This window comes from Centrocercus urophasianus, unplaced genomic scaffold (assembly GCF_019232065.1).
Source record: "Centrocercus urophasianus isolate 14NV4802_14NV808 unplaced genomic scaffold, USGS_Curo_1.0 seq_26, whole genome shotgun sequence".
NCBI lineage: Eukaryota > Metazoa > Chordata > Aves > Galliformes > Phasianidae > Centrocercus > Centrocercus urophasianus.
In genome coordinates, this window is record NW_024884822.1 from 4,649,386 (window position 1) to 4,936,084 (window position 286,699).

General features: G+C 37.2%; 1 long non-coding RNA gene across 1 annotated transcript; it reads left to right on the forward strand.

Moving 5' to 3' along the window:
* Positions 1-41,969: 41,969 nt before the first annotated feature.
* LOC122164534 lies at positions 41,970-236,572 on the forward strand. Its single transcript, XR_006170246.1, has 5 exons — positions 41,970-41,998; positions 136,666-136,702; positions 151,650-151,743; positions 154,635-154,798; positions 235,143-236,572. It is a non-coding gene; the product is annotated as an uncharacterized LOC122164534 (long non-coding RNA).
* The last annotated feature ends 50,127 nt before the right edge of the window (positions 236,573-286,699 follow it).

Here is a 286,699-nt window from a genome sequence, read left to right on the forward strand (position 1 = left end):
ATTTTTCTTGTTGCTTTTCCCTCTACTTCTCTGCTACCTCTTTTAAATAAATAGATGAATATGATCAATTTGTTTGCTGTTTTTGATCATCTTACTCTGGATAGGTTTGTTTTTGCACCAACCTTAGAGTAATTACAAGTTTACAGATAACAGTGGAGCAAGTTGCCATGTATTTTTGTCCTTTTTCCATATGAACTGAATGCAAGCAGTTCAAGCTTTCTGAGTCTTTTTCATTGTGTATTTGCTATTTCCATTCATACATAAAAAGATAATGTGCTTGTCAGGTTGCTTGTGATCAGTCCTGTCTGACCAAAGGCTGTGGGCTTCTTGTTTTGTTTTGGCTTGGTGAATTGGCAGTTATTCAGTAAATCTCTCTTGTTGCAAGAGAGCACTTCAGGTTTAAATAATGTTTAAATGACAGCAAGTATGCTCAGATCTCTAAGATGAAAACTAATAATAAAAATAATTGTGCAGAAAACCGTGGTATGTGAAGAGAAGCATGTTATTCAGATTTCTGCCGAATGAGGGCAGTGGTGGCACATGATTCCTGTGTGCCACGTTCAATGCAACACTCATTAGAGACTGTGAGCTTTGGTGTATTTATATTAGGTGTTTCGGTGAATGTGTTGTTGAATTACTTTTATAAATTCAGAGCTGAGAAATACCAGGAAAGACTGTGAAGGGAGATATTCTTATAAAAAGGACTTTGAACCTAACCTCCCACTAGAATGATTTTCAAGTTCCAAAAAGAAGCAAGATAAGTTGCTGAAGGGAAGAAAATGCTATCGCTTGACAAGTAGAGTTGGGAAATCTGCTTTCAAAGTTTTCTACAATTTCAGGAAATGGTCAGGTTTCAGAGCAAGGGAACTTTTTACTTAAGGACGGTTTTCCATACAGAATTGAACCGCTTCGTCCAGAACCCATTGAGCCTGTTTGTTCGTACTTAAGCAGTGTACTTGTGAGCATTGCACCCTGGTGTGACTGCTTTGCAGAAGAGCTGTGGAAGTATGGAAAGAATAATTATTCCCCCCCATACCCCAGGCCTTAGTGTGAAACCTATCGTGTTTCCTTAATTGGCTTTTGTAATGAGTGGGGTTAGATTTGTGAGAGATCAATATATGTTGGTGTGGGTGTATTAATGAGTACCATTTTCTGGAGCCTAGTGCTGCCAACTAAGGACCCCTTCATGTTGTATTTAATGACTTGATTTTTGCAACTGTTACTGCAGTGGTGAAGATGAGATCATAACTAGGCAGGTATCTTGCGCAGATGTTAGAAGGATTAGCTTAGTGGAATGAATAATTGAATTACAGAATTAAATATGTGATAGGATTTTGTGCTTTTATGAATCCTGATAGTATGTGCAATCTGTTTTTGTTTCTTCTCTATTAATATCTATCCAGTTTTAGTGAAACTTGTGTTTATGCTCTGCCAAGTCTGGAAATTCTCCCATTGGAAAACAAGCTGTACAGGACAGTGAATTCTTGTCTTTCTACAAAAGACTTTGTAAATATGTTGAGTGAAGTGGAAAGGGTAACTTGGAAGCAATTACAGCTCTTGCACAGTTGTCACTGGTGTAGTTGTTTCTGTGTGCCTGCAAGCCATGTGGAAGTTATCTGATCCTTGGATGCTGAGAAGTGGTACTAAGAGTTAGTGGCTTTGGTGTGCCAGAGTGCACAGTCTGCAGCTCTGTTTGGAGTACTGACTGTTAGGCAGTGCTTTTAGCCTGTGTTGATGGAACAAGTGTATTACGTTGCTTGCCAATTAAGGAAAATTAGCTTTAAAAAATTCCTTTGTTGGATTTATCTGCCAGTGTGATAAAGAAGACTTGGCATATTATGGAATAGTATTTCCTGCTTTCTACATGTTGTAAGCAATGAAATGGAAGGATCTTAGAGTTAGGAATCAAAATGACATCTGCATAAAAACAGATTGACAACTGTAACAGTATGTTTTCTAGTGCCTGTAGACAGGGAACATGTGATGGGATGAGGAAAATGGGAAGGTGTGTGTAAGCTGTGAGGGCTTTGTGCAGGCTGCATGTTGCACTGCAGTGCCTTTAAAATGAGCGACGGGAGAAAGTAACTTATTTAAATTGCACTTGGTGCTGCTGTGTGGGAATTTATTCTCAGTACAAATACGTGGTGTGCTTTGAAGCTACCGTTCTGACACCTGCATGTCTTTAGACCTGTGTGGACCTTGCCTTCGTAAGGAATGTGTGGGTTATAGCAGCCTTGCCGCTTGTTTCCTGTAGTGCCTCCAGCAGTGTGTGCAGCAGGCTGCTGTGTGTGCTGGAACCAGGGGACTGGCTTGGTCCTTTGTGGCTATTCTGTACATCTATGGTTAGTACAGAGGAATAGGGACTGGGATATGGGAATCTCTTCTTGGAATGTAGTGGATAGGGAAAGGCTGCCCTTTTCCTCTGTCTTGTCTTACTGAGCGTTCTTGCTTCCCCTGTGGGTTTGTTTGCTGTAGTAGCTGTGATTTGTAAAGGCAGCTGAAGCAGCAGAACAATATTGATTATCTAAATATTTGCTTATGCCTGACTGAGGGCTTGTTACATTGTAGCATTTGTGGTTTTAGCCTAACGCTTTGTTATATATTTTACCATTATCTGTGGGAAGCAGATTCCAGTAGGCATTTACAACCAGCTAGTGACTGACACATCTAGTATGAGTGCAGGTCCAAGGAACTGCCATGGTCCTTGTTGCATATTTGAGTGTTTGTCATTTGTCTTTCTTTTGATTTGTCATAAGAAATGGTTGATCACCATGCTGGAAATTTGTCTAGGCTTTGCTTATGAGGATAAGGGTTGCGCTTTGCTTCTAGGCCTTCTATTTAATGTTTACCATTAAATAGAGGCTTGTGAATGTCTGGTCAGGAAGCCCTGTGCCATGTTCCGTGTGCTGCTGGGGCTTGTGGGAGGAGAGTCTGCACTTGAGAGGTGTGAGATGTCTGTGTGCTGTGGGCTCAGAAATGGGGGGCAATGCTGTTTAGGTCCTTTTGATCAGTCTTGATCTCTGGGAAGAACAACCTTCAAACTGTAAGGTGTTTATTAAATTCTTACTCTAAAAAACTTTTGCAGAAGATGAAACTGGAAAGCAGTTGTATTTGTGTTCCCAGATAACTTGGAAGGTTGGCTCAGAGGTGATAGCATTTATGATAAAGGGTTGTGCAGAAAATTAATAGGAATATGTTGTTTGAAAAAGTTATTTGAAACTAATGTCAGATTGCAGCATATATGAATAATTCTTTTTATACTGGCTCGTGGCAGTAGAATATATTTGTTCACTCAATCTGTGCTTTCTCTCAGAAAAGTGGGCACCTCTGGGCTTCTGCATTCCTAGCCTTGGTATTCTTCCATCTGATTTCATTTAATTGAAGCATGGAGCTTCTTTCAGTTTCTAGGAGGAAAGTTTGTAGAATCTGTTTTCATAACCATTGCTTTAATAAAAGGCTCAAGTTTGCAGCAGGTTGGAAGGAATTTGTGCTTTTTTTCTGTGCTACTCCCCTGTGTGTCTAAGTTTCTACTGTGTAAAAATAATACAGGGAAAAGATGAGTAAGAATTAAAAATAATTATTAATTTTTAAACTAGTAGGTAAGCAGATACAGTTTGTTTCCAGTGTGTTTTGCAGAAGAGAGAATTAGTTTTCTTAAGCATTACTTTGAAACTCTTAAAGAGAATCATGGAGATATTGATTTTTCCTTCTTGATTTGCTAGCAGCTAAACTTAAGTAAGGGAATGCCTTCCCTATGTCACAGGAATTTCGTGTTCTAGATCATCCCCCACATAATTATATGTTAATAGTCATTTAACAAAAACAATGCAGATAAATAACCTGACGGAGTTGTCACTCTGTTGTGGATGTGTGCAAAGTAAGTAGCTTTTAAAAAGTAAAAGCTTTTTTTCTTTTCTGTGTGGATCTTAATGGAAATACGGATGGCAACAAAAGGCAGCCATCTTTGAAAGTAGAAAAAAAAGAGTTACTTTCTATGTATGCCAGCAAAAAACAGTTTTTGCAATCCGAACTACCTTGGCTTTTAAAGTCAACGTAGTGAAAACACCTGCCTACCTATTAATAATGTGCAAAATAATTTTCAGAAAACAGTTGACGTGAACTTTCATCCTGTATTCCAGGTTGATTTTATTTTTTCCTGACTGTTTTGTTGAAGTTGTCACCTACAGGCCATGTGTCTCGGGCCTCTCTTATTGAAGTAGCTCAATGTTCCTGTGAATTCTTTGAGGCCGTTATGTGACCTGTACAGGGTCACCTGGCATGCTAAGACTTTTTCTTCAAGCTGTGTTTTTAGCATTGACAAGTGCAGCTCAATGCATATCCAGCACATCTGAGACTGAAGCTGTGAGGTCCAATCTATCTTATACTGAAATCAGTAAAAGGAGGGCAACGGTGGTGAGAGTTGGACTAAGGACTAAAAGGTTTTTGAGGCAGAAGTCAGAAAGTAGGAACATCATGAAATGCTGGGTTCCTGCCCAGCTCTGCTGCTGGCTCTTGCCCAGAGCTGGACTGTGCCTGCCTGTCCTCTGTGCCTCTGCTTCTTTGCTTTGTTTCTGTGAACAATCGTTTCAGTGCTTTCAAATATAGCTTCTGAGAGCTCCCTCTGGCTCAAGCTCTGTGAAGTGTGTGAGCAGCAATGTTCTGTTTGTGCGTTTTGAAGGTCTGTAAAAAAAAATGATAGAACTTGTGTGCTGTTCATTGGTTTAAAAACAGTTTGTGGACATTGTAGGATTTTCACTGAAAGACAGAAGCAGACCAACCCTTGCTATCAAGTGGGTCAATAACTGAGAACATGGGAACGTTTACAAGTCAGTCTCCCTCTGCAGTTATTCCAGGTTTCTTTTCAACATCCTGCTCAACGTTTGAGGGAGGGTATTTTTAGTATTCAAAAGCATTAATTACTGAAGGTGATCCTTAATGACCTCTCCTCAGTACTCTTCGACAGAGCTCTGAGCAGGTGAATCCTTTTAGCCCTCTTTGGAATACAAAGCAGTAGAGTGAGGATTTTCAGAGCAGTCAGTAAATGTTCACGTGTAGCTTCAAAGAAAATATATCCTTGTTCTATACTCATGGAACAGAAATGCATTGGGACCCCAATTATTTGTAATTGCTAACCCCTTGGAGTTCTGTTGAGTTGATTTGGCTGTTTTGTGAGCCAGTGAATTACTGCAATTATCTGATCTGGGTACTTCCTGAGCCACAAACCATAACAGCTGTGTAACTCTGAACCACAAATGGGGGGATATTTGGCCTGCCTAATTGTCAGTTTCAGTTTCTTCTGCTTATTCTCTGAATTTTAAGTTTTTAAATCTGTGTTTCTTATATCTTGTGATCAATAAAAAATATACCTTCTCCCCTGTGTATTCAAACAGCAACTGCCTGATTCTTGTTTTTCATCCTTGAAAGTGAAAATACATTATGCTCAAGTGTGTGGGCTGAATTACTAGGCATTTGTGCAAAGCCATGCTACTATGCGAGTCTGCAGCTACTTGAATGAAATAGAGGCGTTCTTACTGAAGCTTTATAGAGTAGCAACACAGAGGAGGAAAAAAACCCCATCTTGTTGAGACAATATGCATAAGCTTTGAGTAAGAGACAGTTAAGAAACATGATGAATTAACTCTTGCTAGGAAATGTTGGTCTAAATGGGAGCTTAATTTGAAAAACTTTGAGACCCTTGGGATCAGAAATTCACATGCTCCATTTCTGTACTTGCATGGCCTTCTTGCTGTTCTCCTGTTCTGGTCCATAGAATGGTATATACTGAATAAAAACTGAAAGAGTTGCTCCGTTAGCTGTGGTAATTCTGTATTGCTGTATGGCTGTATATATGCCATCAGGGTTTATTCTGATTAAGAAGCCCTTGGGGAAAATTGCCAGATACTCAAAGGGAGTAAGAAAACACTTTACTGTCTGACTTCATTTTAAATGAGTAATTTCTTACCTGCTTCTAGGCTGGAATTATTTTATACCTATTAACAAACTTATAAGTTCAGTAATAATGTTTTTAACTCAGACTTCTTTCCCTCTCTGCTCTGCTGATCAGACACAATGATCATGTCCACCTTGTTTCTGTGACAGAAGGGACTTGTGTAATAATTCCTAGTTGAAAGAATGCAGAAAAGTTATTGAAACAGTAGGTACAATCATTGAAACTTAGCCTGTCTGTTTCTTCTATAGAAGCTCTGTAGCTGGTGTTGAACAGCAGAAACTTCAGGCAGTCAGGTCAGTTGGCTTTGCAGTTCTTGGTTAAACTCTGAGATTTGGAGTGGTTGCAATCATCTTCATTTACAAAAATTAAAATTCTCCTTGCTTCTAGTTGGTTCTTACAGTCCATCTGATGTTACTTGGATGCAACTTCAGGTGAAACTTCGAATGTTGTGAACAGACATTTGGCTCATTTTTAACCGAAGTATACATGGTGGAATGTGTTTACTTGAATTCTGATTTAGGATTGGTTTCTGGTTGAAATGAAAGCTCAGGTGTTTTTTTGCATTTTGACTTTATCTGCTTCATTTTACCTGCCTATGTATCAGATTAATATAATCAAAGCTCTTTGAGTCTTTTAGACAGCTTTAAAGCTCTTTGACACATTCTAGCATGTGCTTTCCTGAAGCAGTTAATCATTCTGCTCAGCCTGTGGAAGTTTTCTTGGTTCTTCCAATAGCATGAATTATGACCTACTGTCACTTAAGTTGTATTGTGTTCTGTGTTAACAGACTTGTACTGAGTCCTCTTGAGTGATGGATTGAATAGCAGCGATAACCGCTCTTGGTCATAGTTTTGGATTTTACATCTTTTTCTTTATAATGAAATAATCTGTTCTTGTGAAAAGTTTTCTATGTGAGTGAGTAGATGTACTTGCCAATATAACAACAAATATTACAGTTTGCAGGGGATGTGTTAGTATAGGTGATACCTTTTCTAGTGTATTTTTTCAGCCATTCAAGTGTGTGGAGAACTGATATTTTAGCTAGGTGCTATATGGAAGCACTGATATTGATGAGGAAATGTTAAGCTTTGCGTGGCTATCTTTCTCAATCCAAGCGAAAGGCATATGAAGTAGTCTACCCTATAGAACAGTCATCTGAGAGGAGCACTGTCTCCAGACATATAATTGTCATGTGAATATTCAATTGGAAAGTAGCTTTTCTGAGCTAGGCATTAATACCAAGCAGTGCACTTTTTGTACTCTGACTTGAGCAATGTGTAGATAGTACTAATGATAAAACCACGAAGAAGCGTTTCGGAGTGCTGTGCTCTGTCTTCAGCTGCTCACTTGAACAGCAGCTCTGTATAATTTCCAGGCATAATTGCTTTGAGATTGAGGCAGAAGGAAAATGGGGCACTGTAAGGGATTCATGGCTCACCTTTTATCTAGATATTAGGTTTTGTAAGATCTCAGAAGGAATGCTGTAAAAATCCATCATTTGGAAAGAGGGAATTAATGATAGAACTTTAATTAGATTTGAATCTTGCCACAGAAAGCTGGAAAAATATACCAGTGCTGTTTCCTTTTATATTTTCAGAGCCAGGTTGCATTTTAAATGGCTTTAGCCTTCATGATGTGATGTCTGTTGGGACAAATGTAAGCGTGAAATCTCTATCCTGGAACTGCTTTGTGTGGATATCAGAAGTGTTAGTAGTGCCTGCTGGCACATGGTGTTCGATCCTTCTCTGGGTTCCTAAAGGAAGTTTGGGAGCCACGTTGCTTTATTCTTTTCTTGTTTCTTCTTGATAAGCTTCTTGATTGAAGCAAACAAAAATAAGTACTAGCCATGCCTTAAGGCATTAAATGCTACTGGGTTCTTCACTAGTTCAAGTTCTGCACTCTCGACTAAATGAGGGATCTTTTGAGAGAAAGTTTTCCATGTGGGCACTTCAATTATGGTCATTACTTCTGGATCTTCTGAAATTCAGTGACCTTAGGTATAACATCTGCAAAATAAACATTGTTCAGAAGCTTAGATCAGTCATTGTGTAGTTCTTCAAATATTATTCTAAGTGCCTAAATTACTTGTTCTGCTTTGCTCAGCCTTTTGCTTTGGGGTGAGAGCAGAACTGATGAAGTAGTGGGAGGCTGGGGAAAGCCTGAAAATAGCACCCATAATACTCAGTGGTACTGCAGATCGGTTGAGATAGGGTTACTGTTTATGTGGCCTAGATAAAACAAAGTAAAATGCGCTGATCTGAGCAGTGTTCATGGTATAACTATAGGTTAATCAAATATTGCTTTGAGATTGCAGTGGTCTGTAAGAATGTATGAAGTTACTAAACTCATTATCAACAGTTAATGAACTGCATTAACTCTACTTCCCTGCACCTTTTCTTGACCATGCAAGGGATCTTAAAACTCAGATGTATTACTCTGCAATCTTTTGATCTTTGCCCAAATTCATGTAATCAATGTTATTCTAATCTACAGAAAATGAAGTTTTAATATGCTGGCTTCCCCTTCTCAGTACTCGGAGTAGTTAACAAATTTGAGCTGTATTTCAGAAACCATCAGGTAAGGCAAGGAGTTACTTGAACACTTCCAGTGGTTTCTGCTTAAAATTGGAATATGATGCCAAGGATTTCTTTGCCATTTGCTGCCAAATAACATTTTTGCCTTGTAGAACTTGAATGTGGTGTGAAGTCAAAATTCAAAATCAGCTTACCACTATTTAGAAGCTTTCGAACTTACTTGGAAGTCTGATTTCAATGGAAACCATTACCAAAATATCAAATGAAAAATGGGCGTTATTTTTCTAACTTAAAAGAAACCATCTGCAGCAGGGATTCATCTTCTGCAGTGGAATTGATAATTTGAGTTTCTGTTGTTTCTGGTGAAATTCTTGTTTTGGTTTTTGAAACATGAGTATGATTATGGAATAATTCTTTTTTTTTATAAATACAAAAATATACATTGGAGAGGTAGGGAGAATTGCAACTTGTTTTGTTTCATTACAGCTATCCAGGTGAGGATATTAAAACTCATCAACCAGTCATCCTGGTTGCAGGGAAGGATTAGTGTTTCCAGAGAGCTGGCCATTAAAAGTAGTGTGAAATGGTGTGTGAAAACTTAAAGCCTGGGGATTCTGAATGCTTCCATGTCTGTGTCAGAGCTGCTTCTATTTGTTGCAGATGTGCTTAGGTAGGACTTGGGGTCAACATTACTGATGGACATTGCCTGGGGAGTTCTCCTGGCCCATCTGTATGGACACAGAAAGGAGCTCTAGCCTTGAAGGCCAAGTGAGGTCACTCTGGCATCTTTTCAACTGAAAACCCAAGTGAGAAGTGGGCATTGCGTAACACTGCCTTTGGCAACTGCTGCTGGCTAGCTATGTGTAGAAGCCCTTGTCTCACTTTGGGATAGAGTCATGTAGCAGCGCTGTATTCCAAAGGAATGTTTTTTACCCATTTTGGAGGACAGGGGACAGAAGGCTGCAGTAACTTCACGTTCAGTTGAAATTTGTCTTCTCCTGTGTGGGAAGTACAGCACTTGGCACTTGTGCTCTTTGATCAATGAAGCGTCTCTTGTACTGACATATGGAGTTATCAGACTTCAGTGCTAAGCACAGAGGAGCTCCCACAGAAGCCAAAACTGATGGTGTGTTGTTTGTGTTGAAAAATAAGTTGGTTTCCAAAAAGACAGAATTCCTTGTGGAAGATGACTATCTTTTCAAGAACTATAATAATTATAATAATAATCATATATATAATTATATATATATTTTTATAATATATTTTATTATATATATAGTATAATAATTATAATTATATAATTTAATATAGATAATAAATATATAATAATAATATAATAAATATAATTATATAATATAATGTATATATTTTATAATATTAATATTATATATATAATAATTATGTACTGAGTTTTTAAAAAGCATGGCAGTTGAAAATGTAATTTACTTCATCAACTCTGCTCAATAGAAAATAAAAACATCTTACAACTACTTCCTGCAGAATTACCAGGTAGTGGTTGTGGTTGTGTTGAGTGGAGAAAGACCACTGGCTTCTCTGTTTCATATTGTGAAAGGCTGTGGATGGGAAATGTGTTCAGGAGAAACTGGACGAGACATTGTCTGGATGAGGAGCTGCGAGATCTGGGTTAGTGCTTGTAGCAGTGGTAATGAGAAGGCGGTTGGACTAGATGATCTTATAGGTTGTTTTCAACCTTGTGATTCTATGATTTCTATGACTTTATGTAAGGTAAAATATTCTGGGTCCTTTACGTTCCTATGCAGCTTTCTATTTTGGTCTAGCTTCATTAAACCGTGAAGGCTTTACAGTCCTTGAAATAAGAAAAAAACGTTCTGTTCTTATTGCTATTAACAATCAAGAGCCAAACAATCCCAATCAGGATCTCATCTCAAATATGAGATTCTTGCACTGAGATCATGCTTGGATTTTATTTGCCACCTTCTTTTTTCCTCAAACTTCATCTAGTCTGAACAGCCTAAGGATACCTTAAAGTGTAGCTAAAGCTCAGATAAAACGGGGCTATTTAACATCTGATGTTGAAATTGGATATTTGTTTTTGCTACATACCTCCCAACAGTACACAGTTCAAGAGCCTCTCAGCTTTTCTTAAGACTGAAGCCTTAAATGCTTCTTGTGCTTATATCCTTCATTTCTTATTTCAGTATTTCTACTTTTGTGCTTCCTTTTCTTGTGCAGTTCTTTATGGTTCACCAAATGGCTTTGCCTTCATCCATTTGTGAATCAGGATTAGAAACAATATTTTTTGTGGGGAGGAAAAAAAAAATTGTAGGCCTTATGTGCAAGCGATTTAGAAAACAGCTTCCAATACTGGGAACTGTGTTATTCAAGAATGGTCTCTTTGCCAGTTCATACATAGTTTTGATCAATGCAAAAGGAGTTCTTTAACATTTTGGGTACTCATCACAATCATATCACTCAAAAGCCCAGGAGAGTTGGGATTTCTTTGGCTTTCCTGGATATGCAGATACGAAGTGAAATTGTAAGATATATGAATGTATTTGCAGTGGAATGGTCTGCTGAGTTCTGGTTTGTTTTCAAATTGATATCTCAATTGCTTTCCTAACACTGCATTTTTCTTTGTATTTGTACGGCTACTTCATTTGCACAGCATCTGTTCCCCTCCAAAAAAAAAAGCCCCTCTTTCCTAAGTGGAGCATTAGGAGTGCGTTGATTAAATACCCCTGAAAAATGAGCATGTGAGATATTTTCTTTTCTTTTTGAAGAGGACTGATAATTCAATTTCAGGCCAAGTTTCATTTGCTAATCAAGCAATGTATACCAGTGTTATGTGGTTTCATTCTTCATCGCATCCTCCTCCTGGACGTCGGGGGAAGTTTTTTACATAGAGTGCTGAGGTGCTGGCACAGGCTGCCCAAAGAGGTTGTGGATGCCCCATCCCTAGAGGTGTTCAAGGCCAGATTGGATGGGGCCCTGGGCAGCCTGGTCTGGTATTAAATGGGGAGGTTGGTGGCCCTGCATGTGGCAGGGGGGTTGGAGATTCACGATCCTTGAGGTCCCTTCCAACCTGAGTTGTTCTGTGATTATTTCTTCACTTTCTGTTTAGAAAGTAGTAGTTTTTTGGAAGACACTTTATCTTAATACAAATTACCTGTCAAGCGAGAAAATCAGCCAACTGCACTTAATCTCACTCCCCATATAGGAGTATATCATCTTGCTGCTTCTGCTGCATTCCACAGTCATAATGTTGGGAAAAATTGATTCTTTTTAACGATCGATTTTGACTGACAAAGGCAGAATGAGACAGATTTCTGGTCCTTAAATGGCAATATTAGAACCAACTGAACAGACAACTAACAGGTTGGAGAGCTTTTGGGAGAAATGTGCTGCACACTGGCACTTCTCATAGCATTAGCAGTCTGTGACTGTCGCAGAGACTCTTTAAAATCTCATTTCCATTGATAATGGTATAAGTGACATGGCTCCCCAAGGAGCTTTAGGGATTGTAGGAAGCTCAAATCTCAAGAAAATTCATTCATTCTTGGGGCATCTGAGATGGTGTTGGAAATAAGAATTGCATTGTTATACGATATCATCCTATTAATAATAGACCATCAGTATTATGACTCTTTCCAAGTTCCCAGCAGTGTTTTTGTGAAATCTCATTGAACATTAACTTGCTAATTAGTGTGCATGCTTCATTCTGTTGGATAATTAGAGTTTTATTTTGACCAGCTTTTCTCGAAGAGGGAGTAGTTGTCTTATACATCAAGTTTTACAATGAAATTACCAACTTAATACTTCTACTACTGAAATCCTTAAGATGTGTGGTAGCAGTTATTTGCTTTCTAAAGCTCTGAAGAACAGGTGGTAAGGCATGTGTTCAAACCTATGCCTGGTAACTACAGAAATAAGTAATTTATAATGTTACAGGAGATTTGAGAAGGAGTTAGAAGTAAGAAGACTCTTGGGACCAGTGCATTCTCACAGGAATCTGCATATTAGAATGTGGTTAGGAGGAAAATTCTTGCAACTTTGCTGGCAAGTACAGCAGGAGATATAAAACTGCTTTGTCTATAGAACTTAATGCCTGACACTGTATCAGTAAGCACTTCTTTTTTAGGTTTCTCTGTCTGTTATACAGAAGATAGCTGAGAGAGCAAAAGTTGATTGCTTAAGTAAGGCTAAAAGTATGTTTGTGTACATATGTGTTGGTGGAAGTATGCTTTTTTTAAAAAAAAAATCATTGTAATGAAAGCAACACTAACAATAACAGCAGGGGGAAAAGAATTATGAATGGTTGTCTTTTGGGAACTTAAGCTTTCATTTTAGTTCAGTAGAAGATAATAAAATTTTGTTCTTATGCCTAAATGCAAATTTGCAGTAATTTGGTTGAAGGCTTAGCTTCATCAGCACCATAAGTTACCCTACACGTTGCCAATTCAGCTGCTGTTTAGGTGAATTCCATTGCTCTGAAAGGAGGTACTGTGTGTTAAAAGAAGTTTTCTGGGAGAACTATTGAGCCTACAGGTAATCTTAGGGACTCAAATGGAAAATGTGGCAGTAAAAGGTATGTACGTTTTGTTATTACAAAGTTGAAATTCACTTTCCAAGCAGAGAAGTATTGCTGTGTAATTTTTCAGATTTAAGACTCTTAACAGGTAAAGAAGGTTAAGTCAGCTGCTAATGATGTTTAGGAAGTGTTTATCTTAAGCGTGCTTACAGACACAAACCAATCCCTTACAGTTTGAATTGTGTAAGAGGGGAAAAAGCGTTAAGGAAGTCGCTTCAAGAACTCAAGTTTTCTTGTAATTTAACGTATTGAATTCCAGGCATTTTATGCTAATGTGATCAGGTAATAAAGGCTTAGAAGTGGCAGACAGCAGCATCTGATGCTTTTTTTCTTGAAAGCATGAATGTATGTGTAAGTAGGAAGACAACGTTAGAGGAAGGTGGGAGCAAAACAGTAAAATTTGGACTAAATTGTGCTAAGGTGGACGCTGTTTAAGACACCGAAGACACAAAGAATTCACTCTTGTAGGACTTTTAAAATGAACAAAAAACCCGCTTGTGCCTTTTAAGTTTTAATAGTGATTGATGTGCTGTTAAAAAGAAAATTAAGAAGCATAGATGCATGACATAAACTGTCGAAGCTTTATGCGAAGACTGTATCATCACATACACCTGACACAAATCTAAGTGGGCTACAAAGGTAAGCCACCTCACCATTAATTTCCCTTTCTCTTTCATACATTTTTGGTTGTACCATTATCTGTCTTTAGATTTAATTAACTTTGTCTGTTCCCATCAGATGAAAGACAGCAGGGTGGTATATATAAAATGATTTAATGTTGGTGTCTCCCATTTAAATAGTTTTTGCCATTTAAATGATCTGACAGCATAGGTGAGATGCTTGAGTTTGGAAAATTTGGTTCTGCTTGGTTGTACATAAGATGTGCAGATGCCAAAAGGGGACGTCTGCTTATATTCTTTCATCTTCTAACTTCTGAGTTGCATACTGAATATAAACAGTCACAATATCCCAATGTGTTTGTTTTTTCCCCATTTAACTGCCAGCATTTGCAATGGCAATTCTATTCTCTCATCTTGCACTGCATTTTTAAGCTGCTGTTGCTGAGAAAGATGAACCTCAGACAACTGTTAATCGTGTGACATTTACCAATAGCAGCATCTTTGTTCCTTGATCAAATCTAAGCTCTGGTAATTTCTTTCTCCTTGCCTCAGGTATCTGTATCATTTCCAGAGTTATTATTTTTCATGTCTCTTCTTGTTGCCTGTTGGACAGTTGCTGTGTTGCACCCTACCTGTATAAGTATTCCTAACAGTGTTCACGGTAATATGAATAGTTCTAAGAATGTTCAGAATTTATGTTCTGTAAGTGCAAAAGAAATTATTATTCAGAGCTAGCCTTCCAAAGGGGGAGAAAAAAATAAGAGAAAAACCTGATGCATCTTAAGTGAACAAATAGCTCACCTATTTGCATTGTGCAAAACAGCCCTATGGTATTGAAATTCTGTTTAGTATTCCTGCATGCTAGCATGAGAGAACAAATAAAAACCTTTTTCCTATGCAACACTGGAAAGAACTTCTCTGCTCTTTTTTCCTTTGTGTGCTTTGTGTGAATAGCTATTTAAAATTATCCTTGATCTTCAGAGCCTTGTTATAGCAACTGCCCTATGGCAGGGAGAGAGGAGGTGGATGTGAGAGCGAAATCCTCAACCAAAGTAACCAATTGTTTTCTCTGCTTCCCTTGGCTGTGTGGACAGATCCTGCATGCTATTGATATAGAGGAGTAACTTTCTCTGACTGTGTGATGCTAGTTCTGTTCTGTTGTTTTTTGTGTTTTGTTTATTTTTCCCTGTAAGAGGATATTCTGAAAACACTCAAGGGAATATTTTCAGGCTTTTTTAATAGCCTGACTTGTTTCCAGGCCAGAAATATTTTCTCCATAATGATATTCAGCTGCGAAGTGGAATATTTGGATTTCTCGAAGTAATACTGTGTTAAAATGTAGTTAATGTGGGGATGTGTTGCATGCAGAATTGATGAGAGAGCTGTCAAAGACTTCATTTGAATACTGTGGAAGCTGGGAGAAGCTTGGGTGATTTTTGCCCCTACCATGTAAGTTTTTGTATGCTTAGTATAGTGTTTGCCTAGGAGTTAGTGCTGGGGCAGTCTTCTCAGGCAATACTTGACAGAGCACAGAAATTATTCTTGTTGCAATAGAAGAAAAAATCAAGTCTTACATAAAAATAAATGGTGTAGAGCATCCACAGTTACGGTGTTTTTTTATTTTATTAATCCACACTTTATTCTATGTAAGGATCAGGGAATGTGAATTCTCAAATCATGGCTTTATTATTGATCATGACAGGATGTTGTCGTGCACTTGAAGGAACAAGTCGATCTCATCTCAGTAAATGAGGATCAGAGCTCCTAGCTGAACAGCTTACTGATTTACTTCAGCTGAGGTAACTTACTGTTACAGCAAATGTGAGAAAATGTGTGTTGTTTCTACACTGTGGTTACTCCTGCACATCTTAATAGGAATGAGTTCTTCATGCTTTCCTTATAGGGTCCTGTTTCTTTTTTGCTCTCTCCCTCCCCTCCCCCGCCACCATGATATGCAAGCCTATGCAAGTTAACTTTCAGGTTGGTTTGCAAGAACCAGCAGATGAAAAATCCAGTCTCTTTTTTTTTTTTTTTTTTTTTTAAATGCTGCAGTAAAACAGTGGCTTAGATCCAGAAGTGACAAGTTACTTGCTGCTACCCATACTGCAAAATTGAGCGTTAAGTCCCCTTGCCCTCAGTAGCCATCATTTTGGCAGTGCAGGGCCAGTTCCTGTTCTCTCTGTCTTCACACTAGATGTCCTGGGCTGTGGCAATGTGAGGTGTGGAAGATCACTGACTCAGCGCAGCACGTGGCTTTGCTGAGCTTTAGTTTCTTGCTCATGTTAAGTCCTCTGCTCCATCTCACCTCTGTGATCATCTCAGCTCTGAGCTTTTCAAAATCTCAAATTTTCAGTATATTAGTGAAAGCAGCACAACTGAAGCATGATCAACTGAAGGTCACTTGCGGAGAACTTCCTCAGTTAGGACATGAATAACGCCTCCCCTCCTGCCTAATGCAGGCTGATTATTTGCTGTTCCATCCCCTACGAGACTGTTAATTCCCTGCACACCAGCAGTAAGCTGCAGCTACTTCTGGCAATGCAGGCTATAAAATGCTGTGCTGCTGAGTGGCAGTGCAGTCAGTGTAGGTGCCATTTGAACATGCCAAGAGCACACAGCTTGCTCTGAAAGCTGTGCTGCATCTCTGTGATGGAGTAGGTGCTTCTCACGGAACAGAAGGTGCTGTGGGCTGATCTGAAATCAGCAGATTGACTTAGGGGTTTTCTGAATGCTTTCTGTAAACTGAAGGTTGACACCTGGTAGCTACTTCTGGCACTGGCCCTGTGACAGGAATGTCACTTCTCAGGGAGACAAACATCTGCTGTACTACACTGGTAAATGGACACGGTTAAAAAAAAAAAAAAGTGGGCCCAGGTTCTTCCTTGAAACTTCACTTTGTTTCAGTTTATTAAAAAAAAAAGCAAGCACAGAATACTGGCAAAAATGCAGATGTTTTGACACTGAAGTGCATGTCAGTCCAGAGATAAAGTGTGTCCTTTGCTGCCAAGTTGCTAATTATCAATGGAAAAGATTAAAGCAGAGCATGGCTTTCCCAAATGATTTTGCTCTGAATTAAAAATACATTGAATAGAAATGCTGATGTGGTAGAAAGGATGTATCAGTGCAATGCTGTAAGATTATCATGGTATTTAGATGAGTAGAATCTGGGAAATAAAGCAGAATAGTTTTAATATACTATAGTCAAGCAGTGATCTTGTAATGTCCGTCACCTGTGCTGTGTCACAGAAGGCGCAATTTATTGCTACTAACTGACTCCTCTTCCTTGGAGGGTGTAGCCAAGTTTGTTCTCTGATCTTTTGGAGTAATTTGTAATTATAGCCAGGGTTACTCTGCAGTTCCAACTGTGTAGCTGAGGTTGGTTTGATCTGGAGCTAGTTAATATCACTTGGATTTCTCAGACTGCAATGCCAGAAAGCATTCATTATGAACAGAAGTTTTGGTTGAGTATGATTTTAGAAAGACATTGGCAATTTTGGGGCCTTGTTACAAATTATGCAGGTTTTTTACAAGATGTCACTGTAGAAATGCCTCAAATAGTATGAATACTTTGCTGAATATGACAGGTTGCAGTTTCTTTAACATAGCAGAAATTGGTGCATCTTGTTCCTGCCTAAACAGCCTCTTCTGTCATTTTATTTACCTCTGCTTGTTATTTCCAGCTGTGGCTCTTGATACAAGGATGAAGCTCTAAAATAAATCTAGAAGTAGAACTGTGCGTGCATTGTGTAGCTTAGGGAGACTTTTCCTTCTGCCCCAACTAAAGGAGACAAGTTGAAGAAACGAACTTAGATGTTATTTCTTAAGGTAATGCACAAAGATATTCTATAAAACTATTGTGTATTACAAGTACTGAGTGAATGAAGGTGGTACTTCTGTTAAGGTATTAACTGTTACGTAGTCTGTCTCACCCTGTGCTTGTGTCATCACAGGATGTCTCCAAGTGATTTTCTGATTAATATCAGGAAATGTGGTAAGTCTGTGTTGCTGTAGTGGTTTCCATTAACCAGAAACTTTAAAGGTTAACTAGAGATTGTTAGCTATCAGGAGTTGGGTGGGACATGGGTGCATGATTGCTGTTAACTGGAGGCTGTGCTGGAAGGCTACAGATGACGTATACAAAATCTTCGGCTCGTCTGCTACATGTTCTCATACACTCTAGTGAAATAATTCCCCTTGAACTTAGAGAGTCTTCTGTTCATTCTAAGATGAAGGTTAGTGTAGTTGCGGGAAATATTTAAGTATAAGCAGAGTTAATTCATCCCAACCTACTTGTGATATCACTCATTTGTTTTTCATACTCTTGTATACTTTGTCCCCTATACTACTGAAGGCACAACTAATGTTTGCTTCCCCTGTCTTCCTAAGATATTTTGCTATTGAAAACTGCCGGCATCTAGAAGGATGAGTTGGTTAGAGGCATAGGGACTGTTAATCAGGGAATTGTGTACAAGGATCGTCCGTTATTTTTACTATTCAGTCAATAAAAAACAAGTGATGTTTCTTGCATCTTATTATTATGCCTCTTACTCATTCCCTCTGAACATCATGTTACTTCTCAAAAGTAAAGATAATATCTCATTAATTTGAGAGATGAAGCAGTCTCATGACTTCTTCCTTTTCCTAGTTCAGGGCTTTGTGCTGTCACTAGTTTGGTCCATCTGCTTTAACATCAATAGGATGGATTTTCTGCCTACCACTATTTCATTCCATTTGTTGTGCATCTCTGACTTTGATCTGGTTTGTCTTATAATCATTTGTTTCGTGATCTCTGTTTGCTATAGCTAGCAGCAGTCACTCAATACTTTTTCACCTTATTTCTGCTTAGTCCATTTGTTTAGCAACTACGTTTGCTGCTTCATGCTGTAGATGATGGCTAGAGAAGGAAAAAAGTTAAGTTTTTCCTTCAGCAGAAAATACAGAAGAAGAATGGCAGATAACGATGTGTTCAGCAACGTAAATTTCTTGCAGCTTACTTTGGCTGCAGGAATTTCTCTTGATACTGCCGTTGTGCAGCTCATGATTATCTGTCTTTAAGAAAGGTTATGATTCAGTTGATAAGTCCATTCTTTTTCCATTGCTTTCCAAGATGGATCTTCTGAAATGCACATTTTAAGAAATGATCTTAAAGGGCTCAGCATCCCCTTTTATTTCAACTGAAGATTCATATATTCAGGAAGTCCTCTCTTGAATGTTGTCAACAGTACTTCTTCAATTGAAAATGAGCAAGTTATCAGAATAAGTGTGGTGAAGGCTGAGATTCACTCAGGTTGACTGAGCTTTTCACCACTTTTTGATTAGCCACAAGTAGGCAGGCAGCCTATCTACCAGTATCCAGAAAAAATGGTTCAAATTCACCAAATGAAAACAGTCTGAACTTCTCCCAGAAAGTTACATTTGCATGTCATTATCACTCCTTAAGATGGCTTTATCTAAACTGGTTGAGGCATTTAGCAGAAATGCATTTGAATTAGTGCTGTTTCAAGATTCTGGATTTTTAATGAGGTATCTGGATTTATTTATTGCTATTATTGTTTTTTTAACTTTTGTCGATGAAGGTGAGAAATGCAGAAAATACAGTTTTCCAGAAAATCAGTCTATCATTGTAATCTAGAAATACTGGCTTTTGACTTGGGTTTGCTTCAGCCCGAGTCTGAAGTTCCTTGATGCTTCTTATTTGTATTTGTACCTTCATATGTTAAACATCATTAGCTTAGTTGAAAAATCTGACATTTGTAGTGCTTGGTTTGGAGATGACACTGGTGTACCTAATGTTTATCTTCCTTAAGCCCCAACATATGCTCAGAGCCCTGACTTAAGGTAGTAGCTCTTTGTCTTAATGATCAGAGCTAAGGTGTTTCTGTCCAGGGCTTTTCCTCCAGCTTGCTTGGTCCATGAAGCAGAAAAGTGTTCAACATTTCACTAGTCCTTATGTATGTTGTGGGTACAAATGACTATTCAATCCTATGTATCTCATTGCCTGCTAGTAATCTGTAAACTCTTTCTGCAGCATTTTACTGATAAAGTGTAGTGATAAAAAGATTTTCTAAGTGTGTCTACTTGAGGTAAATATGAAAATCTCTGGTGCATTTTTCCCTTTTGGTCAATAATATCATGTGGATTTGCTGCAGGAGCACTGAGGTGGGCATGCTTGATGAGTTTGCAGCACTTACTGCAGTGTCAGTTTAGTGTAGCAGTGATAATAATGAAATGTTGAAACTATCTGTAAACCATTGTGTATCCTGCTGATTTTATGGTAGTTCTGTCTGTTGCATTATCAGAATCTTGGATGTATTTTTAGCTTTTGTTTTATTGCCAAAATATGAACAGGAAAAGCAAAACAGAAGAAATGAAAGGCAGATGCGTGTCAGAATCTCGTAGAGCTATAAGAAAATAAGAGATGAAGCATGAATATGCACAAGAATTTACTGAAAATAGAAATTTTTATCATGTTATTTAAATTTTTGTGCCATAGCACATAACTTAAGGGTTATTCTACCTGTGGACTGAAGATTAATGTTCTGAGTTGAAGTGTTATAAAAAGATAAATGAAGTCTGTGGCCCAAGTTCATATAGAGAATACAATCTACTTTATATTTGCTTTTTCTTCAGTCTTCAGCAGTTGTCTGAATGGCACTGTCTTGTTTTCCAAGGCCTGTAGATGGCAATCCTGTGCTGTGCTGCTGGTGAAGCAGCTTCTAGCATCCTGCAAAACTCGGAATAGGAGTTGTGTGGGCTGGGGAAAGGACAAGGGATGGCGGCAGAGGAAAAGATTTCCATCCTCTCTTCCCTCCCCCCCCACTTCTGTTCTTCAGCCTAAGACTGACTTCTCTCAGAATATTTCCTCACTATTTCTTAACCCCCAGGACTTAGTGCAATGATTACCTTGTAAGGATGCAAAGTGGTGGCTGTGCAGCAGTTGCAGCACCATGTCCTTAGTGAGCTCAAGAGAGCAGAGGTGCAATGGTGATGCTCTGTCCCTCCAGCAGCTTCTCAGGACTGAGTGGAGTCTTCTCTTTATTTCATTGTAGAGCAAGGCCCTGAAGTCCAAGAAATTTGGAAACCAGTTTGGCACCGTACAAGCAACTTCCTGTAGAACAGCTCTGCCAATTACTTAAATGCATGCAGAAGAAGAGGGTTAGGGACAAAGTGGGCCATTTCAGTTCTTGGCTTCCATGATGCTTTATCTTGCAGCCTTGATCAGCAAGACTTAAACAGTGGTCCTATGGTATTTTTAAGTGCATTTTGGATAATGTAATAATAATTTCTGGGTGATGCTGAGAAATTAAGTTCTGGTGATGAGTTTTTAAGGGCAGCTGCCAAAGGAGAAGGAAGACTGAACTGGTCTATATTGCATGCACAGGTTTTTTCCTTCTTGTATTAGCTTATAATAAAATAGATTTTGTGAGCTTTTCTGAACCACTGAAATGATTTGAGGAATTTTCCTTTTTGATGTTAAAAGGTTATAAAAGCATTAAAATCCTAGCAAGTGATTGCTGAAGTCTATAAAGGTATCAGTGAATCTCAGATCTTGTTAATTCAGGATGTTTTTTGCCTTCCAGTCACTCAGAAGGGTGGAAGGGAACCCCTCAGGACCCCACAGTGTCTGTCTTTTTTAAAATTGGTCTCAAGAAAGATGCACATGGGCTGCATGCTGCATGTTTAAGCAGAAGACTCAGAAATACATTAGGGCAAATAGGAAGAGAAAAGCCATGTCTGGGAAGTGTGGAAAAGTAACTGTTCAGTTCAGTACACAGAATGCAATTTATGTGGCTCCAGGGAAATGGGTGGGTTCACATCTCAGGTTAAGAAAGTTTTGTCTTGAAGTAAATCATACAGTAAATTAACATCAGCCATGCTCTCTTAACAGTATCTCATTTAAAGAATTTAAAACTGGAATGGCATAAGTAGGAGTCTGACTTCCTTTTGAGATAAAATGGAGCTGTAATTCTGGGGTGAAATGGGTATCTAATCATCCAATCATTCACACAATTAATCTTTAGTTGATCTGTATAGGTAAAGTGAAGGCAGTCTGATAGTGTGACCCTGCTGTGGTTTAATACCGTTTTAATAATGTGTGGCTGCAGCTCCTCTCTCCCTGGCAAATGTTCTTTTTGGCTTTGATGTGTGTGCTACTCTAGGGTGAGCTGGCTTAGCTGATGTATATCAAGACTTGTGGTTTTTCCATTAGAGGCAAGTTTTAGCCGATCAGCTTGGAGCTGCTCATTGCTCAGTCTCACCGATGTCACTTCCAGTCCGAGTTTTGTTAACCTGACTGTTATGAAAATGCACCCTCCTGTTTCCTCTCATGTATTAGAGAATAAGTAATGATAACCTGCAGTCGCTTGTTTTCAAGTTGCAGATAATTTCCTTGAATGTGAGTATGGAAGGAACTGATGTAACAGCAAAGATCAGCAGTGTGCTGAATTGAGTCAGGAGGCTGACATTATTCTTGCTTGTGTTTTTTTTTTTTCTTTGACTAGCCATAGATTTGGGATTCAGATCTAACCCTCATCTAGCTTTTAGTCCAAGTTAAAGAGAACATCTCCACATGAGAAGAAATCCAACCCAATTTGAAAGCTCTGTGGGAGATGAAAGCAGGAGGTTTTTCTTACCCTTAGGCAGTCAGAAGTGCTGCTGACTGAGAGCTTTTCTGGAAACCATGCAATGAATTATCCCAATGCGCAGCTCAATGGAAGGGAAAAAGATCTAACGAGTCCAACCAGGTAATTTTTCATTAAAGAGTTAGTGAGGCTTGACATTCTTAATCTTACTGTTACTTCCGCAACAGAACTTCTACATCTGACATAAAGTACCTTTTACAGGGGGGCTCAGCAGCCAAGTCCAAATAAACCCACTAGGAAAATTGCTTTTCTCTCAGCCCAAATCTGCAATTATCTTTTGTATAAGTTTGGTTTTCCCTTCTTAAGAACTGAGGAAAAGAAAATATTGAATTGGGAAGTCAGGCTCTACTTTTTCTGCTGCAATGCTCAATTTGTGTTATACAACATAAAGCTAAAAAAATTTGTAATCCAATTTTTCTTACCGTCTGCGTTTTATTGAATAATTACTCTCTTCTGCGTTTTATTGAATAATTACTTCTCTTATGCACTAATTCTGAGCCTTAAAAACCATTCCTTGTAAGAATGTTTTTACTAGAAACTTAGTTCTAAATAGTTGTGTTTCATTTCTATGTACTAGTTAACTGTGATGGTGTCTGCCCAGAAGTTAAGAGGGGGTGGGACTGGAACTTGTTAGATTAAGAGAAGAGCAGATTACCAGGTTGATTGCTCAGACCATGATGATCTCTAGTCAGGATCTCACTGCCAGCTATAGTCACTGCATGTTAATAACAGTGAATGCTGCAGTGCCATAGTAGGTCCTTCAAATGTCTTAATGCAGCTGAGCTCCTAAGGAGATGACAGGGCTTCTTTCAACCAAATCCTACCTACAAATCAGTGATAGCTCGACTCTTGGACAAATTTAAGCATCTGACAGTGATACAAAAGTATTAATGAGTTCAGTTGTCACTGTGTGAGTGAAGTAGGTTCTTAGTAGGATCTGGTCTTACAAAAGGGCATATGCAAAATAAAGCAAGAGAAAATGTTTGTTTGTTTGTTTGTTTCAAGTATAAGAGTTAATGGAAATGTGGATTATTAATTAGTTCAAAATATACTGGGTAACTTTTACACTTGGAATCTCTGTAGATCCAAGGCTATAATCTCATGTCTGTAATTGTACCTTGCCTTATTGGGGAGATGCTACATTTTTTTCTTAAGAGATAAAAATAAAGGTTTCTGTGCTTGTGGACTGCAGGGTGGTTTTCTGTGCATGTATATTACTGCAGTGTTGTTATTCTCTCTCTCGAATAAGATAGGCTAAAAGTCAGTTTTTCTGTGATGCAGATTGCCACTGAGGGAATGCAAGCTATCATTTTTGCTCAATGCTACTTCTTGTAGTGCTGTAGTGCTACTACCAGCACTAAAGAGAAGACAGTACTCTGAGCTGAGGAAGCAATGAACCTGCAAACCCTAGTCGACTAGCAGAGAAGGATAAAGGTCTGCTCTCAGCCTTTATTCTCTTCAGTAAATCCCAACTTACGCATGACAGAAGTGAGGTTATTTCCTCTGCTCATCCTCTGATGGAGAGCAAGTGCAAGAACGTCCATATCTTACCTCATCCTTGAGACATGAGCCTTCCTGAACTCACCTGGAGTGGCTCAGGATTAAAAGGTCAAATGAGGTTCAGTCTATTTGTTGTTTTTTTTATAGAGATCAGAAAGGCAGGCTGTGACAGGTGCTGGGGTAGTCATTGTCACTGCCAAGTAAGGGATGCTTGTGCACCAGGAAGTCTTGTTCTCTTTGAAGCAGTTTAAAAATGTGGACAGCTGTGAAAGAAACATTTGGAACAGTGTTTTATTTCTATTTAATGTTATTCAATGTACTTGTGCTTAAAGTAGGATTTCCTTTCATTAAGGAACTTAACTTTAAGTCTGTAAGTAAATATAAGTATATACTTTAAGTATGTAAGTATATATGAAACCATACTATAATTAAATGTAGATTCTTCAAAATATCTTGTTTCTCAGTGATCATGCATGAGCACTGCAGCTCTCAGGAAGGTACGAAGTGTCTGGCATTGTTTCAGATGGCTTTCTTTTAATTATTGCTTTTGGAAAATCAGTGGTTTTACTAAAAGCTGCTGTCAGTTTTTTTTTCTTTTTTTTTTTCCAAAGATGTTGCCTTAGATGTAGAAGCTTGTTTCTGTAGAGCTGGTCAAGCAACTTCAGATTTACTAAGCTGATTGACTTAAAAGATACAGAGACTTCTCCTGCAGTTGAGCTTCTGGCATAACTTTCCTTTGCTTTGTTGGAATTTCTAAATGCTTAATCTATTTCTAAGAACTACTTGATTGTATCTTCTGATCATCCTGAATGTAGGATGCACAATACCACACACCTGACCTTTTACCAAGTAGAGGAGTGATTGATCTTGAACTGGCTACTTTTGAGGGGAGGAATCAACTCTTGCTGGAATGCTAATTTAGTATGATTTGGATTTTGGATTATAGTCCTATTTGGCATGTCCCCATGGTCCTATCACTTCTGTCTTGTGAGGATGTTGGCAGTTAACTGGGAATTAATACCCCTTTATCTGCTTTTCCGCCTCCTGTGTAGTTCTACTGCTTGTATGTTCTTCTATACAAACAGGAGAAACTCCTGCAGAATTCTGTAAGTCATGTTACCCTGTTGTAGTTTTTCTGCATGGCTGTTTTTGTGCAGAATCAAATGAAATGTTGAAATTATTGCCTTGTGTGTTTGACAGCTGTGCAAACGTTAAAAACAACTAAAACTTTGTGGGACACTTTTCTGCAATAATCTGTTGCGATATTTGTGGACAATCAAACCACTTGCTACATTGCTTTTTGCCTTTTACCGATGGATTGATTGATTGATTTACGCCTTTAACTTCACTCCTTTTAGATGTTTCTATGGAACTGTTTATAATATTTCTACCACTTTGCTGTCATTTATTTCTGTTCCCTACCTTGATTTTTGGCTAGGTTGTCACATCTTGTTTTAAGCCAAGTATCATCATTTAAATACAGACTTGAACCACAAGTGTTAAAAGCCTTGAGGTAAGAACCTGATAAATTGTAAGTTGAAGTTCAGAAGTACTCGTGCTTCAGTGTGTTAAAGAAGGAAAAAAAAATAGCTGAAGGCAGAAACATTACGTTTTCATAAGTACTCTTTATAGGACTAAACACTTTGTACATCATGAGTTTGGTGTGCAAAGTTCTGGACTGAAGTGTTAAATTGGCTCCAAAGTATTTGCTGAGGTTAGCAAACTGAAGTTCTGCATTTTTGCCTAATTGTAGATGCTTTTTATCTTCGCCATGAAGGAGCTGGTTATCAGCTCCCTTATGGGTTTTTCTAACTCAGGATGCTTCACCCTGGCATTGCCTTTCCTTGAGCACTTGCTGCACGGTCTTGTAATGGTACCTTCTGCCAAACAGCTGATGTTTATTGTAAGGTATTGGAAGGCATGCTAAGACCTTCTATAAATAGAAATGTTTGTGGGGTGGATGATCTGGGTGCTTGTAGTAGGTAAATCTTACTCCTTATTTTGTTATCTTTGACTTTGCCAAATATAGTGTCTTTAACAGATTGTTGGAGGGTTCAAATTTTGCTATTGGTCAGTTGAGGGAAAGAAAGCATTATACTTTTATTTCCAAGGAACTGGAAGACTATCTCCCATACTCATTATTTCTTGTAAACTATATGCAATAGGTAGTGCAATAAATGTAGGGGGTACTTTTGGGGAAAGTAAAATGGGAAATATTATCTTTTGGGAAGCCTGAGCAAAAGAGAGGGCGAGTGAAAAGCATTTTAATTGCTGGAAATTGTACTAAACAGTGTAGGTGCACTTGCTTAGAGTTTTTAATTAACTTTAGGTCTACTGACTTTGTAATCTCCTTGATGGAAGCTGAAGATTTCTTTGTTCTTTTTTCATCCCCAATTAGACTTTTCTCACTCCTGATAACATGTAGACAATACTGTTTGCTATTTTCCTTAATATTTTTCTTTATAAATTGTCAAAATGATGTACTGCTGGGTTGCAATTAGATGCCCAGCAGTCTTCTGACCGAGTCACAAACGCAACATGGTTTGATGTGATTGAGCAAATTGTTGGGCTCTTCCCTGGAGGTGCCTGGGAACAGAAAGCAGAGACAGCCAAGCGTGCACTGAAAGTGTTTTGGCACAGCTGTGCAGGTGGAACAAGTCCAACACGAGGAGCTTTTCTTCTTTTTATCTTAGGAAAGTTGTTATAATGATAAAGAAAGTCTAGTGTAAGGTTGAGAAGTAAAACATGGTTTGACTGGTTCTCTGTGTTTTAGTGGGAAACCTCTATTTAAAATGAATAAGGCTGCACTGGGTTTTGTCCTGAGTGACAGAAGACAGAATTTGTGCAGTTCTCAAGTTGTCTGAAAGCATGCAGTGAAAATTTCCCTGCTTCCTACTTGTCTCAAGGAATTTGTGTGACTTCTGGACTTATTTCTGTGGCAGCTAAGACAACAGCTGGAAGGATCTATTGCGACTTCTTTGTATTTGGCTATTTTAACAACATCCAGCAGTCCACCTCCTTCTCTTTTTTTTTTTTTTTTTTTTTTTTTTATTTTGATAGCCTTATAATGAAGACTGTAATCATTATCAAGATTCTGTTGATGATGGAAAGACTACTGAAGACCAGCAAATAGTTGTTGCAAATTCTATTTGTATATTTGTAGGTGGTAGAGAAATGTTAACTGAGTTCTCAAATGACTGTTCATCCTTTAAGCCTACTGCTTTTGGGCCTACAGATGTTGATCAAATCCAAGTCTCTTGTGCCTTGTAGCACTGCAGTTTTCCTATTCATTATTTTGTCCCCCCATTGGCATCATCAAGGACGTGTGTGGACCAGGTAGTGATTAGACTTTTATTTGCAAGAAATAGCTATGTGATGCAGAGTAAATAGCATTTAATCATGGCACTGGGAATTGAGTACATATGGGGACACTGGAGTAAAAAAGAATAAATGTGAACTCTGAAAAACTTTCAGGTTACAGAAATTTTGTTTTATTAAAAAAAAAAAAAAAACAAAACAAAAAACCCAACAACAAAAAAAAACAACAGAAACGAATAATTAAAGCACAGGCAGTACAATTGATAGTCCAGTACATTGCTTTTATGATGTTTACATAACTTCAGTTATACAGCTATCATAGCAAAGTTTTCCTAATTTCATTAGAGACGATACTTCATTCTCTTGTAATGTAGCTATAATGAAGTTAGACAGACGTAAAACTGCTGATTTATTAAACAGGGGCAAAATGTGTACATCAATTCAGTCTGCTAAGTGGGGAAATGTTCTTTGGTGTTCAAATTCTTAACCTCTTACAATACCAAAAAAATCCATTAATATGATGCTTATATTTGAGTTCCTACCAGTTAATGTATTTTTGTCCTGTAAGAGAAGTCTTTCTCATATGTGAGTGTATAGTCAGTCGTGTGTGCTCATCTGAATCAGCTCAGCCTGGAGCTTCAGGATGTGTTGCAGAATATTCCCCCAAGTACCTTAGAAAAAGTGGGGAAAACTTTTTGCTTTTTTCCTTTTTCTTTTGTTTTTCAAGACTTGATCACTGAGGGCCAAAAGGTGGTTTGTAACAATCTCTCTTGAAATGAACTAGCAGAGTTATCTTCATCTTGAGTTGATTCATATCAAGGTATGTGAGAATATTTTTTTCTGCAAGTATGCTGGGTGCACATTTGTATAGAGCCACTACACTGAGAACACTTCAAGTCCAGAAGAATCCAGATTTTTGATCTAGTTGTGAATTAGTACTGTAAGTTGAATCAAATATAAGAACTAGCTCAAAATTGATCAAACTTCATAGGCATTACTGTTCCCTTTTTTTCTGGCATACCTGATTCTGCTTGGAAATTTCTCTGTTTGGAAGAAGTTAAATGAATCATCAAAGACTGATTCTCAAAGAGCAAGAGAATTTTTGAAGGAAGACATGAGCACAAGCTCATTTCTGTTCACATTTATACTGAACTGAAAAGCAAGCCTTTGCTGTGAATTGCAGTTATACCACTTCATGCCCTTCCTTGGGATTCTTCAAGTAAAGAAAATGCTAAATAGATACAATTTTGTCATTGGGAGCAAGTTGTTTCTTAATTCAACTGATGGTTATAGGTTATTTTTGTGTGGTTTTGGTATCATTGTTTTGTTTGCTTTTTTCTTTTTTTTTTTTTTTTTTTTTAAATGAAGGCAGGGCTTTCCTTAAAGACCACATGTCCTTCTGGTTTTCCTTTTAGCTGATGAATGTCTGAGATGTCTGAGTTGGCAAATGAAATTTTGTCATAAAGCTAAATAAAAGTGGGCTGGAACAGCTAATTTTGGATGCAGTGTTGTTTTATCCTCTAAAATGAGCTGCAGTAAATGGGAATGATGGAAGTGAAGATTATTTTGTGGCCATCTGAAATGTGTTTTTCCTCTAAAATGTAGGGGACAAGAGGAATATTTAATTTTTCCCTTCTGGGAGATGAAAGAGCTTTTCAAAGGGTTTAGCTTAGATTTTCAAATGCAAATTTTCTCTTTCTGGTGGGGAAAAAAAAAATCAAAATTGAAGATCCAATCAGTCTGAAAAAAATTGCTTTGTAATGTTGAATTATTTCTTACCTGATGCTTTACTTAACATCTTGAAAAATGCTTATTTTTGCTTTGTGGAAACAACATTGGCAAGTTAGCTGCTTACTGATTGATTATTGCTGTGACATCCCTTCTTCTCCTCAGAAGATGATCTAGTAAAAGACAAAAATTAATTATGAAGAAAACAGTTGTCAGACGACTGGCTGGAGGTAAATGTTGCTCTTGGCTGGCAAGGAAGGTAAGTGTAAAAGACACTACAAGGCATGACATGCAAGTATGCTTCAACTTTGTGTGTATGTTAGTGGTATGCTATGAATCTTCCTTAGCAGCCTTGGCTTACTTCCTTCTGTGTTATTTTTTCTTTTGTTGTTATTGGTTTATTTGTGTGTTCTCAGGAAAGGTAGTTGACTCTGCTTGATGGGTGTCTCCCTTTGCTTAAGCAGTGATTTGGGTGGACTAAAAGTTTTTGGGGTATGTTAGCTTATGTATGGGAGTTGTGTAGGCCCTCCACCTCTGCCAGGATGAAACATCAGTCAATTATCAGGCCTGTTTCTCAGGAATGAACCACGATAGAAGATGCTGCTACGAACTGTGAGGGCTTATGTCTCATGGCATTCTAAGAAAAACTTGGGTGAACCTCTGGAAAATGAACTTGTAGTGTTTACAACATACCACACTTAAACATAGCATTTTGCATATACTTTGATTATTTCTCTGGCTGTCTTTGGGACCTGTTCTCCAGTAGCTTTCCCAGTCAGGTGTTACACCTGGAAGTGTTTGACATCGGCTTTCAGATAGGCTTCTTCTTGTAGCGTTTTCTGATGTCTCATTCTGGGATCTGAGATAATAACCTGATGACTTGATTTTAGGACTTGGTGTGACATATAGTGCTAGGTTTGCAGTAAGTGCCTGCAACGTTTCTCACTCTAGTTTCATAAAACTTTATAGACTTGTAAGCTGGCTGTGAAAATACCTTCACGGTGAGCAGAGGGCAATCAGGTGACCTAAAGGTTGCCCTGTGCGCATTGAGAGGGGCTATTCGTGACCACAGATATCAAGTGGAAAGATTTAAATGGTTGTGGTCATAATATGTCTGTCTTCTCTGTGGGCATGGCTTCAGGGACAAGATACAGGGCTTTGTTCAGCAGTAGTTTAATTTTATATAAGCATTCAGTGTTAGGAAAAGTGCCATACCCAAATAGACTGTTACAAATGGGACGCTTATGTGTACGTGGATGTTACTGAGGGTCTTCACTTTGAAGTTCTTCAGGCATAAATCTTATTAATATATTAATGGCTATTGTGTAGGCAGTGATAATATGGATGTTACGTGGGACTGGAGTCAGAGCAGTGATTTCTAGCTGATTACAAAGGGGTGCCCATAGCCAGGAATCATTTGAGGACGCTGAAGAGAACAGAGGAATGGAAGTGCTAATTTTCTCCTGCAGTTTATCCGTGTTAGAGGGGAACTTAATCAAAGTGTCATTACTTTAATGAAATTCTCATATAAAATGCAGGACACTTGATATAATTTATCTATATTAATTACTGTGCTGCTAAAAGGAAGTTGTATGACAAATTATTTGTTCTGCCTATTCATCCATTCTTTATCAGACCTTTTCCTACTATGATGCAACATAATGAGCAGAAGCAGCCTTTTCATGGTGCTGAGGGGATTAATTTGCATTGATCCCAAGCTAATAGATGAGTTATTCACCCAAGACAGCACTCAATATTTTAATAACAGTATTTTCTGTTCTGAAATTAATGGTCATTTTACAAGTAAGCAAAACAAAGTGAATTGGTTTTGTAGACTGTAGAATCTAGAGCTACTCTCAATTAAAAAGTAAAGATTTTTTGTTTGCATAACGAACGCACATAAATCTGAAGCAGCATTCTACACTTTTTAATTTATGAATATGTAATATTCTAATGTTTCAGATTATTAATTGTTTAATTGTGCTGCAAATTTATAAAAATAAGATGCATCAGATGTGCTTCTGTATCCAGCTGGAGCAAATGAAAATAAATGCTACAGAGACAAGATGAATCAGGTTTAAATACATTAAGTTATTGCCATATCAGGGTGTGTGAATCCTGGGTAAAAGCTGTATCTTAAACTTCATTGCATGTAAATCTGCTTTAAGGAGCTGTGGGTCATAAACAGAAATAACAAAAGCTGTGTGGTTTATATCAGAGCTAACTGATAAGTTTTAACGTGGGGCTTTAGTTATGGCAACAGTGGACTGAAGCCTGCTGCTTTTCTGAATGAGAGTCAAAACATATCTAGGTTACTTATGCTTTGACTTCTAGTTCAGATTAGTACCTAATTTGGAGATTCTTTACTCTGCAATCTGTTTTCGTTCTGATCCTGTCTAAAATCAATGTAAATGCAGACAATACTTCTGATTTGAAACTGTGAGGTACCCAAATTCCCCAATTACGGGGATAAGGTAGGATGACTGCTGGGCTATACAGCATGCACAAGGACTGTGTGCTGTGAGGCAGGGCACATAGCAGTGCCCTTGTGCAAGTCTGCTCTGTGGGATTGCCCCAGGCATGTGTGGCTGCTTTTGAGGACCTAAGCAGTGCCTTAGGTGCCAGAACTGGACTCAGTTGCCTGTATGTTCTCTTTCTCTTTTTGTTTTACTCTTATGAAGATACTCAAGTTTATATTGGCTGCAGGGCTGTAAGGGTGTACAGTGATTTAATTGTATTGTTCCTATGGAAATAGATGTGAGGGTCTTGGATTCTGCTGTCCGAGAGCTTGCTCAGAAAGCAGAGCTGGCAGAAAGGGTTGTAGAATTGTCTTAATCTTGTAAAGGCAAAAAGGTTCAGTTTCCTTAGTGGGAAGTGATTAAACCATGAAAAAAAAAATTCACTTTGAGGCATACTGAGAAGTGAGCATTCACGCAATCTGCTCTGCTGGTTCATCTGTAGTTGTAGCAGAGTTGTGATAGGTATTACAGTTCTCTCACAGCTGTTACCTAAAGCTGGCACAGCTGTCTGGCACTGAAAGCCCCATCATTGTCTTTGTTAAAATATATATCATATAGATCACTGCTGGACAGAGAATTTGTTGGCAGAGATGATCTAATCCAGATGTTATGCTGCTGAGATAAGCATATTACATAAGGAAAATAATTTAGACCTAGCTTAAGTGTCTTGAACTGTGTCTCTATGTACTTCCACAATGCAAGAAAGAGGAGGAGGGTTTGCCATGATTTTTTATATAGGACAGATGTGTCCATCAGAACAGTCTCCATTTTTTTTTCCACAATATAGATTTTGTTATTTAGATAACTAAGGGAAGTATTTTCAGTATTATCTCCTGAGCTGTTTCAATATTTACAGGAATTAATTGTTTTGCAGGTTAATTTTTCTAGCATGTGCACTTTACCTGAAAAGCTTGAAGTAGTCTAAAAGATAGCTTTCAAAGTAGGAACTAGTGAGAGGAGCACAGAGCTAGTGGGATGAGCACATAAGCTCATCGGGACTTCTGTTCTTGTTCATCATGTGTTTGTGAACCTACCAGGCTTTGCCTTCTTTAGGTTTCATGAGTTCTTGTGTGTATCTGCAGGACACTGGAGCGTGCTCCCAGAACAGGGAGGTCAGGGCAGCACTTCTGGGACAGGGCAGCCTGGCGTCTAATCTATAGGCGTGCAGTTGGCAAAACAGGATTGTTCTTGTGTTCTGTTGAGTAAATGTATCTTTGTGAATAAGAACTATTAAGGAAACAAGTCTTTGATAATAATTTCTGTTCTTCATGTTGTGTGATTACCACCTATGCAGCCTGGAGGTAAATCCAGTGGGTTTCCTCTCTGGTTTGGTGAACAAGGAGGTAGTGAGCAGTGAACTGGCATAGATAAACTTCACCAAGTCAGCCTGATTTCTGCTCCAGATTTACATTTGAGGATATCTGAAAGAGTTTAGATAAGCATCAGAACTTTCCTGTGCTGTTCTGGACTGTCTGAACTTAACTTGCTGGTAGCTGGAAATTGCTATCTTATTTTTCCTTTATCTGTGTGAGACTTGAATTTTTTCCATGCAATTGCCTTTGCTTGCTTTTTAATCTTGGCAGTAGCAGCTTGCTGACTGACTGCTCCAAACATGCTCTAAATAAGGCAGAGAAGGCCATCTGAAGTACACAAGTGAAAACAAAGGTCAGACTGGAGTTATTCTATATGCTAGAAGACTACGACAAGCACAAATGATTTCATCTCTGCATAACCAACCTTCCAGGCAGACATTGTTAGCAGCTGTCAGTCTCCCTAGTTATTACTGCTCACTCTTTTTTATTTATTTATTTTAACAAACATGAATTAAAGTGGACACTGCAGCATCCTGAAATCACCCTTTGGCTTACTTCAGAGACTTGAATGGAGCCAAAGATATGCAGGTGGCTCTGACAGCTGCACTCAGCAATAGTTTCTAGTTTTGTGCCCGCAGAAACTAGGTTAATCCACTGCTTCTGGCATCATGGGCTGCAAGAAGCTCTATGAATATACAATTGTGCACTGAAATGCTGTTTCATTTCCCACTGTTAGATATTTTGTAGAATTTCCTTTCTTAGCAATTATTAATGCTAATACTTTTATTTTTGCTCTGCTCTTCACTTCAAAGCCTGAGTTTGCTGAAGTAAAATCTATTTTGAGTGTTTTTGTTTATTTTGGCGAATTGAATCAATGTGCATTTGTAAAAAATGGGCATGTAGGAACTTCCATCATTCAGCTCTATTAAAAAGAAGATAATCAGTAAAATCAATCTTCTAATTTGTCATTTTCTGATGTTTCATTTTCTTTGTTAACATTTATAAATGTCTAACACAGTTATTGTGCAGTATGTTCTTCTAGGCCTAGCTGTCTTTGGTATCTTGCTAATTTTGTTTACAAAAACAAAATAACAACAAAGAAAACAGCCTTGTTGAAATGGAAAAATCTTCTAATCCATACATTGTCATATACTTCAGAAAACGTTTTAGTTGTGTTCCTGTGAAGCTGGAAACATTTGCAATGTGTACCACAGACTGTAAACTGCTCACGTAATGGCTGGGTTTCTATTACCTGCTGTCTAGACATCAATGGGAGTTGATTGTGACTACAGACGACTTGTGCTCAATGTATATCGCAGAATTGTAGGGTTTGGAAGGGATATCTAGAGGTCATCTGGTCCAATCCCCTGATAAGCAGGCTCCTTACAGCAGGCTGCACTGGTAGGTTTCCAGGTGGGTTTTGAATATCTACAGAGGAGTACATGCTGGAAACTTGGAAACTGAAAGTGATGAAAACTTGTATGTAATGCACTGAACAAAAGATTTGTCATCTTCATACTTAAGTGTCAAAGCTGATAAGCTTACAACCTGGAAACATCAGATCCCATTCTGTGGGGCTTCTTAAAATCAACTGGGACATCATCGTTACTTCATATGGCTTCAACATGCTGCCTGTTCTTTTTTTTGGAGGGGCGTGGGGGGGAATTTTTTGCTAGCTTATATTTTTCTGGAAGTGAGGTGTCCTCTTACTTATACATTATAAATCAGCATCTCATGTTGTACTGAAGGTTGCATTTATAAATGTATTAAATGACTTCATTCAAAGCAGTCAAAATACTTTTGTGAAAGTAATTCTTGTTCAGACAAAATAAACTGTAGGCATGAAAAATTCGTGGCCCAATCCTTTTTTCCTTCTGTTCCAATATCATGCCACGGTAATGGCACATTTTAGATCAAGGTAGAAGTTATCCATTGAGTGTTTTATTTATTTATAGTTGTTAGGACAGTGAGACTCATAAATAGTATCAATGTATGTGCAACAGCCTTGATCTCCTTTCACTCTTAAGTGTTCCTTTGTACTTCTGTGAAGAAAAATGCAAAGGAAAAGTGGAATTTGCTCACTAGTAAAGTGAGTGAAGTGTTTGCTGCTTAGGTTAGGTATCTGCTAGGAGATCTGGTGAGTCTGATAAGTTTGGATTTTGTGTTAAGGGACATGGTTTAGTGAGTACTACTGGTGATAGGATGGTTGGACTGGATGATCTTGAAGGTCTTTTCTAACCTTGGTGATCCTGTGAAACGTTTGTTTTAATTCAAATTAAAATGCATGAATTAAAAAGGAAAAAAAAACTAAACCAAAAACCTTGCACATTAATGAGCTCTGATTATGCTCACTGAGAGATACGTGCGTTATTTCTATGTTGTTAACTTTCTGGCACAGTCTAAATTGCTTTAAGTTAAATCTACATGAATGGTTGACCCTCTGTAGAACAAAATATTTGGTTATGATGACAAGGTAGAAGGAAATTTAAGTCAAAGATGAAGACTTAAATGGAGACAAGTTGATGAAATTCCCTGTGTATTTGGGTCACCTTTGTGGGGCCAGGTGTCACTGAAGTAATTAAATCAGTTTCCATACCCTCTCATTATTAAATTGAGACCTTGGTCTGTTTGGGTTTATCCTTTTCTTTCTGCATCTGTGGGCCCCTCAGGAAGAAGAAACAACTGAAAGGCAAGCAGGTGGATGGGAATTTGGTGAGGTGGAAAGAATGCTACATTTATCTGTTAATATACATATGCATGTGCTGCTGGTTTCTCTTCAAATGTGATCTGAGTGCTTTAATGATGCTTCATCTGACAAGATGTTCTCATGCTTTGTGCAATTAGAGGAAAAAAAAATGGTAACTGTATATGACTTTCAGATGCAAAACTTGAGCAATTATTTAACCATTTAGCCGTTTTCAGTCTGAGTGGCTTTGGAGACTGAATAAAAAATGGTCAGAATAGCCTACCTGGCTTAATATACATAGAGTGCTCTGAAAGTAGTGTCTCCTATTTATTCTTTATTTCCATGGAAACTAAAAAGGAGACAAAAAGTACAGCAAACATTTTTTTAATAGAGCAAACTCTCAGCCAGAAAACACTATTTTCCAACCTAGTCACTACCATTAGCTATGCATTTTTTTCCAGTCATAGACAAGAACCTTGATGCTGTGCTTGAAAAATCTGCAACAGTGGAGAGATGACATCCTGAAGCACAACGCCTACTGCCACACGGTGCCCACACAGAATGTTTGGTCTCCATAAATGCTCAGCAAGTGCTGGTGCATGTCAGAGGGTGCCATTTTTTCTGCATGGAAGAATTCAGTTCCATGCTTTTTCTTCATCTGCATTTCTATATCAGACATTGATTTGTTATATTGCCCCTTCTCTGCCATCTGTCACGTGGTAACTAAATGTAAGGAGGTATTAGTGGGAAGGACCCTCTACTACCATCCCACCAACATCCACCTCTGATGTTGTGGAATGACATAAAAAGTAAAAATAGGAGGCATTGCTTTTGGAACAGCCCTCACATTAAGAAATCTGTATGCTGTAAGTGTCTGATATAACAGTGACTAGCACTGCTGGATTCTTGAGCAGAGACTTAGTAACCTTATTGTTGAAATTCTGGTCACTGAGATGTGTATCTCTTTCAGTGTTTAGACACACATGTCACAGTATTGTAATTAAAGGCTCATGGAAAGCTTTCTATTAGAGTTAAAACAGAGTATGTGTCAATTGTAGACATGATAGATTACTTCAGTGCAGGGTGTTGAATGGCTTTCCTCTTCTGAAGCACGGTTTAAAGCACATTGTAAAGGTTGTTTAAAGTTATTTACGATTATTGTTACTTATGCTACAAAATAAAGCCTACATCTTCCTTTGGCATTTCAGGAAGGGTAAGGCATATTGAGAGTTTGTACCTGGAACTGTAATAGTAGAGTAGCTAATTGTCCTGCAATGTATTTTAAAAAGTTAATTGAATACAGCTACAGAAATGTTTGTTTTGCCCTTCCCTTTTGTTTTTACTGTTGCCTTAGGGGAGTATGGGGTGATATACTTCTTCCTTTGTCTTTTTTTTTTTTTTCCCCATGGATTGGGTGTTCTAAATAACTAAAGGTGAAAGAACCTTGGTATTGCTTTAATATTTGCTGTCTTGTAACTGTATAGTCTGTACCCATGCAAAGCATCAGTCTGATGTACAGGAATTGTGGGTGGACCGCAAGTTGTGCAAGCCCTTCCTTTCTGTTCCATTACAGAGCAGAGGGATGAATGAGGTGATCTGTCTACCTGGTCTCCAGTAACAGCTGTCATGCTGGCCTAGATTTCAAAAAGTTCCAAGCTGCTGTGACAACAGGATAGTCATTTTGTCATTGTTCTGTTGTTTTTTAATCTGCCAGGTGAAGTGATGAGGGAATGAATGTACATAGAGTGCTTAAAGAACCTCTGTAGCAAATTGAAATATATGAAGTGAAATAAATTAAGCAACTGTTTGGTAACAGGTGTTATAATCAATGTGAACTCTTATTGCACATCTAGTTCTGTTTTCTAATATTTGAGATGGAGTACTCTTACATAAGGAAATAAGAATGCATGAGAATGTCACTGTGTTTCAGATGTCCTTAAACCATCTTTCAGATCTTTTGACTTTGCAAAGTTTCAGTATTCAAATTAAATGCCTTAAAATGTATGTTCTAACAGCCGTGTAGTACTACTTTGGCAATTCAGCCAATAGATGAATCATACGTGAAACAGTTTATTGTTTTTCTTAAAAGAAAAAATAGTGCACTTAGATGTTTTCTTCAGATGTTTTCAGTCTTCTGAACAGTTCACTTAAGTACCTGTATATTATTTGTTAGAAGGACATACCTATTGGGACTAGTAGGTTTGATTTTTCTTTTGATTCTGTTCCAACTGTCTTCAGCTTTTTTATATCCTGAATATATGGTGTATATATTTTTGAAATAATTATATCCAATTTGTGCTATACAAGCTGTTTTTTAGACTGATTTAAAGTATACCAAATGTATTTTGCAGAAGTATTTTTTATCTGCCATTGTGGAAATATTTTCCTCTTGATAATTAGCTTTGGGGTAAATGTTCTCATGTTCTCCTGTTGTTGCCTCCATCTGTTCTTGCATAACCAGCCCCAGTCACTGACAGTGTTGTATAAAACTGTGATGTTGTATCATTATAGACTGTGAACCCATAAGAATTCAACAGAATGCTCTTTCTCATATGGTCCAGAATGCTGCTTTTATAGTAAGAGCTGTCTTGTTGCCTTATGTGTAAGTGTATATATGGTGTCTGGTAGTCTGAGTTCTGGGTGTTACTGCACATGTTATCATAGAACGATTTGGGTTGGAAGGGACCTTTAAGATCATCTTGTTCCAACCCACCTGCTATAGGCAGGGACACCTCCCCCTAGACCAGGTTGCTAAACTTCCAGTCCAGCCTGGCCTTTGAATGCCTCCAGGGAAGGGGCATCCACAGCCTCTCTGGGCAACTTGTTCCAGTGTGTCACTACCATTATATACTGCACATAACAAATACAGTACAGAGCAGAGATTTCTGTGAAGTAGAAGAGATATGAGCGTATTGTACTTATTTGCTTGCAACGCTTGTCACCCAGTTTGTTTTGGAAGCTGCTTGATGTATTGGGGGCTTTTTGGTTGTATTAAACTGATCTTTTCCTATGATGTGCAATGCTAATTGTTTGTGTAAGTTCATTTTTATAACAGGTCTGTATGTGAACAATGGTTTGCTGTTATCAAGCCTTTCTGGTGGAAGCTCTAGGAAAACATGTTTTTTACTGATTGTTCCTTTCAGAATTTTATAACGTTAGCTAGTTTGGGTGTCCTGTATGTGAAAGTAATATAGAATATGAAATGTAGGAGTGCAGCTGTGTAACAGCTCTGCTGAAACTCTTGTTCTGAGAGGGAATGAATTGTTTCTTTCTAATATGTCTTATCGCGTATCCATTTATGCTGTTATTGTAATAAAAGGCTGTTAAGAACTATATGGAGATCTCAGAAGCTTTTGCTGTTTTTAACACAGAAAATAAAACAAGCAAACAGATTTTGCAACTTGCTCAGGCTGACCTTCATTTGAGCATTTCTTTTTCAGTGTTGTTCTGCTATAAAGTATTGAATGGAAAAGAATACATATTGAAGAGCAAGAGGGGAAATTCCAACTAGTTCTGCTTTGTTCCAAATCATTACACGTGAAATCTATACTAACTTGAAATAGTCATTTATTTTTATTTTTTATTTTTTTAAAAAAGCTTTCCTTTCTTTTTCATTGCTTAGACCTCAGACTGTAAGTCAGATCAGTTGATGCTAGTGTTCAGGCTGACTCAGTGGGTTGTAGCTGATGGCACACAAACTATATTTCCCTTAAAGAACATGTGCAGAAATTATATTCAAGTGTTTCTATATTTAAATGGGGTTCCTTGAGTTTATAGCAGCTGTTGCTTTTTTTGTAACTTTTTTGCTTTCCCCTCCTCTTGATACTTCTGACAATTTGTCAAGTCAATGAAAGTGCTGGAGTAAATTTGGTATGTTCTGTGATAAGCCATAGAGACCAGAAGATACGTTTTCAAGACATGTTTTTCTAGCTAAGTGCTAGAATGAGTAAATGTAAGGGATTAGTGTGAGAGAAAGGATGTAAAATAAGTTTTTCTTCTTGAAGAAATAAAAATCAATCTTATGAACAAGTGTATAGATACCCAGTATTTATCTGGTGGAAAGATTGCTTCTTTGTGTCTAGAATGTTAGTTAGTGTAGATTTGGAATTATTCTCACTTCTAACTCGCAGAAAGTCAGGTTCTTGAAGACCTTATTTCCTGTCAGATATCTCCCAGCTCATTAGTAATAGATATAATGTATAGGAATTTCTTATACTAAACTGTTACAGAATTAGAGCATTTTTGTTACAGTTCTCCTGTTTTGTTCCAGTAGGTGTTGATAACTAGAGATGCTTTCAAGAAATACATGTAGGAGTCAAGATACAGCAAAGCAGAACTGTGGTGTTTAAGGTAGGGTTTAATGAAATGTAAATGGCTTTTATACTTCTGAGTACAAAATGTCATTTTTTGACAATGTCTGCTTTTGAACTGTGATTTTCACTTTCTGATCATTGCAGCGAAGACATGCAGTCTGTGTAAAGCCACTAGTCAGAGAAAGGGAACCTGGGATGAACCTGCCTGGTTACGAATACCGTTATTAAATAACTAATTAGCACTGCTGTCTGCACACATAACAAAGAAGGGTTGAGTGTCAGTTTTCCCTGAATAATGAGCTAAATAATGTCATGATGTTGTGACTGATCTTCCTGCTACGTTGCAGTGTAACAAAACAAGAATTTTGCCACATGTTTTGATGTAGAGTGAAAATGTTAAAGTAAAACTGAATAGTGAGAGCGTTGTGCTGCAGCTCTGGTTGATTTGCAATTGAGAGGAAGTAACACTACTTTTTAACCTCTTAATTGAGATGAACTAGAGTAAAAGTGTAACACTAGTGGGTTTTATTTCATAGGTAAATGAAAAGTGCTCTATAGTTTAAAAAAAAATAGAGAAGAAAAGACATGAGAGTATCACACCTTTTGTTTCTCAAGGCTGATAACGTTCTGCCCTTCACTGTTGTACATTCATTTAATATTTAATGACAGTACATGAAATTGTTTCTGCTGTGTAAGCTACATATAAGCTTCTATCCCCTTTGCTGTGTAGTTGTTCTTTGAACTATTAGCACCACAAGTTGCTGTATTGGTATCTTTTGTAAATCTGATAAACCTGAAGACTGCATGATGTTTACAGTTCAGTATTTTCAGATTTCTCTGTGCAGTTTAAGCATTTCAGTTGATTTTGTTTGGGAGATTTCTATATCATGAATGCATCAACCAATTCTGCCAAAGTACTTGAAGGTGAAAGTGTCAATTTTTAAATCTTGCAGGAGACTTAAGGTAAAAGGGCTTTAACTGAGTAGTAGCATTTTACTCATGTTGAAAAAAGAAAGAGTTGGAGGTAATGCGATGTCATCAAAAAAACAGTTTAACATTTCTCTGTAGCACTTCAGTCTTCCTTGGAAAAGAATACTAATATGCACAGAGTTCTGTGGGCAATAGTTGAGTGGTGTGTGGTTTTGGTTTTTTTTTTTTTAATCATGTGTTTTGGGTGCATGACTAGTTTCCTACCTATGAAAGGCAAAGAACATCCTCTGTTTTATCACAGATGGAGACTGAAGAGTTTCTAAGAAAATAAGGGATTTATTGAGAAGGTGTTCTCAAATTTTCTTCTAGCATCTTTGCAAGTTTTGTAGTAATCTTTAAACTGCTGTGCTTTACCTGCTTTGAAGTGAGCTTCCTAAATGTTTGAGCTGTAAGTACCTGGGGTGACAATATGGGAAAAACTGGAGAGGAAGTGAACCAAAACCAGATATGCTTTTAGAGACAATCTGACAATGTTTCTTGCATATTGTATGCTAGCAGAGGATAACAGTAACTTTTGTAGTGGGTTATGACAAGCTTATCATAGCTTCTGAAAGGCTAGGAGCCCACTCGGAGAGCTCTTCCTTCCCTAGAGGACTATATAAATGATTACAGAACCAATTTCTCTTTGTATCAGATTATTTGGACAGAAAATCTCTAGGTATGTTCATTTATTAAAATTATTCTCCTTTTCAGAAAATGGAAATGTTTATTTTTTACTCTGTGCATCATTGATCCATGTGCAAATGGCTTCTTGTTTTAAAATTGAAGTATTTTGTTAAGGGTTTGCATGTGTATGAGGTGCTGTGTCTCACAGAAGATGAAGTGGCTGTATGCTATGCTGGGGCCTTGTGCACGCAGCAAGGCTACCTCACACTGCACTCTCCAAATGAACTTGAGGTAGCAAATAATTATGAACTGTTGGGAATGAGAACATTCTGTGTCAGTTACTGCATAGAGTCATTCATTCAATTGAAGAATGACCCTCTCAGAGACTTGCATAAGTAACCCAGTTCACTAAATCCTGTTCGTATTGGTACCTGAAATCCCTTCAGTTTTCCATTTTGTGTTCTTGGTTTTTTTTTTTTTTTCTTGTAGAAGTAATCCAAAAAAGTTCATTGTGTTTTCATTTGTTATTTGGATGATTCAAAATAGCGGTGAGAATGCTATTACTCACTACAGCAATGCTGAAACACTAGGTAGTATTAACTATGTTCAAGAAAAGATTGAACTCAGTTTTTATTTTGTAGTGCAACTTAAAATTGAAGATACTTTATGGGGGAAGAAGTCCTCTTGGTCTTTCTGATAATGCCCTGAGGTAAGAAAAGTCATTATGTTGAATAAGAGAACAAAAGGGAAGTGGGGAAGAGGATTATATTGTCTCAGCCTTGATCTCACAATGAAGTGGAAAAGACAGTCTTTTTGTCTACAGGCTTTTCTAGGAGTACGTGGAAATGCAGTCATTGCCATTAATATGTATGTATTCAAGTTATGCTGGGTGCAGGAATGTGCCTCAAGGTTTGCATAAAGGGTTTAGAACCTTGGCACTTCAGTCATGATGCTGAAGTTTGGGAGAAATGGCAAAGATAACAGGAAGTAGGAATTACTTTTCCCTTGTTGAGATATACCATCAATTATTAAATAACTCAATAAAAATTTCACAGTTGCTTGAAGGTACTCTAATTACAGGATTTGTTTCAGTGCACTGTCCTGTTGTGCTGGGACAAAAATTATTTTTTTGACAGCTTGTGATTGACTGTAATAATAACACAAACATCTGAACGATAAACTGGTTCTGATGTGCAAAATAATGAACAACCAACTAATTTGATGTTATAAGAAATATGGTATCAATGGGAGTTCACTGCTTATTTCAGATTTCTACTGATTTTGAGAAGTTCTTCTGAAACTTTGCTGTGTTCATAGTTTGGACTTAATTTCTAGATTCATTTTTATCACAGCTAGTTAATGCATTAATCTTGCCATGTTTTGTATGCTAAGATGATCTTACATATATTTTGTTCCCATTTTGTTTTTATCTTTCATGGAGAACTGTTAGTACTGCTTCTTAGAGCTGGTAAAGCTGCAATAGTAACAGATCCATAGAGAGAATGGATATTGTTTGACAGAAGTCCAACTACTGATCTTGTAGACATTAGCTGGTAACTAGCAGATATAGAAAGTAGGTTTAAGAATCTATTATGAGATGAACTGCTTTGTAAATACTTGATTGCAGCTTAGTAGTCATCTGATGCATTGAAATGCTTCATTTAAAAAAAAAAAAAAAAGACAATCATTGCTGTATAGAAAGATGAATAAATCATTTATTAATACTTAATGTTTAGAACTGGTTAATCATATGTACAGGTTAAACCCAGTAGCCAGCTGAGCCCTACAAAGTCGCTTGCTCACTTCCTTCTCAGTGAGTTACGGAGGAGGACTGGAAGGGTAAAAGAGTGAAAGCTAGTGGTCTGAGATCAAGACAGTTTAGGCAAAGCAGAATCTGTGTACGTGAGCAATGCAAACTAAAGTTCATTGAGTACTTCTCATTAGCAGGCAGGTGTTCAATCATTTTCAGGAAATCAGGGTTTTATCATGTGGAATCTTTACTTGGAAAGACAAATACCACAATTCATTCTTTCTCCTAGTTTTTGTAGCTGAACATGCTGTCTCGGGATATCATTTTGGTCAGTCTGGGTCTGGTGTCCTTGCTGTTCCCATTCCTCTCAGCTGCTCGTGTACCTCATCCTGAGCTGAAGGGACAGCATGAGGAAGAGAGGCCTTGACATTCTGCAAGTGCTGGTCAGCAATAGCGAAGACATGGCTACGTTCTCAGTACCATTTGCATCATGGATCCAATACTCTGAAAAAAATAAACTCTATTCCTGAAAAAAAAAAATAAGTACAACCTTCTGCTATCCTGTTGTTCGGAAAGTAAATTTAGCTGGAGATTTGAAAGATCTCTATTTTTTTTCCCCTACTGTTTTATGTTTACATAACTTCATTATTTTGTATAAAAGCTGCAGTGTTTCAGCACTCTTGAAGTCTTTTCTAAGAGCTATGATTCCATTCAACATACCCTTTTCAGTGGCTTTAAAGCTTTGTAAGTAATGATAGGCTGTTCTTTGCCAGTTGTTGTATGTGTGCCATCAGCTACATTTCTTGAGGATTCAGTGAAAAGGCACAGAAAAGCTTGTGGTGCTGTTGTCTGTGTCCTATATAATGTACAAATGATCTCCATCACTCTGTACAACTTGTGACTTCAGTGCTGATCACAGAGAAAAAACTTGATTTGTTGTTGCCATAATTTTTTTCAAATCACTGATTTTAGTAAGTCTCACCTTAAAGGATTTTGACCTTTAAAACTCACTAGTTTTAGTGTTCCTCATCTTGTCCTTAATTACTTTTCAGACTAAAATACAGTCTTGTTCTTTTTATTTTGCAAGTCAGCCCTTTTATTAGTACTTCTGATGAGTCGGTATTGCACCAAGATATCTTACCTCAAGCAATCTCTGCTGCGTGTCTGTCTGTAAGAAAACATTATTGCTTTGAAGTCCTGAAAACTGTGTATCCAGCTTCTTTTCTTGTTATCCCTCTTTGAAAGTATTTTATGTTGAGTTTTTTCATACTTGGAAAAAAAAAAAGCCAAAACCTATGCAAGTTAAACACTAAAAAGTGAATAGGTGAATACACTGGGAATCAAGAGCTGAAGTTTGTATTCTGTGATTAAACTAGAAATAAATTAGTACAAGGGATTGTTTTAGTTTTGGCTACCTCCTTCTCTCCCTTTCCCTACTTCTTCCCCCATGCAGTAGTTACGTGTTGGCTGCTTTCAGTAGTAGTGATCTGGTGGAGTCTTTGGTGGTAGAACATGTTCTTGGCACTACTTTCAGACAAGTAATCAATATCTATCTTGCTACTAAGGAGACAAGTGTTCTTATTTCCCTCCTCTCCAGAAATGGCTGGTGATCAATGGTAACAGTGGGGAGTTCACAACGTGGTGAAAAAGATGGTCAGTTCTGGAAACTCCTTTCTATGACTAAAATTAAAAGTCCAAATCATTATTCTATTGTAAGTTTTCCTAACAGTGAAATGTTAATAATTTGCAATAGGGTTTTGCTCATGGAGTCTTTTAAGTTAGAGAAGGAATATGGTGTCTGATTTTTCAGAAGCCAGAGGCTTAGTATTTACTGCTTGCTTTCTCTTTTTTAGGACACAGATTGTCACTTGGTTTGCTTGTGCTCTTATCTGTCTAAATGCGTTTTCCTGCATTTGTTACCGAGATGAATGGAGGCATATATACAAACTGATCTTTGGAACTCTGCAATGATTTTTAGAATTTGAACTTAAAAGTTCAAAAAACTTGCAAAGTCATGAGGGAGGTGGGGGAATGTGACTCTTCTTACTACCTTTATAGACAACTTACTTCAACTTAGTATTCCTGCTGTGCTTTTTTTAATCTCTAAAATGATTCTTCATTAGGTACGAGCTCCCATGGCTATGCTGATTTCTATGTTTTTTTTTAGCCTTTTATTTTAAAAAAGAAAATGTTCCGTCTTTTTATAGAGGACATAATGTATTTTCGCTCAGGTTTTCTGGGATGGTCAAGATGTCTTAACAATATTTGTGTTAGTATGAATGCACACAAACACACATATTTTAATCACTGAAGTGGGAAGGAGAAAATATTCACAAGCTTGAGCAAAAGAGGTAAATCCAGAGAGTGATGGTCAGTGGCTCTGTGCCTGGATAGAGTTCAGTGATGAGTAGTGTTCCCTGGGGAACAATTCTGGGACCAATACTGTCTAGTATCTTTATCAGTTATATTGATGGTGAGGTCAAGTGCACCCTCAGCAAGTTTGCAGATGATGCCAAGCTGTGGGGTGCAGTCAACATGCTCGAGGGATGAGATGCCATCCAGAGGGAACTAGATAGGCTTGAGCAGTGGGCCCAGCAGAATCTCATGGGGTATGAAAATACAAATACAGGGTCTTGCACCTGTGTTGAAGTAATGCCCACAAACAAGAAAAGCTGGGGAATTAAAGGATTGAGTGCAGCCCTGCTGAAAAAGACTGGGAGTACTAGAGGATGAGAAGCTAGACACGAGCCAGCAGCGTGCCCTTCCAGCCCAGAAAGCCAATTGTATCCTGGGCTGCATCAAAAGAAGTATGGCCAGCAAGTCATGGGAGGTGATTCTGCCCTTCTGCTCTGTGCTGGTGAGGCCTCACCTGGAGGTACGGCATCCAGATGTGGAGTCCTCAGTGCAGGAAGGATGTAGATCTGTTGCAGTGTTCCAGAGAAAGGCCACAAAAAATGATCCCCGGGATGGAACACCTCTCCTGCTAGGACAGGCTGAAAGAGCTGGAGTTTTTCAGCCTCAACAAGAGAAGATTCCAAGATGACCTAATAACAGCCTTTCAGTATCTAAATGGCAGCTACAGGAAAGAAAGGATCTGTGGTGATAGGACAAGGGGAAATGGCTCCAAGCTCAAAGAGGGTAGATTTAGGTTGGAAAAAGTCTTTTGTGGTAAGGCACTGGAGACGTCATTGATGCCCCATTCCTGAAGACTTAAAAGGTGAGAATACACCAGACTTTGAACAATCTGATCGAGCTGTGGATATCTATGTTCACTGCAGGGGAGTTGGACTAGATTATCTTTGAGTCCCTTCCAATTCTGAGGATTCTATGATTTAAAAAAAAAACAAACAACAATACCCAAGTACTTGAGAGTGGGTAGACTGTGCTTGTAGAGACTACTTTCATGTAAAAGAATGCTAGCTGCAATTGAATTGGAATTTATTATTTATATTAAGTCTCAGCCGCACTTCAAACTGTAGGCTGAAAAACATTTTCATCCTTTCTCAGGATGACAGCGTGTTCTTCAATGATTCTGTAATCATGTGTTTTGTGGGGTTTTTTTCTTCCTTTTCTCTCTCTCCTGGTACTCTTGTAAGAAAAAAAATCTGGTAATACAGAGCTCATTTGTTAGGGAGTCGGTTTCTCCTTCACTCTCCTCTGCTTTTGGAAATGTAGATAAAGATTTTAATGCAAATGAACCCTTCAGTGGCTCTAGGGCCAATTCAATGCAAATGGAGCACTTGCATTATCGGATGTGGAAAAATTCAACAGTGTTTTTGATGCTTTATGAATTAATGCTTTATAAATTATACATCAAAGAAAATACACGCACTCAATTTATCAAACATTGTCTGAAGTTCACTTAAGCTTCTCGTAAGCTGAGTTTACATCACAAGATAGATGTGTTTGCCTGACAACCTTACTTTCCAGACAGTCTACAGCTTACTGAAATATTACATAGCCTCCTCCCTGCCTGTGTACCAGATTTCCTCTTGTTCACAGGAAACCCAAATGCGTGGTGCTGATGGTGCATATCTGATCCGATTTCAACAGTTAGCTGGGACTCGCCAACATATACACCTGGTCTGATGTTTGTACCCTAGTGTGTATAAATGTCACGATGATGTCACGATGGCTGTACCTGACAGAGTACCTGGTAATGAAATAGTTACTAATGGTGTTTTTTCTGTAGTGTTCCTCCTTCTATTTTCCATCCCTTCTTTAGAGAACTTAGGGGAGCTGAATCGATGGGGAAGAAATCATGATACAAGATAGGTTCAGTGGAATTGTTTTTCATGGGAATCTTTTGGTTTTTTTTAAATAGCCTTGAAACTCTTCAGGATTGGTAAGGGATTTTAGGGCTCTGAAACACCTTCTTTCTGTGGCTTTGGGTGAAAAAAAAAAAAGATGGAATTTTGCTTTCAACCTTCCACTTTTTCTTACCCAATCAACCAAGACAACCAGTGTTGCACTTGATGTCAGCCTGTCCACTAAAGAAAATTGACACTTTTTGGCCCATTATGCAAAGTATGAGATACAACAGGGAGAATTGGGAAAGCGACAAGAAGCTTGGATTGATTTGTAAACCTGTTGGTGGCCTTGGTTTTCTTATCCACAGGGAATGTAGAATCATACTGATGCTTCTTTTGTCACAATAATTATTTTTCAAATGAAGGAAATTAGCTTTTATATCCCATAACTAGCCTTCCTAGCACTCAATATAGTTCCTGGATTAGGGGAATGTGTTGATGACCCAGCTGAGATGTATGTATGTGCAGCAGTCTTTTCCAATCTGAATTATTCTGTTTCTATGAAGCAAGACTTTGACTTGTAACTCATTTGTCAAGTAAAAAACTTAATGTAAATTATCTTCCAGAAATGGGAACAGAAGGGTCTAGAATCATCTGAACTTCTTAATTTCACTGGAATTTTGAGCAGCTGGTTGCTGCTCTGCGTGCTGAGTTGCTTCTGGAATATCTTGAACCTCATCTCAAACTCATCGCACATTTGTGTGCACAGGATCACGTTTTCTTAACAGTAGTCCTAATCCAACTGTGTTGATGCACCATTAGTGTTTGCTCTTTAGACTGCTTCAGTTACAGCTGAGTGTAATTGAACCAAGATCCTGTACAGGAAAACACACACTTGAGAAAAGAGAGTTCAGCTAATACTTCAAAAGATAACAATAGAATACTAAAGCCTGTTTCTTCACTCAGTAAATCATAACACGTACATGTAAGTGCACTGACTGCATTTTTCATGCTTTTCTTTTAGAAGATATTCTATTCAGAAATACAGTTTGAGATCACTCTCAGATTTTCTCTTTCTAATATTCTATTTCAAGACTCTGGGAAACTACTGGAAAGCTTAGCAGTAATTTCAATCGCTTAAAAATATTTATTAAAAATAATAATAAGACAAAAAATAATTATTTCTGTCATTAATTAAATGTGAATAAAAGTTCCAACTATGTTAATTCAGTAATGCTTGATATTTAAAGGTTTGTTCTAGAAATTGTGTGCTATTGACAATAACTGCCATTTTTATTTTTTCATATGGACTTGCTATGCAAGTTGTGTAATTTATGCTGGTGGAAAAGTTTTTGTTAGTCTGAAACACTTTTTTTTACTAAAAGCAGAAGAGAGATAGAGAGGGAGCAAGGGATTAGCCTGCATATGAAAATTGAAATTAGAGAAGGAAGCTTTTACAATACATTCTGAGATGGCTGCACTTCAGTCATTTCAGATTTGTAGTAATGTGTTTCAGCATGAGGGTGGAATTGAGTGGCTCTGCTAAGTCTCTTAGGCAGAGACGCAGCATCCTCAGATCTCTTGGTAGGATTTGAACAGATGAGTTGTCGCATTTTTATTTTTAACTTACTTCTTCCTTTCATACAGAGAAATGAAGAACAGCTTAGCTTTGAAGTATTTTCTTTATTTTATTTTTAACAGCGAATGTAAAAATTTAAAACTTATCATGAACTTTTGATCTGAAACTTTCTAATGAAAGTAATTTTACTTTTGGGGTGTTTTTTCTTTTTATGCTTTCTTGGCTTTTTTTTTTTTTTTTTTTTTTTTTGCTTTTCTCTCCCCCACCCCATTTTTTTTTCTAATTGTATTTTATTTTAGAATGAATTAAGTATTTAACTGAAAGGGGGAGATGGGGGGCTTTCATTTTATACCTTTCTTAACTCTTGTGAGATGAGAAGTTCTTTTGTTTTTATCTGTCCTGGTATAGATCCTAGTAGTTGAGTTTTAGATGAGTTTGGTCTGGTTTCTGTGGCTGTTTGAATAAAAGACTGTGCATCTTAGAAGAATGTCTATAAGTGAAGGATGTTCTGAAGCAGTGCACTCTCTATCCTATTCAAGATTTTTTTTTAAGCCTAAAATAAGTATTTATTAAGTTGAAGAAAACAGTAAAAACAACTGCAATGTAGTTCTCAGTCATTTACCAGTCTTGCTGCAAAAAATATAACAGTATGACCAGAAGAAATGACACACTTCTCTTTATAACAAGAGTAGATGAGCAGTTGTTTACATTTGTTTCCAGTTTGTAAATGAGATCAGTCAATTATCAGTGGCAGCTAAAGAGATTCTAAATACTGGTGTCCCTGAATACTTTGCCCCTGAGCTTGGCAAATGAAATAAAGGAGTGCAGATGCAGAATTGAAAGAAAGTTAACATGGAAAAAAGTGAAAACCCATAGTGTTTGTTTCATGCAGCCGTGTATCTGTACCTACAACATATGTGCTCCCATTTAGAAGTGTGTCTATATAGCTGTAGCAGCAAACAAGTGAAGTGAAGTCGTGAGAAATAACAGTTGCCACTTTGGATATCTCATGTATCTTACACATTCAGAAGTCCACCTGAATGTCAGTGGCCTCTTAGTGGGGAAGTGAAAATATTGGTGCAGAGTAAAGCAGAGAAGCTCTTTTTGTGGTAGTAAAATAAAGATGAGCTAAGGAATTTGTTGAAAATGTCCAGTGCATCTTCAGTGTATCACCTCAGTTGATAGAAGAACTTAAAATATCAAAGTAGCGTAGTGATGTATCTGGTGCACTAATTTAAATATGAAATCAGACAAAAGAAATTCCACCCTCATACTTTACAGTCTTCGTTTATGCTAAAACAGAGCTGGCAATAGTCTGTTTCTTAACCAGTTGATAAGCAATAGATCAGAGATTTAAGCAGAATTGCCTAATGGTTTGTTAGTGTGCTCTTTCCTGGCTGCATCACTGGCTAGGATTCTGGAAGCTGGTACCAGCAGTTCTGTGCACACATGCTCTGTATCTTCTGGCAAACTGCCACATCTTTCTGAGCTTATGGTCTGTTATTAATTTCAACTCAATTCTGAGGACAGAGTCTGGTTATTGCTTGTCTATGAAGACAACGTTACCATTATAGTGCTTCCTAATTCCACTTAGGGCCTAGAACAATTTAGATAGGTGTTGGTCAAACTGCAGTAGAAAGTCAGCTGTATCATAGCAAGATTTCCACCTAGCAGGGCAGTGGTTTGTGGTGATAATCATGAGATAAAATTCTGGGTCTTGGAATCAAGACAATTCATCTAATCTAGCTGTACAGATTTTTATATCTGTAGTACATTTGAACCTTGTTAGGCTCCTCCTCCATCTGTCCAGACATAGCACACGTTTGCCGTTCCTTCTCCTAAAACAAAGATGTGAGTACTGTTGACATATTATGCCTGAATATTTACGTAGGAGAATGTGGTTAATGGCTTGCAACAGGGAAATAAGCAATAATTAATTTCACACTATTGGGTATAAAGACAACTTATGTAGTGTATGCAGGTCAGGACTGTCAAAAATCAGTGCCAGCCTTCACTGCTGCTGTGGTTTTGAAAACCATAATGCAATCTGAGATACGTGTAAGTTTTGAGCTTGAAAAATTCTAATTCGACTTCAGATTTCCTATTCACCAGTATGCACCATGGATAGCCATGTACAGTCGAGATTTTTTCTGGATAAATTTGATTGTAGTGTGACCATATTATTTTACACAGTGTATTGTGCCTGACAAACGGATGTTGTGGACCTTGAACCAGAAGTGATATTCCATAGCTACAAAGCTTTTTTTCTCTTAGCTCATTATGTATATCCAGAGGGGGGAAAAAATGCATCCATTATTTTATGGACTGCTTTCACTAGCCTTTTTTTTTTTTACTCTTAAGTACATTTTAAGTCCCAGTGGAGTTGTTTTTTTAATATTCTTTTTGAAGCTTGAATATATTTTCTTCTAGTCTTTTTTCTTTTTTTCTTATCCATCTGATAGTTCTCGCTTCTGTGTTTTCTGCTTTTTTGGAGCTGGAATAATTTTCAAACATTTCCTTTACAATTTTTTGGTAATACTTAATTGTGTTTTCATTTCATAGACAAAATTAATACTGTTAAAGGAGCTTTGAATGCAGGACCTGGTATCTGCTTCAGGAACAGCAGTGGCCATTGGGCCCTTGAGCACAAAAAAGAAAATCCTTAAATTAAAGTCTAGAGTCTTTTCTTTTACTTTTATGAAACTTTGGTACTGTGTAGCTGAGGAAAGCACAAGCTGTTACAGCTTTATACACATGCATATGCACTTAGACATACACACATGATGTATATTTAGAATTCTTTAATAAAACATTGGATGTAACAAACAGTTGCAATGAAAATTACATGCTCTTATAAACATTTTTATTTTAAAGAGGTCTTATGCTGTGATGCTGCAGACCAGCTACAACGTAATCAGCTTGGTAATGGAAGAAAGTCATCTCTTACAATGATCCTAGAGCCCTTTGTTAATGTCAAGGATAATTTGGGCTGACTGATTTGATTGCTGCTCTTTTCCGGCAAGAGGTCTCAATAAATGAAACTGCTTGCCTGGATAATTTAGGCGTATATGATTGCCAGCAAGCTAATGATGCAAACACAGCTGAAATAAAAAATTCCACTGTATATTGGAGGCTTAAAAAAAAAAAAAAAAGTGTGGGGGGAGGAACCACTTAAACACCTGCTGTATGAGCTCTGTCAGAACAGGGAAGAGCTATATGCCAGTATCAGGATTGAAAGTGGCTTGTGCATATTATATTGAACTATTTCAGCCAGTTGGCCTTAATGGATCACTAGAACAGTCCTTTGTGTGGTTGCAGAAGATTATTGACAGGTTATCTATCTTGTATAATCATAGAATCCTTACAGTTGGAAGGGGCATTTAAAGGTCACCTAGTCCAACTCCTCTGCATCGAAAAAGGACGCCATAGTGTCAGGTTGTCCAGCCTTGCCTTGAAAGTCTTCAGGGATGAGGCATCAATCACAACTCTGGGCAGTCCACTTCTATTGCCTTTTACTTCTTGCTATGACTTGTTAAAATGTGCAGGTTTTAAGTTAAGGATTTCTGGGTGGAAAGACAGCATGAAGCCCCACAAATGTTTACATATAATTTTATGTTCTAATAGTGTTTTATTGTGGATTAAAGCCTCACCTTCATTAACAAGATTTAAGTATGAAGTGCAGTGATTTGCTCAAATCAGGTTTTTTTTTCTGTGATTTGTTTATAAGAAGTGGTTATGAATGCATTCTTTGATTCTGTGTTGTATGCAGTTCTGACCAGGAGAAACTAGGGAGAAAGTATATCAAGAAACAGCTAAGTCTGTTCCTCAGCTACATTACTTAATCAAGAAGCATTACAGGCTTTGAGAGGTGGGTAGAAGGAACTCAAATTGTGTTGTTGTACTTAGAATGCTTTAGAGGCTCATTTGTCACTGAACTCTAAGCCAGGCTGTTCTTTACTACTTGCCTTTTTTTTCCCCCTTTTTTTTTTTTTTTTTTTTTACATTTTTGCATGAGTCTGTCAGAACCTGCCAACCATAAGAAAGCTTTCCAATTACTAGGATTCAAAGCAGAATCATTTATAGCAAATTCTTTGCACAAATTATTTCAGAGCTGTCTTCTAGTGTTCTTCGCTTCTTCAGGAGCCTCTAATTGAAGACTTGTGACTTTGGGGAAGGAGTTGTCTCATTATGAACAAAAATCTTATATAATTAGGATTTAGGCCAGTGAGAGGTGTGTCATCTAGTGGCTATGTTATTAACTAATGAAGTTCTGTCTTTACCTAATTAAGTGAATATAGAGTGGTAACCTTCTGAGCTGATTAGTCCATGTCTATACTCTTCACTGTCATTCATTTTTATCTAACAGAGCTTCTAGTTATGTTCAAAGCCTACCATCTTGCTTTTCCTTAGTTTTGTTATGTTGCTTGCAAGTTTCTATAAAGGCTTAATTCAGCTCTTCATGGGATTTAAGGGAATAGCTTCAAAATAAACTAAAATCAGCATGCATGTGAATGATTTATGCATTTGTGCATGGTAGATGCTGTTTAGGACTGCATAAGGTATCTCTATGTATGTGATGAGTACCGTACTGCTTATGTGTATCTTTCCACAGGGTAGAACATGTCTGCTTTTTTGGTAATGGCATGTGAGGGATTTAGGACTGAGGATTTTCTCGGAGAAAAGGAAAATTACTACTTACATCTTTATGAGTTCATAGTATTCTTAGTTCTCTTTATCTTTGACCATTAAATTAAAACGTTTCAAAGAACATAGAGCCAAAATTCCAATCTCACAGATAAGCATCACAGTGAGAACTGTAGTAAATAATGCATTCAGTAGTTATGCGGGTAAAGATGGTACAGTAAGTCACCATTAATCATCTGTGCAAGTTCACAAACAAATGGGTCAAGGTGATGTGGTTGATGTGGAAAACGGCGCTATTACTAAATAAAATAGGCCTGTCCAAGCGACTGGCAAGTCAGTTTATTTCCTTGGAAATAAATCTTCTTAGCCACCAGAAATGGCTTTCTACTTACAAGTGTGCCACTTAAAATGTAAAGAATGATGAACTGTGATGCCGGGTATTATATGTGCTAGAGAATGTATTGCTGTTGTGTAGATGTGTGTCTGAGAAACAAGCAGAGAACTGTCAAAACTGCATGCAATACTGAAGGAGTCAAAACAAAAACTGAAGAACAAATATAGAAGGAGGTATAGGAAGATCAGGCAATAAGTTAGCAGAGAGTACTAAGTATTAGAAAGCACTCTATGACCTAGAATGTCCTACAGGGGGGTTTATTACTCATTTGAACTACAGGTACATTTTCAGCTACAAGCATATCTTCAGACCTGAACTTAAGACAAATCTTTACATTTATCCTCTACAATCAGAATGTAAATCTGATGTCTGCTCTTGGTTTTCATCACAAATTTAATAGCTACCTTGCAGTCAAAATATGGCTGTGTGGCTTTTACCTTTAAAGTGCAAGCTAGAGTGTAGAGCTATATATTTTTTTTTCCAGGAATACGCTGAGTTTAGAAGTGTAATACCATCTGAAAAATGTAGATTATCAGTTGGCAACCAGAATACCCTTGAAAGAAATAATTTCTTTGAATGAACAATTTGGATGAGACAGCCTCAGTGCAATAACAAAATTGGGCCAGCTCCTACACCATTTGCTTTTCCATAGAGATTGCATGTTTAGATAGATATAAAAACATTGTGATCTGTACTGAAGAATGAATTAACCCGAGTTGCTCTCAGAAGCATGAGTATTTTTTAATTGGATCAACTAATTTAACAGAAGTTATAGTTCCTTAGAAACCTCACCTTGTTTGACACACAATTAATCTGCAGACGGCTCTGACACAAAATGCAACAGCTTAATGAGGCCATATCCTGATTATGCTGATTAGTGGCAAGTCAAAAACTAGGATTTCTAAGCAGCAGGCTTGAATTGGATTGTGTGTAAGCAAAACTGCATGGAGGGCAATAGAGCAAGAGCGAGACCCTCATCTTCTCCCAGATGCCTGGTTGCCTATTAGGGAAGATTGCTACCACACGATCCAAGCAAACTTAGTGAGCGCTAAGGCATTTTGAATGGACAGTGTGCTGCCAGAATTTTTGTACTGGTTAGGTGGAGACAGTCTTATGTGTATTTCATCTTTATATGTCAGCTTTACTGAAGTTGTTTGATCAGTTTTTTGCAATAATTAGTCTTAGGCATCTCACAATTTCGTTTTCTCCAAAGCAGTCTGCTGGATGCTGCTTCACACCTGATTGCCTTGGAGACCTGAGGCTCATGCTGAAGCCTTCCTAGCTCCAGCCTACTTTGGCTTAAGGATGAAGCTCATGCCCTTGTCTGTCGAGGTAGCTTATTTTGAGGAAACCTGTGGAACTTGAGAAATTTTTGCTGATCTCAAAATGTCCTCCCATGAAATTTCCAAATTCACATCAGCTTGACCTTTACATCAGCTGTCTAGAATCAAGATCAGAGTTTACTTAAAATTGCTCTCACTGTTTTAGGACAGGTGGTGAAAATGAATTGCTGTAAGGGAAATTCTGGTGTGAGAGCGTAATTACCCAACTTGGATTTTGGCCAGGACATTAGAGTTAACAGCTCCACTTCTGTGGAAAATGCTGTGGGATTTTTGAAGGCAATTTGATTTTACCTCTTATTACAAATATTGCCAGCTTTTATGGTTGTGTTACTTAAAGCTTGTTTTTGAGCCTAAAGAGTGTTTGTTGGAGAATTCAAGACTGGGATATAGCATATTAAAAGCATGGTAGTTGTGCTATTGAAGTTCATGAATGAAGCTGATTTTTTTTGAACCTCAACTGTAATTTAAAATTTTTGTGAAGTGCTTTGTGGCTAATTGTATGTTATGGAGCAAGTTTTCAAGAATTTCAATATAGAATAATTAATTAAATTACTGTAAATTTAATGTGGAGTGGTATATGTGTATTTCAACCAAATGTATGAAATGCGCATTAATATATGACAATATATATTAAACTGTTTGCTATGCTACTAATGTAGCCAACAACTTTTCCTGCAAAGTGCTTCTTGGGTGGTGTGACTGTTTTTTGAGCACACTTATTTTTATATTTATGACCTCCATATGACCCAACGTGAGTTCCTTATAGTACCATGGAACTACTGGGTAATAATACATTCAGACTTAAATATTTGTGAGCAAGGGATATTTGCCTAGCCTCAGCTTACAGCACAGAATGTTAACAAACAACTGATGCTTGAAAGGTCACAAATAAAATGATTGAATCTAGCTTTTATATTTTATTTACTATTCTGTTGGAAATATTTTTTTCTGATTGCAGTGTTTGCTGTTTGGTGGGACATACGATGGTATTCCATAAACTCTCTTCATTTGTAAATACTAGTGATATTTAAGCTCTCGTAATGCTTTCCATCAGTAAACACATCAGTGAGCATTTCAGTCATTACTTAACTCTGCTTCTTACTTGAGTTCTGTGTTATTTAAACTTGCTTCTGTAGACAGGTAGAATGCCATACAGATTAATCTATTTCATCTCTTAAAACAAATTACCAAAGCCTTTTTACTGGGCATATTTTATGCTTATAAGGCAACAGAACATCCAATTACTTTTATTCTCTGTGGCAGATCTAAGGTTGAAAAGAGTCTCCAGTGAAGAGTGGCAGTCAACAAATCTTTTTTTATTATTATTATTATTTTTTTTTTTTTTGAGAAACTTTACATTTGGGGAATGAAGTTGTAGTCTTCATCTTTAGAAGTTCCAGACTTATTCATAGGTAACGTATTCCGGGTTGTCTCGCTCCAATTTATAGGAGGGAGATGAGGTTCTTTAATATCTGTATACCTGGCGTGAGATTAAGAAACAACGGTTCATATGTTGTTCCATCCAGTTTATTACCAAACCTAATCAGGGAGACGGGGAAGGGAAGAAGGGCGATAGAAAAGATGGAAAAGAAGCAGGAGTTGCGTAAAGCGGGGATAGTCACCAGCAGGATCCAGCAGCGGTTCTGTTGCACGGCGTTTGAAGGTCCAAGGCAGACGCAGCAGAAGACGGGGAGCAGCAGCGTGGCCGGCCTTGGACAGCAGTCAGTAGACGAGGAAGTCGAGGAGCCAATCCTTGAAGCAGCAACAGCAGTCAGGCAGCAGGCTCAGGAGAGTTCGACAGTATGCAGGAATCACCTCAGTCTTCAGGAATCCCTCTTGTTCTTCAGGAGGAATCTGCTGCCAGAAAACCTCCGTTCTTCTTGAGGAATCTGTTGCCAGAAAACCTTTCCTCATGGTTTTCAGTTCCTCTTTTATCCTCCTTGTTCTCCTGCCTACGTGACAAGGATGAGCCTTGAGCAAGAGTCATTGAGTACCCCTGAGATGGCCGTCATCCTGAGGTAAGTCCACACAAAGGAGCACTTCACAGCTATTTAGCTGCAGCTCATCTCGCTCTCGTTGCCCCTGGCCTTGTCCATCTGCGTCCCCCAGACAAAAGATCTCACAACCTTTGCCCAGGACTTGCCTGCACTTTGTTCATCTGTGTCCTTCAGACAAAGGATTTCACAATCCTTGCTCGGGTCTTGAACAAGTCCATCTGTGTCCCCAGCAAGCTTTGGGACACAGACTTTAACAGAATAATATCTTACACGGGTATCAACTGAAATGTTAACACGAGATTGAATTTGGCAATCATAAATGTTTTTGTTTTTCAGTTGGGGGCAGAAACGTTGATTTTGAACACAGATTTTTTATTTGTTATTTTTCAAAACTGGGGGGGGGGGGCTGAGGAGGGGAATGTATGAGCAGAACGTTTTACTTACAAACCATTCCAAGTATTTTCTACTTTCATGTATTTTCATTCTCTCGATATCACTTGAACCATCCAGGCAAAGCCTCCTTTTTTTCCCCAAGATTTTTGATTTAAACATCACCTGTTTTGCTTTCATTGATAGCGTATCAGAAATCCAAGAACCTTTCAAGAAAGCAAACTGGTGAAAACCATCCCTTTATCTGTGTTTGCAGTGGGTTTTGATTACATTTTAAAGAAAAACTTATCTTTCTTATGGTGTTTATTTTCTGTGTTTATTTGCTGTGTGTTGATTTATATACTCAGCTGTATCTGCTACTTGAGTGGAATGTTGCAGTTAGTTAATAATTTACATGGTTTTTTTTTTTTTCCCTTTTTCCCTCTAATTGGATTGCAAGGGATTATTTATCGTACCTGAGCTTTCCATCTGCATTTGACCTTTGCCTGTGAGTTGTGCTGTCAGAGAAGATACACAGGTGACCTCAGTGCTAGCTGGAACAGGGGTGCTCTACTTGTCCTAATGTGAAAATGGAAAACTTTTTACAAGCAGGAAGCATACAGAAAGGGGGAAAAAAAAAAAAGTGATGCATTAACATTTCTGCTTTAGAAAGTGACTGATTAAGAGAAGAATTTGTTTATTTGTGGCATTAGGGAGTTTGAAACTGAATTGTTAATTCTAAGCAGAAATCACTGAGGGGCAAACTACTCTGGTTCAGTTCTCTGATGAGTGCATTTACTCCAGAAAGGCGCTGTGGCCGTTTGTCTACCGAATTGTATTGATGTATTTCTCCTCAAAGGCATTCTCTTCCTAATTTAAATTCAAATAGGTCAGTTAAGCTGAGGTTTGACGTATGTCAATGCCTGAATTTTATTTTGCACAAGGTCACAAGTATTGACAACACAAAAATGAGTTGGAACCAGGAATGTCTGGAGGTTTTAGGGAGTATTGTCCTTCATCACAATACCGACTTTATGTAATATTGTGTCCCAGATTTGGCTTTAATTTTCTGGAGGATATGCTATAAATGCTAACTATAAATTAATGAAGTGTTACCAGTGTTAACAGCAAAATTTACCATAAAACAGAGGAAACGAAGTTAAGATGGCTTTCCATCATTCTTAAAAGAACCTTGATAGTCAGCTATTGTGCTAGGGAGGGGCCCATGAAGTATTTTTCGTGCTCTTCCCTCAGTATTTTAATGGTAAAGTTGGGAGTGATGCAATTCTCCCTTTACTGGGAGAAAAGAAACATACTGGGGAACTTCAAAAGAAAAAGCCAAAGACGAATCCCCTCAGCTTTCACTATTTCAATATCATGGGGAGTTTTAAAATTTTAAGCTTCGAAAAAGGATTAGGGTGTGAAGTAAAATGCACAGGAACCACATCAGCAAGTTTCTACAGGTAAAATGTGATAAAGATCAATTCTTGCCTTTTAATTATTGAGCAACAACTGTCAGACAGTGGATAAAGCCTCAATGCACTATCCAAAAACTCCTCGTTAAATTCTCCCCTTTAGTGTTGTGAGCAACATGCACGAGCACCTTGGAGGTGGAATGCACAGAAGCTTTCTGCTGATCTCTGATTTTTTTACAGCAGAGCTGCTGAAAACTGGTAGTAATTTAAAACTGCGGCATGGAGCATTGAATCCCTCTGTTGTTTTGGGTGACACTGAACAGCTCAGCTACCCATCAGGTTGCATAATGGTCTAGGAGAATTTTTCTTTCTTCATTTTAAAACAAAAGACTAAAAATGCTCAGGTTTGACCTAACTCTGCAGAAGTAAATGGTAAAATAAGTTGGTCATATGAATGCAATAGAGGGGCTTAGAAAAATCAGTTCTGTGTGTAGTTGAATCCTTGGGCCTCTAAGATCATCTGAGGTTCCAGATGCTTGGAGAACAAAAGTGAATGTCTTGTGGAAATAGAGAGAAAACAGAGCTCATAGTTTTAAATATGTGAATCTATGAAAAAGCTGATTTGTTTTACAACTCGGCTTGTTGTGAGACCAAGCTGAGAGGTTCCTGTCATTGCTGAGTGCTGGCCCCATTTTGCTGCAGCTTACAGCCTTTTGGTAGAACTGAATCATGTGCTTATTTGGCTCAGCTGCAGGTTAAATCACTGTAATGGTCTTTGTTTTTTTTAAAGTTCAAATCTGTCATAACTCCACCTACATTCATACAATCATCCAGTAAGATCTAGTCTATATGTTGATATATAGATGCTTCCTTTGGGCAACATGTGTTCAAAATATTTAAAAAGCCTTGCAGATTTTTAGGGGATGCAGTGGTCTTGAGCTGCATCTGGTTTTGATTAAACAGCTGCACTGTCAGACTGCAAAACATTGCAACTATTGAAAATGGACATGCATTGAAAAACAACAGCTGAATGGGTTTCTCAGTTCATACTTCAGCTTTAGAGCTGTGCTGAAGAAGGAAAGTAAACCACAACTGCAGTTAATAGACATCTAATTGCCAAGTATCTGAAATGGGCACAAAAGTGACAAAACATGTTGGTAAGTTAGTAAATGATGGATGATCACTGTTACTGAAGGAGAGGCAGAGAATTTCCTCTAAAAACTCAGGCTCGAATAGAGAGAACTGCAGTGAATGTTTTAAATAGTACTTAACGAAAGGGATGGGAAAATATTCTAAGGTTGTTAGTTAGAATTAAATAAGAATGCATTAGAATTCAGCCTTCACTTTCATCTCAATTTTTCAGTCTTTTAGCTCTAATGAGATTGCATGCTTAAATTGGTATACTGGTTCAAAAATATGCTGCTTGATTTCTTTCGTCATTAATAACAATAAGCATTAGCATAATGTTGTTAGGGTCCCTTGAAAATTCAGTTCTGTAATTTCAGTACTTTTTTTCCTTTATTTGTTTTAACGGGAAAGAGGGTTTCATTGTTGTTGCTTGCAAAAGGAAGAGTCTGCCAAAGTTAAGGAAGATAACAAAGCTGTCTAAAGAATTCGTGAGTATAGGTGCTCAAAAACAAATCTAGATTTTAAAAACAAAGCCAAACCAAGTAATGTTCACCCCACACAGAATCGCAGAATCGTAGGGGTTGGAGGGGGCTTCCAGAGATCGAGTCCAGCCCCCCTGCCAAAGCAGGCTCCCTGCACCAGGTCGCACAAGTAGGCATCCAGGCAGGTCTTGAACATCTCCAGAGAAGGAGATTCCACCACCTCCCTGAGCAGCCTGTTGCAGTGCTCCGTCACCTCACTGTTAAGAAGAATTGTCACATCAGTGACAGTCTGTCAGGAAGTTAAAGCAGGCTGGAGAAACGTTCCTGACAAGACTCCCTAGAAATACTAGGGAATAAATAATAACAAAGTTCTCAATCGAAATTTCAGTGTCTACAGAAAACCTTTAACCACTTGAAGGAAGAAAACATTTGATTTCCTTTCTGTGGTCCAAGTTGTAACTGGTAAATGTAAAACAATACATCTGTGTTGGTGACTTTCTGTTCTGCCTTGATGTGTATTGAGCAGGTGTTGTTCATTTCCTCTAATTCACAAGAGCTAAAAGGTGATCGATTAAGCTTTAGCTGCTTGCCCATTACCTTCAGTTGTGCCCAGCTACAACGTGGCTTGTAACTGACATTGAATCACTTAAATAACAAAAAGGAAATGACCTCAAGTCATTGTTACACTGAGAATGACAGATATGCTGCAGCATGGAGGAATCTGCATGTAATGAATTCAAACTCCGTGTTGCATCTCTCATTTTTCAAATCCAATATACTCTTCACAATACTTTAACTAAAGTACTTCTCTGGGGTTCTGTTGCAGGATCTGCTGGCCTTCAAGATTAGTCATGCTTTGTGCTAGATGAATAAGGATGCTGGAAATTTGCTTGCATTACCATCAAGTCCCTCTTTGTTTTTAGCCACTGTTGTTGGTAAGCCTCATTTTCTTACGTTTAAGCCAGTTTGTTTTAAATGATAATATTTTAATCCATGTCTCTTTTATGTCAGCTTGAAGAATTCCAACTTTTTTCGTGTTTCGCACCATGAATGACTGCTTTATTGCACTTTTTGTGCGAATATTTAGTTTAGTGATTAGTTTAAGACTGTAAAACTTAATCTACAAGATATCTTATCTAGAGCAGTATTTATTTAATTTTAGTCAATTATCCTACAGAGACTTAGACCCAGGTTTCTTATCATAGACAGCCTTTCATAGCAAACTGAGATCCTGTTCATCTTTAAGAGAGAAATGGATAAATGAATGCAGAGAGGTGGTATTTCAGTCAGCTTTATCCAGGTAATATGCAGAAGCACTCAATGCTAAATTGAGTATTAAATTGAAAATGTTTTAAAATTTTATATTTACCTGTTGAAATCTTTTCTGAGTAGACAAGGCAGTGTGAATAGCCTTCTCAAATCCTCATCTGATATGGTTATGATCTTCAGAGGATTTCACTTGCTGTTGGTTTTAAAGGTGTGTTTTATCTAAAGTTTGAAACAGTAATTTGTGTGCCAGCTCACCGGATTTTGCATCTTACTTTGATTCCTTATGTGGAAAAGAACTTCTGTAAAAACAGTTGTTGGAACGTAGCCTAATTTTTACTCTTCTAAAGAGTGCAGTATTATAACTATCTTTGAAATTGTGGCATTGACTTCAGGAGATAGAAGGTGATGCTCTAAATTAAAAATTGCTGTATGTCTGTTAGAAGTACAACAGCATGAAACAAATGTGATAACAGAGAGTCAATGGCCCTACAAATCATAATATGAATCAATGATGTCAAAGTAAATTGAAATCAAGGTAGGTGAGATGTGTTGTACCCAGTATCCCCAAAGCAGCGTTGTTAGGAGAGGCACCAGGCAATTAATGGTTTAGTCTTTTCTAAGCTGCATGATCTTTGCCTGTAGAATGTCCTACTGATTCTCAGGCTTCAAGTTCAGTGAAGCGTAATACGTGATTGGGATGGAAAGCATCGTAATTTCATGATGCCTTTAAACTTCAGAGAGTGTGGACAGTGTGCCATGACACTGTGTACCACGTGAACTACTATAACGTGAAATACTGTTGAGTGATGTTAACCCTCCTTCTTGTCTGGTCACTTTTGGTAACTTTAGAAATAAATATTTCTATTTTAAACCCTGTAACAACATCTGCGATAGTTCTAGTGCTTGCATAGTTGCAAACTGACCTAAAGGAAAAAGGTTTAACGCAGATAACTGCTCAGGGATTACATGCTCACGAAAATTCATGTGACAGTGAGGTGGGAGTGAGCAGAACTACTTCTTTCAAGAAAGCAGGGAGGATATTATCTGTTACACTAACATCAGCTTTCCTTTTTTTGAACCAGAGAATGGTAGGTGCGAGCTGAGTAGCACCTCGTTTTGAATACAAAGGATAACGTATTTGGAATGTGATACTGCCAGTAAATACTTTTGTCTTTGTTCTTACTACTTTCCTGAGGCAAATAGTTTAAGTGATTTCTTTTTCTACTTTCAGCACCCAAATCCTTTTCCTAATCACTGTGCTGAATAATTGTCCCACTTAGTACACTTTCTTTGTCTTTGTTGCTTGCTTCCAGGCAAATTATTTTGCAATTGTGTGTGCTGAAGTGCTTTTGCCATCTGTTGGAGCAATCACTTAAATGATTGAAGTTCTGTTAAAGATGCTTGTACTGTCATTTATTTTCACTGCTTCAAATTCTTGTATTATCCACAAACCTTGGAAGCTTGTTCTTAATATTGGGGGTATGTATAATTTGTTGTGAGAACATCCTTGGAAAATCAATGAGCAATTTCAGTGGTTATTTTTGAGGGGTTTCAGCATTTAAAAAGTTCAGAATAGCTTAAAAGTCATTTGACTTGTTTTCTTTTTTCTTTTTCTGAGATGGAAATGGTATGAGTAATCTAAAGTGGTAGATGTTTACTGAGGAGTCTTTAATCTGACACAGCGATGGATAAAAATAAACAGTCTTTGGTTTTTCATGTAACCTGTTTATCAAGCTACTTTTCATTATGCTTGCACTTAGTGTTACAGATGGCCAAAATTATAACAGCTAACTTAGAACTGACACAGGTTTTACGAACACTTTTTTCAAGGGTAGCTGTAAACCCGGTGGATTTATGCCTACATTATTTTCTGTATTAATACAACTATTTAATCTCTTCAAGCCTGAGAGACTGAAATGCTCATTAATAAGAGTATAGGATTTATCTATAGATTTAAGTTGCTTCTGTACATTGGCCTGGACTGAGAGAAGCTTCACTGTATGTTTAACTGGCCTTTAAATGTAGGTGTTCATTTTTCTTGTGATGCTGCAAAGACTGCTTGCACTTCTAACATGTTTGTGAAGAATGTTGGAGGAAGTCTAATGAGGAAGAGTGTAATGAGGAAGGCAGTGCTCAGTGTTCTCATTGTTAGGAAAATGTCCTCAGCCTTGGCTCACTGCGAACTGACTCTTGCTGAATTTCAAGAATTCTTGACAGTCTGAATCTAAGATTAATTAGTGAAATAAAGGGCATAGCCAGTTGTTATTTAAGCCACATGGGAACTTCATAGAATGGTATTATTACTAGTGATCGAATGCTGTATTTACAGGGTACTATCATCTATATTGTTAAGTGTTTGTAAATTCAAGTGTAGTTTCATACAAATATAAACCTGGAAATAATTGCATGACTGAGACATAAAGGACTGGGATACTGTCCAGTGCTGTTTTATGCAGCTCAGTATGGAACTAAGTTCAGCAAGTGCAGCGTTTCTGAAGTATGGAGGCTCAGGCATGTAACCTGCCAAAATGTAGCATACCTGTGCTAGCTCACAGCTAGCCTGTGAGCAGCCTGTAAAATACTGAAAGCACTGCCCTGCTCTCAAAGCCTATTTTGCTTTCCCTCTGGCATTGCAACTTCTGCTCTGCTAAGGAATAATTAATATTATGAGCTCCTGAAAGGGAGACAGGAGCAACTTAGCTGCTGGGAAGATCACTCTGACCTGAGGCTGGAGGAACTACCCATTGCAACACAAATTACAGAATAAGAGGCAGAGTTTAAAACAAAAACAGCAACAAAAATGTGACTGAGAAATCACATCTTGATAGTTAAACCCTGTAATTACTCTGTGCATGAAGTAGTTGTTAGTTGCAGTACACATCTATGTATATACTCTGTTTTCATGATCTAGATAGCTCTTAAGAAGAGGTGCACAGTTATCTTGATGTGGAATTGGAGCAATGCAAGGAGTTGAGATGAGGTGCATATTCAGAAAAGCTGAAGGAAGCTTTCTTGCTCCTTTGAAAAATGTATTTTTCAAGAACTGTGTTACCATATGGCTGCACTTGATCAGGATTACTAATTTTTTAAAAAAATCTATAAGCCTCTGAAGCTGCAGGAAAGCCACTGATGTAATTAAAAAGAAGGTGACCTAACTATTATTTCTGCCATTAGTCCTCACCTGAACTTTGTGTGCGCTCACACATGGATATGTATATCATTTAAGTTGCAGGATACATTTGTTTGGAAATATGCTTTTATAGTCATCTTGAAAAGCGAGAGATATATAGGAATTTGAATGAAACAAATACATTTATTTTTCTACAATGCAAGAAAAAGAACAGCTTGTTTCAGGAGAAGAGGGATTATATAAAAAGGAACATCTCACCACTCCTTGATTTTTCAGAAAGAAAAACATCTGATGCCCACTGTGTGCCTGCACTTGGTGTGATAGTACAGAAAGATATTTTAAGATACTGCAGGATTAAGAGAATTACATAATAGTCTGTTTCAGTAGACCTAAATTCTTGTAACTAACATTTCTAAGGGAAGAAAAGAGTTTGCGAATTTTAACTTCGTTTCACTTATTAAAAAAACAAAGTTCAATTTGGCTTAGGAGGTTGGGTGCAGTGCTGTGCATTTTTATACATGTAAACTTGCCTTTTTTTTTTTTTTTAAATACTAATCAAGCATTTGTTGTCTTGAATCATATAAATAGGTCTGAAGAGGTTAGCTGCGACCATGCTTTAAATGCAAGAGTAGCATCTGGTAATAGTAATAACATCACCTGCTGAGAGTAGCTCTGTAGTGGCCCACAGGTAGGATGGGTGTTGTCACTGGGACTGTAGGCTTCACTCCAGCTGCAAGGCAGAGGGAAATATGAGGCATGGGAGAACTGGACTTCATTTTATGTCTAGAACAACAGGAATTTGCACATAGTTGTCAAGGATGAAGTGATGTTATGAGACAGTATTTCTAATAACAAAGAAGGTCTCTTTATTAGCAGCTGAAAAAAGGAATGATGGGTAAGTACGAAATATTGAGGTGTCTGTTATGGTAAGATTGCAAAGACTCAGCTGTCAAAGTGAAAGTCACGTGAATGTGCTGGGGAAGACTGGGCTGTGGGTAAGCGCCAGTCTGAAGCCCACAATATTTGCAAAATAATTAGGTGACCATGAACTTCTGAAAAGAGCAGTTATCTGCCCCAAGAGTAAAAAACAAACAAAACAGACAAACAAAAAAACCTTGTTTTTAGATGGTCTTGTTTTCAGTGAAGTCTATAATTGTCTAACTGAGCATGCCTAGCTTAGAAACTGTGGTCTGTGTAAGTAAAATTGAAGGCTTTTCTTGTAACTGGCTCTTTTTTCTTTTGACAAGACGGATGCGAGCTTAGGCCTCTGGTAAAATATGCTCTTAAATTATGGCCTTTTGTTTTTATCTGCCGGTATGGCAATTTTGTGTACCACATGGATAGAGTGGGACAAGATGCTTATTGAATGGAGTTTTAAGAAAATGTTATCTGACCCAAGCCAGTGTTTTGTGTTGAATATTGTGTTTAGGGAAATCTCTGTTGTCTCACTGGATATTCTGTTGTGGAGGAGAGCAAAATGATCTACCTCCCCCTCTTAAAACTGTGTTGAAAGCTGAACTTGAGGATCAAGGCAGTGTTTCTGGTCTGTGTGCTATTTATGAGTGCAAACCTACCGTACCAAGCTATAAATGTTACTGCCTTCCCCCCTATTGTGTTGAAACAAGACCTTATTGGAGACACGGAGTGTGATTTAGTTTAGTTCTTTCCTCTGTAATTTGGCTTTGCTTGTTGTGGGTGCTTAAGCTCTCTGGCCCTTCTGAAGGTGGGGGTTGGTGTGAAGCATAGGAGGCAGTCTGGCTGAGGACTGTGATTACTAGACTGGCCCTTTGAATTTGGCATGGACCTGAAACTGACATTATTGCAGCTTGAGGGCGTCATTTGAGGTAATTGAGCTTTGGGTATGAAGCCTGTAGAAGAAACTGTTTCCTTGTCTAGTCCACTTGTCCTCATTTGTGTGCAGCAGCATGCTGACTGCTTATTGTGCCAGTGCAACTATCTTGGGGCTGTGCTGTAAAAATAACTCCTGTACAGTCAGTCTTGCTGTGTCTCCCAGCAGGAGTGTCTGCTGGGTCACGCCAGAGCTGGAGAAACCCTTCTGCTGCCTTTGGCTGCTTCAGCAGCCGTTTCTTATTCCTTGTTGCAGAAACAGAAGAACACATGTAAGTGTTTTGTAGGGCAAATTCAGTTGGTGTGCTTCCAGAGCTGATCTTGCTATCCAGTCACAGGAAGACCACTGTGGTCTTAGTGCTGGGTGCTTATTTGTCACGCTGAAATATACTGTTGACTGAAGAGAGGCATCCAGTAAATGCAGGAGTGTGAGCCATGCTGCTGGTGTTCTGTTTGGATAGGGAAAAACTGCTGTTAAGGTCTGAAGATGAGATATGTTTCTGTGACTGTTCAGTTTGTCCATTTGGAATCCAAGCCCAGATATTAGGATAGTCTGCTGTAGTTAGGTAGCATAAATACTAACTCACTTTTTGTTCAGGATAGTATTTTATTTCAGCTGTAGTCTTCATGCTTTGAACACCTTGTGCTGTGTGATGCCAGGCATCCAGAACACCCATTGATGTCTTTCTGGCAAGGTTCATTAAACAGCCCCGTAATTATCTTAGATCTGTCAACCTGAAAAAAAAAACCACCCAGGAGAAGGTCTGGATTATGGGTCGCTCATATGAAGCCTGGATGAAATTGGGAAGAAATGTTGTGCTTATGGCCACTGTTTGCATGTAGGAAGGCCAACCCCAGATGATATCATCCCTGGTGGCAGGCCAGGATCCTTCTCCTGCAAGACCTGCAGATAGAATGCTATGCAGGTTGACATCAGCTGTGTCATGAGAGATTTCTGTGGGAAAGCTTTTGTGACCCTCAAAAAGTGTTCATTCTCTCTTCCCTTTTAAATATGGGAAGAGTAGGACGCAACTTGCAATGGTGTGTGGTGAAGCTGGTGATTTGTAAAGGCTCTGAAAACCAAAATACGTAGATAACGTGCACTTATCCAAATACCATTTAAAATTAATATTACAGATGGACTTATGCAGCCTAGCTACTAGAAGCAGAGAGCTACGAAGTGAATTTTAGTACCTGCTAGCATTGTCATATACAATTAATGGGAATCTTGTTGTTCTTGAGATCCCTCAGAGAACAGCAGATAGGTTTGGCGTTGTGTGTGAAATGAGCAGAACAACCTGAATTTCCTCAAGCAGATCTTGATTGCAAACCTCCCTGGGCAGTAACTTGATGGCTTGCCTCTTGTTGCAGCAGTTCAGAACAAGACAGTGAGTTATTTAGAGTAAAGTAGGCAGTACGCATCTCTGAAGAGCACACAGCTATTTTGCCAGTCTGGTATCCAGGTATGTGGTTTTAGAAGAGTTAAAATAGAAGTATCTTGCTTGATCTGTTCTTGAATTGTTTAATTTTGGATTTGGAATAGTTTTGTAAAATTAATCAGTTTTCATGGATCTTTGGTTTTGTGTAGTGATGTATGCCTGTGAATAAAACTGTCTAAAGTTCCTGACAAATTCTGTCTAATAGTTATCACTATTGGAGTGGAGAAAATATGGGCAAGTATAAATTACATGATGTGTGCATAGCAGCATTAAAATCTGTGATTTCAGAAATTAAGATTTCAGAATTAAGGTGTATATTCTGTTTGAAATCTCCTGTGCGTGATACATTTTCAAGCTGTTTGTGTGCTGTCTCATGCTTAAAGAGTGTAGCTGAGTAAGGGCACTAGAGAGCAGTTATTTTTTTTTTTCTTTCTAAAACGGTAATTAAATTGAAATTGCAGTTGAATTCAATGGGAGGGAAAGCTGTCTGAATAATTCTTTAGAAGCTTGGTTTGGTGTTTTAAGATCTACAAAGAAAAAGGGTGCAGTTGAAGTACATTGTGCGCAATTGGCTTGACTTTAAAAGCTCTGTAACTCGACTTTCCAGGAAAATTTGGTCTCTCCAGTAGCATCTCCCATGAGAGTGTGAATGGAAAAAGTGATTGTGACATGACAGTGCATTTCTGTGAAATGTGGTCCAGGCTGGACTTGCAATTAGCTCTTTTCTTCTTCCTTGTCAGTCATGCCATTCTGGTACTGTAAAGGTGTACCCTCCTTGCTTGTCCTTACAGCTTCTCTATGTGTTAAGATTACTATCTTCATTTTACATTGATCTAAGAAATGAAGAGACTGAGGAAAAAATGCAAATGTTTTACTAGCAGAGAAATGCATGGTGATTGAAGTGTAGACCAACGCTGAAGGTTCTTCATACATCCAAATTGAAGAGTCACAGCTGTATTTGGTAGCAACTCATAAGTGAACTGCTCTCCTAAGCTCTCCTGAGCTCTATAGAGCTTAGGAATTTGGCATGTTTAAGCAGATAGATGTGTTTCTTTGTGAATTTCCAAAGACACAGTGTTGAGAGCTTTAGCTGATTTCTTTGTAAGGTACCTAAAGCTGCACCTGAACTCTGTAGTGGAACTCTGGAAGAGAGTTCCAACGCCATGCTCTGGATAGCCCTCTGATTCGTAGGAAGACCTGTGAACGCTCCAGATGAGCACAGCTTAGCTATGCTTAGCACAATCTCTTAATGCTAGAGGCGTTCTCCAAATGATTTTACAATATGAATGTTCAAATGAGCAGTAATTTTTGTATAATAATGATAAAATAAAGCATTTACAGGAACTGCCAACACAGAAGTAGCTGGACAGTTTTTCTTCATCTTCACATAATCGTAGAGTAGCTTGGGTTGGAGGGGACCATAGAGCTCATGTAGTTCTAATTCCCCTGCTGGGAACCAGGTTGTCACCCAGCAGATCCTGCTGCCCAAGGCCCCATCCAACCTGGCCTTGAATACTTCCAGAGGTAGGGAATCCGTAACTTCTCTGGGCAGCCCGTTCCAGAGCTTCATCACCCTTTCTATAACTAAAACATTTTCTCCTAATATTTAATCTACATGTCCCTTCTTCTAGTTTAAAACCATTCTCCCTTGTCCTATCAATATCAGTCCATGTAGAAAGTTGGTTTCCCTCTTGATTTATAAGAGAACTGGAAGGCCACATTGGAAGTTTCACAGAAGCAGAGGGGTTGAAGGCACAGGGGACAGCTGCCTCCCTTGCCCTGCTGCCACCCCTCATTTGATGCAGCCTGGAATACTGTTGGCTTTGCAGGCTGCAAGTGTGCATTGCTGGCTCATGTCAGGTTCTTCACATGTTAGTGGTGGCTCATTCAGTTTTTTTTTTTTTAAATAAGCTTTTCTGAGTTTATTTCTTCTGTAGTCAGCATGAGAATTAGTATTGTTCTACCATGAAAAACCTTATTCCTAGATTTTTTTCTCTCTCATTTTGTTATAGGCTACTAGGTGTATGAAGGATTGACTATTATGCTGACTTATTATTTAGTCTGAAATCAGCTTCTATTAAGTAGCTTCTACTCAGCACGGGAGGAGGTAAAGTGTAATGTACCAGAACTTAATTACTATGCTGTTTTGTTGGTTGTGTTTCATCGATGATTGTATATAGTAATTCTGAGACAAATTACTGAAGAGATGCATTCAGAATGCAGGAAAGGAGCAGGAAATAAAGTAGAAATGTAAGCTGAGTTCACCTATGACATCAAAAAAGCTTTTATTCTTTTTTCTTCTCCTTAGCCTCTTAAATGTTGCCCTCTGCGTTTGCTTTCAGGGACATTCAGGGGAATCAATTAACCCTTCCTATTGCCTCACTTTTTTCTTTCTTTGTCAACAATACCACCCAATTAAAAATGATAGTGATATCAATTTCTCTATGAAAATTACCAGACGTGATTAGTTCAAGCAAGTCATAGAGCTAAACACAAAAGCCTTCTCCATTTCCTCGCAACCGATTGTATTGATTTATGAAGATGAAAAGTTCCAAGGACCTGACGATGTACTGAAAGCTATAGTAGCATATTTTCAGTTCACATGGGCAAAAATATTGTGGAGGTTTCAGGCCGAAGGTTCGTTCTTTTCATTCAGGTTAACAATAGGAGAATTATCAGAGGAAAACAAGAGATGATGAGGAGACAAACCTGCTGGGAATTAGTATGTTTAGAGATCTGTCTCTTTTGAAAGTGATAGGAAGTGGTGGTTGTTAGAAAAATGTTTCTCCTATGTTACAGGTTAGTTTGGAAAAAATCGGATCGGTACAGTCTAAAATTATTGTTCTTGTAGAGTACTGTAGCAGCTTAGAGGTCCCACATGGATTTCTTTATGTTTTTATAAATGTATAAAAATTGTTCCTGATGTAGAGCTTGTTTTTTTTTTTTGTTTTTTTTTTTTTTAAACATTGACTTATAGCAGGAGATTGTAAATGTAAATGTTTTTGAATGACTCTGTAAGTAAGTCTTAAGGATTTCCCAGACCGTGATTTCTCCTGCGCCTCATCTTTCTTCATAGGTTCGCCAGTTTCCTCAGAGCCATTTCTGTAAATGAGGATTTCCAAGGCTGATTCTTAGCATGTCTCTTGTCCTAATTCAGCTTTAACCGAATGTGGTTTGTTGGTGGTTTAATTTTAACAGAAGGCCTTTTATTCAATCCTAGTGATATTTTGTAAAGTAAATTTGCTGTCAGAGCTGGAATATAAAGAAGAAATCAGAAGTAAAATCAACTTTACCCAAAATATAAATACAGCTGGACTAATCACTTCAGTGATTGTAAGACTGTAAGTAACAGATGTAGAGCTTAATTACATAAAATACTAGTCTAACAAGATGAAAAACAGATAATGAAGCCCTTTCTAACTCAGCTGCAGAGGTCTTGTTCAGACTTCTGCCATGAATTTCTTCCTTTGATGTGGAAATGAAATGTTTCCTCCAATTAAACACCCTATTGTTTAAAAACCCAATTGTTCTCTAAGTCAAAGCCAGGTTTATTTATTTGGGTCGTCTTTGGGAGATTGCACAGGTGTTTCTTATGCTTTTTTATTGTTTATGTTCTCTTTACTCTGCTTACATATACTCCAACTTGAATGGATTGGAAGTTGTGCTTGCATGCTTCTCTCAGCAATTGTTTGACTACCAGGTGCACGCAGGAAAAATCATCAGCAGACTTTCTCCTGTATCTCAGGAACGAATGTCTTGTTACGTACAGATGGAGATAAAGGAGCTCTCTAGGAGATTAACTGTTATTCAGTCTGTGTTTTGAAAATCACAGCGGAACTTGAAATGGTGTCAATGGTTTACGGGCTGGTTCGGCCCAGTTCCGTGACTATTGGGGCGGAGGGATTTCGCAAAATTGCCTCTGGAAAAGGAAAACAGGAGACTCCAAAATAATTAAAAACAGCAGCAGCGATCTGAGGACAAACAAACAAATTTATTAAATATAATATCTGAATGCAAGATAACACACCATAATGCAATATAATTAGAATTGAAGCTAATAAATCAAATATAATGAGAGAGAGAGAATGTCTGAAAGGTGGATAGGCCTCACCATAACACAGAGGTGAGATGCACAGTCTGGTTGAGCAGCAGGGTGATGAAGAAGAGCTGATGAAGAAGAGCGGATGACAAAGAGCGCATCAGGTGACCTTGCCAGGAGTTACGTCTCCTCTCTGACTGCAAAGCCTCCAGGGGAATGTAGTTGTTCTTCTCTTCCGGACAAGTACCTGGAACTGGAACATTAACACCTTAACTCCCAGTGCCCTACATGATGTTATAACGTGCAATACCGATAACCAAAAATTATAGAACCACGACAAATGGTATTTTAAGTGCTTTTATTCTTAGTGGGCTCTGAATCAAGTGCTGAAAGTAGAAATCTGGCATTCGTTCATTTAAAACTATCTTAAAGGCATGGGTTGGAGGATCTCTGAAGTACCACAGGAGGGCATCCATTTCTTCTCTTTTCCCTATCGCTTTTGCTTCAAATTTTTCCTCAAAAGGAATATGAGAGCTATGTAGGCCATTCCAAAAGTAATGCCTCTGGTTTATTTCCATGGAAACTACAACAGATAGAAAGAGAACAAGAGCACCATTTGATGAAGAGCAAATTCTCAGCTTCAACGTAGTCACCACCATTAGCTATGCATTTAGGACAGCCATGAAGGGTCTGCATATCACGCTTGTAGAACAAGATAAATTAAAAAATATCTGTAGCAGTGGAGGTGACCTGCTGTTTCCCAGCTGCTGTGATGGTGCTTTCGCTAGGAAAATGTTGCCCACACAGTCCATCTTTCATTGGTCCAAACAGATGGAATGATAGGAAAAATGACAAGGAACTAATTTATTAAAAGGAACGTGAGATAATACAGAATACTTAAGAATAATAAATGAACCAAAAATGTGAGGGGAGAGAGAGAATCCTTATCAGCAGGCACTCACAGCTGGCCTCTGGGAAGGGCAGAGATTTCTGGCTCATCATTCAGAATTGGAAATAACGTGAAGAGTACTGGAGATTTCTGGACATTGTTCATTACTTTTCAGAGCATCTTTGTCTCCAAGAGCTGGAACTTGCATGAGAGTAGCTGAGACTGATGGAGCTAAGACCCAGGAAGTGCAAGTAGCCAGGAACTCATCCAGAAAGAGCAGCTCCTCAGCACTGTGCTCCAGCACCAGGCACCTTGTTGCGTGATAGAATAAGTCCCGTTCTATAGTAGAACAGCCAAGATTGGCAGGGCGCGTCATGGTCTTCTAATCTGTATGAGGCTTGAGTTAACATGTTGCAACAGAAACGTCCTTTTCTTTGGCTGGACTCTGAAAGTTTGAGCCTCCAACTTAGTCAGCTTCATGTTGTAGCAGTCAGAGTTGATGGTTTGTTGGAAATCCTGAGGATTATTCTTTCCCATCACTTTACCTGCTGAAGGCTGCGTTTTGAACTTTTTTCAAAAAAGTTCACATTTTGCTAGTCTGTGGATTCCGGATTGTAGTGGTAACAACACATCAAACAATTATTCTATCCAGGAAACTGTCACCTTCAGCCTCATACTGGTTCAGTAGATCCTGACAAACTTGCATATGGTATTCTTTCAGTTTCTAAGTGAGCTTCTGTGGGACTTAACTGGTGCGAGTTTTGCAATATTTCAACATTGCCACCTTTGTTTCCAGTGCATTGAAGCTGATATTTAGCTCCATACACAGTTCCCTGGTCACATTCACATAATCCACATAATTCCATGTGAATGAGTGACCAAGATGTTCTTCATTTTGTTGTGTGACTACTGTGCATGGCATAGCTCTCTGTAATGTGACTTGTCCTTCATGTGCTTCATAGCCTACAATTGGCTGACAGCCTGAATAAATGAGTGGGAAGGACAACGCACCTTCCAATTTACCAAAAGGATGAAAACACATGAATTTTTCATTGTAAGATAAAAAGCATCAGCTGTTTTTTGATATGATTGGTTTCTGCTCTTTAAGGGAAAAAAAAAAATCATTATGATGTTAAAAAAGATATTATTTTTCAGAGACCTTGTTTACGAGTTTATCTTGATCTAGTTAGTCTACTAAGTAAAAGGTAAAATACAGTGACATCATCTGTGTAGTTCTGCTCTGTTTGAAGTTGATTTGTTTTCCAGTATAGCCATTCTGATTGCTTTCATCCAAACTTGTTATGTACTTCATTCATTTGGTCTAAAGCAGGGCCTGATGGTTCTGTGAAATACTGGAGCAGAATAGGTGTTCAAGAGCAGCTGTGCGTTTTACTTTGCAAAATGTCCATGGGGCTTACTGGAAAGAAAACATCAAGTTTTATCATAAAATCATAGTATTGGTGAGTTGGAAGGGACCTTTATAGGTCATCTGGGCCAACTCCCCTGCAGTCAACATGGAGACCATCAGGTGCTCAGAGCCCTATCTAGCCTCACCTTGAACATTTTTAGGGATGAGGCAGCACTCTGGGCAATATGTGCCAGTGCTTAATTACCCTTATTTTTTAAAACAGGCAAACAAAATATCAACCTGTTTTCTTATATCCTATCTAACTCTCCCTTCTTTTAGTTTAAAACCATTTTCCCTTTTCCTATCATAACAGATTCTGCTACAGAATCTGTTGAATTATCTTTTGTACTATTTTCCTGTATAGTAGTAAATAAGATGAATTTATGTTGAAGTATTAAATTGATGGGGAAAAAAATAACATCTACACTATCCAACAACTGAATAGTGACAAGAAAACTGAAGGAGATCTTACAGCTTCTGCTTTTCTTGTGCTTTATTCTCCTGAAACCATTCCCTGGCTGGAAGTTGGTGCTGGAAGTGTAAAGACAGCACTTAGAGCCTTGAGGAGCCTGTGTTAAAAGGAAAGCTACCTATGAAAGGCTGTAGCAAGACCAAAACACTCCTGATTTCTGTACATGTACAAAAACATGTTGAAAACAGAAGATTTTTCAGTATCTCTGCTCATCTGAAACTTCTGTTCTTAGAAAACTGATATTGAGGTCAGTAAGAGCGTCTTACCTTTTGGAATGATGAGATAGTATCAGTATACATATGTGTATGAATAGTGCTTGCACTGTAACTTCATTAAGAGTTTGGGTCTTGTTTTCAAAAATAAAATGAATACCTGCCCTGGTAAGACCTCATCTGGAGTACTGTGCCCAGTTCTGAGCTCCCCAGTACAAAAAGGGGCCACAAAGTGGTGAAGGGCCTGGAGCATCTCCCCTACGAAGAAAGGCTGAGTGAACTGGGTCTGTTCAGCCTTTAGAAAAGAAGACTGAGAGGGGACCTGATCCAGGTCTATAAAATATCTAAGGGGTGGCGGGCAGGGTGGTGAGGCCAGACTGTTTTCAGGAGTGTGTGGAGACAGGACGAGGGGAAACGGCCGGAAACTGCAGCATAGGAAGTTCTGCACAAATGTGTGCAAGAACTTCTTTACAGTGAGGTGACGGAGCACTGGAACAGGCTGCCCAGGGAGGTGGTGGAGTCTCCTTCTCTGGAGATGTTCAAGACCTGCCTGGATGCCTACCTGTGCGACCTGCTGTAGGGAACCTGCTTTGGCAGGGGGGTTGGACTCGATGGTCTCTGGAGGTCCCTTCCAACCCCTACAATTCTGTGATTCTGTGAATGGTTTACTTTTGGGTACAGAATATCTCTTGGGACAGAAAGAAGGTATGAAAAGTTACTACACTGATGTCAAAATTCAGTTATAGTATTAAATGTGCAGGGGAAACATGCTGTGGAGGGTTAGCATTCTGTGGTTTTTTTGAACTTTAAACTGATATTGTTTGTTCTATATGAAAATTTTAAAAAAAGTTCTGCCAACTTGTAGTAAATCATAGGCCGTGAGATCATCTCACTCCACCCTTCTGTTGTGTGCCAAAAGCCCAAATTCAGCCAGATTCATGAAATGAGAGCTTTTCAGAGCTGAGATGAGAAATTTTCAGTGAGCGTTGGTTTGGTTTTGCTGGCACTTGATTTACATGGCATGAACAGTGTGGTTCTTTCAGTAAGTTGTATCAGTGCTGTAACTGCCCTTACTTTAAGGAGCTCACTTTTCTAAGTACCTCATGAAGGTACATAAGTAACCCAGTTTTCAGACTTGGAAAAAACTTTGTTGATATTTAGTCTGAAAGTTAATTTTCAGTTCTCCTGCATCCCAGTTCATGATTCTGTTATCTTACGAGAAAATTAAGTAGATCACACAATTTTAACTCAACACATTTAATTTGAATATAAATAGTTTTAAGTGTGCCCTAAACTATACATAATCTTTTCTACTGAAGAAGACCAAATGTATTCGCACTGCTATTTAGTGACAGTATGGGGAGACAATCATAAAAAGGTATTATAAATCAGATTGTAAGACTTTAGGGAGATCTACTTCATTCTCCTGGTCAGAGTAGGGCTCACTTTTGACATGACACTGAATTCTGTTCTATTTTAAATAGTGCATTGAGATATTTGATTTGTTGTCTTATGTTCATATTTTCTCACCGTGCTGCATGAATAACAGTGATTTGTGTCATAGTGATGGAGACACTGTCATAGTAGTAGCAGGCAGTTTTGTAAGTGTGTCAGTCAACTCACGCTTACTACTTTACAAAGTGGGCTAAAAGCTGTTTTCCAAGTGCAAGTATTTTGTAGGGGCAGATTCTACTAACCATTTATTGAATTACAGTTTGCTTGAAGGAGAATTTCAGATCCTTGGCCTCAAAGCATAGCTTATTGCTTAGTTTTAAAAAAAAATCTGCAGTACGATCATTTAGCATTAGCAATGTTCCCATGCCAGATTTTAAAGGCATGGCCAACAAGGCTCCCTCATGAAAAGCTGCAGGCACTTTACAACACCTATATTGTTACTGTTGTTACGAAATGCATTGTGATTTTATTTCCTATAATAAAAATGTTGTGCTGGAGATTTGCTTGTAGCTCCCTGTACTGTCATTTCCTTATGAAGTTGAAACTGTATCAGAGCAGTTCTGTTCACATCTAACATAAGCAGAGAGAGTACCCATTCTGCTGGTGTTCTCTGTCTGCAGCATCCTCTGAAAGCAGTGGTACAACCTCCAAGTCCCTCTGGATAGTAGGATGAGCTGTACAACACATTTGGTGCTTTCTTGACTGTATTAAACTGCTTTGCCACTAGAAAATTACATCCTTCAACAGCCTCTGATAACAGTGATCAACAGTAATTTATTTTCGCTCAGCATAACTGAAGTGGTGCTTTTCCTCATAGGGAAGGAAAATGAAACAGGGAACGGTGACTGCCCAGGGCTTTTTTCTTCATAAAAATTATTTTGACTTTATTATTCATGTTTTTTCATTATTATTTGCCCTCAGTTCTGTGTGTCATACTTCTGTCAGATTTTTGAGGAAGCTTATAAGCTTAAGAAGATGCTGGAAGAATAACAGCAGATACTAATTACTTGCCTGGTAAAGGTTGCCTCTCTTTTTTCAACTTAGAAACTTCTACTTGCTAACCTGTCAGACTGGTGGTGGTGGTGTGTGTGCACGTGTGTGTTGACTGCATCTAATTTTATTTTTTAAGATGAATGATATGACAGTCTGTACTTGAGAAGAACGTTGCTAGGATCTGTGAGATGGAAGGACCCTTTTTCACTGACCCCGAGATTTCAGTTGAGATCTGTGTATGGGCTTAGATTCCTTCTTGTTTCTTGGCAGCTCAGAAGCAAATCCGAGTGCTGCAATGCAGTTGACCGCTGGTAGAAAACTCCTGGTTTGCACAGCCCAGCCTGGTATGCTTCCTCAGCAAACCTTCTATGGGAGAAGCTGGTTGTCATCATGGTTGGTTGTAGTCACAAACTCCATATACTGCTTAGTGCTTTTTTTTTGAGAGCGGGAGTTCAGGTACTGTCCTTTCCCCTCAGAGATGGCTATTTCCTTGCCTGGTGGGCACAAGTCTGTGATATCTCTAGCTGGCATTGCTTTTCAAGGAGTTCGAAGTCCTTGAGTTCAGCCATAATGGAGTAGGGCAAGTGTACTGCTATTTCCTGTTTTTGAAACCAAGTTTCTGCTTTTAAATATATCAGCATACATATCAGTATATATAGTATAGTATAGCACTGTATGGGTATACTATTTGTATGTATTTACATTTTTTGGTTTAATATGGTGTAACTGATTTGCAGTAACAGTCAACAGAATACTTTATGGAAGTAGACAGGATTTCCTTAGTCAGAAGTCTAATCAACGTTTACGTGAGTTCACCATTTTCCAAATCAGATGCTATGCATAGTTAAGTTATTTGAATGTATTCCACTTTATCGGTTTCAAGGTCACATCGAGATGTAGCTATTGCCTTTCACTTGTTACCATGTAAGCGGTCAGTAGAAATCTTCTATTAGAACAAATGAATAAATAACCAAGCAAGCTTCACCAGTAGTCTTCTGAAATAATTGCAAAGTAATTCAGAGCTAAAGATGACAAGCAATTATTCTTTGTTTCAAGATAAAGTGTTTTTAGTGCATTATTTGTGCCATATGCTTATGTTGTTAATTGTGAATTTACTTTTATAAATCTCATTTGGAACAGTGACACATTTTATTCAAGGAAAAATATTCAAGTGAAACCAAATGTCACCTTGACTAAGCCTGTTCAATGCAGCATGTAAATGAAACATTCGTCTTATTCTTGTTCTGACTACCAATGGTGTTTTTTTTGTCTGAAAAAGGGACAAAATTCACACTGCCTTATGACTGCAATGCTGAAAAGAGCAAAGTCACAACACTCTGCAGGATCTCTCACTCAGCTGTGGGTGTGTTTATTGAGGTCATGTCTTTCAGGGTAGGTCTGTACCATACTCCAACAAGTTCGATGTAATCTTTTCTAAAAATCCAATCACCCTCTTGAGTTACAGGGCTCTCTGCTTTCTGCTGTGTTAAAAATGTCTCCAAGTTTGGTAAATTTGACCATCCGTAAAATATCTTATGGTGTGTGGTATTCAGAGACAGATATGTTTATAGAGATTAGAAATAAAAATAGTGGTAGAGACTTAGAACTATAAATCAGAAATTGAAATTGCTGTCATTGCTTACGTACTCACAAGAGATGACATACAGTGTGATGCTTTCTGGAAAATGTGCGTAAATGTGTGCCTTGATAATTAACGATTGAAGATGTTTATTTCTTTACTGGCTCCTGGTGTATTGTGTCTGGATGCTAACTGTATGAGCTACTTACAGGATGCAACTGTAAAGTATTTAGAGAGAAAGAGAAAAGGTTTTACAATAAAGTATACAGTCTGCCAAAAAAAAAAAACAACCGTGAAGGTGAATGTTTCTCTGTCAAAAATACACGGTGTTGTAATGTGTATTTATATTCTGAACTGTAAAGAGGACTAGTGCTTACTTCATACCCACAGTGTTTGCTTTAATTTTTGATCAGCTAAGTAGTGCTGCTCAAATACTCAGTATGTAGCTACTGTTTAGTTTTATTAACAAAATGTCAAGTCAAAGGTCAGGACTCGGATGAATGAGATACAGAGGAAAGGGAAATTTTTTATATGTCCCAAATCTTACAATCCAAGTAAAGGAATACATCTTCTCTGCACTTCATGCTTTTTAGTTTTTTGTGGAGCCTGATAAAGCCACAGCTGTTTGGTTTTTTAATGCTCAGGTTAATTCATTTAAATCTATTAATATTAATTTAAATCTCTTAATATTTTTTCTGTAGTACTCTGTGGTGTAGTCACCTGTAAGAAAGTGATGATGACAGAGAGAGACTGAGAGGTGTCAGTGAACTGAACCAGAACGGGAAGCAATGAGCTGACAAAACTGCAGAGCTTTTCTTGTAACATCCAAAGCAGAAGGGGGTTATAAGTAGGTTGTAGTAGAAGACAGTGAAATTGCTCCTTGGGGGGGGACCATCCGAAATGAGAGCAAGAGAGTTTGTTCAACAGCTATGTAAGAAGTGGGGTTCATATTTTGATAGTAGGGCCAACCTGAATCGAGTTTATTTTTAAAGGAAAAAAATAAAAAATAAAGGAAAAATAAACTGAGAAGAAGGTCTGTGCACCTGAAGTGAGGTAGCTTTTGTTAGAGAAGAACTGCTACTGAATGACTGCTGTGACACTAAAATAGGAAAATAAGAACTAGTGAGAAAGTGCATAAGCAACTTTGGTGCAACAAAGCTTGGATTATGGTCAGAAAGTTTGGGGCAGTAATGAGAGAATTTTCAAGTGTTCTGAGAGTCAATAAATAAAAGGAAATAAAGTTTTCTGCACTTTTTAATAGAGTTCTCCAACTGCTTGAAATTAGTATCAATTTCATTCGTGCGGAAGGTCTTCAGGTATAAAGGGAAGATGAAGGTTTTATTAATAGCAGGTACAGGAGTCAGAGAACTGACTTGTGAAACAGGAAAATGAACTTTCAAATTGCATTGTAGAAAGTCAGGACTGGAGCATTTTCAAAGAACCTCCCATTTTCTGTTTGTGTGCAGAAGTTTGCTTTCATATGTTATTGTACCTGCTTATAGTAAAGCCACGCCTCAGCCTTCTTAAGCTTTAGTAGTTCTCCAGTGGCATCAGATGGGAGATGATTAAAAAAATGCCATGTTGCCATCCCATGGGAATATCAGATAATTAATTCTTTTCGAGAGGCAGAGAATATGTGTAAATGCCACCATTTTAGTACTTTACTTTCAATATAACATTTCTATCTACAGGGGATTCTATTTGTGTCTGTAACATTGCTTCTTACTGCTAAGCCATAAAAGTGCTAGATAAGGCTAATACAATTATATGCCATAGCTTGATTTAAACTGCTGTGATTTATGGAAGATATTACTGAGTTGTCATATGAATTTCTTGTGGAAGTACTATCCAAGCAGAAATGTTTTGTAATACTTTTAGCCATAGAATACTGATATTTTGCAAATAGTGTTATACAACTGAATGTAAGAATTCAATTTTTGAATGAATGTATGTATATGTTCATGAGTGCAGAAACATAATGTCCATCGGGACGTTTGCAAAATAATAGATCAAGCAACTCTAACACATTTAAAGCAGGGCAGCAGCCTACGACAGATTCTTTGGTGGTGCAAATTGTCATAACTTCAATGGTTTTGACTGAATTTATCCTGTCTGGATCAGTCTGTTTTTCTGCATGAGCAAATACTGACAGGTAAGTATCTCATATGGCAATTTTGAGCTTGCCTGTGAGTTGCTGAGAGCTTCTTTGAATTTCAAAGGTGCGTAGATAGGTATGAGAAAACAAGATTTTTTTCACTCTCATCTTTACCACATTTCTGCTGAAATAAATGGTCAAGGAAACTTCGGTTTCCTTGGGGTGGTTGTCCTGTTTATTAGAGAGTCTCTTGACTTTCAATAGTGTTTTAGATGGTGCTGTTAATTTATAGCTTCTGCTCTATTCCATGACAGTTTCCTTGAATTCAGCTTGTTGGAAATTAATTTCTTTTATAGTGAGTATGTGTTTCCAACATTCGTTTTGAAAATGGGGAATTTGTAAATCTAACATGAAGTAAATCCTATAAAGAGAGCCATTAAGATGCAGAATAAGTCCCAAGCTGTTGAATTTATAAATGTTAAATACAAGAAATGTGACATTTACTGTGTTTTGATTTTAAATGTCAAATAAAAGAAGTGAATACAGTTGTACTTGCAGCACGTCTGTAAGTGGTCAGCAGTACAACTTGTCTGATGACAGCAGCTTGTTGCTAGTTCTGTTGGGGTGGTTGTGTAGGATGGGGTTTGCAGACCACCAAGAGCTGCTGGCAGATAGAGTGAGAAACCTCCATGAACGCAGCGCGGAAATAGCGAAACTGTGTAACAAAAACTAGGGTGGCAGGGTGGTTTCATGCAGGTTTAGTTATCATCTGAGTAAATGCCTTGATCTGATTAAGCTTACGTGCTAGGCAGGTATTTTTTCCCTTGTGTTCTGAAATGTGACATTTAGCATAACGTAGCTCTGCCTTACAAAAATGTTCCAGCTGTACTCTTAATGTTATGTGAGTGGGGTTAAGGTGGCATGGGCCAGGTGGTAACAATGCCAGCATCAGAACTTCTCTCTTGAAGCATTCTTCATTTTGCGTCTGCAAGCACCAAGATTGATTTTTGTCTGAAACACAGCTATGTGCTTGTAATACATGCACATTGGCATGCACTGACCGTGTAACCGTCATCAACAAGCAGAGTGCTTCAAAACTTTAACCTCAAGTTAACTGACTGCCATGCTGCTGAGATCTATAAGGCAGTCTGCAGCCAAACCTTCTCAGCACACAGGCAGTTTTTGGCTCTTGGTTTCTGCCTCTCATGTAATGTAACATTTCTGTGGGGAAGCCTACAGAAGTCCTACCTGTGCTGGATGCAAAGGAAATTAACTTGCATCTCAAAAAAGTGGTTTAACATTTCTCAGTTGAAGAAAAAAAAAAATGGGTGTGAAAAGTAATCTTGTTTCTGAGCATAAGAAAAAGGGCAAGTGTCTGTTATGGTAGGTTTTCCTGCTTAGCAAAAAGAGACTTTTAGACCAAGGACTTTGTACTTTCACACTACAATATGTGAAATAATCTACTTACATGACGCTATTTCTTTCGTACTTATGCTTATCATTTGTTTGCTGTTTAAATGCTTAAGTGAAAATGCATCTGATTGGAAAATGAGGGCACATTGCCCAATAAAATTATCACGTTGTACACTTTATGATAAGTTATTCCAATACAGACAGCTTCTAAATGTAATCTTGAGTCATTTGGTGTTAAGGAGGGGAAGAATATTGTTTCTAATGAGATGACCTTACAACCTGGCCTCTGTACATGTAGGAAAGGAACACAGGAATGGAGTTTTTAAAAAAGATGACAGCAGCACAAATGGCTGTAATTTATCTGCAGATATGCATAGATTAGAGGTTAGAGATTTGCAGAAGAGAAAGGCTCTTCAGCATCCCAGAAAAAAGGGTCCACTGAGCCACTGGTTATCTAAGATACTATATGATAAGACTGAAACTCATGCTAAGTTTAACATGCCTCCTTAATTTTTATTAGTGTTTTGTGCTTATTTTCAGGATCTCACTTGTAAGATCCTATTGTTGGGTTTTCCCTAACACAAAATGAATTATGGCTTTTGTTTGCCCACTGAAAACTCACCTTCTTGTAAACCTCTCAAGTGCTCTCAGATCCTGCTTACCAAGGTTTGGCTCAGTTACTGTCCAGAATAGTTACTTATTTTAATCTTTTTTAATTTACCATAATGTCTGAAAACATGTTTAATAATGAGGGTGAACATGTTTCATTGTTTGTTCACAGTTAGGGCGGAAGAGGTCTATAAATTCTATATATTTTTTTTAACATATAAAATATTTTAATTGCTCACTGTCTGCAAGATGAAAATACGGTGAAATTTCAGTCTTCTTTCCTAGAATAAATAGTCTGCAAATCCTTATGCAGTACTTAGTGTTTTATGTCATTGTGTTCTATAGAATTGAATTAACCTTTACCTGATATTTAAGTGTAATCATTTTCACTCTTTCTTAGTACATCATTTAATAATATGCAAATAAAATGGCTTGCTGGAAAAAGATATCACTAAGATAACTGTTCGGAAGTGTCAAGTATATTTCATAAGCACTTTCTTCAGTGCATCACAGGACAATTTCAAAAGTGATTGTCAGTGTATATTTGTGCTATGTACATCTTGAGTATGCGGTTAAAAAATTGAGTGAAATTTCTCCACCATAGTTGCACTTTAATGCCAGGATATTTTATCATGTTTTTTTTCAACTAGTTTATTTACGAGAACTCTAAAATACTTTTAGAATCACCTTCTATCAGATGCTGGAGCTGAGAACTTGAAACTCAATTTAATATGGAATACTAGTTCTGATAACTGATGTGTTTTTTTCCTTAACCAGATTGTACTGAAAGCACTGGATATGTACTTTCTATTGCAAGGCACTATTATAGACAAGTAATTTTTATTTTGCTAAGAAGGGGTAGTGAATGATTTGGAACACGGTCAGGTTTTGCTTTTGTTTCTAATGCAAGTAGTCTCGTGTAATAAATATTTGTTTGTTACCAGAAAGCAGAAATGGAAAATCAAGTAGTTTGATTCTAACTGTGACAATGAAAATTTGTCATTTAGAAGTCAGTAATGTTGCTGCTGAAGTAGAATTAGATTCTCTCAGTCAGAATTGATGGAAAAGCACTCACAAGCAGCAGCAGATGCAGTAATGCTATTGGGCCATTGTACCGGATATTACAGAAATAGGCAGAATTGGGTAGATAGAGCTTTTTGCTGGATAATTCAACTGGAATCTAAACTTACGCAGCTGCTGCTTTAAACTGTTGCTTCACTCAGTGCTCATTAAAGTTGCTGATCCTCTGGTCGTGCAATCAATCATCTTCTTGATTGTGTATGAGAAGAGGGAAAGATAACAGTAACTGTACTGAGTCATATGGGATTTATACTTTCTATGACCCAAAGATGACTTAAACCAGTTCCTTCAGTAAATGAAGGAGACTATCAGAGCAGCTCTAAGATGTTCCTATTGGAAGATGCTGGATGGTCAGTGTCATTAAAAAAAAGTTGCATTTTATTATATAGGTTTGTCCTCTACCTTTGGAACCTTAACACCCTTTTTTTCCTGCCCTCAGATGCGTAATTAGCTGTCAACAGCACTACAGTCTAATAGCAAATTGGCTGTTATTTTCTATTTAACAAACTTCAGTGCTGACCTGCTGCTAAAATGCTCTTTAATTAGGTGCCAAAAGGCATCAAGTCTTGTTATTTTCACACTCTTTTAATATTCTCACTCTGCAATAAAAAACCCTCAAACCCTATTCTTTCTGTCTGAGGACCTCCTCACCAAGATCTGTAGTTTGAAAGAAACTTTCTTGGAGTGTGTGTCAGTGTCACATGAGCAGTAGCCAGGTTAGATCATCACTACAGTGGTAGACCTGTGCTGACAGCTGACTTCAGATTCTAATCAGAATGTTAAACAACCTCTTCTCCTTTTCCCTTCTTGGTGACTTCCTGCTGCCACATGTTGGAAGAAGACTCAAACAAAATAAAGCAAAAACACTACAAAAGAAACCGAGCAGCTTAAGCATCTGCTTAACTGTACATTTGGTTGTGTTTTGTTGTTTGTTTGTTTTCTCCATTAAGATGTACAGTATTCCTGTAGCCTTTTGCCAGCAATGTAATGTGAAGAAGCTGTTTTACTCTAAACTTGGATCAGAACCCACTCCATAGTAGCTGTGAGCATTCTGAATCACCTGACATTTTTCGAAAGGTGTAAGTGGGAGCTGCTGTAAGGCTCAGTTCTCCAGTGATGGGATGGCTCAGGGACCAAAGGAAGCTGTAAGGTGTGTTTTCTCCTTGCCTGAGCATTCTCCCTTTCACACTGAGTAGCTTCAAGTGATGTCCTTTAGAATAACATGATCTGTCTCTTTCTGAAGAAGTCTGAATGATAAAAAACTTCTGCCCACAGAGAAAAGGAATGCTGAATGATTTTCCTATTTAACACATCTTCATGAACATTCATCAAACTGTTCATTTAGTCTGGAGCCTGAAGCAATGAGTTTGTGAATGAAGCTCCCAGCCCCTGGTGCAGAGCTCTCCCTTACCATATGCCATCATTTCCCTGAAGGGAGATGAAGATTGATACATTAGGAGCTCTTTAAAAACCCAACCATCCCTTGGAAAATTGTGGTTTTGGTCCAGAAATAGCACAGGCAGGAGAAGTAATTGAAAATTTTTGCTATTCGAGTAAGATCCTTCAGATACGCACATATAGAAATGAGTACCTGTGGCAGAGAGTCGTGTGTTTGTTATTTATTCTGAAACAAGAATTTTTTCTATTAAGAACTAAAGAAAAGCAGAAGGAGACATGGCTTATCTGTATTGTTACCTGTTCATATTTTTTCTCATCTTGATTTGTTAGTTTTCTTTTTGTACTGCTGAAGTGCTTTTTGGTGGTCTTGTAGGCAGAACAGTCACGGTAGTTTCTGTCAGTGGTAAAGATAAATTTTTAAATGACAGAAAAATGTGGTTATGTGAGAAAAGATTCAGACTTTAGCAGTTTTGCTGAAGACTGTCAGTTGTGATATACTGGGGGTATGCATGAGTTGTTACAGAATTTGTTAAAAGATCTGGACAGATTTATTATATGATTTGGAAAAAAAAGTATGGGTATTCATGGCTATGGGAGATTTAAAAAGGCACTTTTTTTTTTTTTTTTTTTTTTCAGTTTCGTAGGCCAAAAGCAGTATGTTACCACATACTTGAGAGCTTTAATTTTCCCAGTATATCAACAATTAAATTATGCTGAATACTGCAGGTTAGGACAGGGAGAAAAAATTCCAAATGAAATTATCTTGCAGGTATTGTCTAAGAATTAATTTAACACATATTCATTTTTGACCAAATAAAATCAATGAGAGAGATGACTTATTTTGGACCAATTGTCAATAAGGTATTTTCTATTTTTTTACACACACTCCCAAACACACTTCCATATCCTTCCATATTCTTAGAGAAAGAAACTGGAAGAAGTTAGAACAAGCCCAGAGCAATGGTGTGCTAATCTCCTTGACCCATTTAGGTTTGGAATATAATTGTGCTCAGGTATTGACTAGTACAGAATCAAATTGTATGTTGACTGGCTATCCAACAATACAGTAGCGTGAAAAGAAGGTTATCCTGCATTGCTATTTCACCTGAGATTATTCTTTTTTACTTGGTTTTAGGATGTTTTTTTCCTCAGATCTTCACTAAATTCATTCTAGCTATAAAAGATGATAAATTAATTAGAGAATGGGTGGTATTGAGACATTTCTCTTGTACCATTGGCATTGCAGTAATGGACAGAAGCACAGCTCCAATTTGTGCATTAGCAGCTGCTCTGCTAACAAAGAATACATAAGGCTAAATACATTGAATACAAAGAATACATAAGGCTAAAGCCATAGGCATGATGAGTGGAAATAGATGAGCAGAAAAATTTTATAATCAGTTTATAATCAGTTATTTTTGATTTAGAGATGTATGTAGAGATTAGCAGAAATTTTCCTTCTGCAAAACTACTTTGAATGGGACTGGACGAGACCAGTCTGTTGTGCTTTGCTCTGTAGATGTATCAGCAATTCCCTTCAGATCAGCCTCTCTATGTAAAGTAATTTTCTTTATTCAACAGGATAACCTCATTCACACAGACTTGTTCTCAGTGAAGTTAATAACGATTCAAAACCTAGCTGCTGTGTGCTTTTAGAACTTCTGTCTTGATCAATTGCCCATAGCAGGAAGTTAGCAGCAGAGTAATGGAAGGAAACCGAGCTCATCTAAAACTGACCACAAACCCTCAAGACTTGGTGTATGTGGACTCGTGTGAAGTACAAATGGTCTGAAGTAACCTGAACAGATCTTTCAAGCACTATTAACTGAGCAGAAAATAGAAATTTTGGCGGTGCTAGGCAGGGGACATAACAAAATGTGTAGTAGACCTACAGCATGGAATTTTCAAATGGTCTTTGATTAGGAGGTTAATAGGATTTATGAACTGTACTAACTTAAACTCTTGTAACAATTTCCACTGTAATTACTACAGACGTACCTCAAAAGCTTCAGGTGTTGATTTTGCTTGTGTGAGTATCCGAAAGTTTCCAGGCTTATCCCCACGCATCTTTTGAAATTGGACATTCAGAATGAAAATTTTCAGAAGGGTTTCTCTGGAAGTTTCTGGCACTTCTAGTTTGAGTCCGTATTTCTCTCTCTTACCTGAGTACAGCTCTCCTGCTGCTGTCTGGGATTTGAAAGCACAAGAGAAGCTGTGTTTGTACAAAACAAAACCCCCACAGAATCAGAAAAATCCCGCCCACAAACATTCAAAAGAGCTGAATAAATCTTCAGTATCCTAAGTGTGAGTCGGGATTTTAAATAGAACTTGTACACTGCTATGCACAGGCACTTCTCTTTTATTTTCATAAGTCAGCGCATTAAATTGTATTCTCATAATTTGCGCATTAAAAATACACTAAAGTTGAATTCTACAACTTCCTCTGTGCAGTGCTGTAATAATGTGGAGCGGTTTATACTCCTGTGTAGCCATATACTCCCATGCAGCCATCGTCCTAAATAGATGAGTTGCAGGCAAAATATTTATATTCTGTCTTCTTGATGGAAATATGCAAATATTAGATAGAAGATTGCTGTGCGTAAGTTTTGTATCCACTAAAGCATCAGACTGCATCATTTTATTAAATGCAAATAGATAAAGTAGAAAGTGCAAATTGATTTGCTTTAGTGTGCTTTGAGGGGGTGGAAGGGAAGATTGCTTAACTGATAGGGGGGAAAAAAAGCTAACTTGTATTCAAGGAAGATTCTCTATATTGATCAGCGGCTAGTTATACTGCAGAAGAAATGAGTGGTTTGATCTGGGGCCAGTAGATCAAGGCAGTCAGCCAGACCTCTAATAAATAGCATTCATAAATGGTGCTGGGTAAATGACTTTAAATCTCTGCAAATGATACCTTTCATATCCAGACTATCAGGAAAATATGCTAGTACATTTTTAGCTATTGGTTGTTGCTCTTGGCTGTGATATATACATTTGCTACAAATACTCTTTGTGTGTTTTTCCTGTGTTTTCTCTATAATTCATTTGCAATCAGTATGCTCAGAACTTGAATTCTTTCTGCCAGAACATACTTCAAAGCACACGGGCTAACCAAGTGTGTAAGTCATGTTTTGTGATAGATGTGCCTTAAAATGGTGTAGTTATTCTTTATGTGGATATTATAAGAAGTTGAAACATGATAGTAGCTTCACTGCAGTACCTCAGAAAAAATAGTGCTTGGGGAAATGTGGGAGAGGATGCTGGTGTTGTGTCACTAGAGCTCAGAGAGAAGTATTCCAGATTGTTTGTCCAAAGCCCCCTTTTCTGACCCTATGAGGTAAGCTGCAAATTCTGGAGACAGCATGGAAATGAGCTGGAAATGAACACCAGAGGAACAAGCCTTTATACTTTAGTTTTCAGTGCAAGCTGCTATAGGATTGCCTGTTCCTGAAGTGAAAAACTATCTGTTCTGCAACAGTGGTTTCCTGTAACATTCATATCTTGCTCAGGGCTAATCAGGGGAGGTTTATAAATTGGTGAAATCACTTTATAGCACATTTAGAGCTCATTTCACAGCAGCTTAAAGGGCTGCAATGATGCTAATAGCCTTCTGCATTTCTTAAGTATTCACGATTTAAAAATGATATTACATTTGTAACACTTCAGAGTTATATTCAAAAATAACATGGTAAATCTAATCATTATATAGCCAGGGATAAAAATCCCAGCCCCATAAAGACCCATTTTCAACTTTCGTCAGTGCTGTCCAATGTTTCACATATTTGGCAGAATAGTTCATGCAAAATACATATGAGAAATATGACGGGCCAAAATATTTGAGGCCTAAAATCCTGATCAGGGGAAAAAGAACTTTACAGATTTGTGAATGTAGCTCATCTATTTTGCTAAGCTGATAGGTTGTAATAGATGATAGATTCTTTGGTTTCTTCAGCCACCTAAAATTTACAGCAGTTAAGTGGAAGAGATTGCTGCTTACTTTGTACCCGTGTTTAGTATAACTTATTGTAACTCTATATTGAGCTATCAAAATCATTTAGAAATGAGCAATGCTGAATGCTATCATGATCAAGTCACTTATAAAGCACTTATGGTGTAGGAGGAGATAAAGTTGGCTGGGATCCTTCTTCAGATAATTTAGTTGCAAATTCCTATTGGCGAAACAGAGGAAAATCTCATTTACTGATGTAAAACATTTTTATTGAATGAGTTGCAGTTGCATCTGTGAAGATATTAATGTACTTTCAAGCACTGATTGTTATCCATTGAGGCAATTGTCAAATGACACAAACTGTGAGTGTAAGTGATGACCTCAATAACAGTAGCAGTAGTGAACCAGTCCTTGCTGTTGCTGCTGTACAGGCGCATACCAAGACCAGGAGGCTGTAAATTCAGTGATGCTACAAAAAATCACATTGAGTTTGTATTGACGGGGCTAATTATTTTTTTCCTTATTTGACCTGTCTGTGCTTAAGAGCCAGCCTTAGTTCATGCTTGCTGAGTTATGCCTTTTTGTTACAGATTCGCAGTTCAAGGCCTCAGATGCCTTTAGTTCTTGATAAAATAACTGTATCTGCAACATTTCCCTGAATTACCAGGTCAATCATTGCAGTTACACATTTCCTAGCTATCACAAAGTGTATAGAGGTAAGGAATGTAAATAGGGACCCTTTTAATAACAAGATCCAATGGTGTAATGTCCAGAATATCTGTTGAGTTTTTTCAGACACCTTAAAAATTTAAGAGATGCTGATTTCTGGACTGTGATCATTGATTCATTTCTTCCTACCTTGTGCATACGTTTGCGCCCTTTCTCTTGATGGTAGACAATTAGCAATTGTTAATTGTATATTTTATATTTGTTCCGCACAAATGTGTGCAAGAACTTCTTTACAGTGAGGGTGACAGAGCACTGGAACAGGCTGCCCAGGGAGGTTGTGGAGTCTCCTTCTCTGGAGATGTTCAAGTCTCACCTGGATGCCTACCTGTGCAACCTGGTGTAGGGAACCTGCTTTGGCAGGGGGATTGGTCTCGATGATCTCTAGAGGTCCCTTCCAACCCTTATAATTCTATGATTCTGTGATTAAACTTTATATCTAATTCTATATTGAAATCTTTTATATCTGGAAAACACTGAATTTTCTGCATTCCTCTGGTACTGCTTAGTCTTTAATCCTTGGACACTTAGTTTGGAACTAGACAATAGGAACCACGAGTCTATCTGGGATTTAAAGTAAAAGTGGTTCTTAATGGCCACTCAGTCATGTAATCATGGACGTAGAATGTTTGTAGTTGCATTTCTCATTTTTCAAATGTTTGACTTGATGTGGGAATTGGGATCTGTTTGCAGCCTCAGTGGCAGTGTGCCTAACAGGGCAGTGCTGAGTTTTACTGAATAAATCTACAGAATTATACTGGGATGGCAAATAATGCAGTTCTTCATTGCTGCAGTTGTTTCAGCTGTGGTGACTATTAGGATTCCTAGTTGTATGTATGTCATGAGTACAGGAATTGAACATCCTATCAGAGTAGTTAAGATGGAGAGTATTCAGAACTCCTTTTGTCTACATCATGACATCTCAGCTGCTTGCTACTTCAGTAGGTCCTATATAGTTAATTGTGTCATACAATTACTAAATATCCAGGAAATTCTGGTAAATTACTCTATGTACAGGACATCTGTTAATTCACTGCTTGTTTATAGTTTATTAGACTATTATATGTAAACTGCTTTGAGCAATAAATTACAAGACTAGGACTTTTAATGTTTAGGGATATCATTAGGCATTGTATGCTGGAAGTAGATTTGACAAATACTCTTTGCTAATGGAGTATATTTAAAGGAAAATCTGCATGAATTAATTATAATTACTGTCATATTAAAGAGTATAAAAACAACTGATGTCATCACTGTTGATTCAGTGTTTTGGTATGTATGATTATAGAACTATGTTTACATAAATATTTCTTCAAGTAAATAAGCAAGCAGACTTTCCTTTGAAACTGCAACTATGACATAACCTGAATTTTTCATCTGTTTGAGTTCTGTAGTGAAGTTTATGTATTTAAATAAGTAAAATGCACAAACGAAAAGTTGGTATCACTGAAGGTGCTGTATGCTAAGTAGCACCATGTGAACTCACAGGCTCAAAGCATGACAAATGCAGCCATTGCCTGTGTCTGGGAGAAGACATTCTGCGCTGCTGCTTTGGAGTTTGTCACTTGTTCTGGTCAGCAAGTGTTCGGGACAGGTATTGTCCTGCCATACATTTGTGGTAGGGGCTGGAGTAGGTGGCAGCATCTCTCTCTGTGCTTTGACAAGTGCCTGAATTATTTGGGAAGAAACAGAATAGCATTTGATGTCTGCTCTGTGTTTATCCTTTGAGATGGATGAATGATGTGGCTGTATGGAGAACTCCTAAAACCACGCTCAGAAATTCCTGGAAATGCTTGAAATCAGATGCATACAAATAGGCATTAGCAAGTATCTGGCTCTGAAAACTGCAGCTTCTACTGAAGTGGGGAAAAGCTGCAACTCTCCTGTATTAACTGTTATACATGAATAGTCCCATCACAGTGCAGCAGGGAATAGTGACAGATACACAAAAACTATTACAGCCTGTCATTCATTTTCCAGTAGAATAACTCATAAACATTCATAAAAGCTTAGCTATGCTAAATGGCAAACTTCCCACCCTGCTTCCTTGAAAGCTGTAAGATCTTTTATTTTAAAATGTAAACATTTTATTATGACACTTTTTGGTTAGAAGCATGTAAATCTCTCAGCACTGAATTCAGTGCATATATTTCTTGCTGAGAATGTAACTGCAAGTAAGCATCCAATTATATTCTTGATATGTGATTTACTTAGGTAAGGTAGCAGAACAGCAACAGCAACACAGAAATATTGGGTCAAAAATTATACAGAAGAGGGAATGAGAGCATAACAAAAAGGGAGCAAAGAAAGACTGAATTGCAGTGTGTTGTTTCCAGAATGTTTTGAACATTTGAGTGAATATTTCTTACATGTAAATTATACATACGCTTTGGAAAGATGCAAAGCATTATATATGATGAATGGAATACATGTCTTTCTGATGGTATAAAAGATCTTGTTTTAAATTGAAAAGCAAACTATGTCACATCTAGCAGAGATTATTTTATTTCTTTTCAACTCAGGTAAGCAAGAATATTGCATTTAAAGGAAGATTTCTTTGTGTATTTTCTCACTGGAGCCTGCTGTGCAGTATTGCAAGAAGGTAATGCATTTTGGTGCAGTGAAATTGAGTTTTCCTAGGTTAGAAAATTCTCTTTACAGTAGGTTGCAACTGAAAGCAAAGCACACTGTAATTGATATAGGCAGATATCAACTGATACCCAAAGAAGCGTCTTAATAGCACTAAGGTAGAAGCTGAGACAACACTTTATTTATGTAATGATAGAAGAGTCTAGCAATTGAACCCCACTTTTCATATCCAGATGTTTGTGATAACTTTCTTGTTCATTAGGTAGACTTGCATATTCTCAAAAATTATATGAGGAAACACTTTCAACTTTGTGTGCTGTTTTAAGTTTCTTAGTTAATATGTTAAGGTCATGTTAATGTTATGTTAAACTGCATATGTTAATATGCAGTTTAACCCAGCACTGCATGGTCTTTCGCTCGCTCTGTGCCCCCACACTAGGTTGAAGGAGAAAACTGGGGAAAACAGCATGGAACTCCTAGTTGAGACAAAAACTATTTACTAATACAGAAAAGGAAAAGAGAAATAATAGTAATGACGATATATGTATTTACATATTTAAGAAACAAGTGATTTACAAACTGTTGCTCACTACCCACTCTCTGATGCCCAGCCAGTCTCTGAGCAGTTGCTGTCCCCATCCAACTCCCCAGTTTTATAGTTTTTGCATGATGCCATGTGGTACAGAATATCCCCTTGCTCAGTTTTGTTTGGCTGTCCTTGTTCCATCCCCTCCCAGCTCCTTGTGCCCCCTCACTGTCAAGGCAGTACAAGAAACTGAAGCATCTTTGTTTCTGTGCAGTGCTACTCAGCAACAACTAAAACACCAGTGTGCTATCAACATTGTTTTTCTCCTAAAGCAAAAACATAGCATCATACCAGACACCATGAAGAAGATCAACGCTGTCCCAGCTGTATGTAGGGCAGGAACATAGGGAGGTTTCAATGGAATGCTTAGAAAAATTGTTCTGAGAGTTGCTTTCTCAAAGCTGTTTGCATAAATGTTGTTCTTTCTCACTAAGATTGAAGCTAAAATCATATGCAAAATATAAAGATCCAGAAAATTGTGTCTTGCAAGTCTTCTTCAATACATACCATCTTGGATAGAAACACAGATTGCTTTCAGCTCCTCAGAGACATAAGAATGGTAGAACAAGCAGAAGTGAAGGATCTAAAAAGCATTTGGCTTTTGTTCAGGAATAACCATGCATCAAAGTAATTGAGTTTTCCTGTCGGTATTTTTCATAATGCTGCCAAAGGGACAGGGGAGATGCAGGAGACTTCTTAAATCTTTTGCTGCCACATTCAAATGTTTTCAGAAATATAGTGAGTTTCACCCTAAAAACCAGTTTGCTTTATTTTTTCCAGTGCAATGATTAGAATACTGATTTTAAACGTTGCTGTTCTGTCCTTTTGCTGTTCTTCAGCCTGGAAATCCATGGGCAATTTACATTGTTAACTTAGCCTACTCTGTATTATATTGTAGGGAACTTTTCTGGTATTATTCTGGAATTTATGTGATATCTATTAACAGCAACCAAATTCTGTCCTAGTCTGTTCTAAACCAACCAAGGCAAATTTAATTTACTGTTATATATGATTATTTAGCTGGCCTGGATTTTACATTTGACCTCTTTGACTTACTATTAGGCTAGAAGTATAACATTAAAAATTTAAATTTAAACACTAAAATTGTATTCTGTATGGAGAAGTAGAAGTACTTCTTTTAAACCCTCTTCAGACTTTGTTCTATCTTCAGATTTGTTCTATCTTTATATTACACCTTACAGCTATATGGCATCATACTTATAAGCACATAGAATCAAATTGTTCCTTCCCCAGTCTTGTTCAACCAGCAAACTCCCAGAGTAAGGCAGAATTTGTTTCCAATTGGCCTCTAACTAATTGAGTTGTGCTGCTGCATGCTACTTCTGTTAAACAAAATAGCCCATTCTGTTCTGTATTGCAGTACAGCCTAATGTTGTATCCCTGGCAATTGTCATTGAGGGTTACTTATGGGATACTAGTTTTGAAAGTTCTTTAATCAATTTTTTTTCACTGCCTTTGCATATCTACAGAAATAAATGAGGGCATAAGTATTCTTACATGCTGCACGTTTTTTTCTTTTTGCAGTGCAGTTGTAAGAGAGGTGTTTTTCTGCTGTACTGTTAGGAACAGACTTACAGGGATGAAAAAAGCCCAATATGCCAGTGAATACTGAGGAATTTAGCTTCTGACAGAGAAAGTAGTAATTATTCTACCAATAGTGAAGCATCTTAGTACTTCTTTTGTGGTTCCTGAAGAAGGAATTGAGATGTATTCATCTTTCAGATGCAGATGGCATGATATACTGAAAATCCTTAGTAAGCAATGGAATGTGTGAAATTATTGTATAAACTTTGATAAGTAGTACCTGATTTTACTTCTCTTAGCTTTAATGGCTCAGGCTTTGCCTTTTGCAGAGTGTTTTATTGTCGAACTATGTTAATTTTCTTTTGCTACTATGTTACACTTATCTTCTCTTATACTATAATTAAATTCCTTAAATTTTCTGTTATTATTAAGTGTTGGATAACAGTTTGGCAATGTTTTACTAAAGAATTTTTTTTCCTCCTGTGTAAGTTTTCACCCCTCAAGCTCTTTTTATTTGATAATGTTTTGCCTTACTTTTGTGCGTTCTCCTTTATTTGTAGGTATAATTTTTGATGTTAGATAGGATAAATCTACTTGTGATGATGACAGAGATGACATGCTGGTTGTACTGAGGTCTACCAAGGGAATGTTCTTACTCCTTCTAGTGGCTGGGATTTTATCTTAACTGAATAAGATCCTATGGATGTGAATCACTATTAAATTTCCCTTGATGTAATCTCTTGCCATTGTTATTTTTCTGCCAGTGTAATATTATATCATTTAGGCCTCTATAAATACACAATTCTAACTCACATTCAAAATGAAAAGCTTTTCTCCTGTTTTCAAGAATATTTCTGTTGAATGCTCTTGCTTTTTCTGATGATATTATCTCTTTTCAGTCTTGGTATTGTGGTATTTTACAGTCAACCAAAAAATAAAAGCAAAATCAAAACATTCTGATACTTTCTGTTCTGTTTCTCTAACATCTGGAAAAGCAAATAAATCTGTGGTCCATGTAGGCAAAGTAATTTCCTATCTTGAAGCAAGATGAAAGCAATGCTAGTAGATTTAAACATATATATAACACTTTGGAGACTGCTGCCATGCTTTAACATGTGGGACAGTTTTTAAGAGACCAAAGTTCTGTTTTAAATGTGTCAGCTTTAACTTGGTCTCTTTAAATAGCCCATTAAAGTCCCCTAATAGGAAAAATTTGCAGCTTGCAGCTACTTCTGTGCATGCATAATGCAGAAAGAAATGAGATATCTCGTGTGCCCTGTGGCTCAGAGACTTCTCCTTGCAATTAATAAGCACTGAAGTAGATGACAAGAAGATTATTACACATTTTTTTTAATAGATGAAAGGTTTTGTAGACTTATGATGTGGATTGTCAACAAAGCTAAACATTATTCTGAAATAATGAAACTTTGGTACTTTTTTTGAGGAGGACAAATAGCTGATATTTAGTCCCATGCAGGACTGTATATTTGTTCTTATATCTAAGAATGCATGCATACCTTGCTTTTAACTAGATTGCACTACTGACTGACACAGTGATTTTAATCCTCCATCACCAGGAGGACTACAGTTCAGATTTGACCAAAGCTCTTCGTTTTGTGCTCTCCAGAGGAGTTATTAACTCAAAGCAGGGAGTCTATAAGGACATAACTTCAGAGTGCAGTTCTGATATGACCAAAATGTGAATCAGCTGTTCAGTCACATTAAATGATTCTTTCTCTAATGCAATATTTGTTGTTAATGTAAGAGAAATTTAAGTAGTCATACTTCATGGAGATACAAGTTATTTTCTGTTTACGTTGTAAGCTCAATTATTTAGGAATGTAATTTGTTTTTAATATTTTTTATGTAAGGCTAAAGGTCAAATAATTGATACATAGCTTTAACTCAGGAAGTTAAGGAAGCAGTATTATAAGGTGTGTGATGACACTTGAAAGCTAGAAGTCTTGAGAGGTGCTTTTTCTCATTACTATCATAATGGTGACTGGAGTAAGAAGGAAGGGGGGATGATATAGAATAGATAAAAAAGAGATGGAAAACTGAAGCAAGCATGGAAAATGAACTGGGAGAACACAGAAAGTAAAATAAGGTTTGATGCATCCTATGGGAAGGCTGGTTTGCTGCTGTGGGGTTATTTCAGTGATTGAAATAGATGTACAGGAATATATTGTGCTGTCTCTGAGGAAGGCAGTCATCTCTTCACCATGCTCAGGGCATCTGCAGTTATCTTAATTTGGTCTACATTACATTGAGATGGAGTGAAATTACTTAAACACTTCCATTTGTGCTCCCTAAAATTGTTTTGTTGCATTCCATAAGTATTTTTTTTTATTATTTTTCTTCTCATTTCAAGTAGATAGGGAACTCGGTGTGAGAAATTCTTAAGCCATTCTTACTTGAGAAACATACTTTGGTCAATGTGACAGGATTTTAGAAGTTCAGGAATGGGTAAGAAACTTCTACTGAGGCTCTAAATAACCTTTAGTAAAATATAATCTCTAGTTTTCTATTATTATTCTTTAGGACTCTGTAATGGAAGTAAGAGATTTACTTTCTTGTAATGTTTTTTCCTGTATGTCAGGAATATTCTAAGGAATATTTTTGTGCTGATGGCTTTCAATCCATTAACTGCATATAGAAGGAAGGAAGATTTAGGTTAGATATCAGGGAAAAGTTCTTTACAGAGAAAGTGCTGAGGTGCTGGCACAGGCTGCCCAGAGAGGTTGTGGATGCCCCATCCCTGGAGGTGTTCAAGGCCAGATTGGATGGGGCCCTGGGCAGCCTGGTCTGGTATTAAATGGGGAGATTCGTGGCTCTGCATGTGGCAGGGGGGTTGGAGATTCACGATCCTTGAGGTCCCTTCCAACCTGGCCATTCTGTGGTTCTATGAAGGAGTAAGATGAATCTAGAGCAGAGAAAGTTGGCATGTAAAGTCTGATTAAGCAAATACAAGAGGAGGAAGTTCAGCTCATTACAATTTGGTTCTCCTGCTGTTCTATAGCATTTCAGAGCTTAGTAAAAATCTTTATTACACTGGTTATTTATATGTGTGTGTGTGTATGTATGTATATGTGTGTGTGTATATGTATGTATACACGTGTGTATATATGTATATATATATATATAAAAAAAAAAAGAAACTAACATATTTTTCTCTTACTGCTTGGATCCATTATTCCGCCTTTTTACTTAAAGTACTGTTCCAGTACAAAGAACTGACATTTACTGGAATTTTTTAACTCAAGAATGTTGTCAGTTGGATTAATTTATCTTGAGCAGCAAAATAAAAACCAATCAATATAAAAAGTTAAAATAAATGACTTATAATGGGTGTATCTGATTGTTTAAATGAAGCATAAAATATACATGATTATGCTTAGCATCATATGTAATGTACTTTAGATAAAACACTGTAATGTAGTTTAGATAATTTAGTAAATTATAAAGCATAGCAGAATCATTACTGGCAATACTGGCCAACATTTAATCTTTTATATAGACATGTGTGGTTGTTTTTTTTTAATGACTGGGACTTGCATTTGTTGCATTGTGGTAATTGTGATGGTAGACAACATCATTTTAAAAAATATTTTCTTTCTCATCCATCAGAGGACTTGTTCAGCTGCTGCTGAGCTCAGCTATGTTCTAAAAGAACTGTTCACTGTGAATTCTAGTGTACTAGCCTGGAGGTAGTCTGAAAGTCACATGAATATCAGTATTTTGTAGGTGTTGGATGTGGATTTTTGATTGCGAAGTGCATTTCAAGAGAATCAGCTAAATCATTCAGAGTGAAAATTAAATCTGAAAATTAGTATTCTTCAAAAAGCTTTGAAACATTTGTTCACCAGTATTTATTGAGGATGTGGCTATAATTGGGGAATTTGCTCCCTAGAAGAAATACTTTGTTTTTTAATTGAGCTTTTCCAATAATAGTATTATACTACTGAAGGTGGCTGCAGATTAATCTTGTAGACATCTAAACTGAATTCAGTGCATAGCTTGTATCAGAAGTAGTGCAGGTAGAAGGAGCAGGAAAGTGATCATCCCACTGTTCTCAGCACTGGCGAGGCTGCACCTTGAGTACTGTCTTCACTTTTGAGTCCCTCACCATGAGAAAGACATAAAGGCCCTAGAGTGTGTCTGGAGATGGGCAATGAAGCTAGTGAGGGTCCTGGAGCACAAGTCTGTTGAGGAGTTTTTGAAAGACTCATATTAGGCATGTTAGGCTACCACTTTGCAGGCAGCTCTTGGTGGACGACAGATTGGATATGAACTGGAAGTGTGCCCTGGTGGCCAAGAGGGTGGGATGCTGGGGTGCAATAAACAGGAATGTGGCCAGCAATTCAAGGGAGATCTTCCCCTTCTATTCTGCCCTGGTCAGGCCTTGCCTGGGGTACTGTGTCCAGTTCTGGGCTCCCAAGTACAAAAAAGACAGGGATTTCCTGGAGAGAGTCCAGCAGAGGGCCACAAAGATGATAAAGGACCTGGAGCATCTCTCTTATGAGGAAAGGCTGGGTGACCTGGGTCTGTTCAGCACTGAGAAAAGAAGAATCAGAGGTGATCTTATTAATGTTTATAAATACCTTAAAAGTGGAAGTCAGAGGGACATGACCAACCCCTTTTCAGCAGTCTATGGGGACAGACAAGGGGAAACAGCCATAAACAGGAGCATAGGAAGTTCTTCACCAGTATGCAAAGGAAATTCTACACAGTGAGGGTGATGGATGCCCAAGGAGCTTGTGGATTCTCCTTCTCTGGAGATATTCAAGACTCAACTAGATTCCTACCTGTGCAACCTGCTACAGGGAGCCTGCTTTGCAGGCGGTTTGGACTCGATCTCTAGAGGTCCCTCCCAGCCCCTGCAATTCTGTGATTCTGCAATTCTTTAAGCATGAAATACATGAAAAAAACATTCCGTTTGAAATAATTTCATCTACAGATTTAATAAGGAGGAAGTGGGCGTTGATGTCATTGTTTGTTTTGAGGCTGTCTCACTGTGAGTTATTTAATTAACCTCTTCCAGTTGAACAGAAAATCTGTTTGACTTTTCTGTAGAGATGATACTTTGTTCCATTGGCAGAGATTTCAGTTACAACAGAAGATTGAATGTATTCTACTGAATACATGAATTAACTTGAGAGCAGAGTAACAATACAATCAGGCAGTTTCTGACACCAAGTGCATAATCTAAGCACATGGACTTTGATGTGAAGGCCTTACAAGCACAGGTGAATTCCTCTAATTGCATATAAGAGACCATGATTTTATGTCAAATAAATTTGTCAGATTTGTACTGTTTGTAGATTTGGAAGACAATGTATGTCTCAATATTATCAGTATTTAATTACTTCAGCAAGCATGATGTTTAGTGGCATTTCTGGTTAAAGTCCTAATTAGTCTTCTCTATCTAATGAGTGTATGAAGGTTTGGCTTGTGGCTTATTATCCTACTCATTATTATGAACGATAGGGCAACTGTTAAAAACCTCCAGTTTTTCACTGAGACTTAATTGTTTATGAAAAGGCCTTGCCCTAGAAATGGAAATAATGATAATTACATTTAATCTTTTCATGGTTTGTGCATTTTTTGCAGTGAAACAGATGCCTATAGGATGCTAATTACCAAGAGGGGAACTGCAGTACACTACCAGACAGGCTTATTTTGCAAGTGCAGGGTTACATTTCTGTATATCCTTGCTATCATTAATTTTCTTCTTCATGTATGTGCTTTTCATGTGCTTGACTTCATGCCAAGCACATTTAGTGCTCAGTTTTAGTAGCTTACAAAAGTTGACAGGAGGATCACATAAAGCTGCTTGTTTAGCACTCTAATTGCATCCCCTCTTGCTGTTTTTCTTTTTTTTCCCCACTGATAGCGGTACAAAGTCTGCTCAGTACCAGGTGTGGCTCAGAAGCACGTATTCAAAGTGAGCACAGAGGCAGCTGTTGGGTTTACACCAGTAGGGGAGTTGGCAACATTGTGATGCTTTCCATGTACTGCCTGATAATTTCTCTGTTTGCTACTTGACTTTGCTCTCCTCATATATTCTGCCAATATATATCTTTAGTAGGAGTCTGAATGTGAATTTTATTTTGTAATTTCATGATCAGTCAATTTATTTATTGCTGAAATGGACTTGAAAAAGTTAAAACTCTGTAATGGGACACAGTTGTCTTTTTGGAAAAGACTGTAGATGACTTTGTAGTTTTCTGAAATTTAAATAAAGTTTTGACTCATGATGAACACATCTTTGTGTTCTCAGAAGGAAGGATTGTGAAACGGCCACATTAAAGGCCATGGCTAAGCTGGGGAGATGTTTAGGTTTACCACATTTCTATTTTCACTGTTTAAAAAAGAATAGTGTCTGGAGCTGTCTTTTATCAGAGTTGTTGCTAATGGCAACTTTCTAGTCCATAGGCAACTAACTGTCTTGTGCTTGGAGTTCAGGGACCAGGTTGCCAGATACAGCAAAACAGAAGCCATCAGTTTGCAAAGAAAATCAGTGTTTCTATTCTGTTCCCAGTGAGACAGCACCCTTATCCTGTGAGCGTCACCTCTGTTTGTGATGAATTTCAAGTTTCATTGTAGTAGTATTTGAATGATGGCTGGGTACATATTAGGAAACTGATGAATAATACAGCAGAGATAGCATTTAATAACATCTCTTGTCAGCTGCCATCCCATAATTCAAATCTTGAAAAGTGATTTTTATTTTGATTTCAGTATAAATCTTTATGTCTGTCTATCTCCATTGTTGGCAAGACAAGGAGGTAACAAACGAGTGAAGAGATGTTCTGATTTAATCTTAGGTAACTGCAGGTGTCATTTTGTAAGTCTACGACACTGCTGATGGATCACTTTGCTCACTGAGTACATGTGGATAATAAAATGTAAAGCAAGAGGCCAAGAGCAGAGAACAAGAATACGCAGATAAAAACTCTGTTACCATATGCCATTGTTTTTGTTGTTAGCATTTACTTTTCTAAGCAAATACAGCATAACTTAATGAAAGGAAACTTCCTAACAATTACTCCAGATCCTCAGAAAAAAACAGGACCTTGACAGCGCAAGAGACTTTGATTCTCCCTTATGTGAAATGCATTTGAACATATTAAATTAAATCTTGTCTATATTCTACCATTTTAATATAATTTTAGCACAGATGCCATGAGGAATCACATCATTCCCTAACAGTGATGTTCTGATCCGCTCTCTTTAGGGTAAGATTTTGCACCTTAATACTGATTCCAACTGCCCTGATGTACAGATACACGTATCTTCAGCGTATTTTCAGCAGTTACCCCAAGCTACACAAATAGCAAGTTCATTCTTTTTACTGCTCTACTATTTAGAAACTTGGACAATGTCTTTCTTCAGTTGCTGAGCCGTTGCACAATGTGACTTTGGCCACCATAGTTACAGTTCTTGCTTTCAATAGTATTTAATAAACTGATAAAGAAAAGAGAGAATGGGAGACATGATTAGAATTTTTATTTCTCTGTAAGGCTGAGTCACAGTAAAAGGAGTGCTTTGGGGACAGCATTTTTATCCTTAACCATCAATAGGATCTGTAGTTATGTATTAAATCCTACTTTTATGAGAAGGAGAATGAATTCTTAGGGAAAGAAATATACTTAAGTATTTAAATTATGATCTTGTTTTTCTTTGTGGTTTGCTTTCATTGTCTTTTTTATACATTTAAGATGTACGCAGCTTAATTTAGCAGTTCTTTATAGCAAGGCAGGAAACTAAGGAAGATGCTGAATGGGACACAGTTGTCATGGAAAAAAAACAAATGCTCTCAACAAACTGGAGCATTGCTTGGCAGTATTAAAAGGTTAAGCCAGTAGTTATAAATGTGGATACCACGAATTCAGTATTTGGATGGAAAATAAACTTTTAATTCATAGGTTTAGGGTTTTATTTGCTGTTAATTAAATAACCTTGGGTTTGTTACTGTCACTGAAAAGAAGATTTAATGGAAAAGAAAATGGTATTGTTTTTAAGCTTTAGCTACTTTAAAGCATTTTCACTGTTGATTTCTGGAGTTATATCTGAGGTTACATCGAAGCTGAATCAGATATTTATTAGCATGCTCACAGTACATCTGTGATCCTCAGCTTCTGAGAGCTACCTTAACCGGAGAAGAGAGGATATGTAGGTGTCATAGAAACAGACATTGGTCCTGCTACAGTGAGATGCACGATGGTAAGGACTGTGCAGAATCAGCTGCTCTCCTTTTAGATGATTACAGTGGTTACATGTGCCTGCTGAAACACGTCCTCGAACTAAAAGCTGTGGAATATTCCAGTAAAAATGTTTATGAATTTATAGGAGCTTCTTTGAATGCTGATAAGTAATTTTCTGCTTCAAACTATATAAACTGAAGTAAGCATTATATGCTATTATATTTTTTCCAACTTTGTGTGAATTGGTGAAGATGGTAATATATACCTTCTATTGCAGGATTTTCACAATTAATTTCTTTTAAAAATAATTTACTTCTTATATGCATGAAACAGGAGACTTAATAGGGGCAACGCGGTTTATAAGGCAATGTTTTTAAATCTTAGAGTGAATTCAGATCAGTATAACCAACTCACCTCGTTCCAGTCAAAATGTGGGTGAAATCGCTGGAAATATCATGTGTTCAGGAGAGGTCTAAAGGTGTTACTCAGAATACACTGTCAAAGGCTATGTTTTCACAGGGGCAACACGGTGTGGGTTTTAAGGAATTATACTGAATGAAGGATATCTGTAAAGCAATATACAGAACTGCTGCGAAAGCGATGAGTGTTTCCAGGAAAGTAGACTGTATTTCTGTGTTTATTTTTATGAGCACCTTCCCTGTTAATTATGTCTTCATTTCAAACTTAACTAGCTTGCTTTCAGCCTTACTTGCAATGATTATCTACCACCTTAGCAAGTGCCAATAATACACTGTGCAGATAGGATCAGATCTAATGTCTTTGTGGGGACAGTGCCTCGAAGAACGCTTTTCACAGCCTTTCAACTTCTCTAGTGGCTTCCAGCCATCATGTGAGAACTGCTGGTTATGAATTATGGACAAAACAGCTGAAAGCTTGTGTTCTATAAATGATACATGAAGAATTTCCTCTTCTGGAAACCAGGAATGTCACAAAAACAGATTCTAGATGTTCCAGCAATACAACAGAAACAGATACTGCTAGAGTTAGAACAATTGTACTGTAGTTTTCAAAACTAAAAGAAAGCATTAATAAAAATAAGTGGTCCATAAGCCTGAATGAACAATTGATTTCCCACAGTTTTATGTTTTGTAAGCTCTCCCAAAAAGCTCTGGTCTTCCACTAGGCTCCTACCTGCTTTTTTTTGTGCTTTTGTCTGGCAAACTGCAGCACATGCCATGGTTGCTTTGGAGCTCTCATGATTGACTGATCGTCTTATTGCTGCCCTTTAGCTGATGAGTGAAATGAGCAGAACAGCTAAATCCTGAATTCTCCCTCCTCTCTTCTGTCAGGACACTAATTAGTTGCAGTTCTCTGTTCAGTCATTAGAATTCACAAAGTTAAAGTTAAATTTGTGAAACCTTAAGCACATTAAATTTGGTTGAAATGGTCCAGTTAATTGAAAAGCTATTGCAGGGAGAGTGAAGGCCTGACAAATGATGGACAAACAGGGTGTGTGATGTGTGTGTTTTGCTGCTTTAGTAAAGCTGGAGAAAGCTAAGAGAAAACAGAAGTGCTATTCATTCTATCACGCAGTCTCTGAAATAGCATAGCCATAATGAAAATAGTTATCCTAAAATCAGATGGTGTTTGAGATATTCAAATCTTTATATCTTCTAAGTGTACAGTTACAATTAGTTCTCTTGAGGGACTTTTTTAGAGCTCATTAAACTAGATGTTTTGTTTAGAGTAATGTTGGTAAGAAGAATAGATTTCAACAGTTTAACATTTATCTTCTCATAGTTCTGTGCCTTAAACAACAATGGTCATTTTAGGAATATAATCCATCTCCATGGATTTCTCCTGAGTATTTTATAGCTGTATGGAACTCACTGATTTTTTTTTTTTTTTATTTTTTTTTTTTTTTTTTTTTTTTAGCTAGAGATAAATTTTAAGGAGAACCTCATAAATATGGAGCAGATTAATATTATATTTCCATATGCTATCTAACATGTAAAATCACACACATTGCTTAGTAAATGCTTTGGGGTTTTGGTGGTACCTCAGCTGTGGCATCTTAGATTTCTCTTAGTTCAGAGCAGTCAAATCTGACTGATGAATTCTTCTGATGCACCTGAAAAAATATCACTAATATCCAGTGCATTAGACAGCTATTGGGTACTCCTGATTTACAAGATGTTACCTTAGAAGTTACTTTTAAAGCAGTGATGTTAATCTCAGTGATGAGTGGATGTTATTGGCTAATCACAGGCATGTGGGGGAAATAGCACAGACCTGGCTGTTGGGTTTTACAGCTGGAAGTAAATGGAAAATAATGCCCCACAAATCTCCCAGTAGGTAAACATAGAGAACTTTGAGACAAATATCTGGTAGGTTTGTTCTGCTTTACATTTCTGTGGTATAAATAAGGCTGTGTTCTGCTGAAATTGGACTTAGATCAGGAGTATGTGGAAGTGAATTGGGTTCATTTAATGAAATTTTGATGATTGTACAATCCCTACATGAAGTACAGCAGGGCCTCCATGTTAGAGATTTCATGATGGTTTGTGTTTGTCTTTTGTTGTAGCATAACCAAACGAATTTTTCAACCCAGGCACTCAGGTAGAGCTTTAGGTTTTATAAATAAGTTAAGTGCTACTAATACTATAAAAAGTACTGCTTTTAAAGTTTCACTTATGCAAAAGATATTGTCAATAATGTGACACACACATAGTTACATTCTTAAAGAAATATGATCACAAGATAGTGTTCTGATATATATTTTTCTTCAACTCATCTATATTATATATATTATATATATTTTTCTTCAACTAATGTAGTTTGCTTCTATTTTTGTAATTATTATTTTTTTAATATCAGGGTCTGGACTATTGGGTTACATTAGTTGCAACATATAATTATGTGTTATTGAGCCTCTTCTGTAACACATAATATCTAATATTTCTTGCAGATTGAAAATACAAATATTAAATATTATAGGAACATACAATGTAGGTATTTTCACTTTGATTTTTATTAAATTGCCTCAGAGAGGACCAAATATGGCATGCAATATGCAGTAGCCTAAGCACGGCTAAGCTGAATTTCTTCCTCTGCTCGAAATTAAATTGAGCAAGTGGTTGAACCAGATGACCTCTAATGGTGCAGTCAAATCTAAATTACCTTCTGATTTTAAGATTTAATGAAACTTGTTTTCTGTTATTGAAGTTTATTAGTAGAAGTAAAAGGACTCTGTGTTGTAAGAAAGGATAGCGTCCCTTGAAGTGATTAAATAGAAGTTATCTGCAGGTATACTAAGCCCTGCGAGTCAACAGGACTCGTAATCAAGGCAGTTGGGAAGACTGCCTAAGAGAGTAAAGGCTGAGCTGACATTAACAAAAACATTATTGTGTCTAAAGTTATTTTTGTAAACTTCACAAAATGTGTGGACAGTTCTACAGCCAGCAGTTTTCTAATATAACCATGGAATATTGTAGGTCAGATTAAGCCAGCATTTTGGAAGTGCAACAGCCATGCGTGGCTGGGTGATGCAGTGTGAGGATTTAAGAGAACCAGTTGTCCTGGCTTTTGGTCACAAATGCCAAAGGCAGTGCGTATTCAAACCGTAAAATTTTCAAAGGTCAAATATCTGCAAAAACAAAGCACTTGTCATTTGTTAAATTACTTTAGTGAGCGCAGATTAATACTGTCAGTAAAACTGAAGTGATGGTAATTGCACAATTGGAGAGTGTTTATTTTAGTGTTCAGGCTGCCAAACACCAAAGTACTTGATTTACATCATCAGCATATAGAATATTTTATGAAGTACCTAATGAAGTGCATATAAATTTTGCAAATTGTGTGTAGGGAAGTTAGGAAAGTAGAAGGCTATGTAGACTGTTGCCCAGACATTTTCAGGTAGTTGTTCTGTGATAAAAAGTAGATGAACTTGAACTCATATGTAATGCTGGAAGGACATAGGTGAAGATATTACTCAGGAATAGTGATGTAAGGACATTTGACTGTTTCTAGAAACGTGGGGGAATTTCAAACTAAAATCGGTTCAACATTGCAAGAAGACAACTGAAGGCAGGAGAATGGAGGGCATGGATCCATCGTACTGGATCCATGGAGTATTGGAGGACACTGAGCTGGGTTTCATAATCAACTGTCAACACAGCAAATATATACTTAGCATTTCTGTGTTAAGATAAATACTAACTGAATCACCAGCTTTGCACTTAACTGTTATGTATTAACTAGACTGATGATTCATCATTAACATATTTAGTGAATTGCTGATTTAATATTTTGAAGGATGTTGAATAGACAATGCAATAATGGTGCAGTTAAGGGGAAATGAGGGTGAAGTGACTGGTTATCTCTGGCTCAGCTTTAGGAGGCATCTCTCCATGAAGATAGCTACAGGGCAAGGATGGCATCACTGCTTACTTTAGGGTTGGTTTTGGAATAGGCTGTCAGCAGGGATAATAAGCAAGTATCTCTACACAAAATGGAAGTACAGAAAGGGTACTATTCATAAAAACTCAAACAAATATAAAAGTAACTTAAAGAATAAGAATTAGGACCTGCAAAAGGTGCAGGCGACCCTAGTACTTGAGAATCCTCTGCTATGGGGATGTCCATTGTTCTTTGGGCCACCTGGATATGCCAGAAAGATTTGCTGAACCGCTGCACTGTGAGCATGGACTCCAGAGACCAATGGAGTAATCTTACAGTCTTTGGTGTGGGAGAAGTCAAAGGCTGGAAGCATTTATCACAGTAGGACAAAAATTGGACATCCAGCAAAGTAGTCTGTGATCTTTGTGTATTGTAGGTACTACTTTACCTCATCCTTACAACTACATTGCTGAAGCAGAACAAATAAGATGTACAATATTACATACAAAATATGAATCTTATTTTCCCGTATCTTTATGCTATTTCCAGTTATCACTTCCTCTGTGTTTGTTTTTGTTAATCAAAGATGTTACAGCTCAGCTTTGTTTATCAAAATAAATTATCTTCAATCACATGTCATTTAGGCTTTCATCCTTTTAGATACATCACCCTTTTCTGAAATATACAAAATCAATGCTAGGTATGTGAAAAATTCATTTGTGCTAAAAGATGAATGTTTTTTTCCATCTGTTGTAATGAATGTTTTAAGGTGAAATATTTTCAATGTATTTTGTGTTGCATTTGAAGTCACCTTGTATGATATAATAAAGACCAGGATGATGACCATCTCATTGTTCAGGTATCAGTGTCTATGAAAATTATTAATAAATCTTCTTTTAGCTACACAGCTTTGGTTAGCTGTGGTTACAAAACAGAGTATTTTATCTGTGACAGCATTTTCTGTTTCAAGCTGAAATTGTAAGACTGCAAGCGTTTTTTAAAGTAGCCAAATACATAATGCATTTTTTTCTGACTGATAAGACTCACTGCAAAAAAAAAAGTAAATTGTAAATTTTTCTCCAAGCAAAAAATCATCTCATAGATAAGTTATTTTTACTTCACTTCATGAGAAAGCTTGTGTCAGGTGTTCACCATGTTTGAGAAACTTTAGTTATCTGAATATTGTGGTCTTTGAGATAGATGCTTATTAATTGAGGAATAAGTCATTGAAGAGGTCACTGAAGTGTAGAGAGCACAAGTCGGTTTCAAAAAACATAAAGGCTTTAAAGAAGTGTTGTTAGGTGAATGTAGTGACAATGTGTTTCCATTTGTGACCGTGTATTTCTATTTGTGGAGAGACAGAAATTTTGCAAAAGACTTTATGGTGCCAAGAAACTCTTCAAAAACCTTTTTTTTTTAAATGTAATGGTTATTACTTTAATTTATTTGTAGATTTGCATGCACTTTACAAACTGGAAATTAAAATAAGTTCATTTAAGTTGATTGCATGAGTGCATTTTGAATACTGCAGGAAGCTTTATGTTGTTCTAAATTGCAGGGGTTAATACGAAACCGTTAGTCTGGCATTGGCTGTTACAAACAATAATGGTGTGGCTGTTGGCTGTTGGTCTCATAACAGAAGTACAAGTGCAGAATTGAACTGACACTGGCTTTTTATTATGAATTGCATAATGAAAAATTACTAACAATACAGGTTTCTCAGTGGTCCATTTATTTCTTCATAATATTTTGAGCTTTGTAGTATAATTTCATTTCATGGTTTTGTTTTTTTTTTTTTTTAGAAGCCATCTCTGTAACACAATTTAACTTCACAAACCGTGCAAGGTAGTTGTCTGTGGACTACGCTGATTAAATTGGAAATGCAATTTCCACTTTGTTTTATCCTGTGTTTGCTTTTAAGTGTCTGTTACCTACACCTGAAATTTACTATTCCCTTCAGCTAAATCAGAAGCAAAGATATTAAATAACTTACGAAATTCTGCCTAAGTTATTTTGGTTTGTAAACCAGGAATCATTAAAGTACTTTGCAAAGATAATGTGCTACCTACGTCGTTAAAAATGGATGTATCTTATTCTACTCTATTTTGTAGATTTTTTTCTGAAAAACAAAGTTGAGATCCAGATTCAGGGTGCTGTCTGTGGGTGATGACACTGAGGATTGACATAAGCTTTGGAAACCCACTTTGGATTTATTGTCTGTAGAAGTGATTTTTTTAGGCTTACCTGGTGCAAAACTATAAAGGCACAGTTGTGTAAAGACATTACACTCCATGGGAGAGGGGTATTAAAGCTTTGCTGGGATAATTTACAGAGGCTTTTAGTTGGTATAACCAAATGTTGTGGAGCATTTGGTCTTAGTTCAAGGAATAACAATTTGTACTTTAAATTCTGAGTATGTGCATAGATCCCAGAAAGCACCCAGCTGTAATGCAGTGATTTTGTTTGTTTGTGTCTTAAGCTGATGGGCAAAATCTATTTTTCCCTTGAGGCTGAAATAAGACTTGAACCTGTATTAGTAAAGCTTATAGAAGGTTTCATATATTCATTGAAATAGTTAGCATTTTTATGAGACTGTTATGAGAGAATTATGAGATAAAGTGATAGGCAGGCTGGAGGAGATGGTTTTGTGAAATATCTTTAGCATAACGTTACTTTTCAATAAATATGTACATTATGGTTAGTGTGTTTCTATAATAGTACTTGAAATCTGTATTTGGAACAGAAAATTACTCTGTCAAAATGACTTTAATTCATTGAAAATAAAAGGAGCACTGTATTATGTCACTGTTGTAAACCTACTGCACTATACCTTTATGTTTTATATCTGCATATCAAAACACTCGCTAAAAGAATGTTATTTGGTGGTAGCAAAAGTTGATCATTGTGATGTGTGGTCAGGCATGGTTTCAGCCTTCCTCATTTTCAGTCAATGGCACTGTTCTGTTACTAAAAGAAAAATAAAATAATTATGTTTTATTTTTGACAAAAAAAAAAAAAAAAGAAGACACTGTCAGAACGAAAACTCTCAGGAGGACATTTTCCTTGCGAAAATTTCATAAAATGTTAATGAATCCAGGATTGCATTCTGGCCAACACCGAAGAGCTTTCAGCATTTTAAGTCAGAACTAGAAGATTATCAGTTATGGAATAAATTGCTTTCTCCTATTCTGATACATTGGGTCTATAAAAAGATCAAAAAAAAAAAAAAAAAAAAATCACGTGCCAAAAATATGTCCTTCTCTGTTTTAATACATAATAATTTGGAAATTGTCTGTAGATGCAAGTACCAAATCTGGATAATTAAGTGGCCGTGCAATGGAAAGACTAACACAAGACCTTGTGACAAAGCAATTTGGTCTCTAACAGTGGATACTCAGGTCTGATATAAACTGCCTGACTCTTGTTTTAACTTGTGCTGAAGGTCGACTTGCTCTGTGTGCCTCCTGTATCGGCACTTCACACCTGAAGCCTCGATTGCATCTGTCAGCAGAGACTGAATGGCCACTGTCTGCAGTAGGGACACTTCAGCAGAGGTCAGATGGTGTGGTTGAAAGGAAGTGCTCCAGCCTCTCAGAGTGAGATAACAGACTGAAATTCAGCCCTGAATAGTGCCAGGAGATTGAATGCAAGAATATTGTTTCTTATCTATAGGCTGAGATTCCACCTTGTCTAACTTTAGACTTCTGCCTGTATCTTAGCTGGATTTCTTTTCAACTTCCTGAAGAGAAATCGGCACTTATAGGGGGTGATTCATCAGACCAATTTTAGGTTTTTTTTTCTTTAGGAAGAGATTTAGTCACTCTATTGTATTGCTTTGAACTGGGTGAATTGACATTTTGCCCCCTAGGAAGTAAAGATATTTCAAGCTGTGTTCTTCTGTTGGAATTTTTTTTTTTTGATGAATAATTTGAGTTTAAGCAACCTACTGCTCTTTTCCAGCTTGAACTAGAACTTTCAAAGTAGACTAACCATTTGAATCTCTAATGGTAGAATAGGAATATCTCGTCCTTGAGAATTTTGTAGTTATAGTCTATGAACAAAAAGCAGTACAGCTTGCCATCTTATTAAAACTCCTCTACTTCACCAGCAGACTATGAATTCTGATGGAGTAAGAAGATGATCAGAAATTACGTTGGAATTTAAGCCGAAGGATGCTACTTATTAGCAGCTAGGATAAAATTGCATGTGATCAGTTTCCTGGAATTTGTAGATCTGAAGGCTGCTGTTAGAAAACCAAAGTGGTATCTCATGTTTTTCTTTTTCCTCAGTACTGACTTTACAGGAGTAGTTACATTATCTCAAGCCTTCCTTTAAGTAGATTTGATGTCCAGAGTATTGTTGTGTGAAATAGTTTTCCACCTTTTTCATCTCTGTCATAATTATCTAACACATCTTTGCTTCTGGCAGAAATTCCTTTGAGTAATGATGAATGCTTTACTCTCAGTTTTGTATTTTGACAAAATTATGTTCTTGTTCAACAATTTGGAATGAAATCTGTCAGATAAAATTACGAAACAACTCAAACTTTTAATAGAATGCTACATGACGTTCAGATTAATTTTTATTTTACCAATCATCGGACAATCCAAATTTTGTGTTTTGAATTCCTTAAAGCTAGATGTTACACCACCTCTAGGGATACATTGGAGCATGTGATGTCTTTTTTACGAGGGTGGATAGTGATTGGACAAGGGGGAATGGTTTTAAACTGAGATAGGGGAGGGTTAGGTTAGATATTAGGAGGAAGTGGTGAGGGTGGAGATGAACTGGAACAGGCTGGTTGCCCAAGGAGGTTGTGGATGCCCCATGCCTGGTGGCATTCAAGGCTGGGCTGGATGTGGCTCTGGGCAGCCTGGTCTGCTGGTTGACAACCCTGCACATAGCAGGGGGTTGAAACTGGGTGATCATTGTGGTCCTTTGCAACCCAGGTCATTCTATGATAATATGATTCTGTATCTTCAGGTACCATTCAGTGTATTTGGATATGATGTCAGTATATACCCAGTGTACAAGTGCCAAAATCTAAATTAATTTAAGTTTGATTCCTGTTGATGTTTGGATGATTCTTACTGATGTCAGTGAGCTCTGATAACTTGTCCAGCCAAAAGTTATCAATAACTTCAGTTTAATGCATTGCTAGCTTTTTTTTTTTTTTTTTTTTTTTTTTTTTTTTAAGTCAATAGGTTATAGGAGGGAAAAAAGAAGGGTAGTGTGAACATATTCATGCTGTCCCTAAAGGAGTACTTGGGAGCATTTTGTGAACTTAAAATACACTACATGAAATAATAAATAAAACGGCTTGTGAGTGATGGAAGCTCATCTGTAGTGTTCCATTTTGCTGTGGAACTGGCAGATTGCACAGTCATGCAGCACTATGGCATCCCTCCCAGTCTGTGGTTCTGCACACTGGAGTAAAGAGCGTCAGGGGATGCCTGTGTCTTTTCACAGCTGTGGCTTGGCACTGTGACCACCTATCTGAGTCCAAGTGCATCGCACTGGAGAAAAGAGAGCACTTCTCCATGCAGCTGCACAGGTGTGCTGTTTCTACCATATCCACTCTGTGGAGAGTTTAAGCAAACATGTACCTGAATTTCCTGGTCTGCTTTTGCAGCTATTAACTCTAAGGTGTATTTTTGTCCATCCTTAACTTTTTTCCCACCTGCGAACTTATTTTCTACAGTTACCAGTTTTGGTGGAGGAGTCTTTGAGACTCGTTTCTCTGCAATATGGCAATTATGCTTATTAATTTTCTTTTGCCAACAGGAATGGTGTTGTGACTCCTTAGCATTTTGCTCTTTCTGAGCTTAATTTATTAGGAAAGAATGATCAGATGCTCATGTCTATATCACAGTAATTTCTGATTACTAGGGGCATGAGAGCTGGAGAGGTGTTTCCTGCTGAGCAGACATGAGAGCTGAGAGGAGTTTAATTAAGCAGCAGGCGAAAACTGCAAGAGGAGAAAATATATATTGTGGCAGATAGAAAGTGAGCAAGATCAATTTGTTTGTACTGGCAGTATCACCCACAGAGTATCTGCTAACAGGGAAAAGGGCTACATTCATATTAAGCAGATCAATAAATGGAGGAACCAAGAACACGTATGTAGCACAGAGATGAATGGCCACATAAGAGTAAGATGTGACCTTTATCAAAATCTCAATACTCACTGAGATTGTTGTATCACTGATGGTAATTCTAGGTTGTTATAAGCCAAAAGAAGCAGTAGCAGCAGAGAAACTGTGGAAAACAAATACCTTATTTATATGGAAAAATACAGAAACATTAAAAAAGGGATGCTTAGATCTTAAGAAAATGAGCAGTAACGCACTAAATTTATCTTGGAAAAATGATAATTATGCTTTTACAAAGCAATGCAGGACTTTGAAAATTAGATACTTAAGTATCTTTTTAGATAAGGGGTAGAGTTATTGTTTTGTTGCTGTTATTTGTTCTGGCAAAGCATACTATGAAATCCTTCATCCAGTGCAAAATTGCACTGTTTCTTTTAGGGTTTCTGGTAGCTCTAAGCAGAGTCTATTTATTCACCAGCATTAATATTAAAGATCTGAAATATGTTAAGCTATTTACGTAAGTATTTTTATTTGTATAGCTAATCAGTTAAAAATTAACTAGAAAATGCTTCTATTTGGAGAACTTACTGATCTGTTCTTTATTCATTCTCCAATAGACAAACTCTAATGACTAATAATGGGAGTCTCAAATGAGATATTTTGAGGAAAGGGAGAGAAGAACGTTTTCAGCAGTGAAACAAGCCAGTTCCTGACAGCCAGTAGATGTCATTCTCTCTCTACTTTAATACCATTTTCTTCTGTTCTCATGATATTTTTCCAAACTACAAATTGCAGATGGAGAGTGGGGGGAAGCATTTACGTTTCACTTTCTTCTGATCAGTGCACAAGTTTATATCTTTCTCTTCAGTAATGTAAGGTGTCAGAGTGTGAAATTGGAACTTCTTGATTCAACTGAGGCTTATAAGCTATTGTCTTTCAGTCGTTCATCTATTAGCTCTATTTTATTTATTTGTAGAAGAGATTTGTAAGCTTTGTATTGTACATGGTTTTCCTTTTTTGTCCATGTTAGTTTTTATTCTTTGCACTTTAAATTTTCTTTCTACGCAGGTTTTCATGATGCTGTTCCTGTAGATCTCCTCCTACTGCTTCTCAAGATGTCGAGGCTAAGTGCAAGAAAGGGTTGTAACCCTGGGGAAACACATGTACTTCCATGCAGAGGCATAAGAGAACTGTCTGTTCCCCATGTGAGAATAGAGGTTTATCTGTGTTTTTCCCTAAATATCCATGCTAGCTGGAATCCAGACACAGAGCCCTCCTGGCAAATACAAAGAATTTCATTTACAATAAGGATTCTGCAGTCTTGCTAAGCTAAGCAATTTGAAGTTAGTCATTTCATTTCTGTCTGCAAAAGTTTCCTCTTGTCTTGAGGATATTGTGGGCAGAAGGACAAAACACTGGTTCTAAGACGAGACTGAATTGCACTACTTCTTTTAATCCTTGCAGTGCCATGTTGTAGTGAAAGCAGGAGGAAAGCAGCTGTGAAATTAATTCTGGAGCTGGAGGACGTCCATTGCTAGAACTATCAAGCCAACAGCTTTATAGATACTGAACTGTAATTTTTGCTCTTTGGCATTCACTGTTTCACCCGAACCTCTTCTATCACACATGAACCTCATGTGTTTTATTAGCCACTGAGCTGAAGCAGATGCTTTCCAAAGCGTGCTGACTTTGCTTCAGCACAGGACTCAGAATCTATGTTCCCAGAAGAGCAGTGAGCTTAGCCCTAAATGTGTCAAAGCAAAAATACCTGATTTTCTGCAGAATAGATAGCACAGATAGTGAACTTTGAGATGGAAGAGTGTTAACTGAGTTTCCAGCAGAATGTTTTAAATGATGGTGAAAGAATACATATATAAAATATATTTAAAAAAAATATAAAATCCTACAAAATCCACAGAAAGATGTGAAGCATTTCTGGCTCGTGTATTCTCAGGGGTCTTAAAGTGTATATAATTTTTGAGCCTGAAATTTTAGATTAAAAGTTAAACTAGGTGGCAATCTTAGTGTGTTGCTGGAGTCTTACTGCTGCTGCTTTTTCTCCTGTGGCAGTCATCGCAGTGCTATCAGATTTGTTCTTGGCATGAACTCAGGGTAATACATGCAGAGAATAACAGTTATAAAGTACTGATGTGGATCTGGTTGTTCCTATTGCATTTGAAGCTCTGTGGCAACCTATTTTAGTTTCCCACATACATTAATGCCACACTAGTATCGCACTGGTTTCACACCATTATCAGAAAGATTTAAACACTTCAGAGTTGCATTTCCTCTGGATCTTGCAGTTGTGATCTCAGATAATCTTTCATCGTTGTTAAATATCATTTCTAGCAAAGCAAGAATTCAGGCTGATAGGGACACTGACTGCAGTAAAACACAAGAGGTCTTGCTACCACATGCCTTATTAGGACATTAATTATATTAATGGCAAAAAAATACTGTTACAGTTTTCCCATCACAGTAAAGTGCTAACGTATTTGCAGAAGGAAAAAGAGTAATAAATCCATAGCCAATAAGAGATACAAAAGCAAGGAAAAGAGTGACTGATGATGTTTTTATGGCTATTGACTAGCAAAATAGCTGTCTACAGGATATCATCATCTTGGTACTGTTTGCATAGCTGAGAAAATCAGTTACATAAGCAAGTAAAGTAAACAGCCTACTCAGTTCTGCCTATCTAAAGGAGAGCAAACAGATAAATGAGCTAAGTGTGATGGAGGAGTTAAAACAAACCAAGGAAAATAAAGGTAATGTTAATAGAAGGAATCAAGTGCAAATCAGATAAAATCTATTTTGTACAGTAAGAAACAAGGAATATGCAAACAAATCACTCGCAACCTGACAAATAAATAAGAAAAATCTTAGGAAATAGAGATTGTAGCAAAGGGTCTAAAGGACAAAAGTTGTTAAAGCTCAGCTGGATGGACACAGGGCAAAGCCTTTGCTATTTTGTGTTAAACATCTGGACACATTTTGCTGAATTTTGCGCATTTTACTCAGAGCACAAAAAATAATGAAATTGCATTTTGCCTTCTAAGCTGTGACTCACTTCACTAAAAGGTCATTGCCCAGAATGTCTGAATGTGCCCAACAGACAGAACACCAAAGGGTGATAGAAATCTACATGTCTGTGTCATGACAAAGGAGAATGTAAAGATCTCAGCTTCTCAAGGGGATGATAATGGGGACCTTCCAATTTACACCAATGGAACATTATTCAGTATTCATACTGAGATATGACTTGTGACTGTGATTTGTGCTTTAGTACTTACTTTGTCTACTCTTGAACTACCCCATATTCTGTCACTGAATGGATTTTAAAAATGGCTTGAGAAATAGTAGGAGGCTGAGAAGAGCAAGGACAGGTATTTAAATTGCAAAGCAAAGGAGAAGATCCTCCAATAAATTCCTAATTCCTCTTCTTTTCAAGTACATGAATCATGCTATGCAACACTAAGTTTGTGCACAGCCTCAGGGATAAGCGAAGGGAAGACATGAAGGTACTTTTGCTTTAATCTATCACCTAATCCCACAAAAAAGGCAGGGGAAATTGGATTCACAGAAATTGGCACAATCTGACTGTAGTGGTATCAAAGCAATCTTTATTGAAAAATGTAAGAACTAGGTGCTTAGAGAGAGGATGACTTTGCAGCTGCTTTTTCACAAAACAGTGGACTTCTCAGCACAGCAGGGCCCATCCTGTGCACACTGAACCTCTTGCATTCCCCCATTCCTGTAAGGACAGTCAGGATATCGGTGTTAAAGATTTGCCTGCTCCATATACCCATGGGTCAGCTCAGTCTGTAACAGCTTAAAGGGGAAGAAAAGAAACCCTGCAGTAGGCTTCTGCAGATGTCCTGCAGAGTCTGCTGCATGTGGTTTATTTTTTTTTATTATTATTATTTATTTTTATTATTACCTCTGAGGATGAGTGGCAGGAAAGGAATGGGCTGTGGTGGGAGGGACTGCTGGCTTCTGTTAGCACTTTCTCTCTTTGAGGTTTGAATTTACACTGAAGGGAGTTCTTAGGTTTTCAGATATTCCCAATTTGTTATCTTATGTATGTGTAGGAGTATCTGCAATAAATCTAGAAGAAAACAACCTATTAATGCCTCCCACTATGTACTTTAATAATCATATCTGATTATTCTGGTAAGGAAATACTGAGTTAATGCCTTTGTTTGTGCTGGAAGTATGACCCATCTTTCCCTTGTCTTTGTGGTTTGCAGATCTTTCTCTTACAAAGCTAGTAGCTTCTGAAAGCACAGAGAATTACCCTTTACTCATCTTTCTTCCCTTCTCTGGCTGTCCTGTAGACTGCTTGTGATTTTTATAGAAGATATACCTTGATATATGAGCTTCATTGTTTTATCTTTCAAAAATCCAAGCAAGTTTTTTGTTCATTTTCTTCCTCCCTTTTTCCCCTCGATCTCCTCTTTTTAAAATGTGTTTGATCTGATTTGAATTGCTATGGAAAAATTAAAGCAAACAGCTAAAACATTGTTACATCAGCTGAAGATCTTGTGCTTTTTAGCATTTTTATTTGGTTAGGCAACAATGCGATATGTTCTGGTTTTCACATGAAGATTTCTTCGTATCTGTGAGCAGTGAGATTGAATCACTATTGTCTCTGTCCAGTGGATTGCTGTGAGTGCTGCTTTCCTCATTCCAGTTTACGCAGTGAAAGTCTGAACCATGCACTGTAAGAGCAACTCTTTTTTATCTGGCTGGTTTTCTGTTCAGAGAAGATGCCTTTTGGAACAAGTAGTCTCTTTAGATGATGATACTTGTTGTGCTGCTTAGCTCTGCTCTGTCTTATATAACTCTGTACCAAATCAGAATCACCAAAATAAGCAACTACTTACATTTTTTGCATTTTTCTATTTACACTTTTATTAATTATTAGTAGGTGAGGAAATATTATACATTTTTGTGTTGATTTTCTAAGCTTTTCATGACCTACAGAAATTGCAGCTTCAGTAGGCAAAAGATGTCTGTTTTGGGGGATAAATAAACTACCACTGTTTTAGAGAGATTTTAAATGCTGCAAAATGAATAATTTTGGAATACTCCTTAGATCTGCTGTCCTTCAGTTATTGGGAGAATAGGAAGGAGAAAAATTCTAGGTCCTGTTTTTTTTTCACAATTGACCTGTTATCTATTAGCATTTTGGTTTTAGTTGTGCGGGATTTATACCTAAAATGTAAATTCAAATGAATAGGTTTTGTTTTGTCCGTTTGCATGATAGAAAGGACAGTAACTTTTTGAGGCTTTTTTCTTTTATTTATTATTATTATTATTATTATTATTATTATTATTATTTAAGCTGCTTTTATTTCCTAATATCAGTAATCTGAAGAAATGATACCTTTTGCACGTTCAGGTAAAAATAAGTAAAGGCTAGGTGTTGATATAAGAGTATTTTGAATATAAGAAAATACCTGAAAAGGAAAGCAGCTACACCAGTAGCTGTTCAAAATAACTATGCTTGTAATAAGCAATAGAGAGGTCATACTTGAAATAATAAATATTCATGTAATTAGTTTATATGTAGCTACTCAGCATACAGTAATACCAATCACCGTAAGTGATTGGAGTTTATTTATCAGATTCAGTAATGAATGTGAGACAAAGGATATTGCCAGAAAAATGTGTTCCTTGGATAACCTATGGCAGTAGTTAAGGGTGGCTCTTGAGACTGTTGGGATCATTCAGAGCTGCTTGCCAAAACCTTGCTCTTCCCTTGCCCAGTGTAATGCTCCTCGGGAAAGCACGTGTAGAGCTTCCCACCTTTCAGAAGTGTTTTGTTTCCTTTTGATATTTAAAATGTACATGACACAAAACAGTGGAATAATAATCTACTTTTACAGTTTTCATTATAGAAACAAGCCAGATAAATTAGTCACAAATTTTCCCTATGGGTGGTGCTGCTCCCTGAATTCTTCTCCTTCCTTTTTGGAACAATTAAGGGGCTAGTGCTAGTATTTTATCTAAGTTCCATTTTAAACTATTACTTTCTGCTTTTTAAGTTCCTTCTGAAATTTCATCAGGATTCAGCATTCATCCTCATCTCCAGACCCAAGCAGCTGTGTCACGTGCAGCAGTGCACAGCAGCATCACAGAGTCATAGAATCATTAAGGTTGGAAAAGAGCTCTATGATCATTCAGTGAAACCGTCCGCCTACCACCAATGTTTCCCTACTTAAACCATGTTCCTTAGTACCACATCTACACGTTCCTTGAACACCTCCAGGAGCAGTGACTCAGCCATGGGCAGCCCATTGCAGTACCTGACCACTCCTTTGGAGGATTTTTTTCTAATATCCAACCCAAACCTCCCCTGGTACAACTTGAGGCCATTTTTTCTCCTTCTAAAATACCTGTCCAAGAGATCTCTCTGATTTGTAGTGATGCTGGTTGCTAGTGTAGAATGCAGCATTATTATTCACTGTGTATTCAGTTATCTTACTCTGCATTACAGTAGTTTAAGCTGCAAGCTTAGCACAGCAGGCAAGGTACTATGCATGGAGGTGGACAATCCCATGGGGCTCTCCCTGCAGTGTTGTTGTCTGAGGAAAAGCCTGATGTTCAGCACTTGGAGTGACAGGAACTTTTGCCTAAAGTAGCTAATTTGCTTATCAGCTTTGCAATGCAAAATTGCAAGCATTTTTCAAGTGGAAAAATCCTGAGCAAGGAGATTTGGTAAACATGTTCAAATATGCCTAAAAATATGGCAAAAAAAATGAAATACTTTGCTTATATTCAGTCTTTCTGTCTTGGGGAGAAAAAAGAAGTGTTAGGGTACCTGCTTTAGCAGGGGGGTTGGGCTTGATGATTTCTTGAGGTCCCTTCAAACCCCTGTGTGATCAATTCTGTGATTCAGACTGCTGCAAGTGAACATTACCTCAGGAGTTATTACGTTATTCTTTATGTTATGCTTGTTAAACTCTGAACTACTGACTGTGTGAAATAGGCACCTGTGAAATCTAGAACCTGGATTTTATCATCTCTTTTGATAACTGTTTTCTAGATAATTATGTTGCCTTGTGAAAAGCTGCATATGAGATCTTTGTTACATGTCTGCAGACAGGGATCATGATAAGGGAAGAAGGAATCAGGCCTTCAGTGCTACTATACTGCACAACCTTTGTTGTCATGTTACCTATAAGCAGCCTAACTCTGGCAGCTGAGGACTATTTATGGTGCCTTAACAGATTAAATCCTCCAGAATCAGGAGTGTAGTGTTTCATATACATTTTGACCTCAACTTTACCTGTAAAGCACATGAGGATGAAGGTTATGTTCCAGATGGGAAAATCACAGAATCATAGAATGGTTTGGGTTAGAAGGGGCTTTAGATATCACCTAGTTCCAACCCCTCTGCCATGGGTTGATTACCCCCACCAGATCAGGTGGCCCAGGGCCCCATCCAACCTGGCCTTGGGCACCTCCAGGGATTGGGCATCCACAGCTCCTCCGGGCATCTTGTGCCAGTGCCTCACCGCCCTCTGAGTAAAAGATGTCCTGTTTGAAAAAAAAAGAAATAAAGAAAGAAGGAATTGGTAACAGAATTACAAAAGATTTCTTGAACTTCTCAGGCAAGAGACATCCATGCCTGTCCAATCCATGCCACAGTTGATGCAGAGAGTAGGATAATCAGATGGCTCACTTCTGAGTGGTATGAAGGAGGAAGATGTGATTTGTTGTGATTGCCTTCTGCCCATATGGCATTTACAAAAGCTGCCAAAGAATTTATAGTTTGGCATACTGTGGAAGTGAGTAAGATCAATTAAAAATTTTTCTCTTCGGCAACCATGCAAAATGTGAAATGAAATGAAATTTTTTGTTTGTATTCACCTATCTAGAGGCTGAAATACTTTTTTTTTCAATTTCATCTTGTGCCACAATGTGGGGGTATGAAGAAATTCTAGTTCCTTTTTAAAGGTAAGAGGCTGTTGATTTGGATGAAATCTTTTAGCTGTGTTTATAGAGAAATTTCCATCTGTAACTGTGTTAATTTCCAATTAGAATCAGATTATAGCTTCTCTCATTGTTTTCTGCTCAGAATTGTGAATGAATTTTAAATCTCCAGTAATTATTTCTTCTCATCTAGTGTTTATTTTCTTAAAACAGAGCAGAATGAGAAACCACGCAATACATCAGCATGCATATGTAATTCAAAGACCATGTGCTCCTATTTGACTAAAACTAACAAAGCATGGAACACACTAAGAAAACATGCCTTTCTTCATTGTTCTGCTGAATTTTCACTAGGATTTCAGCGAGAATCTGCTCCCTTGCCTCTATCTCATCGTCCAGAGCTGCTACAGTAACTATTCATCCAAGGGCCCAGAAAGTCTGCAATTTGTTCATAAGATCAGATGCAATCTCCTAAGAAAGATTTTACCATTGTATTTACTTTTTTTTCTTTTTCTTGAAGGATCTGTATGTTGGTACTCAATGATAGAATCCAGTTCATAGGAAAACTGATATAAATTAGTATCCTAGAATTTTGGAATTTTTTTTATACAGAAACCTTTACAGTACTTATGGAAAAGCCAGCAAAATTTCTGCAGTGAGAGTACTATAAAATTTGATTGGATGATAATGAATAAGTCATAAATAAATATATCTAGAGAGCATTTCTGTCTTTATAACAAGTATGTAATAAAAGTCTTTGCAAAGCAGACAAAAGTAGTTTTTCAGAACTGAGAATATAGTGTAGCTGAAATTGTAGGTTCTTCATCATGTCTGTTCTATGGTATTTCAAGGTTCAGGTCAGAGAAATAGGAGTGAAGAATTTGGACCTGTAAAGCAAGTAAGTGTGACTGTAAAGTAAGTGTGGCTGACCTTAAGAGCTTTTGATCATCTGTAAGGTCGTTTTTAATGCTATGCTCTGGGTGCTTGTTTACAAATCAGCACACCCTATGCACTCATCTAACTTTTCACAATATGTCTGTATACCAAGAGTTTAGAACTAAAATTAGTGGATGAAAGAAGTGCATAAGTAAATACAGATTTGACTATTTGCTAAGGAAGGTAAGATGATATCAAACGGAAAGAAGTTATTTGACCATGAATGGTAAAATAGTTCAGCACTATTTCAGGGAACGTAAATTAGCTACGTGTGGGCATAGCCTTATGGATATCTCTTGCAAAAGGAATTAAATAAGAATAATCTCCATTTGTAGTATTTGGTTTGTTTTCAAAAGAAAACATAGAGAATACAAACACATCTACAAAAGAGAAGACAGTACTTAAAATGTACTAGGAGAGGAAGAGAAGACATTTCATGTTTCCCGTGTCTTCAAATAAGAATATTTTTAAAGATATCTTCTAATACTTATGTTCTTCTGTTTCTCCTTCCTCGCCATTAGCAACTGTGCTAACAACTGTTAGAAACTGTGACTTCCATTCTCTGCTCTGTCCAAAGACTAGAAGTCTAAAAAATAAGAGGCTATGTCCTGTCTCTTAAAAAGCACTCGGAATTTTTAGTTTGCCAATCAAGTGTGATAATTCCAAGTAATTCCCATGCCCCACAGCTGCATGAAAAAACTCCTTCCTCCTTTTCTTCTGTTGTGGATGAACTTGACTGATTACTCACCTGTACTTCTAAGCACTTTTTTGAATACTTGAACACAGAACATGCGTGTCTAAAGTGGTTAATGAATAATTGATGACTACAGAAAGATCTTGCTAGAAGAAAGAATCTGGAGAAAAGTAGTAATAAAAGCATCTTGTCCTCAGCTAGGTTTAAGGCTAATATTTTGGGAGAGGATGATTGTTTACCATCGTCTCAAGAGGGTTTTTATCTCAAACTCAGGACACCAGCTAATACAAGTAATACTTAAGAACATTTTCTTGTAGGTGTTCGTTTTTTACAGTGTATTTAGATGACTTTCTATTTAAATAATGTGTTTTGCTGGTAGTGTAGTTACAGCTTCTACTTTTTGATAATGGTGATATGCTAGTAAGAGTTAACTGCAGTGAAGTATTGAGGGGTGGAAGGAGACAAGAGATAATGGGGAACATACTTTTTATCATGTAGGTAGGATTTTTTGGTTTTTGTTTGTTTGCTTTACAACACTTAAGTCCAGAAATTAAAGGTGAAAAAGAATTCTCCAGTCCTTTAAAAATTGCTGTCAAAGCTTCAAGGGATGCATGAGAAAGGAGGCTCCTCCTATTGTACGTAAAGGCTTCAAAACAGTTATTGGGATTTTGAGCTCACTGGGCAGCTATGAAGTCAGAAAAGAATGCTTTTAGTGCAGAGGAGATAAACAGTATTGAGGAAGCTATTAATATCCTGTGACTGACATGTTAAATGGGTTGTGATTCTGGCATACTTAGATATGGCAGACATTTAAGAAATAAGCATTGTCAGAGTCTAATTATTGCAAAGTGTTTACAGCTGTTGCAGTTGGAACTCAGGAAGAATTAAGTGCATTCAAGAAATGCAGTTCCTTGGAGATATGATTAGCTCACAGTCACCATCCTTATACTTGTGCTAGGAGATTTTTGTGTGTGTGTAAAAAGAGAAGATAGGACTGACAGATAAACACTGATTTCATCTGAGTTACAGATGTTCACAGACGGATTGACGGATTGAGTGGAAAACTGGCCAACCAATCAAAAAATGAGGTATTTTTACATAAAAAAATTATACAGAAATATTAGCTATTTACCTGGAAAATGGGACACAGTGCCCTGCAGTGCAGTACAGAGAAAAGTGCATGAGTGATTGTCTTCACTTCTTGGTTCATAAAACGCAAGAGCCTAAGCCTGTTTATGCAAACCTGTCTTTCTGCCTGCATGAATTTGATGTTGACCTCCACCTCTTTGTGCATAATACTCTTGTGTAGACGCTTGTTAATCCTGTGTACTGCCATTTGCAAGCTCTCACTTCAGTGGTTGTTTTTTTCTTTTTTTTTCTTTTTTTTTTTTAAAGTTACAGTCTTTTAGCATATGGTAGAAGAATATTTATAGTGAGGATAGCAGTATGCTTTATAGCCCGTCAGACCCACTTATGTCCTTACAGCTGCAGCAGGAAGACTTGGAGGTGAAGGGCCCCTCGTGTGGGCATGGTCTGGGTGCTGGTATGTTTGAAACACTGATGACAAAACCTAATATACTGATTAAAGGTTACCCCTCCGCAGTTTTTAGGAACATGTATATACTTTCCCCAGATCTGTCTAGGAGAGGGAGACGTGCAGCCAAGCAAATATTGAGTACTCTGTGGAAGAGGAGAAAAAAGAAGTAGCAAGGAGAGAAAGGATTTAAGAGATGAAGGAGTAGAACTGTAACTTAGTATGCTTAAGGAGAATACTGCTGCCTTTCTGGAAGTTAGAGTACCTTCAGGTGGTAGAACAGGTTGGGTTAGGCAAAATAACCTGGGTTAGAATTCTCAGCTTTTCAAGATGTTTACTGCTGGCTGAGTAAGCCAGTCTTTCAGCCTTTAGGGCTGTTTTGGCTTGCTGCATGGTACTAATGTGCTTTAGCACCGTTAAGCATGTTAATTGTTATACTGGGTCTCTTGGAGTAGCCTATACATCCTAAAATGTTGGAGCACACAAGGAGGTAAATAAATGCTTGTGCAAATAAAAAAAGACTTTATAAATGGGATGATTTGGGATTAAATTATACACTAAGCTTCTTCCTGTTCGGCATGAATTTTAGCACTAAGCATCCCATGAAGATCCATGCACTTCAGGCAAACTCTGTGCTATGACCTATCAGATGCTTAAAGAGAGAAGTATGCACTTCATAAATTTTAAAAGAATGTAAATTATACGGGGCATATGTGTGAAAGGATTGAAATTTTTGCATATAAAACCATGATACGCTAAGCCTATCCTTACACATACCTTCCCTACCTCATCTCTCTTCTGGATTGTTAAAAGCACAAAGCCCAGCAGTAAGAGCTATCTGTCAATCTAGCTGAATACTGAAAGAAAGATACAGGGGGTTTACATTAAGGCAAAGGGTTGAACTGGAGTTCGGTCAGTCCTTTGGCTATGCGTAAAGGTAAAAATAAGACTGGTATCTGGAAACAGTTTGCTAACTCAAATTCAGACCTTCTTTTGAATTTACAGAGGCAGCATCTTATTCTCAGTGCTCAGGAAATAATTCTCTCTATAACTTGTGAACATCTGCTACAGGCTTGTCATAATCTGATTTAAAAGGGACACTTGGGATTGTATGATCTCAGTAAAAGATGCACTAAACAAAAATGTTAATTGTAATCTAAAATTGGGCTATGAATCTCCCCTTTACTTTTTCCTTGTTTGATGAGGTGATGAATATACAAACACAGCACTGATACATTTCTACTGACAGCATAGTATTTTTTACACGAAGGATGTTGCTCTCCTCTCAAGGGAGCAGCTGTCACCAGAGCCTGTGTTTGTGATGTAGTGCAGACATGTTACACCTTGATGCCTGGTTTACTAGCTGGTTTACAGCTTTTTGTGGCTGCCTCACACTGGTGGCTCAGCCTGTGACTGGTTGCTACTGTGCCTGAGTTTCTCTTCTCTGTGACATCTGCAATTGATGAACTCCTAGCAAAAGTTCCTATTATTAGTTCTCAGGAACCAAGAGGTATCAAGATCTAAATGTGCAAGAGCTGACTTACTTCATTTTAGTGACCTAGATATGTTCCTAGTTTTGCTTGTAGCAGCTTTGTAGAACTTCTGTTACTTTATAAATCTGAGAGAAAGAGAAGGGTTATAGTTGTCCGCTTTCTTAGCAAGGATGAAGGTAGTAAATTGCATCAAGAAGGACTAAAGCAAGACATCAGGACCTTCAGAGTAGTTAGAATTACTGAAGCTAGTGTCACACTACCATAGGGATGTTCATTTGTATGAGTGCTTGGATGTTGTCAGAGATGCTAAAAAGGAGGAAAAAAAGGCACAGGAGGCATCCAACAGAGGTGGGCACTTAGATTGCGTTTTACAAATGGGTAAACCATAAATCTCTGAGCTTCTGCTAAGCTTAAAGGAAATTTTAGAGTTTAATCACAGCAGTTTATAAAAGTTTGATTTAGGACAAGATAGTTACTGTTTGTGCTGTCCTCCAGTGAAACACACAAAGATAAATAGGGGTATTAGTTTCGGGGCAGAGCCCTTGGTTGTTTGTTACAGTATCCTTTGAACTTTGGTAGAGTGGAAGTAAAGCAGAACTGATGAATATTAATGCTTTTGGCTTCTGCTCCTCTTGCATACTGGGAGACACAGTCAGTTGGGTAACAGAAGAGGCAGCTGGAGGACAGGAAAAATGATAAAGGCAAAGCAAGAGTAAGATCTATGCCACCGTTGTGTCCTGCCATATGTAAGTTTCCAGGAATGTATCAGCAGGTACTTACACCAACATTGCCTGCAGCTGGCACAGCAGTGCAAACTGAGTCACGCAGCTCCAAACTTCAGCTGAGGTCTTTGTGAACTATTTATTTGTTGAGAATTCCCTGTGCTGTGCTGCACTAATGAATGTTTTTGCCCTATAACTCACAAATACAAGAGAGAGTAATGATTGAACAGTGTTCATTTAATTTATTGTTGGTAGCTAGCATAATTCCCCAGAATGTTATATCATGCTACTTAGTAGGCATTTGTACAGCGCTGTATATTTAAAAGTCCTTCAGGTTACAATTTCAAAAATAAAGTATACAGCCTGAGGAGGAAAAAGGAAAAATAAGATTGACAACCAGAGTATGAGCTGAGTGGTTTATTGCTGTTGTTCTGTTGTTGTTTTTTGTTTTGTTTTGTTTTTTAATTGACATTTTCAAGGTTAGAGCCGTTTTATTTTTTCAAAATGTAACTGAGTACCCAAAGGTTGTATGTCTTATGTGGAAACAGGTGTAGAAAATGGGGGGCAGGTAATTTCGGATACTGAACCTGGCAAATGATGCTCTAAGGTATGATATATATTTATAGTTAATGGAAACATTCTGAAGGATTGTTATTTTAATTCTGAAGCTCGTCACTGTATTAGCACTAAGATACATGCTTTTCAAGAAAGAGCTTAGTACATATTTTCCTACAGATGTGACAGCTTTCCAATGATGAAACCAGATAACTGTGCTTTTATTGACATTTCCTCTCTACACAGGAACAAATAGCCTCCTCATTTTCACATTAGTATATGAAGTGTAGGCAAAAGGCTCATTGCAAAGTAATTGTAACAACGTAGTATTAAAATGCTATTGTCAGTTTAATGTTTGACTGGATAGAGGCCTCAAAAACTTCATCTGCCCTAAGGTTGTGATTGTCATCTTTCTCTTTGGTCTATTGATGCTTCTTCTTCATATCATTTACTACCTTCAGAATTATTCTTTCCATTGTTTTTACAGCTGATTTAAAATTTCTCTTCATAAATTTGAGACAGATGATTGACTCTAATTTCGGTTCTGTGTTCTCAGAGGTTTTTCAGATGAACCCACAGAGACATAACTCACAAACATTGCACAATTTTGACATAAGAATCACTTTAGAAATTCTCATTTCTTCTCGCTCTTCTTTTTTCCTTTCATTTTTTTGTAACCTCAGTGGTACCTTAGAAAAAATGAAGAAAACTGTAGTTTATAATCAGTGCAATTAGCACTGCCCTTGCACATGCATACTTCTCAGATGACAGTTATTTTTAATAGATAGAAAAAAACATTCTGGGCACTTTACACTGATAGACCTTGTGTCATTCAGTAGCATTCAATAGCATTGCAGCAGACAAGCTCCATTTCCGTTTGAAAGTCTGTGTTCTAGTGCACTAGAAATGTTTCTGGAGTCAGATTCCGCTCTCCTATTGTTATTTCCTTCTATCCTGTTGGTTTCCCAAGATTCATCTCTGAGAAATCTTGGACTTGTTTAAGAAATATGGGGCAGACTGATAGCACATCCTTTTCTTCACTCTTCTTTTCCCTTTTCTTCTTAGTGTCCCAATACAGTTTTTATAGGCAACTGCCATTGCCCTTCTACCAGAAAATTTCAAGAACAAAAGGTTTGCTAAAACCTATATGGTAATCTGAATTGTTTCTGCTGAAACAAAATGAACTTGTTCTGGACTTGATGCAACTTTCTTGATGCTGTCACTATATATATCCCTGGGCAAACTGCTAAATAGCACAGCATCTTTTATCCTGGAGGGCCTTTTTCCTTATATCTCTTGCACATACTCTGGAAAATCTTTGTCTTCTTTCTGCAGTGTAGCCATTCCTCAAGTGCAATGAAACGTCTGTTTAAAGTTTGAAGTTTGAATATTTAAAGTTTAAAAGCTGGAAGATTGAAAATAATCTTTCAGTCAAGCAGGATACTATAATCAAGGTTATTTAGCACAATTAAATACTTTAACAAAACTTCCAGCACCCTTTTGTTAGCCTTCAGCATTTTACATTTAAAACAGCAACCAGTTGTTATCAGCTAAACCATTGTCTTATATGGCTAGTTTGAAATTTATGCAGGGATGGGAGTCAAACAACATAATTGCCCATTGCCTCGCCGTGTTCAGAGCAATACCTTGAAGAAATACCTGACCTTAAAATTGGACTGTTTCCACCTCTCTGTGGAAGTTGGGCACAAGTATTTAGGAAAGTCCATTTTTTTAGAGTAGTGGATTGGATGGGTAGTTTTGGACTCTCTTGAGTCACCTAAGTAATTCTGAAACAAATTATTAAAGCACTAAGCTGTGGTATATCAATTAATGCTTGAAGAGCTGCTCAAGAAAATCCTTAATACTGAATGTTCTTTTGCTTATTTAGTGAAAGGATAATTTTTCTTCCCTTTAATTAATTTGAATTACCACATTACTTAGAAATAATGCTAAGTATTCATTTATTTTCCTTTCTAATTTTAATTATTGCATGTACAGAAGATTTTAATAATAAAATATTAACCTAATACGTGCTTTTTCTCTTTCTCTGCTTTCACCTTGTAAGAATGTATGTAAATATGTAAATATTTCAGGTGACAAGGGGCAGATTCTCATCATCATTACACCAGTGAAATGAACAGATATGTCAGATTCTACTGAGATTCTTCTGAATTTTCTTTCACACAAGATTTTAGACCTTGTAGAGTTGCTTCCTTTGGAATAAAGCCATATTGTAGAGTGCTTTGCAAAACATAATGACTTTTTGATTTAGAGTTTGGTTCTTCTAAATTAAGTATTGGAGTAAGTCCAGTAAGTTATATTCTGTCACTCATGTGACACAGTTGAGCCATGGGAAGTTTAGGTTGAATATTACAAAAAAATTCTTTACTGAAGCTGAATATTCTGAAGCATTGGAACAGGCTGCTCAGGGAAGTCACCATACTGGAGGTATTTAACAGAATGTGTAAACGTGGTAGACTTGGCAGTGCTCAGTTGACAAGTTGGACTTGACGATCTTAGAGGTTTCTTTCAGTGTAAATTACGAGGTGCTCCATGATGTTGTTTGCTGTTGTGGATGATCATCCTGATGCCTCCTGACTTTAGGGAAGTCATGGTATAGTTCTGGTCTCCTATTTGCTTCTCACCTGCCTCTCAGTACTCACACCTGGGCTGGGTGGCCAGCAAAGAGGCAACTCATGGGGTTTTGCTTTCCTCTTTATGTGGGAGCAGAACTGTAAGGTGCATTGAAGACTCAACCCTCATTGCAGACAGAATGTTGTTACAGACTAAATATTAAATTAAGGCCATTAGTAAAATTAGTCTGATTGGGTCAGACTTAACAAATTTAAGAAAATTTAGTCATCTCTATCACTTGCAAAATCATGTACCCACTGATAGCATTTCCAAATCTTCAGATTTTTCATTTTTAATTGGCAAAATGTAAGTTTCCTGAGGAGAATTTTAATAACAAAAAGAATAGCTAAGTGATGATGATGCACATATCCAATTCTGAGAAATTTTGAACACTGATAATGAAGTTTATTTGAACAATATCATTGTTGAATGATCAAGATGTCTGTATTGTGATATTAGATTGTTTAAAAGACCTGTTCAAGTAAGGTTCTTCATAACCATGCTTTGCTTCTTGATATGTCTACAGTGTGACAGGGGTGCTTTGCTTTAGCTTCAAACTTGGATAAGTGCATGCACATCCCAGAAGGGAAGCTGGGATGATCCATCTGCTGAACTATCTCTGTCCCCTGTGCTGTAATTTTTCATCTAGTTTGCAGCCACTTTGTGTTTATAGTACATTGTAATCAAAGCAATAATAATCATTTTTCTACCCTGAATCATTTTATAGCTTCTTTATCTTCGCTAAACTTCTTTTGCTTGCTTGTTCCAAGTGTAAAGCGTTTGAACTGATGGAATGGCAGGCGCTTTAGGATGTTGTTACTGGAATAGAAAATGGATTGTAAAACTCAAATCATTTTTATTTTATGAGAGAGTACATGACATCTTTTGGAAGGAAGCTGCTTCTATTCAGTGTCAGTCACTGATACTTCAGCAGTGTTTTCTTTGGGGGGAAGTAAAGACAGCAACAAAAAAGGCAATGAACAGGACATGTATCTTCTGCAAGTCTGAAGTCTGCACCTGTCTATCAGAACAGTGAGAACACTGGATATATTCAACATCCTGATGGTTCTGTGTTACAGATTGTCTTGCACTGTAAGTTCCTACAAAAATGTCTTGAACCTATTCACAGCATCAGTTATTTTATTAGTCAATAGGTTTACATTAATTCTGCACAAGAGGAGCAGATTCTAATGTCTGTGAGGTGGGTTTTGTGAATGATATGAGGAAGTCACAATACCAGACTTCTATTATTTGAATAATCTGTGGACTTTTAGGTATTTTCATGCTGTTTTTTTTTTTTTTGTTTGCTTGTTTCTTTGTTTTGTTTTTGTTTTTTGGGTGTAGTTTTGTTTTCCTTTTTTTTTTTTTTTTTCTTTCCCCTAACTCTAAACATATAGATAGTTTTCCCAGTTTTGGAACAGAATGACTCAGCTGGAGCTTATACTGAAACTGCACACCAGCTAAAAGCTTTTCAACATATAGGAAATGGACTGTCATCATATGATGATGATGGAACATGCACACTAAGGGCTCTGCTTCTTATCTATACCAAAGGTAGTTTGTTCCTCTTTGCCTGCCTAATTACAGTATGCACTCACAAAACAAAACAAAACAAAAATAAACAAATGAACAAAAAAAACCAACAAGAATATCTTTTTGTTTTGGATGTAGAATATGGTGTTTGTGCAAATCAGAATTAGGCTTTGGAGGTTTGACTCAGTCCTATCTGAATACTATGGGAGGTAGAATGATCTGTTGTGAGCAGGAAAAAGCCTCAATAGCAGTAAAACCATCTCCTACATTTCATTTTAAAGCTGTTGCTTTTCATGTTGACTATGCCAAGTCTGCCTCTAGTTTTCTTGGTCTTATTTTATTTATTTTGAATGGGTTAATTTATATACTCAAAAGGTTTGATAATGCTATATATCAGTTTCCCTGTTCTTGAAAACATGGTATATACTTCTAATGCATGCAGAGTCTGTCCAGTTCCAGAGAACACCATGCAAAGAATTTTGATTTCCTTTTTGACAAGATTGTATTGGAAGGATGCCACAGTGTGTTTCTGCACTGTAATGCTTAAATGAGACAGATACAAAAAATAAATAATTGTTGCTATTTATAAGGAAATAAAATGGTAAAAACTGTTCAACACAACATAGCTGCTGTGAGTGCTTTTGCTCTATAAATCACCAACAGCAAATTCCTCTAAATGACAGTGAAATAGTGAAGAAGTTAAAAATATCACATCGTTTATGTAAATCTTTCAAATGCTTGCAATTTATTAGGCACTATAAGATTTCTGATGGGATCTATAAAGAGGAAATTTTATTACGTAAGTTTGTAATGTGAAATGATGGTAAGAAAGCAGACCTTTCGACCTGCTGATTGCTTTGTGGAGAAGTGTGGGAGATACAGAAAGCAAGAAATGCTATGTGCTTATTGGGTGTGTGTGCATCCTCTTGCAGACTGAACTACAGGATCTTGCTATAGATTATTTCTTCTTGCTCAGTGATCCCTGTAGTTAACTCCACAGCAGTGCAATCTCTGTAGTTCTGTTACCTGATACATTTGCAATGATGCCTTTATGTATGGGCTGAGACTTTTCATTTGAGAAGGCAGCCTCAACAAGATGCCTCTGCACGGTACCACAGTGGAATGATTTAAATTGGAAAAGACATCTGGAGGTCTGTATTCCAGCCTTTGTTCGCAGTTTTTCAGACTAGATCAGGTTTCTTAGGGCCTTGTTCATTGGCATTTTGAGTCTCTCCAAGCATGAAGTATTTACAGTCTCTTTGGAGTCTTGTTCCAGTGCTTGAATATTCTAATGGTTGATTGTTTTTTCTAGACCTGTAATCAGACTTCTGCTTGTATATATTTTTGTGGATATGCAATATAGATGTCAATGTTTATCTGTAGCACTGCAGCATACCTGCATGCACATCCCTGGTGCCACAGGCCTTTGTTATCAGAAAGCCATTGCAACTCTGTGGATCCCATAACTTTTTTGACCAATGTGAGGAAGTTTGTTCTGTGACATGAAATTTGACTGTTCCTTAGCAGAAATGGGCATTCTTGTAAACCTAATATGAAAATTATTTAATTTGTCATCTCATAAAAATGGAACAGAATTCACTTAGTGTGCATTAGACCCATGGAGGCAGTGTATGCTCTGGCAGTACCTTATTTTGTAGCCTCTTTGGAAAGCACTTTTTGTGTCAGCTAAGTGTTAAGTGGCTATCAAAATTTCAGCAGTGTTATTATGCAAACTGTATTCCAAAGCCCACTGATGATTCTGGTGAAAGAGGAAAAGTGAGATCAAATCCAGTTTTGCAATCCCTGAACCCAAGCTCAATAGCAGTTAAAAAGTTATAATCACTTAGAGCCAGACTACAAGCTATGCTCCTTTCAGATATCTTTTAATTTTTTCGTGTCCTGATATACATCTCGGTAGCAGTTTATATCCACTTTACCCACAAACATATTGACTCTATCTGTTTGATTTAAGAGTTATATCCTTTCTTTAAACCTCTGGTGTAAAATGTTAAAAAAAAATCTGGTGTTTCAAGAGAGGAGTTAACATAATGCCCTTTTTCCTGTAGGTTGTGTAGGACTGGATCAATGGTGCTTGCATGTAACTAGTGAAATTACTAAATTACTGAAAATCCAAACCGGATTTCATTTCTGTGTGAATTCAAATAGAGTAGAGAATATTAAACACTAGACATGAATGGAGATGGTGATAGTAATAGCTTCTGGAGCCTGTTCTTAACAAGTTTTATTTTCAGTACTTCTTAAAAAAGTAACATTAGTCTTCAATGACTCAAAATCTCCCTATAAGAATACCACCAACCAAGTCGACCTAGATTAGAGGTTTCAAGCTACTTCAGAGCAACAGAAATGCAGGTCCTTCCCCAAAACAACTTTTCTATCACCACCACCATAGGCTGAATTGATTGGTGTTATTCTACAGGTAAAGTTCTGCAGTAAACAGGTGAACTACAGAGACTACCCTTTGTTGATTTTGCTATATAAAGCCAAACTAAAAAACTTCGGGGTTTTTTTCTGTTTAATGCAATTGAATATAACTAGTGTGAAATCCCTGGTATCTCAATTTGTTTAACTGTGTTTTAAAACCATAGATATTTGGTTCTGCTGCCAGAATTTAAGTGATGTAGCTTTTTAAAATAATACATTAAAGCTGAAATCCAGAAACAGAGAAAGATTAAAGATATCTGCAGAGAGGATAGGTTCTAAATATTTATTTATTTTTAATTTTGAACCATGGTAATTCCACATGCAGTTCACACTGCACTCTTCCATTTCATTAGTATTCTGGGTGGTCAGGATGTGCCAGCTAAATACAGCCATCCTACGGGATCTTGCTGTAGTCATAGCAACTGGTTTGCAATTTCAGAAACCTGCATAGTGGAGGTCTGGCATATCTGAGAGCACAAGGTAGAGTCAAGATACTCACTAATTAGTCTGTGTGTTTTTTGAATGGCTGTACATTCAGCAAATAGACTAAGAGAACTCTGACTATTTTCAGTCAGTTTTACACAACCAGTGAATTGCTGATAGTTTCAAGAGTTACAAGTCTGGCTTCCTGCAATTCCTTCCAAACACTCAGCATTAGAGCCAGTCCAGCTGGATAGCAGTAGCTATGGGTAGAATCATCAATAACTCCTGTAAGTTGTGAGAGCACTGTTAATGAGTTACTGTGCTGCAGTATGAGGTGTGACAGTCTCTCAAGCCTGTGATAGTTGAGTAGAAGCTCACTGAAATCAATGAAAATCTTACAAAGTCATCAGAATGAGAGCTGAGTTAGGCAAAAAGAAGGATGAAATAATGAAGGTGAAGAAGGGATTTCATTATCATAGAATCATTAAGGTTGATCATCTAATCCAGCCATCCACCTCCCACCAGTATTGCCCACTAAACTATGTCCTTCAGTCCTCCAGGGACTGTGGCTCCACCACTTCCTGGGGCAATCTGTGCCAATGCCTCATCATTCTTATAACATTCTCCAAGATGTAAGTACCTAATGCCTCTGAATTTATTTGAAAGTTCCAGCTGAAATGCAGCTTATTTTCTCAAGCATTGTTTACAGTGAAGTCCAAAATAAACTCATAAATAAATCACTTGGATTAATTGTGTAGATTTTTTACTCAGAGATAGATCTCAAGAGCAGAAAATGAAGTAGGCATCATGAAGAAGGCAAAGTGCTATGGCCTAACAGAGACTGATAGATAAAGAATCCTGAATATCTTCACCTTCTAGTAAAAATTTAGGTGGTAAAATACTGTGACATGAATAAGAGAGACAGTGAACATATGAAATCCGTACTGATTCAGATGACAAAGCCATAAAAATCATTGATCATACATGGAAAGATGTGTACAAAACATTCAGGATGCTGGAGATTAATTTCAGAACAGATCTGAGTTACCATTTTTAAGAAAAATTAAAAGTCAGTGTAGTCATTTCTTTCAGGTTCCAAATAATATTGACAAATATATCAAGAGATATGTGAGAGAAAATATGAGTCCGAAAGGAAGGATAACTGTTAGCTCAGTGAACTGTGGACAAATGCACAATTTTTCAAGGTTTTAAGGAAAGCATGCAATATATGTGAAATCCAGGAACATTTATTTTCGTATGAAAATCATGTATATGACAAAAAAATTTCACCAAGGGAGTGTAAAACTTAAATGATTTGCTTTTCAAAGCCAAATGTCCATTTTTTAAAAACCAAATCATTGAAAAAAGTAACTATACGTATGTTAAATATATGTTACATGTACCTATATGTATGATAACAGGGGCTCTGCATGTGATGGTGGTTAACTCTTTGAATCTAAGAGAGGTACTGTAAATTTTACTGTAGCCATGACTGAGGAACTGTAGTCTACAGGAAGGACTGAAGTATGAAATGCAGTTGGAAATACACCGCCACAGAGTGGTTTGCTCGCCTCCTGCTCACACTGGGAAGGGGGAGAGAACTGGGGAGAGTAATAAAGGGTTGAGGTAAGAACTGTTTACTGAAACAGCAAAGAACAAGAAGTGTAATAGTAGTGATAATAGCATTTAAAGGAAGTCGTTTTTAAGAAAACTAAATTTATTTGTTTGTTTATTAAACAGGATTCTGAGAAGTCCGAAGTGCCATTGCTCAAGACTTGTAAGTGACTTCTTTAATTAACTCTAAGACACCCACCTTTTTTGTGAAAACACAGTAAAGTGCAGGGCATTGAAATTGAAGTCATGTTTTTATTTGACTTTGATTAGATAAAGAAAGGCATAAGGTTTAAGTTGGAGTTCTGCTTCAGTATGGTTATTTCAGTCCATGAGACAGGTGGTGTGTAGGTGCAGAAGGCTACACTAGCTGTTCCAATGTCTGCATGATTATTCTCCACCAGTGCATTGTAATTCTTTTAAAATTATCTGAATGAGCCTGAAAGAAGCTACAGAACTTTCCCCATTGTTCAGATTCATGAAAGTAATCTTCCTTAAAAAATAAATCTCTGTGCTTTTCTTTCTTCAGATAAGTAGTCCTTCTAATTTTTAGAGAGGTCTCCTTTTCCAGTGCGAGGTATAATGAGTTGAGCAGTTTTCAGTTCTCTCTTAAAACTTTTTGAGTTATTGTATGCCTGAAACTTACGCAGTGTTGCTTTCAAACTGTCAAGGAGCAGAATTCCAGACATGAAATTGAATCTAGTTAATACTGTACTGAAGCTAGCAAGCACTGAAAAATATGAGGGATCATGTTTATTTGTATGAATAGTGTGTCAAAATATAATCTCTGAAAACAATGTGGTGATGTGGAGGTCCAAGACATTCACAAAAATGGTCTGGAGACCTTGAGGCAATAAAGCTTTGAGTATGTGCTTAACTTATGTATACCTCAGTGACACCTATCACTTCCTCTGTGCTCCGAAAGAGAAACAAATATTTTGTATTTATACTAAAAAATATTAACAGTGCTTAGTTTTATACAGTGTTTGATCTTTTTGATGTGCTTTGCCAGTTTTTGGTCCATCTCCTTGTTGTGTAAGGAACAATGTGACTGCTTCTTCATCCTTCTAACGTGTTTCCACAGTAGATGATTAGTTGAATTTGCACTGTGTGAATTTTATCTGTCTAATTTATGCATTAAGGTTGTTTCTGAGGATAGCAAACAAATGAGGGCAGACGTTGGTAGGGTCATCACCAGCCAGATGCCTTGGAATTAAATCTAAATTTTCAGTATTTTTGCATCCCAGCTGTAACTCCCCAGCACTCCTGATGGCACACTTTCATGCTAGTCACTTTTCCCATGAGATGTGTCCTGGCAACCCCATTTCTCTCTCATACTTCTCTCTATGTGCATGTGTTAATGAAAATAATTAAACATATTTATTACATGCATTTTATATGCAATTCCATATTTTAATGTTTGCATATCTATACCCGTATGAATTTAATATATTTAATTACATATTACATATGTAAGGGCTGCTCTGAAGTAACACCTCTTGTTTTGTTATGTTGGCCCACGACATCTGAGGCAGATGTTGGTGGGACGGCAGTCGATGTTGAACCTTCCCACCAATTTCCATCACATGTTGTTGCTGTGCAACAGATGGCAGCAGAGGGACAGTCTGATAAAATGGTGTCTGACAGAGAAGTGCGGATGAAGCAAAGGGGTTTAACTGAATTCCTACAGATAGAAAAACTAGCATCTGTTGGCATTCACTGACACTTGCTGAATGTTTATGGAAACCAAACTGTAGATGTGAGTACAGTGAGAAGGTGAGAGGAGCATTTCAGTGGTAGTGATGTGAAAGGCAAGGTGCATTCTGGATAGCCATGCCGATTTTTTGAGTGCAGCATGTAGGCTCTTGTTCATTGCTGGCAAAAATGCAGACTAATGGTGTGACTGTCTTGAAAAACTGTGTTTTGTAACTGCGAGTTTGCTCTCTCAAGTACTGTTACTGCAATCTATATGTTGTACCTTCAACAGCAATAAGCAGGGGACATTACTATTGGAATGTATTTATGTATAATACAGTATTATTTTTATTAGACAAAAATTTATTTTCTGAACATAATAAATGTGAAAAAGAAAAACACTTATTAAATTATTATATGAACTTCTAAACAATGTTAAATTAAAGATGTAAGCACATAAAGAAAGAAAATATGCTGTGTGTTGACCTATATTTTAAGAGTATTATGCCTGCTATTTCATTATTGCAGCTATCAAATTAAAACAAATGGAAGATCGCTTCTACCATTTGTAACTCTCATAGATAATAGAATACTTCCAGAGGTGAGAGTCAACACATTGAATTACCATAGAAATCATTAAAAGAACCACCAAATAATGCTCTGATCTCTCAATTAGTTTCATCTTTCTGAATTTCTTTTGTGATTATGCTTACTGTTGCTTATTTAGATTTTTTTGCTTTTAAGAAGTCGTAATCTAACCCTGAAATTTATCATCTTTTCACTAACAGAAATGTTTGTTCTACAACTGTTGTCTAATGAAATCTAGGGCAAAATAAGAAGAAAGTTAATTATCCACTAAAGTGAACTATCTGCTGCTAATTCAAATTGCCTCCTTTCATCAGATCCAAGGCACTCCAAAGAACAAATGTTAATATTTCTAGAATAGAGGTATCTAACACAAAAAATTTGCTAATTAATTAGTCTTTTCTCTTATGTTTACATATGAGATAATTAATGCCATGAAGAAATATTCATCTAAGATGAAGAATTTTATGAAGTACTATTTTGCACAGTGACATAAAACAAAGTGTTCTGCACTTACTTGCAAGTGAAGGAATTAACAGCCATTAGGTATTAAACTACTGATTATAGGTGTATCATTCTATTACTTTGTTCTATGATTCTGAGATTGTAGCAAACAAAACCTTGTTCTTTTTGCTAATTTGTTAAGATATATTCAGATTCGTTTAAACATAGCATAACAAACCTTTTTCTGTAAGTCATATAATACTACCTGTCAGGAACAAAAACCTTCATTAGTTCCTTTAGTCCCCAGTGCTGCCTCCCTTTAAAGGCCAGCAAGCAAAAATCCAGTCCTACAGTCCCAGTCCTCCAAGTCTTGCTTAGATTCTCTACTTCTTCCGTGTTGTTCTGTGTAATAGAATACAAACTGTCTGAGCAGAGGGAAGCTGGAACTTCAGCATATTTCCACAAGCAAGATGTGTGAAAAACGAGGCCAGAACCTTCAGAAAATCTGAACCGTTAGAGAGCTGCTTTAGTTTCAAATTAATTGCTTAAGTTCCCACTGTCAGAATTAGCTGGAGTTCAGCAGTACTCATGGTACATTCACCTTTTCCAATAATTCATTTCTGTGCAGTAAGGTGACCAATAGCATCTATATGATGAGCATAGCACCCTTACAGAGTTATATATGGCCATGACTCCTGTCTTCGGCTCCTTTTCATAGGTCGTATCATAATTTATGTTACTGATGGTAAAAGTTGTTAATTGTGTCAGTGACCATATATTTGGAGGGCAAAAATAGCATAAATGAGGAAATACAATGTTTAAGACAAGGTGTTCAAAAGAGTAAGAAAAACTCTGCTTAAGGAAAATTTATTCTTAAAATAGTCATCTAAAAATCATAATCAATTCCAGAAAGAAATTAAGCAAAAATGTACCATGCAAAATCAAACCAGGATGTTTCTCCCTGTATGTGGTATATGCCTGCATAAATTAAAGGTTTCCCATGTTGTATTATTTATTTTTACCTGAACTTTAGGAAAGATATATGCATATACATGTATATGTACCTTTCAAAATGCTGATCATCTATATGGCAGAAAGAGAGAACATATCAAGACATATTAACATTATTAGTTGATTTTATTTTTAAATACCATTTTTTTTTGCTAGTTGTAATGAATTACATGATATATAGATGCAAAAAATTGTACAACTCAGTAAGGAGTTACTTTGACATGGTACATTAAGAAACAAAGTGATATAATGCTTGAGCTACATAATGGAAACTGCATCATTTTTCTTCAGTATTTTTCCTTAAAGTATGAAATAAGAAATATGATCTTTCAGTATTTCCATAATTTTTATAGTTTTATGGGGGAAAAAAAAAATACTTTGAGCTACTTTGCTCAGTATTTTCGAGGAAGGTGATTCTGTGTCTCAATTACAGTTGGAGAGGATCATTCCAGGGCTGGTCAAACTACTGCAAAGACTGCTATTGATTAGACTGCCAAACAAAATAAAATTGTTTGTTTTCGCATTTGAATCTGTCCAAATCTTCTTCCAGAAAAAACTGTTTTCAAGAATCAGTTTTCTATGTATTTACTTGGTTATTATCTCATGTAGAGTAACTGCAGAATTACTTCCATAATATAGGATTCACAGGCTTTTTGGAGGATGATGCATTTGTGTTTCCCATATAACAACTGATCTAGCAATACCACAAGCTATTCCTCCCCTCATTCTTTAATAAAACCTCCCTAAGTGGTGATTACATTTTAGTGGTTTCATTAGCATCACTCAGTTTTTATGCTAGGTTTGCCTTTCCTCATCACTTAAGAAAAATCTTGCTCTTGTTGCTTTCTCAGTCCCCGTATGCTGCTCCTCAACACACAGCACTTTCAATTTGCAGCAGGAAAAAGGAGCAGGAGGAGTATTATAGTATTTGAACTTAAGCTTCTAGTTGGGATTCTGTAAACTGTTTTTGAAGAATCAAAAGCAATGAGACCTGTCTGTCTGCCTAAATACTGCAGATTTTATCCTGCTTGCAATGGTGTTGTTAATGGCAGTCTCCAAACTACTTCTATTCAGAGCCGTGTCACACTCCTAGATAAAGGGTGGAAGGGTGGAACTGGTAAATATGCAGAGAATATGGTGATCAGGGAAGAATTTTACATCACTGTAATAATAGAAGAGGCTTGTCAAACTTAAGCTATGACTTTATTTTGCCTTCTTTTCTGCCTTGAGAACACAAAGAGAAATGGCAATATTTTGGAGGTTAGATTGAAATCATGCTACTTGAGAAAGCTTGAATTAAACCTCAGAGGAGCTTCTACTTTTAAACACATTGCTGTACTTTGCAATTTGGAAAAATAAGCCTACCTCTGCACTGCAGTTAAAAAAGATAAGTAAAAATAATTTTTAAAAATCTGAATATACATAAAATAACTTCAAGATGTCAAGCCATCATCTCTGTTGGGTGAGAACTGTAAGCAGATGTTATATGCTGGATTATGATACCTTTGTTTGTTTTTTCAAAGGTATGTAGGTGAGTGATTTCTCAGCTTTGGGATTCACCCCACCTCTGTGTAACAATATAGAAGTCAGTCCAAGGGAATTGGCTGTTCTCTGTATATGCCAACAGAGATGTTTGTTTCATTGCAAGAGATTCACCAGATTGAGTGAAAGCAGGAAACCTCACGTGAGGTGGAAGAAACACAACATAAATACATTTTTGTGTAGGTTGTCAAGTCATTAATCAAAAAATGTGCACAAAAATTATGTTGGTTCCAATGAAAAGGCTATTGCAATGGCTTTCAGGTGCAGAAATTTCTTACACACCGGGTTCCCAGTGGGATAACAGTTCAGGAGCTGGAGAATCTGTATGAGATGTGAATGATCATTTGTTCTCCTTTATCCTACCTTGGATAATTGTATTATTTGTTCACAAAACTTCTTTCCACTGTATTTTTGTGGTTTAGTCTTCTGCAGTGGACTCAAACTTGTGCACTTGTTGAAACGACTGGGTGTACTTACAGAGATCAGAACACTTGGAATATTCACATTGGAGAATGACTGAGGTTGGCAGTTTCTTTAATCCAGCTTCCCTGCTGAAAGCAGGATCAACAAAGTGGCCTGGTCCAGCCAGGTTGTGAATATCTCCATGCACAAAGATGTCATAGCCTCTCTAGGCAACCTGTTCTAGTATTTGATAATCCTTGTGGTAAAACATTTATTTCTCACGTTTAAATAGAATTCATTGTATTTCCACTTTTAATTATTTCCTCCTATGCTATCATTGCATACCACTGGATATCAGCCTTTTTTACACCATCAAGTGAGGGATTTTTATACATTCGCAAGAAACCCCTGAGCCTTCTCTTCTCCATCTTCTGTAAGCTGGCCTGTCCCAGCTCTCTTAATATCTCCCTGTATATCACATGCTCCAAGTCCTTCATAATCCTATGGCCTCCCTTTTTTTTTTTAATGCTGGCTTTTAGTGAACTTATCTGCTAGTTACACAGGCCTTTTTCATATATTTGGGAAAGCAAGGGTAGATTGAGGAAGCCTTTAGATTACAGTTTCTAGAAAGAGACTCTAATTCAGATGAATAGCAAAGAAAATGGCAAGAGAATGTTCAAAGAGAACTAGGTAGAACAATGCTGCATGGTTAGGTTAATTGGTATGGATGAGAACTCTCTCAGGTTTAAGCACTGAGTGTATCTAAATGCTAAGAAAATTGTGTTAGAGTGTACATTTTTTTTATAGTGTACATAAAATAGGTACCATGGTGATTGTGTGATGGCAAAAATGCAGAGCTAATGGTGGTAGAAAAATAGCATTTTGTAGCTGAGAAATTGCTCTGTCAAATAATGTTATTGTTCTTTTTGTGTCTTTTCATTATGCGTGGAAATAAATAGGAGGCATTACTTTTGGAGTGACCTGTACTTGCTCTGTAACTCTGTAGTCTAGAGTGCTCCTGTATATTGTTATACTTATTAAGATTTCAAGTTCTAACTGGGTTTTAATTGGCATAGTTCTACTAAATTCAATTGTTTCTTTGGGGTTTAGGATTAATAAATACGCAGGTCTCCATCACGGTTGTTTTCCTTTAGCTAGCTAATTATACAGAAACTTCTGGCACTTGACCAAGTAGCATGGAAAGCTCAGTCCTGTAATTTTTAAGTTTTTGGAATTTCTCTACTGCTCAATGAAGATCAGACCCTTGCAGAGGGATCTTCTCTGGAACTTGGATGAATTAATCATCTAAATCCCACTGACTGTAAGTGCACAAATTTCACATTTCTGGAACCTTTCTTGAATAGTTTCTAAAAATCTGAGTGCTAAGAAAGCTGTAGTGCACCCACAGATCCCATTCATGCTGTTTCTTTCCAGTTCTCAAATTTCACTGTGCCAAACAGGTGTGTATAAAATACATGTAGATATACGTTGGCCTGCAGGCTTGTGTATGTGTGTATTCATGTACGTCTATGTAGACACACACATTGCCTGCATACCTAATGCCCACCTTACTGCTCCTAGACAACAAACAGGAGTTTTCCCTGTAATTTTCAGTAAAAAGATCCTTTGTTAATGATCTATTTATAAATAGATTAGGGAAATATATCAGGCATGCGAAGAGAGCAATGTAATTACATAGGACTGTGTTATTCAGAATTCTTTTAAAAGCTATTTTTGGAGTGCTCTAGAAAATCTTGAATGGTCAGTTCCTCCAAAAGTCTGCAATAAAAACAAATCAGTGCTCATATCTTTTTACAAGTGTTGGTTATTTATGTGACCTGATAAGAACATGTTATGCAATGCAAACAGACAGAATGCATCAAAACTGGAGGCATCCTAGTGACTATCCATATGTTTTCCACCCACTTAAAGAGACTGTATATAAAAAGAAATAAGCTAAGTAAATGAATAGTGGTTATGAATAAATACACTTTCTCTAAAACAAGTTGTGCAAAATTTCTCACGGAGCAAACAAAAAACAAATTGGCTTCACACTACATTGTACTCTACAGAACAGGATGAACTCTGCATTAAAAAGAATCTGTAACTGGTTATCCAAAATTTTAAATACAGGTACTTATTAAAACTTCTTTAATATTCAGTATTGCGGATATTGGAATGAAATGTGTATACATTCAAAATCTATTTTACATTTACTAAATTAGATTTAAGCTCTTATTATACCATCTACTGGCAAAATTGATTGTAGCTCACTGTGTGTGTGTATGTGTGTGTTTTGCTTTCATGGATAGTAAAATTTATTTAATGAAGGTAAATGAAATTTATCACTTGGAAACAGGAAGAGTAATATACTTGAACAGCATTACTGATCAGACATATATCATTGCACATTTTTATTTTGTTCTGGTGCCAGTGTGAACTCTTTGCCAAGGGGTAGCATATGTCTGGTATTTTGGAGGTTGGCTTCTACATGGATAGGAAAGCAATATGAAACATCAGTCTGAGCACAGATTTTAATTTACTGTCTCTTGGGAGTGCAGCCTCAAAAATTGTATCCAGAAAATTTAGTTCTATGGGCATCACACAGAATGATTGAAGTGGGAAAGAACCTCTGGAGGTCCCAGGGAGAGATTCTTTATTAAACTGTATATGAGAGCACTGCAAAGTAGTAATTACAAGGCAAAGTATTTGGCGACAAATGAAAAAATTATGTGTAAAGAAATATTCAGCAGCATTATGCTGTGACACAGGGGTAACAGTAATATATTGTACAAAGAAATGTCTACAACATACGAATTTGAATGAAGGTATCATAAAGAGAAAAATCCCACACAGTTCTCACTCTCTAATGCAGTCCTTTGAGAATCAGCAGAGACTTAAGGACTGCTTAGTTCTTTTATACCGTATATTTCAGTTGTACCTTCTATCTTGGATTTTTAAGAACCACAGAACCAGAGAATCACAGAATGGCAGAACTGTAGAATAATAGGGGCATGGTTTTAAACTGAGGGGAGGTTTAGGTTAGATATTAGGAGGAAGGTTTTCACACAGAGGGGGGTGATGCACTGGAACTGGTTGCCCAAGGAGGCTGTGGATGCCCCATCCCTGGAGGCATTCAAGGCCAGGCTAGATGTGGCTCTGGGCAGCCTGGTCTGCTGGTTGATGACCTGCACACAGCAGAGGGGCTGAAACTAGATGAGCATTGTGGTCCTTTTCAATCCAGCCCATTCTATGATTCTATGATCATCTAGTTCCAGCTCCTGCTGTGGGCAGGGTTACCACCCACTCAATCAGGCTGCCCAGCATCCCTTCCAACCTGATCTTGAGAACCTCCAGGGGTGATATATTCACAGCTTCTTTGGACACCATCTGTTCAGCATGAACAATTGTCTGTGTTTTTCTACACAGACAATTCAGCATACCTATAGAAATCTGTCATTTGCAGCAGATTTTAAACAGAGAATGGGGCTGACACAATTCTGAGTGTTATGAGTATGGAAATCAGCTGTAATGGGATTTTGAAAATTTCAGGGAACATAAAAATCAAGTATGTAACCTGAATGTGTTCCAAACATACTGAAGTTCTCTTACGATTTAGTTCTTTTGTGGGATATATTATGGATTGACTCGTACATGTCCTGAATGTAGCACTGGTGGTGAGAACCGTCCAGCTTATAAACTCAAATGCTACCACCCCTGGAAATCACTGTCAGTGAAATATTTGGATGAATGTTGATGAGGATCCCACAGAATAATACTAAACATCTGATGTTAATGCCTTAGAGAAATTGAAAGGTTTAACCCTGTTGTGATCAGTGGGATCTTCCTTTAACTTGTTCTCTGTCAGATCTCTTTCTCACTTTGAGAGGATTCTGACTCCAGCTCTGGATTATTATTCTGTGTTGCTGTTCTTCCTTTGGATGCTTATTATATGGTAGAAATTGTACGCAATAATTCTGCTCAAGATAAGGCATTAGTTTGTGAACACATATCTTGAAATTGTGAACGATTCCCTCATAACGTGGGTCAAGAAAACAAAGAATTCTTCAAAGGACGTATTTATGATATGAGTCATTGAGAATGCACTGAACTGCAAAGTCATGGTGCCTTGGAAGTCAGATTTCCCAAATTCATATTTCATAATTAGAGAACAAGACCCTTCTTCCATTATTATTATCAGACATCATTTCTAATTTCACTAGATCTTTTCATAGCACTTACATTACCTGAGGAATGCACAAAACTCACACTGGATTAGCATTGCCAACTGATTTATTAAGTTCAGCCTTTTTTATTCATGACTTTTATCTCAGTAGGATAATGGAGAACCAAAATAATTAGTTCATACATTCAACTTTGCCAGTAAAAACAGTACATCTGTCCCATCACAAAGAATATGTGTCAAAATGAATAAAATTTACTTAATGGGATGAAAGATAGGCAGCAGCCTGGTGTGGCCATTTCTCCTGGCCATACAAATTGGAAACTGAAATCTTGCGTGCCTGGGAACCAAAGTACATGAATTCCTTTAGAGATGGGGGTTTTGGGGATGGTTCACTGATGAAATGATTGTTGCTCCCCAGCCTTCCAGTGCAGGAGGTCTGCCTGAAGGCACAGCTGAGACCCAGGCTGACAGTGATGCTGATCTCAGTACTCTTTGTCTGGGGATTGGGATTTACAGCTGAAACTCACATTATTATGTCACACTGTTATTATGTCATATTTTAGCTAGTATTATTTATTTGTTTTTATATTTTGAAACAGATCTAAAGAAAGCCAATTGACTGGGATTGATTATTGGTTGGTGGTAGGGATGAGTGTTTTGAGGTACAGGAGAAGGCTTTCACATCCTTTTAGTTCCTCAGGCAAATCTATGCTTGCGTGCCATACTGCTTTCTCAAGCAGTGATAGTCTGTTACTCTGTGTGCACCTGTACCAACTTCCAAGTTTATGTTAATAGCTCATGAACCTCAGATTGCCTGAAATAAATTTTTGGAAATAAATCTTTGTTTAATCCCTGCAATTTCCTATCTGGTTGTTTTGGAATTTTGTTTTGTTGCACCCGTTCCCTCAAGGATGAGCAGCAACCTCTGCATCAGAAAATAAAAGCTGTCATAGAGAACTGGTAAGAAGAAAAGCTGGGGCAGACATTTTGTGGCATGAGGTGTGGGAGCAGATGGCTCCTTCAGGGAGATTTACTTTCCTGGAATATGATGGATAATTCCAGATATGTTCAAATTAAGTCAGTGGGCAATGAGAACATCTCCTATCCATGCTACACTAGAAAAGGCTGCCTCCTTTAAGCCAGTACACTGGTTGACAGAATCACAGAATCACAGAATTGTAGGGGTTGGAAGGGACCTCCAGAGATCATCGAGTCCAACCCCCCTGCCAAAGCAGGTTCCCTACAGCAGGTCGCACAGGTAGGCATCCAGGCAGGTCTTGAACATCTCCAGAGAAGGAGACTCCACCACCTCCCTGGGCAGCCTGTTCCAGTGAAGGAGCTATACGTACCATATGGAAGGAAAAAATAAAGGTAACAGTAAAAACAGCTAAACTTCAACTTCTAAACCCAAAATCTAGAAGCAGACACCAAATATTTAGAGAAATAAGACTTCCTCTCTGCATACACCACCTTTAGAAATCAAGGCCTCAGCATTTCTTTTGCTGTCATTTCTTGTCCCTTCACTTCCCAAGCCAGAAAGCCATCTACTCCTTCAATATACTTTGTTACTACAAAAAGGAGTGTCACTCGGCATGTCAATGGGCAGCTGAGCTCTTGAGCAGAAACAGCGAGGCAACAGAAGCAGTTGCAAAGCAACCACAGGCAGTATTAGTTGTCAGGGCTAACTACTTAGCCACAGAGCAGTAGGTAGCTTGCTTCCAGACTCCTGTGCTTATGGCTTCTCCAAAATGCACGTGGAAGAGGTAAAATAACAGTGAAATATTTAAAAGAAAAGCAATAATTGAAGCTTCCTCTACTTTTATAAGTCAATTCCTGTTCTTCACTTCCAGCATTCGGTCTCATTTGGAGAGCCTAAGAGCCAACCCGCTCGACAGTAAGACACTGCAAGAGAATAGGAAAGCTTACACAATGAATACCTGTCAGCATTGACATACCATTGACTTCTGATAATATATTACTCAATATTTTTTGCATATTGCAAATGTTCTCATTATTCATGTTTCTCAAGTGTAAGAAGATTCTCCATCACTGCTGCAAATGGATTGATGCTTTATTTAATTCACTACTGGTTCCCATGTTATAGTCCTTCTGCCCACAATTTCTTGCCTGACCACTGAGGGATGGGCTGGCAACTACACACCTGTGCACGTACCTCTCCCAGGCCATTGGTTCAGGTGCAGCTGAAATCATTGTTATGGGTGTGTTCAACAAGTCATATCACACTGTCAGTGCGTATTTTCTCCCCCTGTCCTTCTGAGGAGGGGAAGTAAGAGAACAATGTGGTAGAGTCTGGCTGCCCATCAGTTGCTAAGCCCTCACTCTCTTCTTGAAGAAGTTCGCATTAGCTGCTGAACTGTCTTGGGTCTTCTCAGTATTAATGGATAACAAATTTTTGTAAGGTATGTTACAAAAGCAGAACACAATGGGAGCAGTTAAACAGAAATTAACCTATCTGAAGAGTCTGAAAGAGTTATTGGTGGCTGCAGTCAATTCTGGGGCTGTTTAAAGCAGCATATCGTTAGCAACAATACTGTGTTAAACGGTGCTGCTGACAACAGTACATAAATCTCATTCTGAGGGAGTTTTAAGCTCCTCCTTGTCTTTTGCATAAACCTGAGATTTTTTTGGAATGTCCTGAAGTTGAGAAGGTGAGTAGCATAAGTGCAGCAGTGGGTGATGGATGGATAGCTATGAAGCCCACAGGCTGCAGCCTGATCTTTCAGATGCTCTGTTGTAGTGGTGGCCAAGGAAGGTGGCAGTGCCAAGTTTTCCGTAGGTGTCCATTCTATATTCATTTTACCCACCATCATAAACTGCAGCAATTGTTTCTAAGGTTGTTGTGGATCTACTTGTGAATGGCAAGCTACATAAATTTGAGTATATATATATTTAAGCTATTTTAGTAATATATATTTTACATATTTTTCTTAATTTTTTGTTTGTTTGTTTGTTGTTTTTTTAAATTTCTGGGGCTAAAATATACTGTGAAAATATAATCATTTCAGACTTGTAAGAAACAGTGTTGGTACTATATAAAAGGTACAAAAATATACTTGGGAGTACTGCAAAGCGTAGAACCAAGAATGCCAAAAAAGATAACTATTTCATACGTACCAAACACGCATTTGTGCTTGATAAGTAGATGAGTTGTTTCACAAAGTATCACTTGTCTTTTTTACAAGTGAAATGCACGTGGGTGACAGAAGCTTCACAGGGATGATGTGAAATCCTGAAGGCTTTGAAACATTTGCTCTGAAACAGGGAATCTTGCAATTCAGAAGGGTATAGAACACAGAGTTTGTTATCCTATGTGTTTTAGGATTTTGTTAATCCTGTGTGTTAGCTAAGTGATTTCAGTGAGCTGTGTGTTGCCCAGTTTACCTGTATGACCAGGTTGCAAACCTGAGGTTAATTCTGCCTACATTGAACATCAGCTTCTAATTAGACATAGAAATGAATGGGCTGTATTTCCAGACATTCCTACACAAGGTAAATAACTCCTGTCCCTGAACAGGATGCTCTGAACATCACACTGCGTGCCTGCTTTCTCATTGTTGATCTGGCCAAACCACAGGCAAGAAAAAGGTCAAATCTTTCTTACCCTTATTTCTTACGTTGTAACTGAACTGAAAATTGAGATATTTTCAGCCTTCAATTTAGCAGATTAAACTGGTGTTCAATAGTTTGAACTTCTGCCATCTCCTTTCTCTCTATTGTTGCTCAGTCACCCTGAAGGCTATCAGTTGTTGTAGTAGAGTTCTGGTCATAGTGTTACGACTGACATTGAAAAATTATGCAGGAAAATATTATTACTGAAATAAGCAGCGAACTTATCTTTCTGTTATCCTTTCCATAAGCAAATGCCTGCTATCCCACTAATCTGTGTTTATATCAGGGAACCTGCGCTCAGTAGAAGTACAGTTTATTTACATTCCTGGCAACATCTCAGCTTTTTACAGTCTGCATGAGAAATTTCCTTTAGAGAAATTCTGAAATAAGCTGCTACTAAAATGGAGACTAGCTTTGACTTATAAAAAGTTGCAGTATTTAAAATGCAAATTATTGAATTATAAATGTTTAGAATGTTCAGGATGAGGGAAAAGAAGTGGTCTGTGCATTAGAATTATAAAGCTGTGCAAGCATGTATTGCAAATTCTTACCTGCTTTCCTGAAGATTATATATGCGTGCTCATACTTTTTCATTTCTTTGCTGGCACAAAACACCTTTGTTAGGATTTTAAGATATGATGTTATACATTTTATGTTATTGGAAAAAAATCTAGTACACGTTGATGATCGGGAAAATGAATATAAATGGTGTCACCTTTAACAAATGCTTTCTTGCATATAAAGCAATAGTTACAGGATTTATGGAATCAAGCTTTTCCAGTATAACAGTGTTTTTAACAAGATTTGAGGGTCTAAAATTGACAGTTATAATTAAAGCTCTGTGAGCTGATACACTGATATTTACTCACTTCTGTCATTAAGTCTCTCTGTCACAAAGCTGAAGATATACACTCTGAAATGTGTTCTTTTTTTTTTCTCCCAAAATCGAGTATATTTGTTCCAAATAGGGATACCAGCATTCAGATCCTGTGACTGCAGTGACTGCTCAGCAAACAATAGAATGTACCCAAAAATGTTTCATCTGTCACTCTACTGAAGTGATCATTCCCATTAGCTTCTTTTTGTGTGTGTGTTTGGTTTTTCTATTATATTTGTAAAGCTCTGATTAATATTCTATCAAAGCCTATTAAATTAGATTTTGGTGTATATTTGGTTTCTGCTGTATCAGCGGTGGTTTTTTTAAGCTGAAATTCTGTATTAAATAAAAAGAGAATTCAGGACAACAGCCTTCAGGGAGTTTGTTGGCTTAGGTTATGCAGAAAAGCAAAATAGCTAAAAAGAGCTGGAATATTTTGTTTAACAAATGATGACAACTATGCAGGAAATGGTGTAATATAATGTTATGTAATTCTTTACGTTGCTATGTTGCTATACCATTTGTATCACAAATTATGCCTTGCAAGTCATTCTGTCTGAAGCTTAAAGGACAGGTCGCTATAGCTCAGTGCCTTGTGTCCCAACATATTTGGCTCCAGACCTTACATATTTGGATTCAAGTAATATTAATAAAGAAGTTTGATAAGTACCTGAGATAGCATGAGGATTTAATTTTACTACTGCATTAATTTTAATACTGCACACATTTTTCTTTTTTCAGAGATCACCAAAAGACATGGAGAACCTTACCTGGACTGCATACACCTGCATTAGAGTGTAAAATGGAAGATCGCATTTTACAGGTTATCAATCAGGTACTTAGCAATTTAAGATAGAAAATGGTTTCAACTGAAAAACAAAAAACAATCAGCAGTATTTATTTTCCCTTATCCAGAGGCTCTGAGCCTTTGATATCTGAACGATAATAGTGTTTACAATTTTATTACATATTTTTAATCTAATCTTTCTGTAACATTCTGCTATCTCCTTCCCTAGTTTGCAGAAACATATTTTCTCTATTACACCTGTTTCCTTATTCAGCACAGTTAATCATTTTTCTTGTAGTCATCTAACTTCACTTGTATTAGGAATTAATGAAATATACCTCTAGGCTGTCTTCTCGCTAGCTACAACAGAAAAAGAGACCTACTTCAGCTCCTAATGAATCATTCCTTGTTTGGGGGAATGCACAGTACAGTTCACTGAAATTCCATTAAAACATTTGATATCCATTAAAACTGAAAGCACAAGTGTATTATGTTTAAATGCAGAATAAGACAGAGTGGGCATATAAAAAATGAAGGAGCACTTACAAAAATGATTGAACCTCTTTCAAAAATTCTAAGGCTTACTCTGGAAGAATTCCAAATGTTGTGACCGACCACAACCACCTCTTAATTTTCAATACTGTGACCTGCCATAGTCATTGCACCACTGTATCCTGAGTATCAGCACTGATTCTTGTGCAAGGTTGTGTATGCTCCAAGTTCATCATTTCAATGTCTCTAACCTACTGTGCTTTTATACTGCCCAGGTTATCTTAGTGTATATTTTTAAGGTTAAAAAAAAATTATTTAAACAAGTTCCTAAAATATCAGATTTACATTTTTTTCCCATTTGCAAGCCTCAAACCAGTTACTTATATTTCTGTGCATTCATTTTTAGCTTTTCCCTTTATAATGAGTAGTGCAAATATGTAATTAGCTGAAACTCACCTGAATACACCTCGAAGACTTAAACTTGCTGTTCCATATGACGATGACTTTCTTTAAGAATTGGATACTTAGTCTTTTGCTCAAGGTGAAGTCTTTGACAAGAGAAAGGTATTAATTTAAACACTGCCATTCTATTTCCCAGTCCCTTACAGCTGCTTAAAAAATTTTTGATGACTGTGAGAAAAGGAAAGAGAGGGAAAGAGAAGGGACAGAATGCTGATCAGTTAGGGGAAGGAAAAAAAAAAAAGAAAAAAAAGAAAGATTTTTGTAAGAAAGCTGGATTTGAAAAATTTCCTTACCTGAAAATGCAAGAAAGCTTTTGTGGTTTGGTAAGATTTATGTGTTTAAGCCAAAAATACCGGAGTTCTTTCTGTCTGTCCTATCAATGGCACGTGTCTCTTCTTCTTTCTCTCAAACTTTTTTCCAGTTTCTCCTGATTAAAAGGTACAATATAAGGTGAGTAATGGAGTATTAGATATTGGGAAGGCTCACCATGAAGCTTGCCAGAACCCAGTAAAATGGAGAGACAGAAGACTAGATCACATTAAAATGTATGCACAAAGCAGTTGCACGGAAGGAAGTGAATTTCAATCTTCGTTTGTAATTCTGGAAAGTGGAGAGTTTACTGTAATACATTGGTGAAATACTGAGGAGTAACACCAGATGCTTTGGGGATTTCTGAGAAGAAAGCTTATGAATCATAAAAGTTGGCTGTCATTTCTTGCCAGCAGATACCTAAACGTGTACAGTATGTTTAAAAAAAAAAAAAGAAACCTAGGAATCTTTGACTGTGGAAAATTGGGTCATTGCTTCAGCTTGTCTAAGTCTCAGTGAGTGGCATTCCATCCCTCAGGGGTGCTGACCACACCACACCACTTGGCATCATCTGCAAACATGCTGATGGTGCACTCAGTCCCACTGTCAATGTAATTGATGAAGATATTGAAGAACATTGGTCCTGTTATTGACCCTTGAGGTACACTGTTCATCAGTCATCTCCATCTGGACATTAGGCCATTGACCACCACTCTCTGGGTGTGAACTTGCAACCAGTTCCTCGTCCATTGATCAAACCACACATCAAATCCATATCTTTCCAATTTGGAGACAAGTGTCAAAGCCCTTAGTGAAAACCAGATAGATGACTTCAGTGACTCTTCTCTTGTCCATTGTCCACCATAAAAGGCTGCTAGGTTGGTCAGGCAAGACTTGCCCTTCGTGAAGCAGTGTTGGGTACCCCCTATCAGCTCCTTGCCTTCCATATGCCTTAGCAGAGCTTCCAGGAGCTTCTGCTTCGTGTTCTTCCCCAGCACTGAGGTGAAGCTAACAGATTGGTAGTTCTCTGGGTCTTCCTTTCCATTCTTCTAAAAATGGGTGTGATTTTTCCTTTTTTCAAGTCTCCAGGGATTTCACCTGACCACTGTGACAGTGTTATTTCCTACAATGCAGTTTGGCTGTTGTTATTTCTTCAGTTCTTAAAGGATACGTACAGTGCAATAAGTTGTATGGATCAGCAGCATATGGACAAGCAGCAGTTTCTCCCCCTGCAACTCTTGCTGTGAAAATGGAAGTATTGGGGTATCCCAGAGTCCTTCCCAGCCCTCACTTCTCTGGCACGAGGGTTGAAGAAGCCATTCTTCTCTGGCACTTCCCTGCTTGGGGTCGCAGGCCACATACTTACTCCGCTGCCTTTCTTCTCTGCCAGAGGTCCAGGAAAGTCAGTGGACATACAGCGCTGTCTGTGTTACAGTGGGCAGGATGGGGTCACTGACCATATCAAAGTTGGCAGAAGGTGGGTGGTGGTGGCAACAGGTGGGGCAGGCCTACAGCTGGAAGCAGAGGTGGGATGAGCGCAGGGGACAAGAGGGGAAGGGGGGTCACCACCTCATCTTCCTGCAGGGGCTGAGGCCTTGGCCCATCTGTAGGCTGTGAGGGAGCTGTAGGGCTTTTGCCTGCAGCTGCAAAATTACCTCATTCGCTCTTTCTCTCAGGGTCCCTGGAGGAAAGTCTGCAGGAGAGGACCCATCACTGCTGGGCCATGGTTTGCAGAGTACTCCCTGTCAGGCAGCACTGTGACCACCATGAAGCAGGACATGCCAGGCATGAGGGAGTAGGGTGACTGACAGCAAAGTACCCACATGTCTGCTGGAGAGAGGTAAGTGGGGCAGCCCAGCCCAGGGATGGGCCCATCTTCTCTTAGAGAATATTTGTCCATGCACTGCTCTTACACTGAATAATAGATGTTCAAAGTTCGTACAAGGAAAAACATTCAGGTTTAATTAATTCAACACATGATAAAAAATATGAAATAATCTTCTGCATATTCTTTGTACTGGAGACAAGATTTGGTTGTAACATTGAAAACATAGTTTATTCAATGCAAGACCTCGATATTTTTGTGTGATGATTTAATCAAACATGCTGAAGTTGGAAATCTAAAGGTTTCAAATAATTCATTTTAATTACTTAGGCGTCATTTAATCAAAAAATCTTCCATGGTAATAATTATCATTGTCTGTCCTTTTCTCACACATACTTAAATATTTCATATATTAATATCAAACTTGATTACCGTACTTACTGAGAGCTACAAGCTGCTGCATTGCAGTTGCTGAGGTAGTGCTATCTGAACGGCTCAAAATGAGCTCATTTGGGTATTGGAAGCCAGCAAAACACTGGTAACACACCTGTTTGTTTGGGTTAATATAACCTATTAAGAAGCATGATAAATTAGTCTCTGTGGAGTTTCTTGCTATCGCAGTTTGACTGCTTCTGGAACCTGAAGTAGAGCATTTTATTTTGGCTGGCAAGCTGCAATGATAATGCATCTCATAAATTCCAAGTCTGGAATAATTCCTCAAGAAATAACAGAGCTGTTTAGCTGTAAAGACAAACAGTTGTATTGAGCAACCCCTTGAGTTTTTCTAAGATTCTCAGAGAAGAGCACTGAAACAACTCAGACAGCACAGCTGAGACCATTTTCAAAGCAGAGGTAATATTTGATTTATGTCAATAACTATTTCTCTCTATCTTCGATCCCCCTCGGAGCCTTGTCTGGAGTGTAGCTCAGCCTCAAGGTTCTGGGGCCTTCAGAAAGGGGTGTCAGTGTCCCTGGGAAGGGCAGACAAGAAACTGAATTCTGGTCTTGTAAAACTTGCTAAAGTTTGTAAAAATTGAGGTTATTAGAGACCTATATTAGTAGCAGGGTAAATGAATTCTTACCACAGTAATGTAGATTACTGATGTCAACAAAATAGCCTTGTATGAAAACAGGGTCCAAACAACGTGCATTCTTGTTATCAAAAGATTGCAGAAATATCTGGAGTGTTATGCTCAGTTCTGAAAGTTTCCTCAGACCCTCTCAGAACCCAACTTGCTTCACTGTACTCAGTCTCTTATTTTGACTTTTTCTGTCTGCATGTATAAAGTGGTCAACAGCCCACCTCCCACTCTGTAGGGCAGACTGAATCTGAATTTGTGAGAATTTTTCTCTAATCTTTATTCACATCATTTTATCTAATCCTAGGCCATTCACAAATTGTTGGAAACACAAGCCAATTTTTTACTGAGCAGTCTCCTTGGTGCCAGATGTGGTCCCTTCACCATATTGGTGTCTGGCAGCTATAATTAACTGGCATTTTGAGGGCTAAGGGAAAAATAAGGGTAAAATTCTGAGTTTATTGTTTTAAGTAGACATAGGATGCAGTATAATTTCTACCAGTCCTGGAGCTCATATCCAGTGGCTTTCATTGTACTGAACATGTTGTGGTTCTGTTTTGTTCCTCCAGGCAGTAATAGCTCAGCATGAGATATTCTTCTTGTTTTCCTTTGTAATGTTTGGTAGCGTTTCATCCTGCAGTCTCTGTAATGGAAGGCAGATTTGACTGTTTTGGACTCCCACTGGATTTTAAATATGTTTTCATCAAGTTTGTTTATGAAGTACTTTCACAACAATAACCTTCTTTTACAATGACTTCCTTGTTCTAGATATGTGAAAATATTTTTATGTTCTGTGCCTCTTTCCAAATCCTAAACAATATATTTTGGTCCACAACAATATATTTTCCTATCTGCACATAAAGTTAACAAGAATTTTTGTACAGCTTCCTTCTGTATACCTGCTAACTGTTTTTATGAAGCAAGGGCTTACTGCTTGGAGCAATACATATATAGTTAGGACTTACAATATGACATTATCCAATCTATTTTAAGCATTCGATATTAATATCAGAGACCATATGAATATGCATTAACATTAAATTTCAGTGCTGATCTACCATTTTTTCAGTAACTCAATACAAAAGGTTCAGTGTTATGATTTCTTAGTTAATGGTGAAAATCAGTTTTGATCATGCTGTTACAAAAATAGTTGGCATTTAAGTAAGCAGTGAAACACTCTGTTCTCTATGATTTTTTTAGCTGAGAAAATGGACAAAAGCAACTACATTTCTTGAGTACATTGCGATATAACATTTCCACAGAGTGACCTTCTTGACTTAGAATAGAAATAGGATAGATATTGATAGCACGAGCTCATTTAAAACTATATGTTGATCCTGAAAAAAAGAAACTTTGTTAAGAGGAATTAAGGCTGGGAAGATAAACGACTGTTTACATGGGTTGATAGTGACGGGACAAGAGAGAGTGATTTTAAACTGAGACAGGGGAGGTTTAGGTTAGATATTAGGAGGAAATTTTTCACACAGAGGGGGGTGAAGCACAAGGAGGCTGTGGATGCCCCATCCTTGGAGGCATTCAAGGCCAGGCTGGACGTGGCTCTGGGCAGCCTGGTCTGGTGGTTGACGACCCTGCACATAGCAGAAGGGTTGAAACTAGATGATCATTGTGGTCCTTTCAACCCAGCCCATTCAATGATAAAATACTAACCTTTTGGGAAAACGCTGCAGAACACCTTTGTAGCAAATGCATAATGGTCTGGCATTAACTGCTCCTTAAAAGAAACATCAGTGGCCTAAAAACCTGGAAATCTAAAGTTTAGAAAAAAAAATGCTAACAATGTGAAATCTTATAGGATATTGAACTACTGAAACCGAAAATAAGATTGTAAATAAGATTTTTTTGATAATGTTCAATGTATTGGAGTAGCCAGTGGTGACACTGGTAAAGAATAGTCCAAATCTTGTCAGTGATCACAGCTTGCTGACTGCTTACATGCACTGGAGGTGACAGCATGGCTCCTTATGTGAGAATACCATAATTCATTCATAAAGTTGACTGACTTTATTGAAAGTGATCTGGTATTATGTTGATTTATATTCTTTTTTTTTTTTTTTTCATTTATTATGTAATTATTTAGATGCATTTAGAAATAATATTTTAATGGTAAATATCACGATGGTGGCAACATTCTCAGTAGTCTTTAACCCAAAAAAGTCAATGAGCTGTGGCACTAAGCAGAAAATGATGAATGAAGGTTGGGAGATTGTCCTGGATGATCTCAGAAGGGTCTTACCTTCGACCTAAATGCTTCTGTGATGAATGAGATATTGAGAGGAGAGCAATGACTGAATAGTTTAGGGTCTGGGATTTGCTTCATAAACTTAGATGTAATGAGAAGAACTGCCATAATGACCATGTGGCTGGTGCAGAACAAGCCCTGTCCTCTGATGCCTGAGAAGCAGGGGGCTTAGCTCCTCACCTGGGACCTGTAGCAGTCTGCTAAAGCACTTGTTTCTTTCAAGGAAGTGCCCGACTCCCCTCCGTTTCCCTTTCTCTTTAATGTTCTGCAATTAACCAATATTTGAACCAACACTAAATCCTCAGGAAGGGGAGTTTAGCTCACAGCCCACACTGCATCCTAGCAGCTTTACCAATTTGATTCTTGATTTCAATAAATTCTCGTTTAAAATATTAGAATAAAAACATGCAGTTATTTAAAAGAGAAGGAAAAATGTACAGTAATTTTCTTGGAGAAGGTTTTTATCTTAGAGCTGTCAAGATTCATTGATGTGAGTGGAAAAATGATGGCTCAGGTCTCCACTGAATGGAAATAGTAATAGGAGCAGCAAAACAGCTTATGCCACTCTTCTCCTGTGTGTATTTCAAAGAAAACTGGGAAGATATGAAATAACACACACATCCTGAAATGACTGTACATCTGAGGATATCTGTGTTTAGGAAAATTAAATGCTTTTCATCTCTCAGCAGTATGTATCATGGTCAGCACATCCAGAATTAATACGGGTCCAGAGAAAGCAAACATCTGAGGTCAGTCAAACTGCCAATCCAATCCATGACTATCTTTTCTGTCTTTTCTGTTTGTTCTTGTTTTTTGTGTAGTTTTTGTACTGTTTGCATTCTAGTTTACATTCAGCCTCTAGAAAGAAACGTATCTTCAGCATTCAGAAAAAGGGAAGATTAAGAATACATATGCACCTAAGAGATTCATTCCTTCACCAAGAGTCCTTAATGATTCCAGTCACGTTAGGCCCCTTTTGGAGTTGTAAGGGCTGTCACTCACTCTACACCATAGCCTGGTATTTGAAAGCTTCTTGCTTGCCTCTTGACGTCTCTCCCTCTGTTTGACTTGTTCAGCTTTATTTCCTTCACAGTAACATGTGGCCCCAAGGAATTCATTCTTTTCCTACCTATACTCAACTTAAGCCATTTAAGTTCTGTTTTTCTTGAAATCTGCTGGATTTTTTTTTTTTTTTTTTTTTTGTCAGCAATGAAACATTATTTTCACCTTGAGGACTTTAACTCTTAAAAGTTTTGTTACTTGTTAGTAAAAACACAGTCAGATCCTTTCTGTTTTCACTTCAATGCCTTATTAAGTGAGAAAGTTTACTGTACAACCTTCTTAGAATACATTAATGAAAATTAATTCTCTGTTAAAAAGTAAATTTTCCAAGTTATCCTGCAGAAGCTTCCTGTATGGGGCAGTTTGTTTTATTTTACATTTCAAATTAAACTAACGAGCTTGTTCAAAACTGCCTGAAGTTGAAAATTGCACGGTGATAACTCTATTAAAAATTAAAGTGGGAAAAACTGGGAGATTTATAAAGACTTTAAAGCCTGAAGCTTGCTAGTATGGAGAGTTCCTTTAATCTCAGTCTAGCTATTGAGTTTCTGTTTTTCTGATCCATATTTATAAATTCTAGTGCCATCATAGTCTGGTGAACATAGTGGTATTCACCAGATTGGTGATACAGATTGTAGTTATCAAGTTGTATATGATTTGTTGTGCTTACCAGGATTTATCAGGTCGTAGAAGATATAAGTGAATTGCTACTCAAACAGCTAGGAAGTAAATTTTTCTCAAAGCCCGTGACCAGTCTGTAACCCCTTCCATCTGAACAAAGAGCAGCTGATGTTCCTCCTCTGATTGTGTAAGGAGAGGTGGTTTCCCAGGAGATCTCATTAGACTTGATTTATTCAGCATTAATCACGAACATTTCTTCATCAGATCTTTTGCTGAATGTAGAAATGTCAGTAATGATAGACGTAGCAAACTAGAGGAGATTTCTGCAATATTGTGCCTATCTAATTAATCTTGGTTGGTGCTCTAGAGCTGCATATCTGCTAGGGTAATAATAAGATTAAGCACTAAGTTTTCATGTAGAAAATACCCATCTACAAATGCAGAGTCTAATGCAGTATAGTCAGACTCTGAAAATGGTATAAATATAATGTAGCTTAGCCACCATGAAAGTTATGATAGGAAAAAAATAAAACCATAAGATAATGATTTTCAGCCATCAACTCCCAATTTTTCATATGAAACAATACTCTACTTTATACAATTTTTCTATTCAAAAAGAACACCAAAGCCTTTCAAAGATGCAGACATGTATGATATGTAAAGTATTCATGGGGTGTTAACTAGAAGGCCCGTTTGATGCAGACTGTGCTCTGCCAGGGTTGCGTAAACAACATTTTAGAAATGGTCTCTATTTCCTTACAGAGATGACGTCTGTTCCTTGGAGATTTCAGCAAGAGTTAGTTGTTAAATAAAGGCAATGGTCCTGTTGCAGTTTAAAAGCTAATGTCTCAGAAAGGATTATCTTAATGCACAGTTCTTTGCTACAGGTGACAAACCACAAGATTTCATTCATGCTGTACCCACCTAAACAAGATTTCTGACTTTCTACAGTTGGAGCGGTGGTTCTCTAGCACACAGCTGGGAAGCTACCAGAAGTGATTTGAGTCAATTAGTCTGCCCTTCTGAATGAAATATTTTAATTTCATGCTCTGGTTTCTGAACAAATCCCGACCTCTGCTTTATTTGAACTCAGTCGTGGTTCTCTAGACTTGCTCTGGAGTCCCTTGGATAGTTTCCAGAGGGTGTGCTGACTCTTAAGTGGGAAATTAGGGTTAAAAAATAAGGCTTTTCTTATTTTAAAATGAATCACAGAGATTTGAGATTAAAGAAAAGACTCTTTGATTTTTAGATTTCCCTTACAATTTTTTTCAATTCAATTGCTTACTGGTGTGTTAAAAAGGAAAAATCTGTTTTGGGGTCCACTTTTAAGATGTTCCATGAGGGCACATACAGACACTCATACACATGTAGTGTGACTCCTGGCATTTAGAGGGTAAGTTCACTTGGGTTGGCCAATTTCCATTCCCAGCAGAACTGCTGAGTGCAGAAGGGGAGGCAAAGGTACTTGCCTTTCATTGCTCTGTCTGCATTATATAAGTGTGGTCCCTCAGCTTGAAGCTGCTCTAAATTTTATCAGCTGTGCAAGCCCTTGCACACCAAGTAACTTTTCGTTTTCCTTTTTATCTATCTGCAGTAGTTCAAGCGTGAAGTATAGAGTTCAAGCATGGTTCTGTGTCACTTGGGTATTCACTCTACAAGGCAGAGAAAATCCAATCATCCAATTTAGCCATTAAGGATGCTTTGCAGAAGTGTGACAAGAGAGCATGACCATTTTATCTTTTCAGTGAGCAAGCATGGATAATTTCTGGTTGTAGCATCCAGTACTCTAGGTATTTTAAAGTCTAAAACATATTCTAATTTTGCTTATTGCATTTCTTCATTAGACATAAGGAAGATAATCTGCTTTAACTGTTCTTCAGAATGCTTTTAAAACATTTGTAACCTTGCGAAGATACATAAAATTCTGTAGGAGCAAAAAGGGCGTGTATAGACAGAGTTCTTGGGCTCAGCTGCAAGCAAAGCAAGAGGTGAAAATAGAACAGAATGACTTTTCCTTAACCAAATATCAGTATTTCTGTGATTATCCCCTTTCCTTTCTTGCAGTTCAGCCTCAACTCACTTCTGTTCTTGACTATCAACTGACTTTCACTCTTTGAGTCTTATAGGAGGAAGATCTGAAGTGCTTTTATGCATATAAAGTGTATAGGTACTGATCTGCAAAGCAAACTATAGCTGTTTGCTTGTGGTGCTCTGAAACGGCATCCCCTAGGTTTATGCTGGCAGTGCTGACAAACTATTTTGAGCTGAAATTTCTTTGCTGTGTCCATAGAACCAATTAACAAGTAATGCTCAGGGATGAAAACAGAGGGTTTTTGTCCTCCTGTGGGTCAGTAATTGTCCAAAAGAGATAAATGTGTTTTAATTTTGTGCCTGAAGCCTGTGACAATTAAATTATGGTATTAGAGGTCATTACTCCCTTACCTTGGATTAACAAATAAAAATCACCTTAGAATGGGAAGAAAAGGCTGTGTGGTTTAAATGCCTTTTAATTTCAGTTAGGTACATTTGTGTCCCTAATTAAAGAATTGCTTTCATTCAGTACCTCTGCTGGTTGACAATGATGCCTTATGGACTGCATCTCAATAGCTTCTGTTACAGTGTGCTGGTGAGCCTGATGTTTCTTGCCAATTGGCACCATTCGATGCTTCAATAAGAGTGATTAGGGTTCAGATTTTCAAAGCTCTGTCTGCTCTGAGCTCTGATTGTTCCTCCAGGTGCTTTTGTAAGCCTGGTCTCGGTATGCAATAATGACTGCTTTCTTTCTGTACCTCCACAAGCTAAGCTAGGAAAGAAGTAGGGAGCAAAAGCAGTTGTTTTTTTTTTATCAGGATTAGAGTGAACTTCTCTGGTGACACTAATGATGTTTCAGGGGAATCTTCCCCTCTCTTTAAGTCAATGCTAGTGAAGCATTGACTTGCACTGAATGTGAAGACAGACCTTCAGGTGGTTTGCACTGTAAAGCACAATGAATATTTGTCAGAATGTGTTTGACAACCCCTGTTACTGAGTTAAAGAACTGTATAGGGAGTGGCAGGCAGGTAAACAGAAGACTGTTTCGAGCTGAGAGTTAATATTAGCTGAGGGTTTAGTGCTAGGAAAGACTAGAAAAATGCAGCCTTCAGAGCAACAAAAGATTGCACTTAATTCAGTGAAGTCTCAGTTCAGACATAATCTGATCTACAAGCATTCTGTCGCCCTAAGAAGATAAACCACTACACAGTAATGAAGCAGAGGAGGAAAATAACTGTTTTTAATACCACAATCAGTTGTATTTTTTATATTCTGGAGCTGATAGAAACCTTAAACATGAGCACCTGCTTATGGAAGAGTTCTATCAATCTCAGTTTCGGTGTTAATCCTGAGGGGAACAAAGGCCTTTCGGAACTGTCTGGTAGATTCTAGTGACTATGTACTGGTGATGGCTAAATACATTTGAAAATAATCAAAGAAAAAAGTCCTTTAGGTGCTTTGCTAAGATATAAATTATGTTCAAATGGTGTTTCAAATATGCTGATGTTTCTCCTGCAGTGAGAGAATTAATAGAGAACTGTCATGGTACTTGTGATATTTGATTCTGTTACCAGATCTTTGTATGACTGTGATTCAATCTATCCCTGTCAAAAAGCCTAAGATATGAACAGGGTGTATCTACCAAGCTCTGTCAGTTGCAATCAGAACCTTTTGTAACAAACTGTTAAATGCCAATATGTTCACTCCAACAACACTGGTCATCTTTCCCATCTGACTGTGAGAAGTGCCAGCATCTTTTTCCGGTTTCATACCACTGAAGGGGTTATGTTTCATGGGAAAAGAAAAATGGATGGCATTTCCTATCGGTTATTCCAGCTGTCATGATTTGGCTTTTGCTGGAAGATCATCAGTTTTCTCCAGTGTATTGATATCAGAGCATTTTCAAGGAGAATAAAATACTCTTAAGAGTAAACTAACTACAGATACAGTTTAGAGAAATGTTCTTGAGGCAACTGAGGATTGGGATATGGAAGATGAAACACTTTTTCTGTGTGTGTGTGGAGGGGTGGGAGTTCCTACCAGAAACCTGTGCAGTATTCTCCTGGTCAGCCTAGCAATTCAATTTCATGAAGACTGACTGAGTGCCAGATAGAGATACTGCAATGTACAACATCTGTGGAGCTAGCCCTGCACGCCTACAGTCAGTCGCTGTTTCAGTTGTGCTCAGGCTTGGAATCGGCCCTCAGTTAAAGTGCTCATTAATTAAGAACATTTTGGGGAATGCATGCTTCAGTGTGGCACCTCAGCTGAACAAGGAAATGCTCTCCCTTCAGCCATATCTCCTTTCCTCAGACAGAGAATGAAAAAGCGTTTGATTAAAACTGCTTTTGTTTTCTTTCTCTTTCTTCAGAGCTCAAGGTGAAAACTGCCTTTAATTACTGGACAGAACTTTTTAGATAGAAGGAGCCTGGAGCATGTGGCTGGAAGGCACCCTAGTCACTGTGTGCCTTTGCCAAGCCATTTCACAGCTTTTAAAATCTATTTCTTCTAAAAGAACATGGCAGGCATTATTTGTCTTTATTAGGTGTTATCATTAAATTGCTGCAAGTGGTCCCAGTGTGCATAGGCTTGCTCTCAGTGTCCAAGAACTTGCCTTCTTTTTCTTCTCTCCTGCATGTGACTTTATGTAAGTTTCTGGGTTAAAAAAAAATCACATGCATAGAAAATGGCTCAAAGACTGGAGAGGGGAGCCTGGGGATGGCTCCAGAAGGCTACTCAGCAAATGAGAGAGGCTGGTGAGCAGTGCTTCTCAGGAAATGATCAAGTTAAAAATTAAGCAGGCAAAGAACTTGTCAGCCACAAAGCCAGAGAAACAGCCAGGCTGTGTACTACAAATAATATTGAAATTCAATGAGAACACCTAGCACGCATAATTTTTCCTGCTCTAGCTATCAAGACTTCTTTCTTATTCATTTGGATTTAATAGGCACGGCCTAAAAAATATTATAGTGTAAAAACCAAGACACCTTCACTCCCATGGCAATTACATGTTCATTAGCAAATCTATGTATTGTCCTAATTCAGCGTTGCCATGCACAAGTAGAAGGTGAATGTATCATCTGGTTTATTATGATAGTGTTAAAAAGAAATGTCACATCTACTTTTTAAGCCATTTTTCTCCCCAGCTTTGAGTACAAAGAAAGTAGAGGCAAGAACACAAAGGAAAAGAGCAGATGGAGGCAAGTCTGTGCCCAAAATGGCAAATGAAAACCCTCTTTTGCCAGCTCCAAACCTCCACGTGCCTCTGTATGACAAGTATGAGGCCCTGGAAGTGGAAGGCCCAAAGCATTCCCAAAGGAATTGGCTGATGTTGCCTAGCCACTCCATGATATTTGAAAATTCGTGGCTATCAGGTGAAGTTCCTGGTGACTGGAAAGAAGGTCACATCATATCCATTTTTTAAAAGGGTAAAAATGACGACCCTGGGAACTACTGACCTGTCAGTCTCACCTTTGTGCCAGGGAAGATCATGGAACAGATCCTCTTGGAAGCTATGCTAGGGCATATGCAAGGCAGGGAACTGATACGGAAATACCAGCATGGTTTCACCAAGGGGAAATCCTGCTTCACCAACCTGGTAGCCTTTTTTGATGGTATCACTGTATTACTGGACAAAGGAAGAGCCACTGATGTCATCTGTCTCAACTTCAAGTCAGGCCTTTGACTGTTATCAGACAACATCTTTCTCTCCAAATTGGTAAGATGTGGATTTGATGGGTGGACTGTTTGATGGATGAAGAACTGGCTGCAGAATTGGGTTCAGGGAGTGGTCAATAGCTCAATGTTTGGATGGAGAATGGTGATAAGTGGTGTCCCCCAGAGGTCTGTACTGAGACAAGTGCTCTAACATCTTCATCAGTGGCATTGACTGCGGGGTCTAGTGCACTGTCAGCAAGTTTGCTGATGATACAGAGCTGGGGAGTGCAGTTAACACACTAGAGGGATGGGATGCCATCCGGAGAAACCTAGACAGGCTTGAGCAGTGGGCCCCATGTGAACCTTGTGAGGTTCAACAAATTCAAGTGCAAGTTCTTGCACCTGGGTTGAGGCAACTCCCATTACTAATGCAAATTGGGGGACTGAGCACAGCCCTGCTGAAAAAAATTCAGGGGTACTGTTGGATGGTAAGCTGGACATGAGCCAGCAATATGCCCTCACAGTCAAGAAAGCCAGATGTAACCTGGGCTGCACCAAAGGAAGCATGGTCAGCAGATTGAGGAACCTGCTCTGATCCTGCCCCTCTGCACTGGTGAGGCTTCACCTGGAGTACTGCATCCAATGGAGTCCTCAGTGCAGGAGATACACAGACGGTGCACCCAGAGGAGGGCTACAAATATGGTCCATGGAATGGAACACAGTCTCCTATGAGGACAGGCTGAGAGAGCTGGGACTGTTCAGCCTGGAGAAGACTGCAAGGTGACTTGATTGCAGCCTTCAGTATCTAAAGGGGAACTACAGGGAAGAAGGGAACAGACTATTTTGCAGGATCTGTGGTGATAGAACAAGGGGAAATGGCTTCTGGCTCAAAGGGGGTAGATTTAGGTTATATAAGGAAAAAATCTTTTACAGCGGGGGTGGGGAGGCACTGGAACAGGTTACCTAGTGATGTGGTTGATACCCCATCACTGGAGACTTTCAAGGTGGGGCTAAATAAGGCCCTGGGCAGCCTGACTTAGCTGTGGTGTCTCTGTGCATTGCAGGGGACTGGGACTAGGTGGCCTTCAGAGGTTCTTTCCGACTCTAAGAATTTTGTGATTCTACGAATCTATTACACTTAGCTGCAGGGCTTGAGAAGCAGTAGAAGAACAGTTGGGTGAATTTTCAAGTCAAGTCTTGCTTGCTATAGGCTCTAGGACTGAAAAACTTGGATAAAAATTCATTTATTTTATCAAGTTCATCAATCTAGATGGTGAAATTAGTATGCAGTTGATAATGGGAAAGTTATAGGAATCATGTTAGGCATTTGTAGGAATTCCCCAGTTTGTGGAAATGCTCAGCATGCACTTTGCGTGGCATTTAATTCACTTTGCTTGTAGTGCTAACTAACAATATCCAGAGGAAGGATTGACACACAGGCAGTGTCACAGTAACACTCATCTTCTCTCAGAATCATACATCATTTACCTAGTATTCACTAAAGACTGTGCCTGAAGATCCAGCCTATTGAAATGGGGTGGATGAACTTAACATGCTAAATATCCGAAGGGCCCAAACAAATGCAAATACACAGTTTTGAAATTATGTATTAATGTCAATTTTTAGCACTGCTTTCAGGTGACATTGGTTGTTAATTATGTATCCAATACAATACAAGTGGAAAGCATAACTCTACTGAAAATAATGATCTGGGTTTTTTTAAGCATTTCTGTAAGGTATTTTAATATAAGCATCTGCCTTTGTTCCATTTCCAAATGGAACGGGAGATGAGCTTCAAAATATGCAGAGTTTTGTAACCTTGTTTGAAGCTCTGTCTGAATTTCTTATAAGTACGAAACCCAAGCCTTCCTCCTTAATGTCCAGAACATCATTTACTATCATCTTCCTTTGCAGAGCTGACAGCCAGTATTGACAGAGCAGATAATGTACATATGTAACAAATAGAATCTTTCTTTTACCATCAGCCCAAGTGCTTATGAAGTGATCTGAGAAATGGCAAATCCTGTGTTTTTAATTGGGTTCCTAGTTGTGCTCAGCCTTTGATTTCCTGTCAGAATAAATGACAATGTCAGATTCCATGAAAAAATTTTCAGCTTAAATGTTGCTCTGGAAAATGTTTCGTCTTATAAGTTTATTATGAAATAGGAGTATATCAACCCAGTTTTTGGTTATTTGTGTGGAAAACAAAAACAAAGAAAGTAAAATGCTTTTCTTTTTAAAAAGTTTGCTTTTTAGATTAGTATGGCATCAGTTATATCTTTAAATACTTATCATAATAAATATTTCTTGCCTAATAATCCCTGATTGCACTTGACTTTTAGCTTTACATTTCCTGATTAGGGCAGCTTCATCAAGTCAGAAATTGGAGGCAGGAACAAAATTATCATAAGGTTAATTTCTTTAAGGGAAGGGAAGAGGTAGTGGAGGTTGGCAGATGGTAAAGAAACGAGATTCTGTGATTGTCTTCAGTGAATGCTTGTAAAAAGAGCTCCGTTTTCTTGATGCTTAATATTTCTCTGGTTGACAGAATTATGAAAAGATTCCTGTTACTTGTCTTACAATTCTGTAGGTGTCTGGACAAATTATGTTGCAGAATTCAGATTAACTCCAGAAGGATGTTCTGAACATCAAGAAGTTTAGCCACATTTAGTAGACTTTGTTTTATACAAACTCTTCTGCGCTACACTAATACATGGTAAATACTTGTTTGATTTGCTGAAGAGTTCTATGCAGGCCTTAGAATTTGAGGGTAATTTTGAAGATTTTAGAACGCATTACATTACTTGCTATTATAATTCCTTCAAGGAAAAATTAATATAAGCAGTAAGTTTACAAGTATAACCTTTTTTGAGTAGTGAAAATTCTCTGTGTTCTTTTGTTGTCTCGGCAGGTTGTCTGAACATATCGCACAATATATGAATACAAGAAAAAATACTTTATTTCATCAGCCCCTCATATATGCTTGCCTATGTATTGTTCTTGAATTAATTAAAATATTGAATTAAAATTGATTCTATGCATTATCAAATATTAGATGTTACGATACAAACTGCCAAGTAGGAGGAGTTTGTAAAATGCAAAAGGAACCCACCACCCTCATATTTTTCCCCAGACTTTCAAAACTTATTTAGCACATATCTGTCTTAGCAGATTCCACATTCAGATAAACCTTGCTCATATTATGTGTCTAGGGTTATTTAAGTAAAATATAAAGGTCCATTTGCCCTTTTCCTGCAGATCTAAAATAAGTAAGTATTTGCCTTCCACTCATTTCAGAATTTTTTTTTTCTCTAGCTAGAGGGAAACTTATCCAAATAGACTAAATTTGTTTGGGGGGAGGAGAGGGGGAAGAAGAAGCACACAGCAGCATTTATTATGGCACCTGAAAGTCACTAGTGCATTCTATTTTTCTGAAAGTTAATGAAACATATAATTAGAATTCTCTTTCTGATGCTTTTTGGGTTTTAAATATGTAGTGCATGCACTGTGCAAGTAGAAGAGCTAAGCAGAACTTTATCACTACCCAGAATTGGAGCAATTAGCATGCTAAGAAGCACGCATACTTTTAGGTCATTACTGTTTCAAAGTGCTTGTATCTAAAGCTGTCTTTGATGATAAACTGTGCTTTTGTTTGAGACTATTTGAACTTTAAGACAGACAACAGTGGCATTTTCATTTTCCTGCACTTCTTCCTCTCCTATTACAAGAATGAAGAAACTAGAATATTTTAAATATTTTATAAGTATACTGAATATAATTTGTCCTGCTTAATATTCTTATATTTTTATCTCACACAGCTAAGAAAATTTAATTTCTGAAACTTAGGAGGTAAAATCTCCACCTAATGGAATTATTATGCCGTAAGTCCATTGTCTCCATGAATATGCAAAGGTAATGCACACAGAAAAAATAAATCCCATCTTGACCGTCCCCTTGAATGAGATGAAAATAACAGAGAGGATCACAGAGATCTCAGTGGCCATACTAAAAGGCAGTCCTTTTGGAAACTAGAATAATTTCAGAAAAAAGGATGACAAATAAAAGCAACTGTCTTAAACACAGACAGGTTTCTTTTATGACTATTGCCATTGAAGAAAGAGTGTATATTCAAAATTGCATCTGCTCTGGCAAGGCTTTGTGGTCATACAAACACCAGAAGATGCTTAAAAAACTGCGATCAGTTAGATGACAGCAAGTAAAGGCTGAGAAGTGATTGTGCTGTCTGTTCAGGTGCTGTCAGAATGACTGTAAAAGAAGTTTGTCATTCCAGTAACCTACAGATGGTAGATTGAAAGAAATGTTTTCACCTGAATCCTGTCAGACTGAAATGAGAACAGAAAGGAGCAGAGGATTACGAAGAGCTTTGAGTGGAAGTGAATAGCTGTTTTTTGTAGGTGAAAGGAGCATGTAGTTGAGGAGGGGTTATAAAATGTTTGATGATACAACTGGTTTAGTGTGAGGTTTTTGTCACATTTGTGTATTTTGCTCCAAAGTGATGGAACAGCAGTGTAAGAATTAAAAGGTTATATGGCTGAAATAAGTGAAAGAAATTTCCATCATGATGCCAGATGTTCCCACCATAATGGCAATGTGGCTGTTTTCTGTTGTGATTATAGAGGAGAACCTATGCCAGGTGGTAAGAATGTAAATGCACTTAAAATATTATTTTACTGTATTAGCAATTTTGTGTGGGGAGGTAGGCTTTTCATTTTACATCTTTGAAAGACCATTCCTTAATTTCTCTATGAAACTGGAAATTGTGATTATTTCAATGCTAACTCAAAGCAGTCTTTGTAGATATCTGCTGCTGCAGAACTGTGGCTTTTCCCCAGGAGCTTGTACGTTGTTGTTAGATCTAAGCTTCTTTAGCTATACACCCAACAGTATGCCCAGGAGTAGAGTCCCTTTATTGTTTAACTTCTGTCAGTCTCAAAGAATTTTGATTAAACTTGCAGAAGAATGCTACAGGGGAAGAGGAGAGCAAACACTTGCTGTGGTAGTAGTGTCCAGGGGCATTCTTCATTCAAAGCGCACTGTTGATATGTTTAAAAAAAAAAAAGAAAAAGAAAAAAGGAGTAAATTGAACTTGAGACTTGTATGATAATGCTTTTAATTTTTATTTTCTGATCAGGAAAATAATTAGAAATGCAGTTTCTGTCTGATGTTGCTAATGTTCACTTCAATAATCTCACTTACTGGAGTAATGAAGATACAGAATACAGCTACTCAGCAAACCTGAGGCTAGGGAAGCCACTGACAATTTCTGGGTAGTTGAGAAGTTACTTTTGACCTACCTATCTGAGGAAGAATTCCTACCTGTTTATAATTTGTAAATAAGGAACACCTGATGACCATCTCATGTTGTTATAGCTCTTTTGTTGCCAGCTTAGAGGTTGTTTTTTTACACAAATTGAAAACTTGGTTATAAATTTGTTCTTTCCTCAGAAATTGCTGTTTCAAGTTCCATTGGTACCAGTCTGTAGATTCTGAATTTTGCTGTTTTTTTCTGGATGTAATACTGAGTTTCAAGTTGTCTTAAACTTACTAATGTTGAGGCATCTGACCTAGCAGATGCCTTCTGTGCTTATTCCAAACAGAATTTAAGCCAAGTTAAAAAGAAAGGAGTCAGGAAGAGCTTCCTTTATTCTTTTGCTCCTTCCCCACTCTCAGAAATGCTTTCCACACCAGAACTCTGGCTGGCTAGCTTTGGTTAACCCTAAAAATCTCCAATAAACAAATATGTTCACAAACTGATTCAGTTGCCCAAGTAAGCTATGCTGAATCCATGTGATGTGTAATGTCATCGAAAGTGTTCCTTAACATTAAAAGCACTAAATTTTCCACTTCCTGCTCACAGTTAACTTTATGGCATTTTATGTGAATTTTGAAGAAATGATCCAGTATCAACCACTTGGAAGGACCAAGCTTAGCCCCTGGGTGAGAAGAGGAAAAAGGGTACTTTGAAGTGCTTAACGGCCTCTGCGTGGGCTCCCATCAGAAAGGATGGGTTGTATAAGGATACAGCTGTTATGCTTTTATGGACAAATTCAAACTACAGGGTTAAGATCAGATGAAGAATGTGTTTAGTCTTATCAAAATTAGTCCCTGAGGGTAAAAAAAACCAGTTATTTCCATTGATTGCCTGTCTTCATCAATCCTCAAAATATTTTTGGCTCTACTGTGGATTCTAACATCAGCATAGTTAGTTTCCCTTCCCATGAAGGGAAACTCATTGGCAGAAACCCTTAGTGCTGCTCTGATTTCTCTTACTAAGATTTTGCATCTTTCAGTTATATTTATGCAGCGTGAATCCTCCCAGTAAATCTGACTTTCCAGAGAATCAAATTGTACTTCTATGCAACAGATCCAAACTGTATCAAGGATTTTGTTTTAATGTCTCATGATCTCAGTTCAAATATAGGTACCACTGATTAAAGAGATGTAAAGAATCTGTTATGTGGTACTCGTTGCCCTTGGTCTATATATGAAATTCCTTCAGTTAATATTTTCTAACGTGAGCTAGAAAAAGATTTTACTGAGTTTGCAGGGAGGCTGTGCTCCTTGGAATGTCATTATGTTTTAGGTTAACCATTTCTCATAGCTCTGGTAGAATAACCCTCATGATTAATATATTTCCAATCACTGATCTACTTGTTTCTTTTATGTTTTCCTAGTTAAAGTGTTTTATGATCTCTAATATTTTATCCCCGTCTTTAAAGTTGTGGACCAAAAATCACTCACCTCGTTCATTTTTTAAATATATTTTGTTATGCTGGTATAGAAGCCTACGTGGCTTCTCACTTCATTATTGTTAGATTTTTTTTTTAACTGGATATTGCTTTCAACCTCTCTGTCCTTCAACTCCTACTTCAGATGTCTCATCTAATTTTGTAGCCATCCTCACAGAATGCCAACAAACACTTGGCAATTTTCAGTGGCTAAGTCCCTCATAATCCTTCCTGTGTCATCTTAAATTATTTGAGCTGCTGCTTAGCGCTGTGTCATCAGCAGTTTTGTACCTCTTTTCATTGATTCTATCAGCTAAATTGTTTCTATAGAGAGGATCAGGACACTGAATAGACTGAAGAACTGACCAGCTTAAGAGTGTTATCTAAACACTTGTCCCTAAAGAGTTACATGGAAGTTTCATAATGCCTTTGGGGCAGATTAACTGAAAATCTTAGCAGTGTTTCCAACTAAATGTTTTGAAGGACAGAAGCAACTGGAGTATCCTTCAGAAATTTACTGCTATAGTACGGCAGTGATTAGACAACAGGGTCAATGTTGCAACATGCCTGTAATATGCAGCAAGGTGACTGCTGTCACCTCTAGATTCACGTGTCTGAACAAACTGTGCAGTGTGAACAGCATTCAGTGTTGTGTTCTTCTTTTTGTTCAAAGTTTCCATGGAAAATGACTTTTTCATAAGTAATGAGAACATTTTAAATACTCACAGAAATATGTGGTATATTTTCCAACAGTGCAACTTTTGTTTGTTTGCTTGTTTTTCAGGTTTAGCTTGCACCAGAGGGTTTTCTTCCTCTTTTTTTTTCTCTTTATTGTGTGCATGTATATATATATATATATGTGTGTATATAAATATATATATATATAAGAATAGCTAGTGCAACATGGAGCACAAATTCTGAGAGAGTACAAATTCTGTAAGAGGAAGTTTCACATAAGGGAAGACTGACACCAATACTGAAACTCCCTCACAGCTCTTCTCTCCCAGAATGAAACTCAAGAGGTGTGTGAGGGTTTTAGAAATTTGACATTTCCAAAATATTTCCTTTGGTATTCGCCTGAGAAAATCTGCACAGTAAGCTGTAGGGCTGTGGGGGCTGCAGCAGCCAGCCTGATGGGCTGCCACAGAGTCTGGAACCCATCTTGCACCTTCCTTGTCAGGCAAGCTTCCACAGACCAGGACTTTACAGAACTGTGATGCCACAGATGAATTTGAGGTGTAAAAATAGTACAAGGGCATCCTCTTAATATCAGATAATCTATGATAGTCTGTAGCTATTCACATTTCAGCTACTTTTTGTTTTGTTGTTTTATTTAAGACATAACTGCACTAGGAATTATCTGTGTTTGGATACCCTTCTCATCAGATGCCCTTTGAAATGCTTAGCTGTTTTGGTTAGCTGTTACCTATTATTCTAAAATAATTTACATCACCTTCTCCTCATCTCCTACTTTGAAGCATTATCCTGCAGTTCATAATCAGGACAAGAAGAATTTATTAAATGTAACAAGAGAACTAACCAACAACAAATTACATTTTCAAAGATCAGAACTACGGAGAGTACATTCCATGAAATTACAATTTTATGAAGGAAAAAAATTGAAATAATGCTACATTTCTGAGGGCCTCAGCTAATTCCTGTTTTTCAAATACAGCATAAAAGCTTATTACAGCTTATAAATTTTCTGACTGCATCTATGAGAGAGCACAATTGAATGGAAAAATACTTAAATTAGTCTTTCTTGGAAGATCTTCTATTGGAAATCATTGATTTTTTTTTTTTCCAAATTCTCTGAGTTAATTGCTAGTGTTCATAGGCAAGTCTGGCTCAATAACGTGCCAATCTGTGGGGTTTTATTGTTTGTTTGTTTTGTTTTTTGTTTTGTTTTCCATACAAATTGTCAAACAAAGGGCAAAACTGCAATCTTTCCTCTTGCCTTTTTAGAGTGACTAGAGCATTTTCTCTTTTCCCATATCATGTTCACTCCAGTAGACTTAGGATTATAACTGGGAAGCAATAAGAATTTCCAAGACACACTGTAGTTAAGCATTTCATGGTTCATTCGTACATTGACCTTTAGTTTGCAACAGTCAATAAGGAGACAATGATGATATCAGATCATTTTCCACTATAGGAAATTTCTTTCATACTCTAGTTTTCCCTGAGTATGTTTTATTGGCTTTCTCAAGCAAACACCTTTTAACATAGGCCAAGGGAAATAACTTTTGGCTATGATGTAGCCATACTAGTGTTAAGAATTGACTGCCCAGTTCTGAAACAGCAACAGAATAAAAAAAAGACTTCTCAGCGTTTGTATGTTCAAACTTTTAAGATGACATAATTCATTTGAAGACTTTCGATTGTTTCAAATTGAGAGTTTGTTTATTAGTATGACTAAGCTAAGATTTAGGGCTTTTGTTCTTATCGTTTTTTTCCCTCCAAAATGCTCATACAAAAGCCTAAGGCGTTTTAAAGCTGTTCTAGTTCCTCCTGTGGTTTGGGGACCAGACATCAGTAGCCAAAGGGGAGGAGTTTTCCTAATAGATAAATAAATCCATTCCAGCTTTCAGGGAAAAGTGAAGTCTTAGTATTGTTACTTAGCATCATTAGTCCAAATCCTTGTCTCTTAAACAGCTCTCAGCTGCCAGTATAGGATTCTTCTATCGAAGAACTCCCCGGAAAAACAAAAAGAAGTGCGAGGGACAGATTTCCTTTGAAGATTTTCCTTTGCATGTTTCCTTTGAAGTTCTTCCCATTTCTTTTTCCAGCTAATTAATTAATTAATTTGCATTTCTACTAATTCTTTCTCTTATACTCACTTTTAAGGTTGTTTTCACTGCTGGTTCAAGAGATGCCTTGCTTCTCTTTCATCCTGCTACATACAAATCAAGCATATATATCAGGAAGATTCTTCAGACAGAATTTCTACCTGCAGTCTGTGGTTCATGTAATAGCAGTATAGTTAATGGCACTGGGTCAAAAAGGTCAAACTGTTGTTTTTGAGGACCCTTGTACAGATAACGCATGCCTGGGCACCTCGCCCTGACCTGTCTTTCAGATGTGTCATGAACCAGATATTAGCAGGACTGTGTGTTCCATGAGACTTGTTTTCCAAGTTAATTTCCTGCATAAAACATGTGGTTTGTATGCTCCAAGAAGACCCTGCGGTGCACCTCAATGCATGTTAAGTGCAAAATCTAGAAGCGTTTGTCGTGGAATTGCATTCCTGAGCCAAATTGAAATATTAATGTGGATGTATCAGTTGATTTGGTGTTTGTGCCTCTAAGATTGTTATTTATTTTTTTTCTGGAAAAGATCAAACTTTTTGCTCACATTTCTGTTATCTGCATATTGCTTTTGTAACTGTTCAGCTTTGTCTGAACAGTTTGTCTGTAGATGATGATACTCACTGCTATTGGATATAAACATCCTGGCTCAAAATTATCCTGTTGACTCATTTTGTTTGCCAAAATTCAATTCACTGCGTACAGTCTGGTGTGTTTCTTCACTCACTGGATGGCAACACATTCAGATGTGAGATGCTGCATCAGGTGGTCTGCTTTATTTTTGTTTTGTGGTCTTTGAATTTTATTCTCCCATGCCAGCTTAACTCTAAAATACATACCTTAAAAAAGTACTGGTTTGTTTAAGTAGATCAAATACAGTTTTGAAAAAGTTCGTGGAAGTCTGTGATGCTGTTAATTGGTGTAGGTAGGATTTAGTTAGAACCTCAGACTGTGGGTCACCTAGAGTTTTCCTGTTTGAGAAGAGTTACATACTCAGTGTCTGCAGCCTTACCTGTGTCCCGATCACCTTGCTAAATATGTTCTCTTGTCCATTAAGGGTATATCCTTCAGCCTAGCTATTCTAAAATAATCCCTTAACATGACTAGATAGCAAAATGACTTGACAAATTGCTTGCTTTTCCTGTATAGTATCATTTTTCTTGTTTCTTATCTTTTGGTACTATTTTGTACATCAAACTGTAGACGGTTCTCTGAAAAGTAACTGCTCTCAGTTTCTTCCAATTTTAAAAACAAGAGCAATGTCATGCAGTTTACAGGAAATCTTTCCAGTTTGTAAATACTTTGATTTGGAATTAGATAGTTTTTATGCTGAAATTAATGATCCCTCACATGGAATCCCATCATAAATACAATTGCACCTCTTCTGCAGCTGACCTGTCAGCCAAGCATTGCTGCTGAATAATTGTCAGTTTCCAGTTGTCCTGTCTGTTTCCTATTTGTGAAATAATTTTGCAGGCCAGTGATTCACCTCCTTTTTTTTTTTACTTGCTATTTATCATCTTTTCAGAAACAGTTAATAAAAAAATGTTATTTCTATTCCCTGCTCTAGTATATATTTCCTTGTAGTGTTAAAACCGTACAGAGAAATGTTGATGGTGTAGCAATTATTTATTTTATTTTATTTTATTTTATTAAAGAATTAATATCAGCTAGAGTGAACATATTTCACTCTAACTCATTACATGTTACAGATTACCTGAGTGCGCTTGCACCACATCTGGCTGTGTTTCTAATAGCCTACAGCCTACTGTATCAACCATCTGGACCAATAAAGAAATAAGGAATAAGGAATTTGGATTTCATTCTGCCCGTCATGCTGTGGTTTTTTTTTTTTTGACACTGGCTAAGTCACTTGATTTATTGTGTTGGTTGTAACAATATGGTGTTGTTTTAACAGAAAATAATTTAATAGAGACTAATAGGGACCTTATTGTGAGTAGATACTGCTAATATATGGGTCTATATGTTTGCTTAATTGAAGTACATAACTCACAAACTTGTATTATTAAGGCTGCATGAGTTGTCCATGTTACATTATTTACATTAATTAGCTTTTGAAATACTATTGGTAAGCTTATCTTTCTTTTCAAAATGTTTTTAGCCGTACAACTTGAAATTCCTGGGGCACTGCTGCGTGTTGTTGTTTTTTTTGTTTTGTTTGTAGTGGACATAAGTTGAGTATGATTTTTTTTTCCTAATTATTTTTTTCTCTCCTGGAGTTTATGACTGAAACAAAGCAGTGAGTATTAATTCTTAAATCTCTGTTCTTCAGTCTCCCATGGGTGTTTCCATTCTAGGCTTCTTGGTTTTCTGAAGAATACCTTCTCAACTCTCCAAACTGTAAACAATATTTGAAATGGATTACTATGGACTGTGAATATAGTTGAAGGAATTAATTAGACATGTGATCACTCTTTTAAACAGTAAATATGATTTAGGCATGTGATGGAAAATAAGGTAGATGAAAGATTTCTGGATGCTGTCCGTTGTATAAGGAGTAGAGCTCAGTGAATAAAATTTCTTTCAGGGTTTACTTGCAGTTAAAACTTTCTGTGGTATGGAGACAGTGGGCAAGAGACACCCAAATGAACAGACAGTGCTATCATAACTACGACTGCTTCTGAACAAGCAGTTGATGTGGGAGTTTTTTCATTTATATAATGGGTCAGAATTTCCCTTTCACTTTGTAACGCAACAGCTGTGCTTGAGCTTTACATGGGCAGTAAAATAAATCTGCTATTCTTATGCTATCTTTTTTCTCAAACCCCAAAATACAAGAGATTTCAAACAAGTATTTCAAGCTAAGAAATAAGCTACATCAAAGAAAACATTTTCTGTTTTTTTTCTTAAACTCCAGTGGGTTATGAAAGCATATAAAATGTTTTGCTGCCTATATCTGTATGCCAAGCGCAGGCTGCCATGGATATTACAGTTGAATTATAAAAGACTGAAAAATTGAGTGCATCTTGTGGCAAGATAACATTTACTCCACAATGCAAACGGTTATCAGTGTAGTATTTCATATTTATGATAGTATTCATTTTGTTAATGTACCCAAGCGTCCATTCTGAAATGATGGAGATAATCAATCTTAGTCTGCACTAACAGACTGATGACAAAGGATGAGGGCCAGAGACAGTAATTTTGATGCCTGCCTATCTTTTTAATCCATCTGAGATGTGAACTGGGACAAAGGTATAAAAAGAAGTGATAGGAAGAAGATGCTTCTCAGTGCTTTTAGCTGTCAAGTCTGATCCTTGCAGTGAGCTGGAGCAAAGACAGTGTTATAGGGTGTGAGTAAAGTAAGCAGTTGCTGCTAAGGTGACAATGCTTTGATTTGTATTGTACTACTGTCAACTGATTCATTATTTGTTCTACGACTTTGCCAGAAGTCCTCAGGTGATTGTGGCATTCATGGAGGACCAAGAAAAGGATGTCCTTTTGCTAGGTTGGAGATGGAAAATTGTGTTCTCTTTCCAAAGCAGCGCTCATCCAGTGTCATGTCAGAAGATCTGAAGGGATTGGCATATTGTGTATGAAGGCTTAGTGGCTGCTGAATCCTTCTCTGAATATGGATAATCTTGATGGGGAGGGAGGAAAAACTTGATTAAGCACCAGTACAGATTTACTATGCCTCTAGCAACTGTATTAACATTTTCTGTGGCTGGCAACATAATTATTGTACGAATGATTTTTTTCCCCCAGAATTAGGAAATCATTTAGATCTTGAATGGCTGTAGATAATGCTCTTTAAAATTTTAAGCTTTCACAGTTGAAATTTGGTTGCTGTACATTACTGGAACTTACTGAAATAAGATATGGCAGAAAAGTGAGTAAATTTCTGTGAACATACATATGTTTATGGAAATTAGCAACTATTTTTGTGGTCAGTTATTGTATTCTCAAATTATTTTTCCCTCCTTAAAATATATATATACAGAGATATCTTAAGAAAGCAGATCATTTGCTAATGGCAGTATGCTTTTAGGATTTGTAAAATACCTGTTCACGTGGAATTTTACTCACCGATAGCAACTTTTCAACACTTTATTTTTATTTGTTAATTGAAATAAAATACCTTCTAGCAAGAAAAGTAATCCTAAAAACAAAAACTATAGTCTTCAAACTACATATCTGAGCTTTAGGTAATTATGTTAGACATAAGAAAGCTATCTAACTTAAAGATATCTGTGGTATTTTGCCACTCTTAAGTTGCATTGGAGGTTTCTCTCCTGGATCTTGCTTTGTCATTTTTGGAGAAGAATAGCCTGTCTCTTGAACACATGTTTAGAAAAACCTTGAGAGTGAATTTGTTTTAATATGTGTTAGTTTCTCATATTCTTGACTATTTTTGACTGGTGTTCATTTAACTACAAGAATATTCAGAAGTAACAATGCTGGAAGAGGAGGAGTATAAAACTACATTTTATACAAAGTATTTCTTTGGACTCATCTTTTGGGTTGGAAATGAGTTAATTCTTTAACTTTTATTTGTCCTCTGAACAAATTAAAACTTTCAATACTTTTTTTTTTTTTTTTTTTTTTAGTATATATGTAAAACCTGATAGAATACTTCAGACTGTAGGAAAGGATTAAATGGACTCTTGCAGATGTGTCTGTAATGTCTTAAACAGGGAAATTAAAGCAAGTAGCGTACATCCTGGGACAAGAGAGGGATGCAGGGATATGGAATTGCTGTGGTCGGTACCCAGAGCATTCTACCCACTTTCTACTCCTTAACAACTCTTTATTTTATGGCACAAATGGAAAAAAAGAAGGAGTTCCTCCTCTGCGTTACTTCTTTCAAGACGGCATTTGATTTCTGCATGCATTTCCTGTTAGCTGCTAGATAACTATTGACTAAATTCTCTTGGTAGATGTTTTCCAAACTACTATGCTATTATGTAGTTCAGTCACTCTGACTGAAAAATTCTGGCAGGAAAGTAATTTCATTACTATAAGCTTAGAAGAAATTAAATGAGAGATGCCAGCTTTCACTGTAATGTGTGAAATGTGCGTGTGCATATTGACTTTAGTAAGCATGAAAATTTAAACATGTCAAATGGAAGTAGCATGATTTGATGTTTGTTTCAGTGGTCTTCAATTATATTCATGTATGACATTGAGTTTGTGATAGATTGTCATACACAGTTAAACATAGAGGATTATATGCTTGTAAAAGGTGAAAGGCATTTGTTAATCTTCTGTTCCATCAATGCTGTCTTGCTTTGGACGCTGGGATTATTACAGTTCTTTTTAATATCAGCAAAAACACTTTGATCTCCTCCTGCTTGTACTGTCATGCTGGCTAATTTCATTTAATTTGTGACACATTTCTTGGAGACGTTTGCTGAACATTTATCTCATGTTTATAGAGCTTTCACTGACCTGCCTTATTTAGATTTAGAGGCCCCTGCTGAGAAAGGCAGTGTGACTGTTCCATTGCCAGTGTCAGAATGTTTCGGTCAAGACTCCAGGCTGCTCTCTGTACTCAACAACCATGCAAAAGGGTTACATTAAAAAAAAGAAAATCAAAAACCCAGATCATGTACTGTATGCATTACACTTAACAGCTATTTCTTAAAGAGTCTGTGGTCTGGAATGATAGATCAGGAACAGCTGGCTGATATCTCCTATTTAATAGCGGCAAAGGCGAGGAACGATCAGTTTTTCCGACCAGTGTATAGTTTGAGGCAGCCAGCTGTGACCAGTATTTAATTGATCAGTTTATCCAAAGCATATCCTGGTGTAACACTTTATGAAATTAAATGGAATTCCACTCTGGGGAAATCAGATTGAATTTTACATACCTTACGGTATACAGATAGCATAGCATATTCGTGTTCTGATGGTGTGAGAGACAGAAAATAGATGCTAACACAAGGTCATGCAGCTGCCAGCCATACCTGTAGGAGATGGTCCTTTATCAGACAATTGCTATTTTATCTTCTGACTAGGTAATGCTTTAAATGTTATCAAGTTTTTTTTTTTTCTCCAAGTGAGCAAGAAAATAAATGACGAGTGAAATACAGATGTTCAAATATATATGGCTCATTAATTAGGTGTACAGTAACAGCTTTCAATGGGTCTCAAATATGCAAATAACAATTTAAATGAGGACCGTGTTTTAAAACAGTTTCCTGTTCTTTGTACGTGACAGTTTTCTGTTCTAGATCATTTAATTCAGTAATCAGATCTGCATTTTTTAAAAGCTCTGTTCTTCTCACTTCTGAGCAGCATGCCTGAATTTTTTTCCATATTAATTATTTAATAAGCTCTTCTGAAAATATAATGTTGTTCTTTGACTACAAATGAATTGATCCCTATTTTATTCCAAGTTTTAATTAGAAGACACTCTGTGAATTTTGACAAGAAAATTTGGTCAGCATGTGAGCTGGTGGAAGGGAAAAAAGGGATTAAATGAAAAAGTCAGAGTAATCTCATTAATTTTCTTACTGTCTTGAAAGCTGAAACACTGACTAGATTTAAGCTGTCTGAACTGGGCCACAAAGAACCCATCCAGATTACATGAGTCAAAATGTGCTATCAAGAATGAAGGGCGCTGCATGTTTCTGAGCATGACTAGAGCATTAGCCATGTCACAGGTACTCTCTGGTTCTTCTCCAAAGGGAGGAAGAAGGAAAGCAGAAGCATGCTCTACCAGGAATGCACATAGCTGGTATCTCATCGTAGCACTGACAGACTGACATTCAAACAATTTAGTGATGACATTATCAGTACTATCGATGCCTCTCCAATCACTGTATCCTCAATAGGATGCAATGCACCTATAACTTTGGGCATGTCTCTGTTTGGGATATGTGCACATTGCTCTGAGAGTAATGCCTCTTATGTACTTCAGTTGGAAACTGAGCTCCACTGCATGAAAACAATAACAGATACAGAAAGCACAATAACAGTTTGATAGAGCAAATTGTCACTACAGGACACTATGTTTGAACATACTCACCACTATTAGCTGATTTGCATGGATGAGCTGTTCCGGATTCTCTTCATTAAGTGGTGTGACTGTGACAGCTGTGCATGGCTCTTCAGAATGTGGTTTGTCTTTCACATTGCTGTCACCACTGCTGAAATACACCACCCACCACCACTTTGTGCTCGCATCTACTGTTTGCTCTCTGTAAATGTTCAGCATCAAGGAATGTCTGTGCTCAATAACACAATTCATCAAGTTCATTGCTGGCAAAAATACACAGTTAATGGTGGTATAACAAAAATTAAAAGTGTAAAAAAAAAAAAAAAAAGAACCAACAACAAAAACTAACAGAAAAGGCTTCCAAGGCTTGTTCTGCCCTAAGATTATTGCTTAATGAATGACAATCTCACCTCCCCTCTACAAAATAGATGAAAAACTGGGTATATAGAAACGGTTATGTACATCAATTAATGTGTTTTCCTAGACTTCATTTAGTTGTGGGACTTTGCAAGGTCAAATATTTTTTAAGGATATCAGTGTGTGAATGCGTCTGTGCTGGGCTCTGTCAAGGCAGAAGTGGAACTGAGGTTGTGAGGGCTGTTTTGGGTCACTGCTAGACTGGTTTGAGAGCTTTTTAACCCTTTGTATTCAGCTGAAGTGTAGGAATTTATGCAGATTTTAGTGAGATCTGAGGAAAACATCATTAATGGTGTTGGTTTCTAGCAATGTGAAAATAAGACAATAATGTGAATGTGTTCCTTGTTTAGAGAATTGCCTTGAGGGCTTGGGATCCACTTCTGAATCACAGCAGAGAGAAAAGTGGCATAGCTATTTTATGGTGGGAACTTGTGATCCTGTCTAGCTGGAATAGAGTCTGAATGCTATTCGTATACTGTTATGATTTATCCAGCATAATCCAGAAAAAAATGTTCTCAAAAACTGGTCTGTGAATTGTTGAAGCTGAACTGCTAAATATGTATGCTGTTTTTCACCCTATGTAACCACAGAAACTTCATTCATCTGAACAGGAAAGCAGAAGATTTTCATCTGTAGCTGTAATAGAGTGTGTTTCTGTGTAGGTCGCTGAGAGGTGTCTGTGTGGGAAATGCCATTGCCAATTCTAGAAAAATTCATGCTCAGTACCTTTACTCTATTCAGCCACCTCATGTCAGTGCGATATCTCTCCTGTTCACATGGGTGATAAACCCAGGTCCTGTGGAAGTACAACACAGGCTGGCCCTGGCCATGGTTGGGCAGATCTCTGCCTGCCTGCCTCAGCTTTCAATACAAATTTTCTTGACTGTCAGGTAAAACTGAAGGTGGTAGAGAAGGGAAAGTAATTGTCTGTAACCTGAGCAAGTATAACGCATGTCACTCATCACAATGTCGTGTGGAGTGCCCATGCCAGTTTTGCAAAGTAACATCTCAGCAGAGCTATTCTTTACCAAACAGGTCACTTTTTAAGACATAAGCAGAACATATTATTTCAGCTGACAAAATGTGCTGTAGCATTTAATTTAACTCATAAAACTCTATGCATCAAGAGACTAGCCCTTCATGTTGGACTTTGCAAACAGAAGCAAAGCCTGAAATACCAAAGGCAAATACTGAATGACTGGGGCAGAGTTTACGAAGTGGCCTGTCATCAAGTTCAGTAATGTCAAATGTGCTTTTACTGAGTGTGCTGTGACAGTAATTTAGCAGCTGGTACAAAGTAACAGAAGCATGATCACCTTTCCCTATCTTAGCAGCCCTGCTTCCAAAGTGCTGTCCTAACGCTGATTGTAGAATCATAGTCCAATTGGAAAGGACCTGTAAGGATCATTGAGTCCAGCTCCTGGCTCCACACAGGACCACCCAAAAATCAGACCCAGGGTCTGAGAGCACTGCCTTTGAACTCCAGCAGCTTGGGGCTGTGCCTACTGCCCTGGACAGCCCATTCCATATGCTCTGCCCTCTGCTGAAGAACTTCAATCTTGTCCTGATATCCAACTTGATATCACTGCCTGTATACCACAATCAACCTTTTTCCTTTCAGTGGCTTAAGATGGCTTTAATCTATACATGTCTGATAGTTTATTGCATAGAAAAGCCAATTGTTATTGTTCAGCATATGAACTTGCACCAGAGTTAAACTAACATTACACCGTGCACTCCAAATGTGGTGTTCTGAATGCGTGCAGCTCTTGGATTTCAATTTGTGCTTCAGTATAGGAGTTCTGCTCTGCAGAAAAAGTACTTTATCAAGATGTGAGAAATGTTTGCTTCAAAAGAAATTACTCCAGAATTAAATTAATTATGATAAAAACTCAATTTACCATGATATAATTTGTCAGTGGCTCAGTGATTACAGCAGCAGCTCCAAAAAGGCAGGGGATGAGCTTTTGAGGAGCACTCCATGGGTGTATGAGACAGTGCCAGGAAATGGCTTTCTGCAGTGACGCTGCAAGATGGTAGTTCAGCACGGAAGTGGTAGTTCTTCACTTAGATAATGCTGATAAAAAAGTGCTGTGGAAATTGTAGAAAAGTTTATTCAATATGGACTGGACACTTTGATCGAGAACATTGCTTCTGTCTGAATTATATATAAAAATTTAACACTGTATTGCTGGGAGAAGTGAAACCCACTTCTGGAAAATTCATTAAGAATTTACAGATTTTGTTTTTAATGTGGTTTATGTCAAAACCTATATGGCAGCTGTTACCTTTAGATAAATCTGGGAAGGGTGCTGAATGTTTCCAAATCCCATGAAAGCATTGGATTCATTGTTCAATGAAGTGTTAATAGAAGAATTTCAACATGTTCTAGAAGAACCATAAACACATGTTGAATGTGTAAATATTCTCTGATCAGAAAAACACTTCAGCAAGAACTGAGTCATGTGCTTAAACCTGGTTGAATTAAGAAAATAGGAGAGTAGCTTTCAAGTTAAACATACACTGTAGTGTTACTCTCAGAGATAATTCTTTTCTAAATCAGGGCTATTGCTGCCTTACTACAGAAGTCTTGACAAAATTACACTTACAAACAGTTCAGTTATGAGTCCAACCCATCACCTTCTGACTTGCATTTAGAGGGAAAGGCAAAAGCATTTTTTCCATCTCTCACTTTGGTAATTTGATAACTGAATCAGGGAACAAGAAGCGTGATCTCACAGGACCTATTCAGAGCATCTCTTTCAGAGAAAAATATACCTATTTGAAAGCTTAAGTTTCATTTTTCATGGATGTAAATATTCCCTGAGATATGTGCAGACGCTGAAGAAGAGGAATACAATAATACTTGAAAGTAAGTTCATTGCAGTGAATGCAGAGCTCTCATGTCTGGCCACTGATTCAGTGGCAGTCTGGGTCAGCATTGACTGAGATTTTTCGGAATACTGAAGACTCTTTAATACACATTGTAAACAACTGTGTTAGTCTATTCTGAGTGGACAAATAGCCATCACAGAAGTTATCTATAGGAAGTGATTACTAGACATGCTCCATTTTCACTGCAGAGGATGAAAAATAAGTAGTAATGGAAATGGAAATGTTCTTTCAGGTGGAAAGGTATTGGATAACTGGAGAGGTTACAGTTCAGGCATGAAGAACCCGAATTGTGGGATACCTTTCAGAGTGGTGCCCAGGGGCTGCAAATTCTCCCTGAAATAGAAATTAGATGAGTTTGATGTGGGGAAGGGGACCAGCAAACATCAGCCTGAGCTCTAAGCTGATGTAGGCTTGTGGTGAATACATGAATACTTTGTATTAAAAATGCCTTGTATTAAAAAAAAAAAAAAAAAAAAAAAAAAAAAAAAAAAAAAAAAAAAAAGCAGAATCAATGAATACAGCCAGTTTTGCTTTAGAATAAGAATAACATGAAGGGTTTATTGTTCTCTAGATAATATCACTGTATTTCTGCTGTGAATGACTAAATGTTTTCTCTCCTCCTCTCTTTTTAATAGTCTGGTGGGAGAAGTAACAATATTGTGTTTTAAAGATGGGACTGATGGAAGGGGCTGCATGAAATGAGTGGTGCTTCTGGAGCCTCTTCTAGATTATGCAGTCCACAGAGTATTATGCTAGTGGCAATAGAAACCTCACTGAGGACACCTGGAACTGAAGACTGTAATCCTAAAAGAGTGTTTAAGGGAGAATCACTCATCACACCTGAAAAGCGAGGGTTGCTTGTTCTCCTATTGGTTTTGGCACCTCCAGTGCCTTCTCTCATCTCTGCCTCAGAGGCACTGTTAATCAGGATTATCTTTTTGTGGTTCAAGCTGTGTCATTGGTTCCCAGCCTAAAGAAGCTGGAGTAGTTTTTAAACCCCATTTATTTCCTTTGGGAACTTCCTAATTGCACACATGGTCCTTCTTAAAAATGACATTTATTTGCAGGGCATGCTGTTTTCTTCTGTCTGCTCAGAGCCATATGTTGCAAAACAAGTAATAGAAAATGTTTTAGAGGGCCATGACTTCCCTTGGGAAAATGCCTGAAATTAGACTATGCAGAAGTGCATTTCTCCACTTGCTGTTAGCTGCTCTATGCCCCCTCAGTTTGCAAAATTACCTGGTGGATGTTTCCTGCTGACTGCCAGCACCTCATTGTTTTCTTTACTGGAATTTTGTATTGCAAATTTTTTTACTTCTGGCCATATTTGTTGTGTTAACTCCTTGGAGTTTCTTGCAAGAGTGGCAACTTTCAAGAAGAGAAGGAAAAAATCTAGTTTACACATCACTGTCATTTTCACAGTATTGTTCTTTTAATGCTGTGTTTTGTTCTGATTTGTTTTGGGTATTTCTACAATCCTCTTGATCTGAACACAGATGTAGAGTAATGGAGAGGTTTTCTGAAACACAGGAGAGTCTTTTTTCTTGCACTACAGCTACTGTCATATCAAATAATACTAATAATTTGTCTGAATTCATTCTAATTCTTACTTTATTTTACTTCTGAATTTAAAAAGTGGTACTGGTAAAAGGCAATCATTAATATCAAGAAAATATCTTTTGAATTTTCAACTGAATATAAAATGAATTTAATTCCACTCATTTCCTTCATATAATTTTCTTCAAATTATAAGCTTATTTTTGATTATAGGGGAATAATATTTAGTAAAACCACACACAGCAATCAATCTCAAGCCATTAAATGGCTGTTGGTCAGAATTTCATTAACTTAATATTTGATAATGCAAAATAATTTTTCTCTGCTTGGTTAGTTTTGCCGCCCTGCGATTGTACAACAGTGTCTGTAGTATGTTTGCAAGAGCAATTTATTGGCACAGTAAATTAATTAATGAGCAATTGCAGCCTTTTCCTTGTGGAAAGAAGGTGAGAAGAAGACTACAAGGTTTTCCTCACGTCAGAAATAAAGGAAAAGTGTAATACATCAGTTACATGCTACTGAGGTCCTTGGAAAAGGTGAGATGCTTAAAAACATGCAGTTTGAATTTACTTTCAAGAACTTGCAAAATGAAGAGGTTCTTCCTCACACTCTGCATCTCTGCATTAAAGCAAAGCAAAGTAAAACAGAATCCCTTTTCAAGGGATGTGGTGCTGAACAAATCTTGGCAATTATGCAGATCTTGTGGCTTTTCCTGGAGAAGCCTCAGCCACTTGTATCTCAGAGAGCCTTTGCTACCTGCTGGGGATAGCTGTCATCTCTGGGCTAAGAAATGTTCTGTGCTAGTTGTGAAATCTCTGTCAGATTTGCTTGGCTATGAACTGATAGCCAACATGACCATGCAACTGATTTGCACAGTATTCATGGGTTTCTATAACTAATGCTGTAGATTCTATCTAAAGCAAGTAGAACACCAAAGTATCCGCCAGTAAGTTTGCTGTTTGAGCACAGTCATGGAGATTTTGTGATCTGTTTCTGTGTATTTAAGCTGGCACACACCTTGGGAATGCTGCTGAGTTAATTGAAATGGTTTAGAGAAGACATGACAACTGCAGTACATTTTCCTGATTTTCACATCTGTGGTCCCTTAATACTTTCCCAACAAAGAAAGATGAGAATTCCAACTGTTACTGCTACTATCTATGTTACAGCCCAGCAGACCTGGCTTCAGTAGGACAGGCGATATGCTAAGCATCATAGAAATATAGATTTGCAAGAAGTCCCTGCAGTGGAAAGGTTCCAGTTTCAATATATAGATAAACAGATATTTTTATCTACTTCTTTACATTTGCAATTGAGTAGTTTTGTTTATATTTCTCCCAGTATTAGGATATCTATCTGAAAAGCAGAATTTGTGTTTCATCCTGCTTTAGTGTCATAATCTAGGCCTCAACTCTAGACTATATTTGCATATGCTAAATATGGCCTTCAGGTGGATTCACTGAGCAAAGTGAAATACAGTGTCAATTAAAAGATTCTCTGTTAAATCCCAGTTCAGAAAAGACAGGGATTTCCTAGGAGTCCAGCAGAGGACCACAAAGATGTCTGGAGCATCTCCCATATGAGGAAAGGCTGAGTAACCTGGGTCTTTTCAGCCTGAGGAAAAGAAGACTGGGAGGGGATCTGATAAATGTTTATAAATATTTAAAGGGAGTGGGAGGCAAATGGTTGAGGACGGGCTCTTCTCAGTGGTGCATAGTGATAGGACAAGGAGTAATGGCCTGAAACTTGAACATAGGAAGTTCTATACTAACATGTGGAAGATTTTCTATATGGGAAGGGTGATGGAGCACTGGAATAGGCTGCCCAGAGAGGTTGTGGAGTCTCCTTCTATGGAGCTATTCAACACCTGTTTGGGAACCAACTTGTGCAACCTGTTGTAGGATAGTTGCTTTAGCAGGAGTATTGGACTCGAGCATCCACTGAGATCCCTATCAACCCCCGTTATTCTGTGATTCTGTGACTGCAACCCCATCTTGTGTCTGTGCTTTCTGGCCTCCCCATCTTAAATACAAAAATAAAGAACATAAAATTAGTCAAGTAATGCTTACTTTTGGAAGAAGCCATACTTTCAATTGTACAGCTCGTACCATATGCCTGAAAGTAAAATGAACTCTAGTAAAAGTGAATAAAAGTGATACATTTCTAATGGCAATAGGCATTTGTTTTCTTGTTTTTGCCTACATTCTTCCACTCCCTCTCCTTCTCCCCCCCCTTTTTTTTAATTTGGCATTGTATCATGATGTTTCTTCTCAATGAACAAGAAAGTGTAAGACATACACAGACCAAATGAATGCAAAGGGGAAGATTTCTCTAGTGAAAGACAATATACTTGTAATGAAACATATTTGTAAAATGTGAATAGTAGATGTTTCGGCAGTGCTCCCTTTGAAGCTTAGCTGTTCAGAGATAACTTCCCAAGAAGCAGTATTACCAGCTGGCATAGCCAGATACAAAAACAACAGTTAGTTGACAGTTGGCATACTGAGCCACGTAACATGTGGCTGACAGTGCTTGCATATTTTAGTTAATGGCCATCCTGTCTTAGTCTATTTTTCTTGAAGCTTTGGACTGCTAGTTCACCCAGAAAATCCCTTCTTTTCAAATGCTCCACATTTGCAGGGTGCCTTCTCAGTTGTGATTCTGCAGCGGTAACTGCATGTTTGTACGTAGCTCCCATGCTATGCAGACAAATTCCACAGCTGTAGGCTTCAGGCAGAGCAGAGCTGCACAGGAGAGAGCCTGCATTGATCCCTGTCCCAGTATCATCCCTGGAACAGCTCAGCCTTCCTTCCACCTCGCAGCAACAGAGCATCTTTATAAAGCTGCTGATTTTTAAAAACAGATCACCTTTAATTTCTTGATTTGTCTCTATTATATCTAGATGTTTCTAGTTGCTTGCCTACATTCACAGTGAAGTATGTACCTCTGTATACTATTAGCAGGGTTTTGTGAACTGTTTTCAACATTGTATATATTAGTAAGGTCCTAGAATGCCTTCAGGCAAATGCACATAAACAACTTACAAGTGTAACCAATACACACACATTTTAATATAATGAGACACAGAAGATAGATGGATGTGGGTATGGAAAAGGGGCATAAAATGTTTCCAATAAAAGGTAGCAGGACAGAATAGCAAGCATAAAACTGAATCAAGAGTCAATAAATATCTGTAAAGATCCTCCTAGGTAAGAATATATTATGAAAATATTTTCTGGCTGCATTTTAATATATTAAACAAAAGATAAACATCTTTATACAGGTCCATAAAAACAAATAATGTTGAATGAGAATAATTTGAGGAACCAAAAACCATGCGTACTCTCAAAGGGTGTCTTTCTGACAGGGAACAGAGGTGCAGGGATGTCAATATCAGCAATTGTACAAGTAGTAAAAATAGAATAGGTGACAAACATTCAAACTTGTTGGCAAATTTTGAGGTTGTTGCTTGTTCAGTGTTGACCATAAAATACTGCATCACATTCTGTCCTATTGAATGGCTTCTGTGAAAACTAACTGACCTAGATAAAAAGGCCACTATGAGGTTTCACTGCTTATCAAGTATATTTCCACTACTTTCTTGGACTGAGTTGCTACTCAGATGCAATTAAGAGCTCCTTCTTTCACAGCTGCTACAGGTGTATTCTAATTATCAAAATGTTTCCCTTTCTTATATTGTATGCTGCTGTCAGAAATCACTCTTGAACATCTGTTTTTTTTATATAAGTCCAAATAAGTTCAAATAAGTCCAGTGATTCAGTGCACTTGTTGCATTGGCCGTTTTGTTGTTTGTTCTTTCAGATAACATTATTGCTTACATCAGCCTTTACGGCTTTCAATAGATCAGCTCAAGCTTCTTAGCACACAAATCCTTCCTCATATTTCCATCATTTTCTATTATTAACATGTGAAAAGGAAGGGAAAGCAGGGTTGCATTGCAGAACAACACTTGTGTAAATACAGAGGTTTCTGAATAAGCACAGGATCCAGTTTTCCACAATCTGGTTAGGGATCTAGATAAATAACTCTCTTTTTGAAGCATTATGCATAATGTCTTTTCTTTCCTTTTGCTGCAATATGTCTTGATGATGAAACAGTTTTTCTCTCTAAACCAGATCCGCTCTCTGTTGCTTTTACCATGTAGAGTTATTCTGCTGTCATTTTATACCTGACAAGCTGTTTCCAGCTCCCTTGATTTAAGGTTCGTTTTCTCATTTAGATATGTCACCATAAAAAGCTGAGAATCTATATTTTGACCTCTGACTCATGCTCAGCTATTTCCTTGACTCCATGTCCCACTGAGTGTTGTAAAGACAGGATACTCCCCACTGTATTACAAAGGTAATCACAGCAGAATGCAGATTTAGTTGCGAGTCTCATTGTAAAACATTGGTGTGCCTCCCAGACACGTAGGGGTTTGATGGATAGTCCACCCACATATCTTTGGTAAACGTGGACCTTAGCCAAGTACTCAGATGATTGCTGAAACCGCCTTCAGGCTTTTACAGGTGTCATGGTGCTTATTTGTAGAAAACACTTTTTTGGTGTTTTTCCTGGTCTGTTCACTCAGTTGGCATCCAGATGTGTTGGGTCAGGCACAACAAATGGATGGAGTTTTTTTACTTCTTCTGTTGTCTCATGTTTCTGCTTCCATCAAGTCACTGCTTTGTTCACAAATTTCCTATAGAAAATGAGAGATTATAAGGAGTGAAAAATGACTTTTTTTATCTTTCTATTTTGTACATCAGCCATAGTAATTGTCAAGGCACAAAATCATGCTAACAAGAGAATATGTGTGGGTAGCTTTTTGTTGTGATAACCTACTACATAGCACATCTTCTGGTGCAAAAGATTCAGAATGAAGTCTGGGGTTCAGATGGATGACAAAGGCCAGAGAGATCAAAACTGCACATTGAAACACTGCCCTTGGGCATAGAAAGGGCAGTGTTATTTACATATTGGAATCCTTGTGAATGTTGATATGAAATTGTATTAAAACAAAAATTATAGGGATGCTTTTATTTGGAAAAGCAGATTCCCAAGTAGTTAACAAGTGTTGCTATATCTAAGCCGTGAAATTTCTAACAAAAATGACCAAAGATGTTCCATGTATTCTTGTCTGACCTGGGCTTTGAATATTCTTTTCTGTAGTTTTTCTCAGTAAGAGCTTCATTTCAAAGCCAGTTAAGAAAAAATGCATCCTTAGATGCTGAAACTGCCACGTTGCTCCAGAGCTGCCTTCTTCTATAGGATTGTCATTTTCAGTCTGTCTGAAATAAAATGAGGTGTTAAAACTTAAAGAGTTTTTCATAACTTCATTGAGATTTCTGCATATTGCTGAAGAATTGTTTCTCAATAGAAAGCTTGTAGTCATCTCCAGAAGGTCCTGGATGTATTGGTATTCCACTGTTTATTTCTATAATGTCAGGGACAGCCTGAACTACCACTGTTTTTCGTATCTCTAAAGTGTCAGAACTTTATTGCTACCAGCTCCTCGTGATTTCTTCATTTTCACTGTTCCATGTGGCTGTATTACTTCATTTCCACCTTGATTCTATGCTGAGTTTTTGCTATTCTGGATTCACTAGAATGATGCCAGCTCTCTTTTACTTCGATATATTGTACAACTCAGGTTGATTGAATGACACAGTTCCTTGGGGAAGTACAAACAGTGTTTCAACCTCATTTAAGGAAAATCTTATTTTTTTCCACATTCTTTTCAGAAACATGTTGTTCTTTGAGCAGTGGTATTAAAGAAATCTGGTTTTCAAGGCCTTTGTGACCAAACCTTTGTGTCTTACAGCCGTCTTCTTTGATGCCTAAAAAAAGTTAAATCTTCTGCTTAATCTGTTTGTTTGGTATCCTAGTTTATATTTTAACTAGATGATCTGTAGATCATCTGGTGCTTAGGAAGGAGTATTTTCAGGCTTCAGCTTTTGAAAAGGGAATTGTAGCATCTCCTCCATGCTACCTGGCTAAGTGTTTAAATAAATCATGAGAAAGGTACTAGCTTTAAGATTTCCATGATGGTAAATTCAGTTCAAAAGCAGCAAACAGGATTATGAGGTGCCATCTAATAGGGAAAGGTACAGATAATATGATGGCATGTGCCTCAATGACTTAGAGAAGAAGTTAAGAATGCTTCTTGGTGGGAGGAAAATTTCTACTGCCTGGTCTCTGTCATCAACGGAATTTATCCATACATATTATACCATTAATAAAAGCCAAAGGGGGAAAAGTAGTTAGAATATAGAACAGAGGATTATTCAGTTTGTAGAGCTGAGAAAAAAGGTGGAAGCATGTCTTATGTACTGAAGTGTATTGTGGGGGTGGGCTCAGTTTCTAGAGAAGTCTGTGAGCAGAAATCCTGGGAGACCAAGATATTTGGAGTCTTATAGTGCAGTGATTTTTACAGATGAGTACTTCTGAAAGTGCTTTGCAGGAAAAAAAGTATTGCTTTAAAGAGAGAAAAGTATATGAGCTATAAATAAATGTCTGCATAGAAAGGGAAGTGGGTTCATCTGGAGTTAGTTGTGGTTCTAAAGAGATCTAGATGCTCTTTTTAATCTTTAAGAACCTTTGGGAGATCTCAGAGAAGTAGCGTTTACTTTGCATTTTGTGTTGAACAGGAGGAAAAATAAGGGGAAAAAGAAAAGTGAAAGTATGCTGCACAGGAGTTTGACTAAAAAGTTAGATTTTTCTTGTGTTCTTTACCTTCAGGTAGTTTTCAGTTGAAAGAAAGTGTTGTCATGTGCATTTTAAAGACAAAGAACATGAGTTAAACAGCTGCAGAACTGGGGATAAGACAAAGATGTGATTTCTTCTCTGCTATCCTGACTGTTTCTTATCACTGTCTACATAATAGTTGACTACCCTACGCTGTTAGATTTAAGAAGACAAGTTTTGTAAGAGGCACATATTCTAAATTGCTAATAGAATGTAGCTGTTGAGACTCCTAGAAAGGATTAGTTTGAAATATCAAGTACAAATTATTTGACAGTAATAGAAACCAAAGGCTTTTTTTTTTTTTTTTCTAGATAAAATGCAAAATATTTCACTTAAATATTTATTGCTTCACTTTACCAAGAACAAAGTTCTGGTGATTAAACTGTCACTGGAGATGTTTTAAAGCAAGCATTGACTAAATACTCTTTTGCTTATCAGTCTCTTTCCTCATTGTCACTATTACTACCTTTAATCTATGCTATTAAAATTATATTTCAACTTTTCTTGTACTAGAAGTTTCTTTTTCCAGGAGTGGCCTTTTAGACCATTAAGTGTACTCAAGAAATGAATTAGTAATAATGCCTTCAGGAACAGGAAAAAGCCATTATTAGAACAAGAACAAGAAAGAAAAAAAGATGAATTGTTAGAAAGTAAAGGACATTTAAAAAGAGAAAACAACAGCAAAACAATTATGTTATAAGCAGAAAAGCATTTTCTTCCATGGTATCAGCTCTGTAAACCAAATAGTCTCCTCAGTGGGACATTTTTATTTCAGGTCAGTCTTAAAAATGTATGAATACACCAACTAGGTAGTTGTTCTAAATTCTCTTAAATAAAGCTTGAATAATCATTTGCTAATACATTTATAGTTCTAGAATAATTCCAGGTTTACTTGGTTTTTTAGTATTTCAGATTTAATACAGCTAAACATTCATGAGAGACTGTTTATTCTTTAAATAATTCATGAGTAGTTATAAAATGTTGTTAATTGATGAAGTTGTAAGAGGAGAAAATAATTATTTAGAAGATAACTCAGTCCTAGGAGTATTATGGTTTCCTTCTGTTGTTTTGTTTTTAAAGGGATGGTGGGTTAATGAAATGGTTGTTCCTGTGCCCACTGCAGTGTTTTTGAGTTTTCTTCTGTGGACATTCCTGAACCAAATGGAAACTACTTCCCCAAGCCTTTGTGTAACATTTGCTTCTGCAGAACTTAATCAGGTTGGGGTAAACTTGCACCCTTTTGGTCATTTGCTGCCAACCTTTGCAGGAGGAATTTACTGAACTTCACCAGTCATTAAAATGAAATATATTGTGCACCTAGGAAGTTTTAAAAACTAAAGCTTTGAATTGCTGATTTGGTCAGTGAAGACAACTCAGCTTACCAACAAGGTACAGAAGGGACGCACTTCTAACAAAAGTGAAAATTAATTTATTTTGTTGTGTTAATGTTCAGAGACCTTGCTACCTTGCCTTGGGAAAATCCACTACATAAGGGCCAAATATCAGCAATGCTGGGAGCAGAGTGTGAAAGATGAAGATTTGAACTGGAGTTTAGAAGGGAGCATTACTGAGATGAGCTGTTCTGCTCCTTGTGGCTACCAGGTATTGCAGCTTAAAGTCGAGCAGCATCAAACTTGCTTTAATGTCATGGTTCCTGCTTCTAGAGTCTCCCACTGATCCCAGGAACAAGGGCTGCCTTCTGCCCCGCGTGGTGATTGCCTTCAATAATCTCAGTAAAACATTGATTCTCTAAGATACTTAGTGTACAGTGGAATATTCACAAACAAAAGTGCCTTAGTAGATTTTCCTTCTTTGCTTTCCAAAAAAAAGTCAATGGACAAAACAATGGAAAACTCAGTGGAAAAACAACCTCAAATCAATGATATGACCGTGTGATAGCTTAGAATTGAGTGTTGCTGTCCCTGGGATAGTACACCTGAAATGTTGCTTGTGGCAGATGCTGCTAGTACTGAAACCCACTCCTGGCCCTGCGAGAACCCTTCCAAGGAGATGTCCTTTCTGCCCATTCTGTCATGAAGAGTTGCATGTAGCACCTCTGAACCAAATTTGCAGATCTAAGCTGCTTAGTCACAAGGCAAAATCAAGTATCTGAGTACAGGCTTATTAGCAGCTAAAAATAAAGGTGCTAGAAAGATGATTCACCAGTCTTTGCTAGCTATTGCTGAAAGGGCTCAATATAGAAAACTACTCGAAAAGAAAGATATGCTTGTGTGAGATTAGATGTAATTTAAAAAAAAAAAAAAAAGGAAAAAAAAAAAAAAGATTACTAGAATCCTTCTGGATTCATAGTAAAAAGAAAGTGCAGCCTGTGAAGTAAATATAAAATCTTTTATGTTTTCATGTTTCTCATGTTTCTATGTTGGAAATCTAGAAATATGACTATATACTTTCTTTCTGAATAAACAAAGTCTGACTGCAGTTTCTCTTGGTTTCAGGATATGCTTCCAGTCTATACCCTTCTTTGTGCCATGTCACTGTCAAAACTTCATGAGGTTGCCCAGTTGCTGCTGTTCCAGGGTCAAATGCTGAGGCTGTCTCTGTTCTCTGGAAGGGCTTGATAATTTCTGCTGTTACTTCTCATGGCTTTCATTGCCGTTGTTTTCATGGCATCAGAAATGAGTACAAATAAAACTTACTAAGCAAATACAAGGAACTACTGCTATAGGTGCAGCTTGAAAAAGCAGTAATATAATGCTAAGGGAAACCAAGAAAGTGTCTCAAAACCATGAGTGAGACTCTCAAGAAAAACTGACTTTGCTGTACAATGATAAAATAATACAAAAATGTGGAGAATTATGTATGCTATGGTGATTTTTGTTTCTCAAACAATCTCACTTGCACACCTAAGAATTTTCTGTTTTTATGTCTGAGTTAATAAGAAACTCTGAAAGCTATTCAAAAACTGTATCACATCAGCTTTTATTTTAGGTCAATTATCATGGTAATTTATAATAAAGCCATATATTCCTGAGCAACTGTCAGTTTGTTATGAGCATATTAGGAGACTGTCTAGCAGCTCAGTATTAGGAGAGTCCTTCACCTCCATGCAGTTTCACACCATGCTGTCCATCCCTGTAGCTTCCCTTCCCTGTACTCACCACTGTAGGAATTAATTACAGCCAATGAGTCAGTGCAGTGTACTGAGTGTTAATGATTATTAACAGTTGGAAGATAACGAGTTGACAAGGATTCTGCATTATGTGGGGAGGGATGCAGATACATACGTGATTTACATACAGATACAACAATCTCCATCTGACTTGTGGAAGGAGATCTTTGCAGAATGAAACAACTCAACCTTTTTGCTCTGCCATTGCTTTATGCATTTGTGACTGGTATGTCTCTTATTTTTGAAACTGTTTTATTGTAATTCACTGGGTGAAACATTACCTAAAACAATAAACAGATCAGATTTAACTGGACTGCTCTATTAGATTAACCGGAAACTTTGGAGATTAACAATTGAATGTGTGAGATGGATACAGAGCTCATTTGACAAAGTGCTATGTCAGATGGAATATGCAAGTCTGAGCTACAGGAGCTCTTCAGGAATCAGTGTGGGAACTGTCTTGTAATGTTTTTACTGTATTATATTAGAGAAAGGAGGAGTAGAGTGGTCTCATGTAGATTGCAATGGCACACACCTAGCTTGGAAGGAGTCTGGCTGGGATATTGCACAGAACGAGCTTTGCCTGACTTACATCTGCTCCAGTAGATACAAAGAAACCATTTAGGTTTCCTCATTTCATTTCATCACCAATAGAAGTTTGATCACTGTGAACAATTTCATATTAAATTAACAGATGTGATTACTAAATTCATCTTTTTTTTTTTTTTTAAACAATTGGGCAGGAGTAATTAGCAGAATGAAAATGGTGAAAGGTTTAATGTCAATATTTTATGATACTCATTCTGGAAAAGTTTGTCAGCTTGAATAATGAATATTTTCCCTCTAAGAAGAAATCACTTTGTTAAAAATATAAATATGACTTTAAAAATCTGTTCACCTCAAAAATGTCTCTAGTTTGGAGTGGGTTTTTGTTCCATGTCTTTCTATACAGCTTTGGTGATCAGGGATGCATATACAAATTTAATTGCCAGCTTTCTGGTTTTGTTTTACATCATCATATGCAAATGAAGAATTTAGTGGTTTTTAGTCACACAATAACCTCAGAGTGTTTCCTGTGTTGACGTTCTCAGACAAAGCATTCAATTTTAGCACATAGCATCACAAAGAGCTTTAGAATAGCCTGTGCAGCATTGTATGTAAAATATAGCTCATGAGCTGAAAACTGAGAAATGAATTCATAGTTATTCCTGTATCTTCACCTCCCGTATTTTAGCCAATCTTATCAGACTTCAGTTTAATTTCCAGTAAGAGTTCTTTTTGTATGTGCTTACATTTATTAATGCTTTTTTTCACATCAAAATGCCAGTCTGCCATGTCTTAATGTATCTGTTGAGGCTATTTGTATTCCTTTGAAGTACCATTTTGGATCTAACAACATTGGCCCGATCTTCTTCAGTTACTTATTTTGAAATTTAGATGTCATTTTTTCATTTGCAAGCTTTACAGAATGATTTCAGCACTGTGGAGTTCTTATTTGAGAACAGCATGTATGTAAACAGACTAGAACAGAAGCTTAAAATGTATGCATTACATGGTTTTAACCATACAATGAGTTCGTCAGTCATTTTCAATATTGGAAGTCAACACTTTTAGCATTTCCTTTCTTGAAAAAAAAAAACAAAACCTTGCCTTGCTGTACTCTTATTGACTTCTCTCATGGCTACATAAAGAATTTCAGTTTATCCTTTTCTGAATCTTAAGAGTGAGATACACTGTGGATGTTAACAACACTTTTAAGAGACATTATTTAATATCTACTCTTGGCAACTTTCACTGTAAAAGGTGGCCTGTTCTGGGTGATTATTTCAATATAGACCAAGTTTTATTTTTTTCATGAAAGTCCTTTGAAAACTGGTATGGATGTCTCTTCCTTCAGGTGACATTTAATTTATGGGAGATAATGTGGAGCCTGACAATGCAAAATGAGCTCACAGTACGTGACTGCTCAGATTCTAGGTGACTTTCATTTGCAGAAGTAATCATTCACTAACTTGTGTTGTTCATATTTTCACTAGATACGGAAGCTTAGTGGATGATTTTAGATGTATATGTTAATTGGATATGGAATCTACTGCTTTGAAGACCCATGGTGTTCTCTGAATGCAGAACAGATCCTCATGGCTTTCTGTAACTGTTTCATAAAATCACTGTATTCTTGTCTATTGCACTGCCTTCTAATTAGTTACTGGATCACATCCCATTAAGTAAGACATAAAATGACTCACTGTTCCTCTCTTTCCCCACATCAGACCCACATTTTAGTTTCATAGGGAATGAGTGACTTTGTGAAGCTGGTTGCCAGTCCCTGCCTGATTGCTGCATCCCAGCCCTTGTAGAAGTCATGGCTCTACACTTCCTCCCATTCAAGGACCTTTATGAGAATAGGAATTAGGCAAGTAGTGTTTACAAAATGCTCTTGATTTTCAAAATATTCTACCAGAAGGTAAAACAGAGTTACTAACAGACATTAAGCCTTTCTTCTGTTGCTTGCTCCATTACTCCCACACAGAATGACACTTTGTTCTGAAGGAGACCCCGGGCCGTGCATTCCTGCAGAGCTCTGAGTCTCAGCCACAAACCTCTGGGTCTGCAGTGAAGGTGTGTGAGCAGCATGAAGGAAGAGGTTTTATGTCAGCTTGCACCTTGAGAATGTGTTACACATGCACTTGACCTCTTTTCCATTGATTTTGGGCACAGTAGCTGTGTGGCCTTAATACTATAATTTGTGATATCTGATTTATTGCCATATAACTTGAAGTGATGACATTACTCATATTAACTTATGACCTCTGTGCAGAAGACTATGAAAATATGGATGTAGTAGCAATCTCAAAAAGAACACTCAGTCCTGAGCCCTGCTCTGAGAGAAAATACCTAGCTCATAACTTAAAAATCAGTTTAATAATCTCCAGTCTACACCAAAATATGTAATGAACTTTTCATGATGATCCTTAATGAGTATGCCCTAAGTCTTCACTCCTCCCACTGTGATTCATACCTTCCTCTGTTTTGTTCCATCTTGCTATTTTAGAACCAATTATCAATATCAGTTTGAAGTCTGATGCTGTCTCCCAAAGTGCTTTACTCCTCTCACATTGGTTTGTATAAGCTGCCTGATTTTTGTGTGCTTTTTTATAAATGTCTGCATCCAAGCGTCAGTGGGAATGCTCAACAGAAATTAACTTGGGACAGACCCTATGGGGCTTGAAATGTCACCCTAGCTTGCTAGCAAAACATTGATAATCGTGCTTTGAATGCTCCCTTGCTTCTAGTTCAGTTTCTACATTACAGTGAGTTCTTTTAATCTCTTTTTCCCAAATACGTGTCGCACTTGTTAGAGCCATCCAGTTCACATCAGATGCATATTTTACTTCCTCCTTACTTTTCTTTCCACAAGAAATTATGATTGTATTTGTGAGCATCTTTCATATCTTGCAGCTCGAGTAAGGAATCATCACTTTCCAGGGGCCCTCTGTTTTCCCTTTTCAGGGCAGACATGATTTTCTGATTTTCTGTAGCCTTCTTGGCCATTCCTCATTCCATATATATCTTCTTGAGTGATACAGAGATGTTTTTACTAGGTCCTCTGGTAGTCTATACTGAAGGCTCTGCCACACTGATAAGTTGAATGTGTCTACATTTTATAAATATTCTTTAACTGGTTCTTTCAGCCTAATGTCTTGTTAAATTAGGTTGTACTTCTGGTCACAGTAAGTTTGGGGAAAAGCTGAAGTAATCAAGTCACAGGCAGTAGCAGGTAGGTGATCCCTGATTTCCTGTCTTGCTCTGCTGTGTAACATCTATACTTTCTTTTGACCTTTTCTTATAATGAATTCTAAGGCTTAGTTCTGCTACTTTCTTTCCGCTGGTACTTTTTACTTATTTTGCATCCTAAAGTTAGTGAGGCTGCCATACATCTAGGTGCTGGTATTTTACATTTGTTTATAACCATGCATTTATTTTCTATTTTTTGTACTTTGGGGGTTTTCAATGCATTGAGAGTTCCCCATTGCTGCTGTACTGGCCTAATGCATTACCTCTTTAGTACACTTCTGCCCAGGCAACTGTGCAGCTCTGACTCAAGCTCATTGGTTTGATCACTGTTCCTTTATCTCAGCAATTTCTAGCGGGTTATAACTAGGATATTTGTAAAGGTGTCTGTGTTCAGGGTCTTCTTATCTTTGCACTATCTTGTCAGCGTCCTTCAACAATTAGGCAGAAGACAGGCAATAATAAAGCACAGAAGTGTTTTCCATTTCTGATAAGCGTTTGGGAGGTACTCACGGCAGTAGAAGAATAAGCAGGAGAATAAGTCTGCATGCTACATGTTGCTGACAGTCTTGAAATTTCTCTTTTAAAACTGAAGTTATTTTGGTCTTTTCAGCCGCAGGATGTATCTATGAACAATGAAGTGCAGCATCTTTTACATTCTGAATCAGTGCTCTGGTGGAAAAAAAAAAACCAAACAAAACGGTATTCTGACTTACTTTTTCAAACGCTGACAAGATATAACACACTTCATATTTATGTGTAAAATGTGTAAAAAAAAAATGGATTAGCGCTTATTGCTACTATGTCTTAATCCACACTAGTCCTAGAATTAATGATCTGTAAGAACTTGTTGCTCCACAAATGCTCAGCCCTATCCATTTTGCCAAAAAATTGATTAAAAGAATAAATCAAGAAAACTTTCCTGCTTGGTGAGGAATAACACTGTGAAGAGTATCACATCTCATCTCTGAGATCAGTGAGAGCAGTTAAGGTGTGCGCTGGGTGCCACACTGCACTGAAGTTTAAGACTTTCAGACATTTTTGTATTAAAACATTTTAGTATGAGTGTTACATAGTTGAGACAAGTTTCTGGGTCTAGGATCTGTGATAAACATGATCTTTTGTAATTCAAATTTAGTTAAACGTTTGGTAAATTCTTAAAGGCTCAGTTATTTAGCATGGCTTGTTGTTGTGACATACACATGCTTACACTGCTGCTTTTCCTTCTCTCTGTGTATGGCTTATGCACAGTCAAGAACTTCTCTTACTCCTACTGGAAAATAGAAAGATAGAGGAGGGAGTTTGGTTAGATATAATTACAAGGAAAAATAACAGTATAATTTCCATATCACCAAGAGCTGCCTCCTGCAATTAAGAGTTTGAATGCTTTCTGCAGTAGCTACACCTTGAGTTTTCTCAAAGCATTTTGCATACATTTTGTGACAATTTATGCATATTCCAAAACACAAAACAGCTGAACATTGACTCCTTATCATAACAGACATTTAGGAGACAGAGATTTGTTACACAGTTTTTTTTTCTGCTATGCAGTCTATTCTGAGTTTGATGTATGAAGCATTTTAGGAAGAGAAATTATTTTTTTATGAGTTTTATTGTCTCAACAATGCCAAAAGGAGAAGAAAATTAGTCTTCCTTTTCCTAAATAAGCTGAACACATATGTCAGCAATACTAACAGGAAAATAAGTGAGCTGAAAACAACATTCATCATTATTGCTTTGTTCACCTAAAATCCTAATTTAGAGCCTATATTACTGAAAAGATTTTTTGCAACTATTTGCCAGTCTAACATTTAAAGATGTTTTTGTATAGACTAATTGAATTCAAGTTTCAAAACAGTTTTGTTAAACCTCCTCATCCCCTTTTTACTGTATTTTTAGCAAGCACAAAACATATTCTTGATTTTCTTCCGTGTGTGTATTGTTTTGGTTTGTTTAGTGTGAGTCTCTTGGAAGACTTTGAACAAATCTCTCTAGTAATTTTTGAGTACCCAAAGTGTAAAAACGTGGTTTCTTTCAGAATGTTCTTCATCTCTTTTGCTGTCATTTGCATAGATGACTCCTGAATGCTACCACTGAACCACTCACTGATTCACCATTGACTGGATAAAGCTAAGAGCACTTGTAATTGGCTGTACACACACTGTGGATCTTGTCAAGAATGAGAGTTGCATCTGAGAACATTTAATGCCTCTGAAATGCCAGTTTGTTAAATCTCTACTTCCCTTTTCATAAGAATAGATTGTATGCAATTTTTAATAAGGTACTGTGATGATAGTGTTTTGAGAACAATATGGTGGCTTTCTACCATCTCCTTAAGGCTCTCAGGTCATGCAGGTGATTGATAAGGGAAATATGAGAAGCCCAGGTTAGTTGAGACCACGTGAAGTTCTGTATTTTCTTTAATAAATGAGGTCTGAGGACTGAGGTCATGCATTGTAGCACATGGGAAACCAGTGTGGTCAGGTACAGCAGACTGTAATTGTGACAAGCAGACTCAGATGTGCTGGAATACGTCTGTAGTGCTGGTAGATTGTCCTTTAATAGCCACAGTCCTGGGATTCTTTTGAGCAGCTATCAATTTTCCTCCCTTTCTTGCAAATGCACACTCTTTACTGTAAGATGACTTAAGTGCTCAGGCTGCATTATGGCCCAGATTTGGATCTTTCTCACATTTGCGCAAATGAGTTCCAAAAGAGTAAATGGAATAATACTATGAAAATAGTTATAGAGGCAGAATCAGCACTGATCAGCTAAGGTGTATTAAAAGTTTATGGGTCAGTAATGTAAGTACAGATCAGCAGCTTTTCATTGAAGATAATGAATCTACTGTGAGTTGGACTGGCTGAAGATTTGGCCTCAGGCCACACGAAAGTTTGCTATATCCATATTCTGCCTGAAGAATTTACAGTGCTTTGAAGCTTTATACTGTGAAGGATTTTAGGTGGTTTATCACTAAGTACTTTTTCACCATGAACATCCGCAGTGGTTTTAAAGTTTGTGACTTGTTCAAGTATCTAAACTTACTTTAGTATACTCAACATTTCAGAAAAAATATTTTTACTTCTTTTAAAATATATATATATTTTCTGCTCTTTTATGAAGGTAGGAAAGTGTGAAGGAGGGGATACTTCGTTATGACAGTCTTGATGTGTGCCAAATGATCAGTATGTGGGCAAGTCAAGGCTTTAGTGGCTGCCATAGTCTGGCAGTAGTGCACAATATTCTCATCTAGCCTTGCTTTTCTTGTCAGATATGTGAAATACACTGTGAAGCTCATACTGTACAAAGTTAAAGAGCCTCTAAAATCATCATTTAGTTATTAACTCTTTATTCAAGAATAAACATATGGGAAAAATCTGTTAAGCTTCTAATTTATTGATCTCATAAAATTCATAAGATTTTAAATATTACTGTACTATTCCTTGTGTGTATGTTTTAGGAAACCATAGATTGACCGAATAGTTCATTTGTGTATCTATAATCTACTGTATTTAGATGAATTATATTTAAAATGTATTTTAAAACAGAATTTGAACTATCTTTCATATTTGGCAAAACTGAATGTACCAGATTGTAACATCTCTGAACATGCCGGAAATCAATACAGTCCCTTACAGTGGAACAGTGCGAGGCTTTGAGAACTTGAGGGAGCTGTTTAACATTCGCACTCTTTAATGTAGGCTAAATGTATGTTATTTTCACTTACAGCTTGATCTACTATTCTGCTAAGTCTCTGTTGATAGTGTGAGTGGAGAGAGCAAGGCGGAAAAGGCTCAGTTCTTCTTAGTCAGGATCTGCTTATTCCTTGAGCCTCCATTGACAGCTATGAAATCCTCTGAGATAGAGGCGAATGATGGTCTGAATGCAGTATAAGGAATGATGTAAGGAAATAGGTTTCATACATCTATCCCTAGTGTTTATTAATATATTTTCTAGGGTACCATTTTCTAGAGTATTGAAGATAATTTTTAAAGACTCGAAAGGAAAGCAAATTCAAACTAAAGTATAGCAACGCATGAACCACAGTAAGTATATTCAACTTACAGTATACACACTACACTGTAACAGACTACTTGATTTAGTTTCACAGGCAGTAACACATGGAATATATGCCTAATACGAAGGACTACTGATTATACCCCTGCATAGAGGTGCTATGGACCTGTGCTATCACAAAAATCCCACATGCCTCTCTTTGCAAGGCCTTGTAAGTCAAATTATCCATATATCACAAGTCATAGCCATGGGGATAGATTGCCCCAAGGTAAGTCGACAGTGCTTTTCTTCAGTCAGCATCAGTCATATGGTCTTGTTAGGTGTGATGATAGACCCATCAGATGTTTGTTGCTTTTCTTTTCCACGATGACCAAATTTCTGATCACTGTCTTTATGGGATCAGCTATATGAAGTCATTTTTGAACAGATCTTTTTCCAGAGAGATTACTTGTGAGAATGAATATAGAATGTTTTCGTGGAACTCATTTTCTGTTTACTCCTCTCTTACCCAAACCTGAAAAAATGTACTCCAGGGGTCTTGCTATCAGAGAGCGGTCTATAAAGCAGAATGTTTTATGCAGGACTGTTCATAATAGCTGTAAAAATTTTACTGAAATCTTGTATGGAACCATTTTCTTGAGATAAAACCCTAGCTGGAATTTGAATCTTATCTGAAGAATTACTAGCATTCAGTTTTGAAACTAAAACGTATAATAGAGTCAGTATCAGAAAGCTATTTGCAATGAAATGTATGAAAACATATTCTACAGAGAAAGACATGGAGCAATTCCTCCTTTGTGTGAAAAGAACAGATTTCTGCCATCTTGCCTGCTAGCCATTTTTAATTGTATTCATTTCAAATAAATGAATATTAATGTCTCTACTGTAATTAATAAAGCTTGTTCCTGAACGGTTTTCCCCTTCAAATTAATTTCCACTTTCATTTAATTAATTTATAGAGATTTTACTTCATGTAAGCTAGTAATGATTTCTTCCTTTTAGAGGTAAAAAAGTTCATACAATAAATATTATTGCTTTATCAAGTATAATGAGGGCACGCAGTAGCTGGAAGCTGCTTCTTTATCCATCAGCCAAGGCATAAATAAGGTATGAGGTCTGTTATGTCATGTGCACCTAATTGCAATAATGCCTGCACTGGAGGCAAGTGTACATTTTTCTCATTGACCTTAATAACTAAAACTTGTAAATAAGTTGTAAATACTGAGATAAGAAGTACAGTCACTCTGAGTGTCAGCGGTGTAAGCTGTCCTTAATATATTCACTGTCTTCTTTGTATGTAGCGCATACCTAAAAATTACGTAAGTACTTCTCTGCAACAATGTGAAATGAAATCTGAATGTGGGAATTTACAATTCCACAGAAGTCAAAGTGAATTTTTAAAACAATTTCAACCATTGATACATAAACTCTAAGTTTACGCTATTGGTATAAATGGTGACATTTGCTTAGAAGAGCGTACTGTGAGCCTCTAAAACAAGCAACTAATACAAATGATGTCAGTAGTTAATATGAAAGTCCTTTGAAATTTCTTTGAAATTTATTTGAAATAAAATTTCTCTAGAAAAGGATTACTGAGGAAAGCAGCCTTTTCCATTTCTGTATTATGTGATTGCTCACATTTTGAAAGTATTTGCTCATCTTCCCAATAATTATGGTCCCCATTGACTGAATCAATAGCATAAGCCTGGCAAAGGCTTAGAATTGGCAAAAATTTAGAACTAGTTGCTCTCTAATTTAAACCTTTACAAGTGATGGTTATAAATGAAGGTTTTTCCTTGGGATTTTCACTGATGTGTCTCCATCATAACAAATTGAAAATGAAAAGCAAGACCTTAATCTTAATAAGATGCAAGCTATTATTTAAGATTAGAATGTTGTGAGCAATAAAAGCATTCCTTCAAAACAAATAAAATTCAGAACAGAGAGAAGTCTATTCTGAAAGTATACTGGCCTGGGTATTTCCAAAGACATCTTTTACTTTTTCTGTGAAACTGAGATCTTTTGTAACCCAATCATGTTCTCTTTTATAGAGATTGATTCTGCCTGGAATGTATGATACATCATATCCTATTATTAGAACTGATATTTTTCTTCTTTTTGTCTGTAAAAATGTAAAAAATAATACCTTCTCTTGTTAAACAGCTGCTCTGTAGCCATGTATTGCAAAAGTTATTTTTCTACAAAGAACTATAAGGCAGTTGGAAAGGTATTTCTCCCCATAGTTCCACTGCAATTAAAAGATGTTAAAAGGATGTTTAAAATATCTAGGCAGCTCCTATTTACAAATATCATGGGAATGGATAACTGCCAACTTCCAAATGCTGATGAGTATTTTAGAAGGGACTTTTTTGTTGACTCAGCGGTTTGTCTATTCCCTCCAACCCCACCACTTTTTTTATTTTTTTTTTCCTTTTAAAGGATACCTTTATGTAGCTGTGCTGTGCTGCATAACTAGATGACAGAGATGATGCTGTGTGCACAGCTCAGCTCATGCAGTGGTGCTAATGGCAGTGCTGTGGGGCTCATGCCAAGCAGGCAGATGCAAATTGTAATGCTGCTGCGGGCAACAGGGGAAAGCCCTGAGCACAAAGCTGTGCCCTGCAGGTCTGCAGCCCTTCTCTGCCTGCTTAGATTTGGGCTGATGAAACCAGTTGCGGATGGGCTGTGGAACCACCCCACAAACAGAATGTATTGGCTTAGACTTGTCAGTTAAATTCAATCTTTTTTTAAAACAAATTGCCTCTTTTTATTTTTTTATTTTTCTTTTTTTTTCCGATAAGGTTTGGAGAAAGACCTTTGGAAGACAGTCCTCCTTTGCACAGTCCTTATCAGGAGGCAATACTTGGATTTGCTTCCTTCCCCTTTATCTTTATTGAGTGTAGATTCAAATCTCTTCTTCTCAGAGAATATCCTATATATTCAGCCAACTGTTACAGTTATCCTTAAGTTACTTTAGACATTATTAAAGCTGCAGAGAGTATAGTGTCATACAGATTAGGAACAACTCAGACTTGACTGATTCAGGAACCTACTTTTCTTTGCAATAATGACGGGTGAATAAATTGCTTTAGTGCTGGAAGACTCCACCATATTCTTTGTGCTTCTCTTCTCCCTTTAGTACTTCCAAATGTAGTGTAACTGTAATATTGCAAGGCTGGCCTCAAAATTGTGACAGCAAGTCTCTCAAATCAAAAGCTGTACAGTAGCTTCTATCTCACACTCTGCAGGGCTTTCCCGCATATATGGAGCTGTATGGCTTTTTTTCTGCTCCAAATCCATCGCTGCATACTGTGCTGTGCTCTGTGAATCAAGTTGAAAAAGTGATAACATGCTGCAGCTGGTGACTTGCAACTTAGCAGATATAATTCCTACTAGAGGAACATCACTAAAATTTACATTCCACCCACTCGTCTGATCCAAGGTGTGAGGTTTTTCAGACAAAGAGAAGCAACTTCAGAGATCTGCACTGTATGCTGTTGTACCTAGATGGCGCACGGCACCGAGTAGTTCAGACCTCTGCCTCTAGACTGTAATGACAGGTCTTCTCCCTGTGTTCAGTGTCCATAGCTGGACAGAGCTACTGCTGTCAGAGCAGATGCCCTAGCTATGCCAATCAAACTGGTGTGACAGGTTACATGGCAAGGATATCTAATCAAGTGCTATGTAATTTTTTGAGGAATCGGTAAACATAAAGATATAAGTGCTGATCAACATAGATGAGCCTTGAATGATTTCAGGCAGAACAAGGAGAACAGAGACAGAATTGGGAAAACATTTGAGAACCAACAACTCTGTTTCTTATTCTCCAGTCATGTCCCGAAATAGGACCTCACCTGAATTACTGTGTTCAGATGTGGAGTCCTCAGTGGAGGAGAGACATGAACCTGTTGGAGTATAGCTAGAGGAGGGCCACAAAAATGATCCAAGGGATGGACATTTCCCCTATGAGGACAAGCTGAGAGCTGGGGCTGTGCAGCCTTAGCAAGAGAAAGTTCTGGGGAGACCTGAGAGTGGCTTGTCAGTGTCTAAAGGGGAGCTGTAAGAAATAAGGGAACAGACTCTTTAGCAGAGTCTGTTGTGACAGGACAAGGAGAAATGCTTTCAAGCTAAAAGAGGGGAGATTTAGATTGGATATAAGGAAGAAGTTTTTTTTATAGTAAGGGTGGTAAGGCAATGGAAGTAGGATAGCCTAGAGAGGTGCTGAATGCCCCATCCTTGGAGATGTTCAAGGGCAGGCTGGATGGGGCTGTAAGCAGCTGATCTAGCTGTCAATGCCCCTTTCCAGTGCTGGGAAGGTCCTTCCAATTGAAACGGTTCTATGATTCTATGACTATCAGCCTTTCCTGTGCTTTTACTATGAACTAAGGCAGCTTCCATTAGCTTGATTTAAGAGCAAAATAATGTTCAGATCAGAGGTATGAAGTGAGAACAGTTGGTGAGAGCACATCAGCACCTGAATGCAATCCTGGGTTATCGCTGGCATCAAGATGTGAATCTAAATGGAGGAACATGAAAATTTCAGAACCCTCTTTGTTTACTGATGGGGCAAGAGGAGAGGCCAAGGAAGACTGCTATACAGATTCATACTTTTATTTTCAAGATAAATAAGATGCAAGGGGCTGAGAAATCTCATGAGAATGTTAGTGCAGTTGATTCTGTGGGCTTTCATCTACTGATCAGACATGTAAGACTATTTCTGGAGGAGTGGACACATCTTTCAGAAAAAAGAAATAAGGGAGACAGAGAGCAAGAGCAGCCAAAATCAGTGATAAGCTTTTGTGAGCAGATATAGTAGGTTATCTTGATCTCACATGCTTGAGGCACGATCAAGAAAGTAATGAAAATCACTACAGAGAAAACAGTCAAAAAAGTCAGTATGGTGAATATAAGATCAGTGCAGTAGGAAAGGGTGCTAAGCTGCAGTAATGGTACTAGCCACACCAGCTTTTGCTTAAAGAACAGAAATGGCCTATGAAACTTGCTAGCTGTCATAGTGCAGGATTTCGCTGGTTACGTTGTCACAAAGATTAAATAAAATGAACTGAGAAATCCTCCACAGTAGCATAACTCTATGTTTTTTTGTGAGGAAGAAGAGAAAGGGAGGACTGAAGGAGAGAGTGAAAAATGGTATTTCACCTTTCTGTGATTTTTGTAATACTTCCTGGCATTCCAGTGATTTATAGGAACAGCAACAATCATCAGGAGTTGGCAACAGTACAGGCAGTAAGCTGACGAAAGATGAAATTAATAGCAGCTGTATATGCTTAAGGGATCAATGATGTATTGGTGCTATTTCTTTTTCAATGTCATATGCTGTGCTAGTGCAGGAGGCTAGATGATATCTAAAGACACTGACCTATAATCTACTCTGTTTCCTCAATGCCTTGCTAATATTTTATTGAGGGTTTGACTATACCGCAGCTTAGAACAGAACTTTGCCAACTGCAGGAGAAAGATACAAAAGACAATTTCTTGCAGTTTGTCTAGAGAAAAGGAGGCTGCTGGATTTAATCATTACTCATAATCTTCTCAAGCCAGTGGAGCTCAAAACAGCAGTGAGAGAAAATGTCAGAGATCTTGCCTTGGTAAAGGATTATTCATCACGTTATAGTGTCTGAGCCCACAGATCCAGCCCCTTCCCTTCACCCTGCTGCTACCTGCTGGAGGAAGGGACATGTACCATGACAGAGGAAAGTGCAACAGGCTCTAGACTGGGCTCTATATTAGTGCTACTTAAAACCAAATGGCGAAGCTTGCTTTGATACGTGGTGGCATGTGTTTTCAGAGTGCTTTTAGTGCAGGAGAATCCACCCATCTTGTCAAATCGGATTAATTGCTTCTGTTGGGTTATTGTCTTTCTTGCCAAACAACCATTCCTGATTTTGGATACCTCTCCTGCCTGATAGGCTGCATATGCTGTCTGATTCCTTGCCCTGTTTAGTCAGCTACTCCTGCTGTCTGAACCTACGCTACTCAGGCCTGTGGCTGTCAGATCCTGTTGCTTTTATAATCAATTGCTTTCTTTTCATTCTGCTTATGGTATGGCGTTTTCTGGTCCTATTGCCTGGTCTTGGGGCTCTGACATGTTGTCTAATACTGCAGCTGCTCTGCAGTTCTGCTTGCTGAGTTCTTACTGTCTCAGCCAACAGCTGCACTGCCTCCTGTGTCTAAGTTCCAGCTATCCGATCAGCTGATCTTGCCAAGAGAACCTTCCGTGGTCTAACCCTATCATCTGTCTCAGTAACTGTAGGATTAGTTCTTCTAGCACATATGTTCTGGATGTGTGATGATACATTTCATATGTCATCTAGATAATACTCTATTTTCAGATTGATTAAAATATCTGAGCATCTTCTTCTCACTCCTTTTTTGCCTTTCTCATGTTAAATTTCAGTGTGCTGTGATCACACTTCATTTATCCAATGAATTCCTGTTTCCTTGCAGATTTTTTATCAGCTGCTCTTTAGCATCTATTTTTACTTTCACAGCTTCTGTTAGTCAAAGATTTTGATGTGTGAGCTGCTATTCTTGCAGCCCCATGTCTACCACCCTCAGTTTAATCATCCCTATTGTCTGCTGCTGCCACTGCCCAATCAGCAGCAATTTCTTTTTCTTTTGTGCAGGCCTGCTCTGATCTGATCGGTGCTTTCTGTCATGTGACTGCTCCTGGTTATCATTCCTACTGGTTAATCATCACAAGCTGTTCTCTTGCTCAGTGCTGGATAATTACCTACTCTTGCTGGTTTTGGTGGTTGTTCTGCAGACAGCTTCAATTACATACTGCAATAATGAAAATGCTGGGCTTTTGTAGGATTAATATCCTGGAGTTAAATATATGAATCAGCATTGTTAGATAAAAGCTTTGCAGACCTTGCAGATAGCTGCATTTCAGTGTGCAGTAGTCAATGCAAAAGTTTTTGTCTTCTCCCTTCGATTTTTCATATTGTTTCCTTTCATATATACTTCTGTTTATGTGGTAAATACATAGTGGTTCCTCATCAACCAAAAACGTGTTCATCTAGGCTATGGCTTTTATTTTCCAGCTCATGTTTCCTTCTATGTATAATGGCTGCTCCAAAAGTAATGCCTTCTACTTTATCATATCAGCCCACAATGTCAGAGGCAGATATTGGTGGCAGTAGAGGATGAACCTTCCCACCACACAACATTACATGTTGTTGCTGTGTGACAGATGGCAGCAGAGGGGCAGTCTGACACAATGGCATCTGCCGTGGAAGTGTGTATGGAGCAAAGGTGTGGAATCAAATTCCTCTATTTGGAAAAAATGACACTTACTGAGATTCATTGACACTTGCTGAACATTTATGGAGACAAACAGTGGATGTGAGCACAGTGAGGCAGTGGGTGGTGCATTTCAGCAGTGGTGACAGTTACATGAAAGACAAACCACGTTCCAGATGGCCATGCTCAGCTGTCATACCACAAAATGAAGAGCAGCTCAATCAGCTCATCCATGCCGATCAGCTAGTGGTGGTGACTGTGTTGAAACAGTGTTTTGTAGCTGAGAATGTGCTCTATAAAACAGTGCTATTGTGCTTTTTGCATCTGTTGTGGTTTCCATGGAAATAAGTAGGCATTACTTTTGGAGTGAGCTACGCACTTACCCACCCAGCACTGCTAGACTGACTCCTTGTTCACTTCTATATTATAATGTAAAATAAGAGCTCTATACTCAACTGATATAAATAATCCTAGTTCATTGACTTCAGTGGGCCCCGATAATTAGACAGTTCCTCTGTCTGGAGGAGAAGACATGCTGTCACTAAAGAGCACTATTTCATATTGCTGGCTGAGAAAAACCAATTGATTATCTTTGCTTTCCAGACAAGGATTAAGAAATAGTTGTGGAGAACAAAAGCACAATATGAACTTACTAATATCTTTAGAAGATACCAGATAGCAGGATGCATTTTTCACAGCCATGCAAGCACGCATGAAGTTCTTTCCAGGAATGCTATACCTTTCCTTCCTAAAAGATTCCCTCCCCACATAGCTCTTAGGAGAATGGCTGAGGTTACATTTTGTGCTTTATCTCTCAGTATTTTGACTTCCTGGGTTACAATGCTGAAATATATTGGAAAGCTAAATTTGCCAACTTCTTGTTCCACATCAAAGTGGTGTGTCATAACCTGTCTCAACTTGCAGCTGCTTAGAGAAAAATTCCATCCTTGTCCTAACACAACAGAGGCCTAGGCTGCAGGGAAACAGCAGTTCCAGGGCTTTGTCTTTAGTAAAATCAAAGGACTCTATTTTTCCTGTGAGACTCCATTGAGCAAATGACATCTATTTTATTTTTTCTATTCATAGAGGCCATTTTATGAGAAAGAGCTGTTTTTGTAAAAAAGACTTTGTGTCACAGTTTTTTTATTTGTTTGTTTGCAAGTGACACAAAATCATTTTTCATCTTCAAATTGTTTTGAAATGCCTCATTGCAAAAAAGAAACCCCCTGAAAAAATTGATTGAATTCTACATTCTTAATTATTTTACAGCTCTTTGCAACGAAATTACTCTTTCTGAGGTCCATGAAGAAAAATCTGGGGATCCTATGCCTAATTGAGGAGCAGGACTGTGAGGAATGAGGAGAGAAAACTTGATTACAGCCACCAGAGTTTCATTACAGATGACCAAGATCTATAGATGATCCCATTGTTAGGAATAATAATAAAAAAAAAACTTGCACTGAAGGAGGGACCAGCTGGGTCCTTGCTAGAGTTTGCTGCTAGGTTTCTTTTCCAAAGCAGGAGAATCTTTCAGCTCATGTGATGGCTTGTACTTATCTTTACTTCTCATCTTTACTCTTAATACTTCTGCTGTGGTATGTCCACTTTGCTCTGAAGCAGCCAGGTTCAGGCGGAGTAATTCACAGCTTAATATTACTGATTTTCACAAGGGAGGGCCTCTTTTTTTTTCTTTAAACTAGATCATGAATGTTTAATTGTAGAACACTTCTAGTCAGTCCGTGTTCTGCTGCCAATTGCATAAAATGTATGTGGGTCTTAAACACATAACATTCTGGGATTTGTTTACACCTTAATCCACACCCCTGTTATTCTCTAATTTTACTGTCCCTGTAGACAAAGCACTGGAAGTATTTAATTTAATATTGAGATTAAGTTCTCTATCTGATACTTTTTTTTTTCCAGATTTGGAAAACACATTTTTAATTATTCAGTTTTTCCCTGTTCATTTGACCACATGCAAACCTCTTCAGTACTTTCTCTTCTGTCTTCCCTCTGTTTTTCACTATCTTTCCCCTACCTGTAGTTAAATCAATGAAAATATCCAACTGTCTTCATCTAAAGACTTGGTTTTTGTTCAAAACTTTAGGATTTCTTGTGTTGTGCATTAAAATTAGTAAGATGAAATACTCTTCATCTTGGTATAAAATTATGTGATAGTTTTTTGCAATTTTTTTTTTTTTAACAGATTGAACAAAATATGAAGAAATGCCACGCCTTCATCATCTAATCTTAAAAAAAATGAAATAAAACAAAAAAAAAACCAAAACAACAAGCAAACAAAATCCTGAGCAAACCCGAGTATCATTTATAAAAAAGCACAGAAATTTTCATGTGAAATTATGGTATTTTAACCTCTCTTTGAAATTAAAAAAAATTATCAGTATGGAGTTGGTCCCTCTTTGTTTTGAACTCTCTACTATCTGGGGGAAGAAGTACTCAGAACTTTTCTAAATCTGGTCAAATTTTCCAAGCTTTCTGAGTGAGAAGCAAGTATTGATTCTGATGATTTCCATAACAGTTTCGGAACCTGGGGAACAAGAATTAGGATTAAGAGACTCATGTTTGTTGAAATTAACTCACCCTGAAGGGATGCAAGAATCTGAGTAAGAAGATTTGTTAGCGGAAAGTGGGATGTGGCAGCTTCCCAAAGAACCTTTCAAACCTATTTTTTATGATTGTCTTCAAATGAAGGAAACAGATTTATGAAATTTTAAAGAGCTATTTAATTTTCAGGTGCCCCTCCAAATGCTTTTCTATTTAGAAAAATCTTTCAGGTTTAAGTAATCTGAAAAATTAGAAGGATATTAAAACACATAGATTTACTTTATGTGAAATACCTTCCACATTTGGAGAAACATTTGAATATTCTATCTCAGAGATTCCGTAAATTCTAAAGTTTACCATAGCTGGAAATATTTCATCCTTTCCATCCACTGCAATCTTACTAGAAATAGAGTTTTCCTGGCTTCTTGTTTCTATTTTTTCAGTTCAGCAATATTTAATACTATTATTTCTATCTGTCTTTCCATCCATATCAACACAATGCTGTGACAGTACAGATTAATGAAAAATTCTTGTACCCTCTTTGATATAAATCAAATTTATATCAAAGATATAAATCAAGAATTTTTTTCAGGTCAATATTTCCAGTTATTGAATGTTAACTACTCACTGCGAAGAAAACCTTACAAGTATTTTGATTTTTCTTGTATTTGACATTAAATCAAAGGAAGTTTGGAACAGAAAATGAAATGAATGATTGTATTCTTCCTTTCCTGCTCAGTTTGCAGATGTTAAATGTTTTCTTTATTTCACACATTATTTTACAGTTGTGATTTTTATGGCTCTTTAGGTAAAAATAAATATCTCTTAAGTAAAATTTAATGGAGTTTGATGGAGCGAAGAATGAAAGTTCAGATTATCCATCTAGAATCTGCAAAAATAAACCAGGCTCAACAGAGGGTGTAGATAAGGCTCCGAGCTGAACCGTGTGGTATCTTGAGATTAAAAACTAAATGAAGAACTGTCTTCCACAGGTTTCTTCAAACATGCTAAAAGAACCTGAAATTCCAGATGGAACTACAAAACATTTCAGATCTGGCCGTGCCTTGAAATCTCCATATCTTTCATTATCTCTTTCAGTTCTTGTTAGAGCATTTGAAAGCATGGGAAGCACTCACAAGAAGATGCTGTCTGCTAATACTGTTGATAGCCATGAACACCAAATGCATTTTTGGAAGATTTCAGAGTTTTTCACTGAACGGTGCTATATTTAATTATTATACAAACAGCATTCTGAACAAATCCACTTCTTGTTATGCCAATCTGGGACCTATTCTTTTTTCATGAGGTAAAAAAACAAACAAACTAGTGAAACTCACATAATGTCATGATAGCATTTAAGCTTTCATGTTCTTTCTTGAGCCTCATCCAGAACTCTGATCTGATCATGAGGATGGCAGATTTTCCCTTTGGTTTCACTGATTTATTTGCGAGATTAATGGACCACTGCAGAGATAGCACTGCGTCTTCTAACACTAAGATATTAATCTATCAGAGGAGGAGAGTGGTATTTATCTGCTTATGAGGACATTTTGAAGCAAGCATTTACTATTACAGAAGCCATTTACTTTATAAAGTGGAATCAAATACTATTTATATTTAATAATCAATATTCAGTTGAATAAGACCAGTGAGCCAAATACTGATCTCATTTATTCTATATGAATAAAGAGCAGATTAATTCAATAAAATAGTCTAGGAAAAATTGTTCTTTATGCATTTCAGAGGAAACATTTACTAGAACGTACCTTAAAATTTGTAAATCAGTTTCTGATAGGCTTACTATGTCTGTCAGGCCTAAATTTTTGCCTAATGCCTGCAGAAATCACAATAGAAAGTAATGATGAGGATTTATTGAGCTCATTAATAATTACAAACACTTAGCAGGATAAGAAGGTGAAAAGAAATCCACAGACTTCTTTTCAGACTCTGTGCTAAGTTCTTATGAACAACAGGAAGAAAAAAAAGACATAAACCTACACTTCCTTCTCTCTCATTCTTTTATTTAACTCAGCTAATTCAAAGTGAAGCTGTTAATTAACACCCAGAGTACAGTCTTTAGTTACTGGATTAATTACAGAAGACTTGCTGTGGGTTTTAAATTCTCCTGGGATATTTTTAAATCTGGTGGGCAGTAGTGCTGCCATCTGTTTTGGGAGCTGATGGTTAGTTCTTACTGAAAGCATTAAAATCTTGAAAACAACATTTCCTACTATCGGGGCTCATAAATAGGTTGTTTTTTAAAAGTAAAATCTGTGTATACTCTGTCCTTTGCATCTGAAACAATATTTGGTGTACCTCCCACAGTTGTGATGGGGAAACAGCTGGTCTGGGAAAGCAAAATGAACAACCTGCCTATCTAGATCACACCAAGTTTTCAGACAGCTGAATGAAAGTTACAGCGGTAGATCTTCACATTACAGAAACTTTCAACCAAACAGTCTTTCAAACAAAAGTTTTTAAGTAACACTGTTCCAGAGAAGTCACTAATTTGCATCGGATGCTGAAAAAATTGATCAGAGCTTGCCGTTGCTTTTCAACTCAGCATTCTCTGTAGCCCAAGAGGTTCTTCTGAATTCATCTCTCTGTATAAATAAGACCTGATTTTATTGGGATTACTGTTGAAGACATACTTATCAAGAATTGCCCTTAGGGGAAGAAATACCATATTGTGAACTAATTGTAGATTACTCAGTCCTCTCTTATTCTGAAATAAATGTATTTCCATTTCTTTTTAAAACCCTAGAGGATGAGGTTGTTTCCCATCTGTATTGCTGGCAGGAATCTGAAAGACTTGCAGAGATCCAAATCATTTCCATGCAAATTTGCATGTAGCATTTAATTTAACATTTTCAATCAATAGAATTGTCAAGATCTGGCTGATGGTGCCTTTAAGTACAATTAGTTCACACCATATGCTTGTTGGTTTAGGATGGGATTGTTCATCTTTCATTTCATTTACTTTTCAATGATCTGTGTGCTTCCATTTTTTTCCTCTTAAGACACATACCTGTATATTAACGTGCCACGAAGGTGTTGTTTCCTCTTTACTTCCTCCAAATTCAAATTTACTGTACATGAAAAGAAAATTCTTGTTGTTTTTGATTGTTTGTTTTGAAAAAGAAAATATTTTGAAGCTGTGAAAATTCTGAAGATAAACTGTGTTGTTTCATAGTTTATTCATCCTATTTACCAGTGCAGTGGTGTCTCTTGGTCCAACAAAGAAATTGGTATTTTTCCCATGGAGACTGAAAAGACAAAAAAAAAAACCCACAGTACTATTTTATAGTCTCTGAAAAGGCTGATCCTTTTTTTATCCTTTTTTTTTTTTTTTTTATGATAATGAGCAACCATGAGGAAAACTGGTCAGTTTTCTATGGTCTGAGAAAATCCAGACAGTAGACTGAAGGAGAAAGCCTTGCAGGAATTACAGACCATGACTTCACATTCTTAGCTTGGATGGAAAATGCAGTGTTTCCTGAGAGAACAGAGATATCCCTAGGAATCAATAAAGGCTAAGAAAAAATGATGAGATAAAAACATAGCATTAGGTTCTCTAATTGTATGGGTTTTTAATGCCTGTTACTTATGTGAAGTTTTTATGTGTAGCACACTTGAAAAAATACTTTTTATGTACTGATAAATAAGAGGAAGAAGATCATGAACTGCTTAGCACTGTAGCAGGTACTAAATCACTGTCTTAGAGATTCCACCCAATGTGGTGTTTCAGAATGAAATGTCTCTTTTCTGTATTACACTGATGTACCACTGCTCTGTATTCATGCATACTTCCCCACCCTCACCAGGGAAAGCTCTGTGAGGCTGTGTTACACCAACTGTTGTGCTCAGGGCCCACGGACGTAACTGAGAGAACTGCTGGTGAAAACAATTTGGCTGTACATGAAGAAAAGAGAAATGAATCTGGTTTTTTTCCTCTCTTTACTTTCTCACTGTTTTGGGATTAATTTCAGGCTTGACTTCAAAAGCTGAGATACCAGAAGCCTATTTTTTAGATATTGTTTGGTCAGAGTAGAAAAGTTGCTCTTGGTACATTTCCACTGGGGAGAGCTTTGTGATTTCCCCAGTATAAAATTCTACAGTGTATCAGTTATCATTCAGTCTGGTCCTTATCATGTTCTGGGTAAAAAAGTAGTTCTCTGGGGTGATTTCAGCTAGTGAATACATGTGTATGTAAAGGTAAATACTGAGTGCCTAAATACTTGTTCTTTAGTGTGTTTTCTTCTAAGCTGCCAGGTGGAAGTTATTAAAACGAATTATGTAGCAAGAGTCAAGCTATCAATTTGACACAGTTTAATTCAAATACTGTACAAGGATTCTTATAGCTATTTGTTACACTTGAGTATATGTTGAATACAAGAGATATCTTCTCAAGAAGACAAGTTATCCAACAAAGCTCTTTATGTATATTATTTCTGCCCTCAAAAACATGAAATTTAAATGTGCATTTATAACATACGTTCATTATCTATGTTCCTTAAAAGAGTTGGAATATCTTGTTCCACTGTATACAGTGCTCCCATATCAGTCACCCACCACAGCACTGATTCTGAAAGATCCAAAAATACTGCTTTACTTCACTGAAACCACTGAAAAAAATACCCCACGTTGTTAAAGCGATCATTTACCTGGTTTACAAACTTCTCTTAACACACAGCTTAAGAGCTTAACAAAAGCTCTTAACAGAACACAGACACATCCTAATAAGGAAAATATACATTTTCCTTATGCAGCTTCATCACGATGTTTTTGGTTCTCTAAATAAAAGTGAACTCAGAGATCTAATCAATTATTTAAGGCGCTGTTTATTTTATTTATCACGTATCCTTCGTTATTTTTATGTTTCTTACCCTGTATTTTTGGTGACTTCCTTTCCTTTTTAGCCCTGATACACATACTGATGGACCAGGTGGGGTAACAGGAAGCAGAACTCAGATATCTTGACTTTCAGTGATTGTAGGGAAAATTCTAGTTTCTAGTTGCGTTCTGAGGAGATTTTTGAAAGAAGTTTCTTTTTGAAAAAGTACCTTAAATGTCAGGCTGGGGAATGTTAATTTCTTCCTATGGGTTTTTTTTTTAAAATCAATACATAGCCGTGCCACATGTTCTCTGCATTTTATTTTTTTCCAACCAATTCTACTAAATTTAAAAAACTGCATTTTTCTTCTTTTCCTTGTTGTCTCTCAGTCCATTTGCAACATGCCTGCTTTGTTGATGTTTGCTTTTGAAAATTTTCAGTTGTGTTATGCAGCAACGTTACTCACATTTCCTCAGATTTTAGCTTTTCAAGTTACTGCTGCGATGTGTGAAAGTATCCTTAGATAATATCACTTTGAGCTTTTTTTTGAGAGGCTGCTAGTGTTGGAAACATTTTATAGGATTAAATAGAAAATCAATAGGATAAACATCCCGTTAGCTAGTGTGTTTATTTTTATTTCCTGATTATATCTCTCTTTCTGAGAATTGCCTGTGGCAGAAAATGTGAAGCAGTAAGATGAATATTCCAGCTGTACCGTAGGGGTTTTTCTGGGCTAAATTGTAAAATAATAAGGAAATTATTGTCCTGTTCTTACAATCTCAAAGTAGTGTTAGGAAGAGTTACTTCAGAACTCAACAACAAAAAGTTGTTGGGAAGAGGATGGAATAACTTGTTCTGGATGTCATCTATAATGGATCCACCAAGGGGACAAAAATGTTGAGCCCTCGACTTAACAAAACAATATGCAGGTAGAATACAAAATCCAAAATTCTTGCTCACTCTTTTGTCTATATAAATTCTTTCCATGCTGTTAAGAGTAATGATATCTTAAGAACAACTACACAAAACAGTGTATGTGCATTGTATTCAGATGTAATAGTGTATGTCCCAAATAATAAGAGATTAGAATTACTGTGAAATTATGGGGCTGAATTTATGGGGAAGAAACATAAATTTTGAATTTCAGTCCTCAATTGAGTAAGCTATGTAGAAACTACTCACCATAAGGATGTATGTGACCCCAAAGACAGGAAATATTTAATTTTGCAGTTTTGAGAAGTCAGAAGGATTGTGAAGCTAAAGGTGCACAGGGAGAGATGGATTTGAGAGTTGCTACAACTACTAATTTTTAACTGCGTGGTAGAGAAAGACAGTACTCTGTTATAATGCAAGCTTTTTCTTAGTGGCCTTCTCAAGATAAATTGAAATGTATGATTGGGAGTGTCAAAAGGTTTTTATGTTTTGACTTTTTTCTCATCATGTGCAGAATACTTATTTTTCAATTTGTCGAGCCATGAATCCATCCTGTACCTTTCTTGCTTGCAACTGCTCAATACTAGAGAAACTAAATGATTCAAAATAAATAATTTATTGGTTGCTTTATTTGTGCTGTACATAAAAAGCTTTCACACTGTTTATATTTATTCAGTGAAAAATTCTCCATGAGCCAGTCAGCCAGTGAGTTACTTACAAATTCAGTGCATCCATTATGCATGACCTTATACTCTAGCTGTTGTAATGGGTCACCTGAGTCACACTGTTCCAATTTTATTGTTTCATTTCCATGATTGGATGCCATAAACTGTATACGTTGCTTTTCCAAAAATGAGTTTTGTTTGGGGACTCGTTCTCTTATCCATACTCAGTAAATTCTGTTACTCCAACTTCAATAGTGGGCAGCTGTACCAGTGCCAGTGCCTCCACCAGGGAGTCAAGACTTATTAATTCAGGCAGAGAAATGCTCTAATAGCTAATCAGCTTTGAGCCTAAATCTGGTTCTCATCCTTCAGATAAAGCCCCATTGAGAGATGGCAAGCAAGGAATGATTTGAAAGCAATCAAATATATGTCACTAAGTCTGCTCACATCAGACACACAGCGTGTCAGAATTGGCCTTTTTATGACTTCCTGCATAAAAGGCAGTGGACAGCAGCACTGCAATGGTCAGAACCAGGCTGGATCCCAAGAATCAGCAGGACTCGCACACATTCTCACTGCAGAGGCTTAGTGACCATTCTTCATACACGGCCATGGCTTTTGTTTGAATTTGGATATTGCAAATATTTCCTTATAAGACGAAAATAATACATCGCTCTTATTTTCTTTTTGTCCCAGATTTTAATCAGGGGTGCTTGATATCATTTGCAAATGTGTCATTAATTTGAACAAACACTGGGTTGAACTAAGAGGTTTATTTAAAGTTACAGATTCCATTTTGGAAGTGTTAGTCCAGTTCATTCAATACATATATATACAGTGATTGAAGGTATGACACTTTGCTTTCTAAATGCAAATATGCTTAACTCAGAAGAATATTAAGATTTAATTTCTTTTTTTCCCAATGTGGAAACATCATAAAATTCCTAGATATAAGAAAAAAGTATACTAGAATAATTTGAATTAATTTCCTGAGGAAAAAAGAAACACTTTACTGTGTAAGAAGTAAATGATTTTTTCTTTGCTTAAAATCCGTTGGCTGCATATCCTAATTTTATTCTTCATGTCAAATTTTATCACTCTTCTAAAGACTGAGCTCTTCTCTATCTTCTTACATTTATCACTCAGTCCAAAGTTACAGCAGGCAACTGCTCTTGGATTTTTGCTGAGACAATGACAGAAAAGTCATTCATTTCCAAAGTTAACAACAGTGAGTTTTGCTTGATGCAGCAACTTCACCAATTGGAATTTAAAATGATTATGAATGCTTAATAAAAGCAAACGCTAAAATCCAAATCTGTGAGAGGGATATTGAAACAAAATGAAAATGTAAGAGATTTTCTGCTATTCATTTTAAATCTAGATGTTGTTAAAACAGAAATATATCCATGCTTCTGTAAGCTGTGTAACAGCTTGCAGGCTGGGTGTCCTACTTCAAGAAGGAACCTGCGCTTCCTTTAGAAATTGTTTGCTGACCTGGAGCAAATCTCCTTTACGAAATGTATATTGTTTTACTAGTCTGGACCTGAATTCAAGAGAACTTATATCTACTTCTATCTCTTCTGCCAGTCTTCAGGTTTTATTTAAATTATTGGCAACAAGGTAAACATGCACTTATACTCCACTTCCATTGACTTTTCTTTTCATGCTGATACAGGATACTGAGTTGGGTCTGATTTTGGAGAGAGTCAATACGATATTGTTGTGATAGCCTTCTGCTGCTGCAACTCATTTGTGAAAAGAACAGAATGACAACGAATTCTCTTGTAAAGGGATTTGCTGTATGTGAATAAAGGGGGTTGCAAGAGTTCCGTCAGCTGTTATTAATTCTTTTTTTCTTTTTTTTTTTTAAGAAATATATTTCTAGAATAAAAAGACAAATTGTGACCTATAGAAAATCTGTTTATAACACTTCAACCCTAGTCAAACTTAATCTTTCCTCATAAGTCTTCATATAACCAATTATTTTTTTATCATGATTGTACTATTTAGTTATTTACTTTTCTTTTAAACTTGTTTTTCTAATTATATAATCCCCAAAGTGTTTTCTCCAAATCCTATTTTACATGTAGTAATCTCATTTTTCACCACGCAGTCTGCATTCCCTAAAATTGTTTCTTAGCAATGGCAAATCTTGGATATGTTTCTCACATACATCTGATAACTAGAGGAAAGTTCTTAAGTGTTGTTACCATTTATGAGAAAAGACTTTATTGTGATTTGATTAATGAAGTTTTATTCCTCTTGGAATACAACAATAATATCTCCTCTGGATGAAAGCTACTTTACTCTAAATCTATGTTAATATAGGATATACATCTCTATTAAACCTTCAGACTTCTACTTAAATAAAAAGTTTGAAATGAAACTTTTTTTAATTATGAGTGAGCCCTCCAAATTTCTGGAAGAAGTCGGCAGCACTGGCATTGTTTTGTGTAGCTGTATGCAGCAGTCTGATATTTGCCTTGAAATGAGTTTAAATTAAAGACATTGCAATGACTTTAAAAGAGATACAGTGAGTGGTAGTGCTCAGAATAGACAAAGAGAATAAATGTCTCACAGGGTAAATTATATAGGCAATCCAAAGACATGCAGGATAGAATGTATTTGATGAATTAATTTTATTTCATTTTAAAATAGATTTTATAGATAGACAATATGTATTAAATGAACAGAAATTTTCCAATTCTTTCTGAAGGCAAGCACTGAAGGATGCATTTTCCCAAAAATTTATTGAAAATGTATTACCAAATAAGTTGAATTTACCCACAGAATTCAATCTTTGAGGTCCTCCTTTATGAACAAGGGAGGTGAATAGCCTTCTGAATTGATATATCAATTTTTATTAGACATAGTCTTTTAGTACTTCATGTGTGCTTCAGGAAGATCACACACATTTGGTTTTCCATGAGATTTGAAGCATCAGTGGAAGTCATCTTCCTGAACATGATAACTAAGCTGAATAATAACAGCATAATGTAAAGATTAATACCAAAATGAAGCAGTAAATCATATGCTGATTACAATTACCTATATATGTAAAGATATTGACTAGTTAATGCATAATTTTATATCAAATATTTTATTTTGGGAAGTGTCTCTGAAACTTATTTAGCCTTAATAGAAGCACTGCTGCAAAGAACGAAGGCAACTCAGAACCAGTGGACAGACAACAAAGTTTCACGCAGAGCAAGTACAGCAGAAGCATTATTTCATTCCTTTGTACATCATATGATGCATTTTCTTTTCAGCATCTTTCCTGAAATATTTATTTGCTGTTATGTTTCTCCAGAGAACAGTCTACAGTAAATTTCAAGAATAACCAGAAGCTTTTGTTTGAAAAATCTTTTTTTCCCCTTTTCCCACTTTTCCTGTCTATAATGGCCTTGTGACCTTTATCATCTCAGTATTCTTCCTCATAAATGATGTAAATACAATACTACATTTACAGTAGATACAGCCAGATACAGATTTTGGGAGGGGTTCTCTGTTTACTCATCAGTTCAAATCGGGTTTCCTAACAGCAGCAGCTTAGTGCAGGCTGCTCGCTTAACACTTTTGTTTAACCCTTTATCTCCAGAGTGTTATGTGTGACAAAAACAGATCCAGAACTAAATCAGATTGTTATTCAAGAATATCTGCATTTGCACCGTTTTCCTTCTTTATTGTGCCTGTTATTCCAATGAAAACAAATACATTAATAAATAGAAACTGGGCATGTAGGTATAGGGTATAAATTAAGAAATGCTTGTGAAAATGAATCTGGCAGTGCTGTGTCCTTTGGAAGGATCTGATTTTATTAGAATATAAAAGTTATAATGCATAAAAGGCATCCTGAAGCTATATTCATTGCATTGCTTTTTATGAGGTCTAACTTGTTAAAGAGACAAATGGTGAAAGCTGGATCATATGAACAGGAGAATGCTGTTGGGTCCAAAAGTTTATATTTCAGAAAGCTATAACACAGACTGGCTTGTTTGGCTGTTTTTATGCAGAAAAAGACCATGAGGAAATTGATAAGAAGATTGCAAGCTGGAAAACCTATGAAGTAAAATGCTGCATTGATGCTTGCCTGCTCTTTATCTGGGCTTGAAACTTTAGGTTATATCTGTTTCATTAGTGTTAAACTCCTTCATGCATTTGAAGAGCAAATCAAATGCAAGGAAGATAAACTTAACATACATTGCCCTTATTTGTTATAGTTGAAATCCACACACAGTTCCACCGTGATACATTTTTAAAGCTCTATATAAATATGTTTTTGAGTGCTTTTTAACTCTGTATTCACAGAAATACTTTCTCAGCACTTTCTGGCCATGCATAAAACATTGACATGAAAACACAGCAGGATGCTCACTTATTCCTGCCAAGAAGTACCTTTGTACCACAAGGGATAAAAACAACAAACAACCAACAAAAGAAAAATTCCCCCTTTTTTCTTTATTGTTGCCAGACTTCATTTCTGTAAAGGAAATGTTGCTCTATTAGGCTAGATGCAGTCTGAAACACTGCTGGGCTGAGAATTGTTGCAACCCTTATATGAATGAGAAGTAAGCATCCTCTGTGGTGCTGGAGAAGCATTGTTAGTCATTGTAAGTGTAACAATAGATGGTTTAAGTTGAGTAGTAAACATAACAGGTACCAAGAGAAAAGCTGCTTCTACTGGAAATGTTACTCTGAATTATGGAAGTTCATGTTGATTTTACAAGATCATTAAGAATTTAGTAGAGAAACTAATTATTCTCACGAACATTCATTTGATTTTGAGTTTTTTCCATAGACTTTCTTTCCGGATATGCTGGCTGAAATTTTTAATTCTGAATTTGTCCTAATTAAGTAGCCGAAAAGGGTCTAAGTTGAAAAGATTCAGAGGTTTGTCATCTTTTATTAACACCCAGATAACTGAAGGTTAGTAACAAAATTTTGGGATGTAGAGAATTTAGAAACAGCTTTGAATAAGAGCAGAATAACATACATGAACAGTATGAATAACTTTAAACTTGTACAAAATAGCCATTCGCACTGACAAATGCAGTAAGTATTCATGCTGCTTTAAAAATATTTTTTGTTAATTTTTGTGTTATGTTTAGATCTTTTTTTTGCATTGCTTTTGTGAGGTTGTTTTGTTTCTTTGAGGTTTTTTTTGTTTGTTTTTGAACTGCTAAAAGTGTTAAAAGAGAGCACTGATGAAAGCCAGGCAGAGTGGATTCCACCATGTGTGCACGTGAACAGATTCTGATGTTTCTTTAGGTTTCTAAAATTCAGGATTTCTCATTAGGATTACAATCTGAAGAAATACTAATCTGAACTCTTTGTTTTTCTGCTGAAATTCTGTATCATCACATCTAATTGAGCCTTTCATCATTGCCTACATGACATTCAAAGTATTCCTCAACACAAAAATTCCCACAGCACTGTAAATCACTATCATTATTTGATAGTATTGAGTGAATAGTACTAGATAATTGCAAAGCATACATTTATTAGTTCTCATTATGCCTTCTCCACAAAGAGGCAGAATGCCAAATTTGAAAAAGGCCATATGATCTCAACGTTTGGTCTTCAGACATAAGAAACTCTTTATTCTTTATGGCTGTCCTCTGAAAAATAATGCATCATCACGTAAAACATGTACATCATATTTTATACCTTGGCTAGAAACATTTCCTTTTTGCATGTTTTATTCTTTCATGACTTCAAAGATTTGAATTTTAAATGTAAAGCTTTGAGGGCTAGAATTATATAGGACTTCTTTGTTATTGCATTTCTTGGTACTCAGGAAGATGTATTGAGAGTTTAGGACTGTGTATCCTATGGGACTGAACTTATTGAAGAACAGCAAGTCACTATTAGAAAATGTCTGCCAGTCCCTGAGGATCTTTTTCTATTACCTACCTCTAAATGAATGACTAATATAATGGATTAATCTTTTCACCCTTGATACATGACTAGAAGACTTTATGAACTAGCAGGAACATATTTTGATATCATTGGTGTCCTTCCCTGTCACTAATGCTGAATTTCCAAATGGGTTTTGGTATTCAACAGAATCCACAATTCTGAATTGTTAGAGGCTAACAGTGTTATTCTGATTCCCTTTTTGCTTAACCTCCATATGTCCCCTGCATAATTCTACCTTCTTCCAGCATCAAATCTGTGACAAGATCAAAAATGCATCTAGTCAGATAGCAAAGGTGTTCTCAACTCAAAAGTGCAACTAGAATTTTAACAAGAAAATTCAATGCAAAAATTCTGAACATGTGTATGCATAAATGAAGGTAACTTTATCAGCTTGTCTTAGGGTTTTCCATGAACTTGGATGTATTGATTTTTTTGAGACTACTGAATATTGCCTTTCGAAAACTTACCATACGAGCAATGTATGTGGAGAATATCTTTCAGAAAGCCCATTGTTAGGAGATAAAAGCTGCGAGGCTTTCTGAATGTATCCAACAATATTTTATTTGCATGTTAGATTTACAGTTGTAAGTTCAAGTAAAGTTCAAGTCTGAATTTTTACTTAATTGGTATGAATCTCAGTGACATAAGTATGTTCAATTAAATATATAAAATAAAAATGGATATATTTGAAATTACACAGTGAAATTATATTTGAAATTATATTTGAAATTATGCAGTTTTAAAGTCACTATTGTGCTTTGATGAGGTTTGCTTGGTACAGATGGGCAGTTTGAGGTGGGTTGGGGGTAGCCAAATGCGCTGATTTCCTCTGTGTTGTCTGTTGTGCAGGTTAGAGCAATGTGGCCTTAGTTAGAACGTTTTTAGTGTGTTCAGGTCCAGGTTAATGCTTTTGACATTCCTTATATTGAGCCAAGGCTGGTGTCAATGCTGTGTCAGCACTGTATCTAGTGAGTGCTCTGACCACCTGCAGTGGTCAGCTAGCCAGAGCGGGCTTGTTGCTAGCTCCGATTAGCACCTGGTTTGAAAGGGTAAACCAGGCATTGTGTCTTTTATGGATGAACAGCTGTTTCTGTTTCTTTTCTGAGAAATCAAACTGATGATGCTTTAATTACTCCACCTTATTTCTCAAAGCTGAGGAAAATACCAGGTTTGTAATGAAGTCATCTCTACCCTTTTGTCACTGTAGAGTGTCCCTGGTGGGAGTCAAATACACAATAGTGAATAAGTGTCTCCACAAACAAGAATATTCTTCTCCAGTAGCTGGATTAGAACAGTAGACTGTGCGCTGTGTTACTTTTTCCATCATTAAGATACGCAGTTGTTTAAAACTAAATTATAAAGATGAGAAAATTACTTACTGCAAAAATAAATCTACTTTTTAAAGAAAATAATTGCTACTGGGACTTTTGATATTGAACAGTTTCTATGAGAATTGCCTACTTTTTAATTAATTGGCATGTAAACTGTGTTAATACCCATTAAAAGCTACAACATATGCTGCAAAACTGTCCTTCAAAGCCCCTGGATGAAATCTGAGGGGAAATAAATCAGAGGTTAGCTGAAAAGTGTGTTCTAGTCACTGAACAAACACTCTGCAATTAGAGGTTCAGATGTTGACTTTAAAAAGACAACAAACAGGTGATTTGACATTCAGACTGTACAACAGAAACAAACACAGATGCTGTCTTTAGAAACAAGACAAATCACAGTCTGATAGTTGCAGGGGAACATCACAGTGTTCTACGTTATTGCTCAGCGGAGATAAGCAAACTGTGAACTAAATAAATTGCAAGCAGTGTAAATTATGCTTCACAAAGAGGGAACAAAGGGAAGATCAAAAGGTATGGGAGTATGCAAGATTAAAACAACAGAAACTGTTCTCTTTCTTTTCATAGTATCAGCTTTGCTTCATGCAGCACTGAGCAAGATCTGGGCAGTGCTTTCTGCAGAGGATGTCTCTTTTGAAACTGTACTCTCATTATCAAATGCTGGAGGTTGTTCCTAAAATGACTTCACAGAAAATAGCAGGAGCTTTATATGTACACAAGCATACATTCCAACAGCATGAAGCTTTTTTTTTGGTTTATTTTTTTCTTTTTTTATCATAGAATCTCCCTCAATCCTTGGAAAATAAAAATCCCAGCAGCAAAATTAAGAAGAACAGAGCTTGAGAATAATACAAATTTTTCAGTCCTTTCATTTTGTTGTTTTAAGATACTTTATGTGTAATTCTTGTTTCATTATCATTCATTTTATTGCAATCTGGCAGATGCTATGCTAGGTAAATGTCCCGTGTACTGGAATGAATAGCTATGCAACTGAATCTTCTTGCTAGCTGAGCACCTGCTTATGACTTCTAGACTCATAACTCTGTTCTCAGAAGGGAACGGGCACATACTGCTGTCACACAACACTTTTATTGAACATCATAACTGACTTCCATAATAGCAGATTGCTAGCTTTTGATTCAAAACTGTGGGATATGTTAGGTTGAAATTTGCTGGTTGAGTGCTTGGGTCTTGCAGAAGCAGGCTTTCCAGAGGGTAAGCACTGTTCATGAAGACTTGTCAAGGACCTGGCATGTCTGAGTGTATTTCTGTTAAAAAAAATAAGTCTTCTTTTATACGTTCCAACACCATGCAATCCTGGTAAGATGTTGAGAATCTTACAAAGAATTCTACATCCAGTTTAAGTAGAAAAACATTACAGAAAGCAGCAAATGAAGCAAATATTTTTTGCAAGTCACTGTGTCTCCTTTCAGTTTGTTTTCTGTAGATTCGTAGAAGAACTGTCAGTAGGTAAGCTTGTGCTAGAGGACTGGAACTTTCATGAAGTAAAACTCCATGATGTGTATGAACATTGCACATTTTCAGTACAAGGTCAGAAAGTGTCATTCTGCTCAGGTCTGCAGGTATATAAAAGAAATCAATATAGACCAATTAAGGGAAGCACCTGCTTTTATTATAAACGTATTATTTTAAAAACTTGCCTGTGATCATTAGGAAGCATTATTGATCAACAGTATCTGAAAATCATCTCCTGAGATATAATGATAAAATCTGTTATATTTAAAGAACTTGAGCAGTTTAATTAGCAGATAGGCTTCAGACTTGCTTATGTAGCATTTATCTCTGTTTAAGTGCTTAACGCCTTTAAAAATCTACACTTTAGGGTCTAACTTCAGGGATCATAGCAAATGTCTAGGAAAAAAATGCTGCTTTATGAAAAATAGAAAAGAAGAGACTGTCTGATCATTTATACCAACACTTCCCTTAAAAGGAGTAGTACCTCTTTTTACCCTGTGTGTCTTCATTTAGAAAACACTTTCATTGTATAAAGGATAACAGGTTAGATAAAAAACTGCTCACTAAAGATCACAAGGTTGGAGCATGGTGTTTCTTAGAATCAGTGTACAATCATGTGTCTGTGGACACAGGTATCATTAAACTCAGTATTAAATGTTGAGAAGGAAGATTTTTCACAGACCAAGATTCTCAGTTTCAAGAATAAGGCGTCTCTTGAAGGGCCTTACCTTCTGACTTTCTACCTAGACACCACAGACCATGTTTGACTGAAGTGATACAAGCAGCTATTTGCAGTGTGACTTGACAAAATAATGGGATCACTATGCTACTTCAGAACCTTGTCCCAGCAGACCATTACAACCAGTGAAGTGGATCAAGTGGTTACATAAGACATTAGAACTAATGGAGTGATTTTATTCGTACTAGAACAAATCCACCCTTGCATGCCCTGTGACTGACACTAAATATCTGGGTAACCTTATAGGGTAAGACATTTTCTAGCCCTAAAAAATCACATCTCTCTCCTTTTCTCATGTTCTAAAAGCCAGGTAGGTTCTTGTTTCTTATGATGAATTCTGTGCTGTAGAACAGAGAGAAAGATTGTTGTTGAAATTGATTGTTCCTGTGAGCAGGGAAGACTCTTTTAAAGGCAGTTTGAGAGATTTTATTTTCATTTTCCATGAATAGGCATGGGCTGGCACTCAAGACAAAATTCGGTGCATTTTTAAAGCAAGTAACAAATTGGACCTCAGCTGAATGACAAGCAGGTGGCAGAAGGACACCCACTCTAAATCCAAAATGATATGGGAAGGATGACCAATGCTGTTCTTTTCGAATCTTGCAGTCACCCACAAACTTCAGGAATGAGTTTCCACGGTTCTTTTATAAAGATTGTGACTGTATTAAATCTCTGAAATCCAAAAAGTTCTTGGTGAAAGCCTTCTCTGGATCATGATGTCTCTGATGATGGAAATATACAAGTACTTAATGGGAGGGTACGCTGAAATTTGAGGAAGAGTTTTCTCAAAGGACTGACAGGGATAGCACAAGAGATAATAGACATGTTGGAGAATTACAAATTGCAAGCAGATGTAACATAAGACTTTTTTTTTATCATAACAGTGGTACGATATTGGAACAGGACTGACAGAAGCTGTGAAATCTCCATCCTTGGATCTTCCAAAGCTAGTCTGGACATGGCCCTCAGAATGTGCCTCGGGCAGAAGATGGGACTAAGGATCCCCAGAATCCCTTATAACCTAGGGGGTTCAGAACTGCTGTTTCAATTCAAGTAGACACTCTGGACCACATCCTGAAGTTAGTCTGAATATTTTATTGAGTTTAGGGGGTAATGAAGAAGGAAATAGTATTGACAATGACACAAAACTTAGAATTTCTCTTGGGCCTGAATTCCAGATATTGATGTAAAATATTTATGGGGATTTGGCATGTAATGAGACGGAGTCCAGTGATTAAACCCTGAATTCCCTGACATTTGAAATTACATGAGAAAGAAGATGTACCGATTTTTCTCAGTCACCAAGAAGAGAACAGGGATTTGTGTAATATATGTATCTCCTTTGAGTTTTTTCGTTTTCTACAAGGTCAGCCATGGGGTCTTCATTTCAGACTCTGTGACTGATGCAGGCTACCATGGGTAGCAGGCAAAGAAAACCTTAGTCCTATCATGCTCAACAGTTCTTCTGCTAAAATGTACAGGGAAAAAAATGTCAAATATCAATTTCAAAGGGTAATAATCAATTTATGTGAGCAGTGAAAAATGTTTTTGCCTTTCTGGAAATCCTGCCAGAATACCCTCCTGCAGTCAGAGCTCAGGATTACGAGGTCACCATCCCATATTTTCACTCTGGAGAGATGATGTTTGTCACTCTGCCTCACTGAGTCATCAAAAAATCACCCGTACACCTTCCAAGTCTGAAATACTAATCACTTAAAAGAACTGTAGGTCTGTGAATATTTAGAGCCTGATACTCTTTCTATTGTAAATTATTAGAATTTTTTTGTCATTGGAAGGGAAATGGTTTCCTAAGAGATCATGTTCAGGCTTATGAGAGCCAGATTTTACCCTTCAAAGGCGTATTTCTCAGTCCTAGCCCTGAATCTGTGGATGCTCAGGGCAGACTGCTCTTACTGGCTATTATTGTGTCTGACACTATTCTTCTTCAGAGTATTCCCCGGGTAACATCTCACTTCTCTCAGGGGATAGTAATGATAGTAATGTCAGTGACTTTTAAAAATAGTTTTTCTTATGTGGAATGTCTCTGATGCATACAAGTATTCTCTAAAGGTTAATATGAGGCATTGTCAAAGTTAAGGAAATGTAAAGTTTCTTTTTTTTCTTTTTTTTTCCTTTTTTTTTTCTTTTTTTATTATCTAGAAACCAAGATAATAATGGAACCATATTTATTTCTGAGAAAAATAGTGGATAGTTGCCATGCTGGTTTTTATGTAGGTTAATGTGTTTATGTACGTTGTATCTGAAAAACTACATAAGTACTCCCTCTTTCCGCCTTGATTTCTTTTAGGTTTAACTAGCAGTGGCTTGTTCTTTTTTCTCTTCTTTTTTCTTTTTTCTTTTTTCTTTTTTTTTTTTTTGTGTGTGTGTGTGGTATTCGTAAGAATTGATACTGTATTCTGTAATATTATTCACTTTTGGAGACAAACTCTCCTTTTTTATCAGGGACTTTATTGGCCTAACCCCATTACAAATGCATTGCAGAATAGGTTTCCCTTCAAGAAGAGCATGTAGATATCTGTGCAGGTAACAAATACATTACAAAAGGACATTAATCAGGTGAAATTTAAAAAAAGCATCTGCTTCTGGCCTTATTCTGGAACAGGCTGCATTGGAAATCACTCAGGCTGAAGTCTTGAGTTTGTGTGAACTTAGTGCTCTGTACATATCTCTTTCAACATCCATCATTTAAAATCTCAGCATAAATTTAATTTCTCTTAAGGGTTTGTTGTTTTTTTTTTAAGTAGTGACCAATTCTTAGAGTGATTTTGGAAAGTAGGACTGCTGATGAATGCACATCTTTAAAGCAGTGTCAAACATTTGAAGAGCTGGAGCTAGTCCTTTTAATCACAAGGATAACTTCTAAGATTGATATTCCTTATTTGGCAGAGTATAATCCACACATACGGTCAGAATATTTAATTCTTAAAATCAGTGTTTTCTGCTTTGCATTCAAGTCTGTTAGTGCTGTTGATTAGATGTCAAAGCTTAGACAATTTGATCTCTAATACTCTGAACATGGCAACATCTCTAGGACACAGTGGCATTTCAGCTTATTTCGTTATTTAGATAGGGAAAGCAGAAGAGAAATTTTAAACTTTTAAAAATAAATTTTAGCAACATTCTGAAAGTTGCAAAAGACCATTGGACCCCACACCTGCTGTGTTGACTTCTGCTGACACCTTCTGACAGAGGAAAAAGCATTTATGTTACAAGAAAGAACAGAGAGTATTAAAGAATTAAAGTCAGCAAATGTATTATTCTGAAAAGAACCACATTCCTCTTCTTCTTATATGGAATGAAAGCAGCAAATCAGCATAGCTGAAAGTAGTAGGAAAACAAAATTGAAATGATAATCTTCCTAGAAGGTAGCAAGTCTTCTCCTTGCTGCTAGGCACTGGCAAGGTTTATCAACTCAGATAGTGCACTGCCAGTTTTTTCCAGCTGAGAAGCTGTTTTGGCAATGAAATAAATTATTGTTCCAGGCTCTCTTGCAATATAGGGAGATTTCCTTCAAATTCCCAGATACAGAGACATCTTTCATTATATACAACAAAGTAGTAGTTTGGGTGTGTGTTCATGTTCAGGACTCGATGCTTTTATTCCTTTCTCGGCCAACTGGATTATTTTTGTTACGGACTGTAATAGGCTTTGTCTCTGTGTCCATGAGGTACCCAAATGGACTGAGGAGAACTGCAAGGTCAGATGTAGAAATGGCTAGTAGCATTTTTCACTTTTTTTACAAGGTATTTCCTTGGTATGTTGTTAAGCCATAACACTAAGAAGGCCTCAAAGCTTCTGTCTAGTGAAATTATTTTGATTTTTGTAGCATAGTTATGCATTTGTCAATAATTCCTCAATCTGGAACATCTTTTCTTTTCATTTTTGGATACTGTTTGCTTTTCATCCAAGTGAAATAAGGTATTAATGTGGAAAATAGTACTTCCCAGAGATAAGTAGTGGCCTTTAAACAGCAGAAAGCAGATTAAGCAGCAGCTTCTTCAAATCATTTAATACATTTCATATATAAAGATTTTGTTCCTTTATTTTATTTTTTTTTATTTTATTTTATTTTATTTTTTATTTAATTATATGTTATTTCATATGTAAAGAGTAGGAATGTAGATTTCAAACTTGTGAATGACTGAGCACACGGACACAGATGGTTTGTAACTAATTTTAGGCTGTATTTTCCATTCAGATTAGCAGATCCTAATGTTAGAATTTTCATGATGCATGAAGAGTTGTCTTCAGAAGAAAAAGTTATTTATAAAGACATCGATCTCCTTCCAATGGAAAACTGCAAATGCATTATCTCTTTTCCTTACTGGTTCCAACATGCTATGAAAAAAGACTTTGTAATACTGATAACACCAATCTGCATGTCACTGAACACCTGTGTTTTACATGGTCTATTTGAAGATTAATTGCCTACTTTGCAGCAAAATCTTCTTGTTGAGAAAGCCTGATTATGAACAGTGCTTTTCTAGATCATTACCCTTAATGTAACTACATATATGAGATAATGATTATTGACTAACTGCATTTAAAAACTTCTATTTCCAAATAAAAGAAGAGGGAAAAAAAAAAGCAAGTATTTTACATCCACTTCATGGCTTTGCAGTTGACTACTGAGGAAACATCAACTCTTTAATCCATACTGGCTAGAGGTAAGGTACAAATTTTAAGATACAGTGCAGTATAAACACAGAGACCATTAATAACTGCTGAAGAATTTACCAGCAAAAAAAAAAAAAAAAAAAAAGGGAAAAGCAGGCAAATGAATTTTATTTGTTTATTTATTTATTTATTGCAGATGCAGCATATCTGTGGTTTTTCAGTACCAAAAGTGTAAGAAGATGATGGGACTGGGATAAGAACTGAAGATACATTTGATCAGAAAAAAATTACGAAGATTTCAGAGCTTACAAAGAAAATGCAATGCTTTTCTTGGCCCTATCCACTAAACTGTTTCCAATAAGAAGACTTCTGCAGCCCCAACCAACTCCACAGCAACTGTCTGTGCATGTTCAAAAGTCTTAACATGTGAGCGTCTTGGCAGAACGGAGTCTACCCGAACTCAAGGATGTGTAGAGCTTTGCAAAGTAGAGCAGCATCAAATGGGAGAAGAGCATGTTACGTATTTTTGTGTGCACCTAACTGAAACTTTGGATTATGATTGTGTCTAGGGCAAGCACAAGAGAAACATGGTTATATTACCTGCTGTGTGCTGTATTACTGTGATCACCGTACTGTAAATGACCAATTTTTCTTTTCAATATTATCCCTATAGTCAGTCACAAAAAAAAAAACCAAAAACGTTTTGCCATATCTTCTACTGAAAGTCATGCAATATCTATGTGATTCAGCTTAAGTTAATCAGAGTATATACATTAGTGTATACATTGGTATGTATTGTGATATATAATAAACATCTGATATAAATAGGCTGTTGGCCTCTGTATTTAATAAAGGCATGAAAATACCAAAGTTTGCTTATCTTTTTCTCAGTGTTCTGATCTAGATAATTATATAACACTGCACGTCACCAGCAAAGCACTTTATAAATGGCCAGAAGTCAGCCAAACGGACCTAGCTGAAAAATGTATGTATTTTCCCTTCCTTGTCAAAGGACAAGTTCTGTATGGGCTGTGCTTTGACTGTGTGATGGGCTGAGTTCAACCCAGCTCAAGGGTGCCTGGCTAGCTAGGGTTCCAACCCCATGCTGGATGCCACACAGAGGGCTGTAGCAGCATGACCATGGCCAGGTGCAAGGAGCCCAGACAGCCTCTTACTCACTCCCCATCTCCATTGGTCTGCGAATGATTAAAATAGAGTTTGGTGGTGAGAAACAAAGATGTTTTGAAATCCAGTGTATAGTTTATATTAAGTTTCTTAGTGTAAAATCTAACACTACTTAAACCCTTTTTGTGAGCTCTGCGGAAGTCTTGTTATGTCTAAAGTATGAAGAAAAACCTTCACCAGTTTCAGATGAAAGATTTAATTCAAGTTGGATACTTTTTAAAATGACTTTCCCTGTTTGTCTCCCTGACCCTAAGATATTTAGTCATTTATATTAAATGAACTTTTCTGTGAACCTCTGTTTCAAACCAGCACTACACTGTCAGACTGTGAATATGAAGTATTATCATCTTGGCCACTACATGATATTGCAATTAAAGTCCTCTTCAGCCGTTAGTTGCTTTTTCTGATCAAATGGGAACATGGCATTTCAGAGGCTGTTCACTCCCCAGATCACTTCTGCCATGTGCTTTCTCTAATGCTACATTAAATCAGAAGCAGAGCAGGAAAAGTTTTCCCTCTGGCCTAATTTGAAGGTTGGTCTCAGCTTCAGTGAACTTCCAGAGGCTTGGAAGAAGTTTTGGCTGAAGTTGGGCCTGTCACAGAGTTATCTCTAGGTCAGTCTGTGTCTGTGACGGGGACAGCAGACCCAACAGCTGGAGGAACAAAAAAAAGGGAGAAAAAAGGGAGGACCAGGGGGCTGTCAATGGTTTACAGGCCCCTTTGGCCTCGTTCTGACTAATGGGGCAGGTTCTAACAGACCCACACCCTGAGAAAGGGGAAGGAGGAAAAGGAAAATGGCAAGCAGATGAGAGATGGGCCTTAAAACAGAAGAGCGTGTTCTGTCTACTTAGGGTTTTATTAGATAAAAATTCTCTCAGTGCACATTTTGCAACAGATCTTAAATGCCTGAGAGGGATGCAGAAGAGAATAAAAGATTGAAAATGTGGAAAGGTGAGCATGCAAATCAAAAGAACTTGGGAAATAGATGCTCGTAAATTCACGTCCTATACTTCACACCAGTGCTTCAGCTGTTCAGCTGTTTGTGTGTATGCACATTAGACATCTAGAATGGCACTCTCAGAAAACTAATAGAAAACTTGCCTAAAAATTTCATAGGCACACAAAGAGGAATGACTGTGAAGTCCTTAATACCTAGATAATTATCTGATTTCTCACTGAAGTATTATAAAGTGTTATTCCACACTGAACACCTAGATGGCAGCTCTTAACTTAAATATGTTGCTCAATCAAGCCTTTAGTCTACAGGTTCTTGGTGGCTCCTCTGCTTCTGTTGAGGTTCATTTGTACAAAAGAGAACATAAGATTTACAGAGTCACAAGTGGAATGAAAATTATATAGTTAGGACATTAATTCAGGCTGCCTAAACAGAAGATGTTGTTTCCTACACTACTTTTATATAATATTTAAAATTCAGTGGACAGTGTATAAAAATAGACACTTTCTTGGGGAGGAGAACTGGAAGACTCCAAAATCCTCATTTTTCAAAGAAATGCCTTAAATATTTGAGCTACAGTCATGTTCCTTTGTGTGGTCAAACTCATTCAGCTTTGAATTATTTTAAAATACTTCAGTATTAATATTTCTTCTTTCACCATCATCTTCTGAATAACAGGCTATGACATTCAGATTAGAACAGTCTGTTGAATGCAACTCCAAGCACCTGAGAGAGAGGAGAAATACCAAAACTGGGACTCTCCTTTTCTGTTTAAGTCTCTTGTACATGAGCTAGATATCAAACAATAAGCAGTAAGGTGTTGGAACTAGGTTATCTTTAAAGTCTCTTCCAATCCAAGCCATTCTATGACAGCACCCTGCTCAAGGCACGATGACAGGCTCATAAGAAGCTTTATTGTCATAAAGGGAAGTTGAATGGTCCTACTGTGGAAAAAATGGTTTGTAGTCTCTTGTCTCATTACACTGCAGTCAGAAAAGCCATGCTTTTCTCAAGTCATTTCTCAACTTTTATTTCTAGGATACAGGCTGTTTCTTCTCTCTGAAAGAGACAGTACCAGTGAGAATGTAGCAATTTACTTAAGTGGCAAATAGTGGGTTTGACAGATGACACAGCTGAAAGTAATGTTAATTAAGCTCAATCTCCTATTGGAGGGGGCTTTGACCAACATGGTTTAGTGCAGATGTCCTGGCCTGTAGCTGGGGTGTTGGAACTAGATGATTATGAGAGCCTCTTCCAACCTGTACCATTTTGTGATCATTTTATTGTATATAAATAAATTGGCTGGGTAAGCATATCTTTTGAGGAAGAAATTTTCTTGGAAATAAGAATAAAAGCTATTTTGATGAAGACTAGAGATTTAGCAGAAGTTTTTTCTTTATTAGTGAGGAAGAAAATGAAGAGTACGTGGTGAATTATTGTTATTTTGTGATTTCTTTTTGTCTGTTTTGTATGTTATCAGCGGTATTTTTTTATTTACTTGAAAACTCACCTTGTTGGGGAGGCAGTAAGAAACTCTTCAGGAAAGTGGAGTATGCAGAACCACTATAAGGAATGTGTGTAGAAAAATATGTTGCTTTTATTATCAGAGTTCTGCTATTTAGAAAAGTAAAATGTAATATATTTCTTGCTTTTGCATATAAAACATCTAGTGTGCCTTAAAATAGCTAAGGGTATACACGAGGAAAATATTCTTTCCGTATTTTACTGGAAGTCATGCTGTTTCATGTGGGACAATTGAAGAGAACTGTTGTTATTTCTATTGTCAAGATTGTAAATGTTTTTGGAATAGCAATCATAGAATCAACAGATGTGATCAGTGTTTTTCTTCTGAGTTAAATACTTCTGAACTCAACTGTGTGGAGTCTGTTTGCTTGTGTTGTGTTGGTGGTTTTTGTTTTTTTTTTTTTCCCCAGTAGGGCATATATATGATTAGGTCTGATAAATTAATTTCAAATATGGTCATTCTAATGATTTTTTTCTTTTTTTTTTTTATGTGTCATATAGCCAGATACAGCTTTTAGCCCCTCTTGCCAACCACGTTGTCTACAGCTTATGGCAGTTTTTAATGTATGACCCAGTACAAATGTTTTACAAGTAAAAAAAAATTAAGGGTTTTTAAGGCCAGGACGGAAATAACTTGGGCAAAAGCACTTCTATCTCTTGTATGTTTCAAAACATAAAAATGTACATCTGGCTTTGAGCTGGTCTAGTTCTTCATAGTCTATTCCATAAGGATGAGTATCAGCTTGATTATCTGAGGTATTTATGCACATCTTATGTGAAGGTTTATAAGAATATTGATAAAGCAAATATGGGTTTACGTATGTTAAGGTTTATGCTGGTTATTAAAAACCATGTATATCACAAATATACGACAGTGTGCCCTATGATGTCCAAACATTAGGTTTTTATAGGTAATCAGAAATTAGCAGGTTTGCTTCACAGGATAGATAGTCATGACCTTGTGCTTCTGGAAAACGAAACCGAAATGGGTGAGGAACATGCACAGTACAGATGAACAACTCTGCGAACTGTTCCCTCTGTCTTCATTGTTGGGGCAGAAGGAATGTAAGGATTTTACACAATTGATCCATCTTCTCAAATTCCCATGTTACCTTATTTTTATTTTGGATTTTGTTGCCTGGTACTGTGCGATGTTCTAGAAAATACTCTTGTTATTAATATGTTGTGCAATTAGCAAGTAACTCAGGTGGTGCCAGTATAAGGAAGAAAAAGTGAGAATATCTGATGCTCTCTTTCAGTAGTTCATGACCGAAGCAAGTTTTTTTGTTGTTGTTGTTTGTTTGTTTTGAGTACTGGTCTCAAAAATAACCGTTCTGTATTGGATTGTAGTGATGCCTAAATATAAATAAACTGGATCTTACATAACAGTTGGTCTTGAGAAACACTGGTGATAACTGTCTCAGAGTATTCATTATTGCCTCTTTGAAGTCCAAACATTGATTTCTGGCATCTTGTATTTACTTTATTTCCTTAAGCATTTTGCAAAATCTCTTAACTAATTGAAATTTCTCATGATCTTCTAGAAGGAGAAACCCAGTAGAAATACTTTTAATACAATTAAATTAACTTTACGTGTCTGGGTGACCTGGCACTTTGGAGATCATAGCCTTAAGAATCAATACCTCATTTGCTGAAACAGTTACAAAATGGGCTGTGCTATTGTGTCGGTCTGCAATTAATTCTGTGGAAATGAGTAGTTCTCATCTGACATTGATGTTTAAGTGAAAATGTGTTCCTCAGTATCTATAAAAGGGTCTTGAAAAGGAAGGCCATGCTTTCACTTCTGTGAAGGCCCTTTACTTGGCAGTATATCAAAAACTGAGCACGAATGTTATATGCAAGGGACAAAAAAATGCTAATGAGATTAAAATTAGTTCCTTGGGTAGGAATTTTTTTCTCCTTAGTTACCTTTCACCCACCCTTCTCCAATGGCCCCTCCTTTGCCAAAGTGCTAAGTGATTTGTGACTTTCTATTTGTTAAATTTGATCCATTGCAGTGTGAATTCCAAATCATTCTTAAAACAAAACCAAAACTGTTCAGCAGTTGCTAAAAGTTTCTTGCTTTGTACGCAAGCCAAATGTCAGTAACTTTTTCAGAGGAGACAGACTCCTTAATATAACGAGACACTTGCTGCATGCTTCTGCATTAAGTGACATTGAATTGCTGAGATATTGGCAAACCTGTCCAGTAGACACTCAGCTTGTCTTCCTCTGCTGGTTCTAGTTCACTTAACTTATGCTGACTCTCCTCTTTTGTTTTGTCATCTGAGAATTTCCTATTCAATGAAAACCTCCTTTTGAGACTAATTAAAATCAAGCTAGAGAGATTCTTTGAAGCAAAAGCACTATAAAGAATTAAACTCTCATTAGGAATATGAGAATATTATAAATATTAAATTCCTACCTTCCTCATTTTTTTGCAATTGATCTTATAGTTGTATACTTGTGATATTTAAGAACTGATAATAGAGGTTGCTTTCTTATTTTCCATACTGCTTTTATTTGCATGTGTTATTTCATACATGTGGTGTCTGCTGTTGTTGGAAAGTTATGAGAAGTGTCTGCTGATTTTAAGTAAGAAATAAAATCTTTCTCATTTCTTGAATTAACTTATTATACAGTAACATCTGAATTATTTTTGTGGTCAGGTTCTGGGTTCTTATTAATTTCTGTCTACTGAATGCTGCAGACTATTTGCAGGTAGGTTGAGAATAGACTGTCTGGATGTAGTAAGTAGCAGTGAGTATTTTTGTATTAAATGAGCATCTCCTAATCTTAGCCTGTTAGTACATCCTGGACGTTATTTTAATATTGCTTGTCATTTAGGAATCTGTGACAAGAATTATCTGAAGTGACATAAGACCACGAAAGTAGACTATCTTCAGCTTTCTTGTACTGTAAAGTGCTTTAACTCCATTGTCTCAGTTCCCTGTAAGACTGAGCTAAGAAAAACATAGTTCTTGTGTAGTGTTTTCTTCAGCAAGTTGTAATCTATCAATTCAAATATTAATTTGAATGAACAAACTCCAGAGGATTTTGTATCACTTCTTAGTTCAACTGTTGAGCAGTTAACGTAACTTGTAGAATAAAATCGTGGAATTCAACATTCTTAGATCCTATGGAAATTTTTGTTGTTTTCAGCTATCATTCTTTCTTCGTGCAAGTGTTAAGTATTACAGAAACTATTATTCAAGCCCATTATGTTCCATGTGGCTTCGAGTACACTTGGATTAGGTACATCAAATACTTGTAGAGAAGGCCACCGAACAGTTCATTTTGAGTGACAATTTAAGAGTGCTTCTTGCTGTGGAGTTCAAGCTGTTGCAGTTCAGGATGGATGTGTGGTGGTGGTCATCTGGTATACTTGTAAAGGGCTGAATTACCTTGATTTATTTATTAATAATAATAAAAAAAACATTTTGTTTGTTTGTTTGTCCTCCCCTCCTTCAAGGTCTACTCTCCTTCCAAATTCCTCTTCATTTTCATCAGTAAATCTGAGTTTTTTCCAGTCAGGAATGAAACTCAGATCTGCATTATTAATGCAACATGAGACAATACATCATACTCACAGCTAAAGAAAAGACATTGGAACCTAAGCACCACGTAGTAGCTTAACCCAAATCAGTGCTACTCTATCCAACAGTTCAAAAATAATCATTATTGACCATCTGATCATACACAGGCATCAGCAACTTAAGAGATGCGCTGCGTCAAGTGACTTGTAATGGGACTACCCAAAACTAGTGCCTGGCTCAGCTTCAGAGTTATTGAAGAATTAAGAAACCCGATACAGGATGCACCATAGCCTACAATTCCCTTTTACCTTTCAGAGTGGAACCTTATGGTGTTATTAGCTAAAAATTATACGGCTGATAGACAGATTGTGAGGTGCAGAGAAAACATGAAATTCTTAAACACAAATAGCCTTAAAAGATGAAGCAACAGGAATAAGATGATAATTATTTATTATGATTTATTACTACCTTGGTTAATTTATTATCATTGACTTGTACAGGTAAATTTGTTTGGTGGAGGGGAAGGATGCTTATGTACATGTGGTAAGTGAAAGCTTGCACTGCTTCATGTTCCTGGTGACACTATTATTCTGCAATGCCATTGCAGGAAAACTGCACACGTGCTTCCTAGCTAGCGCGTTCTTTTCAAGGTTATGTGTGGGTGCATTTATCATTCACTGAAAGATTCATAATGGTTACATAGTTTTATTGTCAAAGTGCTGTGACTAACAATTTACTATAGAGGTGCTAGTGTTAGGATAGAAGTGGGAGGTGGGATGGCAATTCAAAAAATGCACTGACATTATTAACATTTCCTCCATTAAATGGAGTAGGCTTCTTTCTGTAGGCTTCCTTTCATTCCACTTGGCATCAAACACTAAATATTAACCTTATCTTTCTGGAGTTTAGGACTATTGACAAATATGGTACAAATTAAATTGCAGAATGAGGCATTTCTGGCAGCAGTGGCTGGCTATTAATGTTGTGAACCTGCTCTCAGGGAGACCCTCCTGCACGGCCATGTTATGCTCAAGGGCAGGAGATAAACCTGCCACTTCTGAAGAGCTTTTGATCACTGTGTGCAGGCTTGCGGCTTTTTGAGCACCATCTTTTTAATTTGTGTTCCTGTTCAGCTTGAGGACTCGGTGCACATTATTATTTGCTGCACCCTAATGTTGTATGAGTAACAGGCATTTTTGCAGTATCTGCCTGGGCTCTAATTTCTGTATTTTGCTTCTTTATAATAGCAAATGAGTTTTCTTGGAAGAGCAGGATTGGGATTCATTTATTTTGCTTCAAACAACAAAGATACGTTCTAACAGCAATGCAGGCATAATTAAGGTCTGAGTTAGGTCTTCAGATATCTCCTGATCTCACCCTCCTTCTGAGACACACCATTAATGAACACTTTAGGCTGTTGCCTTAGAGAAGGTGTTGACATTTAATTTTCCTGTCTTTCTTTTTTCCCTACAAGATAAAAGGTGGTAGAGGAGGGCAATCACTTGTGTAGGTGAGGACTCTGAAATAGGGAAGGCTGGAGGCACGGTTTTTTTTTTTGTTTTTTTTGTTTTTTTTTTTTTTCCTTTTCATTCTAAAGCAGAACTAAAAACAGAGTGTGGAGAAGAGAACTCTCAGCCATGGCTGCCTGATGTGCTGTGGTTGCCCCCACAGATGGCTTGCTAGGAGACCAGTGGGCAACTGTGCAGGCAGGATGCTAGCAGGGCCCTCCAGGCTGGGGGCCAAAAGAGATGCATCAACCTCCAGCTTTACTCTGTAGCCTCACAGAGATGAAAGGCAGTTTATAGTGCATTTAACACTGATAATCACAGCAATACCTTGAATTGCTACGTACTGCCATGATTACTGTGCCTCACTAACATGCACGCTCATAGCAGCTGCTACAGAGGGTGAGACAGAGCTGGTTAAACCAGAAATTGCAGGGGAAAAAAATGGGTTGGGGGGCAAAGTTGGAAATTGTACATTCAAATTGTGAGGTGCAAAGCTATCATTTAATAAAAATGTCTAGGACTAGCAGAGACTTTGTTGGTATAATTAAAAGCCAAGAGAAGTAGCGTATAGCCTGGCTATTGCTCACTAATTTTTAAGTTCAACTAGAAATTTTTAAAAAAATTTCACAAAAAAAAAGCCCACTTATTGCAGATACTGGCCAAGCTGCACCTTGGCTAAATCGATCTTGATAGATAAGCGTTCTGTGTGCCCAATGTCACTCAGAGATGTGGCTGTAATAGTGAGCTTCTAAACAACAATTATTCATTATATTAAAGATACAGTTTTTAAAAGTGATTGGAAAGGTTGACCTTTAATGCTTCTTTGTATTTTTGCAAAGAGAGAAGCTTGTTGTGGCTGTGAATTCAGGCAGGTCATCCGTCAAGCTCACTTTGCAGGCATCATAGTTTAAACAATGCTTTGCAATGTACCGTAAGAAGATAAAGTAGAGGCAAGGAGGATGGAATCCATGACTCCTTTATCAGTTCTTCTATCACTTGTGCTGTGAATCCAATTACAAACTTCTGTAATATCAGCCTCCTGTACAGTAAGGGATCTGATTATTTCAGTCGTTGACTGAGACCAAATGGCGATGCTTTGCCATGACATTCTCACAGGATCTTGGCTGGTCAGTGATTGGAACATGTGCATATAAATGAAGTCCCTCGTAAGTGAGTTATAATACAAATGAAGTTCTTCCTTTACATCCTAATTCTTTTATTTCTAGAATTTTAATAGGATTTTTTCAGAATTGGTCTATTTGCTGTCCTTGCTGTTTTCTTGGCTTTTTTAAATTGTGCAGTGCCTTTTTACATGTCAGGACTAATACTCATAATATGCTCCAGGCAGTTTAAATAGGTGTGTTGCAAATCTTAATGCCTGGCCTCTTTACCATCATTAAAAAATGGTACTGAATTCTCAGAATTGATTGTTCAGAGTTTCTGCGTTAAAAGTGATGTGATGAAGCAGCAATTTGTAAGTGCAAACATTGTTTCTGATACTCAAGCATATCAAATGTAGTTACCTCATTGCAGTTTTGTTATTCCCTTGATGTTATCCTCGTCCCTGTGAGCCCTATAAAAATGCAGGTTTCTTGACCATTAATTGCTGCTGAACAATGCTGTATTAACATGCACATCAGCATTACAATCCAGACTTGCTGGGGCCTTGCTGCAATGCATATAAGAGGTACACGGGGCAGTAGAGAAAAATCCTTAAAGACAAATTCAGATTTAACAGTTTCATTGTTTTGGGGTTTTTTGTTTAAATTTATTGCAAACTGTTCAGTTTAGCAGGCAAATATTGAATATAAATTGGAGGTCAGAGTAGACTTTCACACTAAGACTGTAGACAGGATTTTCTTTCCTGCAAATTTTCTCATCCATGCATATTAGAGAACAGACGCTTCTTCCTCTGCCAGTGGCAAAGAAATCCACTCCACTTAATCATGTTATTATTCTGTGACTCAGCAATCGTTCTGCCATTGTATCACTGCATTCTTGTTGACATTGACTGCTTAATCCCCAGCACAAAATTTTTGCGAGGCTGGTGAGGTCTGCTTCTCCTAAATGAAAAGCTTTTCTTACAGATTTGACACTATCTGACTTGATGAGGAAAGAGAGAGAGAGAGAGCAGGGAAAGTTAATATCAGGGCTCTCAAATTCCTGGTGCCTTTCAGAGCTTCCTGTCATAACCTGTAAGTTTATGACAGTAAGTGCTGTATTCTGAGAAATAATTAATTTTGTTTTTGACATTTCTTTTGGATGGCAACGTTATTGAAGAGTCATGAGTTCATGTCACTATTTAGTTTAAAGCAAACGAAGTCATTTCACAGAGCTGGAATCAGCTGCAACCAGGAACCTCAGTAAACAATTAAAAAAATTACAGTAAAGACTGCACTGTCTTCTGCTGCAGGATATCTCACACAGATCATCTTCAAATCAGAAGATTGAGAATACTGAACCTATGAACCTATATCCTGGCAATGTTCTTTTGTTCTTTTATGACATTTGGCTTAAGATGACAGTAGAGTACACTTGCATCTGAAAGTATTCATATTTTAGGCAAATGTTTTGAGAGTATGTGGGGGAGACTTTTCATTAGGCATCGATACAAAAAGTGTGTGTAAAGCTGAGATTTGGTTCTGTGAAAAGTTTAAATGGAAATAAAGAATTTGCAAACAATTCACTTAGCAATTTTTGTCTAGCTCTTTTTTAATCAGATCCCTAGTTCTCACAAACAGCCGTGTCTGTCAGTGTATTACACTGCACAATGGAACAGGATGAAAGGGGTTTTATCTGAAGGATAATACCTTATTATGAGTATTCTTGCTTAAGTGTGGTATTTCTCTTTAAGGTTTTCCTCTAATTGAGTTTGTGAAAAGTTTTGAGAGTTAAGTTTATGACAACAGTATAATACTAGAAACAATTGAGAAAATCAAAGCAAGTGTTAAGATAGACAAAGACATTATTACTGTCTTTCTCACCCTTGGGAAGTATAGAAAAGTGGTTCTGGAGATGCATAGGTGTGAACTGACTAGCTAAAGAAAGGCAAAGTTTTATAAGGTGCTTATGAAATTCAGGGTTGATGTCAACAGTGAAAACCAAGCCTTAGATTCTGTTGAACAGGAAATACATGAGAAACACTGGTCTTTTCCAACCTTAATGTTTCTGTGATAGTGCCCTGGATAGGGAGAAACAATTTCTAGAACTCAGCAATGCTTTTTATACACATTCACTTACTATTGACCAAAAAAGTACAAAAACTCACTTTGGGTTAATTATTTAATTAGCTTGGAAGACATGCTGAGGCCTAAGATTTTAAAGCAATTATTCTAAGAGTAATTTCACTTAATCTAGTTCACTTTTCTTAATCACAACCAGGGAGAATTATTGATTGTAACACATTACAGATTTCCAGCTCACTTTTTTTGCTTGTACTGAAGTAGTTTCTGAAGGAGGCAGTAGTTTCTATTTTTTACACCCATTTATTTCATTTACTTTAGCGAAGGACAGAAAGGACTTTGTAATAATCTGTATTTCCTTAATATTTATGTTCATTCGTACCAAGTATTTTTCTCCTTACCTTTCTTGAAGGGTATTCCAAACTGTTAAGTTTTTTCTTGATTCATTAGAAAGCTTCTAATCTGTTCATAACCAATGTATATTCATTGATTTTTATGTAAGAGGATTTTCTTTTTTCTACTCATGCTTTCATTTTCCCTTATCAGAATTCCCTTTAAGAGCTGTACTGTCAACCTTAAGCTTTCAGTAACCAATTTAGATCCTTCTTTCCTATTTCTAAATGGTAGCAGAAATTGCAGATCGTAGTTCACGAGTGAATGGACTTGTCTATCATGCTATTGAATATCATCTTATTCCTATTGCTTCATCCTTTAAGGCTATTTGTGTTTAAGAATTTCATGTTTTCTCTGCCCCTTACGATCTGTATATCAGCTATATAATTTTTAGCTAATAACACCATAAGGTTCCACTCTGAAAGGTAAAAGGGAATTGTAGGCTATGGTGCATCCTGTATCGGGTTTCTTAATTCTTCAATAACTCTGAAGCTGAGCCAGGCACTAGTTTTGGGTAGTCCCATTACAAGTCACTTGACGCAGCGCATCTCTTAAGTTGCTGATGCCTGTGTATGATCAGATGGTCAATAATGATTATTTTTGAACTGTTGGATAGATTAGCACTGATTTGGGTTAAGCTACTACGTGGTGTTTAGGCTCCAATGTCTTTTCTTTAGCTGTGAGTATGATGTATTGTCTCATGTTGCATTAATAATGCAGATCTGAGTTTCATTCCTGACTGGAAAAAACTCAGATTTACTGATGAAAATGAAGAGGAATTTGGAAGGAGAGTAGACCTTGAAGGAGGGGAGGACAAACAAACAAACAAAACACCAATGGTGTCTTAAGCTTTATATACTCACCAAAACCTGATAAATTGTCCTTGATGTTAACTCATCTGCAAAGGTTTCTCTATAGTCAATTTTAATTTTATTCTGAAGCTGTCCATGTAAGTTAGCAAATTTTCTTGAATTGTTCATCACCAGATTTCTAAATATAACTTGTGTTTAAGAGAATCACACCATTTTCTCTGGTTGCTTTTGCATATGGCCTAACTTCAGATTTCCAGATGAACTGGAAAAGATGATTTCACCATGGCAAGATTCATGTACTGGAGCATTCTGGCTATTTTTCTCCGTTTATTATCTTTTCGTCTTCCTCTTCTCCTGTTTATTTTGCTGTTGTTGTAGGTTTTTTTTTTTTTTTTTTTTTTTAATTAGGATATTTAATTAGGATTATAATTGCACTGTCAAAAAAAATGTTATTTACTAAATAAATGCTTATTTTAGAAATGATTATAGTAGTCACCTTCTAGAGGGTGATGTTGCACAGGGAAGACTTTCTCCTTTAGTTGAGTGCAGTCTGTGTAATTAACTTTGAAACATGGAGGTTCTTCTTGACCTAGATTAGCTTCTGGATTAGGAAAAAAAATTTCAGAAAAACTATTAAGATTCAGTGTTTCTTATATCAAGATTCAAAAATGGTATTTCAGCAGTTCATATTTGATTAGATGCGCCTAATTATTTATGTAATTTGTGAAGCCATTAAACATTTTAGTCATATAGAATTGGGTAGTAGGTGATGTTTTGTCCTTGCTAAATAACACATTCTAACTATATTTCTCTGCAAAAGTAGATTTTTGAAGAATATGCCCATAAAGTAATTTAAATGAGGAAAGCTTCCATCTTCCTGTTGAGTAAACAAAAATATTGCGTTAAATTTCATCTGCTTTGCAGCTGCATATGATGTCTTAACAGAAATGGGATGCTGATTCCATAGACACATCACATACTTTGAAAAGAGCTGCTTGTAGTAGAATATATACACACTAACAAAAATTTCTGAGTTTGGAAGAGAATAAACTAAAAAAAAGAAGTAGGGAATTTTGACCAGAAGTATACCTTTTCAGAATTGTTCTAAACCAGGTTTCCTTTTGCCAAGAGTGCTCTGCAACTTGAGTGACTGTGGAGACTGATCCTTCTGTTCTCTTTCCAATTGCAGGAAAGATGTTGACTTGTGGTTCCCTCTGGGTTAATCTTCTTCTATCAGCCTTTCATTCTCTTTTCCTTGACATGACATTGTCAATACTTCTGTGCTAAATGCAGCTTCAGTGCTACTCTCTGAAATGTGTTTCTGTTCCTCCAGCGCTTGCACAGGAGATGTTGTTTCACTGTATGTTCAGGCAAACAATTCTGTGCAAAAGAGGTTTCTCTGGGTTGTCAGGTACCGTCAGTGCATAATGAAATTCCCTGCCATTTGAAAGCAGCAGGCCACTGAACTAGTAACTGTGAAAGAATTTTAGTGTTATGAATCACCATGAAAAAAGAAGAGCTTTTGCAAACAGATTTATTAACAGTAATCTAAAAAAAAAAAAAAAAAAAAAGTGCTATGGCATAACTAACTGTTAGGAGTTAACTATGAAACGTGAGATTTCATAAATACAAAGATCAGTCTCTATCATGTCCTTTTGTGTAGAGAGGATTTTAAAAATCAAGCTGATCATCAGTGACTATACTATTTCTATTACAACGTTGAAATAATTTGGTTTCAGTAATACGATTGAAGTGAAAGCCAAAAACGCCCTGTGGACTCTAAGTGTTGGCTAATTGTTGATTTATAGGATTTTTGTCATTATACAGAAAAGTTAGTTTGAAACTTCAGGAAAAACTATCTCATCAATTTGAGTACCTGTTTATAATTTTATCTAAAATTTCAGATGGAGATCAGGATACATGAACACCCATGAGTCGGATATTCTTTAAAAAGGCTTTCAAACAAATCACCATTAATTTGGCATGTCAAAGCTTGCACAATGGTAGTTATTCCAAAAAAGCCCACAATCAAAATCTACAAATGCATGTAGTGATTGTAGGGAATGACTCCTGTAAGTTAGATAAATATTATTTCAAATGTATATTAGATTCAATGTTAGTAAAAACCAAAATGTAGTTTAGACAGTATGATTTTGAAGATCTTCTTTCCTTGGTTTTAAAAAGTGAAGAATCTGGAAAGCAACAGAATGTTGTGCACTGTGGGTATGTTGTAGAAAAATAATGGATAATTTATGAGGTTATAGTGCAAGTGGAAGTACTGGTTCTGAATGATAAAGGAGCACAAAGACTTAGGAAAATAAGTGCTTAAATTCATAATATCTGTAACATATGGGCACCTGGAACATCCATTAATTTCTTCCTGGATAGTTTGCAATTAGTGGCCAGATGGTTTTGTCTACCCCTCTGCAATCACCTTCTTAGTTCAATAATTCAGTCTGTCAAATGAATATCATTAATAAGTACTGTTGGCTAACTGCGAACAAAGGCTTCTTTACATTGCTTATGGAGCAATTTTAAACAGTCTGGAATTGTAGGAAGATTGATTTAGTTTCCACAAGCTTCTCAGAATTTCATGTGCCTCTCAAGAACGCAGTACTGTGCCTGTTGAAAGAATTGCCTTGGTTAAGGTAGAGAAGAATGACAGAAGCAACATTTCCATCTCAATCCCTTTGACTGGGTAGTAGTTACTGAAACCGAATTTAGGAGTTTGATTTGTTTGTGAATACAGAGGGGTCTTTAAGGAAAACAAAAGAATGAGGTTGGCTGCATCATGAACTAGGTTTGTCTAAGAAAACTTAACAGCTCTGTTTCAAGAAGCTAGTCTGAGATCTGCTTAGGAAAGGTGTGTCATTATGTCACTTAGATGCTTTCAGTAACTTCTGTATTGAGACTGCTTGTGCCAAATAAGGCTGAAAATTGAATTCCTTGCTTAATGGTAACCCAAGACAAGGGTAGAAGAAGTGCAGTCATTTAAAACCTGAAACAATTTAGAAAGTATCTCAAATACGCGCATAGTAACTGCTAGAAAATTTGTATAATGAATAAACTGGTGGAAATCACGGTTGGAACTCATTTGATTTAAATGATGTTTTCACTCTTTGTAATTCTTTGTTATGCTTTTCTGGCTAGTGAGCTTTCATATGAGCAAGCAATTTTCATATTCTACAGTGAAAAGTTTCTTCCTAAACCTCACTGGGTCAGTTATCGACTGCAGGCAAAATGGGTTGGTTTTGACTGCATTGATACTTACAGGGGAAACTAAACTTTATTGCAGAGTAGCATACAGACCCTTAACAGTGACCAGTGTTTCTTTTTGTAAGGTAACCTACATCTCAGAAATACCCAGGAGCAGCTTTTTCGGTCAGTGTAAATAACCATTCAAAGAGAATTTTTGGTCTGAGAAGCAAGTAGAGGAGGGTTTGTAGTCATTCTATTGAACTGAAATTAGCTGACTCCTAGATAAGGAAAATTAACATGAGAAAGAGAGGACTGAAAGAAAAGTTTTGTTCTTTTGCATTTGATAAATAGAGAGGGTGAAATAATGTCTTCTCTACTAGAAAAAAAAAAAAAGCCTATTTTGCTCTGGACTGCTGGGTAAAGTTTAGAAGAAATTTATATTCTGTTCTGAGTGGATAAGAGGAGATAGTTATTTCCCTAGTTATTGCCCTAGGAGGGCAGTCAAGTAGGGCTGCCTGGAGAGGTGTAATACTCTTGCATCTGCTGAGGACCAGATTAGAAAAAGCAAGGAGCAACTTGTTCTAATCTCACAGCCTTCCCTGATTTGACTGTGACCTCCTGAGGTCTGTTGTAACCTATGAAAGTCAGGCTAGAAAAGATGCTTTGAACAGTAAGTGAAGCTTGCCAAAGGAAGAATATAGAATTATAGAAAGACTTAGGTTGGAAGAGATCTTAAAGATAATTCTGTTCCAACCTCCCAGCCATGGGGGAGCGCACTGTGAGTTGTTTTGGCGGGTTCTTCACTGCTTGATGTTTTTTGAATGAGGGCTTTATTCTCATCTAAAATGCCCAAACAAAATTATTTCAGCAAACTTATGTGGCCTATATTATAGTGATGTTCTACTAAAATGAAATTTGTATAGAAGATTGCAATGCTCTCAATTTTACAAATACCTTTAAAAGCAATGGTAAAACATTGAATTTTTATTCTAGGATGTCTTTTCATAACTTTGATGCTTGATTTCCCAAAGGCATTTCAATCTATTTTACTGCATGGGAAAAATACGTCTTGGTCTGCTATTTATTCTGTGTGCATTTTGATTGAGATTAGGGAGCAACTCACATGGAAAATGCACAGAATTTTTACTGAAGCTGCTTGAATACAAATAATTCTCAATTGTGTTTTGCTCTTTTGTATTTAAATTTACCAGGAAGAGAAATGAAAATGTGACTAGTAGGGTGTGAAAGTGAGGAAAGGTGCATTTCAAACTAACCAATTAAGTTGAAGGACTTAGAGCCTCTGCATGAAGAGCACCCTGCATATTGGTTAAGGATTTTAATATGTAATGGAAAACATTCCTCTCCTGGAAAATACCCATCCTGAAAAGAATTCTGAAATGAACTGAAAGTCCTGGGAGCAAGCCAAACTAAAAACATGTTAATGCACTGTTAACGTATTGGCCTAAATCACGCCTTTGAAAGATTTCTGGATAAAAAGTATAACCTGGATTTTAGAGAGGCTCTAAGAAATACGAGCAATGGGGAGACTGTTCAATTCCTTCATTTTACTTTCATTGTCAATGTGAATGTAGCTTTCTCCCTGCCTAGGCAGATAGATAGACAGCTTTCTATGCTGCTTTACTATGCTCTCTCAAGGACTATTGTGATATTGTTGTAATGACAGTAATAGTAATTTTGGAATGAGATAGTGGAATGATCTGACAGAATTCTTCCAGGAGAAGAATTCAGAGAAATTGGGGAAATTTTTTGAGGCTTGAGAGATTCAGAACAACTTGCTTGTGTCTCACTACACATCAAAAATAAGCTGGTTGTGAAGTTGTGAAGTGATGCTGTTTCCAAACCTGATCCCTGTATAGGAAATTAAAAAAAAAAAAAAAAAATCCAAGTAATTTAGAGTGGGACTGTCTGCAGTCTCACATGATCCTTGGTTTTTCAGCTGATGCCTGATGTCCCACGAAGATGAGCTGATAGCTCTGTTCTCCAGAGGACAGAATGACTGCTGCTAATAACATGCTGTAACTACCACTGAAGTCTGGGCAGCCTTTAAAATAAAAGCAAAAAGTGAATTTATTTTACTCCAGTGAACAATTTATTAAAGTAGTTGTATTTAGAAACTCACAGAAAGGAATAAACATATGGCTCTGTGGCAGCTTGTAGTTTTAATTTTAAGTTGTTTCCTCAGTTCCCTTTCACTACTTGATTATCAAATTAACTATGAGTTCTGCACACAGCTCTCTTAGGCTGGGATCCAGTTCTTCCTAAAGCTCCATCTTTAATCTTGTTCTTTCTAAAATACTGACTTGAGATGAAATGTCCCTGTCATATTCCTTTTTCTCAGCTGTTTGTTTGAGTACTAGCTCCCTCAGGTTCCTGATGTTAGTCACTATTTCAGTGATATCCTGAATTCATCTCTCATCTGTTTATTTTGAGTTTTGCCTGGTACTTCTCTGCTGTCAGGGATCATCTTGGAATTCTCACCAAGGCAGGAGGATTTGGCTTAATATCTGATGAACCTATTAACAATAAAAAGTACTCCTTTGTATACATTGACTTGGATGCCATTCATGTCACAGTGGGGAACATGACAGTTCAGGTGTATGTACAGTTTATAAAAAGGTTGCCTTCAAAACTGATTATAACAAGATGTAATTCAGCACAGTGCACGAGGATTGTTTGTTTCAAGATATTCACAAGTTCTAATCATATCAGTAGACTAGCTAATTTGAAGATGCCAGAGTATTGGGTAAAATACTTGCTAGGACTTGGGCTATAGTAGTGATAGCAAATTCTTCTTGCATAATTTTAGTGGTTCTCTCACTGAAGAAAAAGAACTAGTGCTCTATCATTAAGTGAAATAGATAATGAAACAATGGAACTTCATCACATGGTTATTATAAAGAGTAATTACTGTTTTTATATATGTAGGCACGCTTAGATTAGAAGTTCCAAAGAGCAAAATGAACATGTACTGCCTCGTGCTATTAAAGACAGTTAAAATAACACAGAAGATGGTAATGAAACAGTTGGCTGTTTGGCTGTGTTGACTAAGGGAGGAAAATAGCTTAAATCTGGAAGATGTCTTCAGTATCTTCTTTCCATTAGGAAACCTGATGACTTAAAAACATTTTCATGTGACACCACTTCTAGAGTTACCTAAAACAGGAAAGGGCAAAGCTACTGTTTATTTTGGACTGTAGAGTTGTTCATAATGAGTACTAGTATAGCTTGTCTACTGTTCTGGGAGCTTGGAAAACCAGTTGATGGGCAAATAAGTCATCATAAGCTGCAGTTTAAGAAGGGTGACCCAGTGTGGCAAAAGTGGAAAAAACTAATCTTTAGCACAAAAAAATAGGAAAAAAGAGATGTTTTGAAATTACAAGAATCTAGCTGCATTGTCCCAGGGAAGACTAGAGTCAGGTATTGGTTCAAGTTAATCTTTCATTGGAAGACTATGCTGATATACTACCTTATTTTACTGTACTTATTACACAAAGGGTTACACCTAGGTCATAAACCTTTTTCTAAATATTAACCTCTTTCATTGCCTTTATTATGGTCTTACTCATACCCCGCTTATGAGTGTCCATTACCTCTGACCAGTTTCATTTCTTTTTGACAAATAGTGATGATATTCAGAAGGTAATTAAGGTTAAATTCTTTTATTCACCAGTAAGTCAATTTCCATTTAGAAAGTATAATATCTATTGCTACAACAAAGTAATTTATCTTTAAAGATGTAATCTGTCATTGTTAGCTTTCTGGCAACTCTAATACTACCAGCTATAAAGAATAAAATTGCTCTGATGGAAGAAACTGAACATTGCAGTATAGCAAACTTAAAAATAGGCAGGCAGGCCTCTTCGGTCTGCCAGACAGCCCAAAATAAATGCAAAATATTTAATTTTTTTTTCCCCAAAGTGACTTAAGTATTATCTTCAAAAAGTGATTTGATGTAGTACTCAAAGAAGCTAAGAGAAAATGCCAATGCCACTTAGATATTCTTCATCCGCTCATTACAGTCTGTGAAGAATAAATTTTGAACAAAACATCAAGAAACACTTCAAAAAAAATATTTATTAGAATTGCCTAACATTTTATCTTCTCTGGTTCAAGAATCCAAGTTCTACAACATGCATCTGGAGATTTTTCAATTGCTGTAATTTTTTTTTTTTCCTCCTTACTGGGGGCGAGGGGAGAGAAAGGAACCTATACCCTTCTTGGCACTGCTTCTTGGAGCTGTTGACAATGTAACATTGCTGTTCAGTTGGATGATCTGAGTCTACTTGCTGCTGTTTAGTTTTGCCTTCCGCAGCAAGTTGGCAATACAGAAAAAAGTATGCAACCAAGCAACGCTAGATATGTTATTATTTACTGTCTGTATGTACTCTTGTGGTTATGCTTTTATCAGTAAATGTGGAAGAAGCAATGTCTTCATGTACCTGTCAGGGACAGTTTAGAATGGAACAGATTGGTTTTCGAAATACTCATTCTGAAAGATTCTAGAAAAGAATCTGTTTGCTAGAGTCTAGCTGTAACTTGGATGTGTGGAAACACAGGATCGTTAGGCAGATCTTATAATCTGCAATAAATGATTGAAATGGTATGGTTAGAAGTATTGGTTTTGCCCTTCAATTCCTAAGAAGAATTCTGTACTCTCAAACTCATGTATAGTGTTTAGGCACAGCAGGAAAATCAAGGAAAACCACACTGGGGGTTTATGCTAATAGTAATGAAACTTTAAAGCACCACTGTTTTACTTGGAGTGTTTATTTATTAAAATAAGAAAGGGAAAGTGAGCTTTCAAAGGTCATATTCCATCCCGCTCCCCAAAAAACATGTGCCCTTTTGTGTTGTATGTTGACTTTTAAATTTGTTATTTCTCCTGGCAAATTCCATTTCAAATTCAGTTTCTATTTTGCACAGCATAAAAGATTGCTCATGCTATGCGGCATAATGAAGCATTATTGTAATTCTGACTTCCTATTACAGGGCTTAAAGTGAATTTAGCCAAAGCAAGCAGGCAGAAGTTATTATCATCTGATGGCTGCTAAAGGTCACAAGTGACAGGCTTATAGGCACTCCTTTCTTAAGAATATCATCCCAGTTAACGAACTGGAAATGGCTTTTTTTAGTGCTTGAAAGAAGTATAACTTTGAAGCGTATAATACCTTTAGGACAAGGAACAAGACAGTTAATAGATATAGGACAGGTATGTGTGAGCTTTATGCATTTGCATAGATCAAGACATTTAGCAAAAACTGCTTGATTCAATCTGCTCCTCCCTTGACACAGCCCCATGCCATTCCCTTGGGCCCTGATGCTGTCACACAGAGCAGAGCTCAGCGTTGTTCTCTTCCCCATTAGGAGCTGTAGGGCCACAAGCCTCCCCTCAGCTCCTCTGCTCTGGGCTGAGCAAACCCAGGGGCCTCAATTGCTCCTCCTCTGTATTGCCCTCCAGACCCTTCATTGTCCTCCAATAGTTTTATGTACTTCTTACATTGTGGTGCCTAAACCTGCATGCAGAGCATGAAGTGATGCCTCTCTTTCCCTGCATTTGTGTGTTCTGTTCGTAAAATGTTTTTTGTCTCTCTGTTGTGGCCAGTCTCGCCCTGAATCTGTATGTGAGATTGTCTGAGGGAGGACTCGTGTCCTCTTCTTAAACTATTTTCCCAGGATATCTCATCTGTTCACTGGGAATATTCACAAGTAAGTTTTCCTTAGGAATGAACAGCCTTGATGGAAAATGTGTAGCTTTTAATTTTTGAAGGAAAGTAATTTCTTTAATTATGTGTAAGGCACCCATTTCTTAAGGTAGAAGTGTTGTTTCTGTAAACTACCTGAGGCTAAATTTGCTAGCAGCCTGCAGGTGCTTATTCTCTTCAGAGAAGCTCCATTGTGCTGTAGCTGTAATACAAAACACTAATGTAATATTTCATTGTTATCAGATGACATTTCATTTTCGTTTTGTTTGCTAGACTTTTATTTAAAGTGTTATATTTGATGTGAGAAAAGAGGAAAGAAAGGTCCTCAGGGTTATTAAAATTCAGAACAGGGAAACAAATAACCAGAATGTAATAGAAAAGATTCCTCTCCTTCAGCCTCTAGTTCCATTCTTGTTTATACAGGAGAAGTCCATGTGGATATTATTTCTGTGGTTCTAGGGTACTAAATTTCATTTGTGCTTCAAAGCATGAGGATGGCAGTCTGGTGTGTTTTATTTTGCTGGGGAGGGAAATCTGAAGTATTTGGAATTAACATGTACAGTTGTGAATAGATATGCAAATGGTTTCTCAGGAATACTCGGTCATATTTTGGGCTGAATAAGTTTGCATGAACTCAACCAGTACCACTGTTGGAGGAGCTGTTTTTACTTGTCTTTTCATTCTATAGCAATGATCAGTCAATTTTGTGAGCAAAGCACAATATGACATTTTCCATTTAGTTGCATCAATCTAACTTTTTTTTCCCCCAGATCTTAACTGAAAGAGCTGGATTTAATTCTAATTACGTGTTTAACCTTTGGCAGAATGAAAATGTAAAATGGGCCATGTAAAGAACGTAAGGTTAATTGCTTGTACTCTATAACTTCCTGTTTTACGGTCTCTTACATATCTAACTTAAAATGTGAAAGGGCCGGTGAACATACGTAGTTGTTCAGGCAGCAGATGGGCTGATTGAGTTCCTCTTCAGTTTGTAACGGCAATTGAGGTTACTTGGTCCTCCTGATGCCTGCTGTTTTCACTGATGTTTATCCCAGCAGTGATGTCTGCTCAGGCACATGTTCAAAGGAGAATGGATGCCATCTTCAAACTAAGATTTGTTTAGAGCTTGTCAATACATAACCTGATGAGGTTATGGTTGTATGTCACTATAGCCCACTGGGCATTCAGTTGCTAAGAGTTCTAGAAGTTAGCAGGCTAATTGTATTTTGATGTATGTCTTTATGAATACTCATTCACTGCACTATTATCTCCAACATATTTACAAATGGTATGACATTTCAATTGCCTAAAACATGAGAATTTTAATTAATATCCAGCGTCCATGAGAGATACACAGAAAAGTAAATCTACTGTTTTCACTTGGATCAGATTTGGCTTGTCCCAAGAACTTGTGTAAGAAAGCTCAGTTTGTAATAGTGAGTTGCTGTCGTGTTTAAGCTGATGAGTTCTGTATCTGGCACCTCAAATGTTACATAACTTTAAAGGAATTTTCAGCTGCATTTTTGAATCTCCTTCCTTTGCATAAATGGAAATATTGTGTTAGTTGAATCAATAAGACAAAGATCTGACAACGCCATTCAAGTATCTGCCCAGTCTAACAGCTCTCAGATTAAAAAACCAGGGCCCTTGGTAAAAAACAGCTTATTTTTGCATGCTGGGATAAAACAATTACCACAGCCCACTTGAATATGTATCAGACATGGCTCAGGAGAGGGTTTGTTTGTTTGTTTGTTTTTAGGACTTTATTCAGTAGAATAACAACTGAAAAAAGTTTATCCCGCTGCTGAAGCTCAAAAATAAGGTATTTGGTCAAGCAAAGCTAAACATTCAAATACATTCACACTGCCGAGACATATAGTGTTCTGTCACAGGTACCACTATAGAACATCAGTTCTGAGAAAGCCAATATCATCCAAGAACTGAGCTCAGAAACTGCTAGTAATGATGTCAGATTGATGCAGGAAGATTTTACCATTAATCAATGTTAAATAACAAGCATGAAATGACATTGGCTGCAGACTGATTGTGGCATTTTATTCTATTTGTTGTAAATTATATGTGGAGCCTAGTCTAGTATGACAGATTTCTGGAGGTAACTTAGTTGGATAGTAAAAATGACATTAGGTATATAATGCTTTAGTTAGGTGAGGACTTCCTGGCAACGTAACTGGGAAATTAAAGCAAATTTAATGAAAACCCTCTGTACCTTGTAAGGGTTCTTGTCAAAATAGAAATGATGTGAGTGTATACTGAAGAGTTCTGCATTAGAACTAATGCTGGATAATGTATTTACTCACTTATTTTCGAGTGTAAATATGAAAATATTTAGCCATACTTATTCCTGCATTTCTGAGATGAATTTTATTAATGCCTCAACTTTGGGGGAAAAAAAATATTTCTGGAGGCATCAAAAGTAGACAGTTCTTCTACCCTACTTTCCTAGGATCTTCTGAAGAGGTTTGGAGCTATGAGAGATGAAAGTGTATTATGTATTGGGGGCTGGGGGGAGGGAGAGGGAAGAAAAGAGAAGAGAAATCTACCAAAAAAAAAACCCCTCAAAATCCAACAACCAAAATCCAGCTGTTACTGATGCTTAAAGTGAAGCTGAAATTATGAACTATTTTAATTATGGTATAAAAAACTGATCTTTAACTATATTTCATAAATAACAATTGAATGTCACTTTTAACTTCAAATAATGCCACGCACACCCTCCCCCACAAAAAGCGATAGTAGTTCTGCAGTCTCGAAGGACTGCATTTCATGAAGGTTTAGCTGCTGAGCAGTCCAGCTAACTATGTATTTGATTTGCTCTTCATGGTCAGTGGAGTACAGCTCTAGATCACCCACTAATCTATAATAAAGTGAGTATTTCTCAGAAATTAGATATCTTCCTTATTGATTAGGGAAGCAGGTTTCAGGCCTAACGTTTAAATGCCGAAAAAAAAAAAAAAAAAGTTGAATTTCATCCCCAGCATTTTGTCCCTGATTGAGAAGTTAAACCCAGTTATTTTAATCTTTGTGTGAAATGAAGAAGCCATTGCCCAGCAAGAACTCTTAATCATGTATGATTTAACTCATCTCAGAATTCGTCATACCACTATGGCCAGGTACCCATGGGGATGAGTTAACTAAATGTTAGATGCTCATTGTAAGAGAGGTAAGATGAGCGTTGATTTCAGAGTGCTGAAAAAGAGATGATTGTAACAGAATGTGTGGAATGAATTTGAAAACAGGAGGTTGATCAGCGTTCCTCACTGATGCAGTTGTCCTAGAAATTCAGAAAAATGGTTGAATGAATGCTTTGTAGTTTGATGCTTAGATGGGTAAAAACATAAACACAAACTCAGTGACCTAATAATCTTGGATGGCATTTATAAAGTTATTTGGCTAGAATATCATTCAGGCCTGTTCACCCCTTGCTGTGTTTATCATCAATACCATAATATACCAAATATACCATTATATAACCAGGTGCATATCATATTGTAAGAGGCAGCACTTTTGCCCAGGAGTAGAAAGGATTTTGGAGTTGAACTTGTTTCATGGGGTGTCACATACTGGAGTAAATGTTAGTTTTCAAAATCAAATATGTGCTTTTTATTTAAGAGTTGACTGCCTTGGAGTGTTAGAAAGCAGATAGTGAGGCCAGGGCTGCATTTAGTGCTTGAACTGGTGTGAATATGAATAATTCTGATATCAATTGAGCAATTAGCAGATTATGAAAAGATGAGCATAGATGTTATAGTCTAAGATCAAACCACATCAGTGTCGAGATTTGGAGACCAGTGAGGTCTCTGGGTCATACTGAAAGAGTTTTGCAATGAGAGTTTGCCTTGAACTGCATGATCCTGATGCTACTTAAAAAAAAAACAAAAAAAAACAAACAAACAAACAAAAAACCCTAACACATTAGTACTTCTTATTTTTTCCCATACTTTCTCTTTCAATTCCAAACATTACTTGATTCTTACATAACTGCCTGCTTTACTACCATGAGTTGCCATTACTGCACTGAGTGATGCTTTTTTTCTCTTTAGCTTTCCTTATCTAATGTCTGTCCTGTCTCTGAAACAGTTGGCCTCAAAGTAAATGTGATCTTTTGAAAAGAGCTTGCTCACCTCCCTCCAGTCAAATCAGCACTTCTCGTCCATTTTTAAGCCCTTTCTGAAGGTGATGATACTTTGTGTCACATTTCTTATCTCAGTATTCTGTTACTTAGCTGCCAAAGGATATATATATATTTTTTTTTTTTTAAGGGAAATAATACAAATCTGAAAGTCCCCTTGAGATTGCTGGGGCTTCCTAATTATGTTCTGTAACTGTATTGCAATTGTAAAGGTAGTTTTACTAGATAAGTCACAGATTTTCATTAAATAATAGTTCTGGCTATCTTATTATCCCTAATAAAACAATTTAATCATAAAATATTCATGATTATAAACCTGATGCTACAACTGAAGTCATGTTAATGCTTCTATTAATAAAACCTTTGGTGGCAAGTTAGTGAGGCTTGTATTTCACTAGAATGTATCATTGTGAGATATAGACACAAAGACTTTTGCACAATGAAAAATATTTTATGCTAAAAATGTGCCAAGTTTTTTTTTGTAATATGTCTTCATGCTGTAACAATTTCTGTGAGGCATTAAGGGACACAGGCAGTTGAATACTTTTTCTAAAGAAAATGTTATTTCCCAGGAGGAAAACTTCCCTGCATTTTAGAGGCTTATCTTGGATTTCATTCATTCTCATTTTTAGAAAGTCTGTTTTCACCTCATGTTGGCAAATTCTATGCAGTTCTGGGCCCTGATAATTACTTCCTTTTGATGGCCTGCCTGTGTCAGCAATCGTAGACATTATTTATTTATATTTTTTTTGGATTACACCAATACAAGGTTTTACAATTCTAGAACTTGTCAGCACTGTGGTTGTTTCCTATTATTCATTGCTCTTCAAGTCTGAGATACCACACTTCCTATGGTGATGTAGTACAGAGGGTATTTCCTCTCAGTTATTTTTCCTTGGCAAAATTCTGCTTTCCTTTTGAAGTACTTCAGAAAGATTTCTTTTATACCAAGTTATGGTATTAGATGTAGTAATGGCTTGATAGACTTCAGTACCATAGACTTATTTCCGATAACCCTTATCAAAGTGATGTGTTACTTTTCTATTTTTCAGTTCCTACTTTGCATATACTTCAGACACTTCACTTATAGGTAGATAAATTCTGTACTGTCTGTACAAATAGATACTTCTATACTTTCCAGATAGAGCTGCAAAATATTATATGCAAAGTTAAATTAAATCTTGATGAAGCTGAAGGTTTGCTTGATGTCTGATGCTGAAATAAAGCAGGAATTTAATCAGATAGCTGGTAGTATGCTGACTCCTGGCCTTGTACCAAGATGCCTATGAAGGGTACTGGTATGGCTGCAGTGCCATTTGTTATATCAATTTAGAACCAGTGGAATTGACCTCAAGTCAATGAGAGCATCTAAACACACAGACTAGTTACATGTGAAGTACTCTTAAGGAAAGGCACAAAGGAACAGCACTTTTGATTGCCATGAGTGGCATCCACAACTGCTACTTCCCTTTACTGAAGGCCAGGCTGTTAATATAACCATTAATTGATTTGAAAAATCAAGCTGGAAGGATGAAAGACAACTGTGCTTCTGCTGGGCCATCAGTCTCGTGTTTGATTGGGGTGTGGTGTTTATGCCTTGTTTACATTCTCAGCTATGGCAGTATTAGTGAGCAACTTGAACTGCTTCTCAGTGGGATGAACATGTTAGAAGGTGCTTGACACAAAGGGATTTACATGGCCATCACCATACCGACTTCACAGTTTCACATTAAGACATGCAAGAGCTAACTGATGTACAATAATTTGTAGCTTATTCATAAATATCCTTTACATCCAGTGATGAATAAAATGTGTATTTCAGAAACCCATTTACTTGAAAGAAGAGCCCAGGCATAAAGTCATGCCTTTTTTTAAAAAAAAAAAGCTATCTGAAACACTATTGGGTGTGATTTGTCCTGATGTTGTCCATGCTTTAGCTTTCATCAGAGGAACCAGGTTATTGAACAAGTACCACTTTTTCATCTGCAGGTATTGATTAGTATGCACTTATTTGGATGCTTTCCTATTATGTAAAATTGAGCCTATAATACTGAAACAACAGACTCTAATTTTAAGTGATGAGGTATCTATTGCATTTCTATCACGGAAAACGGTTTTCTGAATGTACAGTGGTTGTTGCAGTGAATCTGTGAAATTGTTATTGTGAAACATTCTAGAGGGTACTCACATGTAATGTGAGCAGTAGGAGCCTGGCTGATAACTGGCAATTAATTAGTGAAACACTTTATGTTAGCAGACACACAGCAGATGCGTGTGTACGTGATAGAAGAAGATAGGAAATTTTACAGTTGCAATGCAAGGCTAATCTGAGTTGGGATCTAAAAATAGTGACTTTGATTTGCTTTCAAGTAGCTTTCTGAATAGTTCAAAAGGTTTTATTTGTATTGTGCTTCACGATTGGTTAGTTCTACTTGTGATACAACAGGAAAATACTAGAAGTCACACAACTGACATATGTTTTGATTTCCATAAATGTCAAGCTTACATGCCAAAGCCTTCTGTGTAACACAACAGTTTTTACCCAGGTGTGGCTACCACTTACATAAAGAATGAAGTTAAATTGTTTTTTCGCTTAAGCACTGAAATAGTACTTGTTCTTTACACTCATTGGATTTACTACTCATTGGATTTTGTCAAAACTTTCTTTCAAATTAGTTTTGTTTTATTCTTTCTTTAGTAAATGATAACCAGTATCTTCCTTTAAACTTGACATGCTTGAATCTCAAACTACTGATTGCTGTTTGCATATTGTACAATCATAGAATGGCCTGGGTTGAAAAGAACCACAATGATCGTCTGCTTTCAACCCCCCTGCTATGTGCAGGGTTGCCAACCACCAGACCAGGCTGCCTAGAGCCACATCCAGTCTGGCCTTGAATGCCTCCAGGGATGGGGCATCTACAACCTCCTTGGGCAACCTATTCCAATGTGTCACCACCTTCTGAGTGAAAAAATTCTTCCTAATATCCAACCTAAACCTCCCTTGTCTCAGCTTAAAACCATTCCCTCTTGTCCTATCACTATCCACCTTTGTGAATAGCTGCTTCCCCCCTTCTTCCTTCTCCATTTATATGCTCCCTTCAAGTAAACGCTACCAAATTCAACTGGATTCTATACTGAAGAGTCACTCCTCATAGCAGTCTGCTCCTTCTCTAAGGCTGATTTTTAAATAACGGTAGATAATATTGCTATCATCCATTTTAGAAACAATTTGGCAAGGTCACAGAATCACAGAATCACCCGGGTTGGAAGGGACCTCAAGGATCATGTAGTTCCAACCCCCCTGCCTAGCAGGGCCACCAAACACACACATTCAGATCAGGTTGCCCAGGACCCTGTCCAACCTGGCCTTAAACACATCCAAGGACGGGGCATCCACAACCTCCCTGGGCAGCCCGTTCCAGGGCCTAACCACTCTCCTTGTATAGAACTTCCCCCTAACATCCAACCTAAATCTTCCCTCCTTCAACTTCGATCCATTTCCCCTAGTCCTGCTGTTGTCAGCCCTTTTGAAGAGTTTACTCCCCTCGTGGGTGTAGGTTCCCTTCAGGTATTGATAGGCTGCAATGAGGTCACCCCGCAGCCTTCTCTTCTCCAGGCTGAACAAGCCCAACTCCCTCAGCCTGTCCTCATAGGGGAGGTGCTCCAGCCCCCTGATCATCTTAGTCGCCCTCCTCTGGACCCTCTCCAAAATCTCAATGTCTTTCTTGTACTGAGGGCTCCACACCTGGACACAGTACTCCAGATGGGGCCTCACAAGAGCCGAGTAGAGAGGGACAATCACCTCCCTGTCCCTGCTGACCACCCCTCTCCTGATGGAGCCCAGGATCCCATTTGCCTTTCGAAACAGCAGGTCATGAAACAGCACTTCATATTTTTGGCTTTTCTTCAAAGACATGGAATGTTTCTGTCTTTTCAGACAGAAGAAGAAACCATTTTTCCTTTTTTAGTCTGTTCCTCTTATTGGTGCTAGGCTTACCAGCAGTATCATGGATTGCATGCTCCCTAGTAAGGTAATGCTGTTCTTTGACTGGATGAGAAGAATTTGTGTTTAACAAGTCTCTGAACAATACCAAGTGAGAGATCACAATATAATCATTAGTTCCTTAACCTGACAGAAAATCAAAATATAGCATTGTACCAGTTTAAAGGTGAGGATATGTATGAAAGGATTCATTTCTATTAATATGAACTGCTTCAGTAGCAAAAATGCCTTAAGAGTTTGAAATGAGGGACAGATAGCATACAACTATCAGAGAATTAAGTGTGGAAAGATGTCTTCAGGTTTGCCCTATGATGAACGCAAATACCAATTTAAAAAGGATGTGTAATGTAGAAGCCTTTGTCACAAAGAATCTCAATAGAAGAAGGTAAATAAGTTAAATTTCATGCCTTGTCATGTTCAATCGTGATTGATTCAGCAAGTTAAATATGCCATGCAAGTCAAGTACCAGTGGAGGTCATGGAAACAGGGATAAAAGCATGGAAAACATCAGCAGATTTCTAGAGAAGTTTTCTGTGAGGGGTAAAATAAGTGCTGAAAAGCAAATGGAACTATCAGAGCAAGTAGAGAGCTCCAAATGAACTTCATTATCTCATAAGCCTGTATGATGCATTGCACCAATCATAGGCTTAATGAAAGTGTGAGCATCTTGGAAACAATCAAGCTAATAAATAGATGTTAGAGCTTTAAGTTGCATCAAACAGCACTACAAAACTATCTGCTAGTAAGATTTAATTGATAGTCTATATTTTAAAATGTTCTTTAAGATATTATGAAAATTAAAATTAAAACCAGTGTCACTCATCCCAATCATAAATGACAGTTTTTTAATAAAAAGCAAATTTCTATTCAAGGGAATAATAGTTAGTGCATGTAAACAACATAATTTCTTATTCAAACTTCTCTTTGTAAAATCTGAAACAATAGCAATAACAAATTTTTGTTATAGCATTCACAGACTTTTTGATTTGCTTTTTTGTGTGTTTAAATCATTAACATTATTTCTACTGGAAGGTTAAGTTCAATTAAGAAGCTATTACATTGTACAAGTGTTGGTCTGAAGGTAGTGCCTCTCTATTATGTTGGCCCATAATGTCAAAGGCAGATGTTGGTGGGATGGCAGCAGAATTTGAACCTTCCCACCAGTATCCACTACATGTTGTTACTGTGTGACAGATGGCAGCAGAGGGGCAGTCTGACATGGAAGTGCATATGAAGAAAAGATGTGTCATTGAATTCATCCATGCAGGAAAAACTTGCTCCTGTTGCATTCATCAATGCTTGCTGAATGTTTATGGGAACAAAAAAGTGCGTGTAGCACAGTGAGGTGGAAGGTGGTGCATTGCAGCAGTGATGACAGTGGGTCATCAGTATTGCAGTCTTTATCAAGCACAGCAAGTGTAGGCTGTTTGTCACTGGTGAAAATGCACAGCTAATCATAGTGACCGTGTTGAAAAATAGTGTTCTGTAGCTGAGAAAGTGCACTTGAAAATACTGTTAATGTGCTCTTTGTATCATTTGTTGTTTCTATGGAAATAAAATAGGAGGCACTACTTTTGGAGCAACCTACATATTTAATTATCAGAAGTTACTTTGAATAATCTGTAGTTTTTGTTTAAAAAAAAAAAAAAGTGTCAGATGTATGTGTAGTGCCGTTCTTTCTATAGTGCACATAGACATTAACAAGAAAAATTGAAGTCCATTTGTTCATGTAAATAGTTTAACAGTGTTTTCACAGTTTTCTTCTACAGGAATTAAACTCTCTAACCTGGAAATGCCAATCAAAGAGGAAGAAGGAAAAGCTTGCTAGTACCTTGATTTCTGGCCTCTATTTCTGTGCATTAATAAAAGCTATAAATCACTACAGTGTCAAAGTGGAACCATCTTAAACACCAAAGACAATACAGAGCAATTCCCATAAATGCCTTTTATGCTTTAAATAGTACTGCAGTGATTTCTTTGGAATGAAGTCTAGCTCCATTAAATGCAAATCTTTAGTTTTTAATGAATCTGCTATTGATTAGCCTGAAAGGATTAGCTAAACTAAACAGTGGTCTGAATGCTTGCAGGCCTCTGTTTTTCCATGTTTCTAATAAAGGTGCAGTAAAATTATTTGTCGTGCTCAGGTGATCATTAACATCTTACTCCTTTTTTTTTTTTTTTTTTTTGCCTTCTTTACTAATGTACACCATTTATTATTTTAGAAAGCTTTATCTTGCAAAAGTTAGAAATTCAGGGATTTGGCAAATTTTACCTAATTTATTAAGTGGCTAAGGAAAGTAGCTCCCTGTTTAAGAAAGATGAATTTTAATCTTTTTGGAAAAAAAAAAAGTATATTCATGTACGTACATTCAAGTTTGTGAATATGAGATACAAGCTTTAATGACCTGCTTTAACTGACTAAACTGTGGTGACTTAGACCTGCTGAATTGCTTTAGTGCTCGATTGCTAGAAAGGAGCTAGCACTGCTTTTCATTAGTCTTTTTTTTAATTATTATTATTTCAGTTCAACTGGTCAGACAGAAAAGAGCATTCTTGGACTGTAAGCTGAGCAATAAAACTGTGGTTTCCTAATAACTATTAAAAATTCTTCCTCTGGAGTCTGCCATGTTGATAGTGCAGGGATGTTAGGGTAGTGTGGTTAGATCATGGTTAGACTCAATGATCTTTAATGTATTTTCCAACCTGACTTATTCCATGTTGTGATAAACATGGCAGGAGCAGAATCAATTATAAAACCTGTCAGAAAAATGACAGATGGAAGAAAAAGTTTTTGGAGGATGAGTCAATTTTAACTTAGAAGACTAAATTCTGATTGATTCCTTTTTGTATCACTAACTGCAGAACTCAAGTTTAGTTGTCACTAAACTTACAAACTAGAAATAGGAATACAATGTAATGAAAGTATTTTGTGTAACTTTTATGACCTCTGCTTGAAGAATCTTTGGTTCTCGTCTGTGAAGGCAAATAATTATCGATTTGTGAATTTGTAATTTTTGCTTTTTTGAATAAAATTATTCTGGTTCTTATAATAACAAAAAAGTAATATGAATCACAGTTAGTATTTAAAAAATTCCAGGAATAATCAAGCATGATTCACATAGCCGGAATATATATTCAGATGAGATAAACTTTAGGTGTTATCCTGATTGAAAATGAAGCTTGTCATCTATTTACTACAGGCAAGTGAGATGCCCATTAAGTGTGTTAAGTTTAGCAGTGCTTCAAAGGACTAACCACTTAGAGCAAGGGCAGCACTGAGAGTCTTTAGGAGCTTTATCTGTTCAAGGTCTTCTAAGGTGCTTTTTACTCAGTTCTGAGGCAAGTAGTGCCTAGACACTTCATATTGTATGTATGCATATCAGAGACCTTGTGGAGAAATTAGCTAATTACAGCTGAGTATGATTGAAGATTAATTTTTCTGTAAATACTTGTAACATAAAACAACAAAGCTTAATAAACACTGAGTGAAAAACTGTGGCAATGATCGGTGATCGTGGCTGGGCTCTCTCAAAGATTGTGCTCTGTGTGATCAGAACTGCAGTCCCACTACAGCATTAAAGGAATTCAGTTTTGAAATCACTTAGTCACAAGATATAAATTACTGAAAAAACAAAAATTTTCATGCCAGTGCTCACAGAATTGTGTGCTTAAAAGTCTTAGCAGTTAATGCTGTTTGATAGCAGTGACGCATTCCAGCCTTAGCATGTGATTCTCGCTGCACTATTAGCATATGCCTTCTAGCTTTACCTAATTCAAGACCATGTAATAAGCAGCTCAGGCCACTGTAACTTTGTCTTTGACATTTATCTCTTTTTTGCAGTGCATATTTCATTGCATTTACAAGCAACCGTACGTTCCCTCTATTTGTGTTCCTTTCCTCAAGGTAGCTGCCCTTTTCACCATGCTCCAGCAGTAGCTGATTACCTTGCTTTTCGTTCCCTGTTATTTCTATTGCCTGAATATTTAAGGTAATCGCCCTTCTGATGCCTGTATGTCTGCAGTGGAATAACTGTATGCCCTGTGTAGAACTGATTAAACAATGTATTAGCAAGAAGGAAAGTGTTAAGTTTTGAATGGGAACAAATCCTGCAGAGGCAAAGTCAGTCATAAAGCAGGAGGCTAAACATCACCAGTGGGAAGCCTCTATTTTTGGATACCTCTCTCCCTCCTAGGCCTACTTGCAGAAAACCTCAGAGGTCACACAGAAATGCTAAGCTAGTTTATCTGAAATGAGCTGGTAGGTTGAGGTTTGCAGAGATGCCTACAGATAAAGCTGCTGTTCAACAAATCTCTTCTAAGAGCTTTGGCCCAAAATACGTTTTCTTGAAATGAAAAATGTGGATGAAAAAAGAAAAAGGTTATTTGCAGAGAAGTGCCGCAGAGCCTACAGGAATTAATGGGAGTCTTTCCAAAGACATGAGGAGATTTGCAGAACATTATACAAAACTGTATGGATTTTAAGTTCATCAGAGAAACAATTTGGAATGCAGCTTTTCCCACTCAGAATATCTAAATTAGAAGATGCCCTTTTGGCAGGGGGGCGTTTGTCAGTTCCGGTGGACCTCTGAGCAGGAGGTGATAGCAACTTCTCCCCATCATTTCCTATCCTTCCTTTACAAAATGGGGGGTAGGCTTTACAAAGTGTAGATTTTAATTTCCTCTGAAGAGTTTTTGGGAACTCTAGTCATTTCTTGGCATGCAGCGCAGTAGGAAAGATATTTTCTCCTGTTTTATTTTTTTGTTAGGGGCATGGGCTATGAGTGAGTGTTGGAGGGAGAGATAGCAGGATTCTCCTGGTCAGTTAGTACCATTCTGCACAAAGAAAAAAGGCTCTCTTCCTTTAAATCCTACCATACGTTTGGGAGGATTACTGTTAACTGTATAAATTGTAATTCACAAGATATCTATACTAGCAAAATATGATTTTTCTTATTATCAGTGTTTAGTGTTACAAGCTGAAGGATGCTAACAGGGTTGCCTGAGATTCCAGAGGCTAAACCAAGGGAGAATGAATAACCTTGCACTAGCTATAGAAGTCATTCAAACTGCAAGATAACACAGCTGATTGAAAAGAATTTAGATTAACTAGCTACCAGCTGGGTAACAAATTAAATAAACTCATGCTGGACACACTTTGTACTTAATTTAGTACTCATAGGGCAATTCATACTTCTGTTGCAAAGCACTTTAAAATATAGAGAAAATTATTCCAGTAAGGGAGAGCTGATTACAAATAATAGAAAAAATTACTACCATTACTATAAATGACTCATATGCCAGGGAGCGTGTTCACACACCAGTGGATAAAGTGCTGAGATTACTTAGAAAAAAGCCGGGAAACACTGGACCAAATTTTCTCTTCATGAGGCAAAACCTTGGTTGTGTTAGCAGCCACTACACTTGGACAGTTAGATAAAACTGTAGAATTGGCTGCAGAAAAGAAAGAAGCTTGAGCTGTCGTGGTTTAAGCATTACCCATGAAAGCAATTACAACAAACGGAAGAAAAAACAAACAAACAAACAAACAAACAAAAAACTACTACTAACATTAGAAATGTAACATGTACCTTCATGGGGATGTTCTTGGAATTAACAACCTCCACCTAATGAATATTCACATCAGTTAACATTTTTAAGGTGGGGGGAAAAAAGTAGGAACTCTGGAGATGCAGAATGAGTCAGTGCTAGCCAATGGGAAAAGTGGCTGATCCATCCTAGAATGAAATTGGCCATGTGTAGCAGAAATGCTGATTCATGGCTTGTAACAGTGATTGAGCACCTGGTGGGAAGGCAGGGCCAACCCAGGGATGCTCAGGTGTATGTAATGACCTCATTTAAGGGTTGGCTTTGGGCGTGATGGTATCTTGCTAGAGATCTTTGTGTGCCTGAGGTCTTCCAAAGGTAAGCAGCAGCTGTTCTTTATTTTTGTTCCTGTGGCTGTTGCATTTGAACAAATCTTTACTTTCTATAGCCTGGGGCCTTGCTGATCTGCGATCTTTGCTGTGCTTTCCATCACGTTACACCATGATTCAATTGTGTGAATCACCAAGCTTCCATTTGAATTCTGGTTTTAATAGGGAAAATGGTTGCGTGAAGTTGAGCCTTTAGGCCATAGTGTGAAACCAGCTGGACTTGAAGAAGTTATGCCTATTAATTTGAATGAGTGTTGAATTAGCCTCACAGTAAATAAATATAAGGACCTATAAAAAGCAAATATGAAATGTAAGCTGTCAGCCTGGTGATGTGCACACAAACACGGCAACCTAGTTTATTAACTCACTATACCTTTCCCTCGCCTATGGATCACTTAGATTCTTAGTTCTCGGATATAATGAAGTAAATAGGACACCGTGATTGATAAATGAATATTGATGAGGAAATGATTCATGGTTCTTAACAATTTATAATAAGGAGCAGAGAGGAGGGTGCCTGAATTCATAAAGATGTTATACAGAGCTGTGTGGCATGGAGTGCTTCCTGATAGTAATGCTGCTAGACAGAGAGGAGCACCAGCACCTGCTCCTGAGTGCTGCCTCCTGCTTCTACTGGGGTTCTGCTTTTTGGTTACAGTCTAATCTCCAGCTTTGAAAAAACTTCTACTAAGGAAAATAAGATAAAGGAATTGAAGATGATACTTGAATTCAAAAAGAAAGGTCCTTTTCTCCTTATAGTTTGAAATGTGAGTTGTGTGGGATTCCTTTTAAAGGGGAGGACAAGTTCTCCATGTCAAATACTCCCCTGCTTAAACCAGAACACCTGATTTCTGTTCAGGTCAAGATGCTGTAACCAGTGTAAGGCAGTTAATTTTCTCAAAGAACAAGGACCAGTGGGAAACTTATGAAACAAAAATTGGTAGCTATGTGGGTGTTGTTTTCTTCTTCCTAATTATATTCTGAGGGAAATGAAAATTGGATGCACTTGAGAAGTTATTTTGTAGATTTTCTTATTTATTAGAGACTTGCTAGTCTGTAAGTCAAGAACCTTTTTTAAAGAAGGATATATATATATTTTTTTCTGTGGGAACTTCTAGCCGGAAGCAAAACTGTGTTTATTTCTAGACTGGTGTCTTAGGAGGAAGGGAAATGCTTAAGACAAATTTTGTAGTTGAGCTAGGAAACAAATCCAGGTTAGAACCTTAAACATATCTAAATACGGTGTAATTCCATGTTCTCTTAATCTCTTGTACCAGCTTTACTTGTTACCTTAGTCATTCAGTTACTTACACTGAAAAGCACAAAAAAAATATGATTCCAACTACATGTCTTATATTACTTTCTCCCTATTTTTGCTTTTCTTGTTAGCAGATCTTTTGTCTCACAGATTTGTCTCTATCTTGTCTGGTGTTTGGCAAGGCTGAAGTTGCTGGGAATTTTTTCTTCTTTTTTCTCTCTTCCATCTGAATCATCTTTCTGCATGTGCCAATTCATAGCAGATGCTGAGCAGCACTAGTATGTGAGTGATTGTATTAGTTAGACTCATTTGGGAATTTTTGGTTTCTCTTAAAAATCTTAGCTCTGCTGCTTCATGCAGATGGTAGTCCTTTGAGGAGTTGCACATCTTCTGTATATTCAAATATTACTTGAATTGTTATTGTATATAAGAATGCTCATATACAAATTGAAGTATGCTTTGCTGTATGTGTTGCTGTTCTTTGCAATAACCTGATAGGGATAAGGTTTTTTTTTCTCCATTTTTATAATTTTTTTCCTTTACCTGCTTTTAAACTGATACTGCTAATGAACCTACAGTTACAAAAGTTAAACAACTTTAAAATAGTAAAGAAGGAAAGGGAAATACTGTAATTTGTTCCCAAATCATGAAATACCATCATTTCTATATTCCTTAATCCATGACTTTGAATCCATGACTTATTTCTGTTCTTGACTGCTAACAGTTGAGAGGACTCCTGTAAGGAGCAGGCTGTTCCCTACCTGGCTCATAGTCTGACAGAAATGGAAGGAAGGCTGCCCCAACTTGGCCATCTATCAAACCTTTTACTTTATTGACCACAGTTAAGATAAATGTCTAATGCATAGTTTGCAAGTGAAACTGGTATTGCATCCCTCTTTGGGCGTTTTAAGCTCATTGTTTTGTTCTATGTGATGATGTTTTCTATTGCTTATGACAGTCATTAATGTTTTATGAAGTGCTGCATTTATTTGCTTAATGTTATTCCAAATCTGTTCTAAACAGCCCTGAATCGGGCATGCCTGACTGCCTGGAACACTGACAAATATCAGTGTTTGTGGATGGTTAACTAGGCAATGAACTATTCACCACCCCAGTGTGGAGCATACTGCATTTTCAAAAAGGAGTAAGAACGAAAGTATTTTTTTCTCATGCAATACAGAATGTGAATTGGATTTATAACTGGCAATAACAGAAACAGCTTAATTGGTGTGGCCAATGCAAGCTAAGTTTTGCTAAACTTCAACTGAGGAAAGAGTGCTCAGTTAAGAATTGCTCATTGTGTGCCTGCATACAGGTAGTCTTGTTGTATATATTAAGTAAACAGCTTCTTCACCAGTTATATAAGATCCTGTTTTACTCATACGAAAGGGTTTCTTTGTTGCTTTGTTTGACTTTTTCTCTAGTACAGCCCTAATTTGAGTCTCCCTATGAACGATGTTAACTAATGAATATTTCAGTAGTACCTTTATTTCCTGAATTGACTGAAGTACCTGATATTAAAAATGAGTACTGGACAGTATCATTTAAACTGTGTGTATGCCCTATGAGATTAAGATAGCCAAGAGCTCCCGTGGCTATTCCAGTGAACTTCCTGCTTAAAGATGGTAATTCATCTAAAACAATGTACATCCACAGATGTCAGTAAGGTTAAAAAAAGAAAAAACAAGGGGGGAGAACAAAAAAGGGGAAAGAACAAAACAAACTTATATGCCTTGGTGTGGTTGGTATGTACTGAAGCCCTTTGTTCCAAAACCAATAGTAGAGATCAGGGCAGGTAGAGCAGTCTTGTCTGTGAGTCAGTCTCCCTACAGTATCCAGAGTATGGGCCAAAAAGCAATGGCACAGTCAGCCCAGCTTTACAGAAAGCACTAAGGCAGCAAAGCCGGGGGTTTCTCAGCACCACAGACCACTGCACTCAGTTTCATCAGCTCAGGTTCAGTACCTTTCAGATCAGAAATATTGAGTATGAACAATGAAAGTGTGTAGTCTGCATCCCAAATTCTCTGACCAATCAACATGCACAACTTCAAATTACCTTGCAGGGTATAATTTTTTTAAATAAAAACTTAATATGAGCATTATTTTTAGAAGCACTGTATTGACTTTGCTGTAGGCAATAGGTGGAAGTATAATGACACTGTCTCAAGAAAGGATTGTTAGCATTCAGTTAGAGTCCATGGCTGCTGTTAGGATTCAGCTGGAGTAAATTACTGCCAAGAGACAGCTATGCTGCAAGCTCTTCAGCTGCTGTGTGTGTTTCAGTGTGACTGCGTATCATTGAAGAGCCTTCCAAAATCTTGCATTCAGTCTTTGAGAATAGTTTATCAGAATATCAGATTACTTTTTCTGTGGGAGTGAAATGAAAAAGTGTGTGTGTATATATATATATATATATATATATATATCTATATCTATCTATCTCTATATAACAGGAATAAAGAAAAATCTACAGTACTTTTTCAGCAGCTTGAGAAACAGTTAGGGGTCTGGATAGTTGTTTACAATCAAACAGTTGCTTACATGTTAATTGGAGAAGGACCATGAGAGGTTAAAGACAAGATGTGGTTGCTTCCTTTAATGCTACACCACATGCACTTGGCCAGCTACAGGCAGGTTTCGTAAATCCCAAGTTTTATTTAATGTTGGAACAGCAGGAGTTTACTGAAAATAGCTGAAATAAAAATGAACCATTTAACTCCTTCCACAGAAGATATTTATTTCAAGAGATGCCATGAATTTAGAAAAACTGCATGTCTCCAAGTTGTTCAAGGGTAATGGCACTATGGTGGTCAAATTGTAGAAAACAAATCACAGAATCACAGAATTGTAGGGGTTGGAAGGGACCTCCAGAGATCATCGAGTCCAACCCCCCTGCCAAAGCAGGTTCCCTACAGTAGGTCGCACAGGTAGGCATCCAGGCAGGTCTTGAACATCTCCAGAGAAGGAGACTCCACCACCTCCCTGGGCAGCCTGTTCCAGTGCTCCGTCACCTCACTGTAAAGAAGTTCTTGCGCACATTTGTGCGGAACTTTCTATGCTGCAGAACATAATGCAAAACAAGATGATGATAAATTAAGTTGTGCTAACGTGAGGCCAGAGAGTCACTTTGTGTTTTCTAATTTACTGAGAAAGATAGCTTTGAAAGATTTCTGTGGGCACCAAAATACAATCGCATGGCCTTTTCAGCTTTAATCATTCAGGTAGAACGCGCAGTCTTTCACAAACCAAATTCTCTGACCTCTCAAAATGTGCACCTTTGGGGTGGCTTCTAGCATGAGATTAAAAAAAAAAAAAGAAAGTCAGAACAAAGGCAGTGGCTATTGAAAGTGGCAGCCTGCCGGAGGGCTTGATGGCTTTCCACCTGACTTGGTCTATGCAGAAGGAGCCTGACTTCTCAGCGTCATAACCTACCAAGCAACCAGTGCCCAGCTCTTGCCTTCAGCCTGCTGCTGCTGCAGGACAGAACCATTCCCAGCACTGTAGGGCAGCAGCAGCCACTGTTTGCAGATCTTTGCAGCAGCATTGGAAACAAGGCACCACAGCTGCTGAGAGCTCCTGATCCAGGGCTGCCAGCAGGATTTGAATTGTTAAGTCCTCAGTACTACTTACATGTTTTTTTGCAGCAATATTGCTGCCAGCTTTTAACCATTCTGAACCTTGGTCCCTGTTTATGCAGCTCTTTGCAGGCTGTGATCAAAAGACCTCAGCTGTGTGGAGCCCTGAGAAGAACTGAAAGCAGACTTTTGGGAACATGAGTGTGCCTGAAAGAGTGCTTCAGACTTGCAGGAGGGAAGATAGGAGAGAATAATGCAGGAAGTCTTTATAAATTCAATTAAAAAGAAAATCAATGTATGATTCTATATGACAAAAATCCCTCAAATTTGATGATTTACCATTACTTTTAAGTGTGTTCATTATTCTTTTGAGCTCTGCAAGAAAAATAACTGTTAACAATTTATACAAAAATGCATCTCTCTACAGAGCTCCCTCAGCATGCTTGCTCATACTCAATTTTTTTTTTTCTAAAAACAAATATTACCTGCTACAGATGTTAGGCATACGGATATATTTCCTGTACTAACTTTTCCAATTCTGTCACAAGATTGTTCTTCCTGTGGAGTAGCTTAAAATTCTTTCCCAATCTAACTTTCTAAAGCCAAGCACTACATATATAAAGGAGATGTTAATGTATCTGATTAAGTGCATACAAGCATTCCTATGTTGGCTGCAAACTGGGACGGTAGATGGATCTGGCCATCTTCTGACTGAATATGAAGGAATTTTGAAATATATACATTCTGGAGGAATTTATACCAAGAGGGGAAGGCATATGTTCTGGTTATGTAGTGCCTGCTCAAACCAAGGTGCAGTATTTACCAGGAAAAAAAGCAAATGTGCAAAATATGTTACCCACTGATGGACTTCATCAAGAAAGATGATTGCCAGTTACTCAGTTTAAATTTTAGGCCTCCAGAGAGGGGGGAAAAAACCCAAACCTCTGTGTTATCCTCAGCCCAGTGGTTACAAAGAACCCTAACGTGACTGATGTTGGCATGTTCCAGAGTAGGCTTTGGGCCCAGTAACTGATATGTTGAATATCTTTTAAGTTTAGAGCATCTGAAAGAAATAGGTTATAGCGTAGAAGTAAGGATTATATGGGAGCAACACTGCTGAAACAGTATCTCATAAAATCAACCAGAGGTGGAAATTCCTTTGTATCCTAAAGTGACAACATACTGCTTTAATCATAGACTGTATGCATAAAGGCAGGATTGAAATACAGATCCTGATAGTTTCATGAAACTGGTCAAATTCAGAAGCAGGCGACCAAGTTTTTAGCTGGCATAGATTAGGGGAACTCCATGGAATGACTATCAGGAAATGTATTTTGTTAATACTTGCACTGTCTTAGAAAAAGGCTTTACAGGTTCACATTGAAATTCAGTTTTTTGAGGGCTGTAACACAGTACTTACCTTGCTCCAACAGAATGCCTGGTACTTTTTTCAATGCTTTGTTGCCATTACAGTAATTTGTTCCTTGCTCTTAAGCTGGCCAATGTAGCTCAGTGTTCATTAATAGCTGTTGAATAAAAATGTAAAAACCCAGCACCTGAAAGCACCTGCTACTATGAGATTTGTTTTACTTTGAAATTTGCTGCTTGAGTTAATATTTCAAACAATACATTCTTGAAGAGCTCTTACAAATAAAGGGGAAATTTAATGTCATGGAAATTCTTTTAAATAGATAAATTAAAAAAATGGATGACCTGTTACTCATTGCACAAAGAAATGAGTAACGAAAGATTTCTTGGTACTTAATGGTATATGCTTGGTTTTGAAACAAAGAATGAAACTATTTCATATTTGCCCAGAATTACTTATTTGCTATAACATTTCAACATATTTTAGCAAATATGAGTGCTGTGCATTTTTTTTATTTTGGAAATAGATTATCTTGGATTACAAAGTTAAATCACAGACAACTCTTTGTACTGTGTAGATGCACCGAAGCAATGATGAGGTAGTGCTGACTTCACCATTTCTCCACTGTCTTTGCATAGTACGTATTTTGATGTCCTGGGTAGTTCTGGAAGTTTGTAAGTGTGTGCAATAGATGGACAGCTGTTCTTTCTAAGCTGTAACTTCTTTCCTACGGGGCAAGCTTTCATTATGTATTTCTTGTTCTCCTTTCACTCTAACCTTGACCTCTGCAATGGGCTGTGTAATTCAGGAAATTAGCAATTTAGTTTGTAGTTTATAGCTTGTTTTTTCAGAATTTCTCACACAGTTGCAGGAAAATTGAATTAAGATCTTCTGAGTACTTTCTACTATATAAGAGGCTACAGATTATTTTTCAAGGGAGCACCCTGATAGTCTGTGACAGCTCTTCTCAAGTGAACAAATTTAAATCTGGACCTTTCACCTCTCTTGTCTGTATTCTCTACCAAAAAAAATGCAGATGTGGATGCAGATGGAGTGCCTTGTGGCTTAACTCCACAGCTGCAGCTTGTTGTCACTGGAGGTCCTTTGAAAAGCCAGCAATACTCTTTAAGTTTCAGTGGCTTTTTCACGAGTGTGGCTTATCTCTTTTGAAGATGTCCAAAAGTTATAATTTTACTTCGTTTTTGTTCCTGTTTACAAATATTTCTCATTTAGTGATGCAGTGTCAGCAAAATGAACATTCAGGAGCACTGCTTCAAGTGCATCTGCACTATATTTGCTTATCAATACTGAATATTTGAATAAGCTAGCAAAGTAGAATAAAAGCATTAAAATAAATTTTACAGCACAAACTGATGTGTTATGATGCCAGTATATACACAGAATGAGTTTTCATTTTAGGTAACCCTTTAAGATGAGTAATCATCTTCTTCCCTGTCTGGAGTGTTAACAATCACTGACTATGTTCTTTGATTTTTGTTTTGTTTTTAAGAAAAAGAAAGTCTACGTAAAGAAAAAAACCTGGTGGACATGAAAATCCCAATGCTCATTTTTACTGAAGATGAATAGCACGGTGTAACAGGCAAACTTTCATTGCTGTGCATCCCTTTTAAAACAAGCGATTCCTCCAGGCTATCTGCCAGAATTTGGTAATTGTAAGATCTGAGTTATTTTTTTTCTAGTCCATTTGGAATATTCTAAATACTGTATCTTTAGAGATGAAATTTGGGATTTTAAAAGGGATTTAGGGAGCAATAAGATGACTGTATTATTTACTAATTTTATTATTACTACTAGGCATAACATTGAGTATTAGTAGTCACAATACTGGTAGTACAGCAGGTGAAAAGCCACTTTGAGGACCTTTCTATTTACTTTACCCATGTAACAAGCTACTATAGATAGCAAAAAAAAAAAAAAAACAACAACAAAAAACAAAAAAAAAAACTTTATAGCATTGAATGCAGTCTTACTGCTCTACCAATTTAACTTCATTGGGATTGGTGTCTCAGCAAGTGACAGTTCCAAAAAAAATCATTAGTAAAGATAAAGAGCATAAAGAGCAGCCTGGAACAGATGTTAGCATCACCAGTAAGGAGTTGGGTTCCTAATTAAAAGATAACTGTAATTTTTACATATTTAATTTACTTTTTGTCATATCGATATATGATTTTATGTGGAAGTACTTGAAAAATTAATTCAAGTGAACTCTGCCTTGCAAATGAGTAGGAGTGCAGCTTGGAACGAGTTGTGACTCACCTAAGTAGTCAAATACTGAGATACAATATTACTAGCACCAAGTACATTTGCAAATGCAAACAGTGTATAGATGAGAAAATTATGTTGATAATGCAGCAGCAAGACCCGTGTTGTTCTGCTATGAATACCATAATCTGTGAGCAACACTTATCTATGTACTCCTGGTCATTTCACAAAAGAATTTGCACTTTAAAGAAATACTGCAGGCTGGGAGTACCCAGCCGTGTGTGTGTGTGTGTGTGTGTGTGTGTGTGTGTGTGTGTATGCTTTATAGATAACGGGGCTACACACAGGTGGGTGCGAAAAACCCTATGCATCAATATTTTCTAAAGAATCTGTCAGTTTTAAACAAATAGCCTCTTTGAATTCAAGGTGAAATGTAGTGGAAAGGACTTCAGTGCTTTTGTGAAATGCGTCCTGTTTGGTAATCATCTCGGATGTGGGTTTCCTATGGGAAGCATTCCTTTAAGTCTGAAAAGAACTGCAGGCATCAAGAAAATTTTTTATAGTGACAAAGTTTGATCCATTATTGAGAAAATGAGAACTCGCCTCTGCAATCTGTTGAAAATGTGCTGACTTGTGCCGACCCCAAGATTTAGTGAAAGACTTTTAAAGTAGGGAAGTTTCTCAGTTTTCTTTCTCATGTGCTTCAGAGAAAAAGTATTTCCAGGCACATTTATTTACTTCAAATGAAATGTTTGCTGCTCTTCTTAAATGAAAATTGTTTAAATTTATTCATTTTTACTCAATTAGTAAATGTTCTCATTTAACTTGCTTGCAGCATAGATGAGTATTGCAAAGGGAAGTTACGTTGCTCGTTGTGATGGCTATGGGCACCTACAAGATGTAGCTCTGAACCAACTCTGTTCCGTCTCTACTATCACAGAACTAAGAATTATGTATATTAAGCTAAACTAGCTAATATAATATAAGCATCAGCTTTTAAGTTGTGTTAATATATTTGTGTGACTGTAACATTTATTTGCTCATGGAAAATTAAAATAAAAATAAACTTGGTACAAATAAAAACAGAGCTTTCTGTGGCAGCTGGGGAAGAAGAGGTGCTCAATATCCAGTAGTGACAGCAATTCTGTTAGGGAGTTAAGTTTAGGTAGTGTATGCAGTCATACAAAAAGATCCTTCAATCTTTTAAAAGGAAGTACTCTCTTTTCAACCTCATTTAATTTTTAAAGCAGTTGTTGAGTATAAAATTCTAAATATAATTTGCACAAATAATGGTCTGGGATATAACTACATGCCAGAGTTTACGTGACCATGTATTAGAACATAGGCATTGTGCTGATCAAGTAGGATTCATTACTGTGAAGGTCAGCACACTTGGCAGTTGTTTCTCTGTAGTTTGAAATTTGCTATACTTGTCAAGGTTGCTCTGATTCCTGGATGGATTATAAATGGTAGCATATGGATATTCTCACAGACTATAATGCCTTACCTGTTACGTTATTCTAATATAACAAATAAAGGTGTAAAACAATTAGTAGATCAGTATCAACAAACTATTATTCTAGAGATTTCTTCCTCATCAGGCTAGGTAAGAATGAAGAATCTACTCTCATTGTAGAAAGCACTAAAAATAGAAGGATGAAAATTCGTTGACTTGACATTCGACTGTCTTGTAATGTTTGTGATTGGTAGGCCCATCTGCAAGCAGGTGTTTCCCAGGCAACCACAGCTCAAACACAGCCCCAAACAGTTTGAGAGAAACAACATCACGCTAATTATCTGGCAGTAATACATACAAACGTGAATCTGCACATCATCCTTCTTCACAGAGGGCTTGTAGGTTGTTTCTATAAACAATAGGCACCCAAATATACCAACTCTGTTGCAGCTCTCAGATACTAGTGATAGCGTAGTTTGTATACAGTTAGGTCATGAGGTGTTTTGCAATCCCATCAAATTAATGGAAGTACTGAAATACCACATCATGTTATTCTAGTAGGCCTAGCAGTTATATTGTCTTTATTGATCCCCTAGGTACAGCACTGGGATGGTGACAGTGCTGTTTTCTGTTATGTACCTGCTGAAGAAAAACAAACAAGAGTTGCTGTTAGACTTTAATTAGAGACTAGAAATACACAGATTCTTTGTGTTTAGGAGAAAATAACTACAATCTCAAAGATTCCAAACTGAATTATCAAATGTCTTCACAAAGAAAACCTCAGAGAGGATGCCTGTTCACAGCAATCCAAAAGCAACCTTACATTAATAAGTAATCCATTAAAAAGAAAATTGGGTGAATGCTTGGATTCATTACAGTTGCTGTTACCTGGTGAAATTCATCTGCTTTTTGGCTCATTTCCTGCTTTTTATGTGACCGCTCCCAGAACGGGCAAGGACAGCTTCAATGACTTAGCCATGTTATTGTTTGCGAACAATGTCTTTCAGAGGTTTTGTCCTTTGCCTCAAAGTTTGAACTTGAGTACTAATTACACAGTAGCTCTTTTCAGTAGCTCTACTCGTTAGCCACAGAAACTAATGAACATTTGAGAGTGTTTGAAAGAAGGAAATGAGAGAGTTTTTGAGCACAGTTTCATAGTGAATGTCACAATCTGTAAAAAGCTTGTCTGTCTGCTTTTTTTTTCATATGTATATAAGACTGATAATGATGTACGCCAGCTGTATGCCAGGAATCAGTTTCCGTTAAATATAAGCATTGGCTCCTGCTCGACACAGGTTAGCTTTCTTTACTTACGTGGCTTTTTCTGCCTTATTTTATGAAAGAAAGGAACCACGGGGTTTGAACAGTGTTATATTTAAGAATCGTAATTCAAAAAAAGCACAAGAACCCTGGCATTTGAATTTCACCGTTCTGCTCCTCAAATACAATATTTCTTTATTTGACAGAAGAGTTTGTCTGTTCCAAGTCCGTAATATGAAGAATTTGCTTTTACTCACTGTTGTCAGAGTTTCTGGTCCGCTTATGGAACATATTGAAGTACAACTGCGAAGGAAACAATCATTTGTAATGTGGATGAAAGCTGCAGCTCAGTAATGAATTTCAGAAAAAGGAAAATGGAAGAGTGCTTCTACAAGTAGAATTCAACCTCCAGTAGCTGTTAAAGTAGCAGAAATTGTGTTTGTACATACTTGGAGGAAGCTATTCTTTTTCATCGTATTCAGCAAATATTCTTTTCAATGTTCAGTAAAACAGTGATAGAGTAAAAATAGGTAGGAATGGCAAGCAAGTGGTGGTGATACTGAGATGGTATAAGACAGTCTTATAGACTGCAGTAATCAATAAAATACAGTAACTACTTTCCTAACTTTATTTCCCCAAATACATTGTGAGTATTCTAATAACTAACAACTAAAGGCACACCAGATAGTATATAGACTAGTATTAATTACTACTTGCTAGAATCATAGAAACATATGAATTGGAAGAGACCTTTAAAGATCTAGTGCAAATCCCCTGCAATGAACAGGGCCATCTACAGCTCAGTCAGGTGCTCAGAGCTCTGTCCATTCTCACCTTGAATGTCTTCAGGGGTGGGTCATCCACCATCTCTCTGAGCAACCTGTACCAGTGCCTCACTACCCTTATTGAAAAAAAACCTCTTCCTTATGTCTGGGTAGAGATGTACAGAATTCAGACAGCTGACTTAAACAGGCCTTAGGGATATTCCATAGCATATGGCATCAAGCAAAAGGAGTTCTGAAAGAGGTGGGGAGTTCATCTCGCTCACTCCTGCTGCTCAGGGGGCTAGCTGGGCAGCAGTCAGGGACTGGTAAACAATTCTTTGTGCATCATTTGTTAAATGCATTTATACATACATGTAGTCATAAGTATTTTCCCTTTTCTCTCCCTTGGTAAATATTTTTATCTCGACTCATGTGATTGACTTTGTTTTTTCCATTTTCACTCCTATCTCACTGGGAAGGGAGGGAGTGGGCGAATGGCTGTGTGGTGCTGAACTGCCCACCAGGTTAAACTCCCACACTGGTGTATGCTCATTAAATTTAAATGCTGTAACTCCGCAGAAATGCATTTGCAATTGAAATGTAATTTGTAGCAAACAGAACATTCTCACTTTAAGCAGTATTGGTTATTTATATGAAGCAGCTAATCAGAAACATTAAAAAAAGAAATGGTGTTGCATAACTTTATCAATACTTCATATATTTTAAACATGAAATACTCTTTACGAGCTACTCCATGTGAGATTCACAGACTTGGAGTTGTTTGCTGAGGGAAGGGATTGAACATTTCAGTTGATAATCACAGGCAATTTGAAGATTAAAAGAGGAAAAATAACGATCTGTACACTGGAGCAAGTACGCATCAGCATTCAGGAAAATTATTAATAATTTACAAACTAAAAATTATGAAAACACATGTTTGTTCTAGCAAGATATATTTTGGATAAAGACATAGATGGTTTAAAAGGAAACTATTCTTGCTCTTGAAGGCGCTCTTCATCTGAAATGGGTAGAGATATTTCTGAGGCAATGGGAGTGAAGATGCTTAGGTCTTCATCCTGAATTGTCTGTTGCCAGTAAGTGATTTCTAGTGTGAGCATAACTACTTTCAAACTGGCAGCTACAGCTGTCTGTCGATATACTGTACCAGCCATGGTCATCTTGGAACTATGTGGGAAGATGCATGGGTGGGCTAGCAAAAAGTTATCTTTTCTGATAATGAGGTGTAACAGCCTGGGAAATGCCTTTCTGTAGTATGCCTGGATTGAAAGCAAGCCAGGCACATCAAAGGAACTAAATCCCTGACAAGGGGGTTGAAAAATAGGTCTGGGCATACAGAGAAACAAGAACCTAACAAACATAGAAGGAAATGAAATTCTGATGGAAAACATCCAGAAAAATAATGCTTTGAGAATGGACACCTCTTTCTAGAATTCAGTTACTGCTGTAGTGAATGCTTTCTCTGAGAGGGGTTTTCAGAAATGTTATTTTCTGTCACAAATTCCTCCTACACAGCTGCCACTTTCTCCTTTATTTCTGTTTTTAATGAATCTCTTTGAAAATACCTTTTGAGAATTAGACTGGCTTGTATAGTTTGTCACCTTCAGGAGAATAAAATCCTTTCATGTATGAGGAAAAGTAATAAAGGATGAAAGCTTGGAGTTTGGAAGCTGGTATCTTTCTCTTATTTGCTGTTTTAAGATACTTCAAAAACAGAGCTGACATAAATGGGCAAGAAAGTTGGTAAGGAGAGATCCAGGAGCAGCAACTGGCAGTTTTTGTGATGTTAGCTATAGTAAAATCATCTGTGTTTTGGCAAAGAAATTGAATTTGGTATCTTTTTTTCAGTCATGCCACAGTTGTTCTTGGTTTTGTTTTTATGGCTGTGAGAGCAAAAAGTAGGAAGTAATGCTTGAATTGAAAGTACCTAAATGAGAGAAGTGAAATGAGGGAGATTTCTAAAGTATGCCTCCGTTCTCAAAATTAAATGTAATAAAATATATATTCCATAAGACTTGGTTTCAAATCTCAGTTTTATTTAGCTGTACTAGTTCTTGGCAAATGTGTGAAAAGAGACCTTGGAAAACAAGTCAGAGAACTGATTTGCTACATCTTTTTTCAGTAGTTCTGACTTATAGAAGAAAACAAGGAAACTGTCTTTATTAATTCAATATATTTCATTGAGCTACTATTTACAGCTACCTTCTCAGTGATGTATATTTTTCAATGTATTTGTGCTTTTCTGTAAGGGCATGGTACTTAATTAAGGCAACATAAAGCAAAAATAATTTTCTAGAGTTATAAACTTTTTTTCTATCTTCTCAGTGCTTCCATTCATCTCCTGTCCCCAAGGCATGTTCCTTTCTTTTTGATTTACATCCATTCCACTGTAAAGTAATAGAGGCAACTTTCCAGAAGTCTTTTAGGTGTTTTTTTTTTTTGTTGTTTTTTTTTTTTTTTTGGCATTGCTTATTAGTGATAATTTTTCCATCAAGTCCCTTTTTTCTGTCTGGCATCAGCAATCATTTTTAGCACCTGACTATTACTGGGCACTTGGCCTAAAACTTCTTCGGGTTGTTTCCAGTGACCTGAATTTCAAAACCTGAAGGCAGTTGAAGCTGTGGTGCTCAGCAGCTATGGAAAATGAAGACAAAATTAGCTAGTGTGAATATAGTCTAGTTAGGCTTTTGTTAGGCAAAAAGAATTTCAATTTTGTTTCCAAAAGCTGCAGTGACTCGCCTTTCTTACCAAGCTCTATTTTGTAGTGCGTGCAAGGCACCAGCAGACCTGTCAATACTCTTCTGGCAGTCCAGCAACTTGTGATATTATGCCCTCTCTAATAGATTCATGCACAGTTAATTACGAAGGGCTGTTTTCCTTGACCACAGCCAGAATTCAAAGCTTTTCTCTGCTCCCAGAAGATGAGGGCTGTGAGGTTTGCTGCTTATCCATACTGCAGATGGTAGCAGTGCCAATTTCTGTAGAACCAACTTACAATAACACTGATGTGGAGGATCAATCCTTTGAAATTAAAGGTTAATTAAAGATCTCACACTTTTGAATTCTACTTTTTCGAGCAACAGTGCTGATTTAGTTTCATTGAGAATTCAAATAATGCCAACTTGCCAGCAGCAACAAACATATGCCACGTATCTCCATTATCTTTCAAAAGTCTGAGATCCAGATTCTGCAATCTGACTAAAGCTATTTTATTCACACTGTGTAGGACAACTTAGAGCAGAGGGAGATAACTGTAGAGACTTGGTTTTCATTAGCAAAACTGTAGTAATAACTATGGAGAGGGTATAGTTAGGTCTATCTTTAAGTATAATTTTTGGCTTAAAAATGGGGAAGAAAAAAGCACAATAAATTTGAGTTCAGCTGTATTTACTTAATATTTAGGAAAGAGGAGAAGCTGAGCAGGATACTCTCTATGATTTGATATATGATTTGATATATGACTCTCTATGATTTGATATGACATAGAGATCTATGATCTCTATGATTAAACAAACTTGGCTCACTGAAGCCGAGTTATCTAGCAGCAGTATAATTGTTGACTAAGTTTTCCAGAAATAAGTCAATGAAAGAAATAGCATAGACTCTCAATTCACTTTCGGGGTATTGAGAGTATGGTGGCACAGCTGAGAAATCTATTTCACTCTAGAATTCTTGGGAAGATTTTGCTCTGACACAAACAGAAATCAGAGGAAGTTTCTAATCTC